We start from the raw sequence: 288358 nt of genomic DNA, 5'->3' as shown, positions 1-288358 counted from the left end.
TTCAGTGAAATTTTTGAAGTGAACAGATTAGCCACATACAAAACACACCATGATTAGAGATGACATTGAGATTTTCTAAATAGTGTCAATTTTAATGAAGGAACATTCCCTCCCCACACAACAAAAGACACCAAGTTGTCTTTTTTTAAATTTACTGTTTCTTGAGCAGTGCAGTGCTTTTCTAGAGTTTAAAAGTGCACACAGTTCAAAAATGCTTTGATTTTATTCTTACTACTTTCTAATAAACATGATGAAAATCTGCCATTTCCTATTCAAAGCAGGAAAGACATGCTCTTGGCTTATTTTCTTACATTTTATTTTTCCAGCAAAATTTTCTACAATTTCTCCCCATTTATTATTCTGTTTCCAGGTTAAAAATAATCCGAAAAAAATATTCCAAAGCCATAGATTGCTGTGCCTTATTCTCACCTTGTTAAGCACACAATTAACCCAACTGTGACACTGTCTAGTAAACCATGCCTGGGTGTCTAAACTCAGACTGCATAACAAAATATCATAAAATGGGTGGTTTATCAACAACAGAAATTTATTTCTCATTGTTCTGGAGGCTGGAAATAGCTCAGGGTGCCAGCACAGTCTGCTTCTGGTGAGGACTCTCTTACAGGATGCAGACTGCTGACTTCTTGTTGTATCCTCACAAGGAGAGGATACAAACTATCTCTCTAATTCTAACCCCATTCTAATCTAATCCCATTCAAGAGGCCTCCATGTTTAAGATCTCATCTAATACTAGTCACCTCCCAAAGGCCCCACTCCCTAACATTGGAGTTTGGTTTTCAACATATGGAAATTCAGGGCACACACAGGTTCAGTGCGTAACACTGGGTTTATTCTGAAAGCTCACACGTATAAGTAACAGAGAAAGCAAACGGCCAGGAGCAGGATTGATACCTCTTACTTAAACAGAAAGGTAGTTCTGAGAAGAGTTTTGGTAAATTTAAAGTTCATTTTGCAATTCTATATTTCAAGTTTCAGATTTGTACCAGATGCTTGAAATTCACATAACATTGTCATCAACATTAACCAGAAGGTAAAAGTTGATTGTAAGCAAGAGCACAAGACATTTGAGATCAAATTTCCTTCTTTGAGAAGTTAACCTACCTGGTACTAAAACTAGATATATTTTCTTTATGAGTTCAGGGGAAAGACCATTCACTGAGAGCTAAGCTGTGAAAAAATATGAACATTTTATGAATTTGTCTCTCACACAAATGTACTTGAGGTTGTTTTTATGACAATATTTAATAAGCCACTGCTACCATGGTCCTAAGACAATTGGCTTTAAGTGTTGCTACATCAAGACCAGCCCCAGAGCTGTGAGTGACAAGGGCCCAGATGAAGATAACCTTGAATGCTTGATTTGAGAATTCATTCACTGGTCCCTTTCCAACCAGCCTCCAAGATTTCTGATAATGTATGCAGAGCATTTCATAAACATAAATCACCATCTGAGTGTAAGGTTAAAAACTAGAGAATAACAGCTAATGTTTATTTTGTGTTTACTGTATTCCAGACTTGTTGATAAGCACTTTACAACTATTATTTATTATCTTTGTTTTTTAAATGAGGAGACTGAAGCCTGAGAAGTTAATCTGTCCAGGGTCACGATGCTAGTAAGTCAGCAATGGAACCCTGGCAGTCTAGTTCAGGAGCCCATATTCTTGACCATGCAATTCTGAATCAAAATTCTATCTCTTACATAGATAATGAGACTCCTTCCCTTTAAAAGGTACACCCAAACCTCCTGCATACTATTTATAGCCATCATTAAAAAACAACTCATGGGGCACATGGGTGGCTCAATCAGTTAAGCATCCAACTCTTGATTGGCCATGATCTCAGGGTTGTGGGATCGAGCCCCGCATTGGGCTCTGCACTTGGCAGGGAGTCTGCTTGAGACTCTCTCTCTCCCTCTCCCCCTTCCCCTGCTCATGCTCTCTTTTTCTCTCTCTCTCTCTCTAAAATAAATAAATAAATCTTTTTAAAAAACTCACTCCTGAATATTTTATATGTTTGTTATATATTGCTGCTTAATGAATTATCTCAAAATTTGTCAGCTTAAAACAATAAGCACATATTATCACACAGTTACTGGAGGTCAGGAATTCAAGATGAGGGATTTGGCTCATGGACTCCTGTGTTGCTCTCAAACACTCATCTGAGGGTTTGATTGAGGCCAAGGACCTACTTCAAGATGCTTCACTCACATGGCTGTTGGCCTCAATTTTTGTCACACATACCTCTTCATAAGGCTACTTGAGTGTTCTCATGACATGATAGTTGGCTTCCCCCAGAACAAGTGATCCAAAAAGGAGAGCAAGGCAGACACCATGTGTCTTATGTAACCTAATCTTAGAGGTCACATACCATACTTCTGTTTTAGCCCATCATTACAGGTGAGTCACTAAGTCCAACCCAAATTCAAAGGGAAGAAAATTAGGTTTCACCCTTTGAAGGGAATGTCAAAGAATTTTGAACATATTTTAAGCCCACCACTTACATCTATCTCATTGTAAATAAGTTAAATATCTCTAGCTCTGTGACATCTTTTCTTCCTGCTGTCTTGACTCCATTGCAATGCACCAAAAATGCTGAGCTAACCACTTAGCTGAACATGCCCTCAACTTGTCCCAGGTCACCATTCATACCTATTGGGAGGGTCTCCATCAGAAGAAACACAAAAGCAGTCATTTACCTAAGCCCTGCCTGGCAACCATGTGATACCCTGAATACCCTGTTTCTGCCACATTGACAAAATTGATAAATAAGCAGTTTGTTTCACAGTGATTGTCAGAAATTTTCCCTGGATCACAGAATCCTCCTTCTACCTGCCCTGGGCCAGAATTCCCCACTCAGGTATGCCTGGTAAGTCACTCATCTCCTCAGAACCTCACTCTCAGGGGGCAGTGAGTAGACTGATTCAATGTAAGCCAGAGTTTCTCAACTCTGGCACTATTAACATTTGGGGCTAGATATTTCTTTGTTGTAAAAGCCATCTTGTGCATTATAGGATGTTTAACAGCCTCCCTGGTCTCTACCCATGAGATGCCAGTTAGCACATCCCATTTGTGATAAACAAAAACGTCTCCAGACATTGTCAATACTCTCGGGGGGGGGGGGGGGAGGGCAAATTTCTCTTGATCAAGAACCACTAATTTAAGCTATTATGACTGAATTTGGCTGAGTAAAATATGTGATGGTATCACCATCAGATAAAACATATGCCGAGATGCCCCATGCTTCATCTATATGAAGTAATCCAAGATATTTGGAGTTAAGCAAGAAAGATTTCAGTATGACTCAATTATTTAATTTAGGTAGTGTTTCTCCAGTTGTTACCTCGCTTTCCTTCTACTAGCTGATTTCTGGGACAGAGAAGATGCTCTATACAGCAGGTTATGATATGTTATCTCAATGTTACAAATACTAGAAGACTCTGGAACACGATAAAGGGGAAAGAAAATGAAGGGAAGTACGATGAGAATAAGGGTAGCAGTAAAAATAACGTATTATTTCCATGTTAAAATTATTTTAAGATATCTATTAGATGTTTGCCTTTATGGGCCATGCCTTTATGGCAACCATGGACAAGTCACGTCACTAAACATTTTGTTCAAAATATTAACTAATTTAACTTTTTAACAATTCCATGCAGTAGATACTATTATTTTCCTTTTGACACACAAAGAAGCCGAGGCAGATATATTATCTTGCTTAATAGCTAGTTTTAAAAATGCTTTCATATCTCTCTCCCACTCCATGTTCCCTCAGGGTTCTGTTTTTGTTCCACCCGTACTTCTCACTCTTCTCTACAATGAGTCACACAAAGCATTGAAAACTTAGAAAAAGAATCACAGAAGTTCCCAAGTACATCTAGCTCTCCATTATCTGGAGGGAAATACTAAAACCCAGTCAGTAGGAAGAGAAAAGTAACCTGGCTAGAGATGCCAGTGCTAGAGTGAATAGGAAAGTGGCCTTGTCTTCAAGGAGGTTAGGGGAAATAGGCTGAGCCAAGCTGATAGGAGATCAAGATTGGAGGGTGATGTGAGGGAAGACAAAGTAAAAAGAGCCATTTTTGCAAGGCAGAGGACAGATACAGTTAAAACACAACTTAGATTTTAGTAGAAACTTAACCCATGACGTTGAATGAAAATAGGAACTAATCCAAGGAAACTGATGTCAGCATTAGACTGTACCTAAAAAAAAATAAAAAATAAAAAATGTAATCCATTGGGTGACAACATGAATAATTGTTGAGTGACTACTTTTTGTGTCCAGTCATGCCCTGGGTATTACCCTCCTCACTTCCCCTTCTCAGAAGCCTTCAGCAGCTCTCTACTGTCTCCTTAGGCTCCTTAGGTCTTCTATAATATGACCCTATTCTACCTTCTCAGCTCATTTTCCCCGAAATGCCTTTCCCACCTCTAACCTCAGTTACTTCTATTTAAAATGCCCTTTTCTCAGTATTTGTTCTTTTAAAAATTTACCCTCCTTCAGGGCTCAGAACTCCAGTTGAAAGTACCCTCTCACTTTGCTACCTACAGTTCCCAGTCTCTACCACTTTGAGGAAAGTTTTGAGTTTACCCTGTATTAGAGCTGTGGGGGCACCTGGGTGGCTCAGTCAGTTAGCATCTGCCTTCAGCTCAGGTCATGATCCCAGGGTCCTGGGATTGAGCCCCACAATGGGCTCCCTGCTTGGTGGGGAGCCTGCTTCTCTCTCTCGCCCCCTGCTTGTGCTCTCTCTCTCTCTCTGTGTCAAATAAATAAATAAAATATTTTTTAAAACTAATGCACTGTGTATCTGTCTATACAGCTAATAAACAGTGAACCTCTTAAGGGGAAGGAACAAGTTTTATTCCTCTTAGTCTACAAACTTTGAAAATCATAGTGCTCAATAAATATTTGTTGAATTAAATTAAAATTTGAGTGTTTGACATCTTCATTTTTAAAGATTAAGCAGAAACTAAGCCAGCAGAAAAATTTCCACTTTCTCATATATGCTGCCAATGTCTTAATAACCTTGGCCTTTGTAGAACATTTTTTATTTTTGAAGTGCTTTATAAATAACCGCTAGTTAACCTTTCAGTAGCCCTGGCCTTGTTGTCTCAAGTAATAGGGCAATGATACCATACCCCTTAGGATAACCCTGGAGAGACTCTCCATGAAGGAGTGAAGTTGGATGCTTTTCAGAGCACAGGGAAGCAAGAACCCAGCAAATTCCAAATGCAATGGCCTGCCAGTCACCACAGAGGGGCTGAAGCAAAGATAAACACAATGAAAGCAAAGACTTTGTTTTCTGTTTCTCCTTTTTCTTTCTTACTATAGATGACATTGTGTTCCTATGTCTCCATGCTTATTTTTATAAATTCTAGAAAATAACTCAAGTTCTCTCTACTCTAAAAGTCTATTTTTGCACGAATTAAGTCCCAAATCCCAAAGTATAAGTTACTATGTATGGTTGTGTTAGAGAGACAAACAGATCAAAATAACTTTATTAAACTCATGAAAGAGCATACTATCACAGACATAGCCAAATTGAAGCCAAACCATTATGTAAATATCTAGGTAAAAATCAGACATTTTAATTCTAGAGGGGAGGGGGGAGGGGGATGGGTTAGCCTGGTGATGGGTATTAAAGAGGGCACGTATTGAATGGAGCACTGGGTGTTATATGCAAACAATGAATCATGGAACACTACATCAAAAACTAATGATGTAATGTATGGTGATTAACATAACATAATAAAATAAAATTAAAAAAAACAATTCTTCCTTTTAATACAAGGAACAATGCTTGTTCTCTCTACAATAACCATTAATTCACAAAAAATCAGATTCCGTATAATTTTTCAGGAGCATATTTACTAACTAAACTAGAACACATGTGTACATAGATTTTAAGAGTTTGCCTACCTGAACAGAATCCTTCATATGTTCACAGTATTTCCAGGGCTTGTGTTCTGGCATCATCCACAGCTTTCCCTTGAGAGTCTCCATTCCCAAGCCTTCAGTCACACTGTTGCCCAGAGTGGTCCTCTTGTGGCAGAAGAGTTTAAAGACTAGCTGCTGCATGGAGATTTCTCCAGTATTCTCCCCAACAGAATTACTCACTCATTCCCCTAAGATAGCATAGAGTCATGTTTAATAGAATTTATTTCAACATATTAGTCAAACATTTGCTATGTGCTAAGCACCATACATCCATTAAACCTCTGTAATACTCTGCCTTATATTATAGTTAAATGTGTACACAGTGCTTCTAAGAAATTGTAGGCATCTTAAATATAGAACTGATATTATCACCAACACATTGTTTGAGGAACTTCATGTATACTAAAGCATTTATTATTTAAATTGGATAATACTTGAACACATTTTCCCATGGAAACGTTAAACCCAGTAGATATTCCCAGGTCAGGATACAAAGTTGTATTAAGTTGGCTAAGGTGGGGAATCAAGCTTTCCTTTCAAAATTGTTTGTGATTTTCTAAATTCATTTTTAAAGAATGTCTGAATTTAGTGATAAACATCATTCTTACAAGAAAATTGTGCAAAGAATTTTGGATAATGATATCTAGACTCATGTATAGTACTACAAATTAGAAGAAACTTACATTTCCAACAACAGAAAATTATTTTTTAAATATAATAAATTTTGTTTTGTTCATACACTAGAACACTATAAAGTCATTAAAAATTGTGTTATAAAAATTAGCATATTGTGAAAAAATATTTACAATATATTATTAAGTGAAAAAAATATGAACACTTAATGAATTAGTCTCTCACCCTAATATATCAGAGGTCATTTTTAATTACAATATTTTACAGGAAACCATCACTATAATCTGAATTCGTCTTAGGTACTGAGATCTCAAGACCAGCCTCAGGGTATGTGTGTGTGTATATGTGTGTGTATGTGTGAAGGGCCCAGATGAAAATAGCTTTTAATGCTTGATATGAGAATTGATTCATTAAGCCATTACTAACCAGGCTCCTGACAACATACAAGAAATGGTTTGTAGAAGAAGAGAAAGAAGGATGAGGGGCAGGAGGAGGGAGAGGGGGAGGGGGAGGGAGGGAAGGAAGGAAGGAAGGAAGGAAGGAAGGAAGGAAGGGAGGAAGGAAATAAGGAAGGAAGATCTAAGAAGGTAAAAGGGAGGACTTGAAAAAGAAAAAAGCAGAAATAAATAAAATATAAAACAAAAAAGAGAAGGGTTTGCTTCAATGGTGCAGTTGGTTAAGCTCTGGCTCTTAGTTTTTAGCTCAGGTTGTGATCTTGGGGTCCTGAGAGTGAGCCCTGCATGGGGTCCACACTCTGTGTGGTCTCTGCTTGGGATTCTCTCTCCCTCTGCCCCTACCCCCCACTCTCCCTCTCTTCCTCTCTCTCTCTCAAATAAATATGTAAGTCTTAAAAAAAAAAAAAAAGAAGAGGAATTTTAAAAACCAAAAATTGATTTTTTGAAAAGCTAATCGAGTCAATAAATCCCTGGCAAAAAGTGATCAAGACAAAAAAAGAGAGAAGACATAAATTGCCAATTTTAGGAACTGAAAGGACTTCACTTGAGATCTTGCAGATATTAAAAAGATAGATTAAATAAACAAATTTCTTTAAGAATCCAATTAACCAAACTGACACAATAAAAAACAGAAAATCAAATGCATCTATATCTATTACAGGACTGTAGTCTGTAATTTAAAACATTTTCACGAGAAAACTCCAGGACCAGATGACCTCATTAGTGAATTCTTTCAAATGTATAACATCAATCTTATGCAAACTCTTCCAGGGTTTTAATAACAAAGTGTAATTCCTATGATGCCAGCATAACTTTGATATCAATACTTGGCAAGAATGTTACAAGGAAAGAAAACTGCATTAAAATTTCTCCCACAACATGGATGTGAAACACCTATAAAACACTAATAAATCAAATCTAATAATATATATAAATATCATAATCAAGTTGGATTTAATCCATGAATGTAAATTTTTAAAAATATATAAATTAATTACTGTAATTAATGACATTAACAAAATAAGGAGAAAGAACATGTAGATTATGTCAACAGAAAAAAATTTGATAGAAATTTGTAACTCATTATTTATATATATTATATACATTTATATACAATTTTATTAAACTGGTAATGAAAAGGAAATTTCTTAGTATGATGTGATTAATTATATAATCTAAAAAACAAAGACTACCCAGTAAATGTCCTGCTTAAAGTTGAAAGACTGTAAGTTTTATCCTCTGATAATGAGAATAAATAAGAATGTCTGCTACTATGACTTTATTCAACAATATGATAGAAGTCCTCAGCATTGCTCTAATAACAAACAATAACAAAAGTTATAAAGACTAGAAAGGAAGAAGTACAACTGTCAATATTCATAGATGATAGTGTACACAGAAAAATTTAAAAGATCTATGATAAACTACTAGACTCAATAAATTAAATTATTAAGGTAACTAGCTGTAAGGACAACATAAAAATTGTTATTCTATGTAGTAGACAAAAGCATAATTAGAAAATGAACTTTTAAAAAACCAATTTACAACATCAAAAACATCAGCCACCTAGGACTTAATTTGAGATATATATAAAACCACTACAGAAAAAAAATAAAAACAGATTTTATAAAATCAAAATAAATGGAGTGATATACCACTCAAGGATTGAAACACTCAATATTTTTAAGATACTAATTTCTTCAAATATCTCTATAGATTCAATGCAATCCCATTCAAATTTCAGCAGGAATTTTGGTGGAAAGTGACAAACTGATTCTAAAATTTTTATGGAAATTCAAAGGGGCAAGGATAGAGAAAACAATCTTGAGGAAAAATAAAATTAAAGGACTTCTACTACGAAACATTAAGACATTACACTACCAAATATTAAGACATTATAAAGCTATAGTAATTAAACAATGTGATATAATAACAAACAAATAGACCACTGGAAGAAAATAAAGAGTTTAGAAACAATTTAGTCATTACCTAATTTTCAATGAAGGTGAACTGCTATAGAGTAGAAAAAAGAAGAAATTTTCAATAAATGGTACTGAAACAAGTGAAAATCCACATGGGAAAAATAAATAAATCCTAACTCCGCCTCCACCACACACAAACATGAATCTCAGATGGATCATAGATCAAAACATGAAAGATAAAACAATAAAGCTGTTAGGTAAAAAATACAAAAAAAGACTTTACAACCTTGGAAGGCAAAGATTGCTTAAACAAAAAGGAAAATGCAATAACCAAAAAAGGTAAAAAATGATAATTCAGACTTCATTAAAAAACACATCAATTCGTCAAAAGACATCATTAAGAATATAAAAAGTCAAGCCAAAGTTCCAACATGTAAAGAACTTGAAAGTCATCATCTTCATCCTTCAACAAACAAATGTGAACAAACTGAATATAAACAAATTGGCTTAATCCATTGGAGAAATCTGGGGAAACAGGTACATGCAGAGTAATATGGCAACTGAGGTCAGCTTACTTAGAGCAGAAGTCACCAAAGCCACAAACTTGTAGGAGCACTTAAATGGTGATTTGGACAAACTGATGTAGAGTATGACAAAACAATCTAAGTGTATTACACATTTATGAAACAACCTCACTGATGGAGATGGGTGTTCAACTAAGTAACTCTGGAATGAGTGAAGTCTTTAACAGTAAAGGCAAAAGAAACTGTATTCTATTTGATAAAGTTGTATCCCTCAGGTGTAATGCATTAACAATTCTGGAACCACTATACATGTATACTGAAATTGAACAATTAAGTGGTAGATGGTGGGAGCCAGATTTTTCAGTTAGACTGGAAGGTTATTGATAAGCAAGCAAAAGAAGCTAGGTCCATGAGGTATGGATTAGAGTCTGCATATGAATTCATTTAGCCAAACGTAAATTCATCAGTGTAAACTAACATAGATACAAATGTTTACATGTAGAAAGATGTAGAGATACATGTGCATGCACAGGTTAGCATATACACATACATTACCTTGCTCTATCAGCTGAGAAGGCCTGGAAGCAATGATATTCCAGTAGTGATGAGCCCACCTAGTGCCTAGATCTTGGTTTCTTTATCATTCTCCAGTAAAAGGAATCAGAGCTCCTTGAAGAAATGGCTGATTCAAGGACTTCAACAGGAATTTGATGAGACTAGAACATCTTTGTAGTGCCAGAAAGAAAGTGTTAAAAAAAAAAAAAAAAGCCCACAATATTGGGGGTCCATTAAAGGGCACAGAAGCCACTGAAAAAGCTCCTAATAGGCAAAGCTGGAATAATTTGAACAACAAAATAAAATAGCATTGGATTATAATTCAAAATATAAAATAAATATCTTTGAGTTCATATTGATATAAATTGATTGAGTAAATTAATAAATTGTGGAGAAGAGATAAATCTTCTATGCAAAATATTTCCAAATAATTTATATAGATCTCTGCCCTCAAGGATGGGGAGCATAACAGCATAACTCTCCACTCCTGAAGTGTGGGCTGAGGATAGAGACTTCCTACTAAAGGATCCAGTATATAAATGGAAAAAAAACTTTTTGGAAGAGAAATCTGACAAACACTACCTCAACAAGGTGAGCAGGGTTAACATCTGCAGCAACAAATCATGTTGATAGTATGTATTCTTGATATGATGTGATGAAAATGACACTTTTCCTCTGTGGTCTTCCTCCCAAAAGCCCATGATGCCAGTTTAATCATGAGAAAAACATCAAATTCTGATAGAAGAGCATTCTACAATATACCTCACTAGTACCCTTCAAAACTCTCAAGGCCATCAAAAACAATGAGAAAATCTAATAAACTGTCACAACCAAGAGGAGGTTAAGAAGACATGACACTTAAATGTAACGTGACAACCTAGATAGGATCCTAAAACAGAAAAAAAAATTAGTTAAAAACTAAGAAAATATGAATAAAATATGAACTTTAGTTGATATTAATCTATCAATATTGATTCATTAGCTATAACAAATATACCATACTAATGTAGAATGTTAATAATAGAGGAAACTGGGTATAGTGTATATGGGAATGCTGTGTACTATCTGTGATTTTTCTGTAAGCTTAAAACTGTTCTAAAAGTTTATCTTTAAGGGCACCTGGGTGGCTCAGTCATTAAGCGTCTGCCTTCGGCTCAGGTCATGATCCCGGGGTCCTGGGATCGAGCCCTGTATCAGGCTCCCTGCTCCACGGGAAGCCTGCTTCTCTCACTCCCCCTGCTTGTGTTCCCTCTCTTGCTGTGTCTCTCTCTGTCAAATAAATAAAATCTTTTTAAAAAATAAATTAAAAAATAAAAGTTTATCTTTAAAATAATTTGCAACCCAGAATAGGGGCAAATATTTGGAATACCTATATCCAAGAAAGGACTCATATATAGAAAACATAAAGAACAGATTTGTCCAGAATGTATATAGAAAAAGACAACCTGATGAGGAAAAAAAGTCAAGTGAATGACTAGGTATTTTACAAAATAAGATGATAAAAATGGCCAATAAGCATATAAAAATGTGCTCGACATCATTAGTCATCAAGAGAAAGTAAATTAAAACTCTAAGAAACCATCTCTCACCCACCTAAATTGTTATAATTTTAAAGACTTACAGTACTGGGTGTTGGTGGGATGGGTATCAACTGGAGGTCATAATTATTGCTGTTAGGAAGGTAAATTAGTACAACTACTTCAGAAAATTAATTGTTATCTATTAAAGCTGAATGTACTTATATCCTAGGCTGAGAATATTCACAACATCCTCAAACTAGAAACAAACCAAATGCCATAAACAAATAGAACGGATAAATAAATGCTGGTGTATTCATATAATGGGATATTTTACAATGAAAAGGGATATTTTATTGCTATATAAACAATATGGATGAATCTCATAGAAATCAACAAAATGAGCCAGGTACAGAAGAGTACCTATTATATGATATCATCTACATAAAGTTCAAAAACTAGGCAAAAAGAATCTGTGGCAATAGAAGTCAGATAAGTGTCATCTAAAGGAGGAGGTAAATTACTTAAGAGGAACATGAGAGAGCTTCTGGGATAATGGCAATACTCTCCCTTGGTTTGGGTAATGACTGCACATGTATATTCACTTTGGAAAAATTAATGATATCCTATATATTAGATTTCTGTGTATGCATGTCATATTTCAATAAAATAATTTACAGAAGTGACTACACTGAGATATCATATTTTATCATCAGTTTGTCAAAAATTCAAAAGTTTGACAATGTACTATGTTGGTGAGGATGTGAAGAAAGGGGTCTTCCAAGCAGTGTTTGTGGAAATGCTAAATATCACAACCCATATGGAGAATTTGACACTGTTATTGGCTGCATTGTGTCCTCTCAAAACTTATATGGTGAATCCCTAACCCCCAGTACCTTAGAATATGACTATATTTGGAGATAAGGCCTTTAAAAAGGTGATTAAGTTAAAATGATGCCATTAGGGTGGGCCCAAATCCAAAGTGGACACAAATACATGGGTGCACAAAGGAGAAACCAGGTCAGGACATGGCCATTTGCAAGCCAAGGAGAATCATCTCACAAGACACCAAACCTGCAACACCTTGATGTTGACTTCTGGCTTCCAGAACTGTGAGGAAGTAAATTTCTACTATTGAAACCACCCAATCTGTGGTATTTTGTTATGGTGGCCCTGGCCAACTAATACACTAATAAGTTATAAGGGTGCCCTAAAAGTCTTAGAGAAGTTTTAAGCTGTATTAATTTCAAAAGCTTACCAAAAAATTTCACCATATGGTATCTTTAATTTTTTGAGGAACATCCATGGCATTTTCCACAGTAGCTGTACCAATTTACATCCCCACCAACAGTGCACGAGGGTTCCTTTATCTTCACATCCTCACCAACACTTGTTTCTTGTCTTTCTGACTCTAGCCATTCTGTCAGGTGTAAGGTGGCATCTCATTGTGGTTTTGATTTGTATTTCCCTGATGATCAGATGAGTGATGTGAGCATTTTTCATGTGTCTGTTGGCCATCTGGATGTCTTCTTTGGAGAAATGTCTGTTCATGTTTTCTGCCCTTTTTTTATTGGATTTTTGTGTGTGTGTTCAGTTATATAAGTTCTTTATATAGTTTGGATCTTAACCTTTTATCAGATATATCATTTGCAAATATCCTCTCCCATTCAGTAGGTTGCCTTTTAATTTTGCTGATGATTTCCTTTGTTGTGCAAAAGATTTTATTTTTGTGTAGTCCTAATAGTTTATTTTTCCTTTTGTTTCCCTTGCCTTGGGAGACATATCTAGAAAAATGTTGCTACATCCAATGTTAAGGAAATTACTGCCTATGATCTCTTCTAGGAGTTTTATGATTTTAGATCTCACATTTAGGTCTTTAATCCATTTTGAGTTTATTTTTGTGTATGGTATAAGAAGGTGGTCCAGTTTCATTCTTAATTTAAAAATAAAAATACCATATGATCTAATAATTTCACTCCTGGGTATTTATCCAAAGAAAATAAAAACACTAATTCAAAAAGATATATGGACTCTTATGTTCATTGTAGCATTATTTATAATAGCCAAGATATGGAAGCTACCCAAGTGTCCATCAGTAGATGAATGTATAAAGAAGATGTGAGATATATATGTCATTATATATATATATATATATATATATATATATATATATATTTATATATATTGAAATATTACTCAGCTATAAAAAAGGATGAGATCTTGCCATTTGTGACAACATGGATGGTCCTAGATGATATAATGCTAAGTGAAATAAGCCAGACAGAGAAAGACAAATACCATATGATTTCACTTATATGTGAAATCTAAAAAACAAAACAAATGAATAAACAACAAAAGACAGCATGAGACCTATAAATACGGAGACCTGATGGCTGCCAAAGGGTAATGGGTGGGGGGATGAGCACAATGGGTGAAGGGGAGTGAGAGATTCCAGTTATGGAATGAATAAGTCATGGGAATAAAGGGTACAGCATAAGAAATACAGTCAATGGTATTGTAATAGCGTTTTATGATAACAGATTATAGCTATACTTGTGGTGATCATACCATAATGTATAGAGATGTTGAACTGCAATACTGTACACCTGAAACTAATGTAACATTGTGTGTCAACTATACTCAAATTTAAAAAGAAATAATTTGAATGTTTATTTATATTTCTTATATACCTATTTACTGTTGTGACTTTTAAGTAGAAGTTATTGTTTACTTTTCAGGCTAATGAATAAGGCAAAAATTAACTAAAAAAAATAAAACTAGGGGGCCGGAGCAAGATGGCAGAGGAGTAGGAGACCTGGATTTCGTCTCTCAGGAATTCAGCTGGATAGGGATCAAACCATTCTGAACACCTACAAACTCAACAGGAGATTGAAGAAAAGAAGAGCAATAACTCTCTGAACAGAAAAGCGACCACTTTCTGGAAGGTAGGACGTGCGGAGAAGTGAATCCGAGGCGATATTCGGGAGGATAGACGGCAGGGGAGGGGCCTCCATCGGCCGCTTCTGGCAAGTGATAGAGCCGCGGAGCACAAAACCAGAACTTTTAGAAGTCTGCTCTGCTGAGGGACGTCACTCTGGTGGCGAAGTGGGGGGTGGAACCCTCGCGGGACAGTGTGGTCTCAGGACCCTCGGGGTCACAGAAAGACAGGGGGTGCCTGAGTGCAGCAGAGCTCCCAGGTATCGGGGCGGGGAAGCCGGCTGCAGAGACGGAGCCCAGGCGCGGGCTCTCAGCTCGGGGTTGCCATAGACCGTGATTCGGGGCACAGTCGGGCCACTTCTCCTCCAGCAGGGACCCAACAAGCGGCAGATCCGGGGAGACTCACCTTCTTCCCCCAGGAGGAGAGGCGCAGGAGCGCACCGCGGGGATCTGCTGGGTTTGGAGACTCCACCCGGGGTCGGGTGCCAGAGAGAGAAACGTGCGGTCACAGGCCGGGTGAGCACGGAGTGCGGCCGGAGACGGGGGAGATGGGAGTGACTGACTGCTTTTCTCTGGGGGCTCACTGAGGAGCGGGGCCCCGAGTTCTCGGCTCCTCCGGGGCGGAGACTGGGAGGCCGCCATTTTCACTCTCCGCCTCCAAAGCTGTACGGAAAGCTTGCAGGGAACAAAAGCTCCGGAGAGCAAACCCGAGCAGATTACTTAGCCCGGACCGGCAAGGGCGGGGCAATTCTGCCTCCGGCAAAGACATTTGGGAACCACGGCAACAGGTCCCTCCCCCAGAAGATCAGCGAGAACAGCCAGCCAAGACCAGGTTTACCGATCAGTGAGAACGGCAGAACTCCAGCGCTAGGGGAATACTGCACATAGAATTCATGGCTTTTTTACCATGATTCTTTAGTCTTTCAAAGTTAATTATTTTTTTTAACTGTCTTTTTTTCTTTTTTCTTTTTTTATGAATTTTTCTTTTTCCCTTTTTCAACCAACATCTTATCAAACCCTTTTTTAAAAAAACATTTTTATTTTTCATTTTTAGAGTCATATTCTATCCCTTCATAGTAGTTACCCGTATTTTTGGCATATATATATATAAGTTGTTCTCTCTTTAAAATTTTGAGATAGTTTCTTCTAACAGATCAAAATATACTCTAAATCTCTAGTGTATGGTTTTTTTCTACTCCCCTGCCTGATCACATTCTCTCCCTTTTTTCTTTTTTTTTTTAAATCCTCTTCTTCCTTTTTTCAAACAACTTATCAATTCCTTTTATAAAATTTTTTATAATTTCCATCTTTACAGTCATATTCCATCCCTTCATGATATCAACCCTTATTTTTGTACATATATAAGTTTTTCTTTCTTTAAAATTTTGGGAGGCACTTTCTTTTAACAGACCAAAATACACCCAAAATCTAGTGTGTGGCACTGATCTATAAACCAGCCTGATCATATTTGATCACATTCTGTTTTTGTTTTGTTTTGTTTTGTTCTGTTTTTGTTTGTTTTTATCTTTATCTTCTTCTTTTTTCTTTTTTTCTTTCTTTTTCTTTTTTCTTTCTTTTCTTTCTTTTCCCACTGCTTCAGGTCTTTTCTGATTTGTTTAGAGTATATTTTCTGGGGACGTTGTTACCCTGCTAGCATTTTGTTCTCTCATTAATCTATTCTCCTCTGCACAAAATGACAAGACGGAAAAAATCACCTCAACAAAAAGAACAAGAGGTAGTACCGACTGCCAGGGACCTACTCAATATGGACATTAGTACGATGTCAGATCTAGAGTTCAGAATCATCACTTTAAAGATACTAGCTGGGCTTGAAAAAAGCATGGAAGTTATTAGAGAAACCCTTTCTGGAGAAGTAAAAGAACTAAAATCTAACCAAGTAGAAATCAAAAAGTCTATTAATGAGGTGCAATCAAACATGGGGGCGCTAACTGCTAGGATAAATGAGGCAGAAGAAAGAATCAGTGAGATAGAAGACCAAATGATGGAAAATAAAGAAGCTGAGAAAAAGAGAGATAAACAACTACTGGATCACGAGGGCAGAATTCGAGAGATAAACGATACCATAAGACGAAACAACATTAGAATAATTGGGATCCCAGAAGAAGAAGAAAGAGAGAGAGGGGCAGAAGATATAATGGAGCAAATTAAGGAAAGAACTTCCCTAATTTGGGGAAGGAAACAGGCATCAAAATCCAGGAAGCACAGAGAACCCCTCTCAAAATCAATAAAAATAGGTCAACACCCCAACATCTAATAGTAAAACTTACGAGTCTCAGAGACAAAGAGAAAATCCTGAAAGCAGCTTGGGAGAAGAGATATGTAACCTACAATGGTAGAAACATTAGATTGGCAACAGACTTATCCACAGAGACCTGGCAGGCCAGAAAGGACTGGCAGGACATATTCAGAGCACTAAATGAGAAAAATATGCAGCCAAGAATACTATATCCAGCTAGGCTGTCATTGAAAATTGCAGGAGAGATAAAAAGCTTCCAGGACAAACAAAAACTGAAGGAATTTGCAAACACGAAACCAGCCCTACAAGAAATATTGAAAGGGGTCCTCTAAGCAAAGAGAGAGCCTAAAAGCAACATAGACCAGAAAGGAACACAAACAGTATACAGTAACAGTCACTTGACAGGCAATACAATGGCACTAAATTCCTATCTTTCAATAGTTACCTTGAATGTAAATGGGCTAAATGCCCCAGTCAAAAGACACAGGCTATCAGATTGGATTAAAAAACAAGACCCATCGATATGCTGTCTGCAAGAGACTCATTTTAGAACCAAAGACACCCCCAGATTTAAAGTGAGGGGGTGGAAAACCATTTACCATGCTAATGGACACCAAAAGAAAGCTGGGGTGGCAATCCTTATATCAGACAAATTAGATTTTAAACCAAAGACTGTAATAAGAGATGAGGAAGGACACTATATCCTACTTAAAGGGTCTATCCAACAAGAAGATCTAACAATTGTAAATATCTATGACCCTAACATGGGAGCAGCCAATTATATAAGGCAATTAATAACAAAAGCAAAGAAACACATCGACAACAATACAATAATAGCGGGGGACTTTAACACCCCCCTCACTGAAATGGACAGATCATCTAAGCAAAAGATCAACAAGGAAATAAAGACTTTAAATGACACACTGGAACAAATGGACTTCACAGACATATTCAGAACATTCCATCCCAAAGCAATGGAATACACATTCTTCTCTAGTGCCCATGGAACATTCTCCAGAAGAGATCACATCCTAGGTCATAAATCAGGTCTCAACCGGTACCAAAAGATTGGGATCATTCCCTGCATATTTTCAGACCACAATGCTTTGAAACTAGAACTCAATCACAAGAGGAAAGTTGGAAAGAACTCAAATACATGGAGGCTAAAGAGCATCCTACTGAAGAATGAATGGGTCAACCAGGAAATTAAAGAAGAGTTTAAAAAATTCATGGAAACCAATGAAAATGAAAACACAACTATTCAAAATCTTTGGGATACAGCAAAGGCAGTCCTAAGAGGAAAGTATATAGCAATACAAGCCTTTCTCAAGAAACAAGAAAGGTCTCAAGTACACAACCTAACCCTACACCTAAAGGAGCTGGAGAAAGAACAGCAAATAAAGCCTAAACCCAGCAGGAGAAGAGAAATCATAAAGATCAGAGCAGAAATCAATGAAATAGAAACCAAAAGAACAGTAGAACAGATCAACGAAACTAGGAGCTGGTTCTTTGAAAGAATTAACAAGATTGATAAACCCCTGGCCAGGCTTATCAAAAAGAAAAGAGAAATGACCCAAATCAACAAAATCATGAATGAAAGAGGAGAAATCACAACCAACACCAAAGAAATACAAACAATTATAAGAACATATTATGAGCAACTCTATGCCAGCAAATTAGATAACCTGGAAGAAATGGATGCATTCCTAGAGATGTATCAACTACCAAAACTGAACCAGGAAGAAATAGAAAACCTGAACAGACCTATAACCACTAAGGAAATAGAAGCAGTCATCAAAAATCTCCCAAAACACAAAAGCCCAGGGCCAGATGGCTTCCCAGGGGAATTCTACCAAACATTTCAAGAAGAATTAATACCTATTCTTCTGAAACTGTTCCAAAAATAGAAATGGAAGGAAAACTTCCAAACTCGTTTTATGAGGTCACCATTACCTTGATCCCAAAACCAGACAAAGACCCCATCAAAAAGGAGAATTACAGACCAATATCCCTGATGAACATGGATGCAAAAATTCTCACCAAAATACTAGCCAATAGGATCCAACAGTACATTAAAAGGATTATTCACCACGACCAAGTGGGATTTATCCCTGGGCTGCAAGGTTGGTTCAACATCCGCAAATCAATCAACGTGATACAATACATTAACAAAAGAAAGAACAAGAAACATATGATCCTCTCAATAGATGCAGAAAAAGCATTTGACAAAGTACAGCATCCTTTCTTGATCAAAACTCTTCAGAGTATAGGCATAGAGGGTACATACCTCAATATCATAAAAGCCATCTATGAAAAACCTACAGCGAATATCATTCTCAATGGGGAAAAACTGAGAGCTTTCCCCCTAAGGTCAGGAATGCGGCAGGGATGTCCACTATCACCACTGCTATTCAACATAGTATTGGAAGTCCTAGCCACAGCAATCAGACAACAAAAAGAAATAAAAGGCATCCAAATCGGCAAAGAAGAAGTCAAACTCTCACTCTTTGCAGATGATATGATACTTTATGTGGAAAATCCCAAAGACTCCACCCCAAAACTGCTAGAACTCATACAGGAATTCAGTCAAGTGGGAGGATATAAAATCAATGCACAGAAGTCAGTGGCATTCCTATACACCAACAACAAGTCAGAAGAAAGAGAAATTAAGGAGTCGATCCCATTTACAATTGCACCCAAAACCATAAGATACCTAGGAATAAATCTAACCAAAGAGGCAAAGGATCTGTACTCAGAAAACTATAAAATACTCATGAAAGAAACTGAGGAAGACACAAAGAAATGGAAAAACGTTCCATGCTCATGGATTGGAAGAACAAATATTGTGAAGATGTCAATGCTACCTAGAGCAATCTACACATTCAATGCAATCCCCATCAAAATACCATCCACTTTTTTCAAAGAAATGGAACAAATAATCCTAAAATTTGTATGGAACCAGAAAAGACCCCGCATAGCCAGAGGAATGTTGAGAAAGAAAAGCAAAGCTGGCGGCATCACAATTCCGGACTTCCAGCTCTACTACAAAGCTGTCATCATCAAGACAGTATGGTACTGGCACAAAAACAGGCACAGAAATCAATGGAACAGAATAGAGAGCCCAGAAATGGACCCTCAACTATATGGTCAACTAATCTTTGACAAAGCAGGAAAGAATGTCCAATGGAAAAAAGACAGTCTCTTCAACAAATGGTGTTGGGAAAATTGGACAGCCACATGCAGAAGAATGAAACTGGACCATTTCCTTACACTACATACAAAAATAGACTCCAAATGGTTGAAAGACCTCAATGTGAGACAGGAGTCCATCAAAATCCTAAAGGAGAACACAGGCAGCAACCTCTTCGACCTCAGCCACAGGCAACTTCTTCCTAGAAACATCGCCAAAGGCAAGGGAAGCAAGGGCAAAAATGAACTATTGGGACTTCATCAAGATAAAAAGCTTTTGCAAAGCAAAGGAAACAGTCAACAAAACCAAAAGACAACTGACAGAATGGGAGAAGATATTTGCAAATGACATATCAGATAAAGGGCTAGTATCCAAAATCTATAAAGAACTTATCAAACTCAACACCAAAAGAACAAAGAATCCAATCAAGAAATGGGCAGAAGACATGAACAGACATTTTTCCAAAGAAGACATCCAAATGGCCAACAGACACATGAAAAAGTGTTCAATATCGCTCGGCATCAGGAAAATCCAAATCAAAACCTCAATGAGATACCACCTCACACCAGTCAGAATGGCTAAAATTAACAAGTCAGGAAATGACAGATGTTGGCGGGGATGTGGAGAAAGGGGAACCCTCCTACACTGTTGGTGGGAATGCAAGCTGGTGCAGCCACTCTGGAAAACAGTGTGGAGGTTCCTCAAAAAGTTGAAAATAGAGCTACCATATGATCCAGCAATTGCACTACTGGGTATTTACCCCAAAGATACAAAAGTAGGGATCCAAAAGGGTACGTGCACCCCGATGTTTATAGCAGCAATGTCCACAATAGCCAAACTGTGGAAAGAGCCAAGATGTCCATCGACAGATGAATGGATAAAGAAGAAGTGGTATATATATACAATGGAATATTATGCAGCCATCAAAAGGAATGAGATCTTGCCATTTGCAACGACGTGGATGGAACTGGAGGGTATTATGCTGAGCGAAATAAGTCAAACAGAGAAAGACATGTATCATATGACCTCACTGATATGAGGAATTCTTAATCTCAGGAAACAAACAGGGTTGCTGGAGTGGGGGGTGGGGTGGGAGGGATGGGGTGACCGGGTGATGGACACTGGGGAGGGTGTGTGCTCTGGTAAGTGCTGTGAATTGTGCAAGATTGGTGAATCTCAGATCTGTACCTCTGAAACAAATAATGCAATATATGTTAAGAAAGAAAAAAAGAAGAAGAAGAATGTAGCAGGAGGGGAAGAATGAGGGGGGGAAATCGGAGGGGGAGAAGAACCATGAGAGACGATGGACTCTGAAAAACAAACTGAGGGTTCTAGAGGGGAGGGGGTTGGGAGGATGGGTTAGCCTGGTGATGGGTATTGAGGAGGGCACGTTCTGCATGGAGCACTGGGTGTTATGCACAAACAATGAATCATGGAACACTATATCTAAAACTAATGATGTAATGTATGGGGATTAACATAACAATAAAAAATTAAAAAAAATAAAAATAAAAATAAAAAACTATTTTTCAAAAAAAACAAAACTATTTTTCCAAACTCACAAAATATGTAAGTAAAATTTAAACAATTGAATTGTCAAATTATATGGTTTTATAGGGTTTCACATTTATATTTCTGACATTGTATATGCATTTACCCTATGATCCAGCAATCCCACCTCTCTCTATTCCAAAGTTAGACTGACAAAAATATGAAAAGATAAATCCAAGGAGCTTTGTATTTCAGTATTGTTTGTTATAGAGGAAATAGGAATAGAAGCTGGATATTTTAAATTTTACCTTCTTTGGCATATCTTATTTGAAGCTATGTAAATATATATATTTAAAAGTTAAAGTTAAATTTTATTTTTTTAAAGATTTATTTATTTATTCTAGAGAGAGAGCATGGGGGTGGGATGCGGGAGAAAGAGAGGGAGAGAGAGAGAGTGAATCTGGAGCTGACTCCCCACCAAGTGTGGAGCCCTACAGAGGGCTCAATCCCACGACCCTGAGATCATGACCTGAGCCAAAACTGAGAGTCTGATATTTAGCCGACAGAGCTACCCAGGCACCCTGAAATTAAATTTTAAAAGAGCAATCCCTAAAAATTGAAAGTAACATAAAAAATATACCGTGTATCCAGCTGATGTAATAATCATACAAAGTGGTACTAATCCCAATAACTTTAAAGCACAGTTACATGACTGTATATCCTTGTATGTATACCCTTAAGAAAAAAATGCAAACAGAAGTTTAACTGTTATAATCATATTAATAACATTTTCGGTGGTAATATTTTTTTGTTTTGTTTTTTGTTTTTTTTTTAAAGGTTTTATTTATTCATTTGACAGAGAGAGACACAGCAAGAGAGGGAACACAGCAGGGGGAGTGGGAGAGGGAGAAGCAGGCTCTCCGCGGAGCAGGGAGGCCGATGCGGGGCCGATCCCAGGACCCTGGGATCATGACCTGAGCTGAAGGCAGACGCTTAACGACTGAGCCACCCAGGCGCCCCTTCAGTGGTAATATTTTTATTCTGAGTATTATTTTCTTGCGTTGGATAAAGAAATGCACAATTATGTTGGTGTCAATGAGAACTGGGATATGGGGCACAGTGGAATAAAGGAAATAATGTAACATCAACAAAGTAAAAACCCTATTGTCCTGAATTTGAATTAGAAATGTCTAAATCAATTTATTATTAGATTTTAAATGTCCACTGAAAACACCCGCTGGGATACAATAATCCACGGGCATCTCACAGTTCTGCACATCTTGTGAGCAGAGGCTTTGACTGTACTTTGTTCCTACTATTATCTTAAGTATATTTGTATAGAAAGCAACCTTGGAAGATGCAGTATCTTCCTCTATAGCAAAGGGCAGATATGTTTATTGTCTATTAGAAAACATCCAGGTTCTCTAAGCTCAGTGTTCTTCTATAATACCCCCACCTCATGTTCAAGTATCATCTGGCCCTCCCTGTGGGAAATGGGGTTTGAAATACTGATGCAAAAATGCTTATACTCTGGCTACTTTCACTGAGTTAAATAATAAACATTTTTTATCTTTGACCTGGGAGTCTCTACCAATATCCATAAAACTATGGAAGGGGAATTTATTAACTTACAAGTGGGTAAAATATCAAACCCTTCATAGTTCTTAAAAATGCCTAGAGGGGAGCCTGGGTGGTCAGTCAAACATCTGACTCTTGATTTTGGCTCAGGTCATGATCTCAGGGTCCAGGCATCCAGCCCTGCATTGGGCTCTGTGCCTTAGCAGGGAGTCTGCTTGAGATTCTTTCCCTCTGCCCCTCCCCCTGCTCATGCTCGCATGGTCAATCTCTCTATGTCTCTCAAAATTAATAAATAAATCTAAAAAAAAATGCCTAGAAACTGGATCCTACCTGGAAAGAATAGAATAACCAATTCTGTCACCTAGACTGTGTCTCTAAATACCTTTTCCCACTGCAAGAAACCAGGGATCCTTGGAGAAATGACTTATTCCAGTTCTGGAGCAAAAAATGTATTAGAATGATCCTGGAAAATCTTAGTATCTCAGAAAAGAAAACAAAATGAAGACATCAAAAAAATCATTAGAATTATGTCAAAAGGACTCAGGAATCAATATGAATGACTTCCCACTGGAACAATTTGAGCATCAGAAAAGATAGTAATTGCAATAAAAGACGACATACAAAATATATTTAAGTCCATGGGTACATAATAATAATTTTTAAAAAAAATCTCATTGATACCTTTGAAGTATTCTGAGAAACCAAAACATAATTTTGAAAATTGATAAAGTGAAATAATCCAGCATTTTTCTGCTTCCACTACATGCATTATACCTCAGCATTAGCAAACAGTTAATGAGGGGAAGTTTCTCTTTATATAACTAATCCAACTATTGAATGGATTTTCATGTTACCATTTTACAGTGATCATGATACAAAAAATAAATAACTAGACTTAATGTACCTCCTGGTGGAAGTACGCAGGACCACGTATGAAGTAATTTTGCCAAAATAATTAGACCTAACTATGATGAAGCCTCTAGCTCTAACTACCAATTTACAGGAAATAAGGGCAGAAGAACATGTAAATGATAATACGGGAATGCAATTCGCAAATTTTACAGGTTAAATACCCAACTTATTCACAACAAAAATCAGCAAGGAAAAAAAAAAGAAGGATGAAACAGCTACAGATAAAGTGACACCTTGTTTTGATGCCAATACAAACAAACTACAAAAACAAAATTAATATTTACAGAATGATAGGGAAATAGGAGCACTAGATATTTGAGATTAAAGAATTATTATTTATTTGGGGAAATGTGTGATGATAACATAGTAGCTATATTTTAAAAGGAAAGTAAGTCCTTGCCTTCCAAATACAGTCTGATAGTATATACAGGTGAAAGATAATGTCTGAGGTTTATTTTTAAATAATCCCACAGGGAGAGAAGAAATAGAGCAAACATTGTGACGATGAGCTGTGGGTGCCTGGGAATTTATTATAATATTCTCTACTTTTGTGGTTGTTTGATATTTTCTATACTAAAGAGTTTTTAAAAACAGAGTAAGTTTTTCATCATCATTATGATGGTGAAATAACCAAGAGAAAAAATTCCTAAGGGGAAATCCATCCTGAAGTATGGATTTCTCAATTGACTGATCAACTCTGCCGTCAACTACAAACAAAACCTCCCCATCTTTAGATGATGGTGCACTGAAAGGAATTAGTCTTCTTTAACAGTTTGCTTGCAGCATTTAAACTGCTCATGGGAAACAATGCTCTGACATAATTCACTTTACAATTACCCAGGAGCAATTCATAGCTCAAGCTAGTCTAAATTCATAGGAATAAGTTACCCAAGGAATTAATTACCATCCAATTTATTGCTTCTTCATATCATCTAAGCTGCTGAAGAAACTGGTTACCTGGAAAATTATGTATTTTTGGAATGCTTGTCAAATTTAATTTAGGTTGAGTTGTAAGGCAGAATTAACAAGCATTTTCCTATTTCTTGTGTCTAAAGAGCCACAGGTGTGTCTTCTACAAGGACAGTTGATTGTAATAAGTTGGAGTACTCACACTCTCCATAGCTGTGCAGTCAAGGCTACCAGAGTTTAGCATCTCAAAGGACATAACCACAGAAATCTCCACTGAATTTAGCAGCTGTCAACAGCTAATTGCCTGATAGCCTGGTTTTCTCATATCATGGCGATTGATTTGAGATTTGGACTGGTGCTTGATGTGTTACATCAAAAGTATATGCATTCTCATTGAGGTTTTGATTTGGATTTCCCTGAAAAAAAAAAAAAGTATATGCATTCTTAAAAGCAAGATCTGTATTAAAAAAAATTGAAGTCCTTTCCATTGTCGTTCTCCACCAATTTGGTAGGAATAAATTTGGCTGTCCTGACACTAAGAAAGTGATCTCAGGAGGCTCACAGGGTGCCTTTATGTTTTTTGTCAAAATACATTGATACTCAAATATTATCTTCTGATTTCCCATTAATTTGCCTCATTTAAGTTTTGCCCTCCCATGGCTGCCAGACAACAAATAAAAATATAAGGGGGGGGGTGGTGCCTGGGTGACTCAGTCAGTTAGGCAGTTAAGTGTTTGCCTTCAGCTCAGGACATGATCCCCAGGGTCCTGGGATTGAGCCCCATGTCTGATTCTCTGCTCAGTGGGGAACCTACTTCTCCCTCTCCCTCTGCCTACCACTCCCCCTGCTTGTTCTCTCTCTCTCTCTCTCTGTCAAATAAATAAATAAAATCTTTAAAAAATATAGAAGACAGTTAAGTTTGAACTTCATATCAACAATGAATATATTTAGTATAACTATGTTCCATGAATATTTAATATTTAAGGATGTTTCATGCAGTATTTGAGACACACTTATACTGAAAAAGTATTTCTTGTTCATTTGATATTCAAATTTATCTGGGTGTTCTCTATTTTATCTGGCAACCCTATCCCTCCCCATCATCAACATTAGAGATAAAGCTTCTGAAATTTATAAAGGAGATGAGCCTTTTTACATCATTTCAGGTAGTTGTATTCTGACTGAATGGAAAACTGAAATAGTCTGATGTGATGTCTTAGGGGATCATTGTTGAGAGACAGCCAACTGCACACATTCTTTCAAACTAAATCTCAAGAACAAATTTTCATCTGAGAAACAAAATCATTAGAGTAGTTTAGTAAGTTCTACAGGTAGATTCACTTGGAAAAAGAGTTAAAATTCACTCTTGGGTAACCTGGTACCCTATGCAAAGTATATTCTAAATTTTCTCTGTAACTTGGGGGCAAACACAGTCTTGCTGAAGAAATCAGTTCTTTACTAGGAATTGCTTCTCAAACTTTGAGTATGCAAACCACTTGGGGATCTTGTTAAAATCTTCATTCTAGTTCAATAGGAATGAATCCTGCCTCTCTAACAAGATCCCAATGCTGCTTATCCATATACTATAATTTGAGAAGCAAGGGACTAGCATAAAGCAATCTATATAAGAGATGCTGGGGAAAGTTTGATACCAAGAGAAGCTGCTAAATGTCAAGGACTCAAGTCTCAGGAAGCCTTGAGAATCAAGGTAAGTGAATTATGCTTAAAGCTGGGAATATAGCCAAAATTTGATTCAATAATGATTAAGAATGTACTGAAGCCATCTCTCATTGTATGTAACCCTTGCCTAAGATAAAGTAACAGCAATAAGTAATAGAAAACTGGATCAGAGAACTAATATTTATGGAAAATGTTTTGAAAGGTAAGTAGTCCATACATATCTAGATCAGGAGCTCTTACCTTGAGAGACATGGGATCTAATTGGTCCAGAAACAGATTTGGGAGAAGCTAAGGAACTTCCAGACATTTTATACAAAATTGGGTGTTAATAATGCAGGGCTGATATTTAAAATATTTAACCACCAATAAGAATGTATGCTTGACCCGTCCAAAAACTGCCAGCCAGTATTTAACCATGCTATGTCCCAGGTGAATATCAACTCTGTTTACATGTTTTTTTACAGTTTCTATAACTTTCATCAGGTTTTCCAAGGAGTTAGTGATTCAAAAAAGGTCCTAAACCACAGCCATCAATGAATTGTATCAGATGATAAAAGCAATACACATCAGTAACTGGACATATTAAGTGACTGATGAATGTTAGTATGTGGTTATTAGCATAATTTAAAAAAAAATTGCTTTCACTGAGTTAGATTTTAGAGTTAAATTATTAGTTTTTATTGCCTCAGATGGGTGTGTTATCACTGGTCTTTCACTCACTTTTTCTTACTCCCATCTTTTCTGTCCCTGTGTTGTCTTCCTTATTCTCACAACCTAACTCTGAGTCTTGTTAGATCTTTACCAGGTCTTCACTATGTTCCAAGCTCAGACTGGTCCTTCTTTTTTTTTTTTTAATTTTTACTTAAATTCCAGTTAGTTAACATACAGTGTAATATTAGCTTCAGGTGTGCAGTTTAATGATTCAACACTTCCCGTACAACACCCAGTGCCTATCACAAGTTCACTCCTTAACATAAATCTAACCATGTTAAAAAATTTCATGAAGACTGGATTTCCATTTCTGGGAAGATGGAGTAAACAACCTTTTCCCTATTGCCCCTATAGGTACAACTAAAACCCCTGTTTGTTATATATAAAACAAACATAAGAAGACTGTGAAAGGTGGAGGGAAGAAGGCAGACTGGTTAGGAAACTTGACTTGAGAAATGACACAGTGGTAAGTTCCTTCTATTTTCTTTTATCAAATATATGCCAGACTAGGTCCTGAAGAAGCCAATAACCCAAAAATGCCAACAGAAAAAACAAAAACCAAAAACCTCCAACAAAAGTCTGCTCTCTCTAGTCAAAGGACCAGGATAGGTATAGTGTGGGAAGATAGAAAATTTTTAGACAATAACTGCTCTATTCCAGATAATACTACAGAAATTATCCCACTTCCACATACCCAAAAATAACAAAGTAGAAGCCTAGACTTCTACCCTTAAAGGTAGTAGCAAGGCATCCCAACACTCCCATTGGTGTTTTGTCACAATGGTCAAGTAGAGAGCCAAGACACCCACCATCTGGTCACACCCCCACCCCTTACATTGTCAGTGGAGATTATAGAGAAGCCTGGATTTTTACTCCCATCCAGCAGAAATGATGTGATCCTCTCCCTCCCTCCTGGAGTGTTGTCAGAGGAGGCATAGGGAGGAGTCAGGACTTTCAATGTTGCCCAATATAACACAGCCATCCTAAACATGGTGTCAGTGGGAACCATGTGGGAAATGGAAACCCTTATCCTTGCCCAACAGTAATGAGGTATCAACAGAGTCTGAGTGGGATACCTGAACTTATAATTCCATTTGGTGACCACCTCCTGCACCACTTCCCCTGCCAGACCAGTTTCAAAGAAAGTCAGCTAAAATAAAATTGATTTATAACTTAATACAAAAATGTCCAGTTTTCCATTAAAAAAAAAAAGAAGACCAGGAAGATCTCAAATTGAATGAAAAAAGATAATAGATGCCAATACCAAGATGACTGAGATGATAGAATTGTCTGATAAAAGTTTTAAACAGCTATGATAAAAATGCCCAAGCAAACAATTACAAACACACTTGAAACAAATGAAAAAAAAAAAAAAAGTTTTAACAAAGAAATAGAAGACATGCAGAGAAATGGAAATTTTAGAACTAAAAAATACAACAACCAAAATTAAAAGTTCAGAGCCTGCGTTCAACAGCAGAAAGAAAAAGATAATGGGAGACACCTGGGTGGCTCAGTCGGTTAAGCATCTGCCTTCAGCTCAAGTCATGATCTCAGGGTCCTGGGATTGAATCCCACATCGAGCTCCTTGCTCAGTGGGGAGCCTGCTTCTCCCTCTCCCTCTGCCTGCCACTCCCCCTGCTTATGCTCTCTCTCTCTCTCTCTCTCTCTGACAAATAAATAAGATATTTTAAAAACAAAGATAATTGGAAGAATCAGTGAATTGGAAGATAGAGCAATAGAAATTACACAATATAAACAACAGAGAGAAGACAGATTGGGAAAAAAAGAAAAAAGATCCTCAGGGGACTGTGGGACTATAATGAAAGAGCTAACATTCATGTCATCAGATTCCTGGAAAGAGTAGAGGAACAAGGTGGGGCTGAAACACACTCAAAGAAATAATGACTGAAAACCTTTTTAAAGCTGGCAAAAGACATAAAACTACAGATTCAAGAAGCTGATTATATCATAAATAGGATAAATCCAAAGAAATCCACACCAAGACATATCAAAATTAAACTTCTGAACATAAAGACAAAGAAAAAATCTTAAAAGCAGAAAAACAATACCTTATATATAGGGGGAAATAATACAAATAAATGGCAGAAGATTTCTCATTAGGAACCATGAAAACCAGCAAGACACTATATTTCAAGTGCTGAATTAAAAAAAAGAAGTTTCAACTCAGAACTCTATACCAGTGAAATGTTAGCCAGCTAAAAATTGACTCTTAAGTTCTGCCCTGACCTAAAAAAAACTTACTAAATGATAGAGAAATATATCTCTGTTAACACAGTCCTTGACATATAACAGGGCATATCTGTAAATCTGATGCTGAATTAGCTTTCTTAGGTCATTATAACTTTTTATAATTTTATCTTTAAAATTACTTCATTGTATATTTCATATATAAATGAAAGTACACCTTATATATATATACTTGATAGAGGTAGAGTGACATTGTATAGGTTGTATAGGTTAAAATCTTATAGAGATACATGGTGGTGGTTTGTTATAGAGGGGAAATATTTGGAAACCATTGTTGCTCATAATTAAACAGAATATTTGACCCTCTTAGCAAAGAATACAGTCAAGTTTCCATTAGTATAACAGGTTTAGGCCTTTGATTCTGCAACATTTTAATGACGAGAAGTTGGAACCAAAATATCAGAAGAAGCCATTAAGTTAAGATGATCAAAAGACAGCGATGGCAATCCTTACAACCTAAATGTTCTCCAGATTTTATTCAACATTTAAGTGCTCTAATTGCAGAAATATGACAACTCCAACCTATAGACCTATACTTCTGAGTTATAGTCAGGGTTTTCCTGTGCAAAATTAAATGGGTGTTGCTAAACTGGCTAGCTGTTTACCCAACCTATTTTTCTTCCTGGGCACTTGGTTAGACTATATCTACTCCCTTGCCTTCATCCATGCCACATAACTGAGTTCTAGCCAATGTAATGTGAATAAAGAAATGATTGACACTTCCAGGCCTGGACCACTTCATACTTGATCTTCTAGGTTCTTTTCCCCTCCCCAGGCTTGATTTAAAGTAGCTTAGAAGCCACACATTAAAGATGGCAGGGCCATAAAATGGAAGAAATCTGGATCCCTGAATCCTAGCTTAGGAAAACAGCTGCTTGACAATCAGAAACACTTGTTTTGGACTTCCTGTCAGCAAGAAATAAATTTCTCTTGGATTAAACAACTGAAATTTGTAGGTTTATCTATTACAGCAGCTAGTGCTATACTAACTAATGCAGTAGGTTTTATCTTCAACACCTGTCTCCTGAAGTCCCATTCCCCATTCATTTACCACTTTTTTCATGATTTTCCCTCTTCAGTTCCCTCCTTCTTCCTTTTATTCCCACATATCTTTCACAACACAGTCTCCAGTTCCTAGGCCTACAACAGGCTTGAGGGCAATGCCCCTTCAGTCCCTACATAGAGCTCTCCTTTTGCAACACTGCACATGAGGCACCATTAGAAGAGGATTGAGTCCTTGCTGAAGGGGAATTCAAGTCTAGCTTGAGCTCTTGGGAACAGAAAGTAGAGCAGAAATGGGAAGGATGGTGACCCAGGTTCCCATATGTTCACTGAGGCCTGGAGGCCAATCTGCAGACATTTGAGGCTACAGTACAAATGCTGTAGGGGGAGGTTTGCCAAATCATCCAAGCAAGAAAAAACCTAACTGCTGTAGCTCAGGTCAGGTCTGCTTCTTAAGACAAGGTTTTGTTATTATCTGTGCCCAGGGTTTATGATTGCTGCAATTTCCTTGTCCTTTTCTTTCTCGGAACCATCTTGCCTACCTCTTTTTTGTGAACCTATGAAAGAAAAACACAAAACAAACAAACAAACAAGACACCTCTCTCCTACAGGGTAACCCAGTCAACCTTTAAATTAAAAAGCCACAAGTTTCCAATAGTCTGCATGCAGCCTGACTATTCTGCATGCAGCCTGACTCCCTGCTGATAAGGAGTGATTCAGAAAGTCTATCTTAAGAAAGAAGGGTCTGGAACAAAAAGAAGCAAGGGATACAGAGAAAACACAGTGGACCATGAAAAGAAGTTGGGATGAAAAAAAAAGAAGAAAGATGCAGACTTACTTATGTCACCTGTGGAGACACAAGGACAAGAAACCAGCTTTGAAATGATGACTGTTTTTAATTGTTTACCTGTAGATTACAAATATCAGGCTGAATGCAGTTTTTCAGTAACAGTTTGGAGGGAAAATGTGATGTGTATCTTTTTTAAAGAGTAGCTGATATACTGTAGGTGCTCAATAAATTACAAATGAGGGACTATCAAAAAGAAACCAGGCAATTTTTTAATAAACAAAAAATGGAAGATGGCTACTGCTCATATGACTTCAAGACATTCTTTAAATTCTTGAAAGAGTGATGTCAATGATATCTTTTTATATAAAGAAATCTCATTAGGCCATGTTCAATATGGGCAAATTTATTTTAGCACCATTTAGTTCATCAATCAGAGATTGGACTGGCATAAGAGATGATTCAAAATTCATAATTAAAGCAGATCTGGACAGTTATCATGTAGACTGAATAATCTTCCTTTCCTCATGTAGCTAAAATAAAATCCTCTTGGTCTAGTTTCTCTAATTTTTCTTTGGTGATTTGACTGGAACCTATTATTATTTCTTCTGTTCTCTGCCTTGTTATAGTTTCTTACCTGGCTTCAACCCCTTGGAATATAAACCAATTTCAGTCTGAAAGAATAAAGAAGGAATACAACTTTGCTCAGTCGAGAGGCAGAGGAGACTTACTTTTAAAGAAATAGCATAATATTCTAGTACATGTTCAATATTCAATACCACAGCAGATGCAATAGTACCTAAATTAGTATTGCAGACCAATGGCAGGTCTAGGCAAAACCAAAGCAGATTGCTGTTGCCTTCTGCACCCATCAAGAAGGACCACTGAAATATGAATATTGAAATATGAACCACTGTGATACTAGTGCTAAATTAATAATAACTAAATAATTGTGTGACCCTGGGTTAGTTAGCTCTCTGCACCTCAATTCCTCATTTGTAAAATGAGGAGTTTTGCTAAGTTTACAGTGCCCTCCAGTGAAGAGTGTTGATTCAACCCAATTTGGACTTTTAAAACTTTTTCCTAAAACAAAAATACTACTTCAAGCATTGACATATGAAGCATTTTATTTGCTTGCTCAAGATACCCACAACCAGATTTGTAGCCTCCATGGTGTCATGAAAGAGAGATTTTTGAAAAATCATTTAATGGAAGAGGCAAAACATATGCATTTTCTCTGCATTGTGAGTGCCTAAACTTACAGCATTGGAAAAGTCATGTTAAATTTTTTGATGTCAACATGTAACATATGTTAAATCATATAGCATTCTAATTTGCTGTCTTCCTTTCCTGTCCATTTTCCCTTCCTCCCTTATATAAATAATTATGTGACTAGATTCTCTAATATGTACTGTGGAAGAGACCAAAGATGATTTAGATAAAGGCTCACCTTTAAAATGTTTGTAGTTGAGAAGATTTGTATATATCCGTGTATATACATACATATTATCCATTTATATATGTAAATGTGTGTTTACTTGGTAAATACATTATATATTTTTTATGTTTACTGAATATTTTATATATGTGTGTGTCTGTGTATATATACTTATGTATGTACAGAGATAGATATAATTGCTAGGTAAAGATAAAGTGCTTGTGGTAGAAGGAAAGTATTCTTTATAGCTGGATAAGTGAGGGGAAAGAGAAGAAAATTTGAGGAAATGGCATTTAGTGGAATATTGAGAGTTGAATTCAATCTGTGGAGACATAGGAGATATCATTTTTACGATGAAGTAATTTGAACTTACATTGACTTTAAAAGAGTTTTATTTTTTAGTGGGTATGGAGCTACAGATGCTTTTTTTAAGAAGGGTCAGTAACAACGTCAGGGCTATGTTTTCAGACCTTAATCTGGCAGCATTATAAAGGGTAAGAATAGGAAGAGATTAGAGACAAGGAAAGCAGGTAGGAAGTTATTTCCAGGTGAGGAATAAAAAGGATCTTAACTTAGCCTGATGACTGTGGCAATCGGGATGAGTCAGCAGATATGAGGACAGATTCTACAGTGTTCAAAAACAACTGATTTGTTCCTGATGGCAAAGTGAATAAAAAGTGGGGGAGGGGAGAAAAATAACCTCTGTTTGGGTCACCAGTGCTCAATAGGATAATGGAGTCCCTACTGGCCCTAGGAGAAGGGTTATGTTTAAAAGGAACATGATGAGGTCAGGTTGGGGGTAGCGTACTTGAGGTACATACACAGTGGAAAGCATAGACAGAGATGCTCAGAGGTAGGGAGACCTGAGCACTTCCATTCCCTCTTCCCTTTCTTCTAGTATACTACACAACGGGAAAATACCAAAATAGAGTATATGTAAACATTTTTTATATGAGCAATTAATGCCTTTAGTAAACACCATAAAATCACAATGACTATCTGTATGATCTTGAAGATAATATCACAAAGTCTAAATTTGCAGTGGAAGAGGAAGCCCTTAGTCATTTCTAGAAGTGGCCAAGAATGAAAGCCCACAGCTGTAAGAAGCAAGAAGGAATGTTGTCTGATGAGTTGGCAAAGCAGTATTAATATATTTAAGTGGTTGTATTTAAATTTAAAATAATTGGGACTTGACTTAAAAGAGAAAGTTGACATTATTATCAAAATTTTTATTACTTGTTTAATTGTTTTTATTTGTGGAATTACATTTTTATTATAATATATATTTATAATGTGGTATATAAAACATCATCCCTTGAGAAATATCTTCTAAAGATGTTTCCACAAAATAATAATCCCAGATGCATAATGAAAAATAAGCTATGCTGTTGTTAACTGCAGTCAAGATATATGAAAATGATGTATCACTCTACTTAAAGTTTACAGTGTACATTAGAATACAAAGTGTCCTGAAAATCCACCTTTTATCAAATTTACACTCTGTGAGGCCCATGATAAGCTCCTTAAATTATATTACCTGACCCTTAGAACAATCCAATGCCACAGGTAACATGATTATCTCTAGTTTACAGATCAGGAAATAGAGGCTTAGAGAAGTCAAACAAACTGCCCAGGTCTCAAGGTTATTAAACAGATGTAAAATTATGTTTTTCCTCTGAACACCAATTAATTTGAGAAATGTTGCCCAGGGCGGATTGGTTTTCTACTCCTAAAGCCAGTCACTCCAACTTCTGTGTACACTGACTCCCCACTCCAAGTAGGAGGCAGCGCTAATTTTTTTTGCAGGGCTGGGGGTGGAGAGGGGCAAAGGGGGCCTAGCATTGAGAAAGCATTGAGGTCATAATACAAGAAGGCATTAACTACCAACTCAACTCTTAAATCCCTAAATCCTTAAAAGGTGAATTCAACATGAATTTCCACTTCTCCAGGAAGACATTCTAGGTTTATAGGTTATAGGTTTAGACTATTTCCGATTATTTTACAGAGGCTCACCACTTTGGATGCACCCAGTTTAGCAACTAGAATAAAAACTACATTAAATGGGCTCACACTTTTTTCTAGCCAACTGCACACATAAAAAGAATTGTCCCTTGGGGAAACAACCAGACTCTATGTTTAAAGAGAAAAATTAATGAATTCTCTCTTTATAGGCAAAGTATAGGAAGTCCAAGCAAGACTACCCAAATTCACACATTAATTTGCAGCTGAGTAATTAGAAAACAATAAAATGTGTCCTAAGTCACCAGTCCAAACCCCAGCTGAAGCTATCAGCTAGCAAATGATTCTAATTATTCTAGAGGAAAGGGTGGATGTGTGTATATGTGCTAATTACATAATAGAAAATAAACCCTTGTTCAAAAAAGGAAATGTTAACAACTCAGAAAAGCATATAAGATCCTTATGATGAAAAGAGATATAAGGAAAATGTAGTTTTCTCAAAATTGCTGTCAATATCAGCTGCTTGGCAAACAGTAAAACCTAGGAATAGAGAAAACAATGTGACATTCAGCTTTTAATTTCTATCCTCTCTTTTGTTCAGAATATTATCAAAATAATACTTTGTTTTATATCATAGAAGAGTAGCTTCTTGAAGCTTTAAGAAGGATATTAAAACTTGGATGTCAAACAGCTCATTAATGGGGAACTTTTACTTCCATATAACAGAATAACTTTTAAAATTGGAACCTGATATTTTTATTAAGGAATTGTGATCTTATATTTTAAATCCAAAGTAATAAATGTGTCCTGTATAATAAAAATAAATTTTATATTTCTCTGGAAGTATTTTTTGTGCTGTAATTATATAGAATTAAATGTACTTACTGTTTGCATAATTATGAATTTTAGAAAGAAAATTGAGTCAAATTGTAGGCTGACATTTTAAAATATGTAGTATATACAAATTGCAAGTGAAGTAACATGTACTTTTGTATTTATTGAGCTATAGTCTTTCGTATTTGGGGCAGGAAATATATTTGTGTGTCGTTAAAAAAAATACCATGCATGTTGTCAGTTCTGTAGATATAAATTCTGAGCACATTTATGCCAAAGTTTCACTTGTATTTCACATATTTTGGTTTCCTAAAATTTATATTATGTTTAACACCTTGACTACATCAACATTTGATCCTATTTTTTGAAATTCAAGAGGTTTTAAATATTGATAACTAATTCCACTTGTAGATCATTAATTATCTTGGTTTCTCTATTCATTCTCTGACTTGTTTAATCCTCTTTCCCCCACCCTGCCTCCCACTCCTCCCTCATGTGGCCCCACGTCTTGATGAGCACACATAATTCTTGGCCTTTGTGGTCATTATCCTTATGGTGGTTTCCTGTGTTTATCCAGTGAAAGTATAGTCCTAGTCCCTGAACAACTTCCTAAAAACTTCTAAATTGGAAGAAAAAGGAGTTTAAGATTAGAGTTCAAAAGACTGAGGTAAGTGAATTCAAGGAAGTCCTATAAATATTTATAATGACTGAAAAGGCAAAACAGACCCTCTACACAAATTGGCAATTGATACAATTGATATCCGATTTACCATCTATTGTTGGATCTTAATCTTTATATTCTTTCAATGAGATGTAAAGAAAGAAGGTATTTTTGGCTAGCTGCTGCAGTGTAGATTTATATACATATACACATTTCAGAATCTGTTGGTTCTTTTAAAAATTGATATGTACAGAGAATTTTATTTTATAATTGAGAAAAAATTAGCTAAAATCCAGGTATGTGTACATCATTGATCCTGGGTTAACATTCTACAATGTCTCTTAGCCCGCTAGAAATTTAGTGGACATACTTCACGAGTGGGCATTTGCAAATGCCTAAGTAGAGGAGGAAAAGACAAAAGCTTTCATCTCCCTGTGTGGAATATGAAAAAATGCTCCAAGGGATCTTAGACCGCCCTGCTCCTTCCAGCTGTTGATGGAAACAGAGACCATAGTCATGAGTTTCCTGGGAGAACTACTTAATTTAGATGACATCATCATCATCATCAGGACCTTGGAAAAGCCTGAAAATCCTCTCCTCATGGCAGTGGACTTCCTTGGATTTGTCCTGTGACAAATGTCCATTCTGCTAAGCCTCAAGCAAAATCTGTAAGGCATTAGAAAGCTGCAACAAGAAATGAGCTTCAACTCTAAAAAGAGAGAGCCAATGCATTAATTATAGATAATTAAAGGTAGTCCTGGGTCCAGTGTTTCACAGGAAGGCATTAATAAGAAAGAGGAAACCTCAAACCAGGACTCCAAAATCAAAGACTCAGGACATGTTCAGTTTAAGTTCCTATAACTGTAACCACTGACCAGTCAAATAGTATTTTATATAATTTTGTGCTAGTTCTGAGAGCTTAGAAACTATACCATATCAAGACACTGAAGTCAAGAGGAAGCCTATAATAAGGGCTAATACTTATTAAATACCAGGCATTCTTCTAAGCATTTTACACATATTAATTTATTTAGGTTATTTAATCCTCACAACAAATCTGTCTGATCCCATTTTACCTGTAAGATAATTTTAAGAAACTGGCATTCAACTCCAGTTGCCCAGCTCCAGTGCCCAAGTTTTTAATCAGTATACTTTGCTTCTCTAGCTTTTGCCAGAAAAAAAAAATTTTTTATATATATAAAAGATTTTTATATATATAAATAATATATATTTATAAATATATATAAATTATATATATATATATATTTATAAATATATTTGATAGAGAGGCCAGATATCCTGTTGGCTCATCAAAGTTCCTGGCTTTCACTGATAATTGGAGTAAGGAGAACTGTGCTGGATTTTCCATTAGTGCCTCCAGATCCTCTTCACCTTGCTTAATCTCTCTACAGGCTTCCCTGCCATCCTGCTTCAGGCCAGATTCACCAATGAGAGGCACCAGCAGGAGATCCATGGGGCAGGAGGAGAAGAAGGGAAAGTGTTCTCCCCAAATCCTTCCTCCATGACAGGTTGATGTAGATTGGCTGCTTCTCTCTACTGAAGATCCAGGTGCTGCCAGGTTCCAATGACCACTTTTTTGTTTGTGCCTTGTTCCTTCACATCTAGGGGTGGTAATACCTCATGTAATTGTCAAACTCCAAGGCACTGCACCACCCCTTGTTTCTTCTTTTATATGCTGCCCCACTTTTGTAAAGAGTCGCTTTATCAAATCATCTTCATCAGGTTCCCACAGAAACCTGGACAGATACAGGCGCCTTTCAGTGGATATATCGCTAGCTGCCTATTACCCTTTGTGTTTATCATTTATGGGGTAGCAGAGGTGTGGCACCAAAGATTCGAACTTGTGTTTATCAAAGGGTTACCTTCCTTGACTGTATCTCCAGATTCAGTGTCCTTTTGGTCTCCCAAGACATAAGGCTCTGCCCTGTATAAAGTGTTAAAGAAAGGTTAGAACTATTCCCATTTGTTCACTTATTCATGTATTCATTCAAAAAACATTTGCTGAGCACTCACTATGTCCTAGGCACTGCGCCATGTGCCAGAGATGCAGTCATAAACAGGATAGATGAGAGTCCAGCTTTCATGAAGCTTATAATTTAGTAGGCAGAGATTAAAAAAAAAACATAATCAAGTAAATCTACGGATTTTGATAAATGATCTAAAGAAAATAAATCAGTATAGTGGTATAGAAAGCAACTTCTGGGTAAGTGGATGCTACTTTCAATAGGGTGGTCAGGGAAGGCCTCTTGGAATCGGACATGATGGGAAGGACATAGATATGTGAAGAACTGGAGATAGAGCATTCCAAGCAAAAAGGGATAGCTAGTACAAAGACCATGATGGAATGACATTTTTGAGGAAAGGAAAGAAGGCAAATGTGGCCCTGTCATGGTTAGAGCTGAAGTGAGAGAGGTAGAGAGGAGCAAAATTATCTACGACTTTCTAATTCTATAGAAACTATTAAGTCTTTGGCTATAAGAAAAAGCTGAGGTCCCCTATCATTAATTTTAGACAGTAAATGTGTGGAGGAAATCCCCCTGGAGAGAACCCAGATAAGGGGAGTGATCCAAGAGAAATCCTGAGGACTCCAGGCAGAAAGAATCAATGCTTTTTTTCCAAAGCAGTGGAGATCTTGTTTCTAGTCTGTCATAGACCAGGACCGAAGATGGGAATTTGGGAGGAACAAGAACAATGGTTTCCCCCAAGAATATCATCCCATGGTGAATATCATCCCATGGTCCTGAGAGGCAGAGAAAACCCTACAACTTATGTTTTTTATGTCTCTCTTTTCTTTCATTTTGGATTGGATCTAAGATAGGTAGAAATTCAAATCTGAGATAAAATGCATTCCAAGAGATTTTTTTCTGTATCTTTCCTACATCCAAATTTGCAGTACTTTTCTGATTTGATGTCTCAGTTGTGAACTTGCTTCTCTTATACCCCAACTTATTGTCTAAGATGCAGAAATGCAGAGTAACCTGCTTATTAGCCAGAAAGAGGGAGGATTTCAGGTTAAAACTCTGGTATAAAGGAATAAGGATGTTGCTAAAATTGAATATGGTTGGCCACATCCTACTGAGCTCAGAAACTAGAAAAGGCAATTTAAAAGCAAAAGCAAAGGTGGTCAAAGGCTGAAAGGGCCTGTGGATATTCTGCTACATGCACTGATTTTTTTTTCTTTTACTGACATCATTAGTAAGGGAGAGGGCTAGTCCCAATGGTCAAATGTATGGTACCTTAGAGCAATGGACAAATAGTGAATGATTGGGGTGACATTTTAGATATTTGGGATATTTTAAAAGTTATTTCTCAAGAGTCCTCTCAAAACCACATAGATATGTAGCTTAGCTGTCTCCATGATAACATCCTACCAGTGCTTCTAAATCTCAAATCATTTTTAGGACCTTCAGTTTCCTTCACCTTGCCAAGACAATGTTAGGAATATTTTTTTACCCTCTGCCATTTGCTTTGTTTCCATTTTCTAGTCACAAGTTTTCATTTGTCTTTTTTAATTTATCTCAAAAACGTGATGAACACTAGCCAAAAAAGGGCATAATTTAGTGAAACTGCACATATTGAAATTTTGTATAGGCAAACTCACTGCTGTGCATGTGATTTTTGGCTCCTTACAAATTATAAGGTCAAACTTCCTATAACAGATCTTCTTCATTAATTCCATGTATAGGAATTCCTCAATTTTGTAGAGTCTTCCCATCCCATCTAAGCTACCCTCATCAGTATACTTACCAGAAGTTTCTTAATAACTTTTTGACACTTGGTCTCTTTGATACCATGTACATCAATCTCTATAGGATCCATTTGCTTTGGCATAATGCAGTGACTCACAAGGCAAGCTCACCCAAGGTCAAGATAGGAGCAGCCTTTCGTAGACACTGTTATTAATGACGCATTATCAATCACTTTGTTCCCATTCTGAGGTTCATCATCCTTTATTTCTCAGCTCTTCATACCTCTTTTGTTCCTTTTCCTTTACTTCTCACCACATCTTTTAATAGATCTACTTAAGATCCCTGTCATGCCTGCCCAACTAGTTGACATTTCTGGGTGATCTGCTTCATGTATTTAGCAGGTAATGTAACTTAGTAGGCTCAGTAAGCCTGTATTTCATTGCTTATACAATCTCTGGAAGAAAGGACAGAGAAATCTAAATACCAAAATTGGATCTTGGTTAAAAACTTATTTAAATGAACTGTTGGAATGTTGTTTGGAGGTACAAACATGATTAGAAAAGGTTTGATAACCTTTGAATTACTTTCTTGAAAATTTATGCACAACCCCTAATATTTAACCCCTCTATTCATTATTAATGTCTGAAGTAAGCCTAACAAATTATAAGTAGGAACAACAAAGATGTCATTTCTTACTATCCTGAACTATTTTTAGTCTGAATAATTTGACAACAGAAGTAAGGTGGGGCCAAAGCCAGCTTGCAAACCAACCATGTTTGAGAATGATAGATAAATGCTTTCCTCTCCTTGTATGTTTAGTTAAAGTGAATTTCTACCTGTAGAGTTTATTTCCATAGCAAGAACAACCTGTATAATGTAAGACCAGGCTATCAATTTCATTTCATGTAAGTCACTGGACAGGAATATGCAACCCTGATTAATTTAGTTTATTTTGCTCCAAGCCAAACACTTCAAAACAAAGTAGTTCAAATGAACAAAAAGAATATTCCTCAGTATTATCAGACAAGCAGGAAATAAAATAAACCCATATCCATTTTGAAGAGATGTCAGGTAAGTGGATATTTTGCAGGTACTGATCAGTTTTTTTATTCATGATAACTTGAGAACATCTACTGAGGATAATCTAGTTTCCAAAATAAGTTAACCCTTGTTATTTGAAGGGGAGTTTTAGAATGTAGAATTATAATAATAATGATAATGATAGAAAGAACTTGTTAAAATCATAAGATGCTAATTGTGATGTGGGAAAGTGGCCCTACCTTATATAGAATTGGGCAATTTGAGGGATATTCAACAAAAAGAATATTGTTTCTTCAAGGGGCAATCATTCTTTACAAAAATGTTAGAATATTTATGTAAGTTTGTGGATTTGTCATGTTATGCAGGTATGGATTTCTCAAAAGTAGATAAGCAGGCAAATAAGCAAAAATGATAGGTACATCTCCATGTATGTATACACACATACACATATATATGTTTATACACACACACATATATATGGGACACTATGCAGTAATTCAAAGTTCATTTTCAACAGAAGCACAAAGTTCCACAGCTTAAACTCAAGATAGTGTGAGTATAAGAAAAAAATAATCTGTATCATTGAAAAACTTCTGTAACACTAAAAACTTCTGTAACACTGTGGGAGCTCAGAGATAAACATAACCCCAAAATAGATTTGCTGCAGAAGATTTTAGAAAAGGGATAAAATATATTCTCAAAGAGATAAAAAGGGACAGGACATCGATTAAACAAGAACAGTCCAGGATAAAGTAAAAAACAAAATGAAATCTGCAATAGACCAAATAAAATCACTGTTGGAAGCAGCCAAAAGCTGGTTATCATGGGAAGATGTTGTATGATAGAACAAAGAGAAGTGTGAAAGTTGGAGCCTAAACATCTGAGATTAAAACTGGTTTGGCTATTTATTCACCATGGGATCATGAGAAAAATCACTCAACCTCTCCATGTTTCTCCATATGTAAAACAAGGTTAGTGGTATGTTCTAGGCTAGTCAGACACATCCCACTGTACAACCCTGGGGAACACAAAGTAAATGGTGTCCTGCAGTTGTATAACGCAGTATCCTGCAGTTCTCAAGTGGAAAATAGTATTAACATTGCACCTATTCCTAGTACATAGCAGGCATTTCAAACATGTTAATTTCACCTGAAACCATACAAAAGCAAGCCTCATGACTAAATGTTGAATCAGAAAGAAGATGAACGTGACAACCATATCCTTGTCACTGAAGAAATAACTATATATATTATAAACTTGCAGAAAGACGACATTCAGGAAGAATAAAGCAAGAAATCTAACCTAAAAATGACAGCATTTTCCAAAGAACACAGGATAAATGGACATTGGCATCACTAATAAAATATGTAACTTAAGAAAAATTTCCATACATAAGTAAAACCGTAACTTAGAAATAGGCATCACCATGTTTCAGATTTTAAAAAAATAATTGGCTACAAGTAAAAATGATTTTCAAACATACAATTTGAAAGGAGTATTATATTAAAGGAGTTGAAAATAAAAATTCAGAGAGACATTTTTCTCCTCTGGGTCAATCAAAGCAAGGACGAAAGAGTTATATCTGAAGAAATCTCATAAATAGTCCAAAAAATGAATCAAGGTATTATTTGTATGGAAAATCACCAATATGACATTCTCAGGTATGCAGAGTATCTGAAAATGTATTAACCTTTTTAAAGGAGCCAAGTGAAGACATGCTCCAGAATATTGGAGATGAAGACAAATTTTTGAGTGGAGATGATACCATTAAAAAGCATAATCAACACTTGATATACATTGAATTTAATGAAAAAAATAAGACATATGAAGAATAATTATTCAAAAGTATAAAGAAAAAAATCCACAACCTTGGAATTCCAGGAAGATAATGACCTGAATGTAGCACTCTTCTTTTCCAGCACCAATTTCAATCATTCTGCCCCATTTGAGTCAAATGGCAACCAACAGGCAACCAAATGAAGTGAAGCTTTGTACCCAGTGGGCCAACTAGATGAAAGAAATGGTGTGAGGCTAACTGTTGGGGTAGGGTTAGAACTTGGAGACCAGCACCAGAAAACCCTAGGTGGAGGATCATAACCAGGTTGTTATGAATTCCAGATGGAAAGGTCAACAACAACACTGAGCAAGTATGTGGAGACTCCCTGGCCCTGAAGAGACAGAGGAGCTGAAATGATGGAATGAGTGATCTTTGGCCTGGAGCATGAGGCTTCTTCCAGGTATCTTGATTAGGAGACTTACAGCCTATCTGCTTCTCCACAGCTGGATTATAGGTAGAGATAGCTATACATCATGCCAGCTGTTTGGAGTTCCCAGTGAGCTGGCAAAGAAAAATAATAACATATCATGTAGGACCCAGCAACCAGAAAGAGAAGTGTATCAGTCAGGACAGAATGCTCAACAGTAAAGGAGGCACAGGAAAACATGAACATAGTAATAATAAGCACACTTAAGGATACCCAAGAGTGCACAAAAAAAGAATTTTTAAGATAGCAGAGTAGGAGGATCCTAAGCTTCCCTTGTCCCACGGGTACACCTAGATAACATCCACATCAGAGCAACTAACCCCAAAAATGACCTGAAAATGGGCAAAACATACTCTCCACATATAATCATAGAGAGGCGGTCATATAGAAAATAGTAAAAGGACAAAGACCCAGTCAGGAACCAAATTCCCAGAGAGACTAACCACAAACGAGAGGGACACCACAGGCACAGAGAATAGAGAGGAACAGACCCCACACCAGGCACCCCACACACTGGGGACCTACACTGGAGAGCCAAGTCCCCATAACATTTGGTTCTGAAAAACAGGAGGGCTTAACTTCGTGAGTTTTTGCAATTAGTGGGGCTTAACTCCAGGTTAAAAATCAATCAAGGTATAACAGCCCACTTACATCAATGGATAGATCATCCAGTCAGAAAATCAACAAAGAAACTGGCTTTGAATGACACACTGTATCCCATGAATCTGACAGTTATATTCAGAACATTCCATTCAAAAACAGTGGAATACACATTCTTTTCAAGTGCACATGGAACTTTCTCCAGAAGAGATCATGTTAGGACACACACAAGCCTCAACAAATTCAAAAGGATTGATTTATATTGCGCATCTTATCTGACCACAACAGTCTGAAACTAACAATCAATCCCAAGAAAAAAATCTAAAAAGAACACCAATACACAGAGGTTAAGTAACATTGAAACAATGAATGGGTCAACCAAGATATCAAAGAAGGAATTAAAAACTACATGAGACAAATAAAAATGAAAACAATGGTGCTAAATCTTTGGGATGCAGCAAAAACTGTTTTAGGAGGGAAGATTATAGCAATACAGGCCTACCTCAAGAAGCAAGAAAAATCTTAAATAAACAACCCAACCTTAACCTAAAGAACAAACAAAGCCCAAAGCCTGTAGAAAGAAGGAAATAATAAAGATTAAAGCAGAAATAAACAAATAGAAATTAAAAAAAAACAATAGAACAGGTCCGTGAAACACACAGCTGATTCTTTAAAAAGCTTTAAAAAAAATTGATAAACCTTTAGCCAGACTCATGGAAAAAAGAAAAAGAAGGGGGTGGGGTTTCAGGTAAATAAAATGAGAACTAAAAAGGGAGAAATAACTGACACCACAGAATATAAAAGATTATAGGAAAATATAACAAAAAAGTACATGCCAACAAATTGGACAACCTAATAGAAATGGATAAATTCCTAGAAACATATAATCTTCTAAAACTAAATCAAGAAGAAACCGAAAGTTTGAACAGAATGATTATTCACAATCAAAAACTTCCAACAAACAAAAGTCTAGGACCAGATGGCTTTACAGGTAGACGTTACCAAGCATTTAAAGAAGAGGTAAGAGCTATTCTTAAATTATTCCAAAAATAAGGGCACCTGGGTGGCTCAGTAAGTTAAGCATCCGACTCAGTTTTGGCTCAGGTCATGATCTCAGGGTTGTGAGATCAAGGCCTGTGTCAGGCTCCACGCTGGGCACAGAACCTGCTTAAGATCCTCTCTCTCTCTCTCCCTCTGCCCCTCCCCCGGTTTGCATGCTCTCTCTAATGTAACACTGTATGTTAATTATACTTGGATAGGTGGATGGATGGATAGACAGATATTTTAGTAGGAGAAGTGAAAGACAGACTAATGTTTTTGATACTTGAATTAAAGACATAAAGAATCAGTGCAAGAAATATCTCAAATCATAGTTTAAAATATAAAAAGTTGGTATATTAATTTCCTATGGCTGTTGTAACAAATTACAACAGACCTAATGGCTTAAAACAACACAAATTCATTATTTTATAGTTCTGGAGGTATTCACAAGTCTAAACTAGGCCATTAGGGCTATTTCCTTCTGGAGGCTCTTGGAAAGAATGTGTTTTCCAGCTTCTAGAATCACCTATACCCTTAATTCATGGCTCCTTCCTCTACCTTCAAAGCCGGCTGTATAACATCTCTGCTTTCTGACATTCTGCTTCCCATATATAACACTGGTAGTTGGAGGAGGCGGTGCAATAAATCTAGACTCTCAGAGTCCATGTCTTTCCTGTCACCAGCGCTGCTTATGAAATCCAATGATAAATAGACTCTTTTTCTCCAAATAAACTATAAGAGGCTAATGGGAAAGAAGTATTACAATCTAAGAATTCTATACCTAGCCAAAAATACTACCTAAAAGATATTTATGTACATGTAAGAATTTAGAGATCATATCACATAATCCAATTGAGAACAATACTCTCAAAACACCTTCTATTCAACTGTAAAAAAAAATGAAGCAAAACAGAGACCTCAAGATGGAGGTTTAAGAAAGAAATAATGGACAACATGGATAAGTCTGAATAGATTTATCTCTCAGATCCTCTGGAAATGTTAAATATATGTCATGCTAGTATATTATATATTTTATATGTGACATTAAATCATATGTTATTATTATTAATGTTAACATTATTTAAACATAAAACAAGCACTCTAAAACAAAGTAGTTTTCTTGCAAAGAAAATTCAATGGAAATTCTAATCATGATCTAGAACTAAAATACGCAATATAGCAAAACCTAAGAATTAATACAGTGGAAAGGATATAAAGAAAGCAAAATTTTTCCAGATGTTTCATGTAGTTGGGAGTGACACAGAGAAGAAAGGAGGAAAGTCAAGATATTACACAGGTCTCATTTAATAAAAGTTGGGAGCAGGAAAAAAAAAAACAACTAGGTGGGAAAATAGAAGATCTGAAAAGGCAAAATAATTGGCAATATATTTTAAATAATAGCAGAGAAATGGATGACAGATTATGAGTGCCAAGAAAACCAACTAATGATTCATAAAATGGAAAAGTGTGGTTGAGCTTCCAAATTAACAAAGGAAAAAAAAAATGAAATGAATAGCAAATTGATCCAAACTACAAAAATAAAGAAGAGAAAAAAGCAATGTAAAGCAAATCATCAAACAAAACAAGACAAATCATCAAATAAAAATGTATCAATCCTGGGGTGCCTGGGTGGCTCAATTGGTTAAGCGTCTGCCTTCAGCTCAGGTTGATGGGGTTTTGGAACATAGGTGAGGTGAGGTGGGGTGAGGTCCGGAGCTGACGACTAAGAAAGAATTCTTGAGACGTCTTTGGTGCAAAATGGTGCTTTATTAAAGCATGGGGACAGGACCCATGGGCAGAAAGAACCGCTGCACTGGCGTTGTGAGGGGTTGCTGATTATATACTATGGGGTTGGGGGAGATAAGGAAAGAGCGAGGTTTTGAGAAAGATCTTTCATATGTTAAAGAAGATTCACAGGATACCAGACGCCCTGCCATTGTCAAGTTAAGGTTGTTTTTCCCTCCAGCAAGGCATTAACATGAAGATAGTTGGGAGCTTCCTGGACGAACTTAACACTCTGCTGGCTTCAAGTATCTGACAGTGGGCTGCAAGTTATAAGGACATTTAATTATATCTACATTTCCTTCTGGAAGCTAGGTTATTGATAGAAATGCTTTGTTCTTGTAGATTGCTAAGACATTTGTAAACTGAGGAAGACTCATGTCTTGCAGGATTGTGATCTCTGTAAGTTTTTCCTCTCCTTAGCTTTAGGGCACCAGGAGTGCCTGAGGAATGTCACATATATCCCATGGGCGAGGGGGGAGGGGGTGAGGGGTAGGGAGGTGGGGGGGGTGTCAGCTTTTGTTTTGTCCTCAGCCAGCCTTCTGTTCCCTCATCAGGGTCATGTTCCTGGGGACCTGGGATCAAGCCATGCATCAGGCTCCCTACTCAGCAGGAAGCCTGCTTCTCCCTCTCCTCTCCCTCTGTCCCTCCCCCCTGCTCAGGCTCTCTCTCTCACTCTCCGTCTCTCAAATAAATAAAATCTTTTAAAAAAGTATCAATCCTTAGAGAAAAAGGGAAGAGAATAAATTCTGCCTATTAAAGCAAAGAGATTGTTAGATTCATTTAAAAAACCAAACCTAGGCAAAGTGCTGTTTATAAAAACACAATAAAAACAAAATGATCAAGGTGTATTACAAATAAAGAGAGAAGTAAAGAGATTCCAGTCAAATGCAACAAAAATAAAGACATCATAATATTAATTTCAGACTAGGTACAACTAAAGTTGAAATGACCAAGAAGATTTAAAGAATAGTATATAAAAGTAAAAGGCACAATTCATAGAGATGATACAGCAGTCACAAACTTACACATGCAGTTTATATATTAAAAACACAAAGAAAACAAAGTTAACAAAGTCCTTGCATGATCAGGGCTCTGCATTTCTTTCCACCCTCATCCGAGGACAATTCTCCTCCTTTTCCCTGTTCACTTGGTTATTAGAACACATCTTTTCTTAGTTATTAGAATATATCAAGCACCTTTCCATCTTAAATCTTTTCATTTGCTGTACTTTCTGTCTGGAATGTGCTTACTATTTTTTTTTTTTAAGATTTTATTCATTTATTTGACAGAGAGAGACATAGCGAGAGAGGGGACACAGCAGGGGGAGTGGGAGAGGGAGAAGCAGGCTTCCCGCTGAGCAGGGAGCCCGATGCGGGACTCGATCCCAGGACCCTGGGACCATGACCTTAGCCGAAGGCAGACGCTTAACAACTGAGCCACCCAGGCACCCCATGGAATGTGCTTACTATTAGGGGCAGGTTAAATGTTATATTCCAAGTCATATCTGCTTCTAAAACCAAGTTGTAATAACAGGGGCCAGATTTGCCTTCCAACTAAGACAACTAAAAAATAAAAACAGATGAAGTATTAACAACAGTTCTTAAGATATTGGATATCAGGCAATGAAGGGCAGTGATTCCTGAGAGCCAGGAAACAAATGAGGATAGCTCTAGAATTGAGTTACCTCACTGCCTTGGGAGAGTATTTGGTAGTAGAACAAATTTTTTTAAATGAAATTAAAACTCAGCATAAAGGTTAAACATCAGATTAGAGATCTGGATTAAGGTATATAGTGAATCTGAAGAAGTTATTCAGAATGAAGCCCAGAGAAACAAAGAGATTAAAAATATGAACAAAGAGATTTAAAACCATAGAGAAGAGTCTAAAATACATTTTACTGGGATTCTAGAAAGAGGAAATAAAAAAATAAAGCCTGAGAATATCCCAATTTTTTTTTTTTACAATTATAATCCTCATTTGGAAGAAAGCCAATGAATTCCAAGGGAGACTAATGCTACTCCATCCTCTGATTGATTATTCCGATCCTTACCTCTCCATCGTTTCTCATATTCCACATCTAATCTAATAGAAATCCTGTTGTCCTACCTTCCAAATATATCCAGAATCTGAACACATCTTATCACCATCACTGCAGCAACTTCAATCTAAGTCACCATCATCACTCACCTGAGTTACTGTAATAAATTTCTACAGTTTTCTCTGCTTCTACCTTTGCTTCCTAAAACCTATTCTCAACTCAGCAGCTGGTTAGTGATCCTTTTCAAACAGGTACTTCTTGTCACTCCTTTGCTCAAAATGTTGAATAGATATCCAGTCCCTACAGTGACCCTGCATGATGTGCCCTCTGTACTTCTCTACTGTTTCTTTCTATTGTTCTATCTCATACTGGCTCCATTGCAGCTACCCTGACCTCAGTGTCATTACTCCAACACAGTAAGAATATTTTCACCTAAGTCTAGTTGTTTCTTCTGCCTAGAATGCTTCCCTCTACATGTCCATTTAGCCAATGTTCTCATTCATGTCTTCCCTCATTAACTATCACCTTCTTAATGAAGCATACTCTGACCACCTTGTCTTCTGCTACAGTTTGACCCATCCTCCCAGAAATCCTGATCACCTTCACTATGGTCTACATTTCCCCCATAGAACATACCTAACATACTGTTCATGATGCTTATTTTTTATTTTATGTCTCTTCCTACCCCCACAGACTATAATCTTCCTTGAAGGTTTTTGTCTTCATTCTTCCCTGATTTATCCCAAATTCCTAAAAGTGTGCTCAACATAGAGTAGATACTCAACATATTTGCTAAACAAATGAAATCCACAACAAGACACATTATGATGAAACTGCCAAAGACATTTTAGGCAGCTAGAGAGAAAGGGCACCAATGGACAGCTGCATTCTCAGCAGCAAACAACAGAACCCAGAAGGCAGTGGAGTAAGTTTTAACTTTTAGATAATTATGCACAGAAAAGCTACTTTCCAGGAATGAGAGTTAAATAAAAACATTTTTGGATAAAATGAGTTTTCACCAAAAGATATTCACTAAAAGAAAATCTAAAAATACAATTCAAGATAGAGAAAACAACTCCACAAGTAAGATCTGGGAAAAAGGAAAAAATAGTGAAGAAAATGGTAAATACATGGAAAAAACTAAATACATATTAATGTAAAACAATAGTAAGTAATAATAATAATAAACAAAGCAATAAAATAACATCCAATCTGTAGAATTTTTGAAAAAGAAATTGCTAGACTGGATGGCAACATTTTTTTTTTTAAAGATCTATTTATTTGAGAGAGACGGGGAGAGAGAGAAAGAGAGTGGTGGGGGGGACAGGGGCAGAGGGAGAGAGAATCTTAAGTAGACTCTGGGTTGAGCGTGGAGCCCAATGCCAGGCTCGATCTCATAACCCTAAGATCACTACCTGAGCCGAAACCAAGAGTCAGATGCTCAACCAATTGCATCACTGAGGTGGCCCATCATGGCAACATTTGAATGGAAACTGTAAACAAGTGGGATGGCTAGCCCTGAAACATTCTAAACTACTTGATCCTCCTGACAAAGGTTGACAAACTACAGTGCTTGGACTAAACCTCGCTTGCCTCCTGTTTTCTCTGATTTTGAGACAATAGAAATTGATTCTCTCACAGTTTGGGAGGCTAGAAATCCAAAATGGTGGAGTTGGCAGGGCCCTGATCCCTCTGAAGTTTCTAGGGAAGAATTCTTCCTGGCCTCTTCTTAGATCCCAGTGCTTGCCAGCAATTCTTGGTGTTTCTCAGGTGCAGCTGCACACTCTAATTTCTGCCTCTGCCTTCACATGGCCATCTTCTCTGGATGTTTGTATCTCTTCATGGCCTTCTAATAGGAACACCAGTCATTAGATTTATGGTCCATCCCAATCCAGTATGGCTTCACATTAGCTTGATTATATCTGTAAACAGACTCTATTTCCTAATAAAGTCACATTCACAGATACTGGGAGTAAGAACTTCCACATATACTTTTGTGGGGCACAATTCAACTCACAATAGTCTGTGTCTTGATAGTCTACCTTCCGGGCTGTTGGCATTGGAGGAGGCTGCACTCTCTGGGCACTTGGTGGCAGCTCAGCATCTAGTTTTATAAATAAAGTTTCACTGGGACACTACCACATCTGTTCGTTTTAGTGTCTATGGCTGCTTTCATACTATGATGGCAGAGTTATAGTTGCAGAATGACTCTATGACCTGAAAAGCCTAAAATATTTACTATCTGCCTCTTTACAGAAAAAGTTTACCAATCTCTGGTTTAAGGGGAACATAAAGATTTGACTATATCTAGACTTTAAATTCGCAGAGTATGAAATGAAATAATAGCCTGACCAATTCAAAAGAAGAAAAGAAAGAAGGAAAGAAGAAAGGAAAAAATGAAACTAAAAAAAAAAATCAGGATAAATAAAACCTCAATAAACTATACAAGAAAAAATCCATATAGATGGATAATCATTGTTAGACAATACTAAGAAATGAACTAAAAATCCAGCTATACTAAGATTACAAGAGACAGAGAAAGTCTGAAGTAAATGGATAGCAAAGATATACCAAAAGATTACCAATCAGAAAATTTATAAATCCAAATTAATATCAGATGAAATAATTTTTAAAACAAAAAACATTGTCTTAATGTTAACATATGTTATTTTCATTCAAATTAAACTGTAAAGAGATTTAGAAAAAATATTCTGGAATAAGAATTTAGTGAAAAAAACTGTATACTAGATTAATATTTCAAAATCAATAACTTTCTAAAATTTCTAGCCCTAAGCATCCAGAAATAGCAGAAATTTTAAATATCAAAATATGAAGCTACTAAAATAATATAATATAGAATGAGCAGTTGTATTTTAAAAATTGATCAGCTTCCAGAAATATTTTAGTGTACATGACAATTAACATGATAATTTTATATTATAACTCAGTGGGAAGATGAATTAGTTAATAAATGGCTGCTATTCCAATTGAGTACTCATCGGGAAAAAATTAAAATGTGATCTTTCTCTTGCACAACAATCCAAAACTAAATTTCAGATATATTAAATATTTCACTGTATAGAAAATTAAGTATTATAAGAAAATCTAAGATATGCACAAAATAATGTTTAGGAAATATATTAAAAAATAAAAGCCTACAAGTTTTTACAAAATTGTATATTAGTCAGGATCTAGTAAGGAAAGCAAGAAATGCATTGATTATTTCAATGAAGGGAATTCAATATACCAAATTGGGTACCAAGGTGTTGGAGGGCTCAGTGAGCAAGAAGACAGAACAAGAAGACAGAACAAGAACGTAACCAGAGAGAGTAATTGCAGGAAGAAGTGCATGTACGTGCACACACACATACTCACTCACTCACTCCAGGGCTGGGAGAACAGAGGGAAGAGATTGCGGTTACCAAAACCCAGGACCCCAGGGGTCCTACAAGCCTGGTCTCAGACCTCTGTCTCACACCCAACAGGAAGCCAGCTGCAAGGAGAAAAGTGGTTTGCAGAGTCTCAGCTCCAACATTTAGAATGACTTTGGACTTTGGAGCTAAAAAAAAAAAAAAATTAATAACTGGTACAGATAGAGTTGACTACATAATCCTTAAATGCTTTGTATGGCAAAAGAGATCATAAACATAGTCAATAGACAACAGATTTGCAATAAGGACAAAATCATCATTTTCTTGGCAATCTATCATACAATGTGTAGGAGCATCATGGACAACCGCCTCTGATACCCTCCTGCATATAATAATTATAAATTCTGAACAATGTAAATATTTAAAAACCTATTTAAAAGCAATGGAGAGTGACCAGAAACAGGCAAAAATTGGAAGGGATTCAAGCCTTGAAAGAATGGAAATGCATGGTTGAGACCTACTTTTAGGCAGCCTTTTTCCTGAGGGCCTACTTTAGCCCAAAAGGAACAGAGCCACTAGAACTCAAACAGAAAATATTTTATTTGCCTGAGATGTCAAGGATAGAATTTGGGACTGTCAGAGTGGCTGAAAATTGAGAGGAAAAGTCCTCAAAAGGAGGGGACCATTCATTGGAAGAAGCCCCCAAATCCGTGAAAAAAAATAAAACTCCTTTCAAATCATTGGATGATATCTATCTAAATTGCACTTGTTTAGGGAAGAGTCCAAAGGCACTAACAAGAAATTGTTTATTGAAAATTTTAACTACTTATTATACATATGTATTATATTAATATTTATATAATTTTAAATTTTAGTTAAATGGTTACATATTAAAGTTTAAAAGATCATATGCTAAATATATTAAAATCATTTAAATTATGTACACATATTCTTCTTAGAAAGTCTATTTTTGTGTTCTAACATCATCTCTTAAAGATTTATTTTTAACTCTTTTGTGTCTTCACTTCCTCAAAGGGAATGCTTTGTTCTCTATGATCAATCTGGCTTCCTTTTCTGGGGTTACACAGTCCCCCGAAGTGTATTCTGATTTTGCTGTGCTTGCTCATGTCATGTCGCTTCAACATTCAGATGGCTTTGCACCCTCCATCACTGTCCCCAGTGAGTGTCTGTTCTGCTGGATCAGTGGTGAATCAACTGACCAATGACTGCCAGTTCTGGGAGAGAGGGAGTCTCTGTCAACAGGGGCAAGAAAGGGGGCAATGAAGCCCACAAGCTGGTTCCTGCCCTGAGCTTCCCCTCAACCAAGACTGTTAAGATGTGGCAAGTCCTCATAAGACCAAAGATAGCAAGCAAGCAAATTCATTCCCACGCTGAATCCCGTGCCCCTTCAGGGAACCACAGAAGCACCAACATGCTTGAGTCCTAGAGGAAAGACAGGGCCTCTGAGCCACCTTTGGTACATCAGCTGTTTTATTCATCAAGGAAAATAATTTCTATACCTACCTTCTCCACTGGGGATCATGCCACCTCAGATGCACCTGCTACCCCCTACCAGTTTGACTGCCCTGCTTGAGTCCACCAGAGAAGAAACGGAAAGGAGATATGATCAAATTACTAGAACTGTATTTATTAGATGACTTTACTAATTCTAATAGTTCCTTTAGCAGATACTTTTATGTTTCCCATGTATATAAAAGTATAAGCTACATGCAATAACATTTTTGTTCCTTTTTATGAACAAGGAGTGAGTCATTCATTTTATTACTTTCCCAAACAACGGTGACTATTAGTTCTATATAATTTAGCTTGAACCCAAGCTTTGGCACGGCTTAAGCACATCGTTACACTATGAAGAAAATGGAGACATTGCACTGTATTTCCATGCAGGGATCAGATTTAGGCCTTAGTGTAAGAAAAGTTTAAGATATATTTTAGGAGATTTAGCTCCTATTCAGAAGCCATAAACAAAATCTTAAATACCACACTGTTAGAAAAGAAGTAAATCCTTGCCACTAAGAGTCTTTCCCTACTAAAAATTGATTGGATCGGTTTATTATGGAAGTAATAGCCCTTTATTTTATTTCATTTTTTATAGTCTTTTTAAAATGTTTATTTTGTTGTTGTTTTGTTTTGTTTTTTGGGTTTGTGTTTTTTTTACATATATACAACCTTATGAAGTACTACTGCATTACATAACCACTCACGTGAAATGCTCCTCCCAGGGCTGTGCGCTGTAGCAACCCTGTCCACACATAACCTTATGTAAATGTATACATGTGATCATGCGTGTGCACTGATCACAACTTAATGAAGTCTCTCTGAATACCCCTCTTGCTCAGTTGAACTATATCTCCCCTTCATCTCTTTTTTTATACCTTTCCCTACCTCTGCAAACCATAAATCATGTAATGATCTACCACGTTAGAAACCTCTTACATTACTGCACGTTTAAATAACCATGTTTATTCTATATTTAAGTAATTATAGGTAATCTACAGAATCTTTATTTTTTTAAGATTTTTTATTTATTTAAGAGAGAGAGCACAGAGGAAGAGGGAGAGGGAGCAGACTCCCTGATGAGCAGAAAGCCTGATGTGGGGCTCAATCCCAGGACCCTGGAATCATGACCTGAGCCAAAGGCAGATGCTTAACCGACTGAGCCACCCATGTGCCCTCTATAGAATCTTTCTTTTTAACCTTTCTTTTATAGGAGATATTATACATTTATTTATTTATTTCCCTATTTCCTTACTGGTTGTACAAATCTCAACAAATCATCTGGCATATCTCTATTTCCTTTTTAAAAAACTTTTTTTTGTTTATTCTACATTTTTTGGTTTATTCTACATTTTAAAATTATTTTTGAAATAAAACTTTCATCTGAGAAATACACAGATCTTAAATGTCTAATGGCTTTTAAAAAAATATTTTATTTATTTATTGAAGAGAGAGTGAGCAAGAGAGAGAACGTGTGAGTATGAACAGGGGGAGGGCCAAAGGGAGGGAGAAGCTGACTCCCTACTGAGCAGGGAGCATGACCTGGGGTTTGATCCCAGGACCCCAAGATCATGACCTGAGCAGAAGGCAGACGTTTAACCCACTGGGCCACCAGGCTCCCCTGATTTAATGACTTTTGATACAATGTACACACCCTTGTAACCAATACCGCAGTTAACACCTTTCATTATCTTGGAAAAATAGCTAAAACTAAAAGGATGGGGCATACGAACTGTATTTGTGCTACTGGTAGGAATGAAAATGGTACAGTCACTTTGGAAAACAGATTGCTTCGTAAAAAGCTAAATAGGCATTACTGTGTGACCCTGCCATTCTACCACTGGATAGTGTTGAATGAAATGATGCATCTGTCTTTCCTCCAGGACTCAAGCATATTGGTGCTTCTGTGGTTTCCTGAGGGGGCACAGGATGCAGCGTGGGAATGAATTTGCTTGCTTGCTATCTTTGGTCTTATGAGGACTTGCCATATCTTAACAGTCTTGGTTGAGGGGAAGCTCAGGGCAGGAACCAGCTTGTGGGCTTCATTGCCCCCTTTCTTGCCCCTGTTGACAGAGACTCCCTCTCTCCCAGAACTGGCAGTCATTGGTCAGTTGATTCACCACTGATCCAGCAGAACAGACACTCACTGGGGACAGTGATGGAGGGTGCAAAGCCATCTGAATGTTGAAGCGACATGACATGAGCAAGCACAGCAAAATCAGAATACACTTCGGGGGACTGTGTAACCCCAGAAAAGGAAAACCAAACTGATCATAGAGAACAAAGCATTCTTTAAATACAGAAAACAAATTGGTGATTGCAGGGGGGAGGTCAAGGGGGGATGGGTGAAATAGATAAAGGCAATTAAGAGGTACAAGTTACATAAGTAAGTCACAGAGATGAAGGTACAGTATTGGGAATAGAACCAATAATATTTTAATAATGTTGTATAGTGACCACACTTATCATTATGAGCACTGAGTAATAATGTATAGAATTGTCAAATCAGTATGTTGTATACCTGAAACTAATATAATTTGTATGTTAATAACACTTTAATAAAAAAATAGAACAAAGAATTCTCTGAGGAAAAAGTGAAGAAACAAAAGAATTAAAGATAAATCTTAGAGATGACTTTAGAGCACAAAGAGAGACTTACTAGGAAAAATAGGTATGCATTATTTAATTAAATGATTTTAAATTATTTAGCATATGATCATTTAAACTTTAATATATAACAACCATTTAACTAAAATTTAGTTAAAATTATATAATTATATATATAATTATAATTAAAAATTAGTTAAAATTATATATTATATAATTATATATAATTATATAATAAAATTATAAAATTATATATAAAAATAAAATTATATAATTATATAATATATAATTATTATATAATACATATGTATAATTAGTAGTTAAAAATTTCAATAGACAAACTAAAAAGGAAGATAGTCACAGTAGAGAACAGGTTTACCAGTCTGGAAAACAAAACAAAACAAAAAAGTCTAAAATACAGAGAAAACACAGTGCTGAAGAGGACAGAGGGGACAAGGGAAAGACCGCTCTGGAAAGCTGGGAAATGTGGGGGGTCTTTTCAGGGTACCATCTGCATAAATCAACTCCATTTGAGTCTCCTTCTCCCATCACTTTTCTTGTGATACTGATGCTTCTGGTATGGGAGCCAAACTTTGAGAAACATGAAACCAGAGAAACCAGAACACCAAACAAGCTACCACAAAGGCTGCCTCTTCTGCCTTGTAAATGTAACTTGGTTTTTAATAACAGAAACTTCACAAAAACCCCATTTACAAAAAGTAAAAATTTAAAGATATTTAAAGTGAAAAAAAATCATAGAAATAATGAATTTCACCATATTAACTAATTCTTAAATTTCTTCCAAAGTGATGATACACTATAAGAAATTTGACATGAAAGACTATTATCCAAGTTGGCAAGATTCTATTAACTTTTTAAATCAAAACCATAAACTTAATGCTAATGAGAACACCAGATTCATCTCCTTGCACAGCTTAAAATAAACTTCCAAAATGTTGTGTCCATAGTGAATTTCTGAAAACTAAGCTATATTTTCCCCACTGACCCTTTTCACTTTTAAACAGGGATGTTTCCCTTTCAAAAATGAATGAATATTCCAAGTCTTAATAAGAATGAAAATATAAGATTGAACACATAAGTGAAAAGTATGTTTTTGAAAAGTCAATTTGATTAATATTTTTAATATGGTTTATAATAAAGTACAAACTACACTGAAAGCCTTAGGGTTTGAGGAACATGAAAGAGAGACAACACAGAGTCACAGCACTGTTTCTAATTTCTACAAGTATAGGAATGGAGCAGCCTGCTTCTCTCTGGTATGAAAGAATCTATTTATATGTCTGTAAATATTTATTTTTAAAATCTCAACATCATAAATCAAAGCCCGGCATTAATATTTCCTAATCCTTTACTTCTGACAGGGTGTTTACCTAAAGACTTTTTGTATTTAAAAGGATCCACACCTTTAACTTGTTTGTAAAAATCCTGACTTCTTTCATGCTCAATTACCGGTAAGGTACAATAAACAGCCACAGGTGGTATTCTGGCGAGAAAAAAATGATGAGGAGTATATCAATTACTAGCTTGTTGGGTATAGTTAAGAGTTGAAACAGAGGTACACACATGCGCTATACAAGGTGGGTTCTAGAATGCCTGTTGATTGCTGGAAAATACCATTACAGATCAAGTGGCTTACAATCGAATAAAAAACTTTTTAGCCACAGTCACCAATTACTTGTGGAGAAGATGCTGAAGGATTTTGGAAACAATGTCTATAACCACCAGCCAAAGGTGGACAGGAGTCTTGGCGATACACACTGCTGATACTACCTGCCTCACACACTCTGTCATTTAGAGTCATACAATCTGCTTTTCTGAGAGCTCCTGTGTAAGCCCGTTTATGAAAGTGACTTCCTGAAAGGTGTGGAAGGGTTTTGTCTTGCAGGTTGCATTTGTCTTTGTAATCTCAGCATCGCCTGGAGTCTGGCACACAGTAAAAGTTCACAACATGTCTCTGACTGAAAGAGCGTTGCATTTGGTAAGTCACCATGACTGCTTATAATAATTTCTGCTCTCCGGCAACTAATGTCGTAGGAACGCTACTGTAAATATAAAGAAAGATATATCTTGAAATGTCAACACAGCCACAGCTAGATTACCTTCTCAATATCTGTTAATTGAAGGTTGAACAAAAGACTAAGTAAGGTCCCTACACTTTCAAAAATTATGTAATTCTTGAAATAATTGCACAAGTTCCTTTTCACAGAAAACATATGCTGTGCCTACATGCCTAAACATTCCCAACAGTGATGACTTTTATCCAGGGAGGGTGGGGCAACGTGGATGGATGGAATCAATTAGCAAGCCATTATTCCAGCTACTAAGACAGAGAGACTTTTGGGAAGGTCTAGCTCTGTTTGCAGGAATGCCAGTTTGTAAAATAATGGCAACTACCTTTTCCTGAATGCCCACTACAAGTCAGGTATCACACTAGGCACTTTACATATGCTATTGCTAATGCTCACAGCAAGCCGCCCCAGATCCGAGTCAATAAGCAACTGAGCCAAACGCAAGCCTAGGATCTGCCAGAATCCCAAGTCCGTATTTTCAGGTTGGTGGGCTTCTCCGGAGGCTGTTCCAGCAAAGCCAAGGTGCAGTGGCAAACAAAAGGTGGGGGTAACATGCTGAGACTGGGTGGGAAATCAGAAGGATGGAGACTGAGATGGGGGGCTCAGAGAAAACCATGTCTGAGGAGAACGACAAGGCACAGTTACTCAGTCCTCCTCATTAAATATCAGTCCTCATTAAATATCAGTCAAGCTTTGGGGATAGTTATGTAAAGGGTGACACAGAACTGCAGAGCCTTCAGGTGGGGCTCCTGAGGCTACAGCCAGGGCATTCCCCTTGGTCCCACTTTCTCTTTCGTGGGGTCTGGAAATTTATAGATTCCTATTATTTTACTTTTCTTTAATGATTCTAAAAGTGCTTAATCTTACAAATACATGCTATTTCTATCTCTATTTCAAAAGGACAGTCAGAACAGAGTGTGCAACTTTGATGTTGCTGTGATTTTTTATGTAGTGAGAGCAAACTGTTTTTTGTTTGGTTTTTGATTACTTCATTTAAAAATTTATAGTAAGGGAACAAATTCATGTCTAGCTTTAAAATGTGTTGAGTTGTTTAGGTGCATTTTTCAAAGTTGCTTTAATATATACTGGGGGGAAGTATGGCGCTTTTACATATGAACAACCTGGATCCAGGCAAAAATTTGCAAAAGCCATAAAGAAGTTCAGGAGAAAGAGTTGACTGTGACAGAAAAGGTGAGAAATCTTACTCTATTTTCCTGAGTAGAACAGAGTCATGGTGGGAAATGTGGAGCCTCCACAGTTGAAATTTCTTCTTTTTCTGTCAAACTAAAGAGAAGAGAAAGATAGTTTTGAAAGGAAGAAACACAAAATACTTGGAGATTACTTCAACAACTAAATAGGGAGAGGTTGAGATAACAGACAGCTACCATGTTGAGAAAGGCTCCTGGGGGTCGTTCATCTTTGATAGTGTATTTTTTACACCAAAAACTGACACCTGAAGTAACATAGATGAAAAATTAGAGGTTCAGTTTTTATTTTTTAATTTTTTTAAAGATTTTATTTAGAGAGAGACAGAGTGAGCACAAAGGGGGGGGGGGTTCAGAGGGAGAAGCAGACTTCCTGCTGAGTGGGGAGCCTGATGCAAGACTAGATTCTGGGACTCAGGGATCATGACCTGAGCCGAAGGCAGTTGCTTAACTGACTGAGCCACCCAGGTGCCCTAGAGGTTCCATTTTTAAAGCTTTAGGAAAGGATTAAGACTAAGAAGACATAAAGGTAAGACAGAAAATTAATTCACTATATTTTGGTATTTACATGCCTTTAAATATTGCCACACTAATTTGCCCTAGTCATAATATACTACATAATTTTAATTCCAAATTTCAGAAAAACTATTATTGAATGGAAAAGCTCCTTGGACAGGGGCTATGCTTTGTATATCTTTGTAGCTCTCCACTTCTGTTCACAGTCAACCCACAGGAAATGTTAGTAAATGAATGGGGAAAGAAATCTGTGTTTTTGATTTAACTGCTCCTTTGGGAAGCTTATCCATTTGAACTTTAGGCAAAGAACCTGAGGCCCAGGGCCAAACTCAAAAGTCTTCTTAGAGCATGTATTTGCCTGTGTGATGCTATTGGGTTGGAAGTGTGGCCAATTGGAGAATATATGCCCCATCCAAAAGTATTCAAATTCATTTTAGGTTTAAAACCCCGTGCCTTCCTAAGGCTGTAGTATGTATAGCAATCCTTGGTGATACTGGTTGAGTGCCTACAATGTTCTGGGTGCTATGAATTCTTTTGGTAACTCAGTAGGGTAGGTAATGGGAGCCCATTTTACAAATGAAGGAATAGGCTTACAGAAGTAAAATAACTTGCTCAAGTCCACCCAGCTACTAAGTAACTCGGGTTGGACACTGTTGATGGAAGCAAGCTTGTTGGAGGTATATGAGGAAACAAGCTTATGTAATAAATTGCAAAGTCCAGCCTCTCAAGTGACAGCAAACATTTCATTTTACTTTGTTTTTGCACTCTACAATGATGGTACATATATAATATTTTATTCACTTTAAAAGAAAAAAAAAAGCTTTACAAGTGTTATTTTTTGAATTCACAATGTTCCCATGAGGAATGAAGAGAAATTCTTCACTTTTTACATTTAAGTAAACAGAAAAAAAAAACCCCAAAAAACAAAAAACAGACCCTAGAAGACAAAGGCTATAATGTAAACTTTTCAAAGCAACCCAGCAAGGGAGCAGTGTGAAGAAGATGGAGCACAATGGCTTGTGCTTCCTAATTAGTGCTTTAACTACAACACACTGCTGCTATGCTTGAAATAACTGGGACGTTGTATTCTTGCATTTCATTATTTGGAGTTTTGAAATACAATTTGAAGAAAATAAGATCTCTAAAAAAAGAGACCTTAATACTGATGATTTATATTATAAACGTTCTTTTAAGCCTCAAAAATATTTACTCTCTAGGGTTTCTTATACTCTGAGCTTTCATAATACAATTAAATGCTTGTTTTTGAATTTATTAGGTACTTAACCTACAGGTTGAGGTATAGTATCATTTCTCAAACATAAAGTGTGTGGCGACTTGATAATTAAAGAACATTATGAAATAAAGGAAACCATCTTAGAAATAACAATAGCTAAGAAATAGAGAGTTCACCACCTAAAAGGCACTATACTAAACACTTCATACTAATGTAGTGCCTCCAATAATCCTATGAAGGGGATAGTATTATTATCCCAATTTTACAAATGAGGGAACTGTGACACAGAGAAAAATTACTAGTATAATTTTCAACCCTGGAATCACATTTATAATTCTCTATGACCGAGAGAGAAATAGTATACAAATATTAGAAGTGGAAAGTACCTTATAGATCATTTTGTCCATCATTTCTCTCACTGGGTTCCACGTAAGAAGATATGGGTCAAACAGATCGCTGGTCAAATAGATTTGGAGATCATTGCCTTCTCCTCTCTGTCAGTCACAACTTCAGACTGTTTAATTTCTTTTACAAGTTCACATCACCTCAGAATAAAAGTTTATTCATTAAAAAAAAAAAACTATGAAATAACATGCTAAAAGCATTTGAAAAAGTTCTTTTTCATAAAGTTCTTTTAACAATCCCCTTTCTGTAATTTTGTATTTTCTATGTCATTAGCCAACTTTTCTTTGTTTCGCAAAACTACCTTAAGCAAAATGATCAATTCAAGGTTGGCAAACTACAACTACCAATTCAAATCCAAGAGAAAAATGCTTTTAAATTTTTGTACATGGTATAAAAATAAAAAAGAAAGAATATATGATAGAGCCCTTATCTGACCCTTCAAACTTAAAATATATAGTATATGCTCCTTTGGAAAAAAAGTTTGCCAACCCTTGGAATAATCAAACACTGAAAGGGCAGGTACGGTCTAAAGAGGTTTTTCTTACACGATGTAAATATGAGATTGTTTTCTCTATTCCACTACTGGAGTAACTAATTTACAGAATTAAGTGGCATTCGAAACAAAATGTTTACTAACTTTTTATTAGCTTTGGCAGGTGAAAACATTAAAAAATTTTTTTTTAAGATTTGAGAGAGAGAGTGAGAGTGGGGTGAGGGGCAGAGAGAGAGGAGAGAGAGAGAAAATCCTCAAGCAGACTCCCTGCCAAGTGCGGAGTCTGATGCAGGGCTCGATCCCACAACCACGAGATGACCTGAGCCAAAATCAAGAATCGGACGCTCAACTGACTGAGCCACGAGGTGCCCCTGAAAACACCATTTTGCAAACTCGGGAGTATAAGAAATAGAATTTATTTCTATAACCACTTAATTTCTATTTCTCTTTCTACCCAGGGAGTTGGAAATTAATGTCATTTTGGGATTCCCTCCTTTTTCCCAGGGTTGAGACTAATTTTGAGAGGACATTTGGTTACAGAGTACCACATGTTGCTACTGCTGAGACAGGCCTTACCCTTTCTGCTCCTGGGTTACTGGTCTGTCTCACCTTGTATGCAGCCTTCTTTCCCACTCACAGGACCTCTTCAAGACTTCCCCACAGTTACCTCCTTACTGTCTAAGGCCCTAATTATAGGCTCACTAAATAGCCAGGTTTTTTTCTGGTTGGACGATTTATTGCCTGTAATTAACATTTGTTTGTTTCAAGTCTTAGGTCTTACCTAAGCTTTAGAAGATATCACTCTTAGCTTCACTGTATTCAGTAATACCTCTTTTATAGCATTTGTTTACATTATAATTTTCTATTTTTGAATTTGTTTGCTCCATGGTTTCTAAACACCTTTTGAGAATAGGCACCATTTTGTTTTTTCATTTATGTGTCTCCTGTTCATAGCAATTTCTGATACAGATTAGGCCTCAATTATTGGTTCATATTAATGAATCACTAAAGTCTCTCCATTATAGAAGACTTTTCAGACTTGATTATAGTTTGGTCAGCATTTGAGTTATTGTATACATCAGGAATAAACATTACATTTCCCTTATTCTTCTACTGGGCAGACTGGTCTTTCTTCACATCAAATGAGATTTTGTGAATGTGTGTAAATATTTACACACACACACCCCTGAGGTTCTTTAAAAAGTTTCAGATAAATATAGTAGAAAGTGGAACTAGAACTGGTGAGGACATTAGATATTACCAAATTAGAGCTTTTCATTAAATATTAAAATAAGGTCCAGACGGCACATGGTAACCCCTAGTTGGATAGACACTGAATTAACTTAGTACAAATATAACAATTATTTATTTTAGATATACATTTTGTCTTGGCCTACGAATACCCCAGCTCTTGATATGGAAATGGAATAGCTCTAAGTGACCCCTAATTTCTCCAAGTATTAATTTTGTTGCCTGCTCATCCGCTAATCAACAGAAGATGTAGCTTTACATACCTGTCAAGGAGCTCGACCTTGATTTGAGTCCCATCCAGCAGCTTCAGTGTAGAGCTGAAGCAGATACGAGCTGATGAAGGAACCATGTGGAAAGCTATATACCTCACTGTACTAGCTTAGTTCTCCAAAGAAACATTATCCCTAAATTATGACTTCATATTTGCTTACTGGCTTTGTTCTGAGAAGCAAGTTTACACATTCTCTGTGAAATCACAGTTGAAGATGAAGGGGGTCAACTGAAATTCAGTTAAACACAGTGGTATGTGTCCAGAACTGTGTCCAGGGCAACACAACTCAATCTGGGAAATTTGGACAATCTGGTCACTTTGCAGATGGTCTCTGCTGAAAAAAAGGTGGGTACTTAATCAAGCATCACTAAATACCTGAAATATCCCTTAAAATTACTTATCTCACATCACTTCAATTCCATGCTCAAATAGACTTCTGATTATGACATGAAGAGAGAAGGTGTTGTGGCTTGGAGATAAGAGCATTCCAGTTACTGGAATGTTTTCCATTGTAACTCGATAAAAGTGATTTTTAGAATATATTCATAATAGATACATACAATCTTAGTAAATATTGATAAGGTCCAGTTATTGCCAAGAACCACTCAGCTACAACTTCCTAGACCAAGTTCTGAAAGGATGGGGACTATCTTCTTCAATCCTGGAAAATCAGTAGCTGTCATCCAATGCCTGGAATATGTAGGAGCTTGGATATTTGCTGAGTGGAATGAATAAATGATGTACACATAGCTAATTCATTTTGAGGCTTCTTGGTAGCCAACCCTATTTCTTCCTGTTGTTCCCAAATTCTGTATCCTTGCATATGCCTTTCTATTTAAATTTTAGTAAAGACATTTGTTTATTGTTAACATTCTTCACATAAGAACTCACAATGTAACTTCCTTCTAAGTTTTGGTGCCAGAAAAATTGTCTCTAGGAAAAATTAAGTGCTTCCTTTTATTAAATGTAAAAACTTCATCATCCATCGTAGTCTTTTTGTCTTTGCTGCCAGGAAATTCAAAGATATATTTACGTATAATTGCAATGATTATTTTATCTTCTGATAAGATTTCTCTTTTAAATAATACTTGTTTTAATCTTTTGTTATATTTTAATATACTGCTATTTCTAAGTTTATCCATCTTAAATATCTACTGACTTCCCATGGTAAAAGAGAATTTTGCCTGCTTGAGACAGTTTCCCCTTGCTTTCTTTTCTTCCCCCAGCCACCAAATTATTAGTATTTAATGATGCTTTGTTGGTTACCTTTATCTTTATAACTTTTTTTATCTTTATAACTTTAATATGCTCAGACCTTTCCTCTTTGCTCCCTCTCCCAGAGACAGTGTCTCAATTTTTCTTCATGTCCCCCCTTTACCACTCTCCTGTGAAGTAAGGATATTAATACCCTCTCTCTCCTTAGGTCTTCTTCCACCAGCTCTTTCAACCTTCCAATTCTTAACAGCTGTCTTTTTACATTGTGAAGGTTGATATTTACATTCAGTGTTATAATCAATGTCTACTATGTTCTATGGATTAATTCTAAAACAGTATATTACTGTAGCTATCATTCACTGAAGAGCTCAGTAGTATACATTGAAACATTCTTTTCTTGTATTGCTTGTGGTTTTTCCTGGAGCTCCTGCTTTTTTCCCTTTTACTTTAAAAAAAATTCAATATGCATTTTCATTTCCTTTGGTAGAGTGGCACTGAGACAGAAGTCAGTCCCAGGGTCCTTATTTTGCCAGTACCTTGTTGCATGGCTGAACAAATTAATTACTTGCTTGAAGTTTGCATGGAATAAGAGGGCCTTGACCTTTTAGAAAGTGATCACTATGGATGATCTCTAAACTAGGCATTTTCAGAGGACTTCCAAGAAAATATGTCCTTCGTTAGTGAAGTCACAACACTTAAGTCAACTTCATAAAATATAAAGTTAAAGCCATTCCATGACTGATGGGGGGAAAAAAAACTTTGTTAGAGCAAAAGTAAATTTCTAAATAGGCAAGAAGCAAATGTATAGACTCTAAGAAGAAAAACATATTTAAAAAATACAACTAGCCAAATAAAAAGCTAAGAGGTTGGTCTGACACAAATAAAAAAAAAATATTCCTAGCAGTAGGAAAATGTATATGTAGTATTCAAGACAAATACAGCAATATTTTCAAAATAAATAAAAAATAAATCTTAAAAATAGGCTAAATATACATTCCCCTTAAGCTAATGCAGTTTATATAGGCTTAATCCATATATTCAGACTTAGAGCTTATAACTAGCAAATTCACATATCAACTGTGTGCTCTCCATGTGCAAAGAACTATTCTAGGCACCAAGGATGACAAACCCAGAGGGGTATTCAAGGACTTACTGTCCAGAGGCAGGAGACATGAAAGCAATAAATCACAACACACTGTACAGGGTGCCATGTGAGTAAAGACTTTTAAACCACCTAATTGCCTGGGAGACTTAGGAGAGAGGTACTGGAGGAGATAATGTTAAAGCTGAGATTCCAAGAATAAGGATTTTCTTAGACAAAAGGAAGGGAAGGGTATCATAGGAAAAAGGAACAGTTCAACAGACAGGGGATGTGAGAAATCAGAGCCATTTGGATAATGCTGAGATATTTTGCTCATATAACCAGTGTGATGATAGCAGAGGAAGCAGGATAGTCAGGGAAGAAATACACCAGAAAGGCTTTATCCACCACATGGCAAAAAAGGATTTCATTCTAAAATAACTGAAAACTTTTCACAGGAAAGAAATGAAATAATCCGATTTATATTTTCATTATCAAGGGAAGACTGCAAGAAGTCAGGACTTGGCACAAAATCCACTGAGAAAGTTCAAGAAGTAGTGTGTATTACTCTGTTAGGGCTGCCATAACAAAATACAACAAACTGGGTGGCTTAAACAATAGAAATTTATTTTTTCACAGTTCTGGAAGCTGGAAGTCCAAGATCAAGATGCTGGCAGGGTTTAATTCTCCAGAGGCTTCTCTTTTTGGCTTGCAGATGACCTCCTTCCGTGTCCTCATATGGTCTTTTTCTCTCTTGTGTATACATCCCTGATGTCTCCTCCTCTTCTCAGAAGGGCACCAGTCATACTGGATTAGGGCCCTACCTAATGGCCTCCTTTTACCTAATTACCTCTTTAAAGGCCCCATCTTCAAGTAAGTCATACTCTCAGGTACTCGAAGTTAGGACTTCAACCTGAGAATTCTGAGGGAACACAACTCAATCTAAAACACAGTGACTGGCAATAAGAATGGAGAAGAAAGGACAAATGGAAGGATACTTAAGAAGTAGAAATCAAATACTTGATTGGTTGATGAGTTAGGGATATACAGGAGATAAGAAACTCTGCTTGATTTCTGGTTTAGGCAATGAGGTATATGCTGGTGCCATTTGTAAAAACAAAAACAAAAACAAACAAACAAAAACAAAAATGATATAGAAGGAGAAGGAGGCTTGGTATGCCCAGAAAAATGAGGAGTTCAAGTTGTAATTGAAGTCATAATTTCTAGTTAACAGGTAAGTTATTAACTTTGGAGTTTAGGAAAAAATAATACAGATATATTAACAATATGACATATATGATATGATATAATAATATAGATGGAAACCAAAGGTATAGGAGATTGTCCAGAAAGAAAATGCAAAATAAAAACAGAAGGCTATGAAGGTATACCTAGACAAAGAATCAGAAAAGAGTAAAGTGATACAAAAATTAAGGGCAAGAAGAATTAAGTAAGAGATGGTTGTTAATTCCTAAGACTTTTTCAGAAAGTAAATGATATTTTATTTCAAAGATGTGTTTTTTATGGGTTCTAATTTGTGCTTTTTATGAGTTCTGATTTGCTTATGTGAGTAAACTACAATACCATTTGTAATGATTTCTCACTACCCAAAGTGTGTTCAAAATACCCTATCAATATTATATAGCATTTCTTACCCCTTTTGAAAAGTATAAATCTTTAGAATGAAAAAATACCTTTAAAGCCAAAATATGATGTCACATACAAGTTGGCTCCACGCCTGGTGAAGAGCCCAATGTGGGGCTTGAACTCACGACCCTAAGATCAAGACCTGAGCTGAGATCAAGAGTTGGATGCTTAACTGATTGAGCCACCCAGGCACCCCAATGTCACATATCTTAAACTAAGATTTTTTTTTTCAAGATCAATTATTCTTGACAACACTCCCATTTATGCTGGAAGGCAAATTTTGAGGTTAGCTAGCTATAACAATGTATATGCCTTAAATACTATACAGGTGGTAAGATATCTAAAGGATTAATATTTGAACAATACAATTCATCTTGGAATGCCACGGTCTTACAGCACCAAGTAGCTTGAGATCTGCTCATGAAATATATTTGAATGGCATTAATGATTTAATGTGGAAAATAGAAAACAAGTTGCATAGAGGAGTAACATTTATTTATCAGCTATATTGTATTATATTTAGACAATCAGTTATAGACACTTTAGAATTCCACATTACTCTAGAGACGCAAAGGCACAGATACAAGTGATTTATTATGTTTTTAAAAAGTGACAAAAGGGAATATTAATTCTGGAAGATTTTTAATCAATTCAACACTATTATACACTAGAGAAAAAAAATTTCCACAAACATTCCCTCACAAAGTCCACAGTTTTATATTTACATAGAATTATTATAGCAATTTTAAATGTTAATCTATGATACAATGTTACTTCAGATAACATAAAAAATATAGTTTTTTTAATAGCCATGCTCCCATTTTTGATGAAAGCTAGCCAGTTCATCCTAATGTTAGTTTAACACTTTAAAAATGCATAATAGACATTCAGTCAGCCTTATAAAACCCCTAAGACAGAGGCTGTCAAACAGAATAGACAGAGGGCTCATCATCACTTATGTCTGAATCATCTTCATCTACTCCTTCAATGACTGATTTCTTCCCTTTACAACAGGATACAATTAATCCAATCAAGAATACCTGTAAATTTAAATAAACTACGTGTTATTTCTTAAATCTAAGATCATTCAGAAAGTAATGAATTTAAAATCCAATGGCACTACTGTGATACAAATGGGCAATTAAGGATCACATCATCCCCAGGATACCTGTACTACTTACCCCAAGAAAGGCCCAGTTACCAAAATAGTACACGGCACTAAAGAACCAGAACTTGTGAAGGAACAGGTATGTCCGGGTAACAGTACACTGATCTATAAAGCAAATAAAGGACAAGAGTGAGATAGTTTCTTTCTTGAAATAGACTATTAAAAATTTATCTAAAAGATTATTAACCAAAACTAAAGACCAAGGTCATACAGTCCATAAGTGTTAGATATAGGACTGAAATCTAGGTTTTTCTCCAAAGCCCACTCCTCCAGTATTAGTATAGTATTAAATTACCAAATAATATGACATTTAAAAAAAGGAATGCCACCAATGTAATCCTGGCTTTTAGGATAAGAAAAATTATATTGGATAGTTCAATCTATTTGAAATAGAAGAAGCATTTTAAACTGGAGTTCCAGACATGTCCTAAACGAAAACAGATAAAGTTTTCCTGATCAAGATAAGAAAAAAAAAAAAAAGAAGTAATCAGATGTGATTATAATTAACTTGTACTTTTCTAAGAATCCAATTCTCAGGACAGCTCAAATTTGAGAGGTGTTTTGAGATTAATTTTTTTTTCTTTTTAAGAATGCTAGCCTGAAAAGGTTGCTGCTCCTAAAGAAATACAAAATTGTTATTTATGGATATGCTTACTGTTTGAAATTTAGATTAGTATTTAAGCTTGAATTAAAAATAAATCATATACCGAAAATCAATCAATCATATACTTTTTCAAAAAAAATTCAACCTTTAAAGAGACAGTGGAGACTGGTTATTTAACATTTGTGTCAGACTCCATACTAATTTTATCCAAATACGTTATTTCCATTAGGTTACAAAATCCTCTAATATAGACATATATCTGAGAAATAATATCTAAGGAAATACTTGTTTATTTAAACCATTCAGAAGGGTCTGGGGCAGCACAATATAATGTATCTAACTGAGAAATCATATATTCTGCAGCTAATAGAGGATTCTAACCTTGCAAATTTCAGAGGGCCTTTACTCATTACAGAAGAAAATCCTTATCTTACAAGGCAACTTCTTTTTAGTCTATTAATTACAAAAAAGATTATGACTTCTGCATATTTCAACCAAAGTTGACAATGGCAAGAAATTCCACATGCAATTAGGAGACTAATACCACATCCTATTGCTGATTAAGAAAATATACTGTTGATTTCTAATTTTATGAACTCTCTTCTCAGTGTCAATAAATAAGTGCTATTTTCTCTTAAAACATAAAATTGAGCTGGGAATTCTGTAACCCAGTTTACTACACAAGGGTTCTAATATATTTTACTTTGGGGGCTATCACATGGTTTTATGAAAAGTAGTCTTTAGGTTATAGTTTATACAAATACAAGACTTGTTATGTAAAGTTTTAAATATGTTATATAAGTATATAGATAATCTAAATCTTATCTACTTTAATCCCTTCCACTATACTTCAACATTTACTTCTGAATTACTCAATACCAACTGGACAAAGCAATCTTTTTTTCTGGCAGAGAAACATGCAGTTTAATAAAGAGGCAATATCTTCCTTTCACAAGCTGGGAACACCAATCTAATGATAATCTATTGATCCCCATCCCTGCAAGGGCCTCCTTCAAATTTTTGCTCTCTTCCTCAACAGAAAAGTCTAGAAGGAATATTCAAAGCTTCCTAACAAAAACCAAAAAGATTTCAAGCAGTAGTGGCTGAATAAATGTTTCTCTCCTCTCCTATGGTAACTAGCACCCAACATTATAGCTGAGTGCTGTGCTGGGAGTTCAATCTCGCAGAGGAGACACCTAGACAGGGAAAGTTGTTAGTCATACTCTGCTCCCCTAATATTTTATTCTCACCTCTATTATAGAACTTGCTTCAAAGTAATACAACTACAGGCATACCTTGGAGATTGCAGGTTAGGTTCCAGATCACCTCAATAAAGTGAATATTGCACTCAAGTGAATCAAATGAACTTTCTGGTTTCCCAGTACATATAAAAGTTATGTTTACACCAAACTGTAGTCTATTAAATGTGCAATAACATTATGTCTAAATAAACAATGTATATACCTTAATGAAAAAAATACTTTATTGCTAAAATCTAACCATTACCTGAGCTTTCAGGAACTCATAATCACTGATTGCAGATCACCATAATATAATAATAATGAAAAAGTTGGAAATTTTATGAGAATTACCAAATGTGACACAGAGACATGAATTGAACAAATGCTGTTGTAAAATGGTACCAACAGATGTGTTCATGCAGGGTTACTGCAAACCTTCAATTTGTAAATCAGGTAGTATCTGCAAAGTGCAATACAGTGAAGCGCAATAAAACGAGGTATGCCGGTATTCAATTTGTCACTTTTTCCATTAGGTAAGCCTGAGTATTCCAAAGTACCCGTGTACCTGGCATTCATATTCAATATGACTGCCAAAGCAAGCTAAATGTTTTAAAAGGGGTATTTTATTTAAAAATTATATTGCTAAATAATACACTTTTTTTTTGAGAATTGAGATCTTTTATTTTTCACTCACAATGACAAAGAGAAGAAAAATGATAAAGATGCTTCATAAATATTAGAAACAAGCCAGGAAACAAATGCAAAGAGACAGATAGTAACAATCTAGTTTCCAATAATAATGGTAAAATTGGTGTAAGTGAAATCTCAGACTATGAGCCTACAGATAACGATATCCTAAATGAATTTTCTCAAACCCAAGAACTGATAAATGAATAAAACATTTCTAAGGGCAAAAAGGAAATATGGTATTTCTATCCAATTAGTTATTCTACAGTTAGGACTTCATCATGCAATAACATGCAACAGGAACTCGGATCATACCATTTTGCTGGAAAGATATGTGACATTATTCTTTCATCATTTACATTTGTGCACCAAAATTTATTTGATATGGTTAACAAATGAACAAAGGCTGAAGGCAAGTATGTATACAAAAGTGTCTGGAAGAAAAAATATCATGTGGAAATGAAAAAAATTAAGTGATTTGATCATTGGTGTTAACAAATCTAAAAATGGAAATGTTTTACAATTATGAATCAAAAAAGATGGCCATCCTCTCTTCAAAATTATGACCTGTCAAGTTCTCAAAAGTATTACTTTTTGATGATGTGAGTGCAAGAACCACAAGTAATAATAATCTTGAAACTACTAAAAAAGTATTTGAAATCTAGAATCTGTATTAAGTATAGATATATTCCTGGTTCACGCCATGGCAGTCGATAAACAGCTACATCCAAAGGGCTGTGTCTATATGGGGTATTTTCAAAACTCAGAAAAGTGAGGATAAAAATTGGGCTTTACCACCATCATCAAGAAAATGAAAAAACAAAAAAAATTTAAAAAAAACAACCTACAGAATGAGAAAAACAAATTGTAAATCATGTATCTGATAAGGGACTTGTATCCAGAGTATATAAAGAACCCTTACAACTAAATAAAAAAAGACAACCCAACTAAACAAAAAATGAACCAAGGATTTAAATAGACATTCCTCCAAAGAAGACATCCAAATGGCCAACAGGCACACCAAAAGATATCCAACATGAGTAGTCATCAGGGAAATGCAAATCAAAACTACAATGAGATGCTACTCCATACTCACTAAAATGGCACAATGAAAAAGACATATAATAAGTGTTATTTAACTAAAATCTGACAAGATTCCAAGGATGTCAAAACAAGATACTTGCATATATCTTGAAAATGAAAGTATAACTAAAATGTCCAGTATGGTAAAGGAAGAGCCCAGACTCTGGTCTCTAAGAAACTTAGTGTCAAGTATCATTTGGCTACTTCTTTGCCATGTGAATAGGAAAATCTGAACTGTTTAGACTCCGCACTTGTAAAATGGAGGTATCACCATATTTCCTTATAGAGTCATTCTAAAGACCAAAAGAGATACACCAAAATCTCCAGGCAAAGTGCAGTTAACATTAATTTTTTTTCCACTTCAAGGTATAACTGAACCCATGATAAAGAATACAGTTCTCAAGAGCTACTCAAGTGGACATTATTTTTCTGTATCTATAGTCAAAGTTTCACCAGCTAGACCCCAACACCTGACCTTTACTGCCTACCTGCTTATATTCACTAATCTCCATTTTACATTCTTCCTTAAACTCTTCTTTCTGGCTTATCTCTTAACTCAGGCAAATGAAACTGGAAACCACCCCTCAGGTGATGGCAACTGCCCTGACAAGACCTCGCACTGGCCCACACCACCCAAACCATTTGAGCTAAAACCCTAACTTGTGCCTGTGCAGATGGACCAAGGAGTAACCTTGGAATGACCAGTAATTACCTTTACTTCATTATAATACTAAAATCTCTGCCCAAAGAGGAACCACGGCCTCATTTACATAACATCTACTATACGTATAGACATGTTTTCTTAAGGTGCATGCATGACCTTATGCTTATCTCTACATACAATGACAAGGCTTCCTTATCTAAATATTCATTCATCCTAACCCTAAACAAAAGGTATTCATTCACCCCTTCTTGGGGAGTCACAGCTTTGGAAGCCATTCCTCATGATCTCATTTGCTACAAATAAAAGTCTTTGTGCAACGACTCAATCTGGTGCAGTTTTTGACTCACCATGGAGCAAACTTGCATTGGTTCAGTTACAAATACAGATATAAATGGATTTGATGAAATTCGAATGTATATAACTCAGTAATACACTATCTCCTAAATAGTAATATGCCTTTAAATAAAAATAACCAATTTGAATGTTTCAAAAATGAAGAGAGGGACAAGCTGGACAAGGACAATTATTTTAAAAACAAGAACAGTATGTTCCATGGCTTAAGTATTACATGAGCTTCATCTTATAAGTATAAACATATTTGAAAAAAGTCATTCAACCTTCTCAGCATTGTTACAATGTTCTAAACTTAAAAAATAAAAGTTCTATTATCCATTGCCACACTTAAAGATACTTTGGGAGTCAAAAATTCACTGAATTAGAAATTTCAGGGCCAGAACAGGGATTTTAAGACAGGCTGAGCTGGCAGAAGCAAGTCAAATCAAATCATTTTTCCACAGAGGTCTAATAATTCATTCAGTGACATTTGAAATTGGCTTATAGTCACTGACTCTTTTGCCCACCACAATAGATATACCTTATTTTTCCTATCACATTATTTTACATGTTTACCATTTTCAAAGGTTGTAGATTTGACGAAAACCTTCTAACATAAGATTAAAAGGTAGTCATTGTTAGTGTTCTGCTTTGTTGTTGAAAAATGACACTAGACCACAAATCCATACATACAACGAGTATGTAACAACTCTTTATAGGTATCTTTATATGTATATGTCATTATGTTTATATTTATATAAAGTGGTATATGACCACAGAAGGATTTTGGTTAATAAGCGCATGCCTATATTTTATATTCAAGTGATGATTCCACACTGAATAAACAGAGGGGGCTTCTCACCTCACCATCTGCCATCTTCTAGCTGTTTACCTGAATCACAGATACCTAGGAGAATTATAGATGTCTTTCTGCAGTTATTTAAAAAATTATAATTAAGTATTTTGAATTTGGTTCAACCTTCAAAGTAAATTTCAATCACTGGATGTTTCATTTAAGGACTGTGTTCTAAAATCAAAAGTGTTCAGGAAACTTCTGACTGTTGTTCCTCAAAAGGACATATAAAAGTTCTAATTAAACTAAAGAGTACTGTTAACAATGAAAAATTAAAATAGGGGTTAGATAAAAAATTTTTTTTCTGATGACAAGGCGACTGCACAAAAAAGATCAAAATTGGGGCGCCTGGGTGGCTCAGTCGTTAAGCGTCTGCCTTCGGCTCAGGTCATGATCCCAGGGTCCTGGGATCGAGTCCCGCATCGGGCTCCCTGCTCTGCGGAAGCCTGCTTCTCCCTCTCCCACTCCCCCTGCTTGTGTTCCTGCTCTCGCTATGTCTCTCTCTGTCAAAAAAAAAAAAAAAATCTTTAAAAAAAAAAAAAAAAAAAAAAAAAAAAGATCAAAATTAAAAGAGCCAAGAAAGGGCATCTGGAGCACATGAATAAAATCAAAAGTCTTTTGAATACTGAGACTACTACCCTTCCTCCATCACTTCTTACTTATCATCAAATAGATAAATAACAGAAAGTGCAATTAAATCTGTTTTTCATGTAACAGCAACCTTTATAAATATACCTGATAAATTTTATATTATATATTTCTTGTTTCCTTTTAGATTGTTATGTCATTGTTAATGTATGGTGACTGCCACTAAGATAACTTTGGTTATTAACTACGATAAATCACACCTTCTACTTTAAATATATTTTTAAAACATTTAGTGTTGATTTAAGCCACAATTAAGTCATCATCATGTTATACCTTCACCTGAAATCAACTTAGAATTAATTACACTCTATATTTGTAATTTGTAAAACAAATCCTTGTATTACATATGCATATAAAAGAAAGCCTTTGAGAAAACTCATGTACCATGGAGAATGAACTTCAAAGCGAGTATTTTGTTTGCCTAGTGACAAAAAAAACTGGCAGAAGATTGGACTGTTTAGAATGCCACTTCATCCATTCATCTGTTGATGGACATCTTGGCTCTTTCCATAGTTTGGCTATTGTGGACATTGCTGCCATAAACATTGGGGTGCACGTGCCTCTTCGGATCACTACATTTGTATCTTTGGGGTAAATACCCAACAGTGCAATTGCTGGGTCGTAGGATAGCTCTATTTTCTTCTCCTGATTGTCCATGATTATGCTAACTTTGATTTCTGATTAGGGTCTTGATACTACTGAATATTTAAAATAGACATGTAAATCTTAACTGTATACAGACTAAGGAGCTTGACTTTATTGTGATATGATTAGGAATTATTTATCAAATGATTTTAAGAAAAAGAATTACATGAGTGGAGTATAGACTAGCAAAAGGGATTGAGAGTAGATAGAAGTTCACTAAGTCAGAAGACAATCCAAGTGAAAACGTGAGGTCAGGATAGAAAAAAAAGGTTGGACTGAAAGATTCTGAAAGTAAAATCCCAATTAATCACTGTTTTACTGTCAAATGGACTTACAGCATATAAAATATATATATACATGAAAAGTTTTGAGATACTCATAACACACATCCAAATAAAAAAAAGGTCAGAAAAAATTAAAATATGTAATAAAAACCAAAGTTCTATGTTTATCTGAAAATTTAACAAATGGTGTACAGTTAAATCAATATTTTGTTACATTTCACTGGGGGATGGGTAAAAGGGAAAGAATTGATAAACATAAAGAATCACAGAAATTCTAAAGGAAATAGTTTTATTATATTTTATGAATACACAAACTGTATCAGGTTAATGAAGATAGAACTTGCCAGATGTTTTATCTTAAAGATCGAGTTTTACAGTGATTATTTTTAAGAACAAGTATAACTTGTGTTGAGCTCTGATTACATTTATGTAACTAAGGTATTTCAAAGGTACTATAATATGTAGTGCTCCAAGAAAGAATGTTCTTAATTTCATATGTATTACTCACTGGTCATATAAAATTTATAAAAAGGAGCTACAAAGGTAAGCATTAGCATATAACCTGTAGAAATAATCACAAACTTATTAGTAAACTCTAAATTAATAAGATTTACTATCTATTAGTCTTAATTGACCAAGGATAGTCAAATATAAAACAAACAGAAAACAATTGTTTTCCACCACTTTATTTTTTTCAGAAAACAATAGTAGTTCAATGAGTATAGTAGAAAATATTAAAGGTAGAGACAGAAAAGTGAGATTTAGTTCTTGAGTCTGTCACATATACCATGAGATTCTGGGGTGAATCATTTAACTTTCTAAGTATCAGTTTCTTTGTAAATGACAATGAGATAATATCTGCTTGTGGTATACAGTGACAGGATAGACTGACCTTTTGAGAATTAAATTTAGAGAGAAATCTACATGTGATTTTTTTTTTTTTTAAAGAAAAGACAGTTTTAGGAGTTAGCAACCTTGAACAAGAATCTCTATATAAGTTTCACAAAATTACCTAGGTTGGCTTTGGCACAGACTCCAGAGAACTCAGAAAGCTTATACCTAATTAACTTTACTATTCTGTCTTAGTTGAACTTTTATCAACACAATCAAAATGTCACCTAGAAAAAGAACTTTAACATCAAGAGACTTTTTGGATTTCAAGCAAAACCCAAGAAAAATGATGCTCTGGTCAATACCTAATTTTCTGGTCTGCATGGCAACCTCACTTGACAATGGACACAATACATCAGGCTATCTCAGCTGGATGATACCAGCCAATAAGATCAATGAGGCCCTCTTTTTGACATCCACGCCTACCTAGAAACTTTGTGACTATAAATTTGGTTTTCCATACAGATTCTTTCTCTCTGGTGAGAATTCACTAACCCTGAGCCTCTAGTTTCTTTAACAGTTGTACTTCCTGTGGCAAATCGATAAACTCACAGCTAATATAGTAGTCTCTTCTTTGTTCAGTCAGTTATCTGAAGCCAAATACAGACAATGAAGACCAAGGTATGGTAGCATTTGATGGGTAGATTTAAACCAAATAAAGCTATCAATTCACAAACTTATTATCTGCCAAGTAAAAGATTATAAATTTATAGTACTTAACCATGAAGAATTATTTCAATCTTTTGAGAACCAAGCTTTTTGGTTCAAGATGACAGACTGGACACAGTCATTTGTTTCTTGTCCTTCCCAGGACCTCATTAAAGTTATAGTATAGGAATAAAGCCCACAGCAATCTCTTAACAGCAAATAGAATGGGAAGAAAGCCATCAGGTGATGAGAGATTTCAACAACAATCTGGAAGATGAAAAGACACACTTAAAAGGTCTCTAATAAAACAACTGGTTTCCCTTCCATTTATTTTAAAATATAATTTAAGGATCACTAGAAACCTGTCACAGAGTTCCCATGATGAGGCTTCCTAGAAGTTCCTGATACTTAAATACAAATTAACATAAATATGAATACATCATCAGATATATATAGAAAATATCAGCATGAAGGACAAAGAACAAGATAAACAGAATTGTTCCAAGATAAACAGAACTGTAATTTTATTTAAAGGAAACCATTAAGAAAAATGTTTAGTACCTTCAGGTATTGAAGAAGATATAACATCCATAAAACAAGGATGCTTGAAAAAGATCAGAACAAGTACTTGAGGAAAGTTAAGACTTTGTTATAAGAAATAAAAAATTTAGGATATAGTTTGAAGATAAAGCTAAACACATATTCAAGAATCCAAAGTAAAATGATAGGCATAAAATATGAAATACAGATAAGACAGATGATTGACTGAAGATATTCAGCACTAATGAAGATGAGCTCCCCAAGAGAGAGTGGAGAAAAGAGAACTTATCAAGTTAGCTTCAAAAGAAGATTGAAAATGAAAGACAGAGGATGATGCAAGGCCTTAAAGTTCTTTAATAAATAATAATAATAAATAAACAATTTAATAATAAATAAATAATTTCTTATGTAGAATTCTAAGCACAACCAAATTACCCATCAATTATATCAGCTGAGGGCAAAGTACTTTTCAGACATACAAGGTGTTTTCAGATGTGTATTCCACACAAAGCATGTCTTCTTTTTTTTTTTTTTTTAACTCAAGAAAAACTGGGGGCTTGGGGGAGGAAATCAAGAAAAAAGATATGGCTTATAATACATCAAAGTCCAATGAACAGAAATTATAACATTATAGATGAGCAGCAGAATCAGAAAACAATGGATCCAAATAAGAAAAGGAAGTCAGTAGGTACTTAGAAGGTACAATGGATTTCATCCAACAGATAAAGTAAGCAAGAAGCTACAAGATGATAGGCATACTAATATCTTACGATACTTTAATAACATTTTTTAAAAAGACAAAAAAATAACAAATTTAAAAAACTGGCTTAATTCTAGAAACTGTTGTTTTGAGGGAGACAGAAAAATATATTTTCTTATCCTCAAGGAGCTTAAGTTCCTATAAAAGAGTAGAACAGGGGCACCTGGGTGGCTCACAGTCAGTAAAGCATACAACTCTTGATATAGGGGTTGTGAGTTTGAGCCCCACGTTGGGCAAAGAGATTACTTAAGAAAATTAATGTAGAAGAGAGATATGATATATAAATGACTATAAATTAAGACAGAGTAAGGTAATGTCATAAAAAGTAAATGTCATGGGAATTCAAAGGATAAAAAGAGACTGAACATGTGCAGAGGTTCAAAAAAGAGGGTCGGGTTTGAAATAAACATTAGATAGGACTCTGAGTGATGAAAATCGGTGGGGCAGCATAGAAACTAGTTGTGATATTTCAAGGACAAACAGCTGAAAAGCAAAGGTGGAAAAGATGACCATGTTCAGAAAATGTATGAAAAAATAGAGGTAATCCTTCAATCCTAGACTGAATTTGTCAGATGATGAGTAGAGAGGCACTTAAGGTTTTTATTGGAGGAATGGCATTATCAGACTACTTTAGAACAGTGGTTTCCACAGTGTGGCTCCCAGACCAGAACCCTCAGAAAATCCTGGAGTCCCACCTCAGATTTACTGAATCAAAAATTTGCCATCTGTGTTTAACAAGCCTTCAAGACTCAGATCATGCGTAAGTTTGATAATCACTGCTTCAGAACAATTAAGCTAACAGCACTGTGCACTGTGGGCCAGAGTGGAGCACTAGTTAAAAGGTACAACAATTCATGTGAGATGTGAGGGTCACTCTGGCAACAAGCTGCACCCCTTAGCAAGTGACTGGGTGTGGAGAAAGCGAATGAAGGTAAGTGTGCTCAGAATGGTGGTAGTGTGAGAAATAGTGAAGTCAGTAAGTATAGTTCAAAGGCTTTATCTAATAGTTTATATAGACTTCATCAAGAACTATTCATTTTAAACATTTTAATAAACACATTACCAAAATAAGGTAGGCTCTGTACATTATTTTCACAGGATTGGTAAGTCTTATACAGCTACCCATAGATAGCTAACAGGCTAACATCTTTATTTTGCCTGCTTTCTTGACCACGAGGTAATGCCCTAACCCCACATACCACATGACCACACTTGCTCTCAGCTGTGAGGGCAATCTAATGAGAAAATGTGCAATGACCAACAGTGAGACTAAGAAGTTAATAGGTTGTCTTAATAGTCCTCAATTTAGGAAGGAATACCAGGAACAAAACAAAGTCAAACAGGCTTAAAGAAAAAAAAAAAGGATAATTTTAATAGCTATAAGCAGATTTTAAAGACAATTATTCTAGATATTACCTAATAAGTAGGATATAAAATATTAAATAACATTTTCTAATTAAAATGCTAAAAAACATAGGCATCACCCCTGACTCCTTTCTCTCTCCTATTCTATAGCAGATTTCTCAGCAAATCCTATTGGCTTTACCTTCAAAATACATCAGCATTTGACCACTTCTTGCCACATGCATCACCACCACAGGCTCTCTGTTGATTACTGCAAAAGCTTCCTGTCAACCTGTTTTTGTCCTTGGGTTTATTATGGTCTATATCTCAGGGGACGGCAAATTATAACCCAAGGGTTACATTTAGCCTGTCACCTGTTTTTATGTTTTACTGGAACATGTCCATGGCCATCCATAATGTACTGTCTAAGGTAGCTTTTATACTGCAATGGCAGAGCTGGAACAGTGTGTCTCACAAAGCCTAAAATATTTGCTATCTTACCCTTTACAGAAAAAGTGTGCCAAGCCCTGGTCCATATGCAACACAGAGAATATCATGTCATTCGTCTGCTCACAATCTTGCATCTGAAAGTAAAAGCTAAAGTCCTTAAACTTGACTGCTCATTGTTCCTCTACTTCCTCCAGCATACCTCCACTCTGCACTTGCTGTTACTTCTGGTCTAGAATGGTCTTCCCCACAGAGCTGCCTTTGCTCCTCACTTGCTTAAGGTCTTTGTGCTCAAATACAACTTCTCAGTAAGAATATCCTTTCTACTCAAAATTTTAAATCATCCCTACTTCTGGGCACCACTTACTCTCCTTTAGCACTTGTTCTCCATAATACTTACCACTTGACATACTTATTTATCTCCTTCTACTAAGTAAGCTTCATGGGGACAGGAATATTGGGATTGTTTTGTCACTGTTGTATCACTAGTACCTAGAATACCGCCTGACACACAGGAGACATCAATAAACATTTGCCAAATGAGAAAACACAGGAATAATAGGTAGTAAAATTAAATGACCATACGGAATCCTGGAAATTAAGACATCTATAATTTTATGTTAGAATTTCAAGACAAATAGGACTGTGACTCTCAGTATTACTAAAAAATATATGTCAATATCTTCTAAAGGTGCGTGAATTGTAACAGCTATTAATGTATTCTTCAAAGAAATCGTGTAACTTTCTAAAAAAGGCTATCAAAATGATCACAATTCTAAGAGTTGACTTATTTTCATCTTATAGACTAAATCTAGAGACTAAATCTAACTATCCTTAACTTTCCCATCCCCATCCCCAAATTTTCAGACTATAAAACAAAAAGACTATATATAGTTGTGTGTGTGTGTTTTTTTTTTAAAGGCCACTGCCTGAATCCTGAATTGGATCTTATTAGTTATAAAATTCCAGAAAGCTAAAATTAATTAGCTTCAACCAATATGGGGTAGGAGGTGTTAAATAGATAGTCCATATTCAAACCTGCCTTTTAAATCACCACAGTAAGAGTCTGGTACCATTTTCATTTCAAATTATATTTATGGACCACCCATGTGGGCATGCAGCACCACAGGAGACATTAACAAATACTGTCATCACAAAACAGCAGTGTCCTTTTTTTGACCTCAGCCTTTAAGGCTTAGTTTCTAATGAAATCTCTTGAGCAGCTTCATTTTCAGCCCATTAAAACTGGCTTTACTTAAAATGTGCATTTTATTTATAATTATATAAATCAAACATCAACTAGTATAGTAACTCCTTTAATAACAGTTTTTTAATTTTCTCATTTATATATTTTTTAAATTTTACTATGTTATGTTAATCATCATACATTACATCATTAGTTTTTGATGTAGAATAACACCGGTTTTTAAACAGAAATAAGCATCTCCTGAAAAAGCATTTTTCAATTTTTTCCTTTCCTTTTCTTTCTTTCTTTCTTTTCTTTTTTTTTTTTTTTTTTTTGCTTACAGGTCAAAGTATGGGTGGGTGGGTAAAAAAAATCACCTGAATCCATTGTTAGTGATCATGTAAAGTGCTCTGAGCAGTATTGCTTAGTAACCTAGACCTCTAAATAAAATTTCCTGGAACCTTAGGAGCTAAAGTAGAAAAAAACATTCAATATTCTGGGGAAAAGGATGGTACTAAGAATTCAAAAATTAAATTTTTCAAAGTCTCAGTAACTACCCAACCTACTTCTACATTTCAACAAAATGAGAGGAAAAAAAGTCTTCTCTAAAACAAGTATCTACTTGGTAGATGTATGCCACTATTTTATCTGTCATTATTTTCATCCTTAAAAAGGCTTAACAATGTTTTTTCTTTAATTATAGAATAAAATCTATTTTTAAAAGAGTAAATATTACTTCCTATCTTTACTCCAAATTTCATTGTCCTGAGATAACAGCCAGACTTCTAGATGTGTTTATGTGCAACAGCATAAAAAATGAGGTAATATGGGTGCCTGGGTGGCTCAGTTGGTTAAGCGACTGCCTTCGGCTCAGGTCATGATCCTGGAGTCCCGGGATCGAGTCCCGCATCGGGCTCCCTGCTCAGCAGGGAGTCTGCTTCTCCCTCTGACCCTCCCCCCTCTCATGTGCTCTCTCTCTCTCTCTCTCTCTCTCAAATAAATAAATAAAATCTTTAAAAAAAAAATGAGGTAATATATATGCTGTTCTACCTACCATCATACCATCATACAGTATATATTTTTCTATATTCTAACATAAAGCCATATCATTACATTGTACGTAATGTTGTTTCAAGTATTCTCACTGATGGATAATCAACTAGTTGTTTCTTTTTGTTTGCGATTTCTATCAGTGGGACTTGGAAACTGGTTAGCTATCAGAAAAGCATAAAAATGTGAATATGATTTCAAGATTTCCATCTGAGTAAGTATAGTTGTGGGCACAGAATAGGAATAGGACAACTCCTCCCACCCCATGACATGAAGGTGACAGGTGGGAAAAGTAAGTAGAAGAGGGAAGGAAAGGAGTTCAGTCTTAGACTTGAGGTTTGAGGGGTTTCCATATAGATAGACTAGCAGGCTGAAAATAAGAACATAGATTTAAAATTCTGAATATACTGATTAAATTATTAATCCTCCTTAAATTATTCAGCATGATGAGGCTTATTGTCAACTAGCAAAGCTAAGTTTATTAGACTAACTACAGTGAGGGAAAACAAGAAAGAGAAAAATAGGATATGTATAAAGGTTTAAGGGATTGGAATGGGCTGGACCACTTTAATCAAGGTCTTGAAAGGCGAGGAACTGGGTAGAACTGGGCTAAGTTTATGATATAAGTTTTGGATTGGTGGATACAATGAAATGAGAAGTCTTGAAGTCAGTCCTCCTGAACAACGAAGCTATTTTAGTAGTTATATGGTCAGGAGCATTCCCTGAAGCAAGTAGATAAACTATTTTTGTTCTCAGTATTATTTAACACAGGGACAGGGAAATATTTCTTTGCCCAGAATTGTTGAACATCAGCATATTATGTTTGTGTCAGTTCCCTACATTTTATGGGATTAAAAAGGTTTTAAAATTTATTGATAAGCATTTGGGAATGGTTTAGACTTTAGACAGTGCATCATGTATTGTTAAAATATGATACTCTGGAATGGACAATATGCTAGAGTTAACAGAGTAAATTTGCAAAGTTTTCAGAAAGAAGAAGGCTAGGTTGCTGACACTCATAAGAAACCACTTTAGTTAGAAAATCCAACTGTTTCAGCTCATAGCTTTTAAAGCAAAAGCTTCACATAAGAAAATGTAAAAATTGCTCTATCATTAAAAATGGGTGACAAATTTATGGAAAAATCTTAAATTGTTTAAAGAAGTTGGATTAGAACATCATCTTTGCACTTAAATTGGATTATTAAAAATATGAAAAAATTCTTCAGTAAGTTTTTTTTTTTTTAAGATTTTTATTTATTTATTTGACAGAGAGAGCACAAGTAGGCAGAGTGGCAGGCAGAGGGAGAGGGAGAAGCGGACTCCCCACGGAGCAGGGAGCCCGATGCAAGACTCGATCCCAGGACCCTGAGATCATGACCCGAGCCGAAGGCAGACGCTTAATGCCTGAGCCACCCAGGCGCCCCTCTTCAGTAAGTTTTAAAGTACTATGTGCCTTTAGAGAAGAGGTTCAATTTCTGAAGAGTTTTTAATATGTTCTCTGTGGATTTAAACTGTCCTTTTGCATAGAGCCTCAATACGAATACATTCTGTAAACCTAGCCCAAGAATAACCATTTTACATGACTGAATAGGTCTATAATTAAATCAAGGTTTATCTGATGCTAGAAATTTATACCAGAAGTGACAGGAAAATATAAGAGATGAATTATTTTGTAGCAGATTCAAAATTAAAAATAAATAAGAAAGATTAACTCACTTTCATAAAAAGTTATACCTTCTATTCTAAATTGCTTGGGGAATTCAGTAATTATGTTCAAAATGTGTTCTGTCATTTTGTAGGGCAAATACATCATGCTGAACCACTGGATATAAACTTAAATTTATGGAATTTAAGAAAAATAACATTTAAGTGTAAATTTTTAACAGTATAAAATGTATAATTATATAAATAGTATAATGCATGATACCCCCTACATGGTAGGTAGAAATGGTTATCATATCTTGGCCTATACTTGGGACTTTGTTTTTAAAATAGTTGTCATTTGGTGGTGTACAGCAGGTCTTATGTGGTTTTTTCCCCCCTTTTATCATTCTTTCAATATATACACACTTATGTTTTCTGAACCATATATTGTGACTTAACCTCTTAACATTTCAGCATTTTTTAAGCAGAAGAATATTCTCTTACATAACCACAGTATAGCTACTCAAGAATTTTAACATTGATACGATATTTTTAAAACTTTACAGTTCATATTCCAACTCTGCCATTTATCTCAGTATTCTTTCTAGAATTTTTATCCTCTAGTATTGGACCCAATCCAGGATCATGTATTACTTTTGGTCAACATGTCTAATCAGTAACAGTTCCTTAACCTCTTTGTCTTTTATGACATTGACATTTTTAAACCATACAAGCTAGTCACTTTATACCATGCTCGTCAATTGTCAATTTGGTTTTGTCTGATATTTCCTCATGATTTGAGTCATGCTCTCCATTCTTCTCAGGGTGTCCTATCCTAAGGCATGTCATGCACTGCCCCTCGATGATGGTACTTTTGTTCACCTGGTACAGATACTGCCCAGTTTCTTTGATGTATAGCTATGACAGCTACTACATTTCCTCTTACAACTAATAAACAATGTATGGAGAACTCACTGTAGTTTTAAACTGCAGTTCCCTGAAGTGGGTTTAATTCCCATTACTTGTATGTTCATTTCTAAATATTGTATTTGGGTCCATTACAAATCTGTAATAGTTTTTTTCATTTATTCTGTTTGTTGTTCCCTGCCAATATTTTGACCTGGTCTTATTCCTTTTATCATAGCTCTCTGTTCTATAATCTGTGTTGATAATTCCAGTACCTGGTCTTAGTGAGTCTCTTTTCACTGCCTATTTCTTCTAGCTCTCTTTCATGGTGCTTTGTTTCCTTGTGTGCTTAAATATTTGGCTCCAATGTCTTCATTTGCAGGAATTCCTTGAGGCCTAGAATTAAGGTTCATCCCTCTAGTGAGCATTTATATTTACTTGTGCCTTGTGCCTAGTCTGCCAGTCTGAGATGACAATGAAACAAATTCATTCTGGTGATGTGCATTTGGACTGCAAATCTGCAAAGAGCTGGTAGTTCTGTGGTTACAACTTCTCAGGGATGTGATTCTTACCTTCCTGTTCTTGACACTAAGGCCAACTTTGCCTTCAGTTTTCTGGAAGTAATATAACTTTGTTACTTGTTCACCCTCAGATGGTGATATAATACTTGGGGGACGGAAGGGCTCAGCTTTACAAGAGGGTACATGCATCTCCTATGAGATGAGACCATTCATGTGTACTCCACACCTGCATGTCCAATTTAATACCTACTAGTAACATGTGGCTATTAAATAATTCACGTGACTACTGAGACTAAGGAACTGAATTTCTAACTTTATTTTGAATTCTAATTAATTCAAATATAAATTAAAAACTGAAGCAGTGTAAAATAATTTTTTATTAAAAGCAACTTTATTGCTTTGGTAGAACTGTATTTTACTTTAATAAATTGTTTCATTTAGATGATGAAAATTTGGGGTTTGAATTATGGTGTTATTTAAGTGCAAAATATACACCAGGTTTTGAAGATTAGTATGAAAAAGGATATAAAGTATCTCAGTAAAATATTATGTTAGTTACATGTTGAAACAATATTTTGGATATACTGGGTTAAATACAATGCCATTTAATAAAATCAAAGTCATCAGTTTCTTTTTTAATGTGACTGCTAAAAAGTTTAAATCACTTATGTGATTCACATTATATTTTCATTGGACAGGACTGCTCTATTATTTTCTGTTCCTTTTGCCTCAAAAGGCTGTGAAAACTGAAGCTTAAATCATTGGATTTGGTAAGTGCCCTCAAAACAAAGCAGCTTAACACTCTACTTATTACTTTGTTCTGGGTTTCTTTCCTTCACTCAGACTAATGCAGCACCAGAATCACCTAGAGGGATTATTTTTTTTAACGATTTATTTATTTATTTGAGAGAGAGAGAGTAAGCAGGGGGCGGGGGGTAAGGGAAAGAATCTCAAGCAGATTCCCCTCTGAGCACAGAGCCCAACACAGTACTCCATCCCACAACCCCTGAGATCATGACCTGAGCTGAAACGAAGAGTTGGACACTTAACCAACAGTCACCCAGGCACCCCTCCTGGAGCAATTATTAAAACAAACTGCTAGGTTCCATCCCTAGAGTTTCTGATTTAGAAGGCTTAAGGTGGAGCCTAATAATTTATATTTCTAACAACTTCCCAATTCCCAGATGCTGCTGGTCTAATGATGATTAGTGAGAACTGAGATTTTTGTCTTAAGATCTTATCAGCACTTTGATACTTTTAAGAAATTTGCTATTTTATTCACCAGTTGTTTTTTTTCTTGGTGTTTTTGTCATGACAATTATTTCAAACTTAGTTACTCAAGTCCCCATTCTGTCTTTAACCTGCTCTGATCAGGTTTCTGCCCACATCATCCCATCAGAACTGTTCTTGTCAGTCACTCAATTAACCCCACCAAGAGTCATTTCTTCTTTTTTTAATTTTATTTTATTATGTTATGTTAATCACCATACATCATTAGTTTTTGATGTAGTGTTCCATGATTCTGCTTCAAAAAAGATTACCTGAACTGTTTGTCCACACTGATCAATCAGAACAAGAGGCTTATTAATTTGATTTACCCAAAATTTAAATTCCTCTCCTTCCCCAGACCCCTGAAATCTGGCCTACCCTAGCCTACACCCGCTCCTGAACAATACACCTCTTGACTACCTCAGGGAAAAACATTCTCTGATCATCCTACTCCCTAACACCTGGCTCTTTATTTACACCTTACTTACTCCTCCCTACATAGAAAACAAACAAACAAACAAAAAAACCCTCTTTTCTGCCTGATCTTTGAAACAATTACAGATCTCATGGTCAGAGAGTTTTCCTTATTGCAAACAGTCCCCCTCTTCCTACTGTCATCATCTGTTTAAATACAGTTTCTCTTTCTCTCTTTTTTTTTTTAATTTGGCAAATGACAGCACTTGAAATGGTTCATCACTCTTCCCTTGCCTAATTTTCCACCTAACTCACTGATTGTCCCTTCTTAGTTCTTCACTGGTTGTTCTTCTTTCTAACCTCTTACCATTGGACAGTCACAGAGCTCAGTCCTTATACCTCTTCTCCATTTATACTCAGTCTCTTGGTGATCTCTCATCCAGTCTCACAGCTTTACTTCCCATCAAACCCTTACTAATCCAGCATAAACTTCTCCAGAACTTTAGATCCAACTCAAGACCTCCACTTGGATGTTTAAGGAATTCTCAAACAAAAATGATTCAAAACTGAACTCTATGTTCTCCCTCAATGCATGAATTAAGGAAACAGACATGTGGAATTAAGAATACATTAACTTTGCAGGAGCAAGCTCCTGAATGCATTTTAATATGATTTCATACTAAAAATAAGATAGATATACAACTTTAGTAATACATCCATGCTTTTAGTTCACGTGCCATCAAATATATGGGATTTTTAAAGGCCATGTAGATAGCATGACAAAAATCGCAAACCAAAAGCACATCAAGGTTAGAAATTATTTTCATTGTTAAATCTTTTCACCTAATTCTCTACTTCAGCCCCATACTACTCTACTAAAACTGCATTCTCGGGCGCTTGGGTGGCTCAGTTGGTTAAGCGACTGCCTTCGGCTCAGGTCATGATCCTGGAGTCCCTGGATCGAGTCCCGCATCAGGCTCCCTGCTCGGCAGGGAGTCTGCTTCTCCTTCTGACCCTCCCCCCTCTCATGTGCTCTCTCTCATTCTCTCTCTCTCAAATAAATAAATAAAATCTTTAAAAAAAAATAAATAAATAAAACTGCATTCTCAAAGGTTTAAGATTTGCTTGTTAAATCTCTCTGAAGCATCAACACTACCGACCAGTAGACACAACACTCTTGGATACTATAATGCTAGAGTATTCTGGTTTTCACCTCTCATTTTCCAGACTCTTATGTTTCCGTCTCCAATAACCTAGGTTTAGCTCCTCAACCTCTGATTTTCCTTTATATTATCTGTGACTTTCATTCCCTCATGGCTTCAAATGACTATCTCCATTACATTAAAAAAAAGCAGTAACAGTTTTATTTTTACAATTTAAAGGACAGATAATGGACACAAAATACAAGACACAGATGTATCTACAAAAAGATATTGGGAGATGAATGGATAAAGAAGATGTGGTGTGTGTATATATATATATACATATATATATATATATATGTATATATATATATACACACAATGGAATATGACACAGCCATCAGAAAAAAAAAAATGAAATCTTCCCATTTGCAACGACATGGATGGAACTAGAGGGTATTATCCTAAGTGAAATAAGTCAATCAGAGAAAGACAATTATCATATGATCTCACTCATATGTGGAATTTAAGAAACAAGGCAGAGGACCATATGGGAAGAGAGGAAAAAATGAAAAAAGACGAAACCAGAGAGGGAGACAAACCATAAGAAACTTAATCATAGGAAACAAACTGAGGGTTGCTGGAGGGGAGGGGGGTGGATGGATGGGGTAACTGGGTGATGGACATTGGGGAGGGCATGTGTTGTAATGAGCACTGGGTATTACATAAGACTGATGAATCACAGACCTGTACCCCTGAAACCAGTAATACATTATATCTTAATTAATTGAATTAAAAAAAAGATATTGGGAATCCAAACACTTGCATTATCGTCCTAAGTCTCATATTATCTGTACAGCTTTTTTTTTTTTTTTAAAGATTTTATTTATTTAACAGAGAGAGAGAGACACAGTGAGAGAGGGAACACAAGCAGGGGGAGTGGGAGAGAGATAAGCAGGCTTCCTGCCGAGCAGGGAGCCTGATGCGGGGCTCGATCCCAGGACCCTGGGATCATGACCTGAGCCGAAGGCAGACGCTTAACGACTGAGCCACCCAGGCGCCCCTATATAGCTTTTAATTCTCATTTCTTAGGGCCTTAGTTTCTGTATCTGCAATAAAGAGGATTACATGAGTTAGATGTCCTCTATCAAGTTTTTTTTTTTTGCTTTAACATTCTAATTCATATTTTCAAACTGTTTACAATTTATGTATCTCTTTATTTCCATTTCTATAATTCTCACACAGAAAATGAGGAGAAAAAAGATTCTCTATCCCTGACATAGTATGTTAAATATTTTTAGAAGGATAGATATTTGAGGTTCTGAGAAAACAGGTCAACCTGTTTATTTGCTGGCAAAACAGACAAGTAAGTTTTATTTATAGAGAACGTATTTTGAGTCATTTCTTGATGATGGGCTTGTTTACTCCAGAATTTAGTGTTTAACTACTTTCTAAAGTAAGGTATCATACACATTTTACCTTATTAAAGAATTAAAAATAATTCTCACTTTCCCTTTGTACTTAGTGTATATAATTATAACCCTGCTTTAGCTTTTTAATTTTACGTCTGCTCTGTTTTTTGTAATTCATGTGGTTTAGTTTAACACATCAACTTCTATTTTAGCATCACCAGCTAACTTGAGTCATCTTAACCATTTGTCCTAGTAAAATTATATCCTAAGCTAAAATCTAAAGCTATGTAGATCATTTGATTATTTAAGACTGCCTATATATATTAACAAATATACTTAATCAGAATAACCCACAAAAATCAAGTTTGACTTATACAGATCACTTCATTTCCAGTTCCAAGTAAGACAACACAAGTTTATGTCAAGAAAAGGTAAAATAATTAAATAGAACAGCACAAATAAGGGGGTTCGTGGATTTTTAAAAACAGTCACTTGGAAACATATTATCTTCCTTCATCCCTCACTGTATTTCCCAAATATTCAATGCTCCTGCCATAATTTATTGTTACTATAACATGCCAAATTTATTTATGTCTTTATGCCTTATTAATGCAGGTGCCTTCTCTGCTTGGAATACCCTTCAATTTTTTTTTTGTTATTGCTCATTTAGATTTATTTAACTTATGCTTTTGGGCCCAGCTGAAATGTTATACTGCCCCCTGGGCAGAATAAATCATTATCTCCTTTTGCCTTCCCATAGCATTTTTGTCTATTATTTCTTTATAGCTTGCCACTTACTTTTCCTTCTATTACAATTATTTATTTTCATATCCAAGTCCATTAGGCTGAGTGCTATTCAATGGCAGAAATATAATAGGTATATGTGTTTCTCTGACACTTTTCCAAAATCTACCCCAGTACTCACAATGCCTACTGTGTTTGTCCATTAAGGGACAATGATCTTTCATCCTCCTATTTTGATTCAAATATTTATGCATGTTTATGTTACTTGTAATAGTTCTGTGTTTAACTATTTTATTCACATTAACACATAAATTGTGTACTAAGGCTTGTTAGATTAAGTAGCAATTAAAGGATATAAAACTAAGAATGTAAAGATTATTTTGCCATAATGGCATATAAAATTTAAAACTTGATTTCTAATTTGCCGAGTTGACTTACTTTAAACATATAAACTATGCACTACCTGTCAAGATAAATTATGTAATATTGTCATTTTAGGAGAACTTTATAAACCCAGTATGATAGGTATTCCTCATAAATCTGCTAAACCATTCTATTCTTTAAGAGATTATTTTAAACACAAAAACCTAACCTATTTTTAGATGAATGACTCTCTTTTGACTCTTAGACACTATAAGCACTTAAAACTAGGGTGTCAGTAATAATTTCTATATGTTTAATAAATGCAAGACTACCTCATATATGAACAGAGTGTTACTTGAGAAAAAAGTATCTAAAATGTACTGATTGATAAGAGATTCATATATGTATTTTTAGAAATTGTTGCTTTAATATCTTTCCAGGGAGATTATCTTTTCTCAGAAATAATTTTAAGTATAACATTATAATTTTTGTTTCTAAATCTAAAACTCACTCTTCAAGATTCTGTTATTTGCAACAGACACATAACAAAAGTGCCATCAAGTGCCTTATGGCATATTTATATTGTAGCACCATCTACTCTAGTCAAATGTGCCCACCAAAATGTCACAAATAACAGTATTTTTTTTTCTCTGTATGCTGAGATTTCCAAGTTCGTGTTCAAATGGATACAGTCATACCAGTCTGTCACCATATATACCACACCATCCCCACTCCTATGTGTCAAATCTCATGTCCTAATCTGCTCTTCATCTTTCCCCAACACTATTTTTATTTTAAAATAATCTACCCTGATACCCCAGATCCAATGATATTTCTACCATGAACATATAATGTTAACTTTGCCTGTGCAAAGTTAACATTTCAGGATGAGCTAGAGAACAAAAGAAAAGGTTGAGAAAAATTAATTAAATCCATAAACCTAAGGGTATGTTTTGTACTGCAAAGTAACATTTCAAAGGATAAGTCAACTGAAATGTTTAAGAAAAATTTTCAACAGTTCAGATAGAGTCATTTTAACTACGGTAAATTAGGTTAGACTGAAAAAGAAAGATACTAAATAGGATTCATAAAAAATTATGGTCAAGTATATCATCTGACTAAAGCTTATTGAGCTATAATATATAAATTCACTCAGTTCAGCAATACAGGGGCATTTTAAATTCCCTTTACCAGTGCAACATAATTTTGAAATCTTAATTTGTTTTTATTTATTTTTTCTGCTATGGTTTCAATAGTGCCATAAGAATTTTAAAAGCAGAATCTATTTTAGATCTTCAGGGTCAATGCCTTCTTAGTTAAAAAAAAAAATTACAAATCAACTCAGTAGTAATTTTTCATTCTATTTTCACTTAGCTAAAAAATGACAACCCAAAACATTTCAACTATCTACCCTTTTTGTGATGTGTGTGTACATTTCAAAGAAAAAAATCTGTCATTACAAAAAAGTCATTACAAAAGTAGAATTGGAAAGTCACGTCATATTTATTTATACTAGAAATATTTTACTATTATTTCTTCAGGCAAGAAAGGTATCCCACTGGATTTGTTTTCCCATCTCTTCTCTATTTTGTTCTTTTCTCCCAGTTTTAGTCTCTTCCCTTATTTCCTTATGCATCCCAGACTCTGTGGTTGGTCACTTTATTCTGTCACTCTTAGCCCATCCTTTGCTTTGCATCCTACTTCAATCCTTCAACCTACCCTCCCCAGACAACTAAGCACCGATGGAGAATAATCACACTGGTTGTACAGATCTGTTCAACAAAAACACAAATTGATAATTTCATCTCTGTCCCCTGACATATTTATCTATCACTGATTTATCTTCAGTGAGAACCCTCTTTATTCACTTTCATGGCCTATCAAAACCTTTTGCCACTTTCCTCAATTATGTGCCCCAACGGCCTACTCAGTTCTCAGCAAATGACCTGAACTTACACTTCACAGCAAACTGAGACAATGAGATACAAATGACAACTTCCTGTCTACTCTCACTAAGAAATTACTATCTGAGTCCATATCCTTGCTTCCTTCCTTACAACCTAGAGAAGGAGTACCCTTCATTCTATCTAAAGCATCCTGTCTTGGATGTTCTTAATACCATCTCCTCTAGAACTGGATATTTTTCCATCATTCATCCTTTCTGATACTTTTCAGCTTCTCCTGTTCATTAGTTCCATCCCATCATCCCTGAAGTCTCTCCTAATCTATAAAAAAAAAAAAAAAAGCTAAACAAAAATTTCCTTGACCCCGCATGCCTTCTTCAGTTTCTGCCTAATCTCTCTCAATCCCTATGAAGAATTTCCATGAAGACTAATATATAAACTCAGTCACTGATTTATACTCGTTTTTATTCAATTAGATTTCTCTTCATCAACATTTTTCTCACTTTTTTTTTTCAGTCCTCTCCTCTGTACCTTCTTTATCTGCTTGCCCTTAGATAACACTTTTTCTGAGGTCCAGTCTCTGTGCTCCTCTCACTCTCTTCCCTCTCAGTTCCTTACATAGATACTCAACTGCTTATGAAACCTCCACCTGAATGTCCTGGAGATATCTCAGGTCAACTAATCATTTCTTATAATTCTCTCTAATCTTAGTAAGTATTTTTATCTCAGTTTGGTGATACCAAAATTTACCAAACTACTCAGTAACTGGAGGGCCATTCTTGAATCTTTGTGTTCCTTGAAATTGCTTTGGATCCAAACAATCAGAAATTCTCTCAATTCACCCCTGAATTTATTTCTTCATTTCATGTGCTCATGACCACTGCTTAATTCAGGCTTCCACCATCTCTCCTGGATTACTGTAATAGCTCCTTCTGGCTATGCCTCCCATCTGATTTCTATGCTTTGGTCTCAAATCCAGGCTCTATATAACATATAACTGTTATAATTAAGTTATTGGGACAATAAACCAGATCATAACTTCTATTTTCTTATTTAGAACTCTTCATTGAAAAAACAAAACAAACAAAAACTCTTCATTGACTCTTTACTTTCCAAAACATTTTGCGATCTGACTCCTAACTCTTCAATCTCATTTCCTCCCTCCCTCCAAACACAATAACAATGTTTTAAATTCTTTTAAACACATACCCATAATATAGTTTAAGACAATTTTATTTGTGCATTTTGTTCCTCTGCCCAGGGCAACTTCCCTTGATGCACACAGCAGATAAATTCTTCTTTAACCTTGAAATGCAGTTCTGGTGTCACTTTTCCAAAAGCCTTTCTTTTGACTACCATGCACAATGATCTCCTCCAGGTAGAGGTAATTACTTCCTCCTCTGGGCTATCCCAGTATTCTATGCTTAGTCTTCCTATTACTCCATCACAATCTTTAGTTGACCCTACTAAAAAACTGTGAATTTATCTTTTTATAATGGTACCCATGAGTGATTTATGAAGAAATTTACTACATCTGACATATTACTTTACCCTGATATAAAAGCATTTTGAAGATAAGAGTAGAAAAAAAATTGCAGGGGTGCCTGGGGGGCTTAGTCGGTTAAACGTCTGCCTTTGGCTCAGGTCATGATCCCAGGGTCCTGGGATCGAGTGGGCTTCCTGTTCAGTGGGGAGCCTGCTTCTACCTCTCCCTCTGCAGCTCCCTCTGCTTGTGCTCTCTGTCAAATAAATAAAATCTTAAAAAACAAAAACAACGAAGAAAAGAAATCGCATATTCTGATAGAATGAATCTGGAATCCTTAATTAGGACAGAATAATATTCAAAAGAAAAAAAATCACCTTAATAAACAGAAAGAAGAAAAAAATTCTCTAAAAAAAACAGAGGTTAAAAGCATAGGATCACAGAATTTTTCTCAGAATACACATAAAATACTTAGCATAGTGCCTGGAACACAATTATATGTTCTTAAAAGTGAACTGCTATTAACATTAGTATTATTAAGTAAAATAACTAGATGTGTATGAATGAAAAGTTCTAAGTCATAGGTACTTTTGGTCTTGGTCCTAAGAATTAGAGATTCCACCAAAACTATCTTGAGATTTCAAGGAAAAAGAAAGTCATTTAAGAGTGATTTCTTATTATATTAGTAAATGTAATAAATAAGAACTACCTTTTGTTCCTTGATAAGTAATTAGTTTATAATGGTCCTTTCCCTAATGGAAATCAATATATCACCAAGAAATTCTATTGAAAAGACTTACCAATTTCTTCCTGCCAAAAGTTTCTTTATTACCACATATTAAAACAGATGCATCAAATGATTAACACAGCAAAATGCAAGCCAACTCTTTTCTCACAGACTTATAAATTCTAAGATAGTTGATAAGAGCTGCCCTACCTTCAGGGGCATCGGCATCACATCTCTTTGGCACAGGGAAGGCTGAATTGTTTTTATGGTCATCATAAGTTATATTGCTCTAAAAGACAAAAATATCGTTAAAATGTAAGTATATTAATAAATATTTGGATCAAAAAGTAATCACATTTTATTCTCTGTTTTCTATTAAACTACATTTAGCTAATATTCTTATACAAAATTACAATTAGAAGAGAAAGATTTATGGTAAATTTTAACATTAGGGCTTTTTTGCAACAATTTTAGGTCCTGGACTGAACAACAGAACTTCTTCCCAGAGAAACAGCCTACTTATTATTCCACTGTGAAACAAGAAAATATGTTTTGTCCGTGCAAATGCATGATGTCACTTCACTTATTCATAGAAAAAAGTTTAATAAGCATGACCTAGTGAACTAGGTGGACACAATAAGGCAAGAAGAAAATAAAAAGATATAAGAAGTGGAAAATAGGATTCAGGTGATCGTCTAGTACTGTGTTTCCCAAACTCAGGTTACTCACGTACCTCTATTACAGTGTGTACCTTATATTTGTTCCACCTACATTATTACTTAGTATTTGTCAATGAACTAATTTTTCAACCATTGGTAATATTATGTATGGTACTGTTGGAAGGTTTGATGTGCTTGTTAAATTTTTGTTACTAATTACATGTTAAAGTAAAGAAAGAATGGAGGAATATAGTATAAAAAAGGGGTGATCTGGGCAGATTAGATTAGTAATCAAAGACTCCATTAAAGCAAAGCCTGAACTAGAACCTGAAACACATTTGCATTATTAAGTAGAGCAAGAGGTATTTTAGGAAAAGGAAACAAACTACACAAAGGTTGAATCAGATATGGTCAAAATATTTTAAACTGTCAAAAAACCCAAACTAGCTGTCCAGTTACAAGCAGGAGCCACAGCTGGCTTCTGAAAGATCAACGTAAAGAAAGAGTATAACAAGTAATACGCATCATGTTGAAAGAAAGCTCAGATACCCATAAATAAAATTTTGGGGGTGGGGTTTCCTTTTTTTAATTTAAATTCAATTAATTAACATATACTGTATTATTAGTTTCAGAGGTAGCGTTCAGTGATTCATCAGTTGCACAGAACACCCAGTGCTCATTACCTCATGTGCCCTCCTTCATGCCCATCACCCAGTTACCCCACCCTCCCACCCACCTCCCCTCCAGCAACCCTCAGTTTGTTTCCCATGCTTAGAGTCTCTTATGGTTTGTCTCCCTCTCTGATTTCATCTTGTTTTATTTTTCCCAGTTTTGCTTCTTTTACTAACCAGAATCATGCTGTATTGTTCTTTGAAATGCTTGTTGGAGATGTTCTCAGCCTAGCACTCCTTTTATCCATTCTATATTCCACAGAATTAGTGTCACTGTTTGGGTTGCTTCATTCTGCTGTTATAATTATGCCCACTTTTGTACACAAACTTGAGCACTGGGGCTGGAATTTGAGGGGAAGAGTGCCAGTTTGAGCCCTTGGCAATCTGAGCTGAAGGCGTGTTGACTTGGCATTGAGCAGGTGGCAGGCCGTGCATGCTGACTCGGGCAAGAGGGTGGCTGGACTGTGAATTTGGGACCCAAAGGCCGATGGCATCGTGTGTGACAGGGACGTGGCTGGTTTTGCTTTTAACTTTTATTTTTCTGGGAAACTCTATCTCTCTTTCTATTCTAAATGGAAGCCTTGCTGGATAGAGTATTCTTGGCTGTAGAGTTTTTCCTTTTAGCACTTGGAATTTATCATGCTGCTCTTTTCTGGCCTGCAGAGTTTCTGCTGAAAAACCCACTGATAGCCGTATGGGGTTTCCCTTGTATGTCACTGCTTTCCTTTCTCTTGCTGCTTTTAAAATTCTCTCTTTATCACTACTTTTGGCCATCTTGTTTACTTTGTGTCTTTTTGCAGACCTCTTTGAGTTGGTTTTGTTGGGGGCTGTCTGTGCCTCCTGGATCTGGATTTCTCTTTCCTTCCCCAGATTCAGGAAGTTTTTAGCTCTTATTTCTTTAGACAAATCTTTTGCCCCCTTTTGTCGCTCTTCTCCTTCTGGGATCCCTTATCATGCAACTGTTATGCTTGACAAGTGTCACTGAGTTCCCTGGGTCTATTCTCATTTTGCATATTTTTTCCCCCTCTCATCTGCTCAGCTTGATTCCTTTCCATTACTCTGTCCTCCAGGTGGCTGATCCGTTCTTCTGCTTCCTCTTGTTTGCTATTTATTCCAGGTAGTCTGTTTTTATTTCCATTTAGTGAGTCCAGTAGCTCTAATTGGTTCTTTTTTACATCTCCGGTCTCTTGGTGGAGGGTCTCATGGAGGTCTGCACTCTTTTCTCAAGTCCAATGAGTATCTTTATGAGCATTACTTTAAATTACTTTAAATTACTGTCAGACATATTACTTATCTCCATTTCGCTTAAGTTTCCTGCTCTGATTTTGTTCCACTCTTTCATTTGGGAGATATTCCTCTGTCTCCTCATTCTGTCTATTGTTGTGTCTGTTTCTCTGTGTTAGGAAAGTCAGCTACATCTCCCACACTTGAAAGTAGTGGCTTTATGAAGAAGAGGTCCTGCAGCACAATGTCTCCTTTTCACCAGAAAATGGTGCATCAGGGGGTGTTTCCTATGTGTGTTGCTACAGGGGTGTCCTGTTGTGGCTGAGATGTATTTGCCTTCAGTCCAGCCTGTGATGGCTCTCTGCCTGTTGTGGGCAGTCTGGTGCCCGTGGTATTAGTCCGGGTGGTCCGGGGCTGCCTTGGGCTTGAGTTGAGTCAGACCAGGTATTCGCCAGAGATGAAGTAACACCAAACTGCAGGCACTTTCCCTGTGTTGTCCCCTGAGAAGCTTTTGTTGGTGGGTGGGGCCTGCAGTCAGACCAGCTGCCTGTGCCCAGCCCACTGCTGGGGTCACAGTCAGATTGGTGTGTGGTTATCTTCCCCTCTCCCTGGAGCAGGACTCACTTTGGAGTGGTACTAGACCCTTGCCTGGGCTGCACGCACACTGCCAGGCTTATGGCACCGCTTTGATGGGATCTTGCCAGGAGCGATCGGAGGGGGTGGATCTGCTTTGCTGTGGCCTCTTGTCTATACCGGGCTGTGAAGAGCCTGTTCTGCCAGCTTCCCAGTTGCTTTCTGGGTTATTTATGCCGATGTGGGTGCTCTCTAGGCAGCCATGTGGCAAGAGGTGAGTCCAGGGTCCTCCTACTTTGCCATCTACCCAGCAGCCTCTCAATTAGTGTTAATTCTTAACCTTTGGTAAAATTCACTAGTGAAGTCATCTTGTTTTGGGCTTTTATTGTGAGAAGTTTTTGATAACTTATTCAGTCGCTTTTCTTGTTATAGATCTCTTCAGATTTTCTTTTTTTAAAAATCAGTTTTGGTAATTTGCGTCTTTCTAGGAATTTGTTCATTTATTCTAGGTGTATCTAAATTGTTTTCCCACTCTTTTCTGGCCTGCATGGTTTCTGATAGGAAATTAGCTGTTAATCTTGCTGAGAATCTGTTTTACATGATGATCTCTTCCTGCTTGCTTCTTTGAAGATATCTGATTTGCCCTTCCCTACATAGATGCATGTCTAGGTGTGGATGTCTTTGAATTTATTCCTCTTGGAGTTTGTTGAGTTTCTTGGATACATAGGTTATTTTTCATCAAATTTAGAATGCTTTTGCCCATTATTTCTTATTCTTTTTGCCCTTTTACCTCCTCTTTTTCTGGGAATCCCATTGAACTTATGCTTCATGGTGTCACATGTGTCTGAGGCTCTGTTCACTTTATTTCATTGTTTTTTTCTTTCTCTTCCTCAGACTTGATCATCTCAGTTGATTTATCTTCAAGTTCGATCATTTTTTTCCTTCTGTCCTGCTCAAATCTGCTGTTTAACCCTTCTGGTGAAATGTTCATGGCCATTTCAACTCCAGAATTTCAATTCACTTCTTTTTTATAATTTCTCTTTATTTAGTGAGACATTGTTTTCATATTTTGTTTTAGTTCTTAGGTCATGATTTTCTTTAGTTCTTTGAACACATTTAAAACACTGGATTTAAAGTTTTTGTCTGGTAAATCCAGTGGGCTTTCTCAAAGACATTGCCTATTGATTTTTTTTTCCCCCTCTGTGTTGACCATGTTTTCTTGTTTCTTTGCATGTCTCTTAATTTTTTTCTTAAAACCTGGGAAATTTTAAATGATATAATGTGGTAACTCTGGAGATCAGATTCCCCCCTCTCCCCAGGTTTGCTATTATTATTCTTTGCTGTTTGTTTTGTGACTTTTGTGAACTAATTCTGTGAAGTCTATATTCTTTGTTGTATGTGGTCACTGAAGTCTCTGCTTGGTTAGCTTAGTTAATGATTGAACCAATCATTGAACCTCAAACCAATAAGCCTCCTAATCTTTGCTGAAGGGCAGTGTATGTGTTTTGAGATACTACTTCAACACTCAGGCAGGCACTTTGCAACTATGCCTTAGCCTTCACTTCCTGCTTGTGCAGAGCCTCAAGGTTAATCAGAAGTGGGAGTTTAAACCTTCTCAGATCTTTGCTGAGTATGCACACAGCCCTGGGCATGTATAGGGCCTTCTACATTCCTAGGAATATGTGGAAATTTTTCAAAGCCTCTATGGACATCTCATTTCCTAGGTTTCCATTTTAATCTTTTTGGTTAGTTTATTTTTTGCCTGTTACTGACCAGTTCTTGTGGCCATAGTGTTATTGGTTGCCTGTAATTTTTTGACAGACACTCCTGGAGAAAAAGTTTTGTATTGTATGAGCTCCAGTTCTTGTCAAACAGACGGCCTTGCAAGTGAGATCTTCTATGGAATTACCCAGCAAGTCAAATAATAACAATTCTCTGGGAATGAGACTTTGAAAGAGCTCTATTCCCTTTCTGTTTCCTCAGGTGGCTGCTAGGCTTCTGGCTTTTACAGGCTATCTTTCAAGGCTACAGTACACTAGAGAGAAGTGATTGGGACTACAACAAGTTAAAATGCCATAATGCTCTGTATTCTTACTGAGATTCAGTCATTTTTCTTGGATAAATGTCCTTGAATTGTTGCATGGCTTTGGTAAATTTCCCTAGTGTTGAAAAAGTTGATCCTGACAATTTATGTCAGTTTTTTCATTGCTTTTATGGAGGAGAGGATTTTCAGAGGTTCTTATCCCTCTCTCTTTACTGATGTCACCTCTATAGCTTAATCTTTATTTCAAATTGACATTATAGCTAAGAGTGGAATATTTAGGTCAGTTCAAGGTGGTCATCATTGACAAGATTCTGGAAGTGCTAATTTAAGTTCTCATTTATATATGTTGTTTTCTTGGTTTTTATAAAAGTTACAGTTTTTACATTCTCTATTGTATTAGGTAGCTGTGATTAAACAGTTTAACTGTGGGTCATTCATCCTAACAGGTTGGGAAAATAGTCCCAGATTTTTTTTCCTTTTTTATTCTCTCCCCAAATGGACATCAGGGAAAGGGAATTTTAACTTCTGCTACTTCTGTGTTAGGTCTTTGTACTACTAATTGGCATCTGGCAGTTATACGTCCTCATGTTACAAGCTATTTCTTATTAGCAGCCTGTTAGGAAATAATATGTTTTAGTTGTAGATCCTCAGTGTAATTATATTGTCTTCTGATTCACCTTGGTATCGAATAAAGGTGCTCAAATCTAGTAGAAAAAGATTGTGTAAGCTCTTTTATACCTTCTACTAATGAACTTTTGTTACTGTAGAGTCACTTCAAACTTCCTTAGCAATGAGACCTTTTTTTTTTTTTTTAAGATTTATTTCTTTTAGAAAGAGAGAGCATGTGACTGCAAGTGGGGGTCGGGGGCAGAAGGGGAGGGAGAGGGACAAGCAGATTCCATGCTGAGCAGGGAGCCTGATATGGGGCTCGAGCCCATGACCCGACCCAGAGATCATGACTTAGCTGAAGTCAAGAGTCAGCTACTCAACAGACTGAGCCACCCAGGCATACCAGCAGTGATACCTTTTTAAATGAATGAATTCTCATGTGAAATTCCAGTATGTAAAATGGGTACAAGCAGTGTTTTCTATTTCAGGTAATGACTATATCCTTTTTGGTCCTCTCTTGCCAATTTTCTTTCCCAATGGTTCCAGAGGCACTCTTTCAGAACTGAAGAATTTCCTAGAACTCAGCCTAAAATTTATTCCAAAATTCATCTTTATATGTGGGGTAGGATGATGTGTTACTATTTTACTTCATTTATCCTGACAGAATTCTAAAGTATACTTGAGCAATTATGTGGAATAAGATGAAAAATACCCTTACATACATGATATTTTCCATCTATTCCTATCAATTCCAGTCCAAAGGGAAGCCAAAAACACTTAACTGTGCTTAATCAGAATCTTGGTTTTTTTGTTCTGACTTTGTGGACTCTTCAGCCTACTCGTTGCAAGAACTTAAGGAAGATGTCAGGGAAAAAAAAGAGCCTGGGTTATTACTAATGTAGGTTTCAGCCCTTTTTTATTCCTTAGAGACCAGGTTCCAAAAAATTTTTGCTTGTTTTCTACTATCTCTAATACAAAGTTCATATGGGAGAAGGAAATGTATTCTACCAATTACAATGCTTAATACATTTCTTCCCAGAAATATTGTTTAACATGACAGTTTCTTCAGTGCTATTAATACTCTATATTTCAGGAATGGTAGCAGTTATACAGACTTTTCTGGGCCATGGTATGTGATATATATACTACAATAAATATATCACATACATATACACAAAACATGTAGACAAAAGCTATAAATTATATGTATGTATGTGCATGTGTATATATATGTATGTATATACATATGTATGTGTGTATGTGTATATGTGTTTAAAAATTCTGTGGGAAATGTTCCAAGTTCCCTTTTTTAATAACAGGTTTATATAACCTGATGACTTTCATGGTTTTGGTTTTTTGTATGTGTATGTAAGTCTTAATGTACTTTTTAAATTTATTTTTTTTAAGATTTTTATTTACTTGACAGAGAGAGACACAGTGAGAGAGGGAACACAAGCAGGGGGAGTGGGAGAGGGAGAAGCAGGCTTCCCGTGGAGTAGGGAGCCCGATGTGGGACTTGATCCCAGGACCCTGGGATCATGACCTGAGCCGAAGGCAGATGCTTAATGACTGAGCCACCCAGGCGCCCCTTAATGTCCTTTTCAGTTATCTTTGAAGTTTATATTTCATTGTAACTGAATATAAACCTTTTATATGACCTAGCAGAGTCTCATTTGTTTACTTACTAATGAAGACTTTTAAATACTTTGTCTCTTGAGTATGTGTTTTCAGTCAAACAGTCTCATAATGAAAATTTAGATGACAAATGTCTAGGATTATATACTAAATTACAATATATCTTGGATCATTTTATTTAGATCATTGTCATATGCTTGCAATTCATATTGAGCATAACGGTTTTGTGCTTTTAATATCAACTTCTAGAACTGTATTTTAATGAATTTTTTTTTTTTACTTTTAGATCATTTGGGGAGTATTTTTCATCTTAGTTGCTTTGCTGTTTATAATTTCTCTCTTCCTGTCAAAGTAAGTGTAGTATACATATTTTCTAAAGCACACATCCTGTGATGTTATACATTTTCCATACTTGATTCCATTAGTGTAGCGTATTCATCTTTAGCTATTTTACTTGAAGTATTCTACAGCATTAACTCAAAGAATGACTAAAAATGTGCAATAATAGACAGTATTTCTTTGTTCTATTTCAGTTGAACAGTATCTGTAAGATACTTAAATGAGGTTTAATTTGTTACCCATGGTTTTCTTTGACTCTGTTCATTCTACATGCTTAACTTATGATATTTTTTCTAAGTTAATTGAAAATATGCTAGTACAACATATAAATTCACTCCTTATAATTTTTGTTGTTGTTTTAGTTTGGATAAAGCCCTTCATTCAGCTGGAATAGATTCTGGTTTTATAATTTTTGGAGCTAACCTGAGTAATCCACTGAATATGCTTTTGCCTGTACTACAAACAGTGAGTAAAAAAAAAAAAAAAATCAGTCATTTTATTCCTCAGCAAACATTCTCACACTCTGTCACATTATTATGTTAACAAACTATTAATATTTGGCAATATATGCTTGTGCCCTCTGCTGATTTGGCTCTTCATTTACGTGTAACTTCCACATTGATATATTACTTTAAAGATTATATTGATATATTGCTGAACTCTTATACATAATTTGATTTGGGATATGTTATAATACCTAAGATGAACGTTTCCAATCAATTCCTATTTTTAATTTTTAATGAAGTCTTTTATTCCATGTATAAATGTAATTTTAGTTTAATTTGTTATAGGATTTTTATTAGGATAATGGTACTAAGCAATTTGTAACAATTTAGTAATTGTTTTTTGGAGGATTTTTTTTTTTTTGGTATTATCATAGTAGCCTATCAAAATCAAGGCTGATATTTTAAACATTTGTCAAATATGAATAATGAAGTTTCATTTTCATAATTTTATATGACTTCTAGAACCCCTATCGTTTGTGCATTAAATTAAATTTTATTTTTTTTCAGGTGTTTCCTCTTGATTATGTTCTTATAACAATTATTATTATGTACTTTATTTTTACTTCAATGGCGGGAATTCGAAATATTGGCATATGGTTCTTTTGGGTTAGAGTAAGTATAACAATATTATTTTGATCTTTTTCATCATTTTGTACATAAGTCCATCTCCAAGTTAACTTAGATTTATAATATAAAAGTTGTAAATATCTTGAAAGGAAGCACTAGCTTTTTCTTTTTTTGTTGTTAAATATTTTATTTATTTATTTGACAGAGAGAGAGATAGCAAGAGCAGGAACATAAGCAGCGGGGAGTGGGAGAGGGAAAAGCAGGCTTCCCGCCGAGCAGGGAACCCGATGCGGGGCTCGATCCCAGGATCCTGGGATCATGACCTGAGCCGAAGGCAGATGCTTAACAACTGAGCCACCCAGGCGCCCTGAAGTACTAGCTTTTTCACTTCACGTTAGCATAAAGGTGCTTTTTGCCTAAGTGGTGGTTTTTAAATGGGCAAGTTTGCCCCCTGCATACATTTGGCTGTGTCTGGAGATATTTTCAGTTGTTAAAACTAGTGGGTGATTAACTTATTTCACTTAGCATAATCCCTTCCAGTTCCATCCATGTCGATGCAAATGGTGGGTATTCATCCTTTCTGATGGCTGAGTAATAGTCCATTGTGTATATGGACCACATCTTCTTAATCCATTCATCTGTTGAAGGGCATCTCGGCTCCTTCCACAGTAAAACAACAACAACAACCCAAAAAACTAGTGGGTGCTATTGGTGTCTAGTGGGTAGAGACCAGAGATTCTGCTAAACATTCTGGATTGCACAGAGCAGCCTCTCATAACAAAGACTTAACCAGCCCAAAATGTCAATAGTCCCAAGGTTGAGAAACCCTGGTCTAGAAGTTACATTATTTTCTTTAGTGTTTGGCTGCATGGAAACACATTGAAGTACAAATGAATACACTGTAGCTCAATAGATGGCCCTTCCTGCTAGAAGTTAAAATTGCTATATGATTGGAGAAGGGTTATTTTCTTCTTACACTCATTTTGAGATAGATTAAGAATTTCAAGGGGCACCTGGGTGGCTCAGTTGACTAAGCATCTGCCTTCAGCTCAGGTCATGATCTCTAGGTCCTGGGATCAAGCCCCGTATCAGGCTGTCTGCTTAGCAGGGAGTCTGCTTTTCCCTCTTCTTCTGCTCCTACCCCCTGTTCATGCTCTCTCTCTCTCAATCTCTTTCAAATAAATAAATAAATCTAAAAAAAATTTTTTTTTCAAAATGAAGATAATTCGGGTAGAGATTACTTCCACATGTGAGTAAAAGAAAACTCAGTTAAATAATGGTTTGAACTAATAAAAGATTTCTTGCTGTGAAAATTTTTAAAAATCTAGCATTGCTTTGTACCTCAAAAATGTCAAGTCCAACATCTCTGTAATGCTCTTGGCTTCTCCCTCATGATTGTAATATGGCTGCTACAGCTTCATTTATCCTGTTCATTTTCCATTAAAAAAAATACTTATTATCAATAAAGCAACATTTTCCCAAAAGTCCGCAGCAGACTTCTTTCCTTTTGATGTTTAATATTTTATCACTGTTAGCTACAACTAGATGTAAGGGAAACTGGGAAATCTCAATTTTTAGGTGTTCATATTGTCATCCTATGCAGATTTGGATAGTTCTTTTACTCTCTGTTGTACTAAAATCTGTTAATAAAACAGGGTAGTGATTTCTTAGTTGCTAAAATACAAATGTGCTCTGCCATTGAAATGAAGCAAGTCCTCTGGCTTATTGTATTTATTATCACATTTTAGTTTCCCTTTAGTATAAATATATATGAAAGTATTTACAGTCAGATTAATATAAATTATGATAAACTAGAATTTATAACAGAGTATGAGGATGTCATGAGTATCTCACAGAAATGAGTATTTATAAATGCATGACATGTCTGTTCTTGTGTAGTAATATTATGTAAAACCACAAATATATTAGTAATACTTATAGTTTAAACTCATTCCTCTAATCTTTAGGTAGCATTAGTGGTTGTTCATAATTCTTCTTAGCTCTATAAACTTCTAACAGATGCTATTACATAATAAATTTAGAAGATTTGTCTGGAAACAAACCAGGTGAATACTAACATATAATATATTCTCTAGGTCTTGAGTTTTTCATGGATCATTTATAGAATCCTTTGAATATAGATGCTTTGCTGTGATTTTAAAATAACCATAAATGTAAAACTAAAAGCTTTACAGAGAAAGAATTGTCTGTCATTGTCATAATCATTTGAAATGATTAAGAATTCTTAATATTTATTTTAGAAAAAGAAATGGTTGGTTGAACTGTATTCATTACCTCTAACACACAAGCAGAACTTAGTGCCTTACAAATAAAGCATATTGCTGAAATATTGTTACTTTTTTCTTTCCAGCTATATAAAATTAGAAGAGGTAGAACCAGGCCCCAGGCACTCTTATTTCTTTGCATGATACTTCTGCTAATTGTCCTTCACACCAGCTACATGATTTATAGTCTTGCTCCTCAATATGTCATGTATGGAAGCCAAAATTACTTAATAGAGGTAAGTACAAAATTTCAAACTTCATTATTTTGATATTTTAAAGAGAGTGATATTTAAAACCAAATTTTAATTTGTGAAGGTTGGCATAAGATAATAGCTCATCAGATCAAGTTTAATATCACTAAAACAGGTTTTGCACTCCCATTTTTGAGCATATTTATGTTTGTTTCATACAAGTTTTTTTTTTTTAGTAACACTGAATTTTATTATTATAGTTCCTTAAATGGCTCCCATGATGCTAAGCTACTGAACTTTATCTCAGCACTTTGTTAAAACTCCTAGGATTTTCCCTAAAATAATATTTTAAGTAGTTTTATTAATATGGCTCCCCAAAAAGTTTTGATGAGCAAAGTATGTCTGGTCATCAGTACTGTGAATTCCACAGGAGATTCTTTAAAAATATTTTATTTGTAGTGTTACAAAGGAAAGCAGTGACATACAAGGGAAACCCCATACGGCTATCAGTGGGTTTTTCAGCAGAAACTCTGCAGGCCAGAAGGGAGCAGCATGATAAATTCCAAGTGCTAAAAGGAAAAACTCTACAGCCAAGAATACTCTATCCAGCAAGGCTTCCATTTAGAATAGAAGGAGAGATAGAGTTTCCCAGAAAAATAAAAGTTAAAAGCAAAACCAGCCACGTCCCTGTCACACACGATGCCATCGGCCTTTGGGTCCCAAATTCACAGTCCAGCCGCCCTCTTGCCCGAGTCAGCCTACACAGCCTGCCACCTGCTCAATGCCAAGTCAACACGCCTTCAGCTCAAATTGCCAAGGGCTCAAACTGGCACTCTTCCCCTCAAATTCCAGCCCCGGTGCTCAAGTTTGTGTACAAAAGTGGGCATAATTATAACAGCAGAATGAAGCAACCCAAACAGTGACACTAATTCTGTGGAATATAGAATGGATAAAAGGAGTGCTAGGCTGAGAACATCTCCAACAAGCACATCAAAGAACAATACAGCATGATTCTGGTTAGTAAAAGAAGCAAAACTGGGAAAAATAAAACAAGATGAAATCAGAGAGGGAGACAAACCATAAGAGACTCTAAGCATGGGAAACAAACTGAGGGTTGCTGGAGGGGAGGTGGGTGGGAGGGTGGGGTAACTGGGTGATGGGCATGAAGGAGGGCACATGAGGTAATGAGCACTGGGTGTTCTGTGCAACTGATGAATCACTGAACGCTACCTCTGAAACTAATAATACAGTATATGTTAATTAATTGAATTTAAATTAAAAAGGAACCTCCTCCCAAAAAATAATTAACACTAATCTTTCACAAACTTTTCCAAAAAAAGAAAGGAAAGGAAGGACGACTTCCCAACTTAATGTATGAGACCAGTATTACTCATACTAAAACCAGCCAAATATATCACAAAAAATAAAAACTATAGACTAATGTTCCTTATAAAAATGACTGCTAGAGTCCTGAACAAAATATTAGCAAACCATATCTGGCAACATGTAAAAAGAATTATGTACATAACCAAGTGCAATTTATCCAAGGAATGCAAGGTTGGTTCAATGTAAAGAAATCAATCAATATAATACAATATTTTAACAGAATAAAGGTAAAAAACCACATGATCTCAATAGACACAGAAAAAGCATTTGACCAAATGCAACACATTTTCATAAAACACACACACACACACACACACACACACACACACACCAAATTAGAAATACATGGGATAATCCTCAACCTGTTAAGGGCATCTACAGAACTTATACAGCTAATAATATATTTAATGGTGACACACTAAAAGCTTTCCCATTAAAATCAAGTAAAAAGCAAGGACGTTCAATGTTGTTCTTTTTTTTTTTTAAAGATCTTATTTACTTATTTGAGAGAGAGAGAGAGACAGAAATAGAGACAGAGAGCACAAGCAGGGAGGAGAGGGAGAAGCAGGCTCCCCACTGAACAGGGAGCCTAACTCAGTGGAGCTCAATCCCACGACCCTGGGATCATGACCTGACAGCTTAACTGACTGAGCCACCCAGGAGCCCCAAGGATGTTCACTCTTGCCACTTCTACTGAACACTACACTGGAGGTTCCAGCAAGGGCAATTAGGCAAGAAATAGAAATAAAAGGTGTCCAGATTGGAAAAAAATAAAACTATATAGATATATATTTGCAGATGACATTTTCTTATAGATAGAAAATCCTAAGAATATTGCAATAAAACAATTAGAACAAATAAATGAATTCAACAAGATTGCAGGATACAAGATCAACATACAAAAATCAGTTGTATTCTATACGCTAGCAGTGTACAGTCTGAAATGAAATTACAAAAACAATTCCATTTATAATAGCATCAATAACAAAATACTTAGCAGTAAATTTAACCAGGAGGTACAAGACTTGTAAACCAAAAACTACAAAACACTGTACAAAGAAATTACAGACTTGAATAAATGGAAAGACATTTCATGTTCATGGATCAGACTTAGTATTTCCAAGATGGCAATATTCCCTAAATTGATCTACATTTTCAGTGCAATTTCCATTAAAATCCCAACTGGCTTCTCTGCAGGAACTGGCAAGCTGATTCTAAAATTTACATGGAAATGCAAGGGACCCAGAAGAGCCAAAATAACCCTGAAAATGAACAACAGAGTTGGAGGGCTCACACCTCATAATTTCAAAACTTACTACAAAGCTACAGTAATTAAGACTATGTGGCACTGGACAGACATATAGAACAATGGAATGAACTGAGATTCCAGAAATAAAACTGTACATATATGTTCAACTGATTTTTGACAAAGGTACCAAGTAAATTCAGTGAGGAAAAGGATAGTCGGTTCAACAAATGGTGCTCAGATAAATGGATATCCACATACCAAAGATGAAGTTAGACATCCTACCTCACACCATATACAAAAATGAATTCCAAATGGTCCAAAGACCCATATGTAAGAACTAAAACTATAAAACTCTTAGTAGAAAACATAAGTGTAAATCTCCATAACTTGGGATTAGGTTATGGTTTCCTACACCTAATACATGTAACAAAAGAAGAATAAATCAGACATCATCAAAAATAAAAATGTTTGTGCCTCAAAGAATACCATCAAGAAAAGTTGAAAATAGAGCTACCCTACGACCCAGCAATTGCACTACTGGGTATTTACCCCAAAGATACAAATGTAGTGATCCGAGGGGGTACATGCACCCCATTGTTTATAGCAGCAATGTCCACAATAGCCAAACTATGGAAAGAGCCAAGATGTCCATCAACAGATGAATGGATAAAGAAGATGTGGCATATATATAAAATGGAATATTATGCAGCCCTCAAAAAAACCAAAATCTTGCCTTTTGCAATTACGTGGATGGAACTAGAGGGTATTATGCTAAGCGAAATAAGTCATTCAGAGAAAGACAAGTATCATATAATCTCATTGATATGAGGAATTCTTAATCTCAGGAAACAAACTGAGGGTTGCTGTAGTGGTGGGGGGTGGGAGGGATGGGATGGCCGGGTGATAGACATTGGGGAGGGTATGTGCTATGGTGAGCGCTGTGAATTGTGTAAGACTGATGAATCACAGACCTGTACCTCTGAAACAAATAATACATTATACGTTAAAAAAAAAAAAGATAGTAGGAAGGGAAAAATGAAGGGGGGGAAATTGGAGGGGGAGATGAACCATGAGAGACTATGGACTCTGAGCAACAAACCGAGGGTTTTAGAGGGGAGGGGGTGGGGGGATGGGTTAGCCCGGTGATGGGTATTAAGGAGGGCACGGATTGAATGGAGCATTGGGTGTTATACGCAAACAATGAATCATGGAACACTACATCAAAAACTAATGATGTAATGAATGGTGACTAACATAATAATATTTAAAAAAATAAATTAAAAAAAGAATACTATCAAGAAATGGAAAAGACAATTCACTGAATGGAAGAAAATATTTGTTTCCTGAATATAAAGAATTCTTACAACTCAACAATAAAAAGGCAACCCAATTTAGAAATGGCAAAGGATATGAATAGGTATCTCTCCAAAGAAAATATAAAAATTGCCAATAAGTGCCTAAAAAGATGCTCAACATCACTTATTAAGAAAATGTAAATCAAACCTACAAAGAGATACCATTTCACACTCACTAGGATGGCTATAATGAAAAAGATAATAACAGGTGAAGATGTAGAGAAACTGAAGCCCTCATATGATTCTAATGGGAATATACAATGATATAGCTACTTTGGAAAATAGTCTGACATTTCATCAAACAGTTTAAAATATAGAGTTGCCACATGACCCAGAAATTCCACTCCTTGATATAATATCTAACAGAACTGAAAACATATATCCACACAAAAACTTGTATATGAATTTTATAGCAGTATTATTCCTATTAGCTAAAAAGTGGAAACATCCCAAATATCCATCAATTGACGATGGATAAACAAAATGTGGTATTACCTATACAGTGAAATATTATTCAACCATAAAAAAGAATGAAGTACTGCTATATGCACAACACGGATAAACCTTTAATAATATTACGCTAAGTGAGGGGCACTTGGGTGGCTCTGTCAGTTAAGCATCTGACTCTTGATTTCTGTTCAGGTCATGATCTCAGAGTCGTGAGATCAAGCCCCATGTCAGGCTCTGCACTCAGCACAGAGTCTGCTTAGGATTCTCTCTCTCCTCTCCCTCTGCCCCTCCCCCACCGCTCTCTCTCTCTCAAATAAATAAAAATCTAAATAATTATGCTACATGAAAGAAGTCAGACACAAAATGATACATATTGAATGATTTGATTTATATGAAATGCCCAAAATAGGCAAATCTATAGAGACAGAAAGTAGGTTAGTGGTGGCCAGGGGCTAGAGGGAATGGGGCAGACTGCTAATGAGTACGGAGTTTCTTTTTGAGGTGAAGAAAATGTTCCAGAATTAGATGGTGATAGCTGTATAACCTTGTGAATATACTAAAAAACACTGATTTGTACACTTTAAAAGGGTGAATTTTATGATATATGAATTAGATAACAATTAAAGAAAAATAAGTTACACAGGTCCACAATCACTTATCCACAATTCTGAAAAATTATCCTAGATATTGAACTTTTTTCCTAACTCATTTGTTGATAAAACCTGGCTTAAACTAACATGGAGATTTTTATACTCTTTATTTTAAACCCACTTTCTGTGAATATTCATATATTCACTGTAGAATTATTAACGTGCTTGAAAGAAGGAGAGATGCTGCTCAATCCTCTGGGGGATGTTATTAAGTATATAATAAATACACTTGTTCTAAAAAAATGAAAAATTCTGAATTTTGCAGTATTTGACTAAGAATTTTTACAAAGCATTTTTGGTCCATCCTATACTGAACATAATCTGTTACATATATGTGTATACAAAACCAGAGAAAGGAACCAATTTGGTCGGAACTAAATGATTCAGCTAGAAAATATACAAACCCCTCCCTCCCCATACATATGGAACAGTAAGGCTAGCTTGAATAAAACAAAGGAGATTCAAGGGAGACAAGAAACATGAGAAGTTGGGGCTTCAATACAGGGAAAAGGTCTATTACCAAATGGGGATAGAAGAGAAAGACACCCTTAAAAAAACAACTGGCATTTAAAATTAAGTACAAAGCATGGCTAGAATTTTAAAAATTTAAATAAGCCTCATTCCTAACCCCTAAGTCTTCAGTTCCACTCCTCAGTGGTAACTACCATTAATTCTTACAAATCCTTCCCAAAATGTGTATGCTGAGGGGTATGTGTGTGTTTCGGAAGAGTATTTGCAACCTGAACATTAGTTTCAGTTAAAATACAACACACATCCTGAAGAATACTTTAAGCTTTTGTTTAAGAAATGATTTCATTTTATATAACACATGGAGCTTCATTTTAATGGCTGTAGAGCATAATACTTCCAAGTATGGAGGTAATAATTCATTAAGCCAATCTCCTACTGATGGACACTATTTTTACATGTGTTTATTAGAAACAAAGGTGTAACAAACAAAAAGGGATCCTTAAAAACTTAATAGATTTTTATAACATTTTTGAGTTTACAGAGAAATTGAGGTAACAGTACTGAAGTTCTTATAAACCTCTCTCTCCCATATAGTTTCTCCTATTAACATTTTGCATTAGTGTGGTACATTTGTTACAACTGTTAATACTGACACATTACCTAAAGTTCACAATTTACATTAAAACTTCAATGTTTGTGTTATAAAGTTCTATGGGGTTTGCCAAATTCATAACCTCATGTATTCACCATTACAGTATCACACCAAATAGCTTCACTGGCCTAAAATCTCCTGTTTCACATATCCATCTTATTTTACCTCACTCTAACCCCTGACAATCATTGATCTTTTCTCTGTCTTTATAGTTTTGCCTTTTCCAGAATAGAGCTGGAATCATAAATTATGTGGTGTTCATAGACTGGCTTCTTTCACTTAGCAATATGTATTTAAAGTTATTTCTTTTTTGTGTGTGGTTTAATAGTTCATTTCTTTTTCTTTACTGAATAATATTCCACTGTATGGAAGTACCATAATTTGTCCATTTACCATGAAGGGTATCTTGGTTGCTTCCAAGTTTTGGCAATTATGAATAAAGCAACTACAAACATTCATGTGCAGATTTTTGTGCAGATATAACTTTTCAACACAACTGGATAAAAACCTAGGAGCATACTGCTGGATTGTATGAAAAGACCAAGTTTATTTAGTTTTATAAGAAACTTCCAGGGGTGCCTGGGTGGTGCAGTCAGTTAAGCGACTAACTCTTGGTTTGGGCTTGGGTTGTGATCTCAGGGCTGTAGGATCAAGCCCCGTGTCACATTTTGTGCTCAGCCCAAAGTCTACTTGGGATTCTCTCTCCCTCTCCCTCTGCCCCTCCTGCTTGCATGCTCTCTCTCTCCCAAATAAACAAATCTTTAAAAAAAAAGAAACTGCCAAACTGTGTTCCAAGATGGCAGTACAATTTTGCATTCCCATCAGCAGTGAATGAACTCCTGTTGTTCCACATCTTTGCCAGCATTTGGTTTTGTCAGATAATTTTTTAGATTTTAACCATTCTAATAGGTGTGAAATGGTACCTCATTGTTTTAATCTGCAATTCCTTAATGACATATTTATATGCTTATTTTCCATTTGCATATCTTCTTTTGGGATGGGTGTCCAAACTTTGGCCCATTTTTTAAAAATTGGGTAGTTTCTTATCATTGAGTTTTAAAAGTATTTTGTATATTTTGGATTGAAGCCCTTTATCAGATATGTATTCTGCAAATATTTTCTCTCAGTCTGTGACCTTTTTGCTCTCTTAACAGTGTCCTTCATAGAGCAGAAGTTTTTAATTTTGATGAAGTACAAGTTATCAAGTTTTTCTTTCATGGATCATGCTTTGGTGATATATTAAAAAACTAAGGTCAGCTAGATTTTCTTCTGTTATTCTCTACAAGTTTTATAGTTTGTTTTTTTTAATATAGTGGGTCCATAATTCACTTTAAGTTTTGTGAAAGGTATAATGTCTATGTCTAGATTCACTTCTTTTTATAGATGTCAAATTCTTTCAGCACCACTTGTTGAAAAGACTATCCTTTTTCTAATAAAATTCCTTTGCTCCTTTGTCAAAGATCAGTTGACTACAATATGGGTCTATATCTGGGATCTCTATTCTGTTTCACTGGTTTATATGTCTCTTCTTCCACCAATTCCATGCTGTCTTGATTACTGTAGCTTTATAGTAAGTCTTGATGTTGGGTGGTATCAGTCCTCTGACTTTGTTCCTAAGTATTATGCTGGCTATTTTGGGTCTTCCCCCCCAACCCTCACATAAGTTTTAGAATCAATTTGTCAATATCGACAAAATGCCTTGCTGGGATATAGATCAAGTTGGGAAAAATTGACCTCTTAAAAAATGTTGTTTTAGAGGGGCACCTGGGTAGCTCAGTCGTTAAGCATCTGTCTTTGGCTCAGGTCATGATCCCAGGGTCCTGGGATCGAGCCCCACATCGGGCTCCCTGCTCTGCGGGAAGTCTGCTTCTCCCTCTCCCACTCCTCCCTGCTTGTGTTCCCTCTCTCGCTGTGTCTCTCTCTGTCAAATAAATAAAAATCTTAAATGTTGTTTTAGAAATATAAATATATAGAACAGAAACCAAATTTTTCCTGTGTATTAATCAGATATAAATCATGTTACTTTCATTAAACCACAATAAAAAGGTGAAATGTTATAATCTATGAAGAATACCAAGTAAGACATTGCTTTTGTCAGAGTAAAAATACTGCTAATGCTACTAACTTTATATATGATGTTATCTAAACCAATGATGGATCAGCTGTCTAGAAAATTCTCCATTACCTACAAAGAAAATTTAAGTTCCTCTACCTCATTAACAGCATACCATTCCCCCAAATCTCTTCCCTTTCCCTTTTACATTAAGTTTAAAACCTTGTGTTCTTTTCATTTAAAGCAGTGGTTCTAAACTGGATAACCCCCCTTCAAAGGACATTTGACAATGTTTACAGAGAGTCTGTCATGATTTGGGGAGATGGGAGGGGTGGGGGTGGGCTACATCAAGTGGGTAAGAATGCTGCTAAAGGAACGCTGCTAAACATCCTACAATGCACAGGACAGTACTCACCCTCCCCAACAAAGCATTATTGGGCCCCAAATGACAAAGGTGCTGAGACTGGGAAAGTCTGATTTAAATTGAACCCTGCATGGTATTAGAAAGCAGCATAAATAAGCTATCATTTCAGCAAAAATAAACTTTTATCATTCTCTTAAAATCATTTTGTGTTTTGGTTTTAAGATGCTTATTAATAAGCTTAAAATACATTTCTTATCCTAGGATTTAATATCATCTGACAATGTAAAACAAAACTCCCAAGCAACATAGAAAGAAATAATATAGGATGAGTTTTTTTTTAAGACACACCAGATTTCATAGGTGAATTTCCCATATCCATAAAATAACTTTTCTGTATCCAGGATATAACCAAAAACAGTAGAAAGTTACACCTAGACACTCAAACAAAAGTTATAGGTATAAAGTTAATTTCTATTGTATTTTTATTATTAATGTTACCTTAAATAAAATACCATGTACTGCTTCCTTTTTTGCCAAAAGCAATGGCTGGTGTCGAGAAGGCTTAAGAAAAATTGTGTGTTTTTGAGGCATATTGAAGGATGTGAGCAAGGGAAACCTTTTTCTAGTTTTCTAACTGTTTAATAACAATGAGGTTAGGAAACAGAAGCATTGCCTCTTTAAAATTGCTTAGAATCTTGTTAATCAAAGAGTGGTCATGGACCAGCAGCATCAGTATCACCTGGGAGCTTGTTGGAAATACATACTTTGGGGGCTTAATTCAGGTGGACTAGATCAGAATCTGTATTTTAACAAGATTCCTCAGTAATTCTTACATTAAAATTGAGAAGCTGTGCCTTAAAAAAGTCATTTAGCATGTTAGATGACTACAATAAAAAGACACCAAGTCAATCTAGGTTAAGAGTTTGAAAAGAGCATTTTGAAATGGAGAACTGGATCTAAATTTTAACCCAAACTGGAATTTTCTTCTCTCCAGAGGCCATCTGACATCCTATGTCCAGTATTACATACTGAATGGCCATGGATCCCAGGCCCCTAACTCTAGATAGCAAATCAATTAGTCTTCAAGAATTTCCTCATAGGTAGAAGGTAAGAACACATGATTTTCATTATCAAATCTTGACAGGATATTATAAGTTATAGTTCTATGAAGAGAATTAAGTTTTACAGGTGCAAATGTTCTACAAAAGTTTTTTAAAAGGTTAGAAGATCAGTAATATTCAGCTCTGACTATAAATTATTATATTGTAAAGAAAATATTTGCAAAATATTGCAAAGAAAATTATTAAAATTGCAAAGATTCCCATGGTGATTTGTCAGTGTAGTACCAGCTTATGATACTTGGTCATGGTTATAATTTTCCTTATATTAGAAGCGTTTTCTTCCAGTTCAATACTATTCAGATGGAAGAGACTTTCATAAAAATTGACATTAAAAATGGAAGTGGTAAGGATAATGCCAAAATTTGGGGGTTGGGGAGTAGGGGAGATCTAGTAAAAGTTAGGACTTTAATGCTTTGTTTTGACATAATTTCAGATATATGAGAAAACTGCAAAAATTGCACGAAGAATTTCAGGTATACCTTCCAGATTCTACAAATCTTAACATTTACCTTGTTTTATTATTCTTGCTGAACTATTATTTTTGAGTATGAGTTAAAGAAATATACTTCAATACCTATTCTCTAAAAGCAAATTCTTTCACATTATCACATTTCAACTGTCAAAATCAAGAAATTAATATTGATAGAATGCTATTATCTAATCTATAGACCTTATTCAAGTTTCAATTGTTCCACTAAAGTCCTTTATAGAAAAAAGTTTTGTTTTTTTACTGGTCCAAAATGCAATTCAGCATTATACATTGCTTTTGTCTGTTTAGTATCCTTTAATTTGGAAAAGTTCCTAAATCACTTTTATTTTCATGACCTTTAGATTTTGAGGAGTCAAGCACAGTTATCTGCATTGTCCTTTAATGTGGGTTGCCTATTTCCTCATACTTAATTCAGCTCATGTATTTTTGGCAAAAATGACAGAGGCACGATCATACCTATTGCCCCATTACTGATGAGCTTAATTTGGACCAGATGGTTAAGGTGGTTCTGGTCACGTTTCTCCACTGTAAAATTACTACTGTCCTCTTCGTAATTAATAAGTCTTAAAGGGAAATACTCTGAGACTATGCAAATATCCTGTTCTCACCAAACTCTCACCTTCTAATTTTAGTATTCATTTATGTCTCTTGCAAGGAACAGTATGTGGTGTTTGCCAAACACTGATTTTCTGGTATTCATTCTACATCTATTAGAATTCCACTGTAGGGAGAGCTTTCCTTTCTCCATTTACTTATTTATATCAATATATTCATATATTTTGATACCTAAATGGTCCCAAATTTAGGAACCAGGCGCCCCTTTAAGCTGGTTCCTTTTACCATACCTCAGCTACTCCTCAGCACATCCTCTCCTTCTGACATAGCAAGTGTGGGCTTATATACTTTCCCAGCACCAGTCTCAGCATCAACCATTTCTCCAATCAGTCCTGTTTCCTTACAATGAAGTTAGTGTTTTATCTATTAATTAAAACATACAGTACATAGAAATTATATTAATTTATGTTTTTCTTCTCTGTTTTCTGCTTTTATGTTTTTTTCCTTGTGTTTTCTTTTGACTTAACTTTGTCCTTTGCTAGCTTTTTGTGCTTGGAATTCAGTGTGCATATTTTTATCCTTTTATTTTTATTAATAAATGTGTTTATGGCGTTGACTTTCCTGATCACTATTTCCTGATCACGGTTTTAAATATATCCCATAGATTCTAATGATGTTTCCATCAAGTTTTTAGAAATTTTGCAATTTGTTTTTCTCCTTTCCTTTCACCCAGGAGTTGCTGAAAATAAAGGTTAATTTCCAAGTGAAAAGTGCCTTAGCTTATTGATTTTGTTATAATTTCTAGGTTTAATGCTGCATTGCAATCAGGGAAGAGTTGTTTGTAATACATCTACTCTGTAAAATTCATTAACAGTTTCTTCATGACATAATATATGATCAATTTAGTGAATGTTCCATGTGCACTTGGAGAGAAGGTGTAGTTGCTACTATTGGGACGTAAAGTTCAAAAGTTATGATACACCTTATTGATTATATTTAGGTCTTCTATAATCTTACTCAATTTTGTGTGCCTCAAATGTCTTACCCTGAGTATGGTGTTATGTTATTCTCGTACTGTTAACATATTTCAATCTATGTCTCCTTGAATCTCTTCTACTTCTTGCTTCATAAAGTTGGTTACTGTGTTCTTTGGTACATAACTATTTTATCTACCTTGTAACTTGTGAATTTTCATATTAACAAGTATATTAGTTTTCTATTGCTACACTGACAAACTACTACAAATTTAGTGGCTTAAAACAACATCTACTTCTTATTCTGTAGGTCAGAAATCTGGGCACAGCACAGTTCTGCTAGTTCTCTGCTTAAAGTCACACAATACCAAGTTGTCAGCAGAGCTGTATTTCCTTCGGGAGGCTCTAGGGAAGAACCACTTCACGCTCTTTCAGATTGTTCACAGAATTCGGTTCCTTGAGGTGAAAGGGCTAAGGTCTTTAGTCTTTGCTGGCTATCAGCTGGGAGTCTCTTAGTTCCTTAAGCTGCTTGCATTCCTTTTCACACTGCCCCCTCCATCTTCAAATTAGTAATGGCAAGTCAAGTCTTTCTCACATTTTTACTATCTCTCACTTACCCTTTATACTATATTTCTCTGACTCAGGCCAAAAAAGTTCTATGATTTTAAGGGGCCACCCAGATAATCCAGGATAACCTCCTTAAAGTCCGTAACCATAACTGCATCTGCAGAGTCCCCTTTGCCACTTCATTTAACATACTAAGGGTTCCATGGATTAGGGAATAGAAATCACTGGGGAAGGAGGAAGAGATTCTGACTATCACAAAAAGTATCCTTTGCTGGATTTAATGTTTTTAGGCTTGAAATTCTACTTTATCTAACATCAAGATCACTATATGTTTTCTTATTATTTCCATATGCCTAGCATATCTTTCAATACATACCTAGTTTTAGCCTTTGTCAATCTGTTTTAGGTGGCTCCTTTAAACAGCATATAGTTATATCTTGCTTTGTGAGGAAAATTAAAATTTTTCTTTTAATAGTGAGTTAGATCCACTCATATTTATTGATATGCCTGAAACATTAATCTCAACAATCTTACTGAGAATTATGTGTATATTTCTTGTGTTTCTCACTTAATATGTGTTCTTCACTCCTTTAGTTCCTTTTTGTCAAGAAGGTTTATACTTCTGTTTTAGTGTACTTCAATTTTCAAATGCCCTTAGCCCATTTTCTTATTTAGCCCTTTGGTATAGAGTTGTTTAATTTTTATGTATCCAATTCCCACCTAATTCCCCACACAGTAATCTATGAGAAATCCTACTTCTCTTTCTCCCTTCTTAACTGCATGATTTGTTTCATCAGAACATACAATGTTTATACATAGTCTCACCCTTGCCCACATCTTTTCTTCACAGATCTGCAATATTAAATATTCACCTTTATTTCTTTTGATGTTTTCCCTCTCACCTCTTGGTTGGTTAGAGCTTGGCAATTAGTGGATTTCTCAAGAGCACATGGGTACAGAATTCCCTGAGTTTTTAAATGTTTAAAAATTGTTTTTCTAAAAGATAGTTTGGCTAAATATAAACTTCTGGCTTCATACTTTTTCATTGAGACTTTTTTAATGTTCCCCCCATTCTTGTCTTGCTTTATCATGTTTTTTAAGAAGTCTGATTCTAACTATGTTGCCCCTGTAAAGTCAGTTGATTTTTTTATTTGGAAATCTTGAGGGCTCTTCTTTAATTTTGAAGTCAGTGTTACTAGGAAAATGCACATAAATTTTCCCAGGTACAAGGTGGCTCTTTCAATATGTAGATTCATGTCTGTCTATTTTTAGGTGGATTTTTTTTTGGAATATGGCTTTAAATATTAGTTCCTGCTAATTTGTTTTGTTTTGCTTCTGTGTGGATACCAATTAAACATATGTAGTTTCTCTTTCTCTTCCATTTCAACACTTTTTGATCCTTTTTATTTCACCTTGTTTTCTTTCTCTTGGTTGTTACCTACCTTTATTCAATACACTTATTAAATTTTATTTGAGTCTATTCTCCTTTGGACACCCTATAATTTTGTATTCATTTCTGAATTTAACTGTGTTTTCCTTCCATTTTTTCCCACAGTCCACCTCTTCATTTCTCCCTGGTTTTTAGCCATTTGTTTTTTGTTTCTGTTTTTTAAATAGTGGTAAAAGATATATAACATAAAATTTACATCTTAACCTTTTTCTAAGTATACAGTTTTGTAGTGTTAAATACATTCATATTGTTGTGCAACCAATCTCCAAGAATTCTTTCTATCTTGCAAAACTGAAACTCTCTACCAATTCAACAACTCCCCATGTTTCCCTCTTCCCAACCCCTGGCAACCACCATTCTTTCTGTTTCTATGAATTTGACCACTCTGGATACCTCATATAAGTGGAATCATACAATTTTTGTGTGTGTGTGTGTGTGTGTGACTAGCTTAGTTAACTTTTAGGGGGTTTCAGATCAATCTCAGGCCCACCTCCAAATCTCCTCTTCTCTCTCTCAAGCAATTTTCCCCAAATTATCTTTGTTTAAACACAAAGTTTTACAGTAAGAGCTGAAGAGAACACTTGCTGGATTTGGGGATTTTTGTTTTGTTTTGTTTTTACTTATAGGTACAGTTGATTCTCATTTGCAGATTCTGTATTTGCAAATCCATTTACTCACTAAAATTTATTTATAAACCTTAAAATCAATACTTGGGGCACTTGTGGTCTTCTAGGATATGTGCAGAGTAATGAAAAAATCTAAGTCACCTGATGCGCAAGTTCCCAGCTTGCACAACAAGGCAAACCATTTCAGGTCTCATACTGTAAACAAGTATCTTTTGTCTATTTAGTGTTACATTCTTTGTATTTTTGTGCTTTTGTATTGGTACTTCTGCTCTTTTAAACAGCCCCCAAGCATAGTGCTGAAGTGCTGTGTAGTGTTCCTAAGACTAAGAAGGCTGTGATTACTGAGAAAATACATGTGTTAGGTAAACTCTGTTCAGGCATGAGTTATAACTGCTGTTAGTCTTAAGTTCAACGTTAATGAATCAACCATATATATTAAACAAGTTGTTCTTCAAAACAAACACAAAAACAAAGTTATGTATTGATCAGTCACTGATTTCCAAGACCCAATCCAAGCTTTTCTACACACTTAAGTTTCATGACTGTACTAATATAAAGATGGATTAAGTCGCTTACAAGTGGGTTTATTCTTATATGAACTTCAGTATCCATACCATAAAGTTACTGGCAATCTACAAAAGACACTGTAGGTTACAGGAACTTTAACACACAATTACTACCAACCTAAACCACCCAAAACACATCTTAAGAAGCACCTACACTAAAGTATATATCTCATATAGTGATCAAGTAAAAATCTGGAATGCACACTTATACTTCCAGTAAAACATTTAATAAGACTTCTTTAAAGTTAGAAAGTGCCAGTCTTTGTCTTTAGACATACTCAAACAGTATGGCCTAAAACAAACCACCACCACCATGTAAAACATACATGCTTTAAGTATTATTCTGAGAAAGGAAATCTGCTACATCTTTATAAATTTCAAAGGGTAAAATGACATGACAAAAATATTAGTAAAGAAACATAAAATATTTCCACACACCTTCAAAACAACAACGCATTGTCTGTGTACGATGAAATTATTTTTCACTGTTTGCTCACCTTATGAAATTTAGTTGGTTTATGTTTGTGTATATGTTGGGGGGTTAGGAGATTAGTGGGACAAGCAGAAATAAAAATTTTGCTAGTTCTTTATTATGGGTCTGATTCAAATAAACAGAACCAAAAATAATAAAATGCTTAGGAATAAATTTAAACAACGAGACAAAAGACTTATACACTGAAAACTACAAAACTACTGAAAGAAACTCAAGTAGACATAAGTAAATGTTATAGATACACCATGTTAATGGACTTAAAGCCTTAATATTGTTAAAATAACAATAACACTGAAAGTGATCTACAGAATCAACACAATGCCTATGAAAAGTACAAAGGTGTTTTTTGGAAAGGTGTTTTTACGCAGAAACAAAAAAACCTATCCTAAAATTCATATGGAATTTCAAAAAATCTCAAATAGCCAAAACAATATTGCAGAAGAAAAACAAAGTTACAAGACTCATATTTCCTTATTTCAAAACTTACTACAAAGCTACAGTAATCAAAACAGCTTGGTACTGGCATAAAGGCAGATATATAACCAATGGAACAGACCCCAGAAATGAACTCTCCCATACATGATCCAAATTTGTATAATGTCTTCAAGATTCATCCATGTTGTAGATGTATCAAAATTTCATTCCTTTTTAAGACTGAATAATATTCAATTATATGTATATTTCACATTTTGTTTATCTGTTGGTGCACATTTGGGTTGTTTCCAACTTTTGGCTTTTGTGAATAATGCTGCTGTGGAAACTGGTGGATAAGTATCTGTTTGAGTCCCTGCTTGCAATTCTTTTGCAAGAAGCAGGCTCCCCGCTGAGCACAAAAGAACAAATACAGAATAATTCCACTTATATGAGATACCCAGAATAGGCAAATATATATATATAGTAAATAAAGTAATATATATATAATAAAATCAAAAATTGTATTTAAAACCTAATGAATCTATAGGTTACCCAGGCCAATTAGCTGTAAAAGCTCATAGTATGCCCTTCTGTCAGGGAAGAATTTATTCAAGTATTTAATTAACATTAGACTGTATGCTTAGACATGTGTTCAGTATTATATATAAAAGTTGTTTTAAGGAGCCATTAACTTATTCTAATTAGATGCTTAGTTTTATAAATGTCTACAACACAAAACTGATTTTTTTCCCTTGAGTTCTCCAGCAACATTTAAGAAGCTGAAAAATCCTATATATAGAACTATAACAATAGCAGCTGCAGTTTTCTGAGCTGTTTACATCAAAAGGCACTAACACTACATACATTATTTCTTTTAATTCCCATAACAAAAATAAGGTAAGTATGTAACTCCATTATAAGGATGAGAAAAGTTAAGGTTTAGAAAGGTGAAGTAACAGGGCATCTGGGTGGCGCAGTCGGTTAATTGCCCAACTCTTGATTTCGGCTCAGGTCAAGATCTCAGGGTCGTTAGACCAAGCCCCGTGTCAGGCTCCAAGCTCAGCAAGGAGTCTGCTAAAATTTCTCTCTCCCTCTGCCCCTCCCTGCACTTGTGCTCTCTCTCTCCCCCCCACCTCTCAGAAGTAAATAAATAAATCTTTAAAAAAAGAAAAAGAAAGGTGAAGTAACAAGTTTACATTGCTGGTGAGGATCAGAACAAGTACTCAAAACCAGATGTATGTGACAGCAAAATCCATGCCTCTGAAATGAGGTATGCAGGGATGCCTGGGTGGCTCAGTTGGTTAAGTGTCTGCTTTAGGCTCAGGTCATGATCCCAGGGTCCTTGGAAAGAGCCCCACATCAGGATCCCTGCTCAGCGGGGAGCCTGCTTCTTCCTCTCCCTTTGCCCCTGCCCCTCCCCCACCCTGCTTGTGCTCTCTCTCTCTCTCTAATACATAAAAATATTAAAAAAAAAAAAAAAAAGAAGAAGAAATGAGGTATGTATACCCCGCAAAATACATGGTAATGTGAAATCACAAGATCAGTAGGTATCTCAGGGGATCTAATCTTAAGGAAAAAAAATTATATTTTCTCAAAAAAATCATATAATCATCAAACTCTGAACTTTTGCATTTGCAAAAATTTAAATCTAATACATTTTATAATAAAATAAACATGGATTAGAATACAGAGTAAAAGGCAATACTAGCACAAAATTTTGAGATAGAGCATAACTTCAAAGAAATTTTGTATCAGGAGTTTTTCACAGGTCTTAAGTCACCTCCGGGATGTACTGAGCAATGCAGAGGAATTAGTGGGCCTATCTCTACCTTCTTCCACTAGGACTACTTGGATGATAATGTTTAAGAAGCACTTAGAGCATGTGACTTCCTATTTCTGAATTATATCAACTGTGCACAAACACACTGAAGAATAATTTTCATATTTCATCTGAGTAAAAAAAAGCAGTGCTTATCTCTTCACATTCATGTTAAACCCTCAATTATAGAACAGTTAAGTTTATATCCCCAGAGTTTTCCTTCAGGCATGTCTATTACTCCTAATTATTCCTATTATTCCTAACAGGCCCAGAAAATGAAAGACAGGTAAGCATTTAGATCCATATTCAAGAATAATACATTTATATAACAAAAAGAGTAAGTGGTAAATTGACTGTATGGGAGGTTTTAGCCAGTGCAATAAGAAAAAAAAAGCACCTGGAACTCTTAGATTGAAAAGGAAGAAATAAAACTGTCTTTTAGCAGCTAACATGTTCATGTACAAAAAAATTCCTTAGGAATCTATAATAAGGCTACTAGAAGTAATAATTTAGCCAGGTTGCATGATATGAGATCAATGTACAAAAACAAATTTCTACATACTAAGAAGCCAATAACTGAAAACTGAAATTAAATAAAATCATGTGTAACAGTATAAACAAAGATACAGATATATTTATCAAAATATTTGAAAGACCTCTATGCTGAACCTACAAAATACTGCAAAGAGAACTTTCAGATATCATAAATAAATGGAAAGATCTCATGTTCATGGACTAGAAGATTCAGTATTAAGATATTAAAGCCAACACCCATCTTGTCAGTTCAGATGAGAGAATGAATACTAAAGGGCCTACCATCCCTGGGCACGGCTGGATTGGCCAGGGCACCTGTAAATATAAACCTTGTTTTATACAACCCCACTAGCTTACAAGTAAAGATATAATCACCAAATTTACCTAATGAAATTTCTAACATTTAGAATAAAGGTATTTTTCAGATTCCAAGTCTCTTGAGATGGAAAAGACCTCTGAGGCACCAGACAAAGCAGTACTAGAGTGAGTACCTGCTAACATGGGCCTCCAATCAGTGGGGCTGACCTTCTCAGGAGGCCCCCTGCCCCAAATTTTGCCTTTAAAAACCTTCACCTGCAAGCCATCAGGTAGCTGAGGTCTTTAGAGCATTAGCTCCCTGTTATCCTGGGTGGTGCCACACCAATATCGTTCTTCACTGCAAAAGGCTGGTGTCAGTTTTTACTGGCTTGCTGTGTGCATCAGGTGGACGAACTCTCATTTGGTTCAAGTTTACAATATCAATTCTCCCCAAATTTCCCTACAGATTCAAAGTAATCCCAATAGAAATCCCAGTGGGTCTTCTACCTGTAGAATTCTACGTTGATTCTAAAATTTATATGGAAATGCAAAGATCTAGAATAGCTAAAACAATATTGAAAAAGAAAAACAAAACTGAAGAATTTATACTCCTTGATTTCATGACTGATTGTATAACATACCAGTAATCAAGTTTTAGCATAAGGACATATAAATCAATGGAGCAAAAAAGAAAGTCCTGAAATAGACCCACACATACACATTATCAATTGGTTTGACAAAAGTACCAAGGAAAGTCATTGAGCAAAGAACAGTCTTGACAAAAATGCTACTGAAACAACTGAATATCCATATGGAAAATAAACCCTTAAGTTATACCATCCCACAATATTAACTTAAAATGGACTGCAAACCTAAAATATAAGAGCTAAAACCATAAAATTTCCAGAAGAAAACATATGAGAAAATGATTGCAATAAAAATTTAAGGAACATCTCTTTGAATGACAGTTTAAGAAAACATAAAGGCAAGCTATAAAGTAAGAGACAACATTCACAATACATATATTTCACAAAGTACTTAATGCAGCATATATAAAGAATTCTTGTAACTCACTCATAAAACAATTTTAAAAAAAGGACAAAAGATTTACACAAGCATTTTAAAGAAAATACACAATAAGAATACTAAAAAATGCTCAGTATCATTAGTCACCAAGGAAATGCAAATCAAAACCATAATGAATTAGTATTATACATCCATCAGAATAACTATTACAAAGTTACAATCTAAGAGTTGACAAGGATGTGAAGCAATTTGGAATCCCATATTGCTGTGGGAATGCAAAATGGTACAACAACTTTGGAAAATACATTGGCAGTTTCTTATAAAGTTAAATGTACATTAAACATTACACTCAGAAATTCTACTCCTAGTTATTTACCCAAGAAAAATGAATGAAATGAAAACACACATCTATACCAGATGTTCACATCAGCATTATTCATAATAATCTCAAACTGGAAATAACTCAAATCTCCACTAAAAGGTGAGTGGATAAACAAATTGTGACATAGACAGACACATCAGGATGCTACCCAGCAGTAAAACAGAATGAATTCCTGAAAGAAAACATGCAACATAGACAAATCTCAAAAACATTTTGTTGCACCAAAAAAGCCAGAAAAAAGATTATACTACACTCTATGATTTCATTTACATGAAATTATAGAACACAAAAAAACTAAACTATAATGACAGAAAGACATCAACGGCTATCCAGGGTCTGAGTTCGATGGGACAGGGGAAGACATCAAGTAGCTTTTCGGAGTGATGTGGATCTTCCATATCTACATATCTGTATTTGGCAAAATCAATCTGCACACTTATTAAAGTTGATTTAAAAATCCCTCTACACATGGGTTCAGTGAAATAGGACAGAGTGTGTTTAACTCAAGGCAGCCCATGTTAGACCAGTTATAAATATTTATAAAGAAGCCATATAAAAAATATAGAATTAAGGTAAGGTTAAGGAGATTAAAAAAAAAAAAAGATTGAGGAGGATTTCATCATACTTCTGATATTATAAAGACAATCACCCCGCAAAAAAGGAGCGGTGACTCTTCAATAAAACTGATTCTAACAGAAGGTTTAAAAATACACAATAGATCTAACTGATTACGATATATTTTTGAAGAACTCTTTCAAAAAGCAGGTTTTTAAGGTGAGCAGTCAATGCATTTCCTTATTTCCTTTCTAATTACAAGAGGAAGACAAAGCAGAACTCAACCTGACTAACCCTTTCACGAGGCTCTCTAAAACATTTTTTTTAAAACTTAGCCAAAACCCACTTTATAGCTTCACCTTGCCTAACTTTCCTTAAACCAGTCTATTCACTGCACTTTCTAAATTACAACTTACACACTATTATATACATAGCTTGGTGTTTGAAATGCCAGATACAGAATGGACAATATAGAAGTCTATGGCCAGCAGTTCTAGCTACTTTTTAGACTCAGAGTTGTATTATTATGCCCTTAGTTCAATGTAGGTACCACTGTCTGAAGAATTCATGGCTAGCAAATGATACTTTCAAAAAAGAAAAGAAAGGAGGAAAAGAAGGAAAGGAAGGAAGGGAGGGAGGGAAGGAGGGAGGGAGGCAGTAAGGACTAATTAATGGTTTTCTGTCCTAAATAATACCTTTTTATATACTTTCAGAAACATACCATCTAACAATGAAGCAAATTCTATTACTTTCAGTTTATAGGGTTCCTGAGTTCTAATATAGGTCCCAGTTCTCCTATTTATGGAGAAGTACAAACTTGCAAAATGTGTTAGCAACACACTGTATTACTTTCTTATATTTTAAATTTCCCAGCATCTCTGTTATAATACTTGCTTTACACATGAGTAAATGAATGAAGCTCAGAGAGGTGTGTAACCGGCCCAAACTACCAAGTGACAGAGCTATGATTCAAAATCACTTTAACTCCGAAATCCATGCTCGTAAGTACCATGCTGTAATTCCTCACAAAGAGAACTCAATTACTCTAAGAGGTCTACATAAACTTGGGAAAAGAGTGACAACATAATTTTTTTAAAACTCCATTTACCTTCAGGGGACGCAGAGCACCACAAAATTTTGTCCACCAGCTGTTTTCAATGAATTCTAAGTGCCTCTCTCTTTTCCTAAGTGTTCGTAACCTTTCTTCAAATTGTTTTAAGGCGCGTTTATCCCTTGCTGGCAAAGGTCGACCATCTTTGCTCTGCAAGTAACAGAACAAAATAAAACAGTTTTTTACCATTAAGGTCTTAGTAAAGTACCCATCAGATTTATCAAATTATGCAACAAAACCTTTTTTAGGTTGGATACTCCCTAGGCAAATTTACAAACTGGAAAAAAAAAAAAAATGACATCTTTGTGACAATACACATCTCTGAACCAAGATCAGCATCAAAATATAGATGTGTGTACATTTAACACCGAACTTCTTGATTCCTATTTTCCAAATATGTGGTAAAGTTACGTGGAAAGGAGATAAATATCTTTAAAAATGCCCTTTTTATGGGGCACTTTATTCAATTTGTTCAATTACTCTCTCTCACCTCCAAGCTCCTCTTTCTATCCTTTATCTTAATATATTTGGTTCTACCCCTTCTCTCCCTTTGGTCAGCCCCTGATTCAGATACAGCAGAGGGATGTAATACTAGTATGTGCTATGCAGAGGTATTTATAACAATTGCTAAGAAATGTCACTTTCTTATTCTCCAAGTACTTTTGCAAATAAGTCATGTTTTCTTCGGCCAGCCTACTGAGAGGTAACTTTCATCCATCTATTTTTATGTGATGCTTACTATAACCATAAGCAGTACCTTTCTCAATGGTGGTTCAAAGATAACACTTTCCCGCTTGAACTCCCCTGCCCCCAAGTATCTTCAACTGGATACAATAATTAATTACAATAATATGACAATTGCTAAGTACAAAAAGGTGAAACATAAATTTGTTTGCTTTTATTGGAAGCAACAAGAAAAATATTTACATGGAACTGCGTTTTTAAAATGTAAAGACATCAGGGGCGCCTGGGTGGCTCAGTTGGGTAAGTGTCTGCTTTCGGCTCAAGTCATGATCCTGGGGTCCTGGGATTGAGCCCTGCATCCGGCTCCCTGCTCAGTGGGTAATCTGCTTTCTCCCTCTCCCTCTGCCTCTGCCCCTCCCCAACTCATGCTTGGGCTTGCTCTCTCTCAAATAAATAAAATCTTTAAAAAAATAAAATGTAAAGACATCAGATATTAAAATGTTAATATCCCTATTCAGGTTTAAATAGATTCTTAAGAGAGAGACAACAAAATTGCTCTCTACATATGCAGTGCAGCCTCATCTGAAATCACAGCTATAATGAAGACAATATTCAAATATTCTTTAATAAAGATATCTACACAGTAATAATGATCTCTTTACATAATGGCACTGCCATACTCTTCTGGAACCAGCCGTCGTCTTCCATACTTTATCAAACTGCTTCTCGAACTTTATCATGCATAACAATTACCTGAAAAGTTTGTTAAACACAGATTTCTAGACCCTATAAATAAAATTTAGTTGGCCTTGGGTGGGGCCTAAAACGTGCATTTCTACCAAAGTCCCAGGAGATGCTGGTGCTACTGTATACTTTGCACACACTAGACTATATTTAATTATCTCCATTCCTTTAAGTACAATGGGTACTATCGAACTTCTTCCCAAGAAAAAGGAACCTCAGAGAAAGGTATTTTTGGAAGGACAAAGGAATAAAACAAACATTCCCTTGTAGAAGATAGATCCAGGCAATAATACTTCAAGTGTGTGGCATGAGAAAGGTACAGTACTTTGTATCGTAAACATACAATTTTTCTCAGAAATGCCATTCTAATATCCAAAGGATACCAACAATGAGGTAGTTTTATTTAACAACTAGCTTTCACTATTTCAGAAAAAAAGTTAGTAAAGCGATTTAAGGGTCCACTAAAAATAAACCCAAGTTATATATCTGTCTACTTGGTGAGTATTTCAGTGGAGTAAGGGCTTTGCCTCTGCTTTGCCTATTGACCAAAACAATATAAGAATAATTTTGGTCAGAGAAACAAACACCAGGATAGAAACCCAGCAGTCAACTAATTATCTCATCTGGAAAAAAAAATGTAATTATAAAGCATATGAATACATACCTTTTGTTTTAAAAAAAGTAAAACATGAAAGCTTCCCTTCGTACTATCCCAGAGTACCACTGCCCTTTCCTACTATTACCTCCATTAAGCAATACAATATCCTTCTACACATTTTCTATGTATTTGCATGCATGCATATCTGTTAATATTCGTGTGGGTTTTTGTTGTACATAATAGCTAACATTTCTTGAGCACATTTCTTGTGCCTAAAACCGATCTGTTCTTTACCGTTTATTCTCCTTAAATCTTCATAATATAACTTTGAAGTTGGTAGTAATATTATTTCCATTTATTAGAGTAGGAAAATAAGGCCCACAGATAATTACATGCATAATAAGGAGGGCTAGAATTTGAACTGAGAGAATCTGATTTGATTCTATTAAGATATATTCTTCAGTCTATATAAATCTACCTCATGCATACCACATTATACCATGGTATATTAATAAATACCTTATTTTTGAACATTTAGATTGTTTTCTTTTTTGGGAAGCATTAACGATGTGCATGAACATCCTTCTTCACCCAGATATAAGTATATACATATACTTGAGTCAGAGATGCTCCTAGACATCAACTGCTGGATTAAACTTTATTAAAAGGGATGTGTTTGTGTGTACAGGCACATGTCATATCATACAATTTTCTTTAAAAAGCTGTATATTTTACATTCCCACAAGCAGTATATCTATCCCCAAAATCTCACTAATACCTGACAAAGGTAAAAATTTTAAAGACTTCTAAAAGATAAAATATTGAGATGCTCTAATTAGCATATCTCTGATTACTATCTCTGATCACAGGGTGACCAACCATCCTGGTCTCTGTACTCCAAGTTCCATGTCCTGGAAAATCCCCTCAGGTCCCAGGCAAACTGGAATGCTTGGTCAACCTACTTACTACTGAAGAGCTGAAGCATCATTTTATATTTTTCACTGAAGAATTTAATTTTTCCTTCAGTAAACTCTATTTGGGTCTTTTGTTCATTGTTTCTATGTATTGCTTGCCCTTTTTTCTAACTGATTTGAAGATGTTCTTTATACATACTCATACTGCAGATTATTTCCTCCTACATTATAGACTTTCTTTTGGTGGTGCTTTTTGGGTACATAAATTTTACTTAAAAATGTAGGGGCGCCTGGGTGGCTCAGTCGGTTGAGTGGCTGCCTTCGGCTCGGGTCATGATCCTGGGGTCCTGGGATCGAGCCCCACATCCAGCTCCCTCCTGAGCGGAGAGCCTGCTTCTCCCTCTCCCTCTGCCTGCCACTCTGCCTACTTGTGCTCTCTGTTGAATAAATTAAAAAAAAAAAAAAAAGTAAAACTCACCAATCTCTCAATTAGCATTTGGGGTTTTTTTGTGTCATGTTTAGAAAGGTCTTCTATACACCAAGATAAAATTTTACTTTCACTTTCTCCTAATGTTTTGTAAATTTTGTATTTGATTTGAATTCAGGGGGTCTACGAAAATTTCATATTTTGTCTTTTATAAATTTCCACCTAAACTTACGAAAAACTGTCATCTCTACAATATTCAATCTTTCCAATCAGGAACTGATGAAGTTCTCCATATATTTCAGTCTCCTATTATGTATTGCAATAAATTTTATTTAATTTCTACCAGGACGATTCTGACATTTCTTATTATTTTATAGTCTGCAGCTATTGTGAATGAGACCATTTTCTACTACATCTTCCAACTGGTTAATGATTTCTATATGTTTGTATCCAGGCACTTTGATGAACTCTTATTAGTTCCATTAATTTGTTGATCATCCTTTCAGATTTTCTTGGTAGATGATATGTGAATAATAAGGATATTTCCCTTTTCCTCTCTCTCCCTCTTATGTTTATACTGGCATTCTCTCTTATCTGACAAGGACCTCCAGGAATATGCTAATGAGCAACAATGATACCGACCACACTGACCTATGTGTGACTTCAATGGGAATGTTTAATTCATCATTAAGTATGACAGTCATTATAGATTTCCTTTCCTAAGTACTCTCTTCTCTTCTAATTTGGTAAGGCTTTTTTTTAAAAAAAAAAAAAAACGTAACTACAAATTGACTTTTACTAAATATTCTTTAGCAGCTATTAAAATGCTTATATTTCTCATTTATCCTCACTACATTAAACTACTTTAGTAGATTTTCTAATGTATCATCCTTGAATTTCTAGGATAAACCTAATCTGATAATTATAAAATATTTTTATTACAGCACAGGTTTGAATTGCTAATATTTTTCCTTATATTAAAACATTTGCTTCTATGTTCATGAGAGACCAGTACATATGTAGTCTTCTTTTTTGTATGCAATTATCATCCGATTTCTGTATCAGGATTATGCTAGTTTAATACTATTTAGTTTTAGCTAGTTTAGAAATGTTCTATAAATAGGTTTTATGTGTTCTATAAGTATTATTTATCTGTTCTATAAATATGTTCTATAAATAATATTTATCTGTTACTTGAAGGTGACAGAGGAAGAAACTTCATTGTGTTTTTAGAAGTATATTCAATTGGCAAGTCATTACATGCAATTTTTAGCTTATTCCACTAGTACATAAAACTTGAACATAAGTGATACAGTAAAATCTGATGTTACACATGAAATCAACATACCTGGGAATAAGCAAGGTCTTGATCATACCTGAGCAAAACTTTTGCTTTTACTTGTTAGAACACTGATAGAAATTCTCAAATTGTCAGTGTCTTGCATTTCACAGAAGACAAATTTTAAAACCATGGACATAGTTTGTTAAGGATATGTTGAAAAATTCAAATGATGTCAAATATATGGGATTGCCAATGTCTAAGTCATATCAGAAAGTAGTGCAAAGACAATGTGCTTTTATACTTCCCAATTACAATAAAATAACAACTCACTTTTGATTTAATCGTTTGAATGTGCTGCTCCACTTCTTCAATGTCTTCAGTGTTTTCTAAACGTTCATAAGCAGCACTTCTGGTGCCTTTTATTAGATTTAAAGGTAATGCAGACATGCCATAGGCCTAAAAGAAACAAAATTAAAATGTGTTTTAGTACTACTATTTTATACATACAGTTCTGAGGGAAAAATGTCCTTTAAACTTTAAAGCAAGTGCAAGAGTAAGCAGTTGTGAAGGATTATACTCACTGAAGAACATAGTACATGGGAATGAATCATGACATACTGTCTCATAATTCTCTTATTTCACACAGTTATATAAACTGACATCTGTAATACTAACTATTCACAGAATAGATAACATGTATTGTTCAAAGGAAAAGCTGCAAAATTAATAAGCTCTAAATGGATTAAGGACTTGAACATAAGACCTGAAAACATAAATCTCCTTGAAGAAAATATAGGTAGTAAAAGACCTGAAACCATAAATCTCCTTGGAGAAAATAGAGGTAGTAAGCTTTTTGACATTGCTCTTAGCAATATTTTTTTGGATATGTCTCTTTAGGCAAGGGCAACAATAGCAAAAATAAATAAATGGGACTATACACAGTGAAGGAACTCATCAAAAGGAAAAGGCAACTTACCGAATGGAAGAAGATACTTGCAAATGATATATCCAGTAAGGGGTTGATACCCAAAATATATAAAGAACTCGTACAACTCAGTAACAAAAACAAAACAAAAAAGAAAAAACCCAACCTGATTTAAAAATGGGGCCTGAACAGACATTTTTCCAAGAAGACATACAAATGGCCAACAGGCACATGAACAGATGCAACATCACTAATTATCAGGGAAATGCAAATCAAAACCACAATGAGATACTATACTATATATAGTAAACCCTGACTAAAATTTATTTTAATACATACATATTATTTAATTAGCATACCAATTATCTGTATACAGTTTATTATAAGTTTTAAGTATAATTAATCATTTTGCTAAGTATTTTAAATATTTTCCTACAAGTATTTTCTAATGTTAATCAGCATTAAGAATAAACATATTATGTTATATTTTTCCATATTAGCCAGTCCCAAATGATGATTTTTAATTCTAACCGTTAAAAACACTTAATGACAATTGCCACATGACCGTTATTCTAAATCATTAAATCTTTAGAAACAAAACTGACAACTATCACTTCCTGGTTGCAGCAACAGGCTCTAAAGCAGACACATTACATATTTTAAATCTTTTTTCATTTTCCTCCTGAGCACACAGCCAAACTACTTTAGCCAGTCTCCCCTGAAGTTAAGTAGGCTCATGAAATTGAGTTCAAGACAATGAATGTAGGCAGAAGTGATGAAGGCTATTTCTTAGGCTTAACCCCAAAATTTCAAAATATCCCAGGTGATCTTGCATGTTGTCTCAAAAACTCTCTGCAACCTAGATGTCAACTCCAAAAAAACTTTAGTGACAATTTTATAGTTGACCTTTGAATAACTTGGGTTTGAACTGCAAGGGTCCACTTATACATGGATTCTTTTCTTTATAAATACAGTATAGTACTATAAATGTATTTCCCTTAAGATTTTAACAACATTGCCTTTTCTCTATTTTACTTTTATTATAATTATTATTTTTATTTATTTGACAGAGAGAGACAGTGAGAGAGGGAACACAAACAGGGGGAGTGGGAGAGGGAGAAGCAGGCTTCCCGCTGAGCAGGAGCCTGACTCAGGGCTTGATCCCAGGACCCTGGGATCATGACCTGAGCCGAAGGCAGACGCTTAACAACTGAGCCACCCAGGCACCCCTTCTCTATTTTAAAAATACAGTATACAACACATATAATATATAAAATATGTGTTAATTGACTGTTTAGGCTATCAGTAAGGCTTCTGGTCAATAATAGCCTATTAATAGTTAAGTTTGGGGGGAGTCAAAAATTATATGCAGATTTTCACACATGCGGGGGGATCAGCACCCCTAACCCCCATGTTGTTCACACATGCACATCAAATCTTCATCCATTCAGTGTTGGACACATAGGTTGCTTCCATATCTTGTCTATTGTAAATAATGTTGCAATGAACACAGAGGTGTTTTTGTTTTCTTCAGATAAATACCCAGCAGCAGAAATGCTGGATCATATGGTATTTCTATTTTTAATGTTTTGAGGAACCTCCATACTATTTTCTATAGTGGCTACACCAATTTGCATTCCCACCAACAGTGCATGAGGGTTCTCTTCTCTATATCTTCACCAAATGTGTTATTTCTTGTCTTTTTGATATTAGCCATTCAAACAGGGGTAGTATCTCATTGTGGTTTTGATTTGCATTTCCCTGATAATTAGTGATGTTGCATCTGTTCATGTGCCTGTTGGCCATTTGTATGTCTTCTTGGAAAAATGTCTGTTCAGGCCCCATTTTTAAATCAGGTTGGGTTTTTTCTTTTTTGTTTTGTTTTTGTTACTGAGTTGTACGAGTTCTTTATATATTTTGGGTATCAACCCCTTACTGGATATATCATTTGCAAGTATCTTCTTCCATTCGGTAAGTTGCCTTTTCCTTTTGATGAGTTCCTTCACTGTGTATAGTCCCATTTATTTATTTTTGCTATTGTTGCCCTTGCCTAAAGAGACATATCCAAAAAAATATTGCTAAGAGCAATGTCAAAAAGCTTACTACCTCTATTTTCTCCAAGGAGATTTATGGTTTCAGGTCTTTTACTACCTATATTTTCTTCAAGGAGATTTATGTTTTCAGGTCTTATGTTCAAGTCCTTAATCCATTTAGAGCTTATTTTTGTATATGGTGTAACAAAGTGGCTCAATTTCATTCTTTCTCTTGTAGTTGTCCAGTTTTCACAACACCATTATTTAAAAAGGCTGCCTTTTCCCCATCATCTGCTTTTGCCTCCTTTCATGTAGATTAATTGACCACATAAATGTGGGTTTATTTCTGGGTTTCTATTCTATTCTGTTGATCCAGGTGTCTGTTTTTGTGGTACCATACTATTTTCATTACTATAGCTTTGTAGTATAATTTGAAATCAGGGAGCATGAGTCCTCCAACTTTGTTCTTTCTCAAGGTTGCTTTGGCTCTTTGGGGCCCATAAAAATTTTAGGATTATTTGTTCTGGCTCTGTGAAAAATGTCATTGGCATTTTGAGAGGGATTACACTGATTCTGTAGATTACTTTGGGTAGTATGAACATTTTAACAATATTAATTCTTCCAATCCATGAGCATGGTGTATCTTTCCATTTTGAGGGTGGCCTTCAATTTCTTTCCTCAAGGTCTTACGGTTTTCAGGGTATAGATCTTTCACCTCCTTGGTTAAAGTTATTCCTAGGTATTCTGTCCTTTTTGATACAATTGTAGATGGGATTGTTAATCTCTATGCTACTTTATTATTAGTGTATACAAATGTAACAGATTTCTGTATATTAATTTTGTATCCTGCAACTTCACTGAATTCATTTAGTAGTTCCAATAGTTTTTTGATGGTCTTTAGGGTTTTCTCCATATAGTATCATGTCATCGACAAATAGTGAAAGTTTTACTTTTTTTCAATTTGGATGCCTTTTATTTCTTTTCCATGCCTACCAGCAGTCACTAGGCCTTCCAATATTATGTTGAATTAAGATGGCGAGAGTGTGCATTCTTGCCTTGTTCCTAATCTTAGAGGAAAAACTTTCAGCTTTTTACCATTGAATATGATGTCAGCTGTGGGTCTGTCATGTATGGCCTTCATTACTGTGGGTCTGTCATATATGGCCTTCACTATTTTAAGGAATGTTCCGTCTATACCCATTTTGTTGAGTTTTTATCATAAATAGATATTGAATTATGTCAATGCTTTTTCTGCATCTACTGAAATGATCATATGATTTTTACACTTTGTTTTATTAATGAGGTGTATCACACTGATTGATTTGCAAATGTTAAACCATCCTTACATCCCTGAAATAAATCTCACTTGGTGATGGTGTATGATCCTTTTCATGTATTGCTGACTTTGGTTTCTTGAGAATTTTAGCCTCTGTGTTCATCAGGAATACTGGCCTGTAGTTTTCTTTTTCTGCAGTGTCTTTGTCTGGTTTTGGTAATGGGGTAACGCTGGCCTCGTAAAATGAGTTGGAAGTGTTCCTTCCTCTTCAATTTTGTTTAATAGTTTCAGGCAGATAGATATTAACTCTTCTTTAAATTTGTGGTAAAATTTATGTGTGAAGCCATCTCGATCTGGCCTTTTATTTCTTGAAGTTTTTTGTACATGATTCAATTTCATTACTAGTAATTGGTCTATTCAGATCTTCTATTCTTCATGGTCAATCTCAGAAGATTGTGTTTCTAGAAATTTATCCAACTCTTCTAGGTTGTCTAATTTGTTGGCATATAATTGTTTACAATATTCTCTTATGATCCTTTTTATTTCTGTGGTATCAGTTGTAATTTCTTTTTCATTTCAGATTTGATTTTATTTGGGCTTTTTCATTTTATTTTATTCTATTCTATTCTATTTTATTTATTGATGAGTCTGGCTAGAGGTCTATCAATTTTGTTTATCATTTTAAAGAACCAGCTCTTTGTTTCATTGATCTTCTCTGTTTTTTTAGTTCCTATTTCATTTATTTTCACTCTGATCTTTATTATTTCCTTCCCTCTACTAACTTTGGGCTTGTTTGTTCTTCTTTCTCTAGTTCCTTTAAATGTAGATTGTTTATGTGACATTCTTCTTGTGTCTTGAGGTAGGCTTGTATTGTTATGAACTTCCCTCTTAAACTGGCTTTTGCTGCATCCCAAAGATTCTGGAATGTTGTGTTTCATTTTCATTTGTCTCAAGGTATTTCTGGATTTCCTCTTTGATTTCCTTGCTGACCCACTGGTTGTTTAATAACATGTTGTTTAGCTTCCACATGTTAGTGTTTTTTTCCAGTTTTCTTCTTGTAACTGATTTATAGTTTCATACCATTGTGGTTGTAAAAATACTTGATATGATTTCAATCTTCTTAAATTTACTGAAACTTGTTTTATGGCCTAACATATGAGCTATCCTAGACAATGTTCCATGTGTATTTGAAAATAATGTGTATTCTGCTGTTTTAGATGGAGTGTTCTATATGTATCAAGTCCATCTGGTCTAATATGTCATTTAAGGCCAATGTTTCCTTATTGGTTTTCTGTCTGGATGGCCAATTCATTGATCCAAGAGGGTATTAAAATCCACTACTATTATTGTATTACTATTTCTCCTTTTATTTCTGTTAATATCTACCTTATATATTTAGGTACTCCAAATTGGGTACATAAACATTTAAAATGTTATATCCTCTTTATGTGGAAAACCCAAAAGACTTCAGCCCAAAACTGCTAGAACTCATACATGAACTCAGTAAAGTGGCAGGATATAAAATCAATGCACAGAAATCAGTTGCATTCCTATACACCAACAACAAGACAGAAGAAAGGGAAATTAAGAAGTCGATCCCATTTACAATTGCACCCAAAACCATAAGATACCTAGGAACAAATCTAACCAAAGAGACAAAGAATCTGTACTGAACAAACTATAGAATACTCATGAAAGAAACTGAGGAAGACACAAAGAAATGGAAAAATGTTCCATGCTCATGGACTGGAAGAACAAATATTGTGAAAATGTCTATGCTACCTAGAGCAATCTACACATTTAATGCAATCCCTACCAAAATACCGTCAACTTTGTATGGAACCAAAGACCCCGAATAGCCAGAGGAACGTTGAAAAAGAAAAGCAAAGCCGGTGGCATCACAATTCCAGACTTCAAGCTCTAAAAAACAGACACATAGATCAATGGAACAGAATAGAGAGCCCAGAAATGGACCCTCAACTCTATGGTCAACTAATTTTCGACAAAGCAGGAAAGAATGTCCAATGGAAAAAAGACAGTGTCTTTAACAAATGCTGTTGGGAAAATTGGACAGCCACATGCAGAAGAATGAAACTGGACCATTTCCTTACACCACACACAAAAATAGACTCAAAATGGATGAAAGACCTAAATGTGAGACATGAATCCATCAAAATCCTAGAGGAGAACACAGGCAGCAACCTCTTCAACCTCAGCTGCAAACTTCTTCCTAGAAACATCGCCAAAGGCAAGGGAAGCAAGGGCAAAAATGAACTACTGGGACTTCATCAAGATAAAAAGCTTTTGCACAGCAAAGGAAATAGTCAACAAAACCAAGAGACAACCAACAGAATGGGAGAAGATATTTGCAAATGACATATCAAATAAAGGGCTAGTATCCAAAATCTATAAAGAACTTATCAAATTCAACACCCAAAGAACAAATATCCAATCAAGAAATAGGCAGAAGACATTCAACAGACATTTTTCCAAAGAAGACATCTAAATGGCCAACAGACAGATGAAAAAGTGCTCAACATCACTTGGCATCAGGGAAATCCAAATCAAAACCTCAATGAGATACCACCTCACACCAGTCAAAATGGCTAAAATTAACAAGTCAGGAAATGACAGATGTTGGTGAGGATGTGGAGAAAGGGGAACCCCCCCTACAATGTTGGTGGGAATGTAAGCTGGTGCGGCCACTCTGGAACAGTATGGAGGTTCCTCAAAAAGTTGAAAATAGAGCTACCATATGACCCAGCAATTGCACTACTGGGTATTTACCCCAAAGATACAAATGTAGTGATCTGAAGAGGCACACGAACCCCAATGTTTATAGCAGCAATATTCACAATAGCCAAACTGTGGAAAGAGCCTAGATGTCCATCAACAGATGAATGGATAAAGAAGATGTGGTATATACACACACACACACACACACATATATATATATAATGGAATATTATGCAGGCCTTAAAATAATGAAATCTTGCCATTTGCAACAACGTGGATGGAACTAGAGGGTATTATGTTAAGCGAAATAAGTCAATCAGGGAAAGACAAGTATCATATGATCTCACTGATATGAGAAGTTGAGAAACAAGACAGGATCATTGGGGAAGGCAGGGAAAAATAAACAAGACAAAACCAGAGAGAGAGACAAACCATAACAGACTCTTAATCTCAGGAAACAAACTGAGAGTTGCTGGAGTGGAAGGGGGTGGGAGGGAGGGGGTGGCTGAGTAATGGACATTGGGGAGGGTATGTACTATGGTGATCGCTGTGAATTGTGTAAGACTGATGAATCACAGACCTGTACCCATGAAACAAATAATACACTGTATGTTACTAAAAAAATCTTTTTTTTAAATGTTATATCCTCTTGTTAGATTGAGACCTTTATCAATATGTAACGCCCTTCTTTTTCTTATCATCTTGATTTTTTTTAAAGTCTATTTTGTCTGATAGAAGTATTATTACCCCAGCTTTCTTTCCATTTCCATGGTATATCTTTTTTCCACCCCTTCATTTTCAGTCTATGTGGGTCGTTACATTTGAAGTAAGTCTCTTCCTAGCAGCATGTAGAAGGATCTTGTTTTTTTTTTAATCCATTCAGTCACCCTACATCTTTTGATTGGAGAATTTAGTCCATTTACATTTAAAGTAATTATTGAGGGGCACCTGGGTGGCTCAGTCGGTTAAGCATCTGCCTTCAGCTCAGGTCATGATCTCAGGGTCCTGGGACTGAGCCCCACATTGGGCTCCCTGCTCAGCAGAGAGCCTGTTTCTCCCTCTGTCTCTGCCCCTCACCCCTGCTCTCGCTCTCTCTCACTCTATCTCAAATAAATAAACAAATCTTTAAAAAATAAAAAATAATTATTGACAGTTATGTATTATTTTGTTAGTTGTTTTCTGGTTGTTTTTGTAGTTTCTCTTTGTTCCTTTCTTCTCTTCCTCTCTTCCCTGTTATTTATTTTCTTTAGTGTTATGTTTAGTTTCCTTTCTCTTTTCCTTTTGTATATTTACTATAAGTTTTTTCTTTGTGGTTACTGTAAGGTTCATATATAACATCTCATGTATATAACAATCTCTTTTAAGTTGATAGTAAGTTAATTTGGAACACATCCCAAAGCTTTATATTTTACTTCCCCTACCCACATTTTATATTTTTGATGACACATTTTACATCTTATTTTATGCATCCCTTCACTAATTATATATATATTTTAGAAAGAGAAGAGAGCATGCATGTGCACGTGTTTAGGGGGAGGGGTAGAGGGAGAAAGAGAGAGAGAATCTCAAGCATATGCCCCACTGAGCGTGGAGCCCAACACAGGGCTCAATCTTATGACCCTGAGATCATGACATGAGCTGAAATCAAGAGTCAGACACTTAACCAACTGAGCCACCCAGGCACATCACTAATTACTGTATTTTTAATTTTACTATTCTTGTCTTTAACCCTTCATATTTTAGTGGTGATGAACTCCCTCAGCTTTTGCCTACATGGGAAACTGTTACCTCTCCTTCAATTCCAAATGATAATCTTGCCAGATAGAAAATTCTTGGGTGACAGTTTTTCCCTTTCAGCACTTTAAATATGTTATGCCACATAAATAAATTAGTTATGTCACTCCCCTGTCTGGCCTGTAAAGTTTCTACTGAAAAATCTGCTGATGGCCTTATGGGGTTTCCCTTGTATGTAATATGTTACTTTTCTCTTGCTGTTTTTAAGATCCTCTCTTTATGCTTAACTTTTACCATTTTAACTACAATGTGTCTGAGATTGTTTCTTGTTGAGTTCATCTTGTTTGTAACTCCCAGGGGTTCCAGACCTGGATGTGTTTCCTTCTCCAGATTATGGAAGTTTTCAGCCATTATTTCTTCAAAAAATTTTTCTGGCCCTTTCTCTCTCTCATCTCCTCTGGGAACTTTTATAATGCAAATTTATCCCACTTGATATAGTTCCTGAAGTCCCTTAAGTTGTCCTCCCTTCTTTTAATTCTTTTCATTTTGCTGCTCTGTCTGGGTGTTTTCCATTGCTTTGTCTGCAAGCTTTGCCTTGATGCTCCTGTTTTATCCTTTCTGCTACTGAACCCCTCTACTGTATTTTTCAGTTCAGTTATAACTTCTAATTGATTTCTTATATTTTCTGTAGCTTTGCTAAAGTTCTTGTGTTCATCCATTCTCCTGCCAACATTGCTAAGTAACTTTATGACCATTACTTGAATTCTTTATCAGGTAAGTTACTATCTCCCTTTCATTAAAGTTTTTTTTTAATGGAGATTTGCCTTATTCTTTGGTTTGGAACATATTCTTTGATCTCCTCATTCTGCCTCTCTGTTTGTCTTTATGTATTAGGTGAAACTGCTATCTCCCTCAGTCTTGAAGGGGTGGTCTTGTCTAACAGTTGGTTCACATGGGCCATTAGAGCAATCTCCCCTGGCCATCAGAGCCAGACACTTCATACGGGCAACCACTCAATGGGCTGCATGTGCCCACCAGGTGTGATAGAGCCAGCACTGTTGTTTGGGAGATCAGGGCTCAGGGCACTCACTCTGCCCAGTTGTGGCTCAGACACTGTGCAGGGAGAGTGGGGTTCCAGCTGCTTGCCCATCACAGTTGTGGCTCAGTCTCTATGCTAATTAGGTGGGGCTTAGGGTGTCCCTGGAAGTTAATTACAGCTTGGCTGCTGCTAAGGGAGAACAGGACTCAGGTGTTTACCAGCCCAGTTGCAGCCCATATGCTGCACAGGAAAGGTGGGACTTAGGTCACTGGTCCAACTAGGTTGTAGCTTGGGTGCTGCACAGTGAGGGTAGGGCTCAGTGCACTCTCCCAGCCCAGTTACAACTTGGTTCTCTGCATAGGTTGGGCAGGACTGACCATTGCAGCTTTGCTGCTACATGGGGGAAGTAGGGATCATGGTGCTCATCTGGCCCATTTGCAGCCCAATCACTGAGTGAGGAGAACAGGGCTCAGGACACTAGCCTAGCCCTGTGTAGCTGGAGTGCTGTGTGGTGTGAGGTGCTTGCCAGCCAGGTTAAGGGTTAAGTGGGCAGAATATGCCCTCTAGTGCTTGCATGCTAGAGGAAGAGCACTAGAAATGGCACTCATCTGCTCTGTCACCAGCAAGTTAGAATGAGATTCCAAAAATGGACTCCACCAATGCTTCCATCACCAGATAAAGTGTCTACAGGTCCCTGCCTTTGCCACAGCCTCCTTAAAATTAGTAAGTGGTTCTCCCTCATTTACAGTGTAGGCACTTCTAAATCTGTGGCTTCTGTGCTGGATCTCAGGGAGAGCAGGTTTGTACACAAGCCACTTATGAGCAGGACCTCTGTTACCTATAGTTCTACGATTCTCCCTCTCTTAATTCCCCACTGATTCTCAAAACCAGATGTTTGGGGAGGGGGTCATCTTTCCAGTGCTAGCCCCTAGGGTCAGGATGCCTGATAGGAGGTACAATCCCCTTACTCCTGAAGGGAGAGTTCCTTATTATGGGATACCTCCTGATTGTAGGGTCATCTGGGATGGGGTCGGGGGTGAGGCCATGTCTTCAACTCTCCTACACTACTTGATGTGTCTCTATTGTCTTTCGTTGTGGAGGTATTGTTCAAGTTCTCAGGTGGTTTTCAGAGAAAATTTATTCCAAATATAGCTGTAAGTTTGTTGTGTCCATGCAAGAATGTGAGTTCAGGGTCTTCTTATGCCACTATCTTGAAACTCCCTCCATGGCTTGTTTTGTTTTTTGTTTTTTAATTAAGAGGGAATATGAGCAAAGAACATGACCAAAAACAAATCCCAGAAATCAACTAGTTCTATCAGGTAATATCAACTATATATAGCACAATGTATCTAGATAATTATGAACTTATTACCCAATATTTAAGTCCTTGTGTTTTCTAATGGAGAAATACCTTAAAATCTTACATTTTACATATTGTTAAAACAAAAGTTAATGTTCTCATGATTTCCCCATTGTCTCCCCTCCTTCTGTTTCATATTGGAAGGAAATTTAATTTAGGCAGAGTAATTTTCTTGTAATTAATCAATTCTTATCAACTTTATACTTGTAATGACCTTGGTAAAGTATAAAAAGGAAAGAATATAAAATATCATATCCTTAGAACACTGAAAATGTAAATAAAAAAGCCTATGGGAGCCAAAGTATCCCACAGCATCTCTAACCTTTTCTTACAGGGCTTTCCTAACTCTATTATCATTTGACCCATTTGTTTCTTCTAGTAATTCCACGACTTTTTAAAACAGTGAAAAAGGTAACATAACACTTGAAGACTCTGATGAATAAGCAGTATTACATTATTTACCAATTATCCACATTCACATATAATTTTAACACACCTGTGTTGTGTCACACCAAATTCCAAGGCAAAAATATTGTGCTGAACACAGTTTATGCCCACATAAATTCCCTGTCCTCCCAAACACCTCGAAACAAGCTTATTTTACCCCAATGCTTGTTTAGATGGATTTGATCCCTAAGTAGAGAACCTCAGTATTCAATATTATTTCCCAAGGAATCTATTGCTCTAGTCAATATCAACAATGTAGCCCTTATTTAGAGTCTACAGTCAAATACAAGGTCATCTAAATTCTCCTTCCTGGTCTGCTGGTCTCACTTTGTATAAATCTATCTTCTACACTGTTTCCAAAGTAATCTCTAGGATCCACGTCAGATTATGTCACTCCCATAATTAACATCCATTAAGATCTCCAGGACTAATTAGAATAGTTTTCAAAGTGCTCTGAGAGGACATCCTAGGATTTGGGGTGGATGCCTTTAAGGCCACTACGGGAGATAAGAAGACAAGTAGCCACACACAGACCTGCTACTACTTCAACCAGAGCAATTCTATGTTGTACATCTAACTTTTTTGTATACCAGAATTTCATGTAAGATTGTTCAAAAAAGTTGTTTTGTTACTTTTCAATGAAAGGTAGAATTACTGTTATGAACTGTTATGAACAGACTGCAATTATCTAATCCTGGCATACAAAACCCTTCAAAATCTGATCCCTACCAACCTCATCTCATACCTCACACCTCTGAATTGTTCACTGTTCTTAAAACACTGGTTTTATACTACTTCTGGCTTTGTCCAGTTTCCACACTTTAGTACATGTAGTGCCTTCAACTAGAATGCCTAACTTCTTAACCCTATTTCTTCAGCAAATTTCAGTGCCCTTCAGGTCTCATACACCATGTCTGAGAAATATGCCTTGACTTATAAATGTGCCTTGCTTTTAACTCAATTATAGTACAAAACGCTGTACGTTAACATTATTGGTCTTCACATTTGTTTCACTACATCTGCCAAACTTGGCTAATCAGAATCACTCAGAAAATTCTTAAAAACACAGATTTCTTAGCCAGACTAGTAACAAGTGCAGTAGACTATTTGGTATGTAAAAACCAGGTCTCAATTATTTTTTCTCCTAATAATATTTAACAATTGTTTTAAAAAAGAAATCTAAATTCACATGAACTTATTTCCTTACATGGAATTTATATATTTATTAGAAGAGCTGAACTAAATTCCTAAATAGCTTAATATAAAAATCTTAGAAAATAAAGACATGTTCTTGGTAACACCTTGTGGTAACATGGGACCAGAATACAGTATCTTCTCGTGAACTTTTAAGTCTGAAAACAACAGTAAAAGAAAGTTGTCATTGTTCTGGATTAGCTACCTTTTAGCTTTTTTTGGATTGCATGTGATTATCAGGAAATTTAACTGTAATATTTAGATTATGATAAAACTGACATAAAACATTACATAAGACATTTAATCATTACAACCTTAGGTCTTTAAATAATAATCTTTTGAATTTAGCCTCAGACTTCTTTGAAAAAAAAAGTATAAAAAAGCTATCCTTTTCAGAAACAAAGCTTTTATTGCTTACTACTGCCCTCTAGTGAATTATCAGAAAATCAACAAGGCTATAGAGATTATATCCTTTAAAATGCTTCTAGGTTGGTCATAATTGCCTCCAATTTTATTTGTTCAATAAATCACCATATGTATTAAAACCTAAAATGTCTGAAAGAATACATACAAACTACAAACATTTCTTTTTTTTTTAAGGATAATTTTTAAAAAAGATTTTATTTGTAGAGAGAGAGAGCACAAGCAGGGGGAGCGGCAGGCAGAGGGAGAAGCAGGCCCCCCACTGAGCAGGGAGCCCGATGGAGGTGGGGCTCCATCCCACGACCCTGGGATCATGACCTGAGCCCAAGGCAGATGCTTAACTGACTGAGCCACTCAGGCACCCCAACATTTCTAATACCTTCTTACACTGCCCAGTTTAGAACAGCACCTTTTCCCTATGTATCTCTTTAATATCTAGAATAAAAATTTCCAACCTGTGATCCCTGGATTACTGTAAAGGTGCAATACCAAGCACTACTTGTAGACTGCATAAATGTCTGGCATATATTTGTAACACCTATTATTCAAGGACATGTATGAGCTTATGACTAATGAAACAATTCATTAAACACATACTCAATTAAGATTTCTCCTTTAAATATTCATTGAATCCAAAACATATATTTTCTCACATTTAACATTAGTGAAATTTGGATGCATCTTATAATCATCGACTACACAGAAGTCATGACATAGCTGTCATTACCTGCATGGTCACAAATTTGGTCACAGCTGGTTACATTACAGTTAGTCCTCTATTTGAGTTACATGCATTCTTGCTACCACTACTGAGTTTAATTGCCACTTACAATGTCTTTAAGATAGTACTGTGATTTGACATTGAACCAAAAAGTTAATGTGTAAGGGGAAAGAAAGGAGCAAATAGTGAAGCAAGTATTTATTGACAAGGAGCAGGGGCACCTGGGTGGCTCAGTCGGTTAAGCATTTGACTCTTGGTTTCAGCTCAGGTCATGAGACCGAGGCCACACGGGGCTCCACACTCAGCATGGAGTCTGCTTGAGATTCTCTCCCTTTGTCCCTCCCACGTGTGCCAGCTCTTGCTCTTGCTCTCTCAAAATAAATACATAAAATTTTTAAAAAAAGAGTATAATTCTGTATTTTCTTACAAAGCAACAACCAAGTGCTTTATGAGCTTAAAGGAACATACCCAAAGTAAAAGCCATTTTCCATTTGTCCTTCACACGGCAAGAGAAGAAACAACAAAAACAGCTTATAGTTAACAATGGGTATGTTAGCAGCTTCAAAGAAAATTCCAGAGACAAGAGTGGAGGACTTAGTAAAAGCTGCATCATCAATTCTCTTGATAGCATAAAAGACAGTCTTGTAAACATGGATGTGAATAACCAATTTAAAAAAGTGATTCAGAAGACTCAGACTCCAAATGTGAAGTTTTAAGGAACACCTTTCCAATTTATTTCACTTATATTCTCCTTATTGTGTGTGAAGAAGGATATGGTTTTTTAAAAGTATTTATATAAGTCAAAAAATAAAAAAAAGAAGTATTTATTTAAGTCTAAAAAACTCGCACTAAATATAAAACAAAAATTATAAATGATAAGAAAGCATAGGCAGGTACATCTTACAATCAGTGACATAAATTCAGTGAAACATAGTATCACATGGAAGGCTGAAAAATTTGACTTTTAAAGAGCATTTCTCTCTTCAAAGATTACCAAAAATCAATGCTCTATTTCTATTTCTGAATCCTTAATTTATCACTTTAATTTTCTTTAATCTATTACTTTATATTTTATATTAAATGTATCTATATTAGCATAATGTTATGTGTGTGTATATAGGTGTGTGTGCATATAAATATATATATGTATATACATATGACATGGTAAAGTTTTTACTGATATGTGTATATAATAAAAAGTTCAGTAGTCACTGTTTCTATAGGCACTTCATTGGCCCATAGGATACATTTTGTATGAAAGTATCATTATTCAACATTTCCCCACTTGGTGGCACCAAAAAATTAAAATATCTACATAAATAGTGTGTCTAGAGGTTTCATTTTTTTAATTTAAAAAGTAGCATTCCCTTTCAATTTAAGATGAAAACAATAGGCAAGGTGTATGTTGTTTGACATTCTTCTAATATTGAATAGTGCCTAATTATTGGGTTATCCCTTAAGACATGGTAGAGTAGATATGATCTTGGTAAAATTTAAATAATCAACTAGTTTCTAAACTAAACAATAATGGGTAGCTAAGAAAATCACATTCTACTAACACATAAAAACTTTTCTGGTCTCGGGGGCGCCTGGGTGGCTCAATCCTTAAGCGTCTGCCTTCGGCTCAGGTCAGGATCCCAGGGTCCTGGGATTGAGCCCCACATCAGACTCCCTGCTCAGCGGGAAGCCTGCTTCTCCCTCTCCACTCCCCCTGTTTGTGTTCTCTCTCTCGCTGTGTCTCTGTCAAATAAATAAATAAAATCTTAAAACAACAACAACAAAAAAAAACTTTTCTGGTCTCAATACTAACAGTTACAGAGTCTATAGTAGACACGACTTTACATTTAATAATTAGTTCTTTGCACTCAGGGTCAAAGTACTCTAAATATTAACTTCCCACTTTGGGAGCTTTAATTAAAATTAATCTCTTAGGGCGCCTGGGTGGCTCAGTTGGTTAAGCATTTGACTCCTGATTTCAGCTCAGGTCATGATCTCAGGGTCATGAGGTTGAGCCCCGTTTAGGCTTACCACCGAGGGTGAAGCCTGCTTAAGATACTCTGTCTCCCTCTCCCCCACTCCTTCCCCTGCTTGCGCATGCCCTCTCTCTTTCTCTCTCTCAAAAAAATAAAATAAATCTCTTCTACTTCCCATGAATATATACTGTACCCTCTTTCCATGCTCTACCATGTGAAAAGCTCAATTCTCAAGCTTTTCCATAACAAGTTAGGACAAAACTTTGTATCTGCAAGCAAATATGATAATTGGTACTATTAACCACCTCTCTGTAACAAAACCACCTATCTATAAAGTTGATTTTCAACTAGCTTTTTAGTAAGTTTGAGTTTTAATGGCCCATTTTTACAGATGGGGAAGCTAGGGTTCAGATACGAGATTTTACATAAAGACTTTCATTCATGACTAGCGCTCAGGTATAAACGTCATGCTCTCCCCTTAAACAGGGTCTTCTCTATATACATACTAGATAGTAAAACTGGCCAGACTGATTTGGTGGCAAAACATCCTTCCACTGAGTTCTGAGCATATTTTGTGCTATTTAAAAGTTTGTCTATCCATCCCCTCCCCCAAGTAACTACCACCCAACTCTGAATACCTCCTTTGACTTACTCATCTTTTCATAAACCACTTTTTCAATGATGTTGATACAACTGCTATTAGCATCTGGTTTACTTTCACTGCAAGATGTGGAAAGAGCTGTGAGTTATAGTTTAAACCATACTAAACTGTGAATACTCAACAATTTGAGCTACTAGTGACTATTGGGTGACCAACAAATTCCAAGACTGGGTAAATTTCTTAATTAAATCTTCATAATCTTATTAAACATTATTCCCAGTTTAGAAATGAGTAAATTTACACAGTAAAGTAGTTCAAGGGACCCACAGACTTAAAAAGAATCTACATTTAAGACTTTCCACCAAGAGTCACATTTTATTGCTTATGCTACTTAAAGAAAAAATATAACTCCTAGATAGTATGACCTTACTATACTGTTAAATTGGACCCTCTCCCCTGGGCTTAGGACTTAAGGGATCCCTCCCCACCTATTCAGCATACCTTCTATGTCTTTCAGGTTCCCAACCTAGGCCGCATCATAAAGTCCTCTGTTTATCAATGCCCTCTGCATTCTAAAAACGTAAGGTTCTTCTAAGGATATCTTAACTAAGTCAGTATGATTATTTTATTTGGTTTGATTATTTAAATGATAATTTTCACAGCTTGAGTTAGAGTAATATAAAATATTAGTTCAAAATATTTACTTTACAATACTAACATTCCTACAGGGAAGCCCTCTTTCAAAGAATTTAGTAATTTCACAGATTTTTCCCACTCCCACTCATCACTGCCACAGCTTATGTAATTCAGAGCCACCAGAGTAATAGTGTTAAAATGTAAGACAGATCCTATTACTTCTCCATTTAAAACCTTCCAATGGTTTCTAATCTCAACCAAAATAAAATTCAAAATCCTAACCATGGTGCATAAGGCTCTATATTAATTTCTCATCTAAACTTCAGCCTTCCTTCCCCTTGTTAACCGAGCTCCAGCCATACTGGCTTTGCCTCTTTGCTATTATCTGAACACTGCATACATGTGCCTACCTCAGGATTTCTGCGCTTACTCTTCCTTCATGGCTGGCTCAGTCACTTTACTCAGGTCTCTGGTCAAATGTTAGAGAAGTCACTCCTGATCTTTATAGTAGAACCAGCCTCCAGTATTGTCTATCCCATTATACTGCTTTATTTTTTTCGTAGCAAATACCATTTGACTACTGGAAGACAATCTTCCATGGGTCTCTAATTTCTTCACACCTTGCAAACCAGGCACAAATGCTCATTTTTTTTCTATACTATCTTTTCAAGGATGTTTATATAGAAAAATAGCCTTGGAAAACAAAGATAGCATCTTCCTCTGGAGCAAAGGGCAAGCAGACTTACTGTCCATTATAAAAGCTTCAGCTTCCATAAGTTCAAAGGTTCCTCTTCTATATGGAAGTATCATCTGGTGCACTTCACATTACCCCATGGGAACTGGAACTGAGGAAACCAGCAAAGGAAAATGCTAATGCTAAGGCTATTGTTATTGCTGTAATACAAAGGTCTCTCTTTGACCCAGAAGTCTTGCATCTTCAGCCAACAACCACAGAACTGTAACAGGCTATAACGAGGGTAAAATCTTAGACCTTTCATAGTTCTTGATGTTGACTTTACATATTGGTTTCCTCTTTTTCCATCTGTTTCTCCTGACTAATCTTTTATCAACTGTTATATACTCATTTTCCTACAGTTTTCAAAGCACTTTTACACAGTATCATTTGACCTTCAAAAAACCTCTAAGAGGCATTTTTTTACTCTCATTAATGGGAAAGACCCTGACCCAGGAAGGTTAAAAAACACACAAAATCACCTTAACACATCAGTCACAGAATAACAATTAGAGTTGAGGTCGAACTCCTAATTTGTTGTTAATTTGTGACTGCTTCTTTTTTTTTTTTTTTAAAGATTTTATTTATTTATTTGACAGAGAGAGAGGGAACACAAGCAGGGGGTGGGAGAGGGAGAAGCAGGCTCCCCACTGAGAAGGGAGCCTGATGTGGGACTCGATCCCAGGACCCTGGGATCATGACCTGAGCCGAAGGCAGACGCTTAACCGACTGAGCCACCCAGGCACCCAATTTGTGACTGCTTCTTAAAAGAAAGAGGAGTGCCTAGGTGGCTCAGTTGGTTAAGCGTCCAACTCTTGATTTCGGCTCAGGTCATGATCTCAGGGTTGTGGGACTGAGCCCCCTGTTGGGCTCCACACCAAGCATAGAACCTGCTTAAGATTCTCTCTTTCTCTTCCCCCATCTGCCCCTCACCACCCCGCTCACATTCTCTCTCTCCAAAAAATAAATAAATAAATTTTAAAAAGACAAATAAATAAAGATAGCACACATATATTCTGTGAGATGGAAGGATAATTACCACTAATAGTATGACAAATTCCTTATGTAGTAATCCATGAAAAAATGGCAATAAATAAAACAGAGTATCCAAATAAGCACCTGACATATTAAAATGCATGTATTTTAGACTGCTTTTATTCTAAATGATGACCCTTGAATAATTATGTAACAAAATTAGATTCTGCTATCACATTAAAAGCCCATTTCTTTCATGTCTAAAGAAAGATATATTGGAACAATATCCAAAAATGTTTTCTTTATAACCAGTATTTCCCATTTCTGTAAGAATTAAGAATTCTGTAAACATAAACTCAATTAATCTGGAAAGGTTCTAGATAATTTAAAGCTTCCTACACCACTCTCTTTCAAGAGGTAGGTAAGAAGCATTTATTGTTGGTTTTTCCTCTATAATTTGAGCAAAAAAACTCAAAAAACAGACTGTACACAAGTCTGGCAGGCTATAACTCATACCTTACTATCTCCAGAAAGACTGGAAAAAAAAAAAGTAGTCTCTCAGTGTATAAGATTAGATTCTATACACTAAGGAGATATCACATTATATAAAATATCTAAATTTAAAAACTCTATATACCCAAGTAGGATGAATCTACTGCATCAGTAATAGATACTGATCTACAGTTCAAAGTTCTAATATGCTTATAAATCACTAAATCTACTATGGCATAATATATAACCATCTTCAAGGTTCACAAGTTATAAAATTTGTTTCTGAATATTCAATTTCAAAAATATAGATAAAATGATTGTGACTAAGTAGTTAAAAATTTACTCTCCTCTTCAGTAAAGAAAACTTAAGAAAATGAAGAAGCAAGCACTAAAATATTAAAGAGGAAAATATAATTAATTGAATACATGACTAAGGTAAAATGAAATTGCTTCATAAAGTAATTTCTTAATTTTAACTCAATTATCACCGTTACACTTACTGTGTAAGTTATAGCTGCCAACATTCCAACCAAGGTCAGAGAACTAATAGAAAATGACAATGCAGCTAAACCATCTGCAAAGGAAGCAGAACGTTGTTAAAAATGTACACATATACTATTCAAATGTTTATATTCAAAAAATCAATATAAAGATATAAAAACTGGGTTTCTTATACATTCTTAAAGAATAAACCCAATGTATATTACCTCATCTTTGAAGTGCCAACTCCAAGGGGAGAAAATCTCTACACTCAACATGGGGCTCGAACCCACAACCCTGAGATCAAGAGTTGCATGCTTTATTGAGCCAGCCAGGTGCCCTGAGAAAAGAGTTTTTAAAAGGATCTTCACAAATTGATTTGCAAAAATCTTTTGGACTGAGATTTTCTTTCTTTCACTTCTTAAAATTAAAGAGAAAAATTATTGTCTAATTATTGAGCCTAAAAAGAAATCAGCAAAATATTAGATGCTCAAAAGGTGGCAAAAAAACTGTCCTAGACTTTCTGAATGGCAGTCCTTGAGAAATAACATTACATAGGAAAGCCACTGACATTGACTACTTCTCTTCCCTCTGCCCGCAATCCTGATATTCCTAGTTTCTTTCTTAATTTTCAAGTAAGTTTTCAACATATAGCCTAAAACTAAATCTTAAAGAGTTTATTTCATTCTTTAATTTGAAAGGAGCTAGACTGCCCATCTGGCAGGAAAAAAACAAAACCAAATAAAAAGCGAACACAAACAAAAAATAAATTCAAACAAAGTACTAACAGTAAGAATATTATGTTAACAAGTTAGACATAGTAAATTATTTAAGGGAAGGCCAGTAATTTGGAGGCAAGAGTGACACTTTTAAATAATTATACTACATTATACAATGAAACACTAAGCAAATTTGAATATTCATAAATGGGAGTAATACTAATTTTTTCAGTTTTAATATAGGTCCTATTGAACCTGTTTTGATCTAGTTAAAATGCAGGTCCTGTGGAACCAAATATAATTTTAATTTAATGTATATTAATCTTTCATGAATAACAATAAAATCAGAATTATTTATCTTCTTAAAACTCATGTCTCAGTTTTATGTAACACCTCAAGAAAGCATATTATTAAACAAATTCATAAGCTGCTATGCAAGCCTAATTTTTAAGCCTTCATCTTGTAAAACTAAAATACTAGATTTTATTAAATCAAAGACATTCTGATGCTATTATCTTCTTGATCTTACTAGAATTATGAACAGAAATTGTTCATAAAACTAGGAGAGGTGTGCCTGGGTGGCTCAGTCAGTTAAGCATCTGCCTTCGGCTCAGGTCATGATCTCAGGGTTCTGGGATGGAGCCCCGTGTTGAGGTCCCTGCTCGGCACGGAGTCTGCTTCTCCCTCTCCCCCTCCTCTGGCCCCTACCCCCTGCTTCTGCACTCTCTAATAAATAAAATCTTTAAAAAAAAAAAAACCAAAAACTAGGAAAGATCTGGTATTTAGCTGATAGCAATTTTAAGGTCTATCACTTATAAAACACATCCCAATATCAGAAATATAAAAATGTGGGAAAATATGCACCCTACAATTGATAAAATGGAGTATTATATTAACATATTTGGCCAGTCAAAAAAGTTAATATTACTAATACCATTAAGCAAAATGTACTCTAGGATATGGTGTTTAAGATTTGAGATAAAAGAAATAATGTTAAGACTAAAGAGCATGAGATTACAGAAATTAGAATACTACAGTACCTATATAATTACTGATTCAAGTTATACCAATACTCAAAGACTAGTGTACAACTTAATGTTTAAGGCAGAAGAGTAGTTACTCAAGAGACCTGAAGGAGTTAACTATGAGAAAAGAAGCAATTTATTTCTCAGTAATGGGATTAGGTGCATAAATCCTGACAATTCAGTATTAATACATGCCAGGACTGCTATCCTAGTTCTTGCTAGTATCAGCAAGATATTAATGGACCACAATTTACACAATGAAATCTTAAGTGGAAAGCAAGAAAATTAAGAAGTTGTACAACACGGACTCTAAGACTTAATTTAATCATCATTTAATATTATATCTGGATAAAGAAAAAGAAATGCTGATCAAGACTGTATAGTACTTACTAAAAAGAATACAAAAGCAATAAACATTTTTCAAGTTTATAAAATAAATATTGTAGGTTTCTTTGAAAATAAAGTTATTACTAAGTTCAAATGCACATGAAATTCTGAGGAATAAGATACACATTCTTATTTGATATCAGTTTCTAATATCAACTGTACTTTTCAATGATTGAGCATCTTTCTTAACCTAATCTCCTGAACCTGTCTATTTTTTTTCCTTCTAAAAACCTAAGTCACACTGATAAAGTTAAGGGAAACTTCTGGAAAAGCAATTCCAAAATGTTTTGGTGAGGTAAATTTATAATAAAATATTATTTCATTCATATGAAACCTCTGTAATTTATATTCCACATAAAAATTATTTAATGATGATCAAACAGCAATATGTAGTTCTCTCACTGGCTAAAAGTTAAAAATAAAAAACAATATATCAAGCACATTTCTTTAACATATTCTATATAATCCCAAGTGAATTAACAAACATCGAAATTATAAGACCTTCACTGCTAAAATACTTTGAAGATTATATTTTTGTTTCGACTTGGTAATTGTATGAAGAGACTTAACTACATAATAGCTAGATGTGAGTCTAACAACACAAGGCTCCCAATTTTTCTAGCACACTTTTAACCACAAGTCAAAAGAACTGTGAGGTTAAATTCTTAACACTGTAGAAAGAGACTACTCAAAAAAGTCCCAAGAGTCATAAAATATGAACTATTATGAATATTTTTAAAAAAGAATACTTACGACTACTTCCAAGTTCTTCAAACAGGAACTTCACTTTTTCCCACTCTGTAGAATTTTTATTATTAGGAACATTCAGAGGAACAAAAGCACTACAAAAAAGAAAATAAATCTGGTTAATGGCTGTAAAGATAAAAATTTAAATAAAAGGAAATGGTCTAAAACTCAATTCCTTTTTTTTTTTTTAAAGATTTTATTGATTTATTTAAGAGAGAGAACAAGAGAGCACAAGCAGGGGAAGCGGCAGAGGGAAAGAGAGAAGCAGGCTCCCTCAATCCCAGGATCCTGGGATCATGACCTGAGCTGAAGGCAGATGCTTAACCAACTGAGCCACCCAGTCACCCCTCCAAAATTCAATTTCTAGTAATTTTTTATACAAAGATCAACTGCCCCCACCACACACACACACAAATTAACAAATCAAATCTGCACCATGTACAGAGGGATGTGGTAAGTTTCCTACCTATGTGTTCACCATATTATAAATTTCTTTTAATAGTTTTATTACTGCATTCAATATAATTAGTTTCCTTTGCAGTCCTATGTATTTTATTTTTTGCATTTAAAATATTTTGAGAAGGAGCCATGGGCTAAAGATGATCAAAAAGGTCCATGGCACAAAAAAAGTTAAGAATTTCTATAATAGGGGGCGCCTGGGTGGCTCAGATGGTTGAGCATCTGCCTTCGGCTCAGGTCATGATTCCGGGGTCCTGGGATCGAGCCCCACATCGGGCTCCTGGCTCAGCAGGGAGCCTGCTTCTCCCTCTCCCTCTGCCTCTCTCCCTGCTCATGCTCTCTCTCTCTCTATCTCTGTGTCTCAAATGAATAAATAAAATCTTTAAAAAAAAAATTAAAAAAAAAAGAATTTCTATAATAGATCAGAAGAACAGAATATAAATATATGTAATGATTTCAATATATTTATATACATAGAAAAGAATAGAAAGGAAACATATCAAAATGCACAGTAAATATCTTATTGTGAGACTAGGGATAATTTTTACTTTTTTCTTAGCATTTTTTTATGTCATTCAAGATTCTAACCAACACACATTGTGAAAGTAGTTTCTTTTTATTTTTCAATCCACAGCTGAAGGGGCATCATAAAAATAACAGTGACAGCTAGCTTCCCAGGACATGCTCTAGAGGCTTAAACTGGGAGACAAGAGAAGACAGACGGACGGAAGGAAGGAAGGAAGGAAGAAAAAGAAAGAAAGAAAAAAGAAAGAAAGAAAGAAAGAAAAAAGAAAGAAAAAGAAAGGAAAGAAAGAAAGAAAGAAAAAAAGAAAAGAAAGAAAGAAAGAAAAGAAAGAAAAAGAAAGAAAGAAAAAGAAAGAAAGAAAAAACGAATGAACGAACAGGGAAATAATCAAGAAAAAGAAAGAAAGAAAAGAGAAGGGAAGGAAGAAAGTAGATATTATTTTAATATCTAGTCAGAAACAAGATTAAGGTAAAGCGCTGGGTATCCCTGAAATTGTGTATGTGGAGAATCAAACAGAAATATAAGAAATAACTCTAATACTACCTCCTTTCTAACCTAATTTTAATTGTAAACAAAGCACAAAGATCTATCCTCTTTTGTAAAGAGGAAATACTAAATGAGTTCAACAATATAGTAAGTATCTAATAATGTGTGCAAGTAAAACAAAGTAATCATTCTATTTTTTTTTTTAAACCTTTTCTCCTTGGTACTACTGATACTTACTATTCTTACAAAAAGATGAATGGTCAGAGCATGTCAGGAGGTTATTTAAATTTCTAACTATTTGCACTGATGTGCATTTACTACACTCTTAATCTTGGAGACTTATTTCACACCACTTTCAGAAAGAAAAGTGATTACTCACACAGAGTTAGAGGAATAAATGCAAAAAGTTCATCATTGCTCTGGTCATAAGATTAAAAAATAAAAGCAGTAAAGTGGAATCAAAAAATAAAAAAAACAACTCTTGCAAATTATACTTCTATAATGATATTAACTTATTTATCTGCATTTGAACAAAAGTATAAACCAAGCAGGTAAAAACCACCTATATAATATCCCTCAATTTTTTTTGGATGGAGTTTTTTTTCCCGATATATGTATTTTTTGAAAAGTTTATTTTGAATTTGTTAGTTGGGAATGACCAATTCTATAAGTATGGGAAAAATTTCTATGTTGTATATAGTATCACCAAGAACTTTCTATGACAAAAAAAAATTTTTTTGTTTTGTTTTGTTTTTTTTAAGGTCAAATGGCCCAAACTACTCTCAGAATGACTTCAGAAAAATACTTATTTTGAGGAGATCCAGCAGAGTAACATTTTAGCGCTTACTTTCAGGTAGGAACTACAGGGAGTAACAAAAGCACAAACCCCAAAGCCGGTTCTCCTCAATTAGGAGAATCCTGTCACCAGGATTGTATAATCTAAGAAACAGATGTGAAATATTTTCACATAAACTAAGAAAAACATGTGTAGGCTGAATTCAAGAGTTAAAACTAAATTCATCTATACATCCTGAACAATAATATTCAAAACATTTCACAACCAATTTGGCAAGGGCACAAAGTAGTCAACAGACACACTGGCCTTAATTCTGGAAGACCCTGCTGAACCAGGCTTTACCCTTTAAAGAGGCCTAGGATGGGTAAGAAGACTCAGGAAGGCAGAGCAGCAGCTGACTGATATGCAAGCATTTCAACCTCTTAACAACCCGAAGGGGCAAACTAATGTTCACTGGCCAAATGTCAGCCTGTAGACAAAGATCTATAAAGAGAAAGGAATACCTCCCAACAGATGCAAAGGCAACTAAAACTAAAGTCAGATGTGTCTTGAATATAGATACATCAATTTTGATGAGGAGGCAGCATTTAATAAGTTTATCAGCCATTTACTAAATGATGATGATAGTAAAGTAACCAGGAGTAAGAGTATAATGAGATTTATGTGGTAGAAAGTACAGATATTTTCTTAATCTCAATCGCTCTCAAAATAAAAATGCATAAGGAGAACCTTAGCTTCCAAAAACACCCATACTAGATCAAGATAAGACCTGGAGCCTCAAAAGGTTATAAATTTCTCTTACAATCTTAAAAAACAGTAAAACTGAAAAACCGCTTAGTAAAAATACTTTATACCCAATCTGACTCACTGTATTAGTTTAATACAGATTATCTCTTACGGAAAAGACAAAGGAAAGGCTAACGAATTTCAGCAGATATGAAACTGAAATGATAAATTCAGTAGAATAGAAAATAAGATTTTCACATCTTACACCCAATCACCAGTCATGTTTATCTTCCAAATAGCTTATCAGTTTCTTTTCCTCTCTGCTCTCTTTGTAACTACTCTAGTTCAGACCCTCATCTGTCACCTTAACTATTAAAATGATTACATGATTGGTCTTCCTATCTACCATTTATATTTCAATTCTCCAACCCAACTTCCAATTGCCCCTTTCAAACGCATCCTTCATGGTGCTGTAACTCTTAGATAAATTCATATATAATTACTTTCATGCATTCACACACACACAAATGTATACACATCTTCACTGTCTTTCAATTGTTCAGCAAGATAAAATTCAAAATTTCTTAAATGTTGTTTATAAGACCCAGTCTACCTACCTGGCTAATCACAGCCTGTCCCTTACCTACACAAACACCTGAAACATCACATCATACTTTTTTTTTTTTTTTTGTACTGAGGAAGGTGAGAGTTAAAATTCACATTATATGTAGGGTGCCTGGGTGGCTCAGTCAGTTGAGTGTCCGACTCTTGATTTTGGCTCGGGTCATGATCTCAGGGTCGTGAGATTAAGCCCTGCGTCCAGCTCAACACTGAGTGAAGAGCTTGCTTGGGATTCTCTCACTCTCTCTCCCTCCTTTGGCCCCTCCCCTGCCCCTCTTGCGCATTCTCTCTCTCTCTCTAATAAAAAAAAAAAAATAGGGGCGCCTGGGTGGCTCAGTCAGTTAAGTATCTGCCTTTGGCTCAGGTCATAATCCCAGGGTCCTGGGATCGAGCCCCACGTTGGGCTCTCTGCTCAGCGGGGAGCCTGCCTCTCCCTCCCCCTCTGCCTGCTGCTCTGCCTACTTGTGCTCTCTCTCTCAAATAAAGAATCTGTTTCTTGGTTTCTCTCTCTCTCTCTTTTTAAAAAAAATTCACATTATATGTTTTACATCTTTCTTCAAATATTCCATGTTAACTGCAGCCTCTCAAGTTACCATAATGTTATGGACTCAACTCGTCCCTCTAAAATTCATATGTTGAAGTCCTAACCACCAGTGTGATGATATTTGGATACTGGGCCTAAGTATCCAAATGAGGTCCTAAGGGTAAGGTTCTAATCCAATAGGATTGGTGTCCTTATAAGAAGAGGAAGAGACACTAGACAGTTCTCTCTCCCTGCTAGCGGAGAATAAAATAAAGCCCATGTGAGGAGACAGTGAAAAAGCAGCCATTTATAAGCCTAGTATCTTCAGCAGAAACCAAATTTACTGAAACCTTGATCACAGACTTGTAGCCTCCAGAACTCTAGAACTGTGAGAAAATAAACGTTCACTGTTTAAGCTACCCAGTCTGTGCTATTTTGTTATGGCAGCCCAAGTAGATTGATACAGATTTTGGTACCGTTAAGTGGACTGCTAATGTAACAAATACCTAAAAATGTGGCTGTCTCTCTGAAACTCAGTAATGAGCAGAGGCTGGAAGAGTTTTAAGATGCAAACCAGAAAAAGCGTAGCCTGCCTTGAAAGTGAAAAGAAAGGAAGGAAGGAAGGCAGGCCCCAAATGGAGTCACTTGTGCTAAGCCCCACCAAGATTTAATACCTAACCTCAGAGCAATTTCAGCCTCTCCCAGGAGTAGAATTTTAAACCAATCAGTCTGGAATTTCCTAGTAAGGTAATCTGCCTGATAAAAACCCCCTGCTTTGGGCCCCTGGGTGGCTCAGTCATTAAGCATCTGCCTTTGGCTCAGGTCAGGATCCCAGGGTCCTGGGATCAAGCCCCACATCGGGCTCCCTGCTCCATGGGAAGCCTGCTTCTCCCTCTCCCACTCCCCCTGCTTGTGTTCCCTCTCTCACTGTGTCTCTCTCTGTCAAATAAATAAATAAAATCTTAAAAAAAAAAGGGCAGCTAGTTCAGTTCTCATCTTGAACAATCAGACAACTGCTTAAAAAAAAACAAAAAAAAACTGCTGTGCCCTCAGGGAAGGTGATCTTGCCTGAAACAATTCCCTCTTTGAACTTCCTTATCTCACCTCCTTCTACTTATAAAAATCTTCCATTTTGCATAACTCCTTAGAGCTTTCTACTTGCTAGATGGGATGCTGCCCAATTCACAAACTGCTGAATAAAGCCAACTAGATCTTCAAATTTACTCGTTTGAATTTTGTATTTTAACAAAGAGACTATTGATAAAAATATGGATGTTAAAGGCAAGAGGGAGGACTCAAAAAGAAGAGTTATAGAGAAAGCCTCTGTTGTCTTAGAGAAGACATATATCATCATGAATAGAATGTTGGTAGAAGTATGGACACTGAAGGTCATTCTGGTGAAATCTCAGCTAGAAATAAAGAACATGTTATTGAAAACTAAAAGAAGATAACTTGTAATACAGTGGTAAGGACCTTTGGCTGAACTGTTTTTGTGTTTCTGTGGAAGGCAGAACTTAAGAGATGAAATTGGGTATTTAGCTGAGGAGGATTCTAAGCAAAGTGTTGAAGGAGCAGGATGGTTTCTCCTTACTGTTTACAGTAAAATGTGAGAGGAGAGAGGTAAGGTGAAGGAACTACTCCATCTGTATTGTAAAAGAATGATGAAGCCTGTGTTAAGAGTGTGGCTGAACAACCACCTGATAAGGAGAGGAGTAAGGGTGGAAACCATGGGTTTAATCAACCATCTCAGCAGAAGCCAGGAATAGTGGTAGGATGATACTAACAGGGACACTGCCAATTTGAAATAAAGGGAACAGAGATGGGACAAAATAAGGTAGGCTATGAGATTTTGGGGATTCTACAGGGCAGGATGACAGAATTATTTAGCTGAGAACATGCTTTATCCTTCAAAAAAAAGTATCCAAAAGCAATTCAGTTATCATCAGGGCTGCCACTCCCACCACAGGCCCAGGGGGCAAGGCTGCTTCCTCCTTGCTTTCCTCAGTTGTGGCCACCAGGTAACTGCTATAAAGAGTCGAGGGAGCAGGACCTAGGCCCAGAACCAAGAGGGCAGGGCCACTACCTAGGGCCATGGTGGTGACCCTACCACCTACCCCTCAGTGGGCCTAGAAAGCAGAGCATCCAACCAAAGATAATTATTCTTGAGTCTTAAGATCTAATATAATTTGCCTTGTTAGGTTTTGGACTTGCTTGGAACCCATAATCCCTTTTTTTTCTTTCCAATATCTCCCTTTTAGAACAGAAATGTCTATCCTATTCCTGCCCTACTATTCTATTTTTGAGGCACATAACTTGTCTGGTTTCAATGGTTCACTGCTAAAGAAGAATTTTGACTCAGAATGCATCATATTTCAGGTCTCACTGAGACCTGATTTAGGTGGTATTTTGATGAGATTTTGGACTCAGAACTGATGCTCAATTAAGACTTTGGGGGCTGCTGGGATGGGATGAATGCATTTGTACATAGTAAGGTCATGAATTTTGGGGCGCCAGAGAACAGAATGTTATGGACTGAATTTGTCCCCACAAAATTCTTATGTTGAAGGCCTAACCCCCAATGTGATGGCATCTGGATATAGAGCCTTTAGGAAGGTCATCAGTTAAATAAGGTGGGACCCTAGTCCGATGGGATTGAGTCACTTTAGGAAGAACAGACACCAGAGAGCACTCTTTCTCCCAGTGAGAGCACACAGGAAAGACAATGTAGGACACAGTAAGAAGGCAGAAGCCAGGACGAGAGTTCTCACCAGAAACTAAACTTGCCAACATTCTGACCATGGACTTCTAACCTCTAGAACTGTGAGAAAATAAATGTCTGTTATTTACAGCACTCTAAAAAGATGAACACACTTCACATGCTATTTATCTTTTTTCTTTATTTAGTCTGAAGACAAATTTCCACTCCTCAAATTTCAATTCAAATATCATTCCTTATTAGGTCTTCCCTGATTCTTCAAGGCAAGGCTAGGAACTTGCTACTCCATCGTCAAAACCTAGGATTTATCTCTTATTAGAGCACTTAAATATTATAGCCCAAGTTATGTATTTATGTCTCTCCTCACTGTGACCCTTGAGGAAAGAGACAATGACCCTCCATCTTTATCCCCAAGACCCTGCACACTACATAACAAAGTGCTCCAAAGATGTTAGCTACTTGAATTAGTTAAACCTCAACCACATTTTTACCATAAAATTATCTACTGTTTTAAAAGAAAAACATACATCACTTAACAAAAACTAGGAGTAGGTTACCTTCAAGAAAATTTCAGGAAATTTAGTCAATCACTTAATCTAAATGTATACCTCATTCAAATATGGTAATGAGAAGAACCCTACCCTGGGTAACAAAAACATTATTAGTCTTTCATTCACAAATTTCAGGCTTGTGAAATACAGGAGTACACATACTCTCCCCTCTATCAGTGCCCTCAGCTAATGACCTCAAATATCAATGAGAAAACAGAGGCCAATCAGAGAAGAATTCTTTCATTTGCACACAAAATCTAAGAATCCACTTGCACATCTTTTCATTTTTATTGCTCTTATAACAACAGAGGAAATATCTTTCCACCTTAATCAAAGCCTCCCACCTGTATGGGTGCTTTCTATGCCATTCCTTCTCACCTATTATCCACCTGAGAGCCAACATCATCAATTCAATTACAAAAGGACCGCAATACTGAGACAGGCCGGAGGTGGCACAGGGAATAATATTTAGCAATCCTTCAGCTTATCTTTTACATTTTACAAAAGAAAAATCTCATTTTCTCATTGGAGCTAGATATTGCTATTGCAAGAGCAGTGACTAAACTCTGACTTCCCTAATGCCTGATTTGGTGGCTTACTCATCATCTCTTCCTGACTGCCTATAAAACTTACCATGAAATAAACTGAGATTCCAATACTCCCCCACAAAACCTGCTCCTCCTTCAGATTTGCCTATCTAAGTTGATGACAACTTCACCCTTTTCTGTGTAGCAAAGAATCTGGCTTTGCCCAAAAGAGGTGCGACTTTTGCCCACGGTTCTGGCAGGTACTCAATGTCTTTGTTTAGGGCAGGAGCTGACGACATCTTAAGTGGTGAGCCAGAAACACCAACCATGTGATTTTGGGTGAGAACTTCGGGTCATATGTAGTCCACTGTCCTGGAGGCTGAGATAACCATGTGAGCAATCAATCAATCCGACTTGCCTAAATAACAGTCTCAATAAAAACTCTGTGTTAAGGCTCATGTGAGTTTCCCTGGTTGGCAGTACTCCATGCATACAGTCATACATCAATGCCAGAAGAGTAACATACCTTGAGGACAATGGAAGGTTCATATTTGAAATCCTCCCAGACTCTATCTTATTTATGCATCTCTTCTTTTGGTTGATTTTAACCTGTATTCACTTATAATAAATGGTAACAATGAATATAATTGCTTTCAGTGATTTCTGTGAATCCTTCCAGAGAATTATCAAACCTGAGAGTGGTTTTAGGAACCTCCCAAAGTTGCAGGTGGTGTCAAAGGTGAGAGAAGTGTTCCTAAGACTTTGCAGTTTGGCCAACTGCAGGTACATTCTCAATTCACCTTTCTCTCACACCCCACCTATGTATCCTATCAGAATATCCTGCTGGCTCTTTCTCCAAAAGGTAGGCAGAATCAAATCACTACTTCTACCATCATGCCTTGCCTTGGTTATTACAACAGCTTCCTCACAGATCTCATATTTCTACCCTTACCCCCATAAACTCAAATCTTAAAACACCATCCAGGAACCCTGTTAAAATGTCAGATTATGTCGCTTAATGACAAAAGTCCCTGATAGCTTCCCATCTCTCTCACAATGTCAAAGTCCTAACAATGGCCTATGATATCCTACTAAATCTGGCAGCACTAGTTACCTCTGGCCATATCTTCAGCTACTCCAGCCTTCATTCGCTCTACTCCAGCCACACTAGTTTCCTCGCTTTGTCTTAAATATGCCAGATAATTTCTTGCCTCAGGGTTTTCCATCTGTTGTTTCCTCAGACTGGAATGCTCTTCTCCCCACATATATTCATGGCTCCCTCACTTCCTTCAAATACCTTCTCAAATACCACCTTCTCATCAGTGTCTTCCCTAACATTTCACTACCTCAACACAACCCGTTTTTTGTTTATTTTCTTTCTCTGCCCCCCCTCTAAACCTCTCTTGAATGCATGCTCCCTGAAGAGAAGGAGTTGTCTTTTCTGGTAACTGCTGTTTCACCAGCACCTTGTACGGTATCTGGAACATACCTAGTACATAATAATATTTGGAAAATAAGTGAATGTTATATTGTTCAAAATGGCTGGTCAAACTGTTGCTTCTTGTTACTAGTATATTTGCAAGGAAACATTTGCTTAACTTTTAGTATACTGCTTCTAAATAAATAAATGTCATCTAAAGAATCTGTTAAAACTTTATCAGAATTGTGCAAAATGTAACTCTAAATGAGGACTGAAGATAATACTCCATGAAAAGAACAAATAAATTTACAAATATATCCCCAGACACCTTTTGTCTAGGACAGATACTCTGGCTGCTATAAAGATTTGTGGTTTTACTGATGGTTCTCAGCCACATTCTAAATCAGAGATTACAAACTACTGTTTGTAAATAAAGTTTTATTAGAACTCAGCCATCTGTTTGCATCTTGTCCATGACTACTAGAAAGGTACAAGAGAGTTGAGGAGTTGCCACAAAGACCATATGGACCTCTAACTTAAAATATTAACTATCCTTTAAGAAAAGTTTACTGACCTCTCTTCTAGATAATTTAGGTTTCTAAATGAGAGACCTTCACATTAACAAAAGCAAATTCACATAACTGTCTTTCTTAAAAAGCCAAAAGAGAATTAAAAATATATTCAATAGCAGGGCACCTGGGTGGCTCAGTTGGCTGGGCGACTGCCTTCGGCTCAGGTCATGATCCCAGGGTCCTGGGATCAAGCCCCGCATTGGGCTCCCTTGGAGCTGCTTCTCCCTCTGACCCTCTCCCCTCTCATGCTGTTTCTCTCTCTCTCTCGCTCTCTGATAAATAAATAAATAAAATCTTTAAAAATATATATATATATTCAATAGCTAAATAGAAAAACTACTAAAAAAAATTGTCCTTTCAATAAGTACTCTTTTTTCATGACACATCAAGGCAGACAAAGGGTACTGGGAATATGCCTTGATTATAAAGCATTTGTATTCCAAGAAGTCCTGGAACCACAAAAGGTTACTGACCAATTTTATTCCACCACAAGTTGTATTCAATAAATGTCATTTTTTTATTTACTGAAATTTCTTTTTTTTTCTTTTTTTCTTTTTTTAATTATTTAAGACCTTTATTAACAGGTGTTTGCCATTTGTTGATTTTTTTGAAAAAATCAAGTTGTAAATTTTTTATTACAAATTAAAAATGAGGTTCTTAAAAATCTCAACTTGACCAGATATGAAATAATTTAAAAACCTTTAAAGGTGTATTGAGAAAAACCAGGTTTTTTTTTTTTTAAAAAAGAAAACACGTTTGTCATTACCAAAAAGAGACGTCTTTAGGTAAAAATAATAAAAACCCCATGCTGCATAGATAATGCAGATAGTTCTATTTATCTGGTCAGTGGGCAAAAAGCAAGCACGTAAGGTCTTCAGCTCCAATCTTTTGCTCATTTCTTATTGCTGGAATTTCATCTTCATTTCTTCGTGTTGGATGACTAAACCGGATGATGGTAGAGATGGTAAGCTATTTACTGAAATTTCTGAGACCAAATTATAAAAAGAACCTTTTAAAAGCTTATTAGCACCTCACATACTTCCTAACCTAAAAAAACAAAAGAATCAAAACCTATTTTAACAAGGAGAAATGTCTTCCATTAACAAGGACAAATGTTTTCCAAAGAGAAAATGTTAAATGTATAAAAAAATATGCAAAACTTTATTGATATTAGTATAAAACCTTAAGGAAGAAGATTTAAGAAAGGAACTCACTGACAAAGATTAATTCAAAAATTTAAAGACTAATGCACCAAATCTGAAAAGATGCACAGAAAGGTTTCATCAAAGAGCTGTTGATAAAAATGGAAAAACTGCAAACATCATAAATGTCCAAGTAATCATCACTAGAAGATTAAACTGTTGTATGCTAAAAGGAAAATGCAATACAGTCAAAATTGATGAAACTACATTTACTATTTCTAAAGAGATGCCAATAGTATGTCAGCAAGTAGATTATCAAGAATTCATAAAATAAAATCACATTTGTGTAAAATTATAACATGGAGGGTATATGTATGGGGGAGAGCACTCTGCATGTATCTGAGCACATAAAATGTCTAGGTAGAACAACATATATAAAAAAGGTTAACTGTGGCTATTGCTTGGTGGCAATATAAAAGGTGGTTTATTCTTTTTCTTACATTTTTTTCCTAGATTTTTCTAAATGAGCCTTTATTATTATTATGTTATTTCCATTTTCAGGGGGAAAAAAAATCAAGACTTACCCAACTAAAAGAAGAAGTGCACAAATTACAGCAAATCCCAAAGTATACTTGAATGCCGTTTTAATTTGCTGGAAGTCAGGGGAAAAAAGTATACCATTTACTAAGACCTTTAAAATATAAAATAGTCTTAAAAAATAATATATAAAATATTCTTGCTACAGTGTAACAGTACTTTCACATCAAATGTACATTTATGTGTAAATTTGTGTAAAATTTCCTTGTTGAAAAATAATCGTAAAATTTAAGGAAAAACAATGTAATGCCACATCATAAGTTATCTTTGCAAACCGTACTAGACTTTAAAAGTCTTTTCAATGATTAGCCCTTATGGAAATCAGTACTCAAAAGCATAACCAATTCTTCAGTGGGCATAATCATTAGTAAAATTATCAGAATATTTACTAATATATTCCCCTAAACAGGAAGCAATCAGAATCTATTATACCCCTCCCCCAATTCATTAAAATGGGTTATAATAATAAGTACAATAAATATTCAATATGCATGCATGTATATATGTACATATTTTATATATAATGTATATTATATTTATATAAAATAAAAAATATATATATAGAACATATAAATATATAAAACATTTATCATTATCTTTGTCCAAAGACAAACACAAAGCTGGATATTCTAAATATGGAAAGAAAAGTTAACCTCAAAAAAAAAGGTTAAATCAGTAAAAAAACAAAAAAAAACTATATTTGTCTCTCAGATTAATGAAGTCTCTAAAAGTCACCTTTTAAAATTTAAATTCATGCTTCATATGACAAATTCTTCACAAAGGAGTTAAGACAATCTTTAGGAAAAAACCTAAAATAAAGGTTGAGGAGGATTTTAAGATCTACCAAAGAGTTGGGAAAGATGAACTTAGAAGAAGTAAAAAGAGAAAGCATGTATCTCATTCCATTTTTAACATTAAATTCCTAGCCACCCACTTTACCTTACATATGTTGGGTTTACAAATACAGAGTTACATAAGTATCTGCAAATAATTAATTTTGACTTTCTTTATAAATATTTAAACATCTTATTTTTTTCTCTAATAAACTGTACTGATTACCACTTGGAATCACTTAAAATATTGTTATGTACTTGCTCCTTATCTTAATGCAAACACTTTAAGGTTTTAATAAACATGATTAAGAATAATGCTGGCTTTTAAGTGAAAGCTATATATATATATATATTTGTATTTAAATACAAAACATAAAAAAGGTATAAAACAAATTCCTGTAACTCAATAAAAAGACATTCCTTTTATGCTGCTTTTTCCCCTTAAATTAGAAAAAATGTTCAATTTTAGCAAATACCTTTCAACATACAGTTTCTTCTTTGACCTATTAAATGACTATATATTAACAGATGTGCCGATTTTAAACTGCCCATGCAGTCTAGAGATAGGCCCAACTCAGTTATACTATATTAATATATTTTTAAGATACCTCTTAATTCAATTTGCTAATATTTCAGTTAAGATTTGTATACCAATACTTAAGTGATGTTGGTCTGAAGTTTTGGACATGCATGTATGTTATATTTATCAGATTTTTATATCAGTGTTATCCTGGATTAGTAAAAATAGTCTGCAAGTGTTCCTTCTTTATGCCCTACAATAGGGGTCAGCAGACTGTCCTGTGGGCCACATGTAGCCCACCTCCTATTTTACTGGATCACATCAAGCTCATTAAGTATTATCTCTGGCTACTTTCACAGTACAACAGCAGACGTGAGTAGTTGAGACAGAAACTATATGGCCCACAAAGCCTAAAATGTTTACTACCTGGACTTTTAGAGAAAAAGTCTGCCAATCCCTGCTCTAGAATTGCTGTCTAACCAATAGTCACAAGTCACATGTACCTACTGAGCTCTTGAAATATGGCTAGTTCAAACTGACTCTTTGAAGTGATAATACTTGGAACATATTACATTAAATGCAATGTATCATTAAAAATAATTTCAACTGCTCATTTTTACTTATTTTAATAAGTAGAAAGAAAATTTAAAATTTCACATCTGGCTCACATTGTATTTCTATTAGACAACACTGCTCTAGAATAAATTCAAAGTCCTGTCATTCTTTGAGAAAGGAAATAATCTTTCCTCCTCCCCCCTAAAATAAACATACTTACAGTACATTTACTAGTATCATCATCATCCTTTTCTTCATAGTAGAAGTAGACAAAAGGGATCCAGAAAAACACACAGAATAATATAACAGAATATAAGGCTGTGGAAAGAAATAATAAGCTGAGTTCTACTGAATACGTATAAACTTAATAACTGTTATATATATACTTACGTGAGTGCATATTAACATACAAATTAACTTACCAAATTCACATTTACATACCAAATTCACTCCCCCATTTGATCCCTATACACATAACTCTATGTTTATATGTAATATCCCAATCAGCCTTTTCTGATCCCTGCCCCAAGAAATCAACAGCACTATTAGATAGATCATAAATCAAGTTAACCATGGGGCAATTTTCAGCAATAATGATAACAATTATGCCTATAGGGGCCCCTGGGTGGCTCAGATGGTTAAGCATCTGCCTTCGGCTTGGGTCACGATCCTAGGGTCCTGGGATCGAGCCCCGTGTTGGGCTCCCTGCTCAGCGAGGAGACTGCTTCTCCCCCTCCCTCTGCTTCTCCCCCTGCTCGTGTTCTCTCTCTCTCTCTCTCTGTCTTTCGAATGAATAAAAAAATAAAAATAATAAAAATAAAACAATTATGCCTATAACAAGTGTAGCTGCTAATATCTGAGCTCTTACTACATACTCAACACAATGCAAGAACTTCCTATGAACCAACTCATTTAAATCAACATTAACTTTTGGGGCAACTGTCTGGCTCAGTTAGTTGAGTGACTGACTGGACTTAGCTCAAGTCATGATCTCAGGGTTGTGGGGTCGAGCCCCATGAGGGACTCCACGCCCAGTACGGAGTCTGCTTGTCTCCTTTCTCCCTCTGCTCTTCCCCCTGTTCGTGCACGCACACTCGCTCACTCTGACTCTCTCTCTAAAAGAAATAAAATCGTTAAAAAATAAATAAATGAGCGTTAACTTTTGTATTCCTTCCAACTTAAAATCAAGTGAAGTTGACACATTTTCCAGTCACTCAAGTTAAAGAAATAGTTATATATACAATACTATCCTTTTGGTACAAATAATTTCCCCAATCTAAGTTTTAAATATGTCGTGTTATAAAACTGATCTTATACAAATCAAGACCAAGAAAAGGTAAGAATGGTAAAAGAGTAAAATCAGATTCAAAGCTAACTGATACGAATTACTATTTATATGCTTTAAAATAATATTAGAGATTCTTTGACCCAGTAGTCAAAATATTTTTTAATTCAATGTATTACTTAAAATTTGAACAGCCAAAGTATATTTAACAATAAAAAAAGAAAACAGAATAAACAACTTTTTGAGGCTTCACAAACCTAAAAAAAGTGCTTTTAAAATCATCTGTGAAGGGGCACCTAGGTGGCTCAGTCAGTTAAGCGACCGACTCTTGATTTCCGCTCAGGTCATAACCTCAGGGTCCTGAGATGGGAGCCCAACCTAGGGTGTGAAGCCTGCTTAAGTTTCTCTCTCTCCCTCTACCCCTCTCATCCCCCACCCCAGTGCACGTGCTTTCTCCCTCTCTCAAAAAAAATAAATTAAAAAAATTTTTTAAATAAAAAAATAAGGGACGCCTGTGTGGCTCAGTCAGTTAAGTGTCTGCCTTCAGCTCAGGTCATGATCTCAAGGTCCTGGGATTAAGCCCCACGTTGGGCTCACTGCTTAGAGGAGAGTCTGCTTCTCCCTCTCCCTCTGTTCCTCGCCCTGCTTGTGCTCCCTCTCTCCTTCTCTCAAATAAATAAAATCTTTAAAAAATAAATTAATTAATAATAATAAAATAAAAATCTGTGAATTTACATTTATTTGCATGTGCCTAAGTTCACGGAAAGAGTGACCATGTAATTATATAAAACAATCACAGGATAATAGTTATTATACTCCTTTGTAAAAAAAAAAAAAAAAAGCATTTGTTAGTAATGTATAACTTCAAATACTTACTCTGTTAGAAGGAATGATTATATCAGTTATAGAATTTTTAAACATGATCTTAATACTTGCTAGTACTATCCCATTTATCTGGAGGCCACTTATGAAACAGCCCCCATTAAATGCAGCATAGCTACAACTCAGCAAACAAAGCCCTAAATAACCAATAGAAAGGTAAAAGGTAATTTTTATTGACCAATCATAAAATAATTGTCAGCAAACTGAATTCCTGCACTACACATATTTAGTGAAATGCATGTAGTCTTTTAATATTATAAGAAACTAATAATGACAGTAAATCTTTAAAGGTAATGAATATTGGTGTTCCTATACAAAACACAGAGTACAGTTAACCCCTGAAGTTGGCTAAGGCACCAAGTCCCTGCAGAGGTAAAAATCTACACATAATTTTAGACTCCCCAAACCTTAACTAACAGCCTACTGTTGACTGGAAGCCTTACCGATAACATGCAAAAACAGTCAATTAACACGTATTTTGTAGGTTACATGTATCATATACCATATTCTTAAAGTCAGCAAGAGAAAAGAAAATGTTAAGAAAATCATAAGGAAGAGAAAATACATTTACAGTATTACAGTATTATACTGAATTTATTAGAAAAAAATCCACATTAAGTGGACACAACACAGTTCAAATTTGTGTTGTTCAAGGGCCAGCAATAGTTAGTACTAATATTTCTATTATAAGTCTAACAGCCAATGGAAATAAACATATATTCAAAAATGTAACCAAAATAAGTTTTTAAAAATTAAAAGTAAAAGGGACAGGACTATAAATCACTCTAAATACCATTCTAATATTATGATTAAAATGATCAAATAATTTGTATAGAACAGGAGAAACCCTAAACTAGCATAACAGAGTTTAATGAGCTGATAGCCATATCCCAGAAATTTTGATCCAGTAATGTTTGGCTTCACTCTCAGCATGTTGCTTATGTCTACTACTTGATGGCCTAGGCCTTCATCTGGCCAAAGAGCCTATGGCTATTTCATAAACATTCCTGGTATTCGGGAACTTGTGTGATCAATGATCTTGTAAGTTTCATAGTTAACATCATAGTCAATTAGCAGAACAAGTAAAAAATTAATTCCTATAATTCAAAAAATACAAATAATCCATTTTTTAAAGTGGACAAAAGACAGATACTTCACCATAGAAGATATTAGCCAAAGATACAAAATGGCCAAAAGCACATTTTAAAAGGTGCTCATCATCATTAGTCATGAAGATGTAAACTAAACCCACAATGAGATACACATATCCAAAAGAATGGCTAAAATTAAACTGGCAATACCAAGTGTTATCAAGAATGTAGAACAACTGATAGTCCCATACTTTGCTAGAGGCAGTGTAAAGTGGCACAACACTATAGAAAACTGTTTAGTAGTTTCTTACCAAGTTAAATATACAACTACCACATGATCCAACAATTCTATTCCTCTGACAATGAAGAGCAGCAACATATGCAAAGGGTTTCTGCCCAGAGAAGCCTGCCTGAGTTAGAGTCCAGGGCTTTTACTGGGGACTTGTAAAATACGGACATTTGCCTGAGTGACCAGCTATGATACCAAAACTACAGACCCAAAGCAGGAAAGCAAGTATTGACTGAAAATCATACGTTTTGCACAACTGAACAAGCTGGTACTGCAAGGTTCCATACTCAGCTATACAAAACCACCTTATCAATTAGTAATACAGAGTACATCCAAGGGCTAGGTTCACAGGAGTTAGTCAAGGGTCAGCCACACAACCTGAAAGTATATGGTAAGTGACAAGCTCAGGTGTCTTGCATTAACTCTTTATTTTCTTTTCTTTTTAAAGTAGGCTCCATGCCCACTGTGGAGCCTAACGCAGGACTTGAACTCACAAGCCTCCTGAGATCAAGACCTGAACTGAGATCAAGAGTCCGAGGCATGGGGCATCTGGGTGGCTCAGTCCATTAAGCATCTGCCTTCAGCTCAGGTCATGATCTCAGGGTCCTGGGATCGAGCCCCGCATCCGGCTCTCTGCTCAGCGGGGAGTCTGCTTCTCCCTTTCCCTCTGCTCCTCTCCCCCACTCATGCTCTCTTTCTCTCTTCTCTCAAATAAATAAATAAAATCTATAAAAAAAAAAGTCAGATGCTTAACCGACTAAAAAACCCAGGCGCTCCCTGCATTAACTCTTTCATAACAAAAATGTTCTTAGCAACATTATTCACAGTAGTCAAAAACTGAAAATGATCCAAACGTCCATCAACAGGTGAAAAGATAAGCAAACTAAATGGTATTATATTTATACGAATGACTAGTATACAGCAATAAAAAAGAACAAACCATGGTTACATGAGATGAGGATGAATCGCACAGACCTTATGCTAAATAAAATATGCCCAAACACAGGAGTACATTTTCTACAACTGGACTTCAGGAAGTTCTAGAACTGGCAAAACTAATTTATTACAACACAAGTCAAAAAAAGTGGTTGGGACAGCTACTGACTGTAAAGAGACATGAAGATGTATGGCAACCAAAACTCTCATTATGTTGCTGATAGAAATAACCAGAAAAAGGCAGTTTCTAGCAATCAACACCTGGGGGAAGAAAATGGGGAACACACACAATTCTGAAAAGACTCTATAATAGCCCTTAACAGTCTGTGACTCAAAATAGGTGTAGAACAACTGCTCTAAATCTTTGTTTTGCCAACGCCACACTCTAAATAAACTATCCTCCAGAAATCTGACTGCTCTTTTTTCATAAAGATCTCTCCCGTATCTTTATGCGTCTTCTCCCTGCTTCTCCCTCTCTCTCTCTCTGCCTGCCGCTCCCCCTGCTTGTGCTCTCTTTCTCTCTCAAATAAATAAATTTTAAAAATCTTTTAAAAAAATGAATAAAGATCTTTTCCTTTAGCCCATAAATGTTAATTTATAAAGAAACATAAGTTAATTAATTAACATTTTTGTGTTTTGGATCAGTTCTAATGTCCAGTTGGGTTTATATATCTATAAATGAAAAAAAAAAAGTTGCTGTTACCACTATCATGAAACTGAGAAATTGCTTCTTTTACAGCTCTACTTCATACTGATAGCTATTTTCAAAGGAAAATTATTCTTAACCCAAACAGTGATGACACTCTCATATCCTGACATCTTTATAAAGTATGCTTTTACTTGTAAATGTTTTTGTTAAAAGACTGCTACTAGCAAGTGAAAGATAAACAGACTATTTGGTTTAATAGTCCCACTAACAACAAAGAAAACGTATTAAGAACAAATTTTAAAACCTCATGTCCACAAAAATTGGCAAAAATTAGACTCATAAAACAAGTTCTTTTTTTTAAAACAACTTAGCAAGAACTAGCAAAAACAAGTGAACAGACAGCCATCAATTCTTAAAAGGACATAGACAAAAACTGTGGCAAAGAATATATGATAACTGTTATGATCTTTTCATATACACAAGCTACCTTTTAAAAACTGTATATCATTAAATTCTAACACACATGAAAATTAACTTGGATTAATTGGGCTTTGGGATTTTTAGACATTCTTTATTCCTCACAACTACTGATGAAAACACCAAGACAAAGAATAACTTGGTCAATATTGTGATAGTATAATTAATCATTACAAAGCTTTTTTTTAAGAGGGTCAAAGTATAAAGATATTCTGGGAATTCTAAAAGCCTTCTAAAATTATCCCATTTACCCAGCTGAAGATATTTGGGGTCAAGACTGCTAGCTGTATATCCAGATACCCATTTTCATTTCAGCTGGCATTCCCCTTTTTGTCCTTCCCCTTTCCTCCTGTTTCCTGCCTGAAATGGATATATGATAGCTTAAACTCTAGCCATCATTTTGGACTTTGGTGACCTTAAGATGGAAATCATGTACTAAGGATGGAGAGCAGATGAAAACAAAGCAAAACAAAACACAAGTTTAAGATCCTCATGATGCTGCCATCTGAACCCTGGATAGCCCAATTCTAAACTTACTTTAAGTGAGATTTAAAAACCACTATACTGTCTTAGCCATGTATTTCCAGTCTGTTAACAGCCGTCAGGTGTAATTCCTGAAACAGAATCTGATATGAGAAATGGGGGAACCCAAACATTCACTCCTGAACTATCCTGAGCCATTGGTGGTCCTGCCTGTGAGCCATGAGTGTAACAGATCTCAATTAACTTTTACCATTGAACATGGTAGCATCATGAGGTGCCACAGAATATCCTGGGTTCAAGATACAGTTCTTGCCTTCACAGTGTAGCAGCAACTCTATTTCCCTTAATAACCAGCATCAATCACTCCAGCCCACATGGTTAACTATTACTGTCTGTTCATTCAATAGAATAAGGCAACCAATGGTCAGGTGGAAATAATACCTCTAATTCAACAAAACTATTGTTTCATCCTTGCTGGAAGTATGCTCATATGGCTATTAAAAATTCTAACCAGCAGAACTCAGCTACAAGAAACAAGTTTTGTGGTTAGTTCATTAGGACTAACTGTACAAACTGCCATGCTCACTTCTATCCCTTAGTTATCAGACATGGGTACAAATTATAGGACAAAGAGACCCATGTAATGCTCACTGGTCCATAGCATTCTCTGAAATAAAAAAATAAATAAACAGGGCTGCCTGGGTGGCTCAGTCGGTTAGCATCTGCCTTCGGCTCAGGTCATGATCCTGGTCCTGGGATCGAGTCCTGCATCGGGCTCCTTGCTCTGCAGGGAGCCTGCTTCTCCCTCTGCGTCTGCCTCTCTCTCTCTGTTTCTCATGAATAAATGAATAAAATATTTTTTAAAAATTTAAAGGAAGGAGGAAGGAAGGAAGGGAGAAAGAAAGAAAGAAAGAAGAAAAAGAAAGAAAGAAAGAAAGAAAGAAAGAAAGAAAGAAAGAAGAAAAAGAAAGAAAGAAAGAAAGAAAGAAAGAAAGAAAGAAAGAAAGAAAGAAAAAGAAAGAAAAAAGAAAAAGAAAGAAAGAAAGAGAGAGAGAGAAAGAAAGAAAGAAAGAAAGAAAAGGACGAATACTTCTTGGTTCATTTTATGAAACTAGCAGGGTCTTCATACACAAACCTGACAAGAATAGTTAAGATAAAGGAAAATTACATACCAGTCTCACCTAAGTCGATTTTTAAAAGAATCCCAAATAAGATAACAGCAAATCAAATCCAGCAAGAGATTTAAAAACCAAAAAAGCCACCATCATGACCAGTCAAGGTTTATCCTAGGAATGCAAAGTTGGCTAAAGAATAATCTATCCATGTAATACATTACTTGAAAGAATAATTTAAAAAAACAAAAAACAAAAAAACTTCACATGATTATCTCCCCTGATAAAGTGTATTCAAGTCAACAAATATCTAATTAGTATGTTCCAGGCATCATCCTAGGGCTCATGAATATGGCTAAATCAAAGCTCAGAAGTCCCTACTCCCTTAAGAATTCAATGGGGGAAAAAAAAAAATATTTCGAATCACTGTGTGAACTACTCAGAGTACATAAAAAAAATTTTCTTAAATAAGAAAAACACAAAACAACCCAACTAAAAAAGGTAATTCAAGCAGAAAGTTGAAAAAGCTAATAAATTTTTTAGAAACATGCAATTTTATTTTCAAATATGAGAAATGCAGATTAAGGAACTATCATTTCACACTTGCCAGACTGGCAAAAACTAAAAATACACAGCAATATCAAAATTTGGCATATAGAACACCTGAAATTAATGGACCATTGTGTGTCAACCACACTCCAAAAAAAGTACACTATGGTTTCTAAAATGACAACTACGGTCTTGATGTCCCACATTATCCAAATAATATTAGTCTTGTCAGTAGTATTTTACAGTAATATTTTAATCTCAAGTTAGAGTTTCCTTGCTATTCCAAGGGCTCAGATAATGCATGAACACCTTCAAATACTCTTTTTCTCCCCTTCATTTTGGAGGTAGTACATACTCATTCGGGAAATTTTGTAAAATACAAAAATATACACAAAATAAAAATTACACATAATTCAACTACCTAAATGCCACCTAATTTAACCTTTGGGACATTTTCTTCTAGTCACTGATTGTATACACAGTGTTTTTATTTTTATTTACTACATAACTATGATAGATTGGGCCAGGTGCCAGAAAACTACAGACTGCAGGCCAAATCTAGCCCACCACTTGCTTTTGTAAATAAAGTTCTACTGGAACACAACAGTAAAAACAAAAATAAAAACAAAAACACCAAGTTTAGGATACAGAGCAAATGGAAGATTTCTATCCTTTCAATGGGAGTTAAAGTGGTAGAAACACTTAGAAAAATAAATTATCATTATTTAGAATGTTGAAGATGCACATAACTCGTGGTCCATCAACTCTATGCATGTATTTTGCAAATATGCAATAGGAAACGTGTACAAAATATATTCAATGCACAATAGCAAAAAATCTAAATGTCCAGACTGATTAACATGTGTTATATTCATACACAATAAAAATAAGCTACACTTTATGCAAGAACATGTAAGAATCTCAGAAAACATATGGCTGAATGAAAACAAGCAAGTAATTTCTTTTTTATTTATTTATTTATTTATTTATTTGACAGAGAGAGACACAGTGAGAGAGGGATCGCAAGCAGGAGGAGAGGGAGAAGCAGGCTTCCTGCCGAGCAGGGAGCCCAATGCAGGGCTCAATCCCAGGACCCTGGGATCATGACCTGAGCTAAAGGCAGACGCTTAACGACTGAGCCACCCAGGTGCCCCTGAAAACAAGCAAGTAATTTCATATAAAGTTCAAAAAATGTAAAACTAAAGATACAGCCTGGTAGAACTATAAGGCAAAAACAAGGGATTAACACAGACTAAATTAAAATAGTGGTTACTTCTAAGGGGGTTGGAGAAGAGATGGCATCAGGGAAAGGCCCACAAGGGACTTCAAACTTCATACCTTGCATGCTTAATAGATATATTGCAAGTATAAAAGTATTATATGTTGAATAAACATCAAAACTGTCAATACTTGCAAGACTGCTATAAAGTTAGCCTCTAAAATGGCTCCTGTTGATCCCCACACCCTTGTGCAATCCCTCAATTTGAGAATGGATAAACAAGCCATGGTATATTAATACAATGGGTGGGGGCTAGATCACTGACTCACTGCTGATGAAAAGAATGTGACTCCTAAGATTAATTACTAAAAGACTCTGACTTCCATCTTGCTCGCTCTGAGAGACCTCAGCTGCCATGTGTGAACTGCCCTCTGAAAAGGTCCCTGTGGCAAGGAACTGATGCTGCCGGCAACAGGTAGCTGAGACGTGAAGCCAGCCTAAACCCGCATGAGGGAGCTTGGGAGCCAACTCTCCCCAAGTGCAGCCTTAAGATGAATGTAGTCCCAACATACACAACTGCAGCCTTGTGAAGAGAAAATCTGAGCTGAGGACCCAGATCAGCTATATCTGGATTCTTGGCCCAGAGAAACTGGGAGATAATGTTTGTTCTAAACTGCTAAATTTGGGGGTAATTTGGTACACCACAGTAGGTAACTACTACCACTGCTGATAGTACCTCACTGATTGAAACATTAAGGGGCATGATCTGACAATATACAACTTGGGGAACAAAACTGTTTACAGCCTTTAACTGAGAATATGTACTCTGAAGAACAGTCATTTCCCTGAAGGATTTTTTTGGTTGTTTGTTTCCTCTAATATTTCTACTTGGAAACAAATTCTTAGGCCACTTAGTGTCACGGAGTCATTATCTAGAGAATTTCTTGAGCAAATGCAATCAGAAACCATTTAGGAAACTCCCCCAGAGATTAAGAATACATTGTCAGGTAGAATACAGTCTTTTTAAAGGGGGAAGGGAAAGCAGGAGACAGGACACAACTATATCTCATCAAGAAGAACTTTACAGAAATCCCCCAAATTATTCTCAGTCTATCTTTTTTAGAAAAGCAATTATATATATTAGAGATGTTTTCAAAACAATAAAGAATCAAAAAGATATAAGTTGAATGAGATGCTAGGTCAATTCTTTCATATTAATCTTCTCCTATCATTACACTGATGTTTACTTTCCTTGCTCTCTTAGCTAATTTGAATTAAAACAACAGCAGATATCAACTATTCAGCACTAATCACGTCTCACATTCCTAATACCATTTGCAAGACTGCTAAGTAGATACTACTTTATCCACCATTTCACAAGTCATAAAGAAGTTAAATGACTTCAAGGTCTCATGGTACTCTTCTCAAATTAGACACTAGAAGGTTGTAAACCCTAAGCTGAAAATCCATAGTAAAGACTCCAGCTACAATTTTTCAGCAATTAACCAATGGGGAGTAAGGAAAAACTTCCTAAAAATTCTCTTAGGTGCGCTAAAAGGCATGGTATAGAAATAGGAGTCTGCCCTTTTGTTCTATAGTCATAGGGACCCTGCACCTAGGAGATCCCCTCATTTGAGGATGTTGTATGCATCCCAGAAACATTTCAGTCCTTTTGTCCTTTTTGAATGTTTTTATTTGTTTCTTCATTTATATCTTTAAACTTCTTTGATATTTTCCTTTAAAAAGCTACTCTTGTCTGACTTTTTTCTTCTCTGTTCAGTTTTAATCCTATGTTGGAACCTATTAAAGATTTTATTATATATTGTATTTAACCTTTTATCTGAGTTCTATTTTTATGTTTCAGATTTATTTTTATCTTTAAATTTTTACATTCTATTTATTGTACTTTATTATAAATGTTTATTCTAATGTTTTCTCTAACCATTCTTGAAATTTTTAGTTTTAACTCTTTCAATGTCCACTTTAAGTGAATTTTCATTTTACTTAATAGTTTTTCTAACTTTTTGTGTTGATTTTGCATGTGTACAGGGGTTGTAGAAATGGAGAGAGCTCAAACCATAGGCAGGAATTATTCAAGACTGTTGTGTTCAGCCTTTCTGTAGTTGTCCTATCACTTTATCCTAGAGACACTTTCTTCTGTTGACACTGATTCTTGGGCTATCATTTTTTGTATAGATATAAATTGAATTCATATAGTATACATTGTTTTCTGTTTGGCTGTAGTGCTCAGCATTGTATTTGAGATTCATCTGTATTGTTGCAGGTAACCGTACTTCATTGATTGTCATTGCTTTAAATATTCCATTGTATTAACATAGCATGGCTTGTTTATCCATTCTAAAATTGATGATCATGGAACACTACATCAAAAACTAATGATGTACCATGAGAGATGATGGACTCTGAAAAACAAACTGAGGGTTCTAGAGGGGAGGGGAGGTGGGAGGATGGGTTAGCCTGGTGATGGGTATTAAAGAGGGCACGTTCTGCATGGAGCACTGGGTGTTATACGCAAACAATGAATCATGGAACACTACATCAAAAACTAATGATGTAATGTATGGTGATTAACATAACATAATAATAATAAAAAAAAGAAAACATATTAAGCAGAAATTTCAGAAATTAAAAAAAACTAATGATGTACTGTATGGTGACTAACATAACATAATAAAATTAAATTAAAAAAATAAAATTGATGATCAGTTAGGTTCAGTTTTTGGCTCTTTCAAATACTGCCGCTTTGAGGATCTAGTATATAAGTATATTTTAAAAAAAGCCTTTACTGCATTGTTTTCCATTGTATGGGTGCTCTTATTCAAAGAATTCCAGATTATTAGGTGTTTAATAAGTTCTTACTTTTTGCTCTCCAGCATTTCTGTAGTGAAAATAGTTTTATGCATATTTGGGTAAGGTAAGTTATGGAGCTAAGGAAGAATAAAGATGGATCAAGAAACTTTCAGACTCCTATTTCTATACCATGCCTTTTAGCCTTTTTTTTTTCTTTTATTCAGCTTTATTATGCAGAATTAGAAATTGCTGTGATTTTTATTCGACTTGGGATCCTGATTAGAAGAGCAGTGAGATTTATGCCTTACAAACATTGCATTATTAGTACATCATTGTGATATGGCTTCACACTGATTGTATATAGAGAAAAAGTAACATTGGAATTAAGGCAATAACCACATGTGCAAACCAAGCACAATACCCTGACACAGTCCTTGGTAAAAAGCTCTTTTGCTTAGGTGGTGGTTGATATTGCTGCATGTAGGTCAATTACTGAAGGATATGCTTCGTTTATTTAAAAAATCCCTCCTACTGGCCCACGATGGCCAGAAGAAGCTTTCGGTAATCTCCACTTGTGTCACTTGCGATCATTGTGCCCAGGGTCTTCTGATACATCTGACTGAGCGTCTGTTTTATTTGTACAAGATCAATCTCACTTCGAGTGACGGAGGAAGACGGAGAGGGAGAAGCAGGCTCCCCAATAAGCAGGGAACCTGATGCGATGCGGGGCTGGATCCCAAGACCCAAAGATTACGACCTGAGCCAAAGGCAGCCGCTTAACTGACTGAGCCATCCAGGCACTCAGCACTTACACACTTTTTTAAAGACTTACTTATTTTTATTTTAGAGAGTGGAAGAGAGAGAATGCATGGACACGCATCTGCGAGCAGGAAAGGTGGGGCAAAGGGAGAGGGAGACAGAGAATCCAAGCAGATTCCCTGCTGAGTGTGCAGCCTGACACAACTGAATCCCAGGACCCTGAAATCATGAGCTGAGCTGAAATCAAGAGTCTGATGCTTAACCAACTGAGCCACCCAGGCGCCCCTGCACTTACACATTTTTATAAAAACACAAGTCTTATGCAAATTTAAAGAGAAAATCTGGGAAACACTTAGGTGCTTACTATAAAGCTTTTATAATTAAACATTCAAGAAGGAAGAGAGAGGGAGGGCCCAATCAACCAGAATCCCTTAAACTGACTCTGTATAGTACAATAAAGTTGATGTTACAAACTCCCCTGAGTACCCTTTACTAGGGTCAATACTTAGAAAAAATGTCCAGAAAACTGAGATTTTTAAAATCAAGAGTGCAAGTAGGAAACTGGTAATGTTAACAAAGGAAGACACTTGAGATTTAAAGTAACTTGACTGAAACTCCAAAAAGACATAGTACAAGTGAACCTAAATGAAGCAAAGTAGGTTAAAAGTTTCCAGATTATGAGAATGAATGCTGTATTTCTTACTCCTGGTGTTGAAACAGTAATCACAAATGTGATATCAAAATTAAATGTTTATACACAGCTTAATTCTACATCTTGGTTAGCAGCCCAGATAGGAAATGAAACTGAAATACTTACTGTAGTAACCATATAACACAGTGTCCTCGATCTGTCTGCTGACATTAGCATTGGCCCAGTCCTAGGATAAAAAGGAAACAATAGAAATATTAATGAAACATCCATCTGTTTAGCAATTATGATTAAGTTTTAATATGACTGAATGTCACTTATAAATGTATCATCAACCCAACCAAGTATGATCTGTGCCTTCAATAATTGAGAAAACAGAGAAAGTAAGTAAGCACACAATTTCAACAGGTAAATGCTGAGATAAGATGACAATATAGTTCTAGGGAAACATATAAGCAGGAGGCACCTAACTCAGCCTGAAGATCAGGGATGGCTTCCCAAAATGACTCTAAACTGAAAAATGAAGGAAGAAAGGTCATTCTCAGAGAAAAGGAGGAAAAAAAAACAGTAGGAAGGACAGAAGAGAGAAGAAACACATACGGAAGTTTGAAAAAAAACTGCAAGAAGCTAAATATAGATTCATTAGAGCTTTTGGGAAGGTAAGAAAAAGCCGGAGAAGCAAGGGAGGGAAGGACACAAGTTTAAGGGACTCATGAGTCATGCTAAATATTTTGGACTTTGTGATGAATTTCTATACAGAGAGTGAAATATGATTTGTATTTTAGAAAATATCTGAGCATAATATTTTTAAAAATACCTAAAAGAACAGTCAATCTAAACTTATTTGCATTCACCCCACATAAGTATTCTTTAAATTAGTAATTTAACTTAGAAAATATAATTCAAATTAATCTTTTCAAATAGAAAAAATCTATACACTAATGAATCAGAACTCAGGTTATAATGGCAAGTCTTTTTATCAAATGTCCTAAACTTTATGCATATGAAAAATTAAACCTGGAGAGTCTAAGTGACTCCTGCTATTAAGTATTAGTATCCAGATCATTTCTTTCCTATAAACACTTTTAAGAGCTCAAGTCAGTATCAACATCCCACTACACTGGCACTTAAGGAAGGATATCAACATTTAAATCTCCTCAAATAATTGGGTTTTTCTTTTTTTCTTTTTTTTTTACCAAAAACACCTCTAGCAAGGAACATCTATGAATTTCTTACTGACAAATTCCTAAAAGAACAAAAATGTGGAAAATCCAAATTTAGCATTACAAAAGCAAAATCTTGACACACAAAGTACAATAAAAATAGTATTTTTCCAACAGCAATAAAGGCTATAAAAAACTTAATAGGTTAAATAAAAATTTTATGTTAACTATATAAAGAAAACTAACTTAATTATAGAATATTAAAAAATCTAAATAAATGGAAAGTCACATGTTCCCACATGAAAAGATTGTAAATACCAAATCCCTCCAAATTAATTTATAAAAACTATATATACTGCCAATCCAAATCCCAATATACTAAGAGGTAGAGTATTTTGACATGCTGATTACAAAAATCATCTGAAAAACATACAGGCAAGAGCTAGGAAATTTTTTCAAAATGACCAACAATGAGAAATTTACCCAATTACTAGATTTTATTAATAAAACATGAAAATCTATTATAGTAACCTTCCATTTACCTAAGTGGCAAAATTTAAAACACATTATTAATGGCAAATGTAGAGGAAAAGTCATCACCTACATAGTAATAGTAAGAAAAATCGTCTATGATCTAGACATTCTTTGTTGGAATCTATTCCTAAAAATATTCACACAAATCAGGACAGATATCAATATACAGATAAGTTTTAAAGACAAAGTAGTACTGTCTAATGAATGACCTCAAGAGCTCTTACTGGGTTGCATGACAGCAAGCTACCAAAATGGGGCCTTCCCTTCCCATACAATAGGAGGAGTTATACCCCATCTCTATTACTCACAGAACTAAAGGGGCCCAAGTCTCTAGGTGTTCTGGCAACCAGAATGTCCGAGCACCTCATGAACACCTTGTATCTAAGTTCACACTACCTGGCACCCAAGTCCATCGTGTTCACCTATCTGCAAGGCCATTCTCTTTGCCTTACAAGAAGGGAGAACAAAAGAAGGTAGAGGTACCTCTGGTGAAGCACCTGCACTTTGGGAAAGCTCACTTTACTGCAAGAATGTCAAGGATTTAAGAACCTATGCACTTGCTGATCCTTACCCCCATAAATTCCAGCCTACACCAAATAATGTTAATTGTTCCCTTTCCTCCTTACCCAACAATATTCAGTGCAGTGTTGTTAAAAAAAATTTAAAAACATCAATAACTAGAAACTATATGCCTAAGGAGAAACTATATATAGACATTAAAAACAATGAAATCTGTATAAACAGGTATATATAGATATCCATGAAGTACTTTTGAGTGGGGGGGGGAGCCACAGAACAAATTACAACTAGTAGTTTTAACACATGCAATCTTTGTCTAAAAAATAAAACACCCATACATATACAAAAAAAAAAAAAAAAAATGGAACAGTGCTTTTACCACATGGGCATGGCAAAGCACTGGGGATATTTCTGTGCAATAACTGGACATTTTTTCATCAATGATTCAAGCATCCAAATGGATATGTACATAATCAAAACTTCAGTTCCTAACAGTTTCTTTATTTACTGTTTATGCACAAAGTGGAATTTTAAAAAGATTTTTGAATCTTGAAGATTTTTTGAAACAGAGGAAAATTCACCTATCACTGCACAAGCTCCCTTCCAATTTCCAAAATAATCCCATAAGGTATTAATGTACCCATTGAGAATTACTTACAGGTCAAGACCCCAAACTCAGAAAAAAGTTAAAACAAGAAAGAATGTAGGTAATTTAAAGCCAAAGATTCACTGACACTTAGAACCTTTTACCCTGCAAGGTTCTTTTGTTTAACCAAATCTTATGGCAATAAGAAAATATTAACATTACTATTTTAAGCCTAAAAATAAGCATAAAATATACAACATCATTCAAGTACTATTAGTGCATTTGGCTCTTATACCCTGTCTTGCCTCCAAGGTACATACTGTCAAAAGAGCTTAGTTTATGAAACCTTCCTCCATTTACATTTTGAAAACCACTCTACCCTTGATACATTTTATAGACCACGGCCTCCCAAAGTAGAGACCAAAAGAAACTAGAGTCATTTAAGACCCAAAATGTTGGAAGAAAAAGAACTAATACTAGAGAATATTAAAGAGCATTTCAGATGAAAGGAAAAGAATATAAATTCCACAGAACAGAGATGCAGTGGGTCATATACGTAAAATTTCCTTTCCTATTCTTCAAAATGACATTTAGAAATGCTCAGCCCAACCCCAAAGTATACAACTCTCCTCAATTTTACCTGATATTCTCACCTTAGACCAGTGGCTTTCACTCAGGGGTGACTTTGTCCCCCATGGGGATTTGGCAATGGAGCCCCAGGCGGTTGGGAGAGTGTTGGTGTACTAGCAGCATCTTGTGGGTAGAAGCAAAGATCTGCTGTCCATGATGCACAGGACCTCACCCACAACAAAGATTAACCAGAACAAAATGTCAATGTCTAAGAAACACTGACTTTGAGGTCCCTAAAATAATTTGGAGCCAAAAGACAGGAATTCACTCAACTTACTACCAAATCTAAAACCTACCTCCATCTGTATTCAAATGTTAGTCCTTCCTTCTGCCAAGCACCTGTACTCCTATTTATGGCCAATCCTTTCACATTAGGACCCCCAACCCTTTTGCTTTCTCAAAGACACTGTACCTGCAATAGTATCTTCTCTTCCCTCTAAAAATTTCTCCTACTCCACTGAATCCTAAAGTATACAAACCCTAGTAACTTCCAATAAGCACAGAGATATACACACAACCACCTCGAATAAAAACACCTCCCTTGACCCCACTTCTTACTCCCTTAGAAAACAAAAGTTCTTGAAAAGTTTTCAGCATTCCCTATCATTACTTCCTCACCTCCCGGTCCACAGTTAACCCGGCTCCAACCTGAGCACCCAAATGCTCCACTGAAACTATCACCGCTGACCAAAACCAGCAGCCACTTCTCTACCCCTCTCACTATACCTCTCAACAACACTTCCAACTCCCTACTTGACACCTCCACTTGAATATTTAGGATAGGCACTCTGAAGGTAATTTGTCCAAAATACAGCTCTTTTAACATGACTTAAAAGTCATAAACAATTTGGCTCCCGTCTTCCTCTTGATCTCTCTAGTACCAAAGTGCAATCCCCAACACCACACTTCAGCCAAATAGGCCAAACTCATCTCTGTCTAAAAGCTTCTGTATTTGCTGTTCCCTTTCCCTAAAGGCTTTCACCTCTGGATCTTCACCTGACTGGCTCTTCCTCATCCAGGTCTCAGCTCAAGTAACCTGTTTCAGCAATTTGGCCTTCCCATGCCCCTATGTGAATTACCCACAACTTAGACTTTCATAGCAATCTGTTATATTTCCTCATAGAATGTACTGCTGTGAAGTCAGCTTGTTTTATTTACTGTTGGCCTGATCTTACAGAATGTAAGCTCCATGAAAACAGCAGCCTCATTTATTAATCTCCAGCACCCATGTATGTCAGGTACATACTACATGCTTAATAAGTATTAAGCAAATAAATGTATTTAAGGTGCAGTGAAGAATATAAAGTTCTAAGACAAAATCTGAGAGCAGAAATGAGGCAGTACTGGAGAGTTAAACCCAAACATCTAAGAGAGATTAATTACTGGAGGAGGGGAGTAAGAGATGAACATTTTAGCTGCCAAAACACAAAATGTTCCAATGCCGTATCTTAATTACTAATTTTTTAAAAAAAATTTTTATACATTGGTATAAAATAAAAAGTATTTGTTTATGTTAGTGTCAACTTTATAGTACTCACTAGGAATATATATATATATAAAATCTAGTGAGCGAAGAGCTCTGAAGCCAGATTGCAGAGTTTCAAATCTCGGCTACAGCACCTACAAGCTGTATGACCTTAAATAGGTTACTTCACCTCTCCAGACTTTGGTTTCCCGCCCATAAAATCATGGATAATACTATACCTCACAGGGTTGTTTGGGTGATTAAAGAGTGTTAATATATATTAATCAATGAGAACAGGATCTGACACAGTAAACATTCAATATGTTAATTACTATCTTTATACAGCACTTGGCACATGCTAAGTGCTCAATTAATACTTTCTAAATAAATGAGTGACCGGGGTGCCTGGGTGGCTCAGTCGGTTAAGCATCTGACTTAGGCTCAGGTCTTTATCTCAGGATCCTGGGACTGAGCCCTGCATCTCAGGCTGAGTGCTCAGTGGGAAGTCAGCTTGTCCTTCCCCTCTCCCTCTGCCCCTTCAACCATTCATGCTCCCAGGAAGGGGAGTTGTGCTCTCTCTCTCTCCCAAATAAATAAAATCTTTTAAAAATAAATAAATAAATACGTGAGTAAGTGACCTACAGTAAATAACTAGTTTTCACAGCAATCATAATGTATCTAAACCTAACTTCAAAAATGTTTTCAAATTATTTAAGTCCAGTTGGCTCAATTCAGGAACTTATTTTGGAAGCATGCAATACTGAGTTAACTGTAATAATATTTTATTCAAATACTGAAGTATCTACTCTGTGCTAAACACTTGGGATACAAAAATAAACAAGACACAGTTCCTGCCTCAAGAAGCTTAACTATTAAGAAACTTAAAAATATGTTAATTGAAAGATAACTCAGAAACCTTCCAGTCCAACACCCTTCATTTTAAAAATGAAGAACCTGAAGTCCAGAAAACTTAACTAAGTTGGCCAAAGATACAGCCTAGATAGTCAAGAGTCAAGACCAGAAGTCAGGTCTTGTAACTCCCAACTAGCTTAGTGGTCTTTTCCGCATGCCATACTGACTCAAAGTACTCAATGTGAAACAGATTTAGATTTTGATCTACCACTAACAAAATCCCTGCTAAATTACTTATTTACTGCATTAATGTAAATCAATGCAAATTTCAAGGGAGCTATGAGAGACACAAAAATAAACTATTGTGATTATGTAATATATTTTCAGATCAACAAAAGGGATTCTTCACATTTGGAGGGTTGGTGAATTAGTAGTTCTTTAGTCAGTTAAGAGTCTGTTTCTAGTCTTCCATGGTGGTTGTCCCATTCTCAGTCTCTATGCTGCATTTCCACTCACATTTATTCCCTGGAGACAACAATAAAAGCACAATATATACTGGACTGCTAAACTTAAACACTTAATTGCCAAGAACTTGAAAGGGGAAAAAAAAAAAATCACATAGTATGATAGTAATTACCTTAAATGTACCATTTTGATTTTTCATGTAAGAAACCAAAAATATATCCACTGGTAGAAGTGCTGATGTGATAAGTGCAATCGCCAGAGAAAAAATTGCTGTTATGGTGGAGACAACTTCACTTTCCCGCTGACTTTGGTATTTACGAACATATATCCAACAGAATGCCAAAATAGCCTGAAAGAGAACAAAAAGAATGTTCTGTTACTGCCCTATGCATTCTCTAACACAGATGATAGTATGTGTTTGAAAGTTTCCAATGGGAAACTGTCAAATGAAGGTTCTTTTAGATGTATAAGGAAGGTCCACTACCTCTTATAAACTTGTTCAAGATTTATAATTTTCAAAGCCTATTTCATGAATGCAGTACAACCTCCCTTAGGTGCAAAGACACATTCACACACAAAACTTATTGATACCAGTGCTCAATTACATATATCCTCATTGAACCTCATTAATGGTTTCACACAACGTCATAGTTGTAATTAGTTTTGAATGCTTTTTACCTATAGATTTCTCCAACCTAAATAGAATATAACTTGAAGTGAAATTAACTTCTGCCCCATTATTACAGTTCAAGAATACCATTCAGCTAAAGATTAACTGCCAATAATCACCATGTATTGACAAATTATACTATAATTCAAATTTTAAAGGGCCTTAAACAAAGAAAAGTGAACATTTAAAATAAGTACACGTGCACTGCAAGGAACTTTCCAGTGATAAAAATAGACTCAGAGGTACTGAGGATGACATCTCTAATCCACCAGGTACTCTTAATAGTTACCAATGCCTTTCTAATGACTAACACAGAGTATAGGACTTTACTCAAGATTCTCCAACTTTAGGGAGTATCAGAATCATCTGGAGGGCTTCTTATAGTAGAGAATGCTGGGCCCCACCCCCGGTTTCAGATTCAGGGGTCTGGAGCAGGCCCAGAAAAATCTATTATTTGTAACAAGTTCCCAGGTGAGGCTGCTACTGGTCCAGGAACTACATTTTAAGAAGCTCTGCTCTACTCAAATTTAGGGAATTGCAGATAGGTACTAAATCAGTGATTCTCAGCCTAGGCTGTGTTAGAATCACCTGGGCAGTTTTTAAATACCCTTATGCCGAGGCGCCTGGGTGGCTCAGTAGTCAAGCATCTGCCTTCGGCTCAGGTCCCAGGATCCTGGGATCAAGCCCTGCATCAGGCTCCCCGCTCTGCGGGAAGCCTGCTTCTCCCTCTTCTGCTCCCCCTGCTTGTGTTCCCTCTCTGGCTGTCTCTCTCTCTGTCAAATAAATAAAAATAAAATCTCTTTAAAAAAATAAATATCCTTATGTCTTCCCCACAAATCAATTCAATCAGAGTGAAGCTCCTCCAGGCAACAGCACTTTAAAAAAGCCTGAGGAGGGGCACCTGGGTGGCTCAGTCAGTTAAGCGACTGCCTTAGGCTCAGGTCATGATGGCGGGGCGGGGCGGGGTTCTGGGATCAAGCCCCGCGCTGGGCTCCCTGCCCAGCAGGGAGTCCACTTCTCCCTCTGTCCCCACCCCCCACACCATCCCCACTCCTGTTCTCTCTCTCTCAAATAAATAAAAATCTTAAAGAAATTTAAAAAAATAAAGATAAAAAAGCCTGAGGATTCCAATCTGAGCCAAACTGGAGAACTACTGCTTTTGTTTCCCATTTTATTGACGTATAGTTGACACACAATGTTACATTAGTTTCAAGTGTACAACACAGTGATTCCATAACTCTACTCCCCTATGCCATGCTCACAAGTGTAGCTACCATGAGTCGCCACACACTATGGTATCACTGACTCCCATGCTGTACCTTTCATCCTCATGACTTACTCGTTCCATAGGAAGCCTGTACCTCCCACTCTCCTTCACCCATTTTGCTCATCTCCTCCCTTCCGGCAGCCAACAGTTTGTTCTCTGTATTTACGGGTCTGTTTCTGGTTTTTTGTTTTGTTTTTTATATCCCACATGTAAGGGAACTCATATGGTATCTGTCTTTCTGTCTCTGACTTATTTCACTCTCTAGGTTCATCCATGTTGTGGCAAATGACAATGGAATATTACTGAGCCGTAAGAGAGAACCATTGTTTTAAATAAACTCTATTAAGAGCTCTGGAACAAAAGCGTTGTTTTGTCCTTTCACTCTTTTCAACAGATTCAACTGTTACTTCCTTTGTGGGTATCCTAGTTCAGGAGCCTGAACTGAACTAACACCACCACCTAATTTGTTTCACAGCTTCCAAATTCCCCTACCACAATCAAGATAAAAGAACAGTTCCGCCACCGCAGAAAAATCCCCTTTGCCCTGTGTAGTTAACCCCTCTCTCTACTCTCCACCCTTGACAACCACTATTATCTGTCCCTATAGCTTCTGCCCTTTCCATAATGTAATAATGTACTTATATAGCATATCATCTTCTGAGTCTGGCTACTTTCACTTAGGATAATGCATTTTAAATCTATCTAAGTTGTTTCATGTAATTCCTTCATATTACTAACATTTCAGCTGGTGTCAGAACAGCAGGAAAAAATAAAGTGAGAACAGAATGTAGACTTTGGAACCTGGATGTTGGAGGATAAAAAAGGCCTAGATTCAAATCCTGGCTACTTACTAATTTATTTTTGTTTGGGGAAGTTATTTTCTCATAAATTTATATTAATATTTTAATGGATTTATTTAAATGAATTCACAAATATTTAAAACATTCTTCTAATTATTTTGAAGCCACTGGAAGCTGAGCTTAATCATTCTATCTTTAGCAGGACCTGACACAAAGTATTCAATAATTTTTTTGATGGATTTCAAAAAGATCTGCACTTTCACCAAGTTCAAAGTGACGGGTATTATGGCAGAGGAAGCCGTTTGCCAATACCAGGCAGACAAGCAGGGAAAGGGCAACCCAGCCAAAATAGTTAAGCCAAAGGATCCTGAACTTTTTGGTCTCAGGATCCCTTTATACTTTTAAAACTGAGAACCCCAAAGAGCTTTTTGTTTATGTGGGTTAAATTTATCAGTAGTTACTATATTATAAACCAAATGTCATCATCTATAAAATAGTAGTAAGAATACTTCATAGCACGTTATAAGCATAAAATAAGATGTAAAGAGTTTATAGCACAGTGCCTGGCCACAGTAACTGCTTACCAAACAGCAACTGTCATATGAATTGTCATATGTCAATAAATCATATGAAACCAAATGTCATATGAAATAAGAGCCTTTCATAAAAGAAATATATGATTTTGCTAACAATCATAAAGGTTTAGAGCAAGCCCCAGCCCCTCCCACAAGATTCTAATTTAATTGGCCTGGGCATTAGGATTTTTAAAAACTCCCTAGTTGGTTTTGATGAGCAATCAAGGTTGACGACAGGGGCAGAAGTAGGAATGAGAAGAGATGAATGTTTCTTAAACTAATAAGCATATACACTGCCTGGGATCTTGTTAAACTGCAGATTCTGATTCAGTAGAGCTGGGGTCTTATATTTAGTATTTCTAACAAGTTTCCAAGTAATCATCACTTTGAGTAAGAAGAATAAACTTGCTTTACAGAAATGAAGACTCTGTCTTATATAGCAAAGGGAAATGTAATTGAGGATCTTGGGGGACTTAAGAAGAAAGGCTTAGATTTCGTAAAAGAAACAAAGTTAGATTATAGGATTGGAGGACCAAACCTAACCCATGTGGCAGAAGACACTTAAGTCCACCCTGTTTTCCCAGGATCACTCAAGTAGTCAATCTTAGTGTTCTGATTCTTTAGTAGATTATTGGCAACAGTTTTCAAAGTGTGAAGTCCTCCAACCCCCAGCAGTCCCAGAATCCTTTCTGGGGATTTACAAATTGAAAACAATGCTCATAATACTAAAAAGTCATTTGCTTTTTTCACTATGTTGATACCTGCACTCATGCTGCATTAAGTCAGTGGTAAAACTGCTGACAAATTAAGCATGAATCAAGTCAATGGCACCAAATTGTGCCAGTAGTTATTGTATTCCTCACCACCACATACATACACATACACACACACACACACACACACAGGACAATGTAAGACTTTGCTTAATGAAGCAGTAAAAATTAACTTTATTGAACTTCAACCCTTGAATCTTTTCAATACTCCATGGGGAAAACGGTGAAGTATGCATTGGAGCTCTCCTGCTGCACCTCAAGGTGTTATGGCTGTCCCGAGGAAAAGCACTACCAGTAACTTAGCTGAAAGCCACATCAGACACTCTTTTCAAGGTGTATCACTTTTACTTGTAAGTACAAGTGGTTAACTATGGTTATTCAGACTTGGATGTCTGGCATATTTTGTTGAAATGAACAAAGGGAACCTATCACTTCAAGAAAAAACAACAGACAGTATCCATTCCCAATGATAAAATTCAAGCTTTCAATGAAACTTAGAATTTTGGAAAACTTGTATCCATGACTGCAAGCTTGACAGTTTCTCAATACTTTTTTCTGGGACATTTCTTCTAACAAGATCAGTGGTAAAGTTAATGAATGGGATATTTTATTATTATGTAATGAAATATATCCATATTTGGAATATCTGCATAACTCAGTGAACCAGATTTTCTAAATAATCAATGCTTCATGTTGTAAAACCATGCACAGGCAAAAGATCCAAAGTACGACATGGACCAACAAATTTTAATGTAACAGAATGAAAAGTTTAATGATAGGGTTTCAGATTCCATTGTTTCAACTAACCTTTAGAAAGCTTCCAGTTACTGAGTTTTGGTGTGGTATTTAAGAACATCCACAATTATCTAAAAAATACTCCTCTGCTTCCAAGGACGTACCACTAAAATAGGATATTTTTCATATACTTCAACCAAAACAACACTCAAAAAACTGAATACACAAGCAGACATGAGAATCTAGCTCTCTTCTAATAAGCCAGGAATTAAAGAAATTTGCAGAAAATTAAATAGCCCTTATTACTAATTTTTTTCTACTCCATCTAGTTTCAACCTCCTTAATTCCCTTCTCATTTTACTTTTTCCTTCTGTACTATCACCAACTTCAATACCTTGCCTTCTTCATCTATCCAAAGTCTACCTCAATTCCACTTTCTTCCAATATTGCTCTCTATTCTCTGCAGTCCTATTTCATTTATAAAATTGTACTTTGGTTTTCAGTACTTAAACCTGTTTTAAGAATTTCTGTTCTCGGGGCACCTAGGTGGCACAGTCAGTTAAGCGTCCCACTCTTGGTTTCAGCTATGGTCGTGATTTCAGGGTCATGGGATCTAGCTGGGCCCAGGGATCCACACTCCCACACTCAGCGGGAAGTCTGCTTAAAGTTTCTCTCTCCCTCTCCCTCTGCGCTCCCCCCCAACCAAACCAATAAAAAAATAAATCTTAAAAAAAAAAGAATTTTTGTTCTCCCATTATCTTCAGGATCTCTTAAAGACCATTTTGTTTTGTTTCCATCCTCCCACAATTTATAGCACAACTCATATACATTAAACGTTTATTAATGCATAACTGCCAAGATATTCCCACTAGACTTTGATACTGGTTACATGCTCGTTTGTTTTTTCCTAAACCAACTGAATATGATGGTCTGGAAAAGCTAGTGAACTCCTCAAGTACCATACTGGATGGGCTTTGGGGAACAGCGCCACCCTTTACTGTTTCCATTTTCTCCACCAAGAGGAGTAAAGTATGCTGCAGTGTACAAGCACTATTATTTTCTGGGAGAGTGAAGGTAGCAAGAGATAACTTTCCAGAAGTTTTCACACTTTTTTTTTTTTTTTTGGTAAAGTTTCTGCTGAAACATTTACCAGCAAAACATACTACTTACTACCTAGGTTGCAGACACTGTAGTGGAATCTAACAAATACAAGTCTTGATTTCCCAGACTGAAGTTAGTGGGTTTGGGGGTTGATTTTGTTTTTTGTTTTAGTAATGCAAAGCAGCAAAATACTTTGGGACACAATGCTACAACAGGAGGTTAAAGACAATGAGGAAAGAGAGTGAGAATGGGGAGGGGTATGGAGAGAAATAAATTGAACCCCCAAATAAAATAAGCCCAAGGGTTTTAATACGACGCAAGGAAGTAAAAACTAGGCCATTTGGGCTACTGAGGCCCACGTTTTGATCACTGGATAAACGGGAATAAGATGGTAGGGAAAGAAAGCACCTCAGTCCTGATAGGCTGTAGTATATACACCCTGATACTGGCAGTAAAGAGGGCTACAGCTCTTCCCTGCGTAAGTTTCTACATCCATCAAAAAAGACTGGAAAGGAATGTGAAACCTGGAAGTCAGAACGAACATCTCACGTCATCAAGGCAGAATCGCACAATGGGTAGAGAAGGTTGGAGACTCAATAACCCCAAGGGTAGGGAACACGAACAAACCCCAGTTAAAGCAGCAAAGAGGCCCCCTTCCAGATCAAGGCCAGCGGCTACTGAACTTGCAAAGATCAGGCGCCGCTGCCCCACACCTTGTGCTCACGTCTCACATGGGGACCAGAGGCCACTTCTCCCTTCTCAACCCCCAGGGTCTCCTCCGTCCCCAAACTCCACCCGTCCCAGTGCCCTAGTCAGGGATGAGGCCAAGAGTTCCGAGAATGGGAACCTGCAATATTAGACGTCATCAGGGAAAAGACAGCAAAGGCGGCCGGAAATCCGTGCCTCCTTTCCCCACTCGGAGCGCAGCCCCCGCCCCGGAGCAGAGGAGCCCCCCGACAGTCCAAACTACAAGTGGGGCGGGGTGGAATGAGGAGGGTCTCCCGGGCCGGGAAAGGCCAGCTACAAGGCCGGCCCCTCCCTCTCTCCCACCAGTCCAAACACTGGGAAAACTACGAGCACCTCCCCTACCAGTAGTAAGAGGCCGAATATGCACCAGCCGATCACCAGCTCCGCGGAAGCCGCGCCAGGAGGCGCCGCCGCCGCCGCCGCCATCTTCACTTCCGGCCCGGACTCCTGGAGTAAAGGGGGTGGGGAAAAGGGAGGGGGAAAGGGGAAGGAGTGCGAAGGACACAGCGCCCGTGCACCCTAAAGGTTAAAGGGGCGGAGGGGGCGGAGCAAGGAGTTGCCAAGGAGACCCAACCCTCGAGCGTCCCCTGGCGTTGAGCCGAGCGGGGGCGGGGCGCGCCCGGGACGCCGTGACGTCACCGCGCTGCCCGCCTGAGGGGATGAGAAGGTTCTACGTGAGGGTGGTGTTTTACTGCACAGCAACCTTGTTGGAATAATTGAATCGGACTCAGCTGATGGACTGGAAAAGCGAGGAGACTGCACAAGGGCCTGGATTGCGTTTTTCTAGAAATTCAAGCCAACGTTAAGGAGTTTCGACTTCCTCCTGGGAAGAAAGTTTGGCCCTCATGTCCAAGACAGAATGGGCCATGTAGTTAGCAGAGCTCACTAGGTTGCAGGAATGGCTATCTGAAGAAAAATTTGCCTGATGGCCACATGACTTTCTAATTTGCTGGCATTGGGGCCCAGCCTGAGTAACTATTTTGCTGGACATTGCCTTATCACATGATGTTGTAGACTCTATTTAGCTCTATACATACCTGTGAATTTCAGTAATGACTTTGTGAACACATTCAAGGTGAAATTGCAGGCTGTGGTACTTGTTTAAGATTTTATTTTAAGTAATCTCTGCACCCAATGTGGGGCTCAAAGGTCAAGAGTAGCACGCTTACCAACTGAGCCAGCCAGGCAACCCTGTGGTGGTGTTCTGCCTCTTCCTCCTAGTCTCCTAATCCTCTCCTGAGGGCTCCCTTGGCTAGAAGGAAAGGTCTAAGACAACCCCAGGCCAGTTTTCTCCCTTTTCCCCATGGCCCTAATCCCCTCTATAGGAAATGGTTGTGCATAACTTGCATAACAACCTTTGGGAGCACAGGCCAATCTCAGTGTAGCTGTAGTCTCCTACTTCTACCATCAAAGCAATCAGCCCTTCTTGGATATCCCAGAAGGAGTCAGCCTACACTCCACAGTTTGCTGTAGTTTTCCCAGGCCTGAGTCGGGTACCATGCCTCTGTATCTCTTAATTGCCGGAAACATATTTCAGATTCTCTAAGTGGCTCCCTTGAGGCCTCCCTTACTAGTCTAAGGGTTAGATGGGAACATCATAGCCCTATGTTTCCCCACCCCCAAACACACACTCTCCGTTGGGGTTAAAGGTAGAAATCCACAAACCAGGAGCAATTCTTATGAGAGAAATCTCTTCAAAAAAAAAAAAAAAAATGAAGGAAAGAAAGAAAGAAATCTCTTCAATTTTTCTGCTCCCCACTCCTAACTATTTACTGACATTTTATTTGGCTGAGGGGTTCAAGAATTGTAGAATAAATTCCTTTCACAGCCCTTTATAATTCTGCATATGAAGGAGAATTTATGGCTAGGAAGGAGACAAAGAGTTAAAGACTATAATCTTCCCCACCACTTTAAATTTTATGTGAAATTGGAGTTTTTAGCAAGACCAAACTGAACCTTTTTAATATCTGATATACTGTCCATTGAATTAAGCCCGTTTAATAAACTGCTTTAGCTCTTTTGCTGACTCTAAATGCCTAAGTATTGGAGTCCTGTTGGGCAATTGCTTGATTTTCAGGTAGGAAAACCTTACAAACCTGTGTTGCTGATAAGTGTGACTAGTTACAAGAATAGTAATAGTTTGAATCAGGAAAATTGGGAGAGAAAAGAAAGAGAATGTGAGGCATCTGGACAGGTAGAAAGATGCGCATGTCTCTCCATTCTTCAGCTTAGTCAGGATGTACTATTCATTTCACATGCAGACCAAGCCAGCAAGGATGAAACACATTCTCCTGGATGATGTTCTTAAATCTAAGAAGCCTCCAATTATAGACCAGAACTCTTTAAAAATAATAATCTTTATTGGTTGTTTGTAATTATAAAAGGTTGCTCACGTTTAAAACTTCCAAGCATGAATAATTTAGAAACTGAAAAGGTCCTAATAAATTAACACAGTTCTCCTCATGCCAAGATGCTTGCCTTTAAGAGCTTCAAGGATTTTTGTGTGTGCATTCTAATATGTTCCATGAGGGTGTAGAAAACCAACAGATAATCCTTTCCTGCTCCCCGAGTGCTATAGACTGAATATTTGTGTCACACACACACCCAAATTCGTATGTTAAATCCTAAAGCCCAGGGTGATGGTATTTGTTGGTAGGGCCTTTAGGAGGCGCTTAGGTCATGAGGGTGGAGCCCTCGTGAATGGTTAGTGCCTTTATGGAAAAAGACCCCAGAGAGCTCCCTTGCCCCTTCCACCATATCAAGTTACGGTGAAAAGACAGTACTAATGAACCAGGAAACAGGCCCTAGCCAGATACTGTATCTGTTGGCACCTTGATCTTGCACTTCCTGGTCTCCAGAACTGTACAAAATAAATTTGTGTTGTTTATAAAGTCACCCATTTATGGTATTTTTGTTATAGCAGCCTAAAGAGACTAACACACCTGGCATTATAAAAGAATGCCCTTGCCCTCCTCCCCACCTAAGTACTCTTAGGAAGGTACCAGGATTTCTGTGGACTCCGTTACATTTTTTTTTTTTTTTAAGATTTATTTATTCATTTGAGAGAGAGAGGGAGCAGAGGGAGGGGCAGAGGGAGAGAGAGAGAGAATCTCAAGCAGACTCCACACTGAGCACGGAGCCCAGTGTGGGGCCAATCCCAGGACCTCGAGATCATGACCTGAGCTGAAACCAAGAGTTGGATGCTTAACTGACTGAGCCAGCCAGGCGCCCCAACTCTGTTCCATTTTAAGTTCAAAGAGATGGCCATGTAGAGCCCATCACTCCCAAGGGATTTAATAAGAGAACACATTGCAGAAAACCTTCTATCAAAACTTAGGCCCATTGACTATGTTAAGAGGGCTAGAGCCCTCTGGAGGAAAGCAACATTTGTAAGAGAACAAGTATCCTCCCCTCGTTCCTCTATCCTTCAGCTTTTAAGTAGTCCCCCTCCCCTAAAGACAGTGAGAGGAGGAAACACAAGAGAATCACCCATATGGTTAAAAGGTGTGACCTGAATTTCGGGAGAGGCCCAGCATCTTGCTGTAAGAGCTGAGAGTGGCTGACTCACAGAGGTGCCTGGTGCTGAGCTAGCAAAGAAACCTGTGCTGGGAATATTTTGGGCAGAAAGGGTGTAGATTAGCTCCTCCCCATCCTTACTCCCAACCCCACCCCACAAAAGCCCATTAAATTCACACTGAAGGCTTTGGTAGAAGGCTCCTGAGAACCACCCTATCTAGGTGCTTATTCCTGTGGACACATTCAGCAACCTCTACTGGAGGAGGCCTCTCTAAGAATTCTCTTGGTCTAGCCCAGGAACATGTGGACAGCAGAAAGTTGGGGAAGTAGCCCCAAGTGGTTCAGGCAGTGATGACCTACAGAAAGGTCACCTTATCACCAAAACCAGACAAAGATGGAATAAACAAAACTACAGTGAGGGGCACCTGGGTGGCTCAGTCGGTTAAGCGTCTGCCTTCAGCTCAGGTCATGATCCCGGGGTCCTGAGATGGAGCCCCGAGTCGGGCTCTCTGCTTGGCGGAGAGCCTACTTCTCCCTCTCCTACTCCCCCTGTTTGTGCTCTCTCGCCCTCTCTCTCTCTCTCTGTCAAATAAATAAAATATTTTTTAAAAAGAAGAAAACTACAATGAACACAGATGCCAAAACTGCCAACAAAAGAGTTCGTGAAGAAAGGGTAATCATTCCTCTCATCCCTAGTCCTTATAGAACTCAAGAACTCTAAGCTGGAGATTTGGGGACAGGTTTGGGAAACAGGAGGCATGAGAGTCGTTTCTCATTCCCTTTATGAAGTGCTTTTGGAAAACCAAAGGTTGTATTATGATCGATTAACACATGCTAGGAGGTAAAATTTATAAAAAGGATCTTATCATGGGAATCGGTCGAAACAGCAAAAAGCAAACTGAACTTTTTAATTTATTAAGAGGAAAAAGTAACAGACTGGGAGAAAAACTTAATGTCAATGAGACACAAAAGAGGTAGAGAATAAAGAAAGGAAGTAGGACATAGAGGCCTAAGGGGGCCTAGAACTAGAGGGTATTAGGGTGCATGAGTCAGGAACACATAAGGGTCAGGGTCTACCAAAGGGGTCAGTAATCTAAAAAAGTCCCATAGTCACGCTAACCACACAATGGGAACCATACAAGTTCTGAAATTACATTTAGACCATAGCAAAGTCTAGTTATGCCTCCAAATTAACTGTATGTATTAGACCACCAGATGTTAACATGTTGTCGTGTTTTCCTTTTGAAATAGCTGATTTTTATACATCAGTTTTTTCTTATTTTGTTACCTTGTTGAAAACATAAAATATTGGACTTTCTGTCCAAATAAGACACCTGAAAAGCCTCAAAATCTCTTTCTGTCATGTTGTCTGTGCTTCTATTGCTAACCAATAATCCTTCTGATTGACAAATTCTTTCTTTAGCTTGTTTAATACCTTCAGTCAGGTTACAGTTAAGCCTTGCTGGCCTCAGATCCTAGTGACTTTGCACATGTCGGGCCTGATCCATTATGTGTTGATGTAGAATTTAGCTCTCTGTTGTGCGCCATGTACTGCCCACATGTAATCTTCTGTCAAAAGGATTTAACAGTATCCTGAGTGAACATTACTGTGGGCCTGAGGAGGTTTGAGCAAACCTTTCTCTCCTGTTACTACATTATCTCCTTTCCCCCCTAATCCTTCCACTGTCATCCAACTGAATTGGTCATCACAACCCTAAAAAGTTTCTTCTTTTCTTTGTGAAAGGGCTGAAAGTGTGTTTATGAGGGAATTGGCACATATGGTGGAGAGGCGCATTTGGTTCTGCTAGAACATTTGCTTATTTGTATATAATTCTGTGGGGGAGCTGGAGGTTTTTGCACAAGAGCCAATTCATGAAAAATTAAATGTTTATGGTCTACATTTTTTTCATTTAAAATCAAAATAGCTTTTATTGAGCCCCAAAGTAGAAGGTATATTCAAAAGTCTAGTTCATCTGTTTCATTGTTTTCTTAAAGAAAATGACACTGAAATGTTAATATCTGGGTGTTTCTGATTTGTGGACACAGAGGCAATGTTCCAATTTGTCATCCTAAAATTAGATTGCACACAGTATCATAATGTGAGTTGTAAAATTCACATTTCCATATTTCTGCAGTTATAAACTCTTAATGGATACCATTTACATCCTTCCAGTGGAACAAACATTCCCACGTGAACTGGTGATGCATGTTAGTTTTCTTCTTAAGATTTTTCTTCTGGCTATGAAAGAAATTATTTAAACATAGTCTAGACATGCTAAAATATCATTTAATACATCCAAGTGTTTTTCATTGTGTCAATTCCTAAACATGGTGTTTATGTACTTGAAGGTATAAAAAGTAAGTTTGCATGTACAACTCAAGCATAAGGTAATGTCAAAGACAGTTTGTAATACGAGTAGAAATTACAGGAGAAACTGATTTTCAGTTTATTATTTAAAATGATCCATAGCATGCTCAATAATTTTAATAAACGATGCATTTTTTATTTGTAGCATATGTTGAACTTTTTTCTAACAATAGCGTTCCTCTCCTGACTCCATCATCTATTCTGGAGTTCTGTGGTTCTGCTTGCTTCAATTCTGGACAGTTTCTCAGCTTATATTTGAAACCAAATGGAAGTTTTGGTGTTAAATTTCCACATGTCAATAATTTATAAGTCATAAGATTTTGTAAAACCAATTGTTCTTTTTTTCTTTTTTTTAAGATTTTATTTATTTATCTGAGAGAGAGAATGGGAGACAGAGAGCATGAGAGGGGGAGGATCAGAGGGAGAAGCAGACTCCCCGCTGAGCAGGGAGCCCGATGTGGGACTCAATCCCGGGACTCCAGGATCATGACCCGAGCCGAAGGCAGTTGCTTAACCAACTGAGCCACCCAGGCGCCCAAAACCAATTGTTCTCGTTAGAAGTTTCAGAGCTGAAGGACCTCAGGTCTAGATAGCTGTGTCTGTAGCACAATACGAAAGATTTTTAACTTGATCTTTAAGTTTTTAAACAATTGATAAAGATATTTATCCTTATGTTTTTATTTGTTGCCAAATAGATACTGTAAGTTCTTCTACTGTTTATTTTTTTTAAGATTTTATTTATTTATTTGAGAGAGCGAGCGAGTGAGAGATTGAGAGAATAAGTGGGGGGAGGGGCAGAGGGAGAAGCAGACTCCCTGCAGAGCAGGGAGCCCGACGTGGGGCTCGATCCCAGGACCCTGGGATCATGACCAGAGCCGAAGGCAGACGCTTAACTGACTGAACGACCCAGGCACCCGTTTCTTCTATTGTTCTTTTTTTTTAATGATATAAAGTAGGGAATTTCAACTACTATGTCCAAATCCTTTTTTGATAAATATTTTTTTTTATTTTTTTCCTTTAAGATAGCTTTTATTTTAAAGTTTTTCTATTTCCTAACAACTTAGAAACAAATAAACAAGTAGAAATACTCAAATTAAGAAGGTGATTAGAGGCTGTTTGAAAATTAACAGTGAACATTTGATTATGGGTATTTATTGTTTTTACAATTTTTGTTATAATGATAATGTGTTCTTATGAAATGTTGTTAGGTGTATAAAGTAAAAAATGAAATTCCCTTTTCATACCCTCCCAATCCCACTTCCCAGAAACAACCAATGGGCACAGTGTTGATGTCTTTTTTTTTTTAAAATATTTTAATTAAAAATATGAAATATATTCATTGAGGTTTAGAAATGCTTCCAGGAGGGGGTAACATTGGACCAGGTTTTAAAGGATGAAAATGAGTTTATCAACTCAGACACACAGGGAGAACATCATGTGAAGACAAAGGCAGAGATTGAAGTAATGTATCTATAAGCCAAGGAACACCAAGGATTGCTAGCAACTGCCGTAAGCTGGAAGAGAGGCATGGAACAGATCCTTCACCCAGGGCCTTAGAGGGAACATGATCTTGCTGCCACCTTGATTTTGGACTTCTAGCTCCCAGAGCTATGAGAGACTAATTTCTTTCTTTTTTTTTTTTTTTGGAAAGTTTATCAGAGTGAGCATAGATTCCATCAAGGGAATAGCATGTGTAAAGGTACCGAGCATGTGATACCATATTCAGTATTACTTGAGCAATCAGTGTGAGAGGGGGAGGAATTAGCCAATTAAGAGACTAGTCAGGAGGGGATGTATAGGCCCCACTAAGAAACTTGGGCTTCATCCAATAGGCAATGAGAACCCATGAAATGTTCTGAGCAGGGAGAGATATAATAAGGTTTGCATTTTGGAAAGGCCCCCTTAGGATAATCTGAATGCTGGGTTGGAAATGGAGCACACTTGAAGGAGAGTTTATTTCAGTTAAGATGCTGTCACCATAGTCAAGGCAAGAGATGATGAAAGCTAAACAGCCTGTCAACATGAAGGGAGAAGATAGATTCATGAGATCGTAATAAAGATTCATTTTCAAGACATGGTGTCTAAGTGTGAAAGGTGAAGAGAGAGAGAGATTTATAGGGAGGAATTGGTTTATGCAGTTATGGGGGCTGGCGAGGCAAGTCTGAACCCCATGGAGTAAGCCATCAGAAAACACAGGCTGAAAACTCTCAGGCAGGACCTGACGCCGGCAGTCCACAGGCGGAATTTCCTCTTTCCCAGGGAAACCTCAGTTCTGCTCTGAAGGCCTTTTAATGGATTGGATCAAACCAATCCAGATTACGGAAAATAATCTTGTTTACCGAATCAACTGTAGATGTTAATCATACCTAGGAAATACCTTTCAGCAACATTGTTGCTGGTTCAATTGAGAGATGTTCAATTGAGAGAATGACAGTGCCACTAATTAAGATAAGGAACAAGTGAGGAAGAACAGATGGGAGGGAGGAGTAACAGAAATCTACCATATTTCATAGATCCTAAGATGCTTTTTTCCTTTACATTTTAATGCCTCTGAAGTTAGGATACATCTTATAATTGATGAGATCTTACCACTATAATTAGAATCTTTTTTCCTTAGTATTTTATAAAATGATGTGTATCTTAAAATCAATGATGCCTTAGACTGAAGGAAAGAGGGTAGTGGATTTGATTTGGTATCTTGAATTTGAAGTGCCTGAGGGACATGGATCACTCTAGTTCACAGAACACATAGGTGGGAAACAATGAACCCCAGCTAAGAGGCTTGTCATGGAGATAGGACTTCTAGAGTCATCTGTACTCAAGTGAAAGTTGAAGCAATGGAAATAGATAAAATCCCCAGGGAAAGCAGATAGAGTGAGATGAATAGGCAACCGTAAAGAGCTCTAAAGTTTAAAGAAAAAAACAAAAGGAAATGAGTCATCAGAAAAATTTTTGACATAAAAAGCAAAGGGAGAAGATAATTTTTACAAGCTGTGAGGAGTTATCAATGTCAAATGCAGTGACAGGACAAGTACCCACTGACTATAGCAAGATGGGGGTCACTAACAGCTTTTAGAATGACTTCAGTGGAGTAGTGAGGGAGAAGACAAGTGCATTGGATCGAGGAATGAAGGAGAATTAGGACAGCAGAGGTCATGAATGTGACCATTTCTTCAAGGAGGCTTGACTAAGGAGGATGGAACAATGAAAAAATGGTGGGTCTGAGGTCGAAGGTGATTTTGTTAGAAGTGACTCAGCCTCGGGGCACCTGAGTGGCTCAGTCGTTAAGCGTCTGCCTTTGGCTCAGGTCATGATCCCAAGGTCCTGGGATCGAGCCCCGCATCTGGCTCCCTACTCAGCGGGAAGCCTGCTTCTCCCTCCCCCACTCCCCCTGCTTGTGTTCCTTCTCTCGCTTTGTCTCTCTCTGTCAAATAAATAAATAAAATCTTAAAAAAAAAAAAAAGAACTGACTCAGACGTGAACTTGTTTCTAAGATAAATAGTAAAGACAAGAGCCACAGTTAACACATCAATCTAAATTTGGTTACAGGTCATCTTATTGACAACTTGAACTCTGAAGAAATGAGGTAGTCAGGTGAGAGGAAGGAGGTGAGTCAATCAGACACTATTCTGGCAGAAAAAAGAAGTATAGCCAAAATGGTGATTCAAGACAGTTTAATGACTGGACTATTTACAAAAATGTGAGCAGCATAAAGTGAAACTCACCCTAAGATTGGTAACAGCAGGAAGCCTGTTCCATTCCTAGAAGGACAAGAACAAGAAGTTACTGAAATCTGGCAAGATCTATAAACTTAGGAAAAAGCTGCCTAGCAGCCTTTATCAACCCAAAGTTCCCTAGAAAGAGAGCCATGGGGATAAATACCCTAAATTCTCTCTCCTACTATCCTCTTACTTCCTGCCGGTACCTCCTTTGGATGAACTTAAGAAGTCAAAGGGCAAGGGAGTCCATTTGATGCAAAGGATAATAATCAGCTTCCCTGGATACACAACAGGGTGGAGAAGGGTGGAGAATGGATCTGGAGCAAATGGAAAACAATGAACAGAAAAGGAAGGGTTTGTCCAAATGGGAGTTAAGACCCAAGACAATAGAACTCCTGGTGAAGACAAAGAGGGCATTTTCTACAGATTCTATGATTTATTCTAGCCGTAGTGACAACAAAGACTATTCTAACTTTTGCCAAGTTAATGAGAAACTGATATTTCTCAATAAGAAAAGGCCCAACATCCTTGTCTTAATTAATACCCATTGTTCATTTTGTATTATATATAATGAAAACAGCCAATGATATCTATGGATTAAAAAAGATTCTAATTCTCTGCAGGATAACAGAACTATTCACATGTTTCATCCTTTCATATAAAAACAGCTTTCCAATTAAGAGGATGCTTCTTTTTTCAAAAATTTGAATAAATTGATGTTTAAAAAAATAACTGCCGCTGGTAACTTTAGCCTTGAAAAGAAAAATGAACAATGTTAAAACTTTCTTTAGGTTTTTATGTCTATTTTTGTACCAGCACCATACTGTTTTGATCACTATAGCTTTGTATAACTTGAAATCTGGGACTGTGATACCTCCAGTTTTGTTTTTCTTTTTCAAGTTTGCTTTGGCTATTCAGGGTTTTTTGTGGTTCCATACAAATTTTAGGATTGTTTGTTCTGGTTCTGTGAAAAATACTGTTGGTATTTTGATGGAGATTGCATTAAATAGAACAATAGACTAGAATTGAGAGCCCAGAAATAAACTGATGATTATATGGTCAATTAATCTTTGACAAAAGAGGCAAGAATTGCAATGGGAAAAGGACAGTCTCTTCAGTAAATGAGGCTGGGAAACTGGGCAGTTACATGGAAAAGAATGAAACTGGACCATTTTCTTACACCATATGCAAAAATAAACTCAAAATGGATTATGGACCCAAATGTGAGACCTGAAACCATAAAAATCCTAGAAGGGAGCACAGGCAGTTATTTCTCTGACATAGCAATATTTTTCCTAGATATGTCTCCTGAAATAAGGGAAACAAAAGCTAAAATAAACTATTGGGACTATATCAAAATAAAAGCTTCTGCACAGCCAAGGAAACCATCAACAAAACTGAAAGATGACCTACTGAAGAGGAGAAGATACTTGCAAGTGACATATCTGATAAAGGGTTAGTTTTCAAAATACATAAAGAACTTACACAATTCAACACCAAAAAACCCAAATAATCTCATTTAAAAATGGGCAAAAAACATGAACACACATTTCCCCAAGAAGACATACAGATGGCCAACAGATAAATAAAAAGATGCTCAACACCACTCGTCATCAGGGAAATGAGTATCAAAACTGATGTGGTTTGAAGTGGTGGGGCTTGGAGCCGATGGCCAAGAAAGAATTCCTGAGACATCTTTGGCACAGAAAGGTGATTTTTGTTTTTGTTTTTATTTTGAAAGAGCGAGAGCATGGTCAGGGAAAAGAGCAGAGGGAGAGCAGCAGAAGGAGAGAAAAGAATCGTAAGCAGACTCCACGCTAAGTGTGGAGCTGGACATGGGGCTCAATTTCACAACCCTGAGATTGTTTCCTGAGCTGAAATCAAGAGTCAGACCAGACGCTTAACCGACTGAGAGACCCAGGTGCCCCGCATAAAGGTGATTTTATTAAAACATTGGGACAGGACTCATGGGCAGAAAAAGCTCCACTGGGGTCCTGAAGAGAGCTTGATTATATATTTTCAGGTTGGGAGGGGTTAGCGATAGCACAAACCTCCAAGGTGTTTTGGAAACAAGGTTTCCAGGACCTTGAGAGGGCTGGCTATTGTTAGGTAAAGGTCACTCATTATTGTTTAGTAAAAACTCAGTCATGAGACCCTTCAGAGGTATGTAAGTGGGCCATATGCTTGGGGGATGATTGCGAGCATGTATCTTGAGGGTAGAGATAAAGGAAGTTTCCAAAGGAACTTTCATATGTTAAAGAAGACGTACAGAATCCTGGGGGTCCGGCTCAGATTGCCTTTTGCCCTTAGCAAAGTGTCAACATTAAGGCAGCTGAGCTCCCATAGGAAAGTCACCCTACCTGTTTCAAGGACTTGTCAATGGGTTGTAGGCAGTAAGGAAATTTAATTTTTTCTTTTGCCTTTGTTTACCACATCAAAAACCACAATGAGGGACACCTGGGTGGCTCAGTTGGCTAAGCGTCTGCCTTCTGCCTTCAGCTCAGGTCATGATCTCGGGGTCCTGGGATCCAGCCCCACATCGGGCTCCCTGCTTAGCGGGAAGTCTGCTTCTCCCTCTCCCTCTGCCCCTATCCCCACCCTCCCTGCTTGTGCTCTCTGCTCTTTCTCTCTCATGCTCTCTCTTTCAAATAGGTAGATAAAATCTTTAAAAAAAAAAACAAAAACCCACAGTGAGATTATCACCTCACACCTGTCAGAATGGCTAAAAATCAAAAACACAATAAACAAGTGTTGGCAAAGATGTGGAGAAAAAGGAATCTTCCTGAACTGTTGATGGTAATGCAAACTGGTGCAGTCACTCTGGAAAACAGTACGGAGTTGCCTCAAAAAAATTAAAAATAGAAACACCATATGATATAGTAATTCCAGTACTGGGTATTTACCCCCAAAATACAAAAACACTAATTTGGAAGGTTATATGCACCCCTATGTTTATGCAGCATTATTTACAATAGCCAGAAAATGGAAGCAGCCTGTGTCCATTGATAGATGAAGGGACAAAGAAGATGTGGTGCATATATATAATGAAATATCACTCAGCCATAAAAAAGAATGAAATCTTGCCATTTACAACATGGGTGGATGTAGAGAGTATAATTCTAAGCAAAATAAGCCAGTCAGAGAAAGACAAATACCACATCATTTCACTCATATGTGGAATTTAAGAAACAAAACAAACGAACAAAGGAAAAAAAGAGACAACCCAAAAAACAGACTTTTAACTATAGAGAACTGACGGTTACCAGAGGGAAGGTGGGGGGGGGGATGGGTGAAATAGGTGAAGGGGATTAAGAGTACACATATCTTGATGAACACTGAGTAATGTACATAATCGTTGAATCACTATATAGTACACCTGAAATTAATGTAACACTGTGTTAACTATACTGGATTTTTTAAAAAAAACTTTCTATAGGTCTTATAGACCAAGTGACTTCAGTAATGTTGATTCCATATCTATTTCCTTTCTAGCATCAATTATAGATAACCTTTAGCTAGCAGACAGTTTAAGAATTATGTAAAAGAAAAAGCCTGGACTATTCCTACAAATATAAGACCTTAGAGAAAAAGAACCTAGAAACAATAGGTACTAAATTTTGATTTTTAAAATTATTCTCATCAATACATAAATGTGTCCACATGCACACTTTCTGGATTGATAGCTCATCGTCACTCAGACACGCCTTTTTCTCATATTAAAATGGAAGGCAGCTTTGGTAATAAATTTGATAGAAAACCTTAAGAAATTTCCTTTTCATAACTTTTAAACAAACTAAAACAAAAAACAAAAACACTAAGCCATTCCACCAATTAATATCTGACCAATTCTAGAATATGCTTAATTTTGAAGGGCAAATGGAGCTCTGTATAAGATAAGTAATTGTCCCATTTCTGATAGTTGTAAACATTTTTTTCTCAGGCCAGATTTGTTTTCTGATAAATACATGCAAATTTAAGTTTTCACAACTTTTTTCAAAAACCATTTGATACTTACTTTTACCATCTACCAAAGTCAACTATCAGTTTACTATTATCTAATTATCTTGTAACCTTTAAAGATTTTATTTATTTATTTGTCAGAGAGAGACACAGCGAGAGAGGGAACATAAGCAGGGGGAGTGGGAGAGGGAGAAGCAGGCTTCCCGCAGAGCAGGGAGCCTGATGCGGGGCTCGATCCCAGGACCGTGGGATCATGACCTGAGCCGAAGGCAGATGCTTAACTGACGGAGCCACTCAGGCATCCTGTAACCTGTTTGATTCTGGGGCTATTCATAATCTATACTGGAGTCACAGAATTATACCACGTGGGCATTCTATAATTAGAAGCAAGTGAAATCTTTACTCAGTATCCTGAGAATTCACCAAAGGATGATTAGGGTAATTAAACTTTTTTAAAGTTCTCTATAGACTTCACTCTCATTTCCTCTCCCATGTCTCCAGGGGCAGATATACAGTGACACTAATGAGACTTAAACTTCAGTGACCACTTGCGTAGGCATTTTCCATGGTCCCTGAAAGAGGGCCTAGCAATGTGTTCACACGCTTTCATGTTATTTGTAAAAAATGTTGAGAGTAATGTATTTTCACTTTAATCTTTTGACACCACTGTCTCTCCATTTAGATGATCTCTCTATCACAGTTCTCCTCCTATGAGTGTCTTTTGAGTGACCACAGGAACTCTGAGGACTTAGCTCTGGGCAAATAGGGTTAGGGTTCCATTTAGTTCCATTACACTAAATGGAATGTATTTGTGTGGCTCATAGTTATACTCTTATATAGTTAAGTTATTGCTAGGCATCCTGGTGTAGGAATGGCATCTAGAAATGCTTTTATGGCCCACTATCCCAATTGTGATATAAGAAATTTATTTGGTTTTTGTCCCTGATTCCTGGCATAGAGCTTCTAAAATCCTTGGAATTTCCTGAGTAATAGGAGTGTCTTTTGTTATTTTGATCACACCTACACCTTTTTGATCACACCTACACTGATGTTAATGAAGTATGAATTAAATGGTTTTGTGATCCAATTATTGTTGGAATTGGGAATAGAACAATTTACTATTGCTTATTTCATGCTAGCAAAGTATTACAAAGTGGGATATATACAGATAGAGTTCTTAAAATCACTTGTTCACTATGTGAATATAACATTAACTCACCAAAGAGGTTATTGCAAGTGTGGTAAGCCCGCGTTATCTTGTCTCATGGGATCCTTCAGCTCTACCATCACATTTTTCTATTCCAATCAATGAACTACTGTCATACATTCAATTTGATATGTTGTCTGACTTTCACTTGGTGCCAATGGGACAGGAAATAGCAACTACAAGGTGGTATTCAGTTCTCGGGTGCTTCACATGATTCATATAGGCTCAAATATATGATTCATATATGCTCAAATTATGTTTTGTAAGACTTTTGTGAAAATACAAACAAAATGAAAAAAAATTGACCTAGAAAACTCTCAATGTTATTTTGCTTTACTAATAAGATAATTATAAAAATGTTTCTTATCAATTTACTACTAAAATTATGACTATCAGTTTAGTCTTTTGTAATAGTTATACTTAAATATCTTATAGGATCCTCAGTTATTTACATATTTATCAATGTGTGTTATGCATATAAAACCAGACAGTCGAAGAAAGTACTGATTAACCAAAAACTGTAACATCAAGACATAAAGATCTGTGGCTTCAAGTCCAGAGCTTGGAATCTACAAGAGAAAAGCCTCAGAGCTTTAAGGCATCATCTTCTTAGGGTATCTCAACACCTCTTATACAGCTATTATATATCCAATAGAATTTTGTGATTGGTCATATAAGTAGTTCATAAATTATTATAAGTATTGAAATTAATCTTTGTCTTAAGCTAGCCTTGAAGTGACTCCTATGCCTACAGGCCCTTTGAAGGTGAACCTGCCCCTAACCCTTTGTTGCAAAAGATGTTAGAACACATTAGTGGCCAAGTTATGCCCTGTATGATTCTGATTTCATGGCCAGAATACAATTGTGGAGACGAAAAGGGCAGCTCGTCTAAAAACTGGACAGGAAGAAATAAGAGGAGCAGGCTGACTAATTTTGCCCAACAGTGACAATGGGGATCACCTGAATGGAAACTCAGGAAATTTTGAAATCAGGAAAAGAGAAAGTGTTGGCCAGTTAACCAAACAGAGCAGAATGAGAAAGGCATATAGAAAGAAGGCAGAAGCCATCGCCTGGCAATGAAAGTGACAAGGCAGAAGCCGTGAGTTACCAAATACCAGGAGAAGGTAGAAAGAAAAACAAGCTATAACTTAGAAAGGAGATAAGTGAAAATTAAATGAACAGTGGCAAGTAGGGTAGAGAATTTAAAATTTTACATAGTGGAGCAATTGATGATGGTATTGACTGGATCCTGAATGACTCCACATCCCTGAAGTTCAGGAAACCCAGCTCTACCAGAGATGATTTCAATGTTTCCTTTGGGGCCTAATTTGGGGCATTTCCTGGATTCCCAGGAGGCCAGACACATGAGTGAGATTTCTCTTTTTCTTATTTCCACATGAAGCCTTTTAATAAACGCCACATGACTCAAGACCTTTCGAGGGGATTTCTGTCATTGCAACAACAAAGAAGGCCTAATTAGTACAACCTTTTTATAATTACAGGACATGGTACTCATTAGCTAGCATATGAACTTACTATGTTGTATTAAAATGGCCTGTTTATTTATCGATTTCCTCCACTTGAGTCTCTAGGCCTGGGGCTACTTTTGTTAACTACATCTTCAGTTTTGGCAGGTAGGAAGTGATCCGTAAGTTTTTATCAAATGAATAAATGAAACAGCCATTCTAAAAAACTACAAACACATAAACTAGTCTTTAGTCACCTCTATATATTACACATTTCATTTGTGCAAGATACAGTGCCTGGTATAGCAGATACACGACACGTGCGCACACAAACACGTACGCAGATACACGAGACGTGCGCACACAAACACGTACGCAGATACACGAGACGTGCGCACACAAACACGTACGCAGATACACGAGACGTGCGCACACAAACACGTACGCAGATACACGAGACATGCGCACACAGATACACGAGACGTACGCACATAAACACACACACAGTTTAATAAGAGAAGTTACTGCTGCTTCTGGCAACTTCCGAAAGGCAAAATAGAGAAGTCATGAGAAGCAGATATTTCTTCTATGAAGAATCGCTGAGAATCTCCCTCTCTTACACAACAGCCGGGACAACAGGCTTACTAGTGGTGGGCTTGGGAAAAGAGCAATAGAAAGAACCTGTTAATCAATTTATTACTGTTGTCCCTTCTAAAGGACCTCTATGCAAAAGCTGATTACCCTGGAGGAGAATTCAAGGCCTTCTGGAAGGAAAGAAAATCAACTTCCAAACCCTGTTGTCTGAGACATGACATGGAGAATCTCAGCTGTGTGACTGCCATAACAGTTTCCACTAGGTCTTAGGATTCAAGGAAGAGCAAGAAACTTTGGAATTAAAGCCATCATGGATGGGAAAATTTCATCCCTGACATAATGTTGCTCATGTTGGTCCCCAAGCATTATGTGAGGATTTATGCTGACCAGGTCTAACAGCTGCTTCTTGACCCTGCCACAGTGGTTTGGCTTTGGAGAATAAGGGCCGAGCAAGGGAAAGTGAATGAAAAAGATAGGTCACATTGGCTCCCAATGCGGGACACCGTTGTAACCTGGTGCACAGCCCTGAACCAACAAGAACATCCCTGAGATGACGGATAAGACTCTGGAGCTATGCCAAGCCAGTCTCCAACCTAACACTGCGTGACAGAAATAAGCAACGGAGATGGGTACTGCATCACTCTGTGGGCCCGGCTCTCCATGGTTAGAAATGGTACTGAATCCCCCAGAATGAGCATGTCCCTGGGATTATTGATGATGAATATGTGGAGTAGAGGGAAATGCCTCAAGAGGGTAAGACTAAACATCTTCTACTAGATATGTTGGAGATTTAATCATTCATTTGAGCAATAAAATATGTCTATGCTCTACTCCAATTTTGTGGAACAGGTTAGATATATTTATTTGTACAGTTTTTATCTCTTTATGAATATATTTGGTCTTTTCTCTCCCCATGGTCTCTTCTGCTTTCACTCTTTTCTTCCTGAACCTATTTGTAAAAGGGAATACTACCTCTCCTGTTTGGGAGATGCTATCCAGCTTGTTACTCCCACACGTCCTGGGCCTGAGCCAGCCAGCAGCCTTGCTGCCCATTTCCCACTGCACCCTTCTACTTCTGTCCATGTCCATCTGCTCCATTTTGCCTTTCCTGGGGGTACCTCAGCTGCCACTTTTTTTATTCTCTGAGCTGTTTGGCATCTTCCAGGCATACTTGCCTGGCCTTCCTGCTTTATCCAGTGGCCATAAGGACAGGTTGGGAGTCTCCAAACTCCAAAACATTTCGATCATTGCCTTTACTTGGAGCTATGTCTATCTATTCCATTACTCCATCTCTGAGCATGGCACAAGTGATGTTTGCCTTGAAATGTGTCCCAGTGATAGTGCTCCACATGAAATATCCAGGTTTTCCTTAATAATACATCACAGATGTATTAATATTCTGTAGTTCAATCCTGTGAACAAATCCATTTTTGCTAAATGAAAAATATTTACTACTTCATGACAGCATGGTATTTTTACTATTGACTCCTAACTATTGGTATTAGTTTTAACACATCATTCAAGTATTTATTTCATTCATTTTGGAGTGGACTAGTTTCCTGTTACCACTGTACTTAGGACTGGCTGCATAATTTGCAGGACCCAGAAAAAAAATGAAAACGAGGGACCCCTTGTTATAAAAGCAAAAAATAATTCCATTAAAGATATTAAAACAAACAGCTTTTTAAAAAAAAATACAGCTTTTTTTATTTCTTCCACTTTTCTCCCCTGCTCATTCAAATACTTCATTTCCCCACTGGACTTCATTTACAAAATTTGAAAATACAATTTTTGAATTTAAATTTAAAACAAGTAAAAAATGTAGTTATTATGAATTTCAAGACACTAACAGTGATAGAACATTAAACCAAGCATGGGGTCCTTCTGAATGTGATCGAATTTCCACGAAGCTGACCCTGACTATACTCTGCAGTAGCATTTTGTCTGTCTATTCATCTTCCTTGCAGAAGTACTCATTTCCAAAATAGTTACAAGTCTCCCTACGTCAAAGCAGATTAACAGATAAAATATGTTGTTACCACCTGGGAATCCTGTCCATCCAAACACTAAAGGTAGCTCCATGAATGGCTTCCCTGAGCCAATAATATTTGGGAATCATTTCACTATATGTCTGCCATGATCTGGAAGGTTGTGTCCCCTCTAAAACGCACATGTTGGAATCCTAATGCCTAATGTAATGGTATTAGAAAGAGGGGCCTTTGGAAGGTGATTAGGTCAGGATGGTGGAGCCCTCAAGAGTGCTCTTATAAAAGAGATGCCACAGAGCCCCTGCCCCTTCCACCATATGAGGGAACAATGAGAAGTCTTTGACACAGAAGGTAGCCCTCACCCAACCATGCTAGCCCCCTAATCTTGAATATCCAGCCTTTAGAACTTCGAGAAATAAATGTTTATTGTTCATAAACCACTATGTCTGTGGTATTTTGCTACAGCAGCCCAAACAGACTAAGACAATGCCACACCCTCAGATCTCAGTGGTGGTTCTAAGGATCAAAGAGCAAAGATGGCACCAGGTTGTCTCCTGTCAGGGCAGCAACCTGTTCTCTAGCATTCTATGGGCAGTATTCTCAACCACATAACTCCTCTATTTTACTAAGTGTCTATCTACACAAGTGGCATAGAAACACAAGCAATAAATGCATTCTAGTAGGTGCATGCATGATTATATACAAAGAAAATGCCTTCATCTACAGGTGTTTTTCCCCCACCCATGTATAGCCTGTCTAGGTAAAAATTTCAGTTCGATGTACCAGAAAGAACATCAGCTTTAGAATCAAACAGCATATAGCCCTCTTGCAACAGGCTTGTGCATAAATAATTAAAACCTTCAGAGGCAGGGCGCCTGGTGGCTCAGATGGTTAAGCATCTGTCTTCAGCTCGGGTCATGGTCTATGGGTCCTGGGATCGAGCCCCACGTCGGGCACCTTGCTCAACAGGGTCTGCTTCTCCCTCTCCCTCTGCTTCTCCCCCTGCTCATGCTCTCTCTCTCTCTCCCTGTATCTCTCTGTCTCAAATGAATAAATATCAAATGAATAAATAAGATCTTTAAAAAATGAAACCTTCACAGGCTCAGCTTACCATTTGTGGTCTTGTACTGTGCTGACTTCGTTAGACTGGAATTATATCTCCTAGAATCCTCTTACCTTTAGAGTTCCAGGTTAGTGCTGGCCACAAAAGACATTCTGCAAGAAAGTAGAAGTGAAATAGCAACCATATTTGTTACACTTTGAACAGAATTGTCAGCGTTGATATAGAAAGCTTTAACACACTACTCTGCATGGCACAGAAAAGTTGTTTGAGCAGTCTTCACTAAAGTTAGACATGCATGTACCTTAAGAGCAAATTCTTACAAAACAACTACCTCCCAAAAATGTTACAGTTTTTTTTTATAATGGAATTCTATGAATCTTTGAAATCAATAATTGAGTGATACTCACATTATTTCAGAACTTAGAAAAAAATAGAGAAAACTTCCAAATTATTTTCATGAAGCAGGTATAAAATTAATGAGTAGCCTTAAAATGTATACACAATAACCAGTTAGGATATATAAGAGAAAATCCTATATACAATCAAAATAAAAAAAGGTAGAAATATTTAGAAGTAAGCTCAATATAAACCTTATATAAGTAAAACTGAAAATATTACTAAAATATGTATGCTGGTAATCCTAGTCAATTGCATTTTCCTAGAAAATTACCCAATTAATCTATATTTTAAAAAGTATTTGCAAAGGTTTGTGTAAAGTAGTCTCATTTTCTAAATTCCTCTCTTTCAATGGTTATTTTCCCCTAGTTTTTCTTTCTTTCTTTCTTTTTTTTAAGTAGGCTCCACACTCAGCATGGAGCCCAAAGCAGGGCTTGAACTCAAGACCCCGAGATCATGACCTGAGCTGAGATCAAAACTCAGATACTTAACCAACTGAGCCACCCAGGCACCCCTTTCCTCTAGTTACTTTTATTCTCTGTTCTTGTTATTTGTCTATTTTGCTGAATTTTTTAAAAAAGCAATATTTTGACTTATTTATTAGTTTCATTGTCTTTCCATTTTATTGATTAAGCTTTAAGTTTATATGTTGATGAATTTTTATTTAATATACCCCTTGTAACCATCCAAATTAAGCTGTAGAATATATATGGTACCTCAAAAAGCTTCCTTATGGCCTCTACCAATCAACAACTACCCATCTCCTCATCACATGGCAATTATTATTATGATCACTATCACCATAGATTAACTTTGCCTATTTTTGAACTTTATATATAAAGACCTGCATAGTATATATGGCCAATAACATATGAAAGGATGCTCAAACTCTTTAGTAATCATGGAAACACAAATTAAACCAACAATTGAGAAACTATTCACATCCACCCTATGGGATAAAAAAATGTAAAGGCTGAAAATATGAAATGTTAACAAGGATGTAAAGCAATGACAATTGTTCCAGAGGTATCTTGGAAAATATGACCATCTTGGGAAATAATATGGCATTATTATGTAAAGTTGAACATGCAAATATCATACAACCAGTATTTTAACTTTTAGATTTATGCCTGAGAGAAATCCTTGCCCATGTTCACCTGAAGGCACGTGTAAGAATGTTTTAGCAGCATTTTTTAATGATAGCAAAAATTGTGGAAACAACCTAAATGCTTCTCCCCTCACACAGATAAATTTTAGAGCACGTATACAATGAAATAATACATATAGTGATGGAAATAAGCTACTGTCACATGTCACTTTGGAAAGATCTCCGAAATTAATGTTGAGCAAAAAAAGCAAGTTTCCAGAGAATACATGCAACATAACTTTATTACTATAATATTTTTAAAAGGCCAAAATTATACAATATATTTTTTAGGGTTACAAATATAGTACAGCTATCAAAAAAGCAAAGGCATCATAAACATAAAACAGTATTTCCTCTGTTGTGGAAAAAGGAAAATGTGAGGGGTGGCACACAGGAAGCTTCCACAGATTTTTAAAGCTTTATTTCATAGGCTCAGTGATGTTCAGGTGTTCCTTTTACTATCATTCTTTAAAATGTACTGAGAGGGGCACCTGGGTGCCTCAGTGGACTACGCATCCGACTCTTGATTTTGGCTCAGGTCATGATCTCAGGGTTGTGGGATCAAGCTCTGCATCGGGCTCTGTGCTCAGTGCAGAGTCTGCTTGTCCCTGTTCCTCCGCTCCTCCCCCTGCTCGCATCTCTCTCTCTCTCTCTCAAATAAATAAAATCTTTTTAAAAATGTACGTAGACATTACATACATTTATATATATTTCATATATACTTCATAATTATCAAATAGTTTTTAAAGAATATAAAGTGCCTTTTAAAGCAGTATAGACAACTATGTGAACACATAAATAACATTATCAGTTATGTTAGAGAAAGGTCAAATATCTGATAAATGTGATTAAAACGTTGTAAGATCTTGGTAAGTAAGTTCACTTGCTCGTTAAAACTGCCACCTCCCAGTCTGGGGTAGTCTGCCTTTTTCTTCATCTTTCCTTGCCCTCTGGGTACAGGGACCAGTTTCAGATTTCACCCAGGAAGCTCCCAAGTTTTAAATCAACAGGTATGCAATGCATGTTCTGTTTCAAAGTTTTCACTGTGCTCAGTGTCAGCCCCGTGTCTGAGCCACTCAGAGGTTAGTTTGGGCTGTGGATGGTGGTTTATCTCAAATCTCGTTCTCAAAGCCTTTGCTACTCTTCTCTGGTTGTGTTCTGTGAATGCCTGCTTTGGGAGTGAGCCTGCCAATTGTATCAGTGTAGCTCTATACTCTGCAATTTGTCCCACATTCTGTAGCTCTCAGAGACCCCTGGCTCCTCTGGCCACAAATCTTGGATTCTATCAGAGTTTTAGTCCCCCGTGCTGTTGTGCAGTTCTGTGTGACTGGGATACTCTCAATGTGAAGTTCCAAGAGAATATAGAGATAAAAAGTAACCAGGATTTCCACCCTCTGTTCTTTGCATGACAGATGACTTTTTTGCTTTTCTTCTAGTCCCTCCACCCAAATTCTCAGGGTTTTAGGTGCCTACCATCATGACAGATACAGCACTGCATAGCAATGTGTTCTTCATTATCATAGATTCCATAGTGATGGCAATTCAGTTCTGTAACTAGTGCTGGTCTCAGGAAGGCTGGAGGAAAACAAGAAAAAAAAATTAGGGATTTTTCCCCATACTCTTTGGCTCACAGGTTTTCTGGCCCTCTGGGTAGAAAGATGGTTTCTTTTGGAGTTTTTAATTTTGTTTCCACTTGACTCTGCCCACCCCTGGATCAAAACCAGCAAATAAAGGAGTTTAAAGAAAGAAAAAGAAAAGAAAAGAAAAAAGAAAACAAAACAAAACAGGAAACTTACCTCCACTCTACCAGCCATTCTTCAATTTTGACTTTTTTCTCCAATCTGCTGGCTATTCAAGTAGTTTCTTTTTATATTTTATCCCAAGTTTCTGGTTACAGTCAGTGAGAGAGCTAAGTGTAGTGGGCTACCTCATCTGGGTTGGCACTAGAGGTCTGGATTAGGATCTGAAATGATAGCTTCCTCCCAAACGATGCTACAGAATGCCATATGCCCAAGGACACCGGTAAACACTGCATCCTGGAGCCATTAGGAGCTGATGGAGATACGTAGATTTGATAAATCCCAAAAGCCAGGGCACTGACTCACCAGAGACAAACTGAATGGTTCCAGGATGTATTTCCTCCCACTTCAGTAGCCTACCAGGAAGCAGGTTCTGCAGGCCCGAGTTAGTGCAAATGAAGGACTGGCCGATACTAGCCCCTGGGTTCCAGAGGTTCCAGAGCTAGGTTCCCCTCGCTGAAACAGGAGTTGCTACTGTTCCATGATTATACATACCTCTACCCTATAAATGTGTAGAACAGTGAGGAGGACAGTCTCATCTGGACTGTTAGGCATGGCTCACACAACAAAGCCTGGCCTAAGCCATGGGATAGTGAAAGCTCAGTGGTTTATGTGCTTTCCATTACTTCTTATTTGTAAGTTTTCCCCAATAAGCCCTATTTTATAACCCTACACGTGGCATAGGTGGTGTGTGTTTGTGACCCCTTTGCATAAGCCAGACCAAAAAGATAGCAATCTTTTAACCTTCTATGAAGATACTTCCTTTTTCTAATATTGTTTCTAAGACTGTGTAGGTTTCAGAGTGCTATCAAGTTCCTCCTAATATATAACCATCATTCTTTCTGTTTCAGCTTAATTAATAAATTATTTCTTGAGTTACTCTAGAGGAAATATTTACTCATTATCAGAGAATATATCTGCAAATATCTGCATATATCCAGAAATAGTCAAATCCCTTGACAGCCTCCTAATCTGCAGACTAAATTTCAGACACATTTCTTAAGATACTTAAATATAAAACATAATTTTTTTTGACATTTTTGCATTTCAGAATTCAATGTAATTAATTTGTATGTGTTGATTTTTTCAAATAAAGCTTTTTCTTTGATAACATTGCATTGTAGTTGATCTATTATGCATATTACATAACCACTAGTATCATAAACACACCGAACTATCAAAACGCTTCTGAAGGGAACCTAAACATCTCACTTCTAATGGAATATTGATTTCCATATCTCACACTTCACATTCTTTTATGTTAATACAACAATAAGTGCCATTAACGCTGTAGTATTTAATTAATAAATATGAACTAATTTAATTTTTAGAAGGAATTCAGATTCATTCTTTTTTTTTTTTTAAAGATTTTATCCATTTATTTGACAGAGAAACACAGAGAGGGAACACAAGCAGGGGGAGTGGGAGAGGGAGAAGCAGGCTTCCCGCTGAGCAGGGAGCCCAATGCGGGGCTCGATCCCAGGAGCCTGGGATCATGACCCGAGCCAAAGGCAGACGCTAAACGACTGAGCCACCCAGGCGCCCCTCAGATTCATTCTTAATATAAACCAAGTGTATATGCCTAAATTATTATAGTCAAGGCAGGAAAACCCAGTATACAAAAGCAAAACAGACTTTAAATATCTATTTACCTCCTTTAAATCAATTCAATGAAATCGGTTTTTTATTAAATACCACCTATGTGGCAAGCATGTTGCAAAACAGTGTAGGGCATAGACAGGAACAGATGTAGTTTGTATTCTTATAGTATAAAGGTGAAAAGACAAGTATACGAATAATAGCATTAGGCAGATTGTGATAGGCACCAAAAGACACATAAAGGTAAGAATCATAATTTAGAAGACCAACATTCTTTAGGGATCATTTAGTTCAAAATAATCTTTTTGAGGTTGAAGAAATTATGACTTAGAGATGTTGAAGAACTTGCCAAGAAAGAAAGTCATGTATTTGATGACAATACATGTATTTATTGAACTACTCATCTACTCATCTACACTGAAGCTGCCATGTGGTACGTATATTTTTTAAAGAATGGCTAGGATTTAAATAGGTACAGATTGGAAGGAGGAGGGCATTCAGAAAGAAAGAGGACTATGAACAAAGTGTAAGAGACAAGAATACATAAGACATATTTGACAATCAACTAATAGTTCAGTCTGAATTTTGGACAATGACTCGAACACTTTAGAATACAAAACAAGATACTTAAACCTGGAAATTTGAAGCCTCTACTCCTACAGATTTTTCGTCAGAGGGTAGACTGGGTCTCTGAAATACAAATTTTAACAAGCACCCAGGGATTCAAATGCAAGTAATACAGACTACCCTCACTCATTTCTGGTATGAATGGGGGGATATGAAATCAAAAGGTAGAGTAAAGGAATGTCGTCAAGATGTCAGACAAGATTTTATACGGAATTTGGTAAACTATGGGGAGAAATTTGGGGTTATAAGTAGGAAATTGACATGATTATCCCTTTACTTTCAGAATCAACTTTGTAGCAGTATATAGCATGTCTTAGAGGTGGCAGATCCAGTTGAAGACTATTGTAATAATCTCAGTAAAATGCGTCTGAACTAGAAAGTAGCTTTAGAATGAACAAGAGGAGGCAGATAAATATATCATTTTAAAAACAAAATACATTATACTAGGCAACATAGTCTATGACAAGTCTGTGAAAAAAAAAAAAAAACCCTGAGCTTCCATGTTTAATGAAGTGATGTCACTTATAATATTTTTTTAAAAATGGAGAAGCAAGATTTCTTTCTTTTTTTATTTCTGAGAATTGAGGGTATGGGAATAAAGAACAATTTTTGGAAATGTTAAGTTGGATGTTCTGTCAAAGTACCCAGGCAACTCAAATTGTAAATCTGGAGATTAAGAAAGAGGTCAGGGCTAGAAATGGGAGCTGAGATTCATCCTCAGAGTGGAGATGGTGGGAAACATGAGATGAGATCAGGTCATCCACAGAAAGCCTCGCTTAGGAGGAGCAAGGAGACCAAAAGACAGTTCCTTGGGACAGGTTTACCTTTCAGGATATTGAAAAACAAGAGTAACAAATGAATAAATAAAAGTCAGATGGGGCAAATAAAAAGTGGAAACCCAGGAGGAGAGTTGCACATTGAAAGTTCTGTCCATCCTGGGAGCCCAAAGTTGCAGAAATCATGGATCAGTGTGTCTCACAGAGACTTGTGAAACTTAATGGCTTCATAATGTCCTACCCCCGACACACATACACACCCCAGCAGGCACAAGCCCAAGACCCAAACCTAAAATTAGCTAAATCCCTTATTGTCACGCAATATCTTCTCCAGCTCCATTCCAGTTTGAGCTCCCACTCCACATTCCCAGATAAACAGGTGGGCTCTTATCAGAAAGACAAGTGAGGAACTTTTGGAGTTCCATTCAATATTTGTGACTTTTACTGGACTGCATGAACTCTCATTAGCTCAGGAAAAGTTTCAGAATGCCCCATGAACCAAAGTTTCTGTGTTCCAAGTGTACCACTCAAGATGAACGTCCACATATCAAAGCAAGAGGAGCAACCGGGTCACAAAAACCATCCACAGAAATAAAGAAAATGCCATCAAAGTTCATTCTTATCAGAACCTGTAAAAAGAGAAAGCAGATATACTCCAGGTGGTCCTATTTTCAGAGGAGAAATTTCAGGATGTTAAAAGAAACTGTTAACCATTATAATACATCTAACAAAGAGAACACAAGGGTGCCATGAAATGCAGGCCAAGGCAAGGTAAAAATTTCAAATTCTATCTGATTTTTCCCCATCAAAGCCTACTTAACAGAAGTAACTATGATGAAGATGGGAAAACTATGAAGAAATGGGAAAATATGAAGTTACCTTATAATTACATATACATTTATATAGAAATATATATAAATTTTAAATTCATTGCATTAACTCCATCTCAGTCTTCCTGGCCTAAGTTATATTTATACAAAATATTAAATAATATCATTAATATTTGAGGATATTTTATAGTAAAAAAATTTTAATTTTATATTGAATGTGTAATATCTTTCCAAACAATTTACACTGTTAATATCTACACTATTATTCAAAGAACATTTTGTCATCTTTTCCATGAGACAATCAAAAAAGGTTTGAATCAAATTTTTTGGCTCAATTTAAAGTACACTACACGTTTGTTTTTTACTTTATCTAGCACCAGTCCAAAAACTCAAATTTAAAAGATATATATATTATTTTAGCTAAGATATTTAGCCTATCTTATCTGACTCATTGATTCATTTAGTATTTATTATACTGTCTTTCCAAAGTTCACAATTCCTCTACTTAATGATCTAAATGGGCTTTTTTTTCCCCCCAGGAAGCAAGGTCTATTTTTTTCCAAGATTTACTTTAAAAAATTTTTAATTAAGATTTTTTTGGGCAGTGGCTGGGTAGCTCAGTCGGTTTCATGTCTGACTCTTGCTTTCAGCTCAGGTCATGATCTCAGGGTTGTGAGTTTGAGCGCCAAGTTGGGCTCCATGCTGGGTGCAGAGCCTGCTTAAGATTCTCTCTTAAGAGGGGAAGGTACAGTGCTTTTTTATATATTCCCTGTTCCCCCATATACAAAGCCTTCCCCATTATCAACATTCCCCACCAGCGTGGTACATTTGTTACAACCAATGAATCTGCATTAACACATCTGTATCACTGCAAGTTCATAGTTTACATTACAGCTCACTCCTGGTGTGTTGTATACTCTATGGGTGGACAAATGTATAATAACATGTCCACATCACTATGTTATCATACAGAGTATTTCCACTGCCCTAAACATCCTGTGTGCTCCGCCTATTCATCCATCCCTCCCCACTTGCCACCAACTCTTGATCTTTTTACTGTCTCCGTAGTTTTGCCTTTCCCAGAATGTCATATAGTTGGAATCACACAGTATGTGGCCTTTTAAAATTGGCTTCTTTCACTTAGTAATAGTATTTGATGTTCTTGCATGTCTTTTCACGGCTTGGTAGTTCGTTTCTTTTTAGCGTTGGATAATGCTCCATTGTCCGGATGTACCACAGTTTGTCCATTCACCTTCTGAAAGACATCTCGGTTGCTTCCTAGTTTTGACAATTATGAGTAAAGCAGGTTTTTGTGTGGATAAGAGTTTTCAACTCCTTTGGGTAAATGCTGAGGATCACAATTGCTGAATTGTGTGGTAAGAATATATTTAATTTTGGAAGGAATTGCCAAACTGTCTTCCAAAGTGGTTGTATTATTTTTGCATTCCCATCAGCAATGAATGAGAGTTCCTGTTGTCCCATATCCTTGTCAGCATTCATGTTGTCAGTGTTCTGAATTTTAGCCACTCTAATAGATGTATAGTGGTATCTCATGTTTGTTTTAATTTGCATTCCCCTGGTGACATATGATGTGAAGCATATTTTCATATGCTTATTTGCCATCTGTTTATCTTCCTTGGTGAGGTGTCTGCTAAAGGCTGTGATTCATTCTTTAATCAGGTTGTTTGTTTTCTTATTGTTGATCTTTAAGAGTTCTTTATGTATTTTGAATAACAGTCCTTTATCAGGTGTGTCTTTTATAAATATATTCTCTCATTCTGTGGTTTGTCTTTTCATTCTCCTGATGTCTGTATTTTTCAATCTGTTTTTTAAATCTTTAAATGAATTATCTATTTTTCCTTTTTGAAAATCAAGGCTATATTTACTCATCTCTGTTCTTCTGCAGCCCTCACATTTCCTGTGATCCCTAAAATATGATGACAAAACTTCTAAGATTTATTTCTGAGGTTGTTTTTCAATTCTTGTTTTGTTTTCTTCACTCGTCTTGATGCCACACAATTTTAAAAATTGGCATCAATCCGTGTCCTAAAATGTCAGTTTTTATAGTTCAGGCAGGGAATTTTGTTATCTGGGGCTTCGGAAATAGCCTTGTTTCCTACACCGAGAATCTGATGGCACTGCCGTAACTTCCGTGCTGCTCTAAGACTGCTGTGCTCTCAGTTACCTGTGGAAATATGAAATCCTTATATTCCCTACTCAGCTTCTGTATAGGTCTGGATTATCAGGCTGGGTTTCACCTTCATATTTATATATTCATCCTTAGTTATTTTAGTTCTCTTCGTATCTTAACTAATACAGCCTCTTGAGACATCAGCTTGATCCCAAGCCAGTGGTTGTGGTCTCACTGACTGCTGGTTACTGTTAAGTCCTCACTCCCTAGGAAGTGTCAAGGGGTGGGGATGCTGCTAACTTCTGAGTTGGACCACTAACTAGATTCCCTTGATACTTAGCCCTGCATTTAAAATCATATGGTCTGGTGTCGATGTTCGCTTGAGTCCTGCGTAAGCCTGCTTTGAACACTTGCTCCTCTCATTGGGGCTAATCTTTGCTGTTAGGTTGGCTTCCACTGGTCTCCAAATCATGTAAACATGTATTCAGCTTTCTACTCACTCCTTGTTCTTAACTTCTTTACCCAACCCTGAATGTTTAAGGACTGAAACCTGTTTTATACGTTAACCTGCCTTACTAATGACACAATTCACTTATCTGGACCTGGATATTTGACACATTAAAGGGTTAGATGTTTTCTTACTTCCTTATCTATGCTTGATTAAATTGTCGTTTAAATTATCTGTCTGACTCTTTCAAAGGGGAAAATAATGCAATGCTCCTATTGAACATTTTGTGAAAGGAGCTGACTGTAGTCAAATTTAGTGCTTCATCGGGCACCCAGCCCATCGTGAATTTCCTTGAGGGAATATATGTCCAGGGAGCAAAAGGCAGGAAAGTGCATAAATTCGCTCCATAAATGTGGAACAGAGCCATCCTTGGCCATCTATTTTGACCTTGTTGTTCTCTTTATGTATAAACTTTATGGTGCTATTAGAAATAATCATCTCTCCCCACAGTCTTTTAATTCTTCAAGCCCTTCATATTACTCCAAGGGATTGGCACTTAATTCCCCAAAGCCTTTTTCTCCGATGCGTATTTCATCTCAAGTAACCTAGTAAATAATTTGATGCTTTGAGTTCCTGCTGTTCCATCAATTAATATAAGCTGGATTTTTATTGCTTTCAATTCCAACGAGGCCCTCTTTCTCATGCTGTGTTGTGGTCTGCAACCAAGCTTCTTCATTTGCACTGTCATTCAGCAAGTGAAACTAATTCTGCTTGATTTAGGCATAACATGGTTTTGTTAAACAGATACTGGGTAACTCGCCCAACTTCTTCAATCTGTACAAGGAATAATGACTAAGTCATACCACAGAAATAGTCTGGTGAAACACTATTGTGTACTTAGCTGGGAAACAAGAGTATCTCGTATTTTCAGCTTTGCCAGTGGGAGAAGGGTTCAGTCTCATATGGTAGGAATTTCTCAAACATGGAAAAGGAATTCATGTGTTGGACAGCCAAAAGAACAAAAATGTCCAACTGCACTATCTTCAGCTTATACTGTAGCAAACAAAAGAAAGTGTACTTAGACTACATTCTTTAATAGTGTATATTAGTACATATACTAATTTTGAGTGATTTCTCTTATCTAACAATTAACAGAAAAATCCACTTGATGTATAAATTTATAACAGAACAAAATGAGAAAATGTGAACTCTAACATAGTTTTAAAAGGAAAGAGGAATAGATAAAAATGTCATGAAGATAATATGGGAATTTGATCAATCTTTTTGTTACCATTAGGCTGGCCTCAATTCTGGGACCACATAACATTCCAATAGATACAAGGGGACCATAAATGAAAGAAGAATTAAATTTCACTTCATAGATTTGACTTTTTCCATTAACCTCAGTGTTTGGGTTTACTTTTCATGTTCCATTAAATTTATTTTCACAGGAAATATAAATATAATAGGGAAAATGTTTGAGCAAATACTACAGCTCTGTGCTGTGCTACCTATTCTAGGTGATGGCAGCAAATAGAAACCAATCGGAAACTGGTAGTATAACTATGGGCTGTTGGATTTCCCAAGAGAGGTGAGATGACATATTTCACCCTGCTATGCTAGCATTCCACCCATTCTGTCAGCAATGACTTGCTGCTTGGGTTAGCTACCACATCCCTTAGAGCTCTGTGCTCTATAGTCAGTTATTCCTTCCCACTGTCTGGTCACATTCTGATAGCAAATCAACACTAAATGACAAGACTCCATATAATTCAAGACTTGAATGGTTAAATTATTGTAAAATTCACACATTTATCATGGAACACCTTTAGTTTCAAGTTATCATTGGCAATTAATTGACATTTTTACTAGTAGAAAGTTGCTGCTCTAAGGAGAAATTTAGGATCAGATCAAAGCTCCTTCCAGCAATAACCATGAACATGATCCAGCTTATAAAAAACAAGACAAAAGAAAGAAGTTCCAAAACATAATACTTGTTTTAGGATTCTATCTAGTCAGGAGTTATAGCTTATTCATCATTATCTTAACAATTTTAGATCCTTATTTTTTAAAGACTTTATTTATTTATTTATTTATTTGAGAGAGAGAGCACAAGCACGGGGAGTGGCAGAGGAAGAGGGAGAAGCAGGCTCCCCGCTGAGCAGGGAGCCGACATGGGGCTCGATCCCAGGACCCTGGCTGGGATCATGACCTGAGCCAAAGGCAGACAGTCAACCGAATGAGCCACCCAGGTGCCCCAACAATTTTAGATACTTGATCAAAATTCCCTGTCTGTGCATTTGGGTCTCTATTGATGCAGTCTTGTTATCTAATTGCCAACTGCTGCAGTCATTTCAGAAAGATCAGAGTTTTTTCCCAAATCCCTCGTAGAAGACTTTTTTTTTAAATTTTTTAATACTTCCTCTGATGCTGAGAAATACACTCTTTTGGATCACTCATTACATAAGTGAACTATAATATAGTTAACGTATTATTTTTGAATTTTCTATCTGTATGAATAAAAATTTAAAATAATTTTTAAGCAGTTACATATTCAAAAACAGTTCCTGAATTATAGTGAAACATAAGATGAGAGCAATTCTGTTTTTGGAGGAAAGAATATTTACAAATTAAATTATATTTTCAAAAATAATGGATAATTCTTTGCAAAGTAAGATATATATTCATATTTACAAATCAGTTAGCAAATGGATTTAGTCCTTGACATTTCAAATATTTGCTTTAAGTACCAAAAATCAATTTGAAAGTAAAAATGTAACAATATCTGCCAATTTCATTCAAGTATCCCAAACATTCTAACTTCATTTTGACACATATGGTCATTCCACATTTGTCCCTTACTAAAACTGATAGAGTTTTGTCTTATCCAGAAAGGCAGTGATCTGACCATTTTCTTCTTACTTGCCCCCCTGAATTTGCTTCCTGATTGTCTGATTTGTGTATTTTATTTTACTCAGAACTGACTCAATGATACTTGCCTTGGATTAGAACCCTAAGCAATATTTGACAGAATATTGGAAATATGGTTTCTATGGAAACTAACAATGTGATATGAGCTTGAAGGGTTAGCACCTGAATAAAGGTGATTTTCTTAAAGAGTAACTGACCAACGTGTTGAATCCTCTTCAGACCTGTGTGTGGTTGGGTTAGGAAGCATGGAACCAATTCATCAGAATGTTGTAGAAGTGACTACCCTGAAGAATGGTTTATTTTGCTTCTGATCAGGCTCAGTTTTACCTGACGGTGTTTTCACTTCTGAGAAGCTTCAAAGCTGCATAGCTTGAATACCAGGACTTCACTTCTCCCAACAGCCACCTTGGAATCAGGTAGTTAAATATTTTCCTGGAGTAACAGACACATTTTTAAGTACAATAACAAAAAATGGTGTCCCAGAAGTTTAATTAATCGTAGATAGCATAACTGAAGAATAGAAAAGATAAAGGCTAAAGTGGTCTCTCATATAAAGCATATTCTTCTGTCAGAGAAATTATCCTCTTTTGCAAATGAGTAATTTATTAAACAGGGTTTTGAGATACCACAATGCTATATAAATTTAAAGTGTCATGATTTTGAAGCACTGATGACTTGTCACAATTTTTTTTTCCCTATGTGGACCTTTGGAAAGATTTTTTTTGTCAGACTATAGATGATTATCCTTATTGTAGCTAATGGATATTTTAAAAGCTTATGTAGAAATATAACATGAGTATCATGGTGAGTTTCCAAGCACAAGGGGTATCTTTTATAAATGGAACTCATATTAACTAAATCAATCTGTATTCTCATTCTTTAAAAAATTCTTCCTGTAAAATTTTTATTCTATTTCTTTCAGTTATTTCTAACTTGTTCCATATGTACAAAAGCCCAACTGGAGGGCTATTTTAGTTGATCTAAAGGGGTAGTGTATATTATTAGCTGAAATGTATAATGTAATCTCTAAGCCAAGGAAAAATGAAGACAACAACAGCATTCTCTGTTTTAAAATATTTTCAGAGAACCAAAACTTAATTTTTCTTTTTTTCAAAAGATTTTATTTATTTATTTGACAGAGAGAGAGAGTGAGCACAAGCAGGAGGAGCGGCAGGCAGAGGGAGAAGCAGGCTCCCTACCGAGCAAGGAGCCCGATGTGGGACTCGATTCCAGGACTCTGGGATCATGACTTGAGCCGAAGGCAGACGCTTAACCGACTGAGCCACCCAGGCGTCCCCAAAACTTAATTTTTCATTCAAGGTTAAAATACACTTTTGAAATCAAAACTGTTGGGTTAAGTGAAGTCTTGTTCTTTTTATAAAATACTGATTTTATTAAAGATTTGATTATTTCTAAAATACACTTGAGCTCATTATACACCAAGATTACACTTACTATAAATTTATGCAGCTGATCCATGAACTCTGGGAAGAAAGTTCATAATGGAAGTGCTGACATTGTCTTAAATATACATAAATCTTTGATATTATGATCTGTTTTAGATCTCATATTTACCTATGGATCATTTATTTTTCATAAGAAACTAATGTATCAAATGAACAGCAGCTGTTGCCAAAAAAAGGCATGCTTAACCTTTCTGAGGGAATAAGGAATCAATGGCTGCAATTTAGAATTTTAATAATTAAAAAATTCAAACTACTAAAGAGTAAGTTTCTCTGTTTCCAGGCCCCAGAGAATTGACGTCATACGCCTTAGGGAATCGGAAGACTCAGTTGCAGTTCTAGTGGCCAAAACTAGATGGTGCTCTACAGTCACCAGTTCTTCAAGGTTCTTTCCAGCGTTTGAGTGTAGTTGGAATTAAAGGGCTTAATTAAGGATGTATTTAATGATTTAATTAAGGATAAGTTTCAGATTTGACCCCTCTCCTTAGGCCTTTTTAGGGAGTAGGAGGCATGCTTTTTCCCCTGTTTATTGCCCTAGTTATTCCTTGCCCCACTTCTTAGCTCTTATTCAACACCTGCAAATTTATTACACATATTGTTAAGATAAAAAAATTAAGTCCCAGAGTAGTATTTAAGGGATATATTCAGTTTTTTACAGCTAGACAAACCGTTGGCTAAGATTAACACTCTGGTCTTTGCCCTAACAAGACGAGTCACCTGACCCAACAAGATGAGAAAGTACAGGCAGGAAGACTAAATTCACTTATGGGAAGGAGTTGGAAGAGCCAGGAATGAGACCTGGGTGTTGCTTTTCCTTCCATCACAGTCATTTTGGCTCTCTTCCCTAAATAACCTCATTGTCCCATCCTCCACTCTGGGGATCTGCTCATAAAAGAGAAGAAGGAAGAATAGGAAGGAAGAGGACTAGAAAAAGCTCGCAGAAAAGCATATTCTGTGTGCCAGGCACTGCTTTACACACTTGACATGTGTTTTCTTGTTTATTTTTTGAAGCCATCAAAGGAGGTTGTGAATGAATGATCTCTCTTTTACATATGAGGAATCTGGCAGTCAAGTGATTAACTCCCCAACATCAGTAAGTAGCAGATGAAGGATTTGGCCTGAACTCTGTCTAAGTCCATTACCAATGGGTTTTGCTACAACTGTGATTAAGGCATCCAAGAAAACTGGTCATTTCTCTTTCTTAGGGTCTGTCTTCAGTGAGCATGCTATAATTCCACATTAATATTGTATAATGTGCAATTCTATCATCTCATTTAATATAATAGCCAACTCTATTGTACTATGAATCAAAAATGAAATTTCCAACCTCAAGTAGTCAGTCAGAGACAATAACAGATAAGAATCTAAGTCTCTTGATAATAAATTTGTTTTAATAAATCATTTATAATTATAAAGAAATGGCATTGGCCTTGAGATAAGGCATTCATTTCCCGCCTGGTTTATAAGAAACCCATATCTGCATAGAGACCCTTAAAATTTCCCACTCACCAGATGTAAAGCTATGTTCCTTCCCTCCTCAACCTTTCACCCACTCCTGCCTGGGTCCTCACAATTGTCATGTATTTAGAGACATGAAGAAAGTGTTTATCAAAAAAGTGTAATCCATTGTTGATTATGCTGCATAGTTGAATGTCTTCGATTTCTCCACTGATTTCTGAATACTATTCACTTCTTTTTAGAGAGAATGAGAGGGGCAGAGGGAGAGGAAGAGAGAGAATCTCACGACCCTGAGATCATTCATTATCTGAGCTGAAATCAAGAGTCCAGAGGTTAACCGACTGAGCCATCCAGGCACCCCGAATACTATTCACTTTCTGATTTATGATAATTTAAAACCTTACCAGGACCTCTATGTGGCTTTGGTTATGCTTAGTGAGACCTTTTCAGATGGCTAATTATTAGGATGGTCTTATTTCCAACTGAACTCTCTTTTCTACTTCTTGAATTTGTCTCACTAAAATTAATTTTACAGTTGACATTTTGTAGTATTTCATTAGCTTTTCCCAGCATTTAATTACAGTATTATCATATAACAAGGAATGATGCTCATACTGAAATGAAAGGTTATTATAAATGTGCGACTTTTGTCAGAGACGTAATTTTTAATATTTTCATTCTCCATGGTAGGTGCAGCTTTGTTATCCTGATGGGTTAGGATCAATTTTACATTCACTTAGTACCAGACCAATCTGGAATATACTCCCAGAGTCAGGGTCAGCGAGCATGGCATCTACGTAGGTTAGCATCACATATGTGCATTTGATTTCTGACATGAAAACTTCTCAACCATCCTGACCAATTTTTAGTCCTTTTGGATCACAAAGACCCATGACACATTTTATCCCATTAAGTCATCACAACATTGCTGTGAGATTTGTTTTTGTTTTTGTTTTTAATCTTGAAATTACTCCTGAGGAAATCAAGGATCATTAAGTAAAGATTTTCCCAGAGCACGCAGCAAGTAAGTCCCATGGAGCTAGGATGCAAAATTAGGTCCAACTGTAAATTGAGTACAAATAACTTATATTTATTTAGCATTTTTTATGATCCAGGCATGGCTCTAAGCACATTCCATAAATTAACTAAATCTCACAACAACCCTTTGAGGCAGGTTCTATTTTTGTCCTTATTTTACAGATGAGTAAACTGAGGCACACAGAGGGTAAGTGAATTCTCAGACTCCCACAGCTACTAAGTGGCAGAACCTGGCTACCAACTTGGGCTGTAACTCTGATCTGCTGACTCTCTGTGATTAATACATGATAGATTTGATAACCACTTTGTATCTCACAGAGGAATAGTTAGGATTTAATAGGATAATATGTACATGGCTCTTTGGAATCTGTAAGGAATCAAAGTCCATCGGGAGAGCTGAGGAGAATTTTGAGGTCAGAAATAAAGTACGTGTGTATTATACTGGTGAGGCACATTCCCCAGGTAAAGACATGAACATAAGACTGTGTAATCAACAGAGAGAATCAGAATATGTGCTGACAGCAGCTTTGCCTTCACTTACCATCCTTCTCTTTGGAACTTCCTTTAGGTCATTAGGCATCAAGATCAGAAAAGTAAGGGCAGGAAATGCAAATAATTGTAGGTCATGGGTCTGTTCCATATTATTATTAATCTACTGTAATTCTGCTCCTGTCTTTGTTTTTAAATCACTTTCTCATCAAGACTGCCTTTACAAGTTTCCTACATAGAAATTCAAGAAGCTTATAGTGACATTTTTTAAAAAACATTTTTTCCATTCAGATTCCACAAATCCTAAAATTTCACCAAGAGATTCATTTTTCTCTTTATGTTAGATGTTTTCGGCATCACCTCCACTCATGCATCCCTGCAACCTTAACAATACTTTTACATCAAAGTTTTTTTTGATATTTAGTTCTGGTCAACTCCCATTCTGAATTCCTAGGTTTCAGTCCCACAGTAGAAAACATTTATTTTTGTAAATAGCTTATGCCCATTTATATTTCAAAGCTGTCTATGGAACTGGGTGATTATCCAGTGAATCTGATCAATATAAACAATGAAAGTAGATTATAAAGCCTGAAATAACTTTAAGAAAATTACACTTTTATTGCTTGGTCTATCCAGATCACTGTCTGTCTTCAGCACCTGTTTTCTCTATGGATGGAGTTTAAGGCTTCTTAATATATGGCCTCAGAGAAAGTTTCCCTTTCTCTCATCGTATCTTGGAACACTGGTGGGCTATGCTTTGTCTCTATATAACCTGCCTACACAGATGTTAGTCAGCTGTTGTGTTTTATGAACATGGTGTCTCTCAACAGAGCCCACCAAATCTCACCAGGTTGATGAAACACCTCAATCCACATTCACAGCTAACTGCATTTTCTTCTACTTCCTGCTGCTAGTTGTTCTGAAATACTTAGGATTTGGACTAAAACTTTTTCTCACAAGAAGCTATATTTGGATAATATGTATTAATAAGGAACATTGGCTATTAAGACTGTGAACATACATCATGCTCATTCTATTTCCACTATAGAATGTATCCAAGTGCCAATACAAAGGTTAGGCAAATCAGGTATAAAGAGTGCAAAGAAAAGACCCTCACAAATCTCAGAACTATTAAAAGGATAAATTATAAGTAGATTTTCTTTCTAATCCCAGCAGTATACCCTAAGGGATAAAGATTTATAGTCCCTGTAATTTTATCTTAAGTATGGTAACTGCTAGTTCTATTCTTAGCTAAATCAATGTGTTAACATTTTTTCCTTCTCGCAAAACTAGCCAGGGCATTCCACTTGTGTTTTAGGATTTAAGAGGCCATAGATTTTTAAAGTTGTTTTTCCTGAATTTCAGGTGTTTTTTGTTTTTTTTTTTTAATCACAGTCACTTAATATTTGTTTTTGTTTATTTGCTTTTTTATAGATTTATTTTGCATTAAAAGCTTTTTCATCCCCAACACAAATCTCAAGTTCCCTTTGGTACTACAATAAACTTAGCTGAGAGCACATGACCAAAATTGAAAAATTCACATTTGAAAAATTGCCCTGTCTCCTGGGGAAGGTGATGTTATAAATATATTTGACGTAACTATCAGACTAGTATGGTATCTCTTCATTGGAACATAAGGTGAGTTCTCAAGTGGCTCTCAAATCAAAATGTTCTGCCTACCCCCATTACATTGGGTTTCATAACCTTTTGCAGAGAAGGGGAAGAGATTCCTCTTCCTGGGTAGTTATAGAGAGACTCCTTACAAGTTGGAGCAAAATTTTAATGCAATGGCTTTCAATGTTAGTGAGCATCAGAATCAGCCAGAGAATTTATTAAACCACCTACTGCTAGACCCACCCTCAGAGTTTCTGAGTCACTAAGTCTGGGGTGCAGGCTAGAGAATTTGTATTTCTAACAAGGCCCCCTGTGATGTTGTTGCTGCTGCTTTGGCAACCACACTTCAAGAATTACTGTTCTCATGCCTGTAAAGAGGGGTATTTATTTACTTGCTTGTTCTTGGTCAAAATTTACATATACAACTGATTAAGTTCCTGATTTTTTGCTGTTCTTTTCTTGGTAGGAAATGGGTTTTAAAAAATCAAAATGTTAAAAATTAAAAAAAAATTAGTGAAGATATCTCATTGTAGTTTTGATTTGCATTTCCCTGATGATTAGTGATATTAACCATCTTTTCATGTACCTGTTGGCCATCTGGATGTCTTCTTTGGAAAAATATCGATTCAGTTCTTCTGCCCACTTTTTACTAGAATTTTGTTGTTGTTGTTGTTCTTATTGAGTTGTATGAATTCTCTCTATATTTTGGACATTAATTCCTTATTGTATATATGATTTGCAAATATTTTCTTTCATTCTGTAGGTTGCCTTTTCATTTTGTTGATTATTATTATTATTATTTTTGCTGTGCAGAAGTTTTCAATTTGATTTAGTTCCACTTGCTGATTTTTTCTTTTGTTGCTTTTTGGTGTCATATTAAAAAAAATCATTGTCAAGATCAATGTCAAGGAACTTCTTCACTTTATTTTATTCTGGGAGTTTCACAGTATTGGGTGTTATGTTTAAGTCTTCAATTCATTTAAAGTTAATTTTTGTGAGTGGTGTACTTTAGGGGTACAATTCCATTTTTCTGCATGTAGTTGTCCAGTCTTCCAAACACCATTTGTTGAAGAGGCTATTCTTTCCCCATTGAGTTTCCTTGGCTCCCTGGTCAACTATTAGTTGACTGTGTATGTGGGGGCTTATTTCAGGGCTCTTTACTCTGTTCCATTGTTTTATGTGTTTGTATTTATACCAGTACCATACTGTTATAATTACTATAGCTTGGTAATATACTTTGAAATCAGGAAGTGTGTTGCCTTCAGTTTTTTTCTTCTTTCTCAGGACGCTTTTGCTATTAGGGATCTTTTGTAGTTCCATACAGATTTTAGGGTTGATTTTTTCTATTTCTGTGGAAAAAATGTCATTGGAATTTTATTTTATTTTATTTTTTTCAAGATTTTATTTATTTATTTCACAGAGAGAGAGAGAGACAGCGAGAGAGGGAACACAAGCAGGGGGAGTGGGAGAGGGAGAAGCAGGCCTCCTGCTGAGCAAGGAGCCTGATGCAGGGCTCGATCCCAGGACTCCGGGATCATGACCCAAGCCGAAGGCAGACGCTTAACGACTGAGCCACCCAGGTGCCCCTGTCATTGGAATTTTAATAAGAATTCCTCTGAACCTATAGATGACTTTGGGTAGATGGATATTTTAACAACATTAATTCTTCCAATCCATGAGCATAGATTAGCTTTCCATTTGTGTCTTCTTCAATTTCTTTCATCAAAGTCTTATAGTTTTCATTGTATCTTTTGCTTCCTTGGTTAAATTTATTCTTAAGTATTTTTTAAATCATTTTTGATGCTATTGTGAATGGGATAGTATCTTTTATTTTTTTTTCAGATATTTTATGTATAGAAATGCAACTGATTTCTATATGTTGATTTTATATCCTACAGTTTTACTAAATTCATTGATTAGTTCTAGCAAATTTTTACTTCAAATGAGCTTCATTTTTCCTTCTCTCTTTCGTAATCATTCTGATAGTCATTGTCTTTCCTTTTATATAGCGTACTCTTATGGAATAATTGTTATATACCATGTACATGCATTTTGAGAAAATTGAGGCACAGAAGGATTAAGTAACACACCCAAGTCATAGGGCTGGAAAGTGGCAGATATGGGATGTGAACTCAAGTCAGTCTGACTCTAGAGTTTGTCCTCAAACAATGTGCTTTATTAACCTTTAGTTTTGACATGGCATAACAATTATTTAAATGACCTTTGTAATAGCTAGAAATACACTTTTAGCTGTTGAAATAGTCAAATTTGAAAAATGTTTTTGAGATTAGTGGTTAGATCAGATTATATGTTGCAAAAATTTCTGTAGTTGTAGTCAGTTGCCAAAAGAAAAAAACATGACATTTCTTGTAAGGCCTGACTTCTAACAGTTTTCCAGACTCATCTGCACCTCTCACTATACTTCATTTGACCTCAATCTACTCACTAGCCCCTGAAACAAAATGTGTACTTTGTTACTTCACAGTCTTTTCTTACGTACTATTTTTAAACCAGTTTAAGACATTTTTCTTCTTCTCCCCAGAGGGAAAATTGTTTCTTTATTCAGGACTCACAATGTACTAGTTAACATTTATGTCTCTACTCTGAACCAGAAAGCTCTTGTCACGTTTGTCTCTTCCTTTGAATCTAAGCTCCCAGAAGGCAAAGTCAGACCTCACTTGCACAGTGTCCCCTTTCTCATGCCTCCCACCCCTGATTGTGCCTGGTTCAGAACTGAGGAAATACAGCCTGACATATTTATACTTCTGTATGATCCTAGACAGTAAATAATTTGCCTGTGGTCACTCAGTTTGGTTTTAGGCTGAGACTCTCAAAACCAGGTTTTCTAAAATCCCATCAGATCTGAGATCTTTCCCTAGGATAGTTTTCGTGACATTTGTGCTATAAAGCTCTTCATTGTGTGCCACCTATTTTCACTAGGATGAACTCTTTTTTTTTTTTTTTAACATTTTATTTATTTACCAGAGAGAGAGACAGAGCACAAGCAGGGGAAGCGGCAGACAGAGGGAGAAGCAGACTGCCCAATGAGCAAGGAGCCCTTATGCAGGACTTGATTCCAGGACCCTGGGATCATGACCTGAGCCAAAGGCAGACACTTAACCGACTGAGCCACCCAGGCAACCCTTACTGGGATGAATTCTTTTGCATATCTTCTCTGTGCTTGTATCTATTTCCATAAATGTAAGCAGGCTGCTGCATCCAATCTGGTGCTCATATGTGGGGTTTCTTCCACTCTCTCTCTCTTGACTTCTCGAGCACCAGCCAGGCTCTGGATTACTTATATTTTAACTTGTTATTTACAGAACTACCTCTTTTCCAATCTCAGTTTTTTAATATGTCCAAAGCATTACTGTCCTTCCACACCCTTGACATTGAATTCGTGTGCTTTAAACTTTTCCATATCCCCTGAAAGTTCATATTTCTCTCAGTTTTATAGCTTATTCTTTTTTCGGTCAGTAGTTACATTAAAGGGACATCCTAGTATGTTTTTTCCATTCTAAGGACCAATGTTTAAAAGCATTGCAAAATCATTGTCTACCAATTCTTCTAAAACACTTCACTTCCATTTATTGCTTTGATACATGAAAAAAATATGGAAAAAAAAATTGAGCCAAAGCAGTCATTTCTAATAGAAATATTTGCCGAGATTTCTAAGGTTGGAGCAAGAGAGTTTTTGTTTTCATATTCTTTCTAAGAGAGTCAATTTTTTTCCATAGTATCTTTTTCTCTTCCCTGTGTCATTTATGCCTTTCAATCTTAAAAGAAAATTGCCAATGTTGTCTTAATTCTCTTGCTCGAATTTCTTTTTAAGTTGGTTGTCCTTATTTCTTTATTTTTATTTTCAATCATTTTCTATATTTTCTTCTATGAGTAGCAGATGTGTGTAGGCTCAGTTATGCTCAAATGAGAATTAGGTACAAAAATATAATTATTCACCCTATGCTGGTATGCTTGATATAGGGAAATAGATGATGATTATTTGCAAGGCTCATGAATCAATAATTATATGCACTTAAATTTAAAAATGTTATATTATAAATGGAAATATGGATTCAGCATGCAGGACCTATTCTACAAAACATTATAAAATAGGTAAGAAAAAGGTTAAAGATCAGCATTCTTTAGTCACTTAATAAACAGGTATTGAGTCCATATTATCTATAATCACTAAAGGAGATATTAAAGATATAGAAACCTGAATGGAGGGTGCCTGGGTGGCTCAGTTGGTTAAGCGACTGCCTTCGGCTGGAGTCCCAGGATCGAGTCCCGCATTGGGCTCCCTGCTCAGCGGGGGTCTGCTTCTCCCTCTGACCCTCCCCCTCTCATGCTCTCTCTCTCATTCTTTCTCTCAAATAAATAAATAAAATCTTTAAAAAAAAAAAAAAAGAAACCTGAATGGAATCTGCCTTCCCAGAGCTCACAGTCATGTTAAATTTATGAATTACTGCCATCACATGGATGTGGGAAAAATATTATAGAAGATGTTAATGGATTTTAAGCAAGATAGAAAAGAGATATTAAGTTCACAGAGTTTATTTTCATACAACTATGAAACATTAGCATAGGGTGTATGTTTTGGAATTGTTTACCCCAGAGCTGTCTGTTTGGCTATAGCCCTCTGGGGATCCATAGAATATTAGATCTGGAAGAGCTTAGATAGGTAATATCTAAAACTTTACAGTTTAGGGAACTGAGACCCAGAAAGCTTACATGGTTTATCCAATGTTGGTGACATATAAGTAACTGGCCTAAGAGTGTAAACCTGGACTCTTCATTTTTTGTTCACCTTTCAAAGTACCTATCCGTGCCTTTAACAAATATTCAAATAGACATGTGAATACAAAATATTGGGAATGCAAAATAAATAAGTTAGCATTTGCTAAGTGGTTTTTGTGCAACATGAACTCTAAAAAGGACGGAATAATATTACAAATGAAATCAAACGCAATTCCAAAAGGATACAATGGCAAAGGGGTAATCATATTGGTATACGGGGAATTCCCGATCCATGCTCTTTATGCATCGCCAGATAGCTTCCTGTAAGTCAAGGAGGCTTGGGTTACATAAGAAAAATTTCACTAGACTAAAAAAAAAATAAAAATAAAAATAAAATACTGTCAACAACATTTTAAACAAGCAGATAAAGATTTTTACTTTACACTTATGCTAAAAGTGTGGGCAAAGAAACAAGTTTCACTTGAAATATTTTGTTTCTTTTAACATTTTGGCTTGGATAAAAAACAATAGGTTGGATTTATTTTTATTAAAAGTTTCAGGATGGTGTTTAACACACACGCACACAAACACACACACAAACGCAGAATCCATAAAAACAAAATGCTATATTTTCTTATGCTTTTAAGTGTTTTTTTTAAAGAAAGCTTAAAATTGGAGGTAGTACAAAATTGCTGCTTCAAAAGAGTATAACTTGTAAGTCACAAAGGTTGTTTATATCTTTTTTCACAAAAAGAAAGTTCCAACTCTGACAGTCAATTTTTATTAAAGAAAGATATGAAGCTATTGTTTATCATATATTGCCAACTAAATTACATGGAGTAAGAAGAAAGCAGTGTGTTGCTTTCTTAAGGAATTCAGACACTCAGTGTTTAGTCCATATATATATGGAGTATATATATACATATATATTTATTTATAGTCCAAATATAAATATATTTCTTGAAATAATAAAAGGCTCAGTTTCAGGGGTGCCTGGGTGGCACAGTTGGTTAAGTGCCCGACTCTTGGTTTTGGCTCCAGTTGTGATCTCAGGGTCATGAGATTGTGCCCTGAGCTCGCAGTTGGGCTCCGTGCTCAGCGTGGAGTCTGCTTAAGATTCTCTCTCCCTCTCCTCTGCCTTTCCCTCTCCCCACCTGCATGCACATGTGCACTCTCTCTCTCTCTCTCTCTCAAATAAATAAATAGATCTCTAAGAAAAGGCTCAGTTTCAAACTTGGTTTATTTTTATAGTGCTACCTAGCTTCTACATATGAAAATTTTGGTGATAGCATACTCAGTCTCCATTTTATTAAAACCTGATTCCTTTTATTTTTCAAAAGTATAAATAGCAATAAGGAGCTGTGAAAATTTTCTGTTTTTGTTCCTAATGAGACTACTCAGAATTGTTATGCACAAAGCAGACTTTGAAATAGGTCTAGCATATCTAATTTGCAAAACCGTGTAGATAACTGGATACATAATGGACATATTACACTTACATGGTGCATGCATTGAGCCTGTCAAAAAAATTTTAGTAATGATATAACTATACTAATACTCATCCCCCCAAAATCCCAAAGGTAAAAAGCATGTGTTTTTTGCCTCTTTCCTCTGAAGCATAGTATATTTTTAAGCTAAGTGTAAGTATTTCTGAGACACTCCAGAACCCTAACATTTTGCTAATAGTTTTGTCTATGATCTGGAAGCCCCACGTGTCTTCATGGCTATATTATTGAAAATGAAAATCTTTACTTTTGCAGAATTTATAGAAACGCAATCTAGGTAATTTTTATAATGGTTAAAGGCTGATGTTCCTGTTAAAAGTTAATAAGTTGGCCTGTAACTTCTAGGAATATATAAAAATATAAATTAAATATATATAATATAAATATCATATATATTAATTATATAATATATTATATATAAATATATATATGCTAGGAATATATAAAAACACTCTAGAATAAAATTTTTAGATAATTTGTAAGCAAATACTATTAAAGGCTTTCAAGTCATCAATTAGCTTAACATCATATATTTTAAATGTAATTTACATTTTCCTACCACATTTAAAATATTACAAGTGACTATGCCTACTAATGGAATTTCTATTCCTAGACATGCATTTATATTTGAAGTAGCAAAAAATTATTGCCTTTTGGCACTCGAAATGAGATGGCTGGCAGAGGTTAATAGTAATTTCTGGTCAAATTGTTCCTGCTTGCTCTTTTTGGTTTGTTTTGTTTGTTTTTTTAATTGTTATATGTGCACAATCTGCAAGGCACTAATATTTATCCAATTACAATAGTATCTCTTGAGAGATAATAAAAATAAACTTTATTTCTCTTACATGCATCAATGGCATATAAAATATAAAATATGTCTGAATAAATCTAACTTTAGTCCTCTGGAAAGAATTTAAATAGAGTGCAAGGCGACAGACAAATTCTTGGCAATGGCATGATATAAAGTAGAAACATTACAGTCTGTATTATCCAGCAGTCTTTTTGTTTACAAGTAACAAAAATTTAAGTTCACATTAACAAAAACAAAAAAAGAATTCATTGACTAACACTATGGAAAACTCAAAGGTTAGGTCCTTCTCAAGGAATTGCTGAATTCAGAATCTCAAGAGATTTCTCTTTCATTTCCCAGCTATAATTGGCTTTGTGCTGGTTGTACTCATCAAGTAAATTATATACCTAAGGTGGCCCCCAGCAACTGTAGGTACTGCTAGCTATTCCAGTGAAAAGGGGGTTCTCTTCTCAATTGTTCCAATAAAATCCCAACACTAATAAGTATCATTGGATGACATGGGTCATGCACACTTCCTTGGGGCAAAGGAGGCGGAATATGTTCATTGTGCAAGGTTAGGTCACATGCCCACTCCTGGATCAGAGAGCTACTGTCCCCTCCAGGCAACCTACATAAACTGAGAGCAGGGAAGTGCTGGATCCTGAAAGGAAAACCATATGATATTACCAGAAGAAAGAAGCCAAATAGGAAAAAGCAATAAATGTCTACCTTACCCTCAACTTTAGGTGATTTTAGTCTATTTATTGCTAGATGACTTCTATTAGTTCATTATCTTTTCCACATATGATACTTGATTTGAGTTATAAATGACTAACATCAAGAATGTAAGTTCATCTTGATTTTTATGATATCAGAATGAAGGACAGATCAAGACTTTGGTAGCAAATGTACAAGGAATTATCTCTTTCCACAGATTGACATGAAGGAAACAAAGATTTTAAGAACCTTAATTCATTATTTTAAGACATCCTTTAAGTTCTATTATTCTAGTATTTCTATGAAACCCCTTTTCTTATTCTGTCATTGCATGTGATATAAGTATACTATATTTTAAAGTGAATTCCTGATTTTCCCCTTTATTGGTAAGCTGGTTTTCTCTCCCAATATGAAGTTAACCATTATAGTTTCAGGCAAAGAGACAGAGGAGGGGAGATGCCTTCTCTGGAAGGAAGAGGTTATGATGTAGTGAAAAGCCTGCCCCCTTTGTCCAGACATTTGTGCAGAGAACTGTGGAGTCAAAGGCAGGACAGGGATTTTCAGTACAAGATTAGAGAGACCTGGTCAGCTGGAAGAAGCCAATGGATCCTAACTAAGCCAAGATGGGATAGACAAGGGATTTATTAGCATCAGACATTAGCAGCAGGTGCAGAGCTGTGATTCATCCAACATGCATTGTATGACTGTACTGGTTGTTTATAGCTGGTGTTTGTATTCTCAGGTGCCTATGTTGTACTGGTTTTAAAGTTTTTGCTATCACCATCAATAAATGACAAACAAACTTTAGTGTTTGGTCAATCAATGCATATCTAAGGACCAGCATGAGGCCAACGTTCCTTTCTTCCCCAATGCCACGAGGTGGTTTACACTTCTCTCCTTCACATCCAAATGCCATCTTGAAGAGAAATAGAGGAAAGAGAATGAGAAATTGCTGCAGGGTTACTTTAGGATTATGCTCAAGTTTGTTCAGATAGTTGGATTGACTAATGTTTGAGTCATATTGGGCTAAATTTAGTATTTTAACCATACTTCCCGGTAAGTGTGGTCATAAAAATTAGATCTGTTATAGAGAAATGAAGAAGTTGCATTATATGCACATCCAAATTGTGGTATATGTAAATTTGCAACTCTGATGCACTTATAAATGAATTAGTTTGACTGTAAATTCATACTATTCGTACTAGCAAAGGTCTAGTTAATTTACTCATAAACATTTACCTGGGATTTCTGTGTGATGTTAAAACTATATAGTGGTGAACTTGAACCTCATAAACTCTACCATGACACCACTGAAGAATGATATCTTCATAATGTAAAGGAACACTCAAAAACATTTTCAGATCATTGTCTAAAATAAGAAAAAGAAGGAAAATCTACTAGTCATCATAGTGATTACTTGCCTTTTCTTCTGGGTAAACTTAGTAAAGACTGTAATTTTTTAGAACTAGATTATTTTGTGATGGACATAGTAGTAGAGACTAAAGCAGAAATTAGAAAAAAAGTTTAGCAAATATAGCAGATACAGAAATTATATCCTGTTTATAGAAAATAGATCTACTGATCAATTGATCAATAGATAAAAAGAATATGCAGGGCAAAAAACCCACTAAAACATATGCCTACAGAAAGGATCTGAACAGAAAATTTACAAAAGAGGAAAAACAAGAATAAACATGGAAAGTATATGCTTTATTTTCAGTAATTAAAGATAAATCGCATAAATGACTTATGTAAATAAAAATACCATATGAATTCACACATACATGGAATTTAAGAAACAAAACAAAAAAAGGAGAAAAAAGAGAGAGAGAGAGACAAACCAAAAAACAGATAATCTTAACTATAGAGAACAAACGGATGGTTACCAGAGGGGAAGTGAGTGGGGATGGGTGAAGTCGGTGATGGGGATTAAGAGTACACTTAACCTTCATGAGCGCTGAGTAATGTATAGATTTGTTGAATCACTATATTGTACACCTGAAACTAATATCACACTGTATGTTAACTTTACTGGAATTAAAATTTTTAAAAAGGACCCTTTTCCATTATTGAAATAGCGTGTTTTATATTGCTGATGATATTGTAAACTTTTTAGTAATTTAGCAGTATATATCAAGAGTCATAAGAGGATGGAAATTTGGGGGACCATAACTTAAGCAAATAATCTCAATTGTGGAAAACTCCAGTTTCACAAATATATTCATGATGTTTCTAGTAGATGAAAAGAGGAAACAACTAAACATTCTAAAATAGGAGAATGATTAACTACACCTACTATTATGCAGGCGTTATAAATATAGGTTATTAGAACCAGGACAAACTGTCTGTTTCTAAGCTTAAAGAAAAAAAAGTCATTTTAGAATTTTATATATGTTATTATTTATTTAATAACAAATTTATATTAAAAAGAAGATTGTCAGAATGAGGGGAGTATCAGGCATCAATTTTTTGTTTTCCAAATATCTACGATATAGATAAGAATTTTTATTAGTGGTTGAAATGTATAAAGAAAGAAAGCACTATTCTGGGTATAAAAAACCCTGGCTTCTCTCTTGGCCACAACAATACCATGCTTGTGTTTGTGGGGACAGAACTGAACATCTCTAGACTCTAGTTTTCTTCACTGCAGACATCATCCAGTACAATCTGTTCAAGTCTTTCAAACTCTAAAAGTCTATGATCTATGGTTTATAAATAATGAGCATAAGGAGAGATTTGGTTTTAGGTTTCTTTCAAAATATTATTGCAAAGATTATATGGAAATAAAACATTTTATTATCTGGCAGGTGAACTTATAAACAAGACTATAAATAATGCATTTTAAAAGGTTGTTACATGCTCAAAATATTTTATAATTATGGAAAAGTTATAGATAAAAGAAAGGACCAATGAACAATAACAAAAGATAAAATAGTCAACACTCAACAAATTTTTAGGATCATGACCTGAGCTGAAGGCAGATGCTTAACCAACTGAGCCACCCAGGCGCCCCCCCAAGAGATAAAATTTCTAATGAAAAATTACATTAAATATAAAGCAAAGTTCACTCATTTTTTGATTAGTATATTTTTGTGTGCTCCACTTAATGATATATAATAAACATTCATCTATAAAAATGTGTATTTAGTTATACATATTTTAAACTCAAAAATACATTACATTTGGTTTTGTCAGTCAAAATCTATTTAGCTCTATCCACTTGTTTATCTTTTCCATTATATATGCAGACAGACAGAAGGGGGAGGGAAGTAAATAAAGTGTTCAAAGTTTATTGAAGTGTGTGGGAGGTAGTAAAAGGACTAAATTTTATGAGACTCTAGTAGTTTGTTCATGTTGTAATCTCCAGGATATCCAATAGAAGAACAGCAAAAGAATACATAACAAATGGAATAACAAAGGGGAAATCGGATTTAGGAATACTTGATTAAAGAAGGCAAGAAAGAAATAAAGGATATAAGGAGTAGAGAGAAATAAATAGAACTCTCCTTTTTCGTAGACAACATAATTGAATGGTAGAAAATTCAAAATAATTTTTCTATACTGCTAGAATCAATAAGTGAATTTAGCAATGTCATTGATCAGTATATAAACATTATTTGTATTTCTATACTGGCAACATGCAATAATCAAATGAAATTTTCTTTTTTAAAAAATCATTTATAAATAGCAATAAAAACATAAAATATGAAGGAATAATTTTAATAAGGTTGTGTGACTTCTATACAGAAAATTATAAAACATTATAGAGGTAATTTTAAATACTTAAATAAATGGAGGTGTATACTGTGTTTATGACTTGGTAAATTTGCTAATGTAAAGATACCAGTTTCCCACAAATTAATCCATTTCAATGTTATTTCAATCAAAATCTCAAAAGTTATTTTTTAAATGTGTATCAATCAACAAGCAGATTCCAAAATGTATAGAGAAATGAAAAGAACCAAAGCAATCTTAAAGAAGATGATGAAAGTTGGACTTACTTCCAAATATCAAGATTTGTTGTAAACCTACAGTAATTAAGATTTATTAATTAAGACTGTGAGGTATGGGTGCAAAGATAGACAAATAGGGGGTGCCTGGATGGCTCAATCTGTTAAGCGCCTGCCTTCAGTTCAGGTCATGATCCTGGAGTCCCAGTATATAGCCCCACATTGGGCTCCCTGCTCAGTGGGGAGTCTGCTTCTCCCTCCCCTCTGCCCATCCCCCCTTTGCCGTTCCCCCTGCTCCTGTTCTCTCTTTCACTCACTCTCTCTCAAATAAATAAATAAAATCTTAAAAAATATACTCATCACTGATGATAAGCAAACATTTTTAAAAAGAGCGCACAAAAAATATACTAATTAAAAAATGGGTGAACTTTGCTTTATATTTAATGTAACTTTTTATTTTCAAATGTTCTCTCTCTAATTATAAATTCTCTATTTTTTCAATACCCAGTGCTTTGCACAAAATATATATTGTTAAAAATTTGTTGGGAGTTGTTTATTTAATCTGCAGCTTTAGTATGATGCTCATAGATGTGGTTTTCTTTGCATTTATCCTTTAGGTTTTATTACAGTTCTTGAACCTGTAAGCTTTGTAGCAATACCTGAACCTGTAGTTTTGTATTTTTCATCAGTCTTGGAAAAATACTGGTCATTATCTCTTCAAAAACACTATTGACCTATTCTCCATACCTTTTTCTACAGACACTCTAATTACAGGTATGTTAAATATTTCATTTTGTCCAAATGACTTTCTGGCTATTTTCTATTCATTGGTCTTCATTCTTCCATCTGGTTATTTCTACCGACTTTCCTTCCAGTTTCACCAATCTTCTCTTGCACTGTGTCTAATTTACTGCTAAACCCATTTATTGAATTAACTTCAATTATTGTGGGGTTTTTTCCCCTCTAGAATTTCCATTTGATTACTTTTCATATAATTAAGTTTCTGTTTAAAATTCTCCATCTTTTCATCTAATTTCTTGGACATGTATTTGTAATTAACAAATTACATGTAACAGTTCATGTCTGTTAACTACAGTATCTTCCAGTCCCACCTCTAATTCTAACAAATTTTCTAACACTGAACAATATAAAGTCTTATGTTACTGTTTCTCATCTATCAAATAAAGGATCTGTTATTGTGATAAACAAAACTACTTTGCTCATACTACTTGAAGCATCACCTTACAATATTGAGCTATGCTTAGCCACAAACTTTTATTTAAAAGTAAGGGGTTTATACAGGATTATCTCTAGGTTCTTTCCTAATTCTACAAGACTAAGTCTATGGCTATTTTGGAATATCCTCAATGTTTGGCCCTGTGCTAGATACTGAGGGGATATCTTATCTAAATTTAGTATTCAAGGCAGTACTATTTAGATTGAAGGCTTAATGGCAATTCTCCATCTTTTTCACTGTTCTCTTTGTCTCCCAGCACAATCCCTGATGAATATGTGCTCAATAAGTATTGGATGAATGAATAAAAGGGTGATTCAGTTCATTGTATTAGAGACACAGATAAAAGGCAGAACTCATACTCTTGCTGTTGAAGGGTTAATATAAAATGGTGAATGGCTGAACACAGGAACTGAGAAAATAGGGAGGAGTTAAGAAATGATATTAACTATGCTCCACTGAGCATTTACTACATATTAGATACTGTTCTGAATGTTCCGTATACATTATATCAGATAATAGTTAATTTCTCTGTGAGGTAGGCATTTAGTTAGTTTCTCTGTGAGGTTATCTACTCCTGAAACCAATATTAAACTATATGTTAACTAACTAGAATTTAAATAATAATAAAAAAAATAGAGTGAGGTTAGTCTCCCTACCTGAAAGTGGAAAAGATGGAATTCAAATTCAAGTCTGCCTGACCCCAAAGTTTTTAACCATTACTTTATGATGCCTAAGGATTTAAGCTTACAAACAGGAAAAAAATGTCTTTTTAGGGACAATTGAAAATTCATAAGCTCAATTATACATCTATATACAGATAGATCTGGATATACATACATATATATCATGTATGAGTGAGAAATATTTTTTGCTTCTGGAGGTTTGATTTTTCCTCTTCTTTGGCACTTTTCTTAATCTTATAAGAAAATATCCAATATCTCCCCCATCAATCCATAGCCCACCTGCCGATAAGAAGAGAATTTTTAAAGATTCTATACAATTTGAGACAGGGTTAGGTTCTTCATGAGCTAAGAACAGATTTTTTAAAAATACAGATATACATATTACATATGCACAGCTACATACATATACAGGAGAGAAAGAGAGACTGTTTTTCCTTCACATAGCAGATTGGCCAGAAAATCTTTCACTTGTCTAGCAGCTAAACATATCATGATTTCCAGAAATGGAATAAATGTCCTTGCTTTTTTTTTTTTTTTCATAAATTCTCCTCTGAAAGACACTTCAGCAAAGGGAAGCTGTATCAATTGCCAAAAAGTAAAACTAAAAAAAAAAAAAAAAACTCAGCAAAGTGAAGTTATTTCAGAAATCTTATTTTACACACATAGCTTGAAGATGACACATTTTTATCCCCAGCATGAGAAATAAAGAGTCTAGAAAGAATTTAATAGGATAAATAGACCAAAATAGAGTAAAGCAGTTTCTTTTAAAATGTCCAATACTCTTCAAATGAACACCTCTTTCTCCTGCCAGCCTATCTTGCACAGTGGACTACCCTGCAGCAGTTACCCGAGGCAACCCTGTCTCTCAGATGGCACCGCCTACTGTTCTCCCTGTGGTTGCTCCGTTTCAGCATCACTGGTATTTGTGGTGTGCCTTGAATATGTAAAGCCTATTCCCAACTCAGGACTTTTACACTAACTTTTCCTTTTGTCTGAAAACTTCTCCCGTCCCCTACCCCAAGTGTCTCCATAATTCATTACCTTACGGCTTTCAGGTTTCTGCTCAAATGTTACTTGTCCAGAGAGGTCTCTGGTACTCCATAACATCGTAACCTATGCCCTGCCTTACCCTCACCATCCACCCTGGTACTATCTCCCTCCTTGCTTCATTTTTGCCATCTGACATAATATATATTATTCACTTATATCTCTAGTTGCTATCCATCTCTTCCCTTCAGATACAAGCAGAAAGAGGGAAGACAATTCATTGTGTTCACTTTTGTATATGAATGACCACAACAGTTGCTCATGTGGTAGCACTCTAAATATTTGTTGAATGAATGAATGTTGAATGTATAATAAGAAAGCATTTTGAGGAGGTTTTCAACTTTCCTAAGCCTTTAGGAGATAATTATTTGCAGAATATTATTCACAAATACCCTCTCACCTAGAAGAATCCTTATACATATCTGCAACTGGTTACACCAGAAGTATTGGTGGAAATATTTGTAGCTATCTTCACCTCAATTAACTTTTCCATCACAGTTCATGTAAAGAACATGAACTCTTATCTGCCCTGTTAATGATTGTTTTCCAAGAAGTAAAAACAGTTCAAGGAACTCAATATATATTTGTCGTATAGAATATATGCTTGTGTGTTTATATACACATATATTTTGTATATATCCTACTGTGTATAAAGTTCTATGTCATTAGAACCTCTTGATTATTTGATGAATAAAAATTCTATTTCTTTTCTTGCATCTCCAAATAAAACACAAAACCAAACGCTCCAACCTTGTAAATTACGAAGGTATTAACCAAAGCCAGCTGCAACTTATAAATGCCCCTTTTTTTATAAGAAGACAATTTGGGCATGTGTTCTCCTTAGTATTATATAGCATTTGATCTCTCTTGTTCATGTCATCCAATTTTTTTACAGTACACAATCTATCTTTATGAGGATTCCTTAAGCCCAATCACACATTCAACATTCTCTGAAGAACACACCCCCGCACGCACACGCACACACGCGCACACACACACACACACACATTCATTTTAAAAGTCCATTATATTTACACAGCATGGGTTGACAATATATAGGACTGGGGTTTTAATTTTATTTATAAAAAGTACCTGTTATACTCATTAAGTTATTTATATGGGTGCCAATATGAAACCATGAAGAAATTGGACAGCTGTACTAGGAACTGTAACTTTACCTTAAATATACAACGAACAGATGTTAGAACAGGAGATTCAGTTTTTCTTGAAGCACAAGTCATGCTCTGGTAAAAGGTGCTTAGAGAAGCACATTCATATTTGTGGGTATCCAGAGAGTTACTTTAGAACTTAAGATACATAACATAGTAGCACAAACACCGAGGGATTCTTAGGCCCTACAGATGAGGTGACAAAGTAACAATACTTGTACAGAAGTTTACGATATTGGAGCAAGTGACTGGGGGCTTGCGTGGATCCATAGTTACTTAGGTCCCAATCTGATTTGTGAAAATAAATTCTAAAAAGAAAGGTAACTACACTAGGCCCTTCCCCTCTGTTGACACTGTTGTTTTATTGTGTGCTCTAAATCTGGGGCTTTCACAGGGGCATTTGTACCCGTTGTCCTGTAATACGAGTCAAAGAGCCTCCTTTCACTCTTGAAATTGTGCCCATTTGGAAAGAAGTGATATGGTCACCGTATTTAAACCCATCTGGGTACCATCAAGTAAAAAATTTCTTTGTTTCAGAGGCAGGAGCTATTCCAAATCTTTCTGGGCCCACAGAACACACCCTTGGAGAGATTCATTAAGAGGAAAGGCACAGAAAGTCTTTGGAATTCATCTTCTTTTGATCATTTATTTTTTTTAATTTTTTAATTTTTATTTTTTAAAGATTTTATTTATTTATTTATTTGAGAGAGAGAGAGAGTGCATGAGTGGGGTGAGGGGCAGAGGGAGAAGCAGACTCCACTGAGCAGGGAACCCGATGTGCAGCTCACATTGATCCAGGGACTCTGGGACTCTGGGATCATGACCTGAGCTGAAGGCAGACGCTTAACTGACTGAGCCACCGTGGTGTCCCACTTTTGATCATTTAAAGAATACATCTTGCTGTTTGTGAACATTTTGAAATTATGTTTCCATGTGTTTATATAAATTACTTAAAAATATGAATAGTTTTTACTTCAAATTCACTTTTGCTCATATGAACCTATTACATGAATATCAGTTTTTCATAACGAGGTTATTATTTCCTCCTCTTTTCCCAAAATAAACTCACAGTCTCCAAAATTTTGAAGGGTCCTTATTTTTTCACAGAGCTGATCCTCCCTATGATAACTGAGGATGCTGCCTTGACTAGTGGCACAGATCTCAGCTATTCACCTAATTAACTTCCTTGCTTTCTCGGGATGTACATGGTGTGTATGTACATGGTCATTTATATCATCTAAAAAAAATAGATTCAAGATTTAAATCACTGGATTATTAAAACAGTATTATGCCAAGTCTTAGGCAAGGAGCTTAAGTCTAAGAGAAACCTAAACACTAGATCAACACAGATTTTTAGTTTGGTTTATTTCACCAAGTCTCTAAAATACTCTATAATATAGTGTTTAATTTTCCCTTTCACTTCTGTACATCTGTAGATGTCTCTGTGCTCATAATTATAATTATGATTCATGAAAAGCAAAGAAGTCTGTTACTTAAACTTTCTCTCTGGAATCCCTTTCTCCTTTCCCCATGGTCTCCTTTTCTCAGTTTATCCAAGGTGGTCAGACAGCAGACATCCAGGGCTAAAGCAACTCCAGTTCAGTTTCAAGAACCAAAAAGTTAATTATTATACCTACTATGGGGGAAAAAAATCTGATTTCATCTGCAGCCCTTGCCACTTTAGTCTTCTTGGAGAAGCTCATGTGATTCTAGGTCATCCCCTCTCTCCCCTGTCCCTCTTGTGCCCACGATGCGATAGTCAATCACTTCGGAGGGCTAATAGCCTTCCTTAGCACACTCTAATATAAGTTGCAACACATGAGCTTGTCTACCATTTATACAGGAATTTCTCCCCTTTCCCTAAAGGATAAGCATTTGAAAACCAAGCAACTTCTATTTCATTTTTATTGATTAAAATGAGTATAGAAACATGATTGGTCCAAGTATTTTTAAGGTCCCTTGTGTTCCTGAAATACAGGCTTGCTTTGTGCTTCTCTGTTTTTCTGGGCCCTTTAGCAAGTCTTATCAAGTCCACTTCTAAAATATGTCTGGAATTTGTTTACTTTTTTCCTTCTACAACTACCCTCAATGTAGCCACCCTCAATGTAGCCACCATCATCTCTTGCCTGGAATACAACAGCCTCAGAACTGGTCTCATTTTTCTATTCTTGCCTTGTTACAGTCCTGTTCTCCACAGGGAAGCCAGAGTGATTCTTTAAAAACAAAAAAATTAGTTCATTTCTTTCCCTCCAATACTTTCCTATTTTTTACAATGTAAAATATAAACTTTTTACGAGGGCTTAAAATACCCTGCAGTATCTGGCCCCAGACAGCATCATCCCTTACACGCCCTCTTTTGTTCACCCCCTTCCTGGCATGAAGGCTTTTCTGTGTTCATTGAACAGGCCCTGCTCTGCCTACCCAGAGCCTCTGCACCAGCTGTTCCCTTCCTCTGATCTTTGCAGAGCTGGCTCCTTCTGGGCATTAAGGTCTCAGCTCCAATATCACCACCTTAGAGAGGTTTACTATGGCCATCCCATCTAAAGTTGTCGCTTACTCCCTTCCCAAGTAACTTCTTAATCACAACACCTATCCATTATTATAGAGACAGCAAATAGGGGGAAAAAAAAAGAGATGTTAAATTTCCAAAGACCAGGTGCAAAAGAAGAAAGATTCTGGTAAGTTAGCTTCCCAGGCCTCTCATGGTTTCAAAAATGTTCAACTGGCTTGGTTGTCCTTGTCACCAGCAAAGTAGTGGGAGCTACAAAAGAAAGAGTTCTTCTGAAAGAGAATGAAGAGCTGCTGAAGAGTCTCTTATTAGTCACCCCCAATCTATCTCCCCTGCAGTGTGGTGAGACTTTCTAAAAAGACTGAAGACAAGTTTCTTCCTTTGAGATTTCTGAAGTTTGGAAGCTTGCTGGATTCCCCTGCACCAGCAAGAACACATGGAAAACTACTCTCTAGGCTTTCTAAGAAGGAGAGGGTAGGCATGCACACATCCCAGTTCTCTGTACCTCTGGGGGAGGGTGAAAGGAAGAATCTCTTCAGTTTCCATGATCCCAAGTGAGAGGGGCTGGAGTTAGTTGAGGGATAAGACCTATCAAGCTGCACTGGCTGTTGCTTCTTGGCAGTTCTAGACAACAGGTATCTAGTGGAGGATATGGGACTTAGCACTGGTGGGCTGAATGAAGATGCCCTTTGTGTATTCTCCTAACCATAGAAAATCACCAGTGGCTCCATTTCTTCACTCTCTTATATCTGTGCTCATGATAATGTGATTTTGAAGCTTCTCCCTTCAAGGGATGGAAATTTTAACTCTGACCTGGTCTTGAGACTTGCTTTGGCCAATAGGATGTGGTAGAAGTGACCGTGTGCCAGTTCTGAGCCCAAACTCAAGAGACCTTGTGGGCTTCCACTCTGTCTTGAATCCCTATGGTCTCCTGGATTAGGCTAGCCTTTTGGAGGATGAGAGATCATGTAGAGCCTAGGATGTCTTGTCCCAGTTGAGCCACCTGACTACCAGCCAGTCTTCTTCTGACCTGCAAGCTGATGGCAGACACATAAGAGAACCCAACTGATATCAACCAAAGCCAGCCTAGACCAGAAGAACTTCAATCAGTAGACTCATGAACAATAATACATGGTTATTTTTTTCAGCTACTGTTTTTGGGATAGGAGATAATACAGCAATAAGCTGATGATACATTGAGTAAAGAAGCCAAACACTGCCTGAAAATCCCACTCGTGTCACCTACTGTGAGAATGTCTTTCTGACAGAATCCATTGACATGAGACTGACCTTGATGGAGAAAACAGACCCTTCCTCTGCTTCAGATGGCACCTGGGCCCTGATGTGGCCAGCATCCCCAGGGCTAGGGTCAAAACTGAGCAACGGCACCACAGCAGACCCAGCTGAGCGGTGACCACAGTTAAGGGATAGGATTAGCAAGAAACTGTCTCTGTCTGACAGCCAGTGTAACCAAATCTTTAGATAAAAGACAGTGGATTTCAATATGGCTATCAAAACACTAAAAGTTATTATGAAGTTTTTATTAAAAATAAAGAGCCGCTCTATATAAGAAAAGAAAAAAATATTCTGTAGTTTTTGGTTAACACCCAAAGCTTAAAATTAAGAGTAAATTTATGAACTATCATTGCTTCCTTCACTAGCTATGTTTTATGACTTCTCATAATTACTTGAAAGGGGTTTTATAAACATAGAAGTTTACATTTAAAATGGATAAAAATGGGTTTATGGCAAAGTAATTTGACAGCAAGAATGTCCTTGAGTATTAGAAAACCGGGTAAATCTGTCACCTTTGAGAGAGAACAGTCTGGTCAAATTTATCTTACCTTGTCTTAGTTGAGTAGTCAACTAAGCCAAGGGCTTTGTCTAGTTTTCTATCTTGGAATTTCTTTTAATTTAGCACAGACTAAAGCATATTGCCACACATTGTCTGAATAAATAAAATAATTTAAGTCCAACTAATTTAGTTCATGGTTTTCTCTTACTTAAAATTGGTTCCTTTCTTAAAACAGAGGCTTAGAGGTTTATTTCATCTTTCTTGTATTATCTTGTAAGGGAAATTGTTGCCACATGACTTTAAGCCAGTCTGTTGGATGATGTAGGTTGCAAAATGTTTGTGTTGAAAAGTGATTAAAGACAGTGTGCCAGAGCATAGTGAATAAGAACCTGGACATTGGAATGAGACAGACCTGGGTACAAATCCTGGCTCTGTCAGCTTGGTTCAGGGCCTTAGTCCTGAGCTGTGAAAATTGGACAACACAGTTGACGGATTTCAAAAAGATGAAATATGTAAAGCACTTAGCACCATGCCTAGGAAATGATTTTTTAAAAATGACTTCATGAGAATCATAGAATAAGCTAAAGTTTTAAGTTGAAAATAAATGCTCCAAAAGAGGTTGCAATGAAAAGAATCACAATTTTGTAGACATAAACCTGATTCATGTACTAGCTGCCCAATCATTTATACTGTGCCAATGCTGAAGTATTTTTTTTTTAAATGTCATATAAAGGGTTCGTTATTTAAAAACATTCAGGAGTTAGAACAAAGTTTAACTGGGGGTCCTTTTTCATGTTCTGAGAATAACAAGAGATTAAACAGAGTTGTGTTCTCTTTGTCAATAATGAAAATTAACATTTAGTGTGGAAAAGGAGTGAAGGGGACAGATGATGGGGACATTTTCAACTAATAATAGTCTTGTTGTCTTGATACATTACTTGTCCACACACACAAAAATAAATAAATAAGTAAGTAAGTAAATAAATAAATAAATGTCACTGTTCTGAGAATGTTTTATAGGTGAGAACAAATTATCCTGTGATCACTTTAGCAGTGTAATAATTTAATTCCCTAGACAGCATACCAAAATGAACCTACCATTTTTCCATATTAACTCTGAGATTCAGTCTATGCTTTGTAATTAGAAAATTGTATGTCCTCAGTTATTTAACCTCTACAGGCCTCATTTCAACAAATATTTGAAGATTATATTAAGAAAAAACAATTTATTGTACTAGGTGCTCTTGGTATTATTAAAAAAAGGAGAAGACTCCATTCTAGTCCTCGAGGAGTTTACAATCATGTCAGAGGGCCAAATACAGAAATGTGTGTGAAACAAGCTAATGGAAAATAGATTGTCATTAGAAAGTGACTGCTTTGCGGTCTCGAGGTGGGGGAGAGTTTGGTGACATTAGAGAACACCTGAAATAAGCCTCGGATGATTGGCAGAATTTCACTCGCTACCTTGAGGTTCAGTTGGAGGCAGCATGAGTAAGAGCATGGAGAAAGCGCTGGGCATGTTCATTCTGTGGTTACCGGCGATTAATCTGGTTGTGACCTCCTGTGCATCTAAGGGGTCTGAGGGGAGCAGACTGAGGTTACACTGTTTCAGGCCTGGAATTCCGAGGAAAGGATTTAGCTCAGTAGGAAAGGAACTTCATTTTCCTCATCTGAATAGGGAGAGAAGTGGGTTTGTTCTCTGGGGATTCTTAGTTTTTCTTCTCCCCTCTGTTGATTCTTTCAACAAGTATTTATTATAGAACCAGTAAATTCATCATTTCACAAATAATTATTTAGTTACAGTGCCCCTTCTAGTACTATAATTCTATGATGATTTTTAAGTAGATTTATTTAGACTGACAAAACAACAGATATATTTTTGCTCACCGGAAGTTTTTGACCCTCGTGCTTCTACGTATTAATAGTTTTCCCCCTCCTTTGAACATTCCCAGTATCTTACATCTACTTTATCGTACTTTGTATTTTCACTTCATAATTTCATTATGTATGTGTATACTGTCTTCTCATTCTTACTAAATGTTAAACTCCAGGAGGTGGGGCCCACGCGCAACCTGTCTTTGTATACTCTACAGTGCTCAGCTTAAGAGGCATTTATTTATTTTTAAAAGATTTTATTTATTTATTTGACACAAAGAGAGAGAGCAAGAGCAGGAACACAAGCAGGGGGAGTGGGAGAGGGAGAAGCAGGCTTCCTGCCGAGCAGGGAGCCCGATGTGGGACTCGATTCCAGGACCCTGGGATCATGACCTGAGCCGAAGGCAGAGACTTAACGACTGAGCCACCCAGGCGCCCGTTTTTTTGTTGTTTTTTTTTAAAGATTTAAGAGGCATTTAAAACTGTGTTGAATGAACGGTTTAATTAATATCTGCTTCCTAGAGAAATCACTAGAATAAGTTTAAATGTTTCAAGTTACATACTAATTTTTACCTGAAGATTCCTGCTGGAAATGATTGAAGAGGACTTGAGAGGCAAATTTCTAGGCTCTCTTACCACCACTGCTTTATTAATTTCTTGGAGATATAAAAAAATACCACACTAGTTTATGTTTGTTACATTTTTATTACAACAATAATACATATTCACTGTAGAAACTTTATATTATCATAATCAAAAAGAAGAAGTCAAAACCTCCCATAATCATAACTCAGAAATAACCACAGTTAATGGTTTTAGAGCAGTTTTGAGAGCTTTAAATAAATGTGGCAAATCTGCCCTTCAGAAAGACAACTATTCTGTGCTCCTCTGTAAGTGTGAGGACGCTCCTCATTTATGCCAACACTGAATATAATCACTAATATTAATCCTGGCAAATGGGTAGGGGACAAAATCATTCCTTTAGAAATTAATTTCTTTGAATACTAATTTAATCCAACTAATTTAATTGAAATTTTTCATGCATTTATTGACCATTTGTATTTCCTTTATGAATGGCCTTTTCACATATTTGCCTATTTTTCTATTGGGATGTTTATCTATCTTCATTTTTTTTTTAAATTTTTTTGAGAGCTGGATGTGTATTAATAAACATTTTCCCCAGTCAGGCATTTGTCTTTTACCATATTTCCTTTCAGGGTCACCGATCCCTAGGAAGTAAGTCTAATGAACTAAGTGAATGTCAGATCTATGATCACCTCTTCCTCTCTCATTTCTAAGCTGAGTCAAAGTGAGGAGCTAGAATGTCTTCCAGGAATGGAAGCAAACATAACCACCACCAGTGGAATATTATTTGCTCTGTGAAGAGAATTATTTTCAGAAATGATGGTAAAAATAGCCTTTACAAATTTTAAATGCCCTTACTTTTGATGATTACTAAAAAATTAGACCTGATATGCCGGCTTTCTGTTTACCCTTAAGAATATTATGTGTAGTACTGGTCTAAAAAGGAAAGAATGGGAAGTGCATGCTAGCGATGACAAGTCAGATTTGGTAATTACAGCTAACAGTACCGTCTGTTCAGCGACTATTGATGCATTGAAGTATTTCCATGGGGTATGTATGGGAGTCACGTATGGCTGTGCCCCGTCAACTCAATAGAGAATGAACACTCTTATAGTTTGGTAACTAAGAAGTTAGCTGGGGGCAATGCTGAAATTCTTTCCTCTTGGGAAAAGGAAACTATGAAGGAGGAGAAAAGTGAAAGAAATCACAAAAGAGAAAGGGCAAAGTAACATGGCTGGGAGTACAGAGGTACAGAAAAAAGAAAAAGAAAAACAAATAGCTGTGTTAACCCAGGAGATTGAGAAGTGAAGCTCAGGAAAAAAAAATACATTCTTTAAATTTATTATGGGGCAATTATCAAAATAGGGTGCAATGTTCCTTTTATATCATTTATATAAGTGGGGCTTTACAAATACGGAACAGTTTTTTAATGTACTAAAAGGAATGTATTCCTCGTATGGCATAAAAATAGTAAACCTGTCTTCCAAGGCGCATAAATGTTGAAAGCAGTTTGCTTTTGAGATCTTTTTAATTTTTTAAAGTCACACATGCAGACAGCTAAACTGGGCATTAGAAGGCCTGCAAGCTGTTTGCCAGAATTCAAAGTCCTGTCAGATCTCCTATTATTTTCAGATGTGCGTTCACCAGCAGTAGCTTCAGAAGCAAGTGGAAAAACTGATCATTTATAATTGTATTTGGGTTGTATAAATAAAAGGTGCTCAGTTAGGGGCTGTTTCTATTTGAAGTCACTTTAAAATTCAATGAAAAGAATTGGCCTAAAGGGCCCAACCCGAGGGCTATCATAGTTTCTAATTATGAAACCAGTCCAAATTTGAACCCTTTCCTGGAAGAAAAACCAGGAACATTTATTGACCTAGGACTGTTGGTGCAGAGTAAGCCACAGATAATAATAATCTTTATTTTTAATCATTTCTCACTTTCTTCCAAACTCTTGTTTAGTTCAGTGCTGTGAGTAGGGAAAAGAGCAATTTGAGATTAAAGCAAAAATATGACAGTGGTTATTTCAAAAAAATCTTAAAGATTATGAAATTATTAAAATGTTTGCAAAAATAACACTAAAATACGGTTGATTTACTTGTATTAAAACACAAATTAGAGGCAAAATTTCAGGCTTTCTCGTAAGTAGTTTTAAAGCCTTACTTTAAATAGTACCAATTAAATGTAAATAAGGTGAATATAATAGTCTATCAGAGAAATAAAGCCTGGATGCTCTTATTTCAGTTCACTAACAAGTAAAATGTAAAGTACAATTGCTTAGAAAGAAAAAAACGAGGTTCAAATAAGGGTAACACTTTTTAAAAAATTAGAGAATGATCACCAAAATTCTGATGAAGGTTTGTGAATCATGGTTTTCAAATGGCCATTTGAGCAGCATGACTCATGTGATATCCTCCCTCTTTGGCCTCTTTCCACAGTCAACCAAAAATTAGTGATGAAAATCACACATGAAGGAAACACATCAAGAGGTTTTAAATTCTGACATATAAACATGGTTCACATCGCTATGGATGCAAGACTAAAACTGCAGGTATTTTGATTACAATGAACGGTTTAAAAACCACTAGTTGACTCTAATAGTTTCACTTAAATGAAGTGGAAATGAGCGATCTCTTAAATTTTTTCTTAACATTTTTAGTTTTTGCCAGCCTAATTTTATTTATGATCTGATCTGTGAGCCCTGACACGTGAAGCATATTTCTCTGGTTTAAGGTAACTTTTAAGCTTACTGATTTTCATTATTATGGATCAGTAACATAATTTATAATATTTCCCCAACTATGGCAATACTGAACTAAAGAACATTAAACCAATTTATCCATTTTCTGATGCCTGATTATTTTTCTGAATTCTATAATGGTTTTGTTTTTCTTTCAAATATATGTATATGTGCGTGGGTGTATATATGTATGTACATATGTATACACACACACACAATATGTATATATGCCTACAGATATACATATATACCCACTATATGTGTGTGTGCATGTGTGTATACACATGTGTATACACATGCGCGCACACACACAAATACCTACACGGAGATCTGCAGAAAAATGTCACCTTCACATGTTCAAAGGGATCCCAGAGTTCAAAACCCAGGATTTGTAGCACCAATCCATGGAAAGACATAATACTTAAAATCACAAAATAATTTTGTGTACTCTGAGACAAATCATGCCACACAAACCTGTACACATGAACATTAGAAGGCGGGAAGGCTCTCTTGATTAACTTTTATAAACTCCTGACATAAAAGTGAAAAATGAAACATAAATGATACCGCTTTTTAGCTCAACTGTTAAAAAGCCAATTATCTACCTGTGAATGTGTGCCACATACAAATACTTGGAAGACACTTCATAATCAAAGTGAGAAACTCTAGCACCTGCAACCAACAGTCATTCTATCTGTGAAAGTGCTAATAAAGCATAAACCTGAAAGGCATTATTCCTAGCTGCAAGGCGACATTGTTGTAATTAAGGAAAACCTGTGCACGAGTTGGCGGAGTCCTGTCTTGCGGAGTCCTCCGTCCTCGTCGAGTGGGAGGGTCACACTGGGAGAGACTAATAAGGGCAGAGATGCGTCCCCCTTCCCCACTCGCAGGGAGCTCACTCGGGCCACTCCTCGGCGGTGCGGCAGCCCGGGCCGGACTCCACTGCGCCTCTGAGGGGCTCAAACACACATTCAAGGTAAGCTGCGCAGCTTTGCCACCGGCCCTTTCACTTGCCGGGCCGCACACATGCCGGGTCTATGTCATCCGCTCATGTTGCTGGTCATTTGCGTGCATCTGCTTTTCAAGAAAATGTAAAAACTGTGCTTTACAGGTAAATATGTTTTGGTAGATAAATAATGCACACCTGCAATTACGCATTCCCATAGGTAGCTTAATGATGGGACCAAGAACGTTTGGCACGATATGGCCACTTTAATATGCTACATAGAATGTAGTTCGTGTTCAGATGTTCACGTAATGCAGGCTTTATGCCTTATACTTTAGTTCTAGGTGGTTTTTCTGGCTACGTGTGTTTGTAAAGGAGAGCTATGAGCACTGCTGATGCGGGTGAGAACAGACATCAAATACAGAAGAAAAAAAAATATCCATGGGGTTAAATGCACAGAACAAATAAACTCAATATAAATGCATGCCGTTAGATCGTATTTTTGGTCTACATCTAGAGACGTTACCCATTGGAAGCGAGGAGACAGTTAAGGGGTATAAACTGGAAGACGCGAGGTTCCGGCGCCTCGCTCTCGGGTCGGGGGTTACTTATTCCGACATGCGGGTATTTCTCCCAAGCGCTGCTCCGCAGGACTGCGCGGGCGGGGATCCCGGCACTCCGGCCTCCCCCAGCCCCGGCTAGTCTCGCGGCGGCCGGTGTGGCTCCTTAATTACCCTGCAGCCTGCGCAGCGCGGCCCCACCGAGCGCAGCCGCCGTCCCCGCCGTCCCTGCAGCCGCCGCCGCCGCCGCCGCCGCCGCGGGGACGTCCCGGTCCCGGCGCTCGGAGAACGCGGCCCCCGCCTCCGCCGCCTTGGCTGCGAGATCCAGCCGCCACCGCCGTCAGCGCGCCGGCGCCGACGCCACCGCGGCCGTGAGCAGGGAGGCGGCGCGGCGCGGCGCAGCGCAGCCCGCTAGGGCACTGCGGGGTCCCGAAGAAGTTTGTTGGCGCGGAACCAAGCGCGCCGCGGCCGCCGGGCACGCTAGCTCCTTCTGAGCAGGCGGGCGTGTAAGCGAAACCTGCCCCGTGTAGGGTGAGGGAGGGAGACAGCAGGCGAGTCGGGGTGGGCAGGCCAGGTTGCAGGAGCCCCAGAGGCACAGAGAGGTTGGGAAATGGAGAGAAACAGGGTATCAGAACTCATTGCCGGCCTCAGGGCACAGTGGGCTGGGGATCCAAAAGAGGGGAACCCAGAACCCTGAAAATGCGGAGAGTTTTAATTGAACCATCCAGGAATTGCAGCAGCGAGTGATCATGAGCCCCGGCTTGAGGCTGGGGAGTGCAAGGGTAAAGGAAACACTTGTGCTGCCTCCTTCCATTCACAATTCCAAGAGGGCTTGGTCCCATCTTCTGCTTGGAGGAGAAGTCTGAGGAGAAACAAGAAGGGCGGGGGGGGGGGGGGGGGGGGGGGGGCGGTTCGGGACCCTCAAGAGGAATTTATATCTGCTTGATAATGGAGGGGATGAAATAAAACCACTCCAACATCTTTCCCTACCCCCACCCCCACCCCCAACAAAAAGTGAAAGAGCAATGGCACTGATTATTCTCAGTCCAAACCAAGCAGGACTGTCATTTTTAAAGAGATAAAACAAAACAAAACAAAACAAACCCCTCAAATGTGTGGTTTCCAGCATCTCCTTGCTGGTGCGTGAGGAGAGAGCTGTAGGACTCTAAGTAGAGATTTTTGGATATGTGCCTGCAAAGGAGGAATTGAGATGTTTAGATGTTCAGATGGCGCAAAATGTACCTAAAATTTCCTGAGGAGGGTTGACAGGGTTCTTTGAGTGGGAATATCTCTTCAGGTTGGAAAAGAGGAAGGGGATCCCGGGGTACAACAGTTTATTCTCTCCCTAGGGGATAGAAAATGGAGGAAGTTACTGGCACGTGCTTCCATGAGGTTCTGTCCAGTCTGATCCCTCAAACTGGCTAGGCACCTAAGTGGGGTTTCCTGGGAAAGAGGGAGAAGATGTAGTGATAGAGCAGGGGAGTGAGCCTGAACCTGATATGAAAAGGTCAGGGAAAAACTGAAAAGGTGAAAGAAAACCAAATGTGATTATTATCACAGTTAGGACATTATCTCTGTATCCGAATCATTGTCATCCAAGGAAACCATCTAAAACAGATAGAAGCCCATTGTATTCTCCAGAAACAGAAAATTTCCATCTACTTTATGGTCCTTCTGTTTAATCTCTCCTGTTGAAATTGTAGTTTGTTTTTTCCCCAGCAGGCAATAATGCCCAGTGGGTACACGGAGTGGATGGTTTTAGAGGCAAGAGAACATATGGAAATAGAAACCATAGTTGTACATGGATGTGGATGGAGATGGAGGGTATTACGCTGAGTGAAGTAAGTCAATCAAAGAAAGACAATTATATGGTTTCACTCATTTGTGGAATATAAGAAACAGCATAGAGGATCATAGGGGAAGGGAGGGAAAATTGAATGGGAAGTCATCAGAGAGGGAGAAAAACCACGAGAGACTCTTAACTGTAGGAAACAAACTGAGGATTGCTGGAGGGGAGATGGGTGGGGGGATGGGGTAACTGGGTGAGGGGCATTAAGGAGGGCACGTGATGTAATGAGCACTGGGTGTTATATGCAACTGATGAATTATTGAACTCTACATCTATAACTAATGATTTACTATATGTTGGCTGATTGAATTTAAATAAAAACGAAACAAAAACAATTGACATCATAAATACAAATTCAAGTGAAAATGAAAAATTAGCAGGAATACAAATTAGCAGGGCTAGAGAGATGCTAATATATAACCTGGAAAGGATGCTGAAAAAAAATAGAATGAATGGGATTGGAGTTGGATTATTCGAGGCAGGCTGCATTAAGGTCATGTATCTTAAAGAGGCAGAGAATAAAGAGGCTTAGCAGAAGAGAGCAAGAGAGAGGGCATTCCATCCAGAAGGAATGGCATGTGTGCAGGCTTAGAGGTGGGAGTGAGCAGTCATGTGCTTGGTAAGACAGAGAATCCAAGCTGGGATGAAATCGGAGATGAGGAGAGCAGATAGCACTTGCCAAGGAGAGATCCGAAAGGAGAAACTGAGAGGCAAGGGGCTTTTTACGGTGTTATTTTGTAGGTCTTTAGTGAGATAATCAGGTGAGGAAGTTCCATATTGAGTTTGGAAATTGATAGGTGGCAAATGTGAGAGTGGGAATAATAGGCCTGACCCATGATACCCCATGATATTTGTGAAGCCCACAGGGTCTTGTTACCTCTCTTTGAGAGAGATCAAAAATAATCATGAGATTGTAAGATTATTAGATCATAAAGTTAGTAGAGCCCTTCAAGTAGGAAAATTAGGAAAACTTGATACATAAGGAAAATATATACGTCTATGTTAATTTAAAATTTTAAGTGGTGTTGGATCACTGATACAGATATATCTGTGAAAATGAAGCTAGAGAATGGAAATCCGAAAAAATGTAGGTCATTCATAATGATGGAAGTTGAGAATGGTACCAAAAAAAGTTGATGGAGACGATAGGTCAGAGAAGTGAATCAATAAAACAAGTTGTCAAGGGTGAAGAGAATCAGTTAAGCACGTTCAAAGGGAACCTGAGGTTGGAGACCCTCTGGGAAGTAGGCACTAGTTTTGAAGTGTCAGGAGAAATAACATAGAAGTTTGGGAAAATGTGATAGAATTGATCAGTTTTAGAGGTTTATAAACATTGAGAACCAGGGGATATATTTTCTGTGATGGAAGAAAAATTCAGTAGTATTATCTTTTGTGCATCTCATTAAATAACTGAAATTATGTTCACTGAGCCTTCTTTTAGTAATAATTCTCCACCTATATCTTCTGTAAATGTTAAGTCCATATCTGGATATATTACTTAACAGTTTGAACCTCCATTTGTTTAATTTTGGAAATGTGTTGTCTTAGACTATATTCATCCTACAAATTGATCAAGTAGGCACCTACTAAATGCCGTGTTTAAACATTATTTAATGTTTGAACAAAACACAAATGATAAAATACTTTTTTTCTACAAGATGTTCAGTATAGAGAAGAGACAGAATGCACACAGGTTATTAAAATGCTGTGTAGACCAGGCTGAAGCAGAGGTGGGTACTGAGCTCCATTGGATTGCAAGGCAGTGAGTAAATGAACTCTGTGATGGCTCTTGCAGACTTCATAGAGGACATGGCATTTGAACTGCATGTAGAAGGCAGAGTAAATGATCACCAGTTGGAAAGAGAATTGGAAGGACATCCCGACAGCCCAAACCGCATGTGCGAAGCATGGCACATTTGGGGAATTGTGAAGAGTTTGATGGTGTAAAGTTTGTTTGGAAGGAGGTAGCAGGCCACGAGACTGGTCAGACGAGTTGAGGACCCCACTGTGAAAGAGCCTTGAGAGCTTCCCTTAGAAATGGCCAATGAAAAACCACCAGGAGATATTAATAAAGCAGAACACTAACTTGATTAGATCGCTGCCATAGAATTCTAGAACAGTAGGGAGATAGAATCAAGGGGAACCAGACGGAAGGAAAGGAATGTAGTTAGGAGTCTGCTGCACTTTTACAGATTAGAAATGGTAAGGAGGTAAGTTAGTTTTTGTAAGGATGAAGAAGTTGGTATGGATTCAAAGGAAATTTTTAAAGGTAGATTTGATAGACTTGATCGAGGTTTGATATAGGAGGGGTAAAGAATGTGTTGAAGAGGATTTTGAAATTTCTAATTTAGGTTCTTAAGTTAAATATGATGCCTGTAATTAAAATATAAAGGTCAAGGGCTTTCTGTAGATTATAATGAGGGCAGAACCCTTGCCGAAGCTGCAACAGACTTCTGCAAACTATCTTCAATTTCATTGCTGTAGTCAATGATAAAATTATGAAATAATGCTAGATCTAATCCTGAGCTCTTGGGAATTTTTGTCCTATTATTGGCTTGGAATTTAGCTCTATAGGCATGGCTTTCAGCTGGTTTTCTCCAATAGTTTATAGACTCTGCTGTAGCTTCACTAAAGATAGATTCTAAAGATTGGTAAAAGAACAGATGTGTACCACCTGTTGTTTTTGCTTATTTACAAGATGTGTGACTTCATAATACTATGGCCAGATTTTCTTGGAGTTACATACAGGCATATTGGAGGGTAGTCAAGAGGTTCGATTTAAGAATTGATCCCCTACCCAGTCACACAGCAATTCTATTTATAATGAATACTCTGAAAACATGTGTTCTTTCAGTCACTTGACAAATCAAATTTACTTTTCTGAAAGTTGAAATGTGGTGTTGCTCATTTAATAATCCACATAAAGCAAATTAGGACTCTTTCTCTATTTTCTCCCTTTGCCTCTTTCATTTTCTTTCCCATGTTATTTTCTATTTCTGTCTTAACTCTAATGTTCTGACCCTTTACCTAATACCAAATTTCAAAGACGCAGAGTGAGCATTATAAAATGTTAGATGGCATAACAGTAAAACGATTCATGTTCCGTTGGCAGATTTGGTTTGGTTTGTTTTGGTTTACTCAAAAACTTGTGCTAAGACGTACCTGACCATCTTATTTAGCAAGCCTGCTGTCTCATCATTCTACTCACTCTGCTTTCCTTTACTTCCTATTGTCTATCTCGCAAAGATAAAGTATGTGCTTGTTTGTTTTTGGTTTCCCTGACCAGAGTGACACCAAGGACTTCCTCTGTTTGGTTCCCTGCTATATCCCCAATGACTGTTGTCTCCCCCCCATGGCTCATAGTAGGAGTCTCATTGTATGGATGGAATGAAAGATTAAGGTTTTTCCACAGTTCTTTTCTGTCCTTTTTGTGCTCGCTGTACATGAATTTAGATTAATAAGGAATTTTTAAAAATCCATGTCCTAATTAAAATATTTTGATAGTTGCCTCATAGGTTTTCAAGCACTGAATAAGGGTAAGTTAAGGGATAGTGACTTTCCTTTTTAATTACCTTGCCCCAACCAATATCTAAAACTATTCCAGTTGGCCAAGGATGGTGAGAATAATGGGTTAGAAGTAGAGGTTATAGATAGACCTTCAGGCAGCCTTTATCTCTTTGTTGTCATGGCAATGAGAAATCAGTTATAGACAGGACTCTCTGGTTGATTTTAGAGTTCATAGGCCCCAGCACTGTTGTCTGCTCAAGACTGCCGGTACTGGGCACGTTCACAGTTATGACTTTGGTCCTTTGTAGTGCTGGGAAGGAACTGCCTGGGTCTGGCTAGCATCTTGATAGAGAGTAGCTGAAAATTTAGAAGAAGTATATAGGGATATGATAGGTCTATCCCACATCCTGATGGTGTAACAGCACTGGCTTCTTAGGCAAGAAGAACTGGACTTAGATCTCAGGCTCTGGGATCTTCTCTATGATCTTTGAGTTTTCATATCTGTAGAATGGGGACCTGATACTTGTCTTCTGTACTACCCTTAGGCCCAGGCAACAAGGTCCCTGCTCTGGGCCTTACATTTTGGAAGGCCTTTATATGGCCTCGCTCTGGATGTGCTCCTGCTCTCAGGGTTAGGAATCCACAGAGTTAAGGGTACCTGTCCACCCAAAGCCCAAGCTGCTTGATGAGGCTCTGGGAAGATCCTGAAGTTCCCTGACCAAGTGACTCTTAGTCCTCTTACGGGACCTGGCAGACTTCTTCCTTGGGTTCATCTTCCTAAGGGCAGACCAAGTTACTGGTAGGAACACTTGTAGGCCCCAGTGGGTATCAAGGAGTGACTGCTTGCCACTATTGTGGACAGAGCTTAGATTTGCTGGTATGTTCCCATACATGTGGGTGAGGCTCCTCATGGTGCAGACCAAGGCGAGAATGGGAAAAAATGAGAGAAGAGCTTTGGTCCAGCCCAGAGACTGGTTCATCCTTTGCAGCCTGCTATGTTCAGTTCTAAATTTGACTTGGGCTTTCAGGTCTTTGTGAAGGTATACTTGCCAAGATAAAAGGATAAAGCACATTTCTTCTTAGTTTTATTAGCTTTATTATATTTAAACATACAGTATATGGATCTCTTGCCCTATACCCTGCTCCTGTTAGGGGCAGACATGCTTGCCTCTCAATAAATACCACATATAAAAGAAATTCTGCTTCAGAAAATGAGAACATGTGTAACCAGTATTCCCCATGTCCTTCTTAAAATGTATCATGAGCCATATTTGTACAAAAAAATGATTTGAGGCCGTCAGTAACCTCAGCATCCATATATATTATTCTGAGGTTCTTCATTGGTCAATTCACTGGGAAAGCATTGAAGGTCTGTGTTAACATTTAAATCTTACCCGGGAAGAGCAACACATTAAATTGTGACAATGTTGGCTTGAATGAATTTATTTATTTATTTTAAGATCTTGTTTATTTATTTGACAGAGAGAGACACAGCGAGAGAGGGAACACAAGCAGGGGGAGTGGGAGAGGGAGAAGCAGGCTTCCCATGGAGCGGGGAGCCCACTGCAGGCTCGAACCCAGGACCCTGGGATCATGATCTGAGCTGAAGACAGACATTTAACAACTGAGCCACCCAGGCACCTCTGTTGGCTTGAATTTATCAAACTATTTTGGTAGTCATCTAGCTGGGATCTGAGGGGACAAAATAGAAAATTGGCAAGTTTTGATGATGAAGGAGGTTGTGGACAAAGCCCAGAATTGAGAATTCCTGGAGAGCATTGGAGGTGGGTCCAGAACAGAAAGAAGCAGCCTGAAATCAGTGGGTTCTGGGGACAGTGAGAAGGATCTGGAGGATAGGTCCAGAAGGACCCCAATGGAAGTTTTTCCCAACCCTTCAACTGCCTGAAGCAGAGGTTAAAGATCTGGAAAAGGTATTTTTTAAAAACATATACAAGGATTTATTTTGAAATCTTTACCAAGTTTACCTTTACCTTTACCAAACCTTTACCAAATGTTCATAGTGGAAAAAAAATGTTCAGAGTGGAGTACATCTATACTTAATCAGGATCAAAACAACAGAAACCTCAACTAGTAAACATGTTTTAAAATGTGCAAAGAGATGTACACCTGAAACTAATATAACACTGTATGTTAACTATACTGGAATTAAAATAAAAAACTTAAAAAGAAAAATAATAAAATGTATCAAAAGAAAGAATGTTCATGATGGTCCTTGAAATATTGTAAGATCTTGAAATGCCTTAAGAATTATAAAAGTCTAAATTATCATCACTGCAGATTCAAAGATAAATATATTTTACTGTATCTCAAGATTTGGAAATTGGCAATCTCTTACTTTTTTTAATTCAAAGAATATTTATTGAGCCCCTGCTTTTCCAGATACTATGCTAGGTGCCCAGGATAAGGTGATGAACAAGACAGACATAGTCTCTGCCTTCAAGGAACATAAGGTTGACTGGAGGCAATAAACATATGTACTGTGTTTATTAACGTATGTCCAGACAAAATAGTCTGAGCTGGAGAATAATGGGGTGAGGATACTTCTTTGTCAGGTAAGGGCTCTTCCACACAGTAACATTTACATTGAGAGATGTAGGATGAACAGGACCCAGCATTATCCAGGTTGAGGTAATAGCATGCACAAAAGCCCTGAGTTTGGAAAGAGCAAGGGAGTTTGAGGACTAGGTCATCAGTGAAGAGAACAGTACCAAATGAGGCTGGAGAGGGGGTAGGGGCTAGCTTAGTCAGGGCTTCTAGGCCATAGAAAGGCTTTTGGATTACATATGAAGTACAATGGGAAACCATGAAAGGGTAAAAGCAGGGGAGTGCCATGATTCACCTTTTATTTTAAGAAAAGCTCTCTAGGGCACCTGGGTGGGTCACTCGGTTAAGTGTCTGCTTTCGGCTCAGATCATGATCCCAGGGTCCTGGGATAGAGCCCCACATCAGGCTCCCTGCTCAGTGGGGAGTCTGCTTCGCCCTCTGCCCCTCCTCCCCCAACTCATCCACTCGTGCGGGCACGCGCTCTGTCTCTCTCAAAAAAAAAAAAAATTCTTTTTTTTTTAAAGAAAAGCTCTCTAGTGCCCAGTTAGGAAGCTGTTGAGGAGTCTAAACCAGGGTAACCTGAACTAGGATTACAGCAGAGGAATGGAGGGCAGGTAACACTGATATGACTTGCTGACTGGATGTGGGAGATGGTGATGAGGAAGACAGGAACATCAGTGTGATGCTTGAGTTCCTGGTTTGAGCATTTTGGTGGGTGCTAACTGAGACTGGGAAGAGCATGAGAGGAGTACATTGTGGTTGGGAATCAGGCATTTAATTTGGACATAATAAGTTACAGGTGTCTGTGCAACATCTAAGAGGGAATATAGAATAGACAGCTGGCTACACAATCTAATGTTTGGAGAAGATTGGACTGGGCATACAAATTTTAGAATTATCTGACAGATACGTTTAAAGCGAAGAGAATGGTGAGATCACCTAAGGAGTCCTTATAAAGAGTTGGGCAAGGAGGGCTCACAGATCCCAGGATTAAGAAATCAGGTAGAAACAAGATTTGAGAAGGGATTTAGAAGGAAATCCCAGAGAGTGTGAGGGCGGGGAAGCCAATGAGAGTGAGGATTTCAAGAAGGAGGGAGTGGTCAGCTATTGGAAATACCACCAAAAGTTGAATTAGATGGGGAGAGAAAAGGATTCTTCTTTCAAGTTCTTGCTGAACTTGGTGAGAGACATTTCAATGGAGGGTGGAATGGCAATTCATCAGTAACTAGGACATTTGGTCAACTATCCATAATATCTTCTTCAAACATTTTGCATAAATGAGATTGAAGCTAAGTGCTATCAATCTCTAAGTGGCTCAAGGAAACAGTTGGGAGACCTCAAGATTGAGTTAATATGCTTATGGTTGTATAGCTCTCTGGTTCTTTGTTGCTATAACAGGGACCAAAGCTTCAACGAACATAAATTTCTAGGATGCTTCGGCATTTCCTCATTGTCCAAATATCAATGTCAACCTCAGGCTTAGGAGATAAATATAACTACATTTTTATTTATTATTATTTGTGAATATGTAGAGCAAACAATTATAATAGCAGGTAATTTTTATGAATACTTAATATGTTCAAGGATCTTTACTATGCTTTTCCCAGGTGTTAAATAATTTATTGCTAGTGTTATTATCAGTTTTCAGGTAAATAAATGAAGGCTTAGTGAAATTACATAACTTGTTCATAAGTGACAAAGTCTGGACATGAAACCATGATTTCCACCACTACACTACACTGCTAAGTTATCAACTCTAAATAAGAGTTGCTTCGGAAACATGTCTCTTCATGTCTTCTGCCCATTTTTTTAACTCCATTTTTTTGTTTTCTTGGTGTTGAGCTGTGTGAGTTCTTTATATATTTTGGATATTAACCCTTTATCAGATCTATCATTTCAAATATCCTCTCCCGTTCTGTAGGTTGCCTTTTTGTTTTGTTGATGGTTTCCTTTACTGTGCAAAAATTTTGTTGACAGTTTTGCATCTGTGTTCAAGAGAGATTTGCCTGTGATTTTCTTTTCTTGTAATATCATTGTCAAAAAAAAAAAATCATTGTCGAGTATGGTGTAATAATTTTGCTGACTTAATGATTTACTCTCTTTGCCTATTCTCTGAAAATTTTTTTAAGTGAAAGTTCAGTGATAATTACTGCTTAAATATTTGGTAAAATTTTCTGATTTAATCCATCTGTACCTTAAGATTATTTGCATGGTAATTTTTTATTGAATGTTTAATGATTATAATAGTGTAAAACTTACTCTTTTTTTCTTGTTTATGTTTTAGTAATTGAAATCCCTTTAAGTAATAAAAATTTCTAGAAGATAAGAAATCGCTACTTAAAACTGCAAACAAAGGATCTCTTCAATAATTAGATTAATATTTGTGAGTTCATTTATTTGAAATAAAATTAATTGCTTTAATAGTTACTAGCTCATTGGAAATAATAGGATAAGTTTGCAAAGTCATATGAGGATTAGGACTATATCTAGATGAAAGAGTTCAAAAGAAATAAGGCATAAAACCAGATGTTTGATATTTAGAATCGCACATACGATTTTAGTATTGCAGTTGCTGCTTTTAGCTATTCATCCAGAAATATCTAAAATCTTGAATTAATTTTAAAATGCTGATCTTAGGATATTTTGCACATGCAGAATACCAAAGAGGATGGCCTTGGTTTTTTTCTAGAGTGTGTACTGACAACATTTAGACATTGGTATGATAGACTCTTTTATATTTGACTCTTGAGTAAACTTTGATAGCAAATAAATGATTCAATATTATTTGCATATTTAGAAGTCTTAGAATAGCTATTCTAATAATACTGCAATTGTTAAATACACTGAAGGAGCCATTATATTTTTACTTGTAATTTATTTCCATGTTTAGTTATTTCACTATAAAAATTAATTTAAGTAATATTTAAGTTTTCCATTAGAGGGATTCTATTTACTAAATCTTTTATTGTAATACCTATAAAGTAGTAGTCTATATTTAGAAAGACAAATGATTATGGAGGGTAACACATTGTTAAATCTGATGCCAGTGGTAGGCTCAGGTGAGGTAGGCATAAGGTATATCCATTTTTCTCTTTGAACAGAAGGAAAGATTGCTTTTCATGTGTCTAGTAATCCCTCCAGTAGCAGTGATTGTTCCAGTAACAACATAGTTAAGTTTATAGAAAATGTAATATCAGTTGAGACAAAATATGTAACACTAATATTCAGAAGAGAAAATAGAATTGTGAATAATAAGATTATATTTTAAAAATATAAATCATTGTATATGACACCAAAAGAACAGGTTAGAAGAAAAATAGGTAAATTGGATGACATACAAATAAAAAAACTGCAGCAAAGGACACAATCAAGAGAGTGAAGGGGTAACCCACAACACGGAAGAAAATATTTGCAAATCATGTCTGAAAAGGGGCAAATATCCAGAATATATAAAGAACTCCTAAAATTCAACAACAGAAAACCAGATTTAAAAACGGGGAAAGGATTTCAATAGATATTTCTCCAAAGAAGATATGCAAATGGATAATAAACATATGAAAAGATGTTCAACATCACTAATCCTTAGGGAAATGAAAATAAAAAACACAATGAGATACCATCTTGCACCCATTAGGATGGTTGCTATTAAAAATACTACTACTACTAATAATGTTGATGAGGATGTGGAGAATTTGGAATTGTTGTGCATTGTTGGTGGGAATATAAAATGGTGCAGCTGCTATGGCAAACAGTATGTTCATTACTCAGAAAATTCAAAATAGAATTTTCATATGATCCACTAACTCCATTTCTGGGTATGTACCCTAAAGAATTAAAAGCAGGGACTTGAACAGGTATTTGTTCATTTGTGTTTATAGCAGCATTATTCACAATAGTCAAAAGCAACCCAAGTGTCCATCAACAGATGAATGGACAAACAAAACAGAGTATATACATACAGTGCAATATTATTCAGCTTTAAAAAGGAAGGAAATTCTGACACATGCTACCACATGGATGAACCTTAGGGACATTATGCTAAGTGAAATAAAGTCACTAAAGGTTAAATACTGTATGATTCCACTCATATGAGGTACCTAGAGTAGTCAAATTCATAGAGACAGAAAGTAAAGTGGTGGTTTCCAGGGGTTGGGGGAGGGAGAAATGGGAAGTTAGTGTTTAATAGTTATAGAATCTCAGTTTTGCAAGATGTGAAGTTATGGATGGTAGTTGATCACACAACAATATGAAGGTACTTAATGCCACTGAAAAAGATCGTAGATTTTATGTTAGGTGTGTTTTACCAGCATTTAGAAATATATATATATATATATATATACACACACAAAAATCATTTTAAGTGGTATAGCTTTAAAACACATGTTAGGAAGAGAAAATTTAAGGCATAAGAGGCTTTGTGGACACTGATAATTAGGAACTAATCAGAAAATATTTTTGGAGCTTTTTCATACACATTAAGGTATATATTGTGTTATTATGTATCATTACATATATAATCGTATATCCAATTATATAATTATATATATTGTAAAAATCTATTGTGTTCTCTTTGGTGATGAGGGTTTTCTAGAGATCATGATGAGAGGAACCGTATACAGGAAGCTCAGTTCCAATATTTTGTTTTGTTGCAGATCTGTGGCCACTTGTTCACATGGTTTCGAGGCACAATGAGGCATGCTGGCTCTTGGAAACTATGGCTCTGGGTGGCAATGCTTCTGCTTCCGGCTTCCATTTCCGTGACGGTCAGGGACAAGTCAGGTATCCAGACCGCCTCTTTTGTCCAGTCACTAAATGTTATTTATAGCCTTTCGGTTATTTTTAAAATCATTAAAATAAGTTGTTGGGGTTGAGGAGGCCATAGATTAAATCTACTAGTACAAAATAAATAATTCATTGTTTTTCCCCATTGACCTTTCATGTTGCACATTGAGAATTTCTAAAATTACCTCATTTTCCCCATATATATATATCAGTCTAAATAGACTTTCTTTTCTCTCATTGATGTTTATAAATATAAATTTGTGTGGATAATTCTCTGTGTGTATTTTTCTCCTTTTCCCCTCTGTTATAAGTTATTCAAATTAGAAGTACATAAGTCTATTGCTAATTAGGTTTAACCAGGAACATACCTAATCTTAATTAGGGAAAAGCAAAAAACAGAATAGGAGATATAAAAAGAAACGTAGTTTAATTATATGTAAGTTCTATAGTATCTCAGATGAAATGAACAAAAGATTAACAGTTGTTAGAGCACTTTTTGCACTAAATAGATAATATTTATTTGCAATTGTTAAATTATCAACTTCACAAATGTTTCCAAATGGCTTGAAGGCAGTTTGAAACATTTACTCTCACCTCTGATTTTTAAAAATGATTATGTGGCTAATTTGGAAAACTTTTCTTGAACTTTGAGTTGTAAATTACTGATCTAGATGTACTTCTAAGTCAAACTAGACACACTGGAGAAGACATTTGCTAAGCAAAGAGAAACTTCAACTCTCCTATGCAAAGGATCACATAAGATATGTTCTGATGATGGTCACATATGATGATGTATTCTGAAACTCTGAGTCTTATTGTGCTTATTCTTTTGAATATATCTTTAATAAGTTTTGCTAAGCAGGTATAAACACAGCTTGGTAGAGACTTTTGAGTTTGAAGCACACATAGAATCAAAACAGTCTCTTATAAAGATATAACAAGTCTTAGTCTCTCAGCGTTATGTCTTTATGACTTTTATATTAATTTGGCAGGAGGTGCATTTCCTAATAATCCACGTGAAAGTTTGAATATTCTACCACTGTATCAATGATATCCTGAGGCTGTCATATTTTTTGGGGGGAAACACTTTCTTTCTTCAGTGAGAAATAAATCAGAATTGACTCATGACAAAAGAAAGTCCATAGGGCAAGGAGAGTTCATTCTGATAATGTCGAGCTCTTAATTTCTTTATGTTTCCTCCTTTTAAGAACACTGGTAGGTAATGGGATTTGCAACTTACACAGAGAGGATAGGACTTCTTTGGTTAGAAAGGAAAATGAATCTTTGGTTGAGCAGGACACAGTTTCTAGGGACGTGCTAGTGTATAATAAATGTTCTTAATAATGTTTGAAGGATCTACAATAAATGTAATTCCAATTTTAGTTTGAACAGAAATCATCTGGGGTATTGATTCCTAAATCCCACTCTGAGATTGTCATTATGCAGGATAGGCTGGGGTGGGATTCAGCAATTTACATTTTTAACAAGCTCCCCAGGTGAATCTAATGCAATGTGTCTGACGAAGACATTGGGAGAAACACTCACTTTTGGAATAATTAATTGACATTTTTTTTCTTCTTTTTTTCCTTTTCCTTCTTGGTTATCTTGCATCTTCTGCTACCAGATTCCCTTTGTTTTATCTTATTTTATTTTATTTTATTTTATTTTTGCCTCTAGTAACTCTTTTGAAAAAAATTGTGGTAGGAACACTTAACATTAGATCTACCCTCTTAAGAAATATCTAAGTGTGTAATTCAGTATTGTTGACTATAGGCACAATGTTGCACAGCAGATCTCTAGAACTTAATCATCTTGTGTGACTAAAACTTCCCCATTTTGGGATTCCCCAGGATGTTTTGCTTTTGCAGCTTTGGTATTTCAATTCTTTAATCAGGTTATATTGTATGTAGGACTCCTGAAATGCATATATTCTGGTCCAATTAACTGTACCAAATTGATCTTTCTAAAAGATTTTTCTAAGAAGTATGAATTCAAAATTAATCTGAACTCTAACAAGATTCACATAATATGAAGCACTGAGGGAAATTAATACAGACAAAAATGAAGAGTTGATTTTTATCAGGCCGTTTGAGAGAAAGTGTTCCTGAAGCAACACGTACTGAACGTGCCATGGAAATTGCTTAACTTCAGGTATCGTTCGCATTAATTGAAAATGTCAGCACAGCACTGCCACAGGGATTATTGAAGAATATGACATGCTGGGCATGGCCTGACAGGGAGCTCTTCTTGTGTCTTGTGTCTCTGATTCACAGTGCAAGGTTCCCTTTTTAGTTTCCTCATGTGCAGACCTGCGTGTGTGGTCACTAACCATTTACCGGAGGGAAGTGATTACATCTAAAAATAAGATATAACAAATCTGAGGGAGAGGCTAGGGTTTCAACTCTGGAGTCTGTGAAGTTGTCAGCAGTCTACTGTTAAACCTAAATATACGAAGGATAAATTGAGCCTTCTAATTGCTTTATTTTAACTCTATGGTATGCTTAATGATACTTGGGATATTGTTCCAGTTGGGACAGAATTCAAGAATGATACGGAAAGATTCAATACAACTTGAATTTTAAAATCTTGAAGCTATTAAGAATTCAGTTATTTCTTAGTCTTATCAGTTTTACTATTATGTTGAGATTATGAGTTAAGGCATATTTATATATTTTCATATTGCAGATAATCAATTTGAATGTGGCAGTTCAGCTCAGTTGTCAAAAGAGGGTGGGGAAGAGAACCATATTAAAAATATACATTATGCAGATCTTAAAACTTGTTTTAATCCGTTTCTTAAAACTTTCTGTTATGATAGAAGTTTATATGTTGAAAAATTAAAGGTTCCTCTTTTTGTTCTACTTTACTAAATCTGGTCTAGGGCCAAAGTACTGAGTTACCATCAAAAATAATAAAAACAGCAAACCAGAGTAAGGAAAAGCAGCAAATCCTCCCCCCACCCAGGGGCTCCTGGGTAGCTCAGTAGGTTAAACTCTGACTCATTGATTTTGGCTCAGGTCATGATCTCAGGTTATGAGATGAAGCCCCTCATCAGGCTCTGTGCTGGGTGTAGAGCCTGCTTGAAGTTCTCTCTCTCCCTCTCCCTCTGGTCCGCTCCCCCTCCCCCATCTAAAAAACAAAAAACCAGACTTGATAAAAGGAGAGATAATAGAATGCCATTTCTTTTTCTTATGGTAAAACATCAGGTTAAGTGTCTAGATGGAATTGATTATAAACTTAGCCCCTAGACCATGTGCATATACCTTTTAAAACTAGTTTTCTGTAAATTACAAGGAAAAACTGTTACTCTGAAATTTGGCTTTAATTAATTGACTATGTACACACTGCACTCTTAAACTCAGAGTAGGAAGTATGCTATCATATAGGGAATTTTATTTTGTGTTTTTAAGAATTCCTCATGTTCAATATGGTACCATATAACTGACAAATATACTTTGTAACTCCTAAATTTTTGAAGTGGAGGAAAGTTCCACAATTATTAAATAAAAATTATAGCTCCTAACCAGGTATTCTTTGGAGGAACAGCTTTGTATTAAAACAATGACAACAATAAACCCACAAGAAGCTGTGAGGATTTTGTGACCTTTTGTGACTTTTTTGTTAAAATAGCTGTGTTCTCATTTCTTTTTTTTTTTTCTTGGTCACTTTTCCATATTATTTTTATTATATTTTGGCATGATGACCTTTACCTATATTTGTTAACCAATGTTTTTCTCCTCGCCCAGGATACTCTATAATCCTTTATCAGAGGTGTTATCCAAGTACGAAATATATAGGAGGCCTGCAGGGAACCAGGAACAATAACATAAAAAGGCCTGCTTCCCCCTCAGCCCAACAGAGAGTCTGTTTTAGCCTTTTTTAAAAAAAAATGTGAAACACCTAAAGTTTCTTCTTTGCTCTGTTTACGAAAACAGACCAGTACTGCATCTGTGGGAAATTGCTACTCTTCACCTTCCCGATTCTAATCTTGAAGCAAATGCCATATTATGGGTTTTGTCACTAACAGTAAGGAAAACAATTTTCCTTAATGGATGTTAGAAAAGAAGAGTGATGGGGGTGCCTGGGTGGCTCAGTTGGTTAAGCGTCTGACTCTTGGTCTCATCTCAGGTCTTGATCCACAGTCATGGGTTCGAGCCCCGAGTTGGGGTCCACACCCATAATCTACCCAAATTGGACCTAGCTGCCCTCCTTTCAGTAACCTTCCAATCTGGTGAGCTGCCCAGGTCCTTCAAAACAGGTCAAGAGGAAAGTGGGTCTGACAATCACCAACAACATCTTAGCAGGAATTTGTCAGAAACCTTTGCATTTGCTTTTCAAAAGGTCTGTCGATTAAGGGTCCCCAAGTAGTACATCTTTTGTGGTGAAACTTTAGTAATTACTTTTGAAATATTCCGGAGAACCTTGGGAGTTTCACTGCAGCAGTGATTCTCCTCTGTCTACCTAATAGGATATTTGGATCTTATCAGTAGTTCTTCAAGGTACATGCACATTTACTCAAAAACTACTTTATTTTATATTAAAATCTATGTGTCAATATTTATAGAAGTTAACACATCCAACTTGTGATAGCCACATCTACTGCCTTGCCATTTGTATGTGATGGATCCCTAAGATTCATGTATTCAGATTTTTATTGTACCTTGAATCTTACCCCCAAATAATTAACATTTAGTTTTCCTTTGTTTTGTTCAGATTTTCACAATAAAGCACACGTTCTAAACATGTGAAGCTATATTTGATTTTCATAAACTAAAGACTTAAGTGGGGAATTACTTTCATGAACATTGCTGGAAATGTTGAATTCTGTTCATTTCAAAGTGACAGGGTTATTACTTTGACGTCATCATATATTCATTAAGTCTTTGGAAGAATTTAAAAATAAGACATATACTGTTTCCAGCTTGGTGGTAGGCCAGCATACCTTCTCCTCATGATGAAAGCATCTTCGTAGGAACTCCCTTTCCACTGTCTTGAGATTTGTTTTGTCAGACATCTGTTGGGCTTTCCCTACATACGTCGTGGAGAATTTAATCTTGTTTATTACCGTCATATAGTCATTCAAAGTCATTATAAAAATTTGATCAGAATTTCAGTTGTTTTGTTTTGCAAGAATGATTTTTAGCTTGTTTTTTACAGATATGCTGTTTTCTTCATGTTGAGGTACACACTAAGGGTCAATAAATCTTAGATGCTCAGTGTAATGTATTTTTACATATACATTTATACATCTGTGTAACTACCACTCAGATCAAATTATAGAACATTTCCAGAACCCCAGAAGGCTTTCCTGTATCTGCTTTCAGTTGACGTCCCACCAAGGTAATCCGTACCTTGACGTAAATTAGTTGTACAGTCTTTTGAATTTCATATAAATGAGATTATGCAGTCTGTATTCTTTTGGGAATGGTATTCTTTCTATTTAATAGTGTATCTGTGATATTGAGGTTGTTGCATGTGTCAAAAGTTTATTCTTTTTTATTGTACGATTTTTCATTGTATATACCACAATTTATTCATTTATTCTTTTGTCAGTGAACATTTGGATTGTTTCCAGTTTTATACTATTATCAATAATGCTACAATGAATATTCTCTTCTAAAAGGGTTATTTACACTCATTTTTTTTGTGCTCATTTTTCTTGGGCTGTTGAATTTCCAAGCCATAGAGTTCATGTATATTTAGCTTTAGTAAACACTGTCAGTTTTCTAAAGTGGTTGCACTGATTCCCACTCCTACAAGCAATGTGGGAGAGTTCTCTTGCTCCACATTCTCATCAAAACTTGGTGCTGTCAGTTTTTTAAGTTTTAGTCATTTAGCAGTATCTCATTGTGGTTTGACTTTGCATTTCCTTGATTACTAATGATGTTGAATACCTTTTCACATGTGGGTTGGCAATTTGGATCTTCACTTTTGTGAAGTGCTTAAATATTTTGTTCATTTTCAAAATAGAACTTTCAATATTTTTCTTTCTAATTTGTGAGAGTTCTTTGTATATTCTGGATATGATACATGATCAGATATATGTATTACAATAGTCTATGGCTCTTTTTCATTCTTTTAATATTGTCCTTTGATTTATAAGTATTTTAATTTTAATGAAGTCCGGTTTATCAGTTTTTTGTAATTGGTGCTTTCTGTGTCCCTTTAAGAAATCTTTGCTTCCTCAAGTTCATGAAGATCTTATGTTTTTCTGTAGTCCTTTATTGTTTTATCTTTCACAGTTAGGTTTGGTATCATCTCTAATTTATTTCTTTGCATGGTGTGAGGTAAGAGTCAAGGCTCAGTGTTTTCCTGTGTGGAGATCCAGTTCACCCACAAATATTTACTGGAAAGACCATCCTTTTCCCACTGAATTACAGTGGCTCCTTTGTGGTAAATAAGAGGACCACATATGCACAGGTCTGATTTTGGACTTTCTACTCTGTTCCATTGACCTCTTTATATGTGCGCTAATCCCACATTATAAAAATGTCTGGTATCTGATAATGTAGTGAAGCCTGTCTTCGTTTTTGCCTTTACTATTCCAGTTTTTTAGAGTTCCATATAAATTTGAGAATCAGCTTGTCAGTTTCCCATACCCTGTTGGGATTTTAATTGGAATTGTACTGAATCTAGGGATAAAATGAGAATTGATGTCTTAACAATATTGAGTTTTCCAGTGTAAATACTTGGTTTATCCCTTCAGCTATTTAGGACTTTAATCTCCCTCGGCAGTGTTCTCTAATTTTCAATACAGTGATCTTGATGAGATGCTTGGTTTTTATAAAAATGACTATGATTTTGGGTAAAAATTTGGTAATGTTCACAAAGTATCCAATTTTACTATCATTTCAGACCTGCAGTCCTGTTAAGATCTCTGAGATAGGAATTTCCAAAGTAGTTAAGTAATCTCTAAAATTATTCAGTACTACAATTTCACATATGTAATTACAACTTTTAAATATGATTAAGTGGCAGTGCTATTAGAATCTGATTAATTTTTCTAGTTACGTATATTTAGATGATGCCCTGTCACCACCCCTGAAGTTCATGATACATTTGTTCTGGAGGCAAGGAAGCTTGAGATCAGGGTTTCAGCATAGCCAGGTTCTGTTGAGGGCTCTCCTCCTGGATTCCTTATATGGTAGGGAGTGGAGGAGCTCCTGTTTCTCCATCCCCCTGTAAGGACACCAGTCCCATCAGGAAGGCTCCACTTGTATGTCCTCATCCAAACCTAACTACCTCCCAAAGGCCCCACCTACAAATACCATCGCATTGGGGATCAAAGCTCCAACATATGAACTTTGGGGGGACACATTCAGTCCACAGCAGTCCTCTTCTGATCTAAAGTTTAATATCATCTGGCAAGAAAACCTTAATCAAATCTGTGTTCAAATATAGTATTAGTTCATTTGTTTTAATATTAGAACATATTTTGAATATAAAAATTTAATGATGTTAAAGCTAGATAATTTTCTAATTTCAAAAATGTATAGCAACAATTAGAAAGAGTAATATTGTAATAGTAATAATAATAATAATTATAGCTAACACAAGTGTTGACTCTGTACCAGGCATATGTAATCCTCACAAACATACTCTGAGGTGGGTAATATTCTTATCCTTGATCTATACAAATTTAGTAAAATGGTTTATTATTTTCATTTTATCTTAAGTTTCTAATTGTATTGTCTGATTCAAACTTATTTGAAAAAATAGATTAAAAATGCAGTGCACATCTTCAATTTTCAATTTTTTTTAAATAGAAAGACAGTGTCCTTTACTGAGAACAGAGGGACATCAGTTTACCCAGGACAACAGAGATAAGCTTGAAGTTTCAGGTAAGCATTATAATCCTTTGCAAAGAAGTGTTTGTATGAAATTCTCACCATATGTGTATTATATCGTAAGTGATTTTTTGACATTGTAATTTAAGATGATAACATCAATATGAGAAATTAAAAAGAAAGAAGATAAATGATGTGGAAAAAAGTGTTAAGAGCAGAGTACTATATTAACTAAGAACAGCTCAGCCTCTTGGAGGAAAAAAAAGTTATTTAAAATTATAGAAGTGTTGTATCCATTGTAGAAATTTTGAAAAAAGAAAAGGAAATTTATGAGAAAGTACTCACTTACCCAAAGATAGCCAGGAGTCCCATTTTGGTGTACCATTCCTCTTTCTTTCTCTGTCTTCCTTTCTCCTCCCTCTCTTCCTCTCTCACACACATACATGTAATCATTAATACATATATTGAATTTGAAATCAAAGCATTGCCTCACATCAATATATATTCTTCTAAGGCATGATTTTTTTTAAAACAAGACTGCTTAAATTTCAATTCAATTGCTGTCATATTTTTTACTTAACTGTTTTTCTGTCTTTAAACATCAGAAATGCTACAATGAGCTGCTCTGATTATTTTCTTAGGATAATTGCTAGGTCAAAGAAAATTAATATTTGAGTCTTTTGAAACATATTTCATCCTCCTGTATACATACTAAAGGGAGAAAATTGAAATCAAGTAAGGACAACAAAAAAAGTCCTATTTAAAGATATCAGTATCTTTGTGGGTTTCCTAAATTTAACAAAACTACTGGATTAAATCATTTGTCACATTTTATAGGTTTTGACCTAGGAGAGAGCTTTTCTCTGAGACGTGCATTTTGTGAAGGTGATAAAACCTGTTTCAAGTTGGGAAGTGCATTTCTTATTAGGGATACCATGTAAGTAAAATCATTTTTCTTTACATTTTAATAATACTATACAAACTATTTTCTAAGGAAATTCCAAATAATTTGTTTAAAAAATAAAAATTTTCTCAATAGTATTGTACTTACTTGAATGCTGTGGTAAGTGAGTTGTTTTTATATTTGTTGTTTTTAATAATCTTTGCAATCTGATCTCATTCTATGGTATAAATGCCATTCACCAATACAGATACAGGTGTAATCTTTGCAGAATAGTAATTAAATCCATTTTTTAAAATTTTATTTTATTATTTATGTTAATCACCATACATTACATCATCGGTTTTTGATGTAGTGTTCCATGATTCATTGTTTGTGCATAACACCCAGTGCTCCATGCAGTACGTGCCCTCTTTAATACCCATCACCAGGCTAACCCATCCCCCCACCCCTCCCCTCTAGAACCCTCAGTTTGTTTCTCAGAGTCCATAGTCTCTCATGGTTCATCTCCCCCTCTGATTTCCCCCCCTTCATTCTTCCCCTCCTGCTATCCTCCTCTTCTTTTTTTAACATATAATGTATTGTTTTCTTCAGAGGTACAGATCTGTGATTCAACAGTCTTGCACACTTCACAGCGCTCACCATAGCACATACCCTCCCCAATGTCTATCACCCAGCCACCCCATCCCTCCCACCCCCCCCCCCACTCCAGCAACCCTCAGTTTGTTTCCTGAGATTAAGAATTCCTCACTAGAGGGGCGCCTGGGTGGCTCAGTCGTTAAGCGTCTGCCTTCGGCTCAGGTCATGATCCCAGGGTCCTGGGATCGAGCCCCGCATCGGGCTCTCTGCTCCGCAGGAAGCCTGCTTCTCCCTCTCCCACTCCCCCTGCTTGTGTTCCTTCTCTCGCTGTGTCTCTCTCTGTCAAATAAATAAATAAAATCTTAAAAAAAAAAAAAAAGAATTCCTCACTAGAAGGTATTATGCTAAGTGAAATAAATCAATCAGAGAAAGACATGTGTCATATGATCTCACTGATATGAAGAATTAAATCCATTTTGAATAAGTATTATTTATGTTTAAAATAGATATAACCAAAGTAAGATTTTCAAATGTGAACTTTAAAACATAAGACACAATGTAGAGTTAGAGACAAAAGACTGGTATTTATTGTAATCATTTCTACATTTATTATGCTTCATGATAAATTAAAACAAAAGAACATAGCCCTTAGGTATTCCTCTTCTATATTGTGTAGAACACATAGTAACATAAGATGATAATGTGACTATAAGATGGTCTTGATACACATTGCATTTCAAAATTGAGTTACCTGAGTTTTCCTTTGTTATCTTTACTATTCATTTTCTACTGATAAGCCTGAGATTAAAAAAAAAAAAAAAAGGATCATGTGCCATTAAATACTGGCATTGGTCAGCCACTAATCAGGACAATAATACTTCCCCCTACGGTCTACATGTGATTGGAGGATGGTTACAGAGTAATTCAGAAAGCTTGAGTCATCCAAAAGGCAGATAGAACATATATGGTCATGATATTTGGTCTTTGAGTCCAAGATGAACATTCCAGTTTATGAATACACTGCAGTGAAAAAGCATTAAAACTCTGGTTTAATACCCAACACAGATGTTTTTGTGTGAAAACATATATGGATGCTTTCACTTCTTGATGAGGAGCCTAATATTTAGGTTACCAGACAGGGTTGTTGAGAATCTTCGCATTTGAATTCTCAAAGGGAAATAGCATTAGTCATCTTGTTGCCTATCCTCAGATGCTCTGTGTAAACTAGCTCCCTCACTCACTTTTTCCCTGAGAAAACTTTCTTTTAAACCTTCTATTTTGTGATACTTTAGATGCATTTAGTTTAATGATGTGGTTCCTTAAAAGTAAACTGCCCATTAATTGGTAAGAAATAAGAGTGTTAAGGAAGAGAGTCATCTGCTCTTGGGGCTAGGATGGGTGATCATCAGGTGGGGCATTTCGGCAGATAGGGCTGTACAGGTCTGTGCTGCTGTGGGCAGCTTTTAGGCGGCTTCATACGTAGGCATTAAACCCTCAGCGTACAACAGGTCTGTGTTTGGCTATTCATATCCGGTAAAGAAAAGTCAATATGTATCTCTTATATAGAGAGATTTAGATGTTTTTTAACTAGTAGTAGATAACTTTAATTAAAGAATTTAAGAACGGCAACAAATTCTGTTCCAAAAATTAAGGTGCATTTTCTTTCCTGCCTTCTTCCTGACAATTTAAACTCCTGTAATTCTGTCCATGTGGCTAAAGGATTGGAGGGAAAACTTTAAAATTCACTGGAACTGAATATAAGAAGATTTAGCTAATTTTAAGTAGTTACCCTGGAAATCTTGCTGTCACATTTAGGCAATGCTATTCCCCTTTGAATATGTGTGATAATAGATATCAGCCACAACCTGACACTTAGTTTCCGACCTTTAGCTCTAAATCATTGCATGATCCCTGGGCTATCAATGTAAGTAAATTCCCTGGCTCTGCAGAGCAGAACCCTGGTACCTCTACTGCAGGAAACTGGAGGGTATCTGGTTAAGCTGACTAGCCAGTGTCAAGTAGCTTGGCTCATCTCCATTTACATTTCACTCATTGAGCCAAGTATGGTAGGATGCTTCTCTTGCATGATGCCATTTTGATTTTTCAATGAGACTGGAGTAAAGTTGCAGCTATTTATGTGTTTGTAAATAGGCTGCCTTGCAGAATCAGTATGGGAAAAGGCACATGCTATTTTGTATGAAAAATGAGGATTCTTGCTGTGCCTGAGATGATTTTTATAGTTCTGTCATCTTCCAGGTGAGATTCATGAGGGGAGAGATTTAAAGAGCATGTTAGATACTATTGGGTACCCTCAGTGCCTTGAGCCTGGCTTAATATGGGAATCCCAAGGGCGACTCTTGAAAGGGCCCTTCAGATAAGCATTATTACACACTTAAAGGTGACACTGGCTCAAGGAACATCTGAGGGGCTTTATATGTTTTGTTTTATTTTAAATTTGTGTCCATTTCTTCATTTCCTTGGAATAGCAAATGAAAGTATTTATTAAAAGATTCTGGGTGGTATGCTACCTAGTTTTTTGGAACTATCTTTTAGAGGAGATTTCCTTGGCTTCTTGTATCTCCAAGTTTCCCTGTCTGTGCAAAAGAAATAATTCATTATTTCTATATATATTGAGAGCTGTATCCCAGATAATCATAACTCTGATTATCTTTAAATTGTGTTTTGGCAATTATCAGGGCAAAGTGGTGAGGTTTTGCACACAAAACATGCACATACTATGGAGCTCCTTATTTTCTTGGTATAGTATAGTTCTTATCTTTCTTTAGTTGCTTCTATAGAAACATGTTTTAAATAAAAATGTCTCAAATAACAAAATAAAAATGTCTTAGTAGTTGAATATTTTAGAAAAGCTGATAAATGTTGAATTCCTGTATACTGTTGATTCTGAAGGGGCAACACTCCCTTTTTTGACTTGCCAATGGGGAAATCATTTGATTTCAAATGTAGCAGGGAAGTTAATTTCCTTGATTTATTATTGAATTCAAGGATAGTAAAGAGCCTTATTTCTTAGGTTCTGTGACTGATAGCTAGTGGCTCGAGAAGGATTCGGAGGCCATATTAGGTTCAGCAGATTAGAATGCTGTGACCCATTAGCAAAAAGAGGGAAGACAGGAGAGCTTATACGTGTTTCCAGTCTGTAGTCTCTCTGACTTAGGATGATTCCTGTGAGCTGGTGTCTTTTGCAACTGAAACAGTTCCTAAGAGTGAGGGGAAATGAGGCTATGTGTGAAAAGATAATCAAAGATAATCAACACAGATTAACTTTAATAAGATTTTATGAGCTTGGATAGTATAGCTAGACACAGTGGCGTAATTGACAGATATGGTCCCCTTAGCTTGTGTTGTAAATAAATAAATCTCCAGTGAAGAGGAATCTTCTCTCTCTCTCTCTTTCATTAAATTAGTTGTTGCTTTCTGGAAGCAAGGGCTATTTAGTTTCACAGCTTTACATGGGAAAAAAAGAGCTGGTAGGAGCTATTTTCATTTGCATTTTGTTTTTTAAAAAACATCATAACCCTCCACAAGTAGAAAATGCCAAATTATATATTTGTAAGATGGGTAGTGTTTTTTAGGAGTTGTTCAAGTTCTCTGAACCTTAACAGTTCCCTTGGAAATAATCTTAAATGTGGGGAAAGCTGCTTTGTATATTGTAGCATGATCTATACCTTGTCTGTACTAGTGTTGAAAGACTCACTCCATGCTCAGGTCTTTTCTACATGGACCTTTACATTACGTCCAGATTTTTATCATTATAAATAATGCCACAACATCTAGGAAAGTTGTTTTTCTCAGTGTTTAGAATTATTTACATAAGATTGATTTTTCACAGTGGAATTACTAGTTCATTTTTAGACATCTTGATATATACTTCTAATTATGTTTCATCATTGTTTTATCCTTCTATTCTGTATAATACCCAATATCTTCAGTAGCATTAGACATTATCATTTAAAGATTTTGTCATTAAGTTTTGTTTTTTCAACTAAAGGCTTGTAGCAATTACAAATAAAAGCTGTAGCTTACTATATAAGTATTAGAGGTTCCTGAAATATTTCTGTTCTGCTAAAGGGTGAATAAGAGGTAACATTCAATAGTCACTGTAGTGAATGCAGGGTAGTATAGAGCTCCCCCATTTTTAAAAAAGATTTTATTTATTTGTCAGAGAGAGAGAGGCAGACAGAGGGAGAAGCAGGCTCCCCACTGAGCAAGGAGCCAGATGTGGGACTCGATCCCAGGACACTGGGATCATGACCTGAGCCGAAGGCAGACGCTTAACCGACTAGTCACCCAGGCATCCCTAGAGCTCCCCCTTTTTATTCAGTAAGCATTTAGTGAGCTCACTATGGACTGGGCACTTTACTAGGCTCTGGGATTACAATGGTGAAAGAATGCGGGTCTAGTCTTGCCTTCTGGAACCTGCTGGAGAGACACATGATGCAAGGAAAAACTGCACTTCTCTCTTGACTTGACCAAGAAGAAACTGAGATGTGTTGCCTTCTGTCATCAAGCATCGGCCATGGGACTCAGTGCCACCACCCCTTCTCTTAGAAAGGCTAAACTTTCTTTAGCATCCCACACAAGGCTGATTTTCAGTCTTTCCCTCATAAGGGCTGTTTTTCCAACCCATCTTTCATTTTTATTGTTCTTTGGGACCTCTCCAAGTTCTCAAAACCAGTTAGATTCCGTGGCTCAAAATGATGTTTAGAACTACTGAAACTTCTAATTTCAGGAGGATTACTTCACAATTCCATTGAACTATAGAGAATGACTATTTATGCATCCCTTGGGTTTTCATATGGGCCATCCTATCATTTTGTAGAGAAGAAGTTTCCCATGTAAGGAAAAGTGACTTAATTAAAAAGTTGTCCAGCTGTTTATATGAGATTGAATGACTCTTACACATAATACTTATGTTATCACTGTATTTCCTTAATTATAGTTTGCCACACCAAAAATGTGAGGTGAATCATTAAGTCATACATTCTTTTTTTAAATATATTTTTAAGGATTTTATTTATTTATTTATTTGTCAGAGAGAGAGAAAGAGAAAGAGAGAGCACAAGCAGGGGGAGCAGCAGGCAGAGGGAGAAGCATGCTCCCTACTGAGCAAGGAGCCCTATGTGGGACTCGATCCCAGGACACTGGGATCATGACCTGAGTTAAGGCAGACACTTAACTAACTGAGCCACTCAGGCGTCCCTAAGTCATACATTCTTTTTTTTTATTATTATGTTATGTTAATCACCATACATTACATCAGTAGTTTTTGATGTAGTGTTCCATGATTCATTGTTTGTGTATAACACCCAGTGCTCCATGCAGAATGTGCCCTCCTTAATACCCATCACCAGGTTAACCCATCCCCCCCCCCCCCTCCCCTCTAGAACCCTCAGTTTGTTTTTCAGAGTCCATAGTCTCCCCCTCCGATTCCCCCCCTTATTCTTCCCCTCCTGCTATCTTCTTCTTCTTTTTTTTTTTTAACATATAATGTATTATTTGTTTCAGAGCTGTACCTCTGAAATAAGTCATACATTCTTAAGATGAAAAGAAAAGCCTGATAGGTTCACAATGACTGAATTCTTTAATTCATACAATATAACCAAATTACATATATTAGATAGAACGGAATTTTAAGAGAATGATTATGCAGATTTTAAGACTGCATGGAAATATTTACATCCCCAACCCAAGAACCAATCACAAGAATCTGTTATTTTTTTCTGAAACATTTAGGGATGCTGATATATTCTGGTAACAAATTGCTTTGTATAGAAATGGCTACTAAAATGTAATATAATATGAAATATTATTAGTTTAGTATTTCCATTTACCAGTTTTGGAAACATTTAATATTATCATCAAATTTAAAGAAGTTGT

At 36.3% G+C, this 288358-nt stretch overlaps 2 protein-coding genes and 1 long non-coding RNA gene across 10 annotated transcripts in view; 2 read left to right on the top strand and 1 right to left on the bottom strand.

The window, feature by feature from the left end:
• Positions 1-68031: 68031 nt before the first annotated feature.
• Positions 68032-195636, bottom strand: LMBRD1 (LMBR1 domain containing 1). The gene is made up of 12 exons (XM_032410090.1): positions 195364-195636; positions 188526-188702; positions 182308-182368; positions 169169-169266; positions 167028-167095; positions 155385-155473; positions 152521-152594; positions 133053-133178; positions 128020-128223; positions 95371-95449; positions 68737-68828; positions 68032-68595 (listed from the first exon to the last, which is right to left on the bottom strand). The coding sequence occupies exons 1-12, from the start codon at positions 195445-195447 to the stop codon at positions 68479-68481; spliced, it is 1269 nt and encodes a 422-aa protein (XP_032265981.1). The 5' UTR covers positions 195448-195636; the 3' UTR covers positions 68032-68478.
• Positions 102838-106528, top strand: LOC116635501. The gene is made up of 4 exons (XR_004300181.1): positions 102838-102926; positions 103277-103379; positions 103928-104032; positions 106359-106528. It is a non-coding gene; the product is annotated as an uncharacterized LOC116635501 (long non-coding RNA).
• Positions 195637-259262: 63626 nt separating the features above from the next.
• The window catches only part of COL19A1 (collagen type XIX alpha 1 chain), a 324092-nt gene continuing 294996 nt past the window's right edge, over positions 259263-288358 (top strand). For 3 of the 8 annotated variants that reach the window (XM_032409538.1, XM_032409537.1, XM_032409543.1), the window contains exons 1-4: positions 259263-259960; positions 273064-273190; positions 280960-281034; positions 281818-281917. In XM_032409538.1, coding sequence (XP_032265429.1) covers positions 259850-259960; positions 273064-273190; positions 280960-281034; positions 281818-281917 — 413 coding nt within the window. In that variant the 5' untranslated portion in view covers positions 259263-259849. Of the gene's footprint in view, positions 259961-260862; positions 260997-261602; positions 262332-270736; positions 270795-273063; positions 273191-280959; positions 281035-281817; positions 281918-288358 lie in introns of those variants that run through there. The other 5 variants (XM_032409542.1, XM_032409540.1, XM_032409544.1 and 2 more) reach the window with 5 other exon arrangements.

This window comes from Phoca vitulina, unplaced genomic scaffold (assembly GCF_004348235.1).
Source record: "Phoca vitulina isolate PV1807 unplaced genomic scaffold, GSC_HSeal_1.0 scaffold11, whole genome shotgun sequence".
Classification (NCBI taxonomy): Eukaryota; Metazoa; Chordata; class Mammalia; order Carnivora; family Phocidae; genus Phoca; species Phoca vitulina.
The sequence above is the reverse complement of the archived record's forward strand: the minus strand, read 5'-3'. Positions and strand labels throughout refer to the sequence as shown.

Excerpts from the sequence above, each read along its gene's own strand:
- LMBRD1 (XM_032410090.1), bottom strand. The coding sequence starts at position 195,447 with ATGGCGGCGGCGGCGGCGGCGCCTCCTGGCGCGGCTTCCGCGGAGCTG. Across the intron at positions 188,703-195,363 it reads TATTCGGCCTCTTACTACTG|GCTATTTTGGCATTCTGTTG; the intron begins GTAGGGGAGGTG and ends GTTCTCTTTCAG. Across the intron at positions 68,596-68,736 it reads GTAACTGGGCCTTTCTTGGG|GTATTCTTGATTGGATTAAT; the intron begins GTAAGTAGTACA and ends TTAAATTTACAG.